Source organism: Eubalaena glacialis, chromosome 5, assembly GCF_028564815.1.
Source record: "Eubalaena glacialis isolate mEubGla1 chromosome 5, mEubGla1.1.hap2.+ XY, whole genome shotgun sequence".
NCBI classification, from domain to species: Eukaryota; Metazoa; Chordata; class Mammalia; order Artiodactyla; family Balaenidae; genus Eubalaena; species Eubalaena glacialis.
Window position 1 is genome coordinate 110,386,629 of NC_083720.1, and position 288,358 is coordinate 110,674,986.

A 288,358-nucleotide genomic window follows, 5' to 3' on the forward strand; every position below is an offset into this window, starting at 1 on the left:
GTTACTCAAAGATGTTTGCTTTGATAAATCTAGGCTGTCAGAAATTTATTGTGAGAAGGTAAATTAACCAAGTTAGCTATAGGGTATTACTGCTACTTGGACATTTAGTTGCTTACAGGTAGGGACTAGAAAGGAGAGATAAAAGCCTGAAATCCCTGAGTGATGTTATGAATATAGGCATTCTTCCTTTTCAGTCTCCCTTCAGATTCTCTTTTTACCTCCGAAGGAATTATCTTGTATTTCCCAACCATTTTGTAAATACTTATTACAAGTTTCTTTTCAGGATATTTGATTTGATTGTGATCTCATGGATATTTTTTATTTGTGGGCGTGAGGAGGTGAGGACTTCATAGCCACAGAGCTCCTGTCAAACACTATGTTCCGTGCTAAGTGATTTATATACCGGATATACGAGATAACCACAGGAGGTTTAAAGGTGAGAAAAATCAAGCTAAGACAGAATGTGTCCAAAGACATCTAATAAGTAGAACAAGGATTCAAGGACATTTTCTAATCCTAAGCTCTGCTTTTATATTAAATGTATAGATTTTTAAAATTAATTTTCACTTTTATTCCAATGTTAAATGTTTCCAGTGATGGCCTATATTACTTGGATTGCTGAAATAGGCTCAATTCTATTTTTGTCAGTTAAAAAATTATTTTGCTCTAGTACATATGTACATGCAAAATATGTGTTTTATGGGATTCATGCATGGGGAAGACATGGTCTAGATGAGAACAATGACTTGGATGCAGGCAGAGTAGGCACTTCTGTCTAGAATATAATCTGTAGAGTCAGGAAGGAACAATGCAAAGTGAGGCTTCACCAGAGGCCAAAGGAAGAATGGGCTCTTACTGGGGTTAGAGGCTCTTGGCCACTCTTAGACATGCAGTTCCCCACTGCCCAACACTTGTCCACTGGATTAGCAGAACTGCAGGCCCCCAAAGAACAGCCAGCTGAAGGAGCCAGTGGAGGGTCGGAGGTTACAAGTTGACAGTAATATGTTCATGAATGACTCAGTCCTTCTAACTCTTACTCCTTATCTTCAAAAGAGCATAGGATCAGAAAAATGTTTGCAAGTGATCAACCTAGATAATGGGCGTTATGGAGTTTAGGTGTTTCTTTCTCACAAGAGGCTGGTACTACTTCATTATTTTATTTTTAAATTAAGTTATTCTCATTGTATTGAAAGAATATAGTATGTTTCATAGAAAGCTTCAATGCCTGTTTTTTAATCTTCATGAGAAAAGTAGAATGAAATGAAGTACAAATTTTGTTTGATAGGGAAATTGTGTAGGAAAAATTGGAAGACCTACCTTATTGCTCATAATATGAAAATATGAACACAAGACCATATTAGCTAAATCAAGGGGACAGAAAATGGCCAGATGAAAAACATTCTAGATGTCAGTCACAGAAGTAAATATACTTCTATAAATTGGGGAATTTATAAGCAACACCAGCAAAGTCACCTAAATCTTTATTTCAATTTAATAGGTTTTGTATCAGTGGAATTTTTCAAATAAAACTGTCCTAGCTTTATTTAATTTGTAACCAGGTTTGTGTCTGTGCTGAATTTCTCGTCTGACAGTGGAAAAGATCATAATGTACAGGTTTTCCCCATAGATCACTAGGAAAATGCCAATTAATAATAATAACCACCCTTTGTAATGTGCTTATCCCTACTAGAAAGTACATTACACTTATAATCTTACTTAATTCTTAGTCCAACCCTATTAGGTATTTCATTCTTGCTTCAAAAGTCAGGAGAGTGGAGCTAGGGAGGGACCTTGCCCAAGGCCAAACAGCTCCTCAGTGGCAAAGTCAGACTTAGAACTCTGAGTTTTCTGGCTAATGAAGTCTATGTTCTTCACCAGTCTATCCACTGCTTCTCTCCAGCATAACCTTGAGTAAGTCACTCTGCCTTAGAGTTATACCATTTAGGTCAAAGTGAAGGAGAAGAAGGCTGTTTTCAAATAATGTGTTTTAGAAGAGCTGGAAATAGTTTGACTTTTTACAACTTATTTATGATGGTAATAGCAAACAAATACCAAAAGTGCACTCTATAGTAGGAACTGTAAGTACATCACATATATTAACTAACTTAATCTTTATAACAACTCTGAAATACTATGGAATAATAAGATAACCCCTGTTTTATGGATGAAGAAGCTGAAGGCACATGAGGTTAAAAAAGTGGGTCCAAAATTACCAAGCTATTAAGCAGAGAGCTGGAACTTGCATTGAGAGACTACTTCCAAGCGATACACTTGTACCTCCCTAGCTCAGTGCTCAGGGGACAACACTGAAGATTCAGTACAGACATACATTGAATACATACAGTTGAATACATATGGTGGACTCAAACCTATCAGTCTCACCAGGTGGGAAATGAGATGATCCCCCCCGCCCCGCCCCTTCTTACTCCATTCCATTCCCTCCATTTCTCTTTGGCAAAGCTGATGCCTGAATAAAGAATACAATCGTTTCCAGATACCGTTAGGCAATAATACATGGTTTCTGAACAAGTAAGTCAGTGGAACCATTCTTGAGACTTCTATAGCAAATAATGCTTAAATAAGAGAACAAACCAAAAGTGCTGACAGAAAATACATGCAGCTCTGTGCCCAAACATAGTCTTTCTTCATTGTGCTACTGGCAATGAGAATGGGTGATAAGCAGGTAGGAGAAGGAATAGACTGCAGTACAGGTGCAATGAATTCAGTTCCTATGTCTCCCTACCTAACAGACAGCATCAGGTAGGGGGACATAGGAACTGAATTAAATCAGTGTTTATCAAACATCAGCTAACCTTCATGGGCTGCCTATATGGATGACTTAATTTCATAAAGCAACTAACTTGTTTTTTAAGCTAAGCATCATTATAAGACATGCATATACAATGGCAAATTTGTTGATTTTTTTTCTAACATACACACACATATGTAACTCTTAAAATTTTTTTAAGTTTATCATTGTTACCCAAAATGATCTCATGTAGCATCAGTAGCATTTGGGACTCACTTAGAAATAAGAGGTGTTATGTAGAATTGCTCAGGACTGAGAGAGAGTCTTAGAAGAAAGAAGGTAAAATAAAGCTTATGTGTGCTGTAGAGGGTCTCATGAGAATGGGACAAAAGGGAGCGTTAAAAGGTCTGGAGTAGCTAAAAGCCATAAAAACAAAGGGTGTCTCTGTCTTCCACAGCAAGGCAAACTAGTAACAAGGGCAGTACAGCAAATCAGCAAGTACTAAGAAATGACCAGAGACTGTTAGGTCAGTAACCCCTGCTCAGACCAGAATCCACTGCAGAGAAGGAAGGCTCTTTTCTTTGTCTTCATTTCCTGGGGAGGTGTGTGTGTCTTTTTCTAAACAAACAAACACCTTCTGTAACACTTGTTGTGAAACAAACATTGCCTTCTGTTCACTTCTTCAGTCTACTTGCTACTAGGAAACAGAAATAAGGGACAGATTTTTGACTGAACGCAGCATCATTCTAATTATCAAGAGTTGGGAACATCCTGCAATGGTGATGCATGAAATAATGTGATATAAAAAGTCATAGAATGTAAGATTTAAAAAAAAAGAAAAGAAACTGTGGGAGGTAAACACCATTGAGGCCCAGAGACTCATCTTCTCACGTAAAAATATTTGACTAAGATGCATATAGATTCAGAAGAACAACAACATTAATACAGGGTAGAATTTTTTAAAGCCTTGAAGTACTAGGTTGAACCTTATAAAATTGTCAATATTTGCTGTTTTCAACCAACAGATTAGACAATTTCATGGAGCCAAAATATATGCACACTACTTAGCTAGCAGGTTGACAGGGGTGAAACCAATGGAGAGAGGGAACCACATTTTATTCCATATATGTCTGAGTTATCTCTTTTTATGAGGAACATGAGCAGAATATATTCATGTATTACCTGGTTTCATAGCAAAAAACAATCACTACTAGCTAATAACAAATTGACTAGATTAGAAAATAGATATTTTTAATTGATATTGTCTACAAGGCAAGTTTATTTTAATTACTGTGATAGCAAACAAGATATACCAATTGGCATAGAGAGTACCTCTTGCTTCAGCTATCTTTGGTGGCTTCCTCCCTAGGATTGCTGGGGTCGATGCGGTTCTGCTGCAAGCGGCAATGGTAGTCAGAGGCAGCTGCTGCCAGCTAGAAGCCAAGGTTCCTTCAGCATGTCTTACTGAAGCAATCAGTCTCCTCTTTTATCTTCTAAGGACACTGGATTTACATAGGGCACATATCTATGGCTATATTCGTATGACGGAACACTCAACTCCTTTCTCACATGCATATTGTTTTTTATGTTTTCTTGCAAATTCTTGCAAATTTATATTTTTCAAGGGCAGGGCAAAATCTATTTTTGTTTGCAATCGTACCAACTATAGAAATAAAGCTTAAAAGTAAGTATTTTATTATGATAAACTTAGATTTACTACATATTTTAAAATAATATTTAAAAATAAATCAGGGATTTGAGGCCTAGGATACTGTGATGTAAATAAGTATTCTCTGCAAGTATTTTAGCTACAAAGAAACATTTCTACATTTTGATTTGAGCTTCTACTATGTCAATCATTCTAACTCTGGGTTACAAATGTATAAAATTGTAAAACTGAGCAATGATAAATTCTGTAAGGAAAATATAATAGGTAGATGTCCCTATATTGTAACATTTTTTTCAGGACAAATGAATGAAACATACTTATTACTGCAAAGTAAGTGATGTTTAGGCAAACTCCAGGTACAAACTCTTGCGAACTTACGTATGATAAAATAGCCTAAGGAAATGTTTGCAAGTCATTTAAATTAACAAGGGACATTTTAAAGGTCTGGGGGTAGGGAGTGGGGACACTGTCAGCAGCTCAAGAGGATCCTCTAAAAGAAAGCTGTATTTCCTGGGCTTTCAAATAGACTAAACAAAATATATTCTTGTTTAGAGGATGCACTAGAGGAACGTCACTATTAATTATGCAAACATGTTTTTGATGGGCAAAAGAATTTGAGAATGACTCAGCAAGAGATTTCAAAACCAAATACTTCTACCTGCTTATTGAACATGTTCTTTCCAGATCTGCTCTCTTTTCTATGACCTGTGGTTAGAAGTTTGAGATTTATGGAAGGGAGGCTCCATCACTTTAGTGGCTTCTGAGAAAGCCGCAGTTTTGCCAGGAACAAGGAATCAGTCAGTTCTACCCAGCCCTCCCATCCTTTTACTCTTAGTTTAAGTTGGAAATAATTGATACCTCTTCAACTTTAGCCTCTAATTTTTCTTTAACAAACGTAAAACCTAGTCAGATCCCCTAACCAAATACTGGGTCTACCTGTCAAAGGTTTGTGTGTTTGTGTGTGGGTGTGTGTGCATGTGTGTATGTATGTATGTATGTGCGCATGCGTGTGGTTGCCTTCATATTTCCCTCTAGATGAGACTGTCTGTTGATGGTAACTCAGAAAAGGGGGAGACATTTAGAAGTCAAATTAAGATGTGAAGGCAACAGAATATTTTTTACAAGTCACTGCTAAAGTGACAGTTCAATATTTAGTTGGAAAAGAGAAGGCTCCCAATCATGAGTCCTTTGGAAATTTGGGGGAGGAGAATTCCTCTCACCTATTTTGGAAACTACTTGCAGATGTAGGGAAACCTCTGAATTGCTCACAACAGGGGTTTTGCAGAGATTTCCTCTGATTTTTTTCCCTCCCCAATTTCCCACAGCCTGTGTTTGTCCTGCGTCTGCTAGGCTGACATGTGGTTTACCTCGCTAATCCTGCTGCCAGGTTTTACACACTCTCCTCCGAAGTAAAACAACTGAAGCCAGAGGATACTGAGCAACTCTGGGCATGGGCGCCAGAGCTGTCACAGAAAATTTGCTTCCCAAGTGTTCCTTCCAACTTCCCTTCCTGAGCCCGCGTGAGCCACAGCGCAGCCCTTGGCGAGGTCTTCGCGTTTCCTGCTGCTGCAATCTGTAACTGGATTTTGGATTTTTTTTTAACTGCAGTTCTGAGGATCTTAGTTCGTAGCACAACTTTGTTGGTTGGCGGACTTTGAAAGCAGTTTCCTTACCTCGGTCGCGGAGGCCCAGACACTTTTCCTCCCCTCCGGGCTGCACCGAGGCCAAGGCAGCAAAGGGGAGTCGCAAGCTCCTTGTGTATTGGTGGGGAGAGGAGGTTTGAGCCGAGTTGTCACCATCCCTCGCCCACCCCCGGTCTGGCGCTCTCGGTTGGCACGTACATCATCTATTAACTGCTGTCCCTGGACGCAGAGCATGATATATTCATTTTTATCTTTAGTAACTTATAAATGGAATTCTCGGCGCGCTCGTGTCTGTCTGCTCGTGTAGGGCTACCGAAAGGAGGCGGAGAGGAGGCTGTGGCCCGGATCCTGACCCTGATTGTATGAATAAGTAAGCAGGATGCAAGTGATTGGGTTAGATGCTGTGAAGATTTTTTTTTTCTTTTCTTTTCTTTTCTTTTCTTTTTTTTTTTTTTTTTTAAGTTAGGAAGAGGGTAAAAAGACAGCCGGGGGCGGGGGGGGAAGGCAAACAGTGCATCCCCAAATCCTCCCACTTTCGCCCTTCTCGCAGCCAGTTGCCGTGCTGCTTCTGCGGCTTTTAAGGTCTGGCGGCGAAGGAATGTCTGCCCCCAACCCGCGACCGCGGTCCCCACTTTCAGCTCAGACGCGCTGATGTGCAGACGGGTCTTGTCCTCCCAGGGCGGCGCCGGGTCTTAGGTGCGGGACACGCGCGGGGCCTGAGCCCGGGGACCTGGGAGCCTGAGCCTGGGGCAGCCGAGCCGTTGAGCCGCAGGAAGGACGGCCGCGGGGAGGCAGCCTGGCCGCGCGCCCGCCCGGACCCGCTCCCTACCTGCCCCCGCCCGCCACCTCGCCCGCGCCGGGGGACAGGCCGCCCAGCCCTCTCTCGGCCCGACGGCGCCCCATGTCCCCAGACACCTGAGCGCCGGCCGCGCCGAGGAGCCTCCCACGGGGACAGCCACCGGTGCCCTTCCTCGCGAGGAAGATGGGGCTGGAGACGCTTTCCCTGGGGATGCTCGCGTGGCTGGTGGCCACGGGGGCTGTCCTCTGCGCGGAGCTGGGGGTCTGCGCCGGCCTCGACTATGACTACACTTTCGGTGGCAACGGAGAGGAAGAGGCGGAGGCGCTGGACTACAAGGATCCGTGCAAAGCCGGTGAGTGCCCTCTCGGGGCGAGACGGCGGGGGCGCGGCTGGCGCTGGGAGGGCGCCGGGTCTCACCTGTCTCCTTCCCACCCCCTCCCCACCCCGAGGGGCCGCGCCGCCTCCTTTGCCGCAGCTCTGCGCCGGCGGGACCGGGTGCCAAGCTCTGTCACCGAGTTTGGGGACCTCCTGGAGTTCCTACACCCCACCCCCCACCCCCGCCCCGGCGCGGCGTGACGAGCCGCGGACGCAGCAGCCAGGGCTCTGAGTCCAGTGCCCGCGGCCCGGCGCTTCTCCGGCGGCGCCGCCCTGGTGCCGGGCGCCCGCGATCCCGCGCTCGGGCGGGCGGACTTCACGTCGGGACACCTTCGCCCCCTCTCGGCCAGGGTCCTGTGTGCGTCCCAGGCGACAAGGGGATGGCGACGTCCTCCAAAGCTCCCCCGCTGAATAGATTCAGAGCATTTGCCCATTTCAAGAAACCTTTAAAACACTTCCAAGTTGCCGTCCCATTCAAACTCGTTTCTCGCCCCCACACCCCGTTTGCACCCTGAGACCTGCGGTGGGACCGGGACGCCCCTCCCGGCCCTTCTCCCGCCGCCTGAGGTCGGAGTCACACGCCCTGGCCCCGGGCCCTGTTCCACTGAGTTGAGGCCGAGGTGAACTGGGGTCGGTGGACCCACCATTCACTTTGCGAGGAAAGTGATCACGAGGGTGCTGGGGACGATTAGGTGAGTGCCTGTAAGCAGAAGGCACGTTCTGCCGCATCTCAAGAGGAAGGGAGGGCAAAATCCCCAAAGTAGCTTTGCCGCTCTGATTCTGCGCGGATGGTCTGCATGCGATGTCTTCCTTTCCTTAGCTAGGTAAACCTCTTTTGACCTCTCTTGGGCCTGAAGTTAGGAAGGATGTACGCAAATGAAGGAAAATGCTGGAAATTCCCTTGTTAACTTGTACCTTTGATGGCACATTGTTCTGACAAGGAGGGTATGTTTGTGACAGGGAGCATATGTGTTCGCGTTATCAGATCTTTCTTGGTGCACTCTTACTGCGCGTATTTCTTCAAAACTTGGAGTAGCTTAGCAGAAATATGTCAGTCTGGAATTCAGAATTCTGATTTAATTCAATTTTGCTTATAAGTTTCCTCATCACCTTTAACATTCAGTCTATCCCACCAGAAGTTTCCTAGGCCTTCCTTGATAGTTTAGAGGACAAGACACCTTTCTGCTGTGGTTGGGCAGCCAACTCAGTATACAACTCCCTAAACCTACTTTTTATTGAGAAATTTGTTTTGAATAATGTTTGCAACTGGGTGAAAATTGAGGGTTTTCTTGTTTTAGGAAAGGTAGAAATGAAGTATATTATTTCTAAAGATTGTCTACGAAAACGCCTATTCTGATGCTCTGTTGTGTGAAAGATTCAGCCAGCTACCAATATAAGAAAATCAGGGCTTATCTATACATTGATCTGATTTCAGGAAAATAAATGTAGTTTTCTATACACATTAAAGTAAAAGCTTGTGCTTTAAAAAATCATTAACTTCAAATATGCATTTATTATAAGAAGTATCAAAAGTTAGCTAATTCATTTTCAGAAGTTATGTTGTTTCAGGCTTATCTTAACATTAGAAATTGTATAGAAGAAGGTTCTGTGAACATGTGTGTTTTTCTATTTAAGAGTGTTTGCAATTTTACAATTTAGTTGTACCATGTGTATTGAAACACACCTCAAGCATAAATGTCTATTTTCCTCAGCACATAAACATCCAGGCAAGATAAAAACAACAACAACAACAACAACCTTAAGAGCATTTACTTTTATTTTTCCTTTACTACTGGTTTATTTTTGAACAGAGCTGTTGAGGATAAAACAGCAATAAAACCAAATTTGAATGGATTATTATTCTAATCTTATTTCTTCCCAATTTTTGCGTACAAGAGGCAAACCTGTACATGTGTGTAATGAAAGAAATATAAGAATGGCCCAAGTGGAAGACTGAGAAGTATGGCCAAAATCTGAGATCACTTTTAAATGATCAACCCTGCTTTTTTAACTTAGAGAAATGAAAGGCTTTAATTTACCATCTTGGCTAAAGAGTAGCAAAATCTTAGTCCCTCTTTTTGGCACTGTATAAGACAAATAAAAGTAATAACAGGGAAAAATTAAATAGTACATTGAAATCCCAAACAAGCGTCAAAAAAAGGTCACTAAAATAAGAAAGATGAAGACAGATATGTGGAAGATACCCAAAAAGTAAGAGGGGGTGCTCTCCAGACTCCAGGATACCTTTGATCTGCCCTTCCCCAAGAGCAGAGTGAAGGGCATGGCCCACTGAATAAAGTGCCCTTCTCTAACAGGGGTCCTAAGGTTCCTGAAACTATATGGTGGCTTGATGTCATAGTGACTAACATAGCTTTATGGTTTCAAAGCACTTTGAGTACATTATTTCAGCTCAATGCACAGCCCAAATAGTGGAATTTGTTAATGTTACCATTACCCAGATAGGAAAACAGTTGCTCCATGAGGTCAAACCCATTTGTTAACGTTACCCAGAACTTGATTCCAAGTCTCCTTCCTCAAAGTCTGCTTGTATTAAACAATTACACTGTAATCTTAGCTGGCCTTTTGGAGGCCTTCCTTGAAATGCAAACAACAGAAATTTGTCCAGGTTTATCTGAGTCTAAACTAATAGAAGTGCAGTTACTTTCATTAACTGATATGAATGAAATGACTAAGAACATAATTTCATCTTTTCTAAATACAGTGAGAATATAAAGTCCTTGAGGACAGAGATCATAACTGATTTTTAATGTTTATCACAGGGATGGATTAACATTGTTAGATATCTGGAAAGTTCTCAATACCTTCTCATATCTATAGACTATTAATATTGATCTTCATCCCTCATCTACATCTCATTCTAACCAAGATCAAATGTTACCCAAGGAGAAATATTACTTGTTAAAATTATGCCATCCTTAATATATTTGTGAAACAATATAACTTGTATGCCTTTCAAAACTCTGATTTGAAGTTCATGAAACTATAGGACAGAAAGGAAGATTTTGTGTTAATTTAACCTTGCTTTAGAAAGAAATTTTTGATATAAATAGAAGTAGATAAGTCAGTGTAGCACAGCCTCAGATGTAATTTGTATAGCCAAATCCATTAGGACAGAAAATAGGTAATTCATCTCTATATATAAACAGACACAAAGATGCAGATAATTCAAAGGAATGTCTGTCTTGCACATTAAGGTGTCAGCACAATACATAGTCATCTGAATTTGCAATCAGATTTCTCTTACTTTATCTAGTTCAAAAGGGTCCTGAGGGATACTGAGAAGCTGATGCTGCAGGAGGTCATTCCAGAACAGAGACTGAGGAGTACTGTTTCATTGTTGTACTGTACCAGTAGATGTTAATCTGAGTATCTGTGAATATCTGTGAAGAGCCTGGGCAAATTCAGTGTGCAAATTAATCTCTCAGATTTGTCTATAGATTACCTGGAAAAGCAGAGACCTGATAAACCAACTCTGTGTTCTCTCCCTACTCCCTACCCCCTTCCTTCCTTCCTCCCTCCCCCACCCTTCCTCCCTTCTTTTCTCTTTTTGTATTTAAGGGGGTATCAGGAAAGCACAGGCAATTGGAAATATAATATCTAAAGAGGAAGATTGAATAAATTAGAATTTTGAATGATGAGTAGAGGCTGATAAGACTGATAAGGAAGGGTATCTTTATCCTCTTAAACAAGTGTGAAAACTCTGAAAAAAAAGTCTTCCCTACCTTTAATCTTCTGAGTAAATGATTTTTTTTTCTTGAAAAAAATCCAAGCATGATTAAAGGTCAGTGACTTGCAAGGTTAAATCTGTCTTTAGAGTGGCATATGCAAGCTTGTTTATATAGAAATAGGCTTTTGGTATCCTAAAGGATTATTCTTTCTGCTTTTCTTTATAACCAGTGTCCTAATGTCCTAGTATACTAATTCTTGGGGAAATTTTCATAAATTTATAATCTCTCAGTAAGATCTTATCATTTTTTGGTTCTCAGTGTTGTACTTTCTAGCTTCATTGGCAGCCTCCTAGGTATGGCATTTTAGAATTTGATGTTGAACCCTATGTCTACTTTATTCCATCATAATATTAAATATCCAAACATATATTTATTGCCTGGCACCTCTTTAGGTTAAAAATGTATTTCATAGAGCTGCTTCTCTTAGCTAGTCTCTTCTGTTTTAGTTTTCATTCCTCAGATTTTTTTTTTTTTTTAGAATTTTAATTTTATTTATTTATTTATTTTATTTTTGACTGTGTTGGGTCTTCATTTCTGTGCGAGAGCTTTCTCTAGCTGCAGCAAGCGGAGGCCACTCTTCATCGCGGTGCGCGGGCCTCTCACTATCGCGGCCTCTCTTGTTGCGGAGCACAGGCTCCAGACGCGCAGACTCAGTAACTGTGGCTCACGGGCCTAGTTGCTCCGCGGCATAAGGGATCTTCCCAGACCAGGGCTCGAACCCGTGTCCCCTGCATTAGCAGGCAGATTCCCAACGACTGCGCCACCAGAGAAACCGCCATTCCTCAGATCTTGATTTTTTTTTTTCTCCTCCTGCCTCTAGTGCCAACTCAGAAGTGGTCAAAATACAGTTTTTGCAAAAGGGATGGATAAGAATTCTGTATAGTTGAATTCTATTCATCATTTGTCAATAGTAATTCTTTAGCCCGTGTCCTGAGGGCCTACATTGATTTTTTTGGGTCCACCAATGGCAGTTACTGATACTAGTTAGGAATAAGATAGATTGTTTTTTCTTAAATATATCCTCTCAGTCTAAGACGGCTCTAAAGCTCCTTTTTGTTTGCTTGTTTACACAGTCTCCTGAGATCTTCCCACTTTTTGTCTCTGAACAGGGTAGTGTGCTTTACAAATTCAAAATTTAACTGGCATCCCTTCTGTGAGGTAGTTCCTGTAATAATTCATGGAACCTTTATGGTTTCCCTTCAAGTAGGTGCTCTTTGAGCCCTCTTTTCTCTGTTTAGGCCTCCTTAGCCCACAGCAGAACAGTTAAAAGTGTGTAAGAGCTAGTGAAGGCTTTTTGAGAAAGTTAATATATAATTCCACAAATTTCCTCTTGCCCTCATGATGGCTCACTTTTCTACAAAAGTCTAATATATACCATATATAGTTTCTTCTACAGAAAACGTATTTTCTTCCCCCATTGTGTATGTATGAATCTGATTTTTGTACATCGTAGCAACTTTCCCTGATTTAAAATTTAGACTCACTTGTTTGTAGTTACCACTATATTCTTTGTAAACCTTAAGAATATTAGTCACATTAATGATCCTTTAGGCCTCTCAGTCAGTGAGTGTACTGGACAGGGGTTAACCCTTCAATGTTCCTAGAATTCAGGTAGATAGTATCAGATGCTAGTGATTTACTATCATTAATTTTTTTCTTTTTAGACTGTTATCTATTGTTTCTAATAGTATATTAGCACCATCTGCTTAAAATGTTTAAAACTAGGACCTTCCCTAAGCTTTTCTAACAATGCTTGGAAAAGATAGAGGCAAATAATCCATTTAAAATGCAACCTTGCACATCCTGCTGGGACCATCTGGTGTCTGGGGAGGTGGGGGAAGGGAGCTCTGCTGCTCCCCCAAACTGTAAGGAAGGCCCCTGCCCACAGCATTTTGAGCCCACAGCGAGGCCTGGGCTAGGCCAGGGCTCAGGTGCCTGGCCAGATTCCTGGGGATATGAGATTTCCTCTACTAGGGGAATTTTGAGGACTCTTACAGCTCTTTCATGTTCCAAGATCTGGAATTAATCATGGACTTATCCTTCCTAAATTAAGGTGTAGAGAGTTCTCTCCCCAACCCTGGATACAATAGAATGATTTAGCAATGTGACTTCGGTGGTTTATTTCCTTTAGTTATCTATTGAAGAATGCTACGAGAGGAGGAACATTAAAAAAATAATTTATAGCCTCAAAGCTATGAAACAAATTGCATAGAATGTGTTCTTTCTCAGAAATCAGAAGTGGGGGCTGCTTGCTTATTTATTTAGTTCTTGACAACACCAGCCCTGAAAGTGAAATATTGACTATTAAATTTTGAGACATTGTGGGCTGGCTAATGGAATGCTTGCTTTGTCAGCTCCTTACAAAATGTGTACTAATCCTGTCAAGCTGCATTTGTATTAAGAAGTATCGTAAATTAGGTGTTAATTGAAATTCAGAAAGTGAACCAATGAGGTGTTTGTCTTAATCAGCTCTTCTCCTGCAACTTACATTTATAGTTTAACCTAAAATATTTGCCATTGACCTATTAAAAAAAAAAAAAAAAACTTCTCAAATTATAATAGTTCCAAAAAGTTGAAACCGTGGTCAGAAGTGTTTCCAAATATACTACTTTTCCCAAAACAAAATCTAATTTTATGTATTAATATGCTACTAAAGCATTCATCTCAATGTTTGAAAATGACATTTCAACAATTTCTAACACACTGCCCCATTTTACAAATCAGGGAGTCATTACGGAGGTGGAGACACAAACCATGTGTTTACTATCAGTGTCTTCTGTGTTGATGAACTTCCTATTGATGACACTTAATTTGTGTGATGAGGGAGGAAGATGTGGAATAGTTTTTGTATTCCTTACATTTCTCACTTTTGTTAAATATCAGCACATGGATTGTGTGCCACGGGGGCACCTCAAATGGCCCCTGGCCTGGTGGTTGATACCAGCAGGTTCGGAGTTCTCTTTCTCCATGAGTGGATTTGGAGTGTTTATTAAGATAATCCCGGCCCTTGTGCAGCATTGGAACCACCTTGGCTTCAGTTCAGTCAATTGACTATCCTGAAAGGATGGAGCTCCATTCCTCTGCCCTGATCTTTCTGATCCAAATGCCTAGTAGTTGAAGTTTATGGTTTTGTGTTTTGTACTCAGATTTTTGTGTTATTAAGTATCCCTCACTGCATGAAAGTTAAATCCCAGGGAAGAGCATCATGCAGAACTAGAAAAGAGCCAAATGGAGAAATTTCCAGAGAATAAATCCTTGGACTCCATATACCTCACATATCTAGGAATTGCCTTCATGACTCATGTCAAAGTAACATAGCTCATATTTTTACATTGTAAAAAGTCTCGTGTCTTCACCATATCCCTATCAATTAACATTATTGTTAATCCTTTTGGACACATGAGGAAACTGAAACTCAGAAGGATCCAGTGTCTGGTCTGCCATCCCAGTTGATAAACAGTGAGAACTTGACCCCAGGTTTGGTATGTGATGCCTCTCTTTTTATGAATCTCCTTTGCTGGCTCTCCAGTCAGTACAAACGTATTAAGACTGGCAATTGAAGTGATGGTATTTGTGCCATGTGCATTCATCCACTGTGATTTTCTTTAGTGAGGATACATCTTGCCTTCAACGTTCTTGCATTTTATAAGCCATATACTGTACTGTCAGAGTAAGGCCAATACTTTCAATTGTATGGAATATTGGGCAGGCCCTACTCCCTTTCAAGAGAGTATTTCCTAAGTGCAGAGTCACAAATGAAATACCTCAACTATGTGTAAGACAAATGAAAATGAATATGACTAATTCTAATAGAGATATATTTGAGTGCAAAGTAGTCTAGGGGAGAAACTGCTATATGTTGCCCCAAGTATATAAATTGTGACAGCAGGCTTTCCATGTTGTTTAAGGCAGGGGTTGAATTGGATTCAAGTAGAATTCAGTCATTAGTGTCTCGTTCTTGGCACAGGCCCTGGCACTTTATGTGGTACTCATTAAATTGTTTCACATTTTAGATCGCTCTCTGACTATTCATTGAACTCCTGCTTATGAGCCCATAAAGAGTGTGAAGAACATCCTTTCAAATGCAGGCTGTTCAGGAAAGTGGTTTACAGTGTACATTATGTATGTAAATGATGTGTGAATGCCTTTGAGAAAACAAATATGCTGTAAGAAAGTACTTAAATAACTTTATCTTTTCAATTCCAACTTGTCTAAAAGCCCTCAGGTCAAAAACTTGAAAGCTCTGAGGGCTCATTGAGTTAACTAAACTTCTTGGAACTCCAGTCTGGTTTCCTAAGAGTAGAAAGTCTGGCACATTCAAAATATATACTATGTGTAATATTTACTATATTACAATTTCTTAGAAGAAAACATATTACTGTTAGCAAATTATCATGTTGTCTAGGAGGAAGATTTTCTGCTTGTACTTTTTCTCTAACAAAGGATTAAGAATGAAACTGGTAAAACAGTTTTTCTAAACCTAAGAACAAGGGGAGGTTTTCCTTTCATATTTACTTTTTAGTCCCAGGAGAAGAAATAATATATATTTGGATCTCCATGGAGTGTGGCCTGCAGGCAGTCATCAGGGGAAGAATAATTAGGATTTGCCACCTGGAATGGGTAACAGAAGTAATGACCTAAAAATCAGGGGCCTTGTGTTGCATTATGTTTCTATGCGCAAAGAGATTGTGAGCAGTTTGCTGGGGGAACAAGGGACCAAGAATTAAATGCAGAAAGAAGATTCTGATTATAGGCTATACCTCCCATGGGTCCCAGGATTTAAATGTTTATAATAAGAACAGATTTCTCGTGTATGTGAGGGTGGAATGGAGCGTCATACACAAAGCTGTATGCTTCATAAACAAGTATCCTTTAATACCCCTTATTTCTGAATTGCATGGTACCTGTAGCTTAGTGCTTTATGATAACATGTGTTATGTTACCCAATGATAGAATCAGAATTTGAATCCAGAATTCTGGATTCCATGTGCTGCCATGATGTTTCTTCCTTTTTCTTCTTCTCCCTCTTCTTCTTCCTCTCCCTCTCGCCTTCCTCCTCCTCCTTCTTTTTCTTCTTCTTTTGATATGAGGGCTTTTTTGAAACTTGGGGATGGCTTCAAAAATCATTTTCTTTAAAGATTTCAGGGAGGCCAGAATAGTGCATCTATTAAAATCTTGGGCTTTGGAGTGACATGGATATGAATTCTAATACTGGACACACCACATAGTAACTACACATAGTTTTACATAGTGAGTGGCTTTTGCCAAGTTATTTAACACCTTTATGTTTCAGTTTTCTGATCTATAAAATGGGAATGATGTTATAATTCTCATGGTGTGTTTTTTTAATATAAATTTATTTATCTATTTATTTATTTATTTTTTGGCTGCGTTGGGTCTTCATTGTTGCGCACGGGCTTTCTCTAGTTGCGGCGAGTGGGGGCTACTCTGTTGCGGCGTGCTGTCTTCTCATTGCGGTGGCTTTTCTTGTTGCAGAGCACGGGCTCTAGGCATGTGGGCTTCAGTAGCTGTGGCTTGTGGGCTCTACAGGGCAGTCTCAGTAGTTGTGGTGCATGGGCTTAGTTGTCCTGCAGCATGTGGGATCTTCCTGGACCAGGGTTCGAACCCATGTCCCCTGCATTAGCAGGTAGATTCTTAACCACTGCACCACCAGGGAAGTCCCTCATGGTGTTATTATAAGAATTAAATGAATGTGAAGTGAAAATCACTCTGGAACATAGTAAACACTGTAATTTTTATTCATAGTAGCATAAATATATAGGAAGTAGAGGGTTTTTTTTAAAAATTGCAACTGCTTACACGTAAGAAGATGATCTTTATAAAAACGTTTGTGGGATAAAGTTATTTTCTCTTGCCATATATAAAAATGTATTCATAAAAAAAAAATGTATTTATATCTCAAGTCCTCTAAACCTTAAAATTGAGTTTAATCCCTCAGACAGACCTTTTTGTTTGGAAAGATATCAGAGGTAACCAATAGAAATATCTCCTATGTTTTGTTCTCCTGGTTATTTGCTCAGATGCCTAATACACTCAAAATATATTCACAATTTTCAATTCATATTGCCTAATGTGTGAATAGAATCTTGGCTATATAGTCTTTCAGTAATTTCTGGTTCATGTTTTATCTGCCATCTGAATTAACTTGAAGAGCTTACATACTCACAACCCTATGTTTACACAGAGCTAAGTTTACACATGGCTCTAAGCTACAAATATTCATAAATTCATCAAACCTTTATTGAACAACACATACTTACAGAAGTATGAAAAATGATACAGTGCCTTACCTGGCGTAGTCTTAACTTTACCATTTGTAGGTAGATGATAGTTAATGTATAAAGTTTTTTATGTTTATTAATCACATATTTGTATGCTAAAGTTATTTCAATTTAGCATTTGCAAATGGGTACTATTATAAATTATGATAATCAGAATATATATTCTTGTAAGTTTTTCCTGCAATTTTCTTTACTCATGATATATGAAAAATAAAGCTTTGTAGAGAGTGTAACAACTTTTAAGTCAGTAGTTTGTAGACTTTGTTACTCGGCAGCGGGCTGGGATAGGATGTAAGCAATTATTTGGATGTAGTCTGTATTGGCAATCATGCTTTCCATTTATTCTTTTCTCAAATATCTTGATTTAAAATTTTCAACTTCTTTTTGTCATATTGTTCCATATTAGCTACCAGAGTACATCTCTGTCCTCCATAATATATCCCTTCCTTAAATGCATTTAAATGTACATGGTTAACTTTTTCTTTGTTTACAAATTAGGAGAAGCAAAAGCAAATGATAAAACAGATGAAATGAATATCTAGGTTTTTTTACTTACACTATTCTACCGTGATTTCAAAAAGCAAATGTAAGTTTTTCTTTCTTTACATAATTCTATGTGGGTAGTGGTATGGCAATTGGAAAACAACCTGGACTGGTAGTCAAGAAATGTAATTTCTACTGTTGGTTCTGCTGTTGTATTTTCATGTAACCTTGGAGACGTCCCTTGATTTTTCTTTACCTCAGTCTCTGAGACTTAGAAATCTCTAAGCCTGTTCAAGTCCCAAAGTTTTCAGAATCCTGGTTTCTCTGACATCAGAACAAGAGCTCTTCTGATGTGGTACCAGGAAATCTCAGGGCCAGAGACCCACACTGTCCACTCAGAGGAAAGGGAAGATTTTGCACCTCTTCAGTGGTCAGTCTTGATAAAGCCTGAGGTTTCTCATGGTTCCAACCAAATCATGGCAGCCACCAGGTTGCAGCTGCGATAGGTTGTGCAGTTCCTTGACTTGACTTTGCCAAAATTGGCCTTGAAACCAATTTATGCATAATTTCCCACTGCTCTTTTCCAACCTCAGTCCATCAGTAAAAATCTGCCAGAGTAGTGACAAGTTATGTGGACATCACATATGTGCTTATCAGAGCATGTTAGTCTCACATCAGCATCAGAATTGAGTGTTGTTCAGTCAGATTTGTATGTTGGATGAGCAGAACATGGCCAGTGGATGGGAAAAATCCAATTCTTTCAAGTTTGAGGTCAATATTCATAATGGAAAGAACAAGAAATTTAGGCAAGGAAATTGCAGGAAAGTTTTTCTGGCTTTAAGCATTTTTACTAAATACACGACATATTAAAAGACACATTATATTAATCACTTATAGCTATACTTGAAAACATTCTTCTGCTTGGCACAAGAGCATGATGCTAATTATCTTCATAAAATTCAACTTCACAAACCTCCAGTTTACTGAATTGTCTAGTAAGGAACTACTCTTTTCATCATAAGTTAACTTATGTATATATTTTTTTAACGAAGAGTCTCAATTCTCAACCAAGTCTTTACCAAAGGAAGTTTTCATTCTTGAGCTTTTATAATAGTAAAGAATGAACTCCAATAGAAATTAATAGCATGAATCTAGGTAATGTAGTTTAAAGAGCACTGGATATTGTGTCAGGAGACCTAGGTGTAAGTCTTGACTCTTCTGTGTTTAATTACATTATCTTGGTCTACTTACTGAACACTTCTGAACCTAAATTCTCTCATTTGTAACATGGGGGTAGTGATACTTAGTCCATAAAACATGTAAGGGTAAAATGCACAAGGTCTTGATAAACTGTGATGCACCATACAGATGCAAATTAACACAACCAGTATTTTGCAACTGATATGTTTCAGGAAGATGCTTGGGGTGTACAAATAAGGTGTGTTCCCTTATAGTAAGGATTTCAGTATCTGCCAGAAAAAAAGCAACATGTGTTTCAATTATCAATATGAATGTGTAATAAACAAAATACTGTGGTAACACAGAGGAAGGAATTCATTAATTATATTTGGAATAGAGAAGGCTTGTAAGGGAAGGTGGCATTTGAACTGAATCTTGAAGTCTTGTAGTATTTTTCCTGGAGAAAATGTGGTGTAAAACTTTAGAATCAACTAACTAAATAAAAATTGAAGTTGTGAAGATTCATGGACTTTTATGAAAGGACAATAAGTGGTAAATAATCTAATGTGGGCAGGGTATGTTAGGGTTTGTGCTTTGGCAAGAAATGATTCTGTTAGGTGCAATGTAAAGGATCTTTAATGCCTAACTAAGGGGTGTAAGTTTGATCCCCTCGGCAGTGGGATGGGGACTTACTGAAGTTTTGAAGCAGGTCATTGGCTTGATAACAGCCACATATTTTTAAAGATAAGTGAGGATGTGAAGGATGGTCAGATATAGTTGCTGTAGGAAGTAAGGAGCAAGTGAGAGGAGGGAAACTTGCTGGAGTAAGAGTAGAGGCAAGTGTTGATGAGTGCTTGCATATGCACTGTGTCAGCAGTTGTAGAAAAGAGGGGTTCTATTTAAAAGACCAGTCAACAACTGGATGGCCTTGGGGTGGAGGTCGAGAGATATAAAGAAGAGTTCAAGATGATGTCTCCGTGGCTGCCTACGTGAGTGGCGTGAGAAACTGGTACAGATGAGCCACATAAGAAACAGGATAAAAAACGCATTTGTGTTTTGTAAAGCAAGTAAGTTTGGATCTCTTTGAGTTGCACAAAATTTTTGGTGTTTGTCATGCAGGTCTTGGCCTGCTGTTGTTCTTTAGGAGCAGATTGGTTATATCTGGGCTTTTGTATTCTGTATTAACTTTGAAATCAACTCATCATGTCCCACTGTTTGGATTTAGATGAGAATTGCATTGTATCTGTGGGTTACTTTACAGAGAATTATTTTTATGATATTGAGTCTAATCCATGGACATGGTATATATCTACATTTTTAGGCCTTCTTTAATACTCTTAATATTTTTATCTCTAAAGTTTCTTTCTTCATGTTTTGATAGACTTATTCACATATATTTTCTACTTTTGATGACATTTTGATATACAATTTTATAAAATTTCTCTTTTAAGTCATTTGCTGCTCTTGTGTAGAAATGTATTTGATTTTTAATGTAGTTAATTTTTATCCAAAATCTTTTCCAGTCTCTTATTAATTTTAATAATTTATCTGTATATTTTTCACATAGGTAATCAAATCATCTGAAATAAAAGTGTAGCTTTGTTTTTTCATTTACAATTCCTGTGCTTTTAGTTTAATTTAATTTATCTTGCCTTATGTGCTGATAGTCTTCCAGTGTTACATAGAAGTGATAACTGAGACCTAGCTTACTCTGTTCCCAGTTTTAAAGAGAATGATTTCAATTATTTATCAATTATGCTACTTGATGTCTTTTTAAAAAATAGATACCTTTTATCAGATTAAGGATTTCTGCCTTTCCTGAGATGATATAATTATCCTCATTTCACCTTTTAATGTGGTAAATTAGAATAATTGATCTACTAATATTAACCCACTTTGTATTTCTGAGATGAACCCAATTTGATCACAAGCTATCATTCTTTTTATATCCGTATATTCAATTTGTTGATATTTAGTTTGGAATTTTTGTTTTATGTTCAGTAGTTAAACTGGCCTGAAACTTTTCTTTTTCTATTGTTCCTGTTAGGTTTTAGTGTCAAGGTATGTTTGCCTTATAAACACTCTGGAACAGTTTGTGGAAGATTGGAATTATTTGTTCTTTTTAATGTATTGAAAGAGTTTCTCTTTGTTTCTGTTGGGTGTCTGGGAGTACTAACAATTCAGGACAAGTTTAAACTAAATTTTCTGCTTAAGTTTATTGGACTACCATGGTAATATAAATTTATAATGCAAAGCTACTTTGGGGATGATTTTTGCTTATGAGATTTCAGAGGATATTAGCTTTTCTCCATTCTACTTAGGTTCAAGCTTTCAGAAAATCAGTTTTTGTGAAGTTACCTGGGGTGCTATGAGTCCCAAATTTGGGAGTCCCAGAGTTTTGAGGGGTTATTCTATTATACTTTTCAGCTTGGGTGGACCTTGGACTGTGTCTTCTGTCCTCTGAGCCCTGCTTGACAACAAAATTCAGTAGCCATGTCAACCAAGCTTGGCACATGCCCTCAGTTGAGGGCTGGCTTTATTTAGTCTTCTGCTTATCTGTCTGGATTCCCTCCTTCGCTCAGCCATGAAAATGTTTTACTCATGTTGTCATACATTCAGGGAGATTTTTAAAAGTATTTTATCTAGCATTTTTAGTTATGTAGGAAGCTCAGCCCCATAGTACCTAGTTTGTCATTTTGGCAGAAACAGCAGTCTTTAAAAGGGACTTTAAAAGTTAAAAAGAACTTTAAAATATTAAACATCATCAGGACATTTCCTTCTAGATCTTAAAAATTATGATGATTAAATGGCTTTATTTAAAAACTCATTTATCATTGTTTATTAAATATAACCATAGATATTCTATAAGAATATACCATATGTCTACTTTGGTTAATTGGTAATTTCATAACGATCGAGGCACCATTTGTTTTATCTGACCTTTCAGGATAGCTATGCACAAGAACTCCAGAAGTTTCATGAATTTTGTGTGATGACTTCATTGTAAATGTAAACATTTTTATACCCTTCACTTGAAAGGATTCAATTCAGATTTCACAGGGGAAGAACATCCATGTGTAAGTCAAACTAGCCATTGTGATTTGCAAGGGAAAGATGCACTGCTTGAATGAAGCAGTATACAAGTTATCTGCACTGACTTGCTGCCTTTAGGCAAATTTGATTACTCTAACCTTGCAGGATTATGCTTTTCTTAAACTTTCCAGTGAGGTAGATTGGGAATGTGTTTCTACATCTTTTGATATTTAATGTATCTGTTTTACTAATTTTGAAAAAATAGAGAAGCAACCCACCATCATTCGATATCTTTAATTTTTTTAAAAAATTAATAGTTTTTTCTTTTTTATTTAAAATAAGAATAACTTCTTTAACCTCTTCTCACATGACTATTCAAAGTTTTAATAATACAATTTTAACCTCAATTAACATCTACTCATTCAAAATTTCCAGTATTGCCTTTTTAGTTACAGGACCTCAAATGAAATCTTATTAAGTCATAGAAATGTAGCTCTGAATGTACTTTTAGAGGTTATAACCTCAAACTCCTCATATTAGAGGCACTATAATATTTTGAAGTCCTAAACAATCCCAGTTATCATGCTTAACTTATTTTGGAGGAGATTATGCAAATCAATGGAGTTGGTGGTGGTGACTTGTGTATATGAAAAGAGGTAGATTAGAAGGGTCACTGCCATACACTGTGTCATTCACTGATTTGTTATTGTTTCCTGAAAATATGCCGTTAATGATTGCTTTGAATTAAGCACTGTTCTTTCTATGCATCTTTTCTTTTAAAACACAAATACTCTTTGCTGGGTAAATGTTAAGTCATTAACATGAAAATCATTAATGTGAAAGATCAGACCTGTTTCATAAACATACTAGGAACACAGAAAATAAGAATGTGGAGAAAGCAGCTCTGAGGACAACCCTAGCCTACTTTACCACTTTGCTTTTGGGTAGCTCCATTGGGTACTCCAATGACTCTCTTGCCGTTTAAATTTTTGCATTCTTTATATTGGTGCCTCTGCATTATTCTCAGTCATTCTTAGTCAGCCTTGATCTGGGTTGTGGTTATAGAGATTTTTCTTCTCTAAAAGAAAGCTTTAGAGATTTCATCTTTAAAGGGGTAGCCGTTTCCCTCAACTTCATTCTTTCTTTTAACTCCAAATTGTATTTGTCATTTTAAGTAATTAGTAAGCATGTAAGCTAGTACTGAGTTTTTGAGTGAGACTATCACTTGATAGTCTTATAAACTTCCATAGAACGATAATAAGTTTTAAAGTCCTATTTTAGTATGGTTTTCTAAATGAGTGTTCACTACTTAAATAAAATTTGATCCAAATTTAATGATAATATTTCTTGATATGGGACTGACTAAAATCTTGCTAAATTCAAGCTATGTAAATTTCTGCTTCTGGCCAGGATGGAGTAACAGGGACCAGATTATCACTATGCCTAAAAACTGTACAAAATATAAGGAACAATAGTTCCCAAGACATTGGGGATCAGGCAACAAAGGAGAGTGGTCGTTGGGAAATAGGAAATAAATGAGGTGAGCCCTATGACTGCCCCAGCTTGCTATGTATACAACAGGGTTGGAGAATCCAGGCAGAGACCAGAAGTTTCCCTGTTGAGGAGATGGAGCTGGGAGTCCAGAATCCAAAGCAGCTAGAGTTTACGGGGCAAAGTACCAGAGAGGAGAGAACTGCATGGAGAAAACTTTGGAGACCTGCAGAGAATTCCCAGCAATGTCCAACCCAAATACTCAGCAAACTAGTGATTAGTGCATACATGTAAGAAGACTACCCAATACTCAGGAAAAATCCTTGGAGCTCACACAGAGCTGGTAAGAATGTTCTGTTGTCATCCAGGAGAGTGGAAAAACCTCATAATTTACTGGGCATCAGATAGAATCTGAGAAGAGTTTTTCCACAGTATTGAGAATAGCTCTAGCCTAAACACTGCTCTGGTCCTACCTAACAAAGCTTGAAAAAAAAGATCAGAAAGGATCCAAGTAATTTAACTGCTTCCCAGAATAAAACTCAAGAGTATTTATAGGAATATAAAGATATCCAGCAACCAACAAGTTAAAATTCAATCAACATTGCTTCTGGCATCAAATCAGTGTTGCAGCATTGTTTTAAGAGGCAAAAAAAGAAAAAAATATGGAAACAATGAGAATGTCTAACATTAGGAAAATGGTTGACTTAAATATGTTATATCCTTAGTAAAAAATAAAATGAAGATATTGAAAAGAATTAGTTAAAGCATATATGTGTTGATTCAGCTCTCTAAATCAACACATATATGCTTTAACTAATTCTCTATATTCATGATTTAATGAATGAAAAATAAAAGCAAGCTTCGAAAAAAACCGCAAAAATTATATATTTTGTCTATATATTGTTTACATATGAAAAATAGAGAAAAATAGAAAAAGGTATGGAAGAACACATACCAGGTTGTTAATATTTGTTACCTGAGGAAATGGAATAGGCATAGGGTGTAGAGACTATATAATTTTTTCTTTCATATAATTGAATTGTTTTATTTGTAAGATAAGCATAAAGTACTTTGTAATTTTTCAAGCCTTAAAATATTTAATAGGAAAAATTAATGACAAAGACTATGTAGGGATATTAAATATTTTTATAATACAAAATGACTATGGAAATATTAGTTGACTATATGCTTTCAGTACAACTGTAAAAATAGGATAAGCATGTAAAAGATAAAGACTAGTAAGAACTTGAGAGTTTTTTTTAAAGAATGCTAGATTTATGTATACTTCCCCCCTTTGTTATGTCTGAATGTTTGTGGGCAATAATAGTGATAGTTCTATTATGTAAAGTATGTAAAATATAGATGGATATGGATGAAGTGTAGATGAGAAAACATAAAAATGAAAGTTATTAGCATGGAAAGCTTATAAATCATTTTGCTTTTTCAATTTCCCCAAACTTTATGTAATGTTGTAATGTATTTATAATAAAGTAACTCAAAATCCGACTGGGCTTGCAAAGAACTACAAAAATATAATTCACAATGAGGAGGAAAATCAGTCAAATAAAAGTGTCTCAGAAATGATACAGATGATGGAACTAGTAAACAAAGACATTAAACTAATTATTATAATGTTATTTCATATGTTCAATAAGCTAGAAGAAAGATTTAAAAAATAATTTTTAGACATGAAGAATATTAAAAAGGACCCAAATCAAATTTCTAGAAATGAAATATCCAACATTTGAAATTTAAAATATACTGAATGGTATTACCAACAGATTATACGTCACAGGAGAAAAGATTAGTAAACTTGAGCACAATACAAGAAATTATGCAAGATGGAACACAAAGAGAAAAGAGACTTTAAAGCACAATAGAGTATCAGTGAGCTGTGGGACAATGTTAAGTGGCTTAGTGTGCAAGTAACTGGAGTTGCTGAAGGAGAAGAGATAAATGGGGATGGGGTGGGAGAGAACAAAGCCTAGAAAACTATTTGAAGAAATAATACCTGAAAATTTCTAAATCTGATGAAAACAGTAAATGTGTAAATGTGATAATCTAAATAAATCCCACGTACAAAAAGCACGAAAAAATCTGTACTATGTCACATAATATTTCTTAAATCCAGTGATAAAGAGAAGATATTAAAGAAGCCAGAGTAAAGAGCACATGACAGAGGAACATACAAAGGAATTACAGTTTACCCTTGAACAACTTGGGGGTAAGGGCACTGACCCCAAACAGTTGAACATCTGAGTACTGCTATCTGTTCCTCAAAAACAAGGGAATTGATAAATGACTCACCCAAGGGAAGGAGGCTGAATCATTTTGGATAGAATCAAGACTCAAATCCTAGTTTTTTTGATTCCACATATTGTGATCTCTAATTGAACACAAACTTTCCTCAACACTTAGTTAATTTAAAGATCTGTAAAATGGCAATACAGGTACTATGTTTATTGAAAAAAATCCATGCATGAGTGGATCCTGGCACTTCAAACCTGTGTTGTTCAAGGGTCAACTGTATATATAAGAGGAGCAAGGATAAGAATGACAGCAGATTTCTCATTGTAAGCAATGTAATCTAGTAGATAGTAGAGCAACATCTTCAAACTACTGAAAGAAAAACAGTGTAAACTTAGAATTCTTTACCTAGTTAAAACATCTGTCAAGAAGTGAAGGCGAAATACTTTTTCAAACATACAAAAGCTGAAATAATTTATCCCTATCCAACTGACCCTACAAAAAATGTTAAAAGAAGTCCTTCATATACAATGGAATGTTACTTAGCCATAGAAAGGAATGAAATCTTGCCATTTGTGACAAGGATGGACCTTGAGGGATAAGTGAAATGTCAGACAGTGAAAGGCAAATGATGCATAATTTCACTCATCTGTGGAACCTAAAAAACAAGTGAACAAACAATAAAACAGAAACATAGTTATAGATACAGAAAACAGACAGGTGGTTGCCAGAGGGGAGGGGGTGTGAGGGGAGGAAAGAAGTAGGTGAGGGAGATTAAGAGGTACAGAATTCCAGTTGCAAAATAAATGAGTCACAGGTATGAAATATACAGCATGAGGTATATATTCAATAATTATGTAATACCATTGTATGGTGACAGCTTGTAACCAGACTTATTGTGGTGATCAATTTGAAATGTATAGAAATATCTAATCACTTTGTTGTATACCAGGAACGAACATAGTGTTATAGGTCAGTTATACTTCAAAAACAAACAAACTCATAGAAAGAGAGATCAGATTTGTGGTTACCAGAGGCAAGGTGTAGGGGGAAGTGGAATTGGATGAAGGCAGTCAAAAGGTACAATGAATTCTACAAAATATTTAAGGAAAGAAACCCACCAATTTTCTAATTTTACACAAAATTTTCCGGGGAACTGAAGAAAAATCATATGATCATTTCAGTATGTGAAAAAAAAATCATCATGACTAAAAACTTAGCAAACTTAAGTTTGCTAAGAATGTAATGGAAGTTCCTTAATTTAATATACATTACCTACAAAAAATCTATAGCAAATATATCTAATAGGGAACTGTTGAATCCTTTTCCTCTAACATTGGGAATGAGGCAAGGATGCCCACTATAACCACTTCTATTCAGATTGTACTGGATCTCCTGGCTAGTGCACTAAAGCAAGAAAAATAAAAGACATAAGGATTAGAAAGGAAGATATAAACATAAATGTCCTTAGTAGTCAAGAAAATATGAAGTAAACCCACACTTACTGGAAGGACTAAAAAGAAAAAGACAATACTGAATGGGAGAATGTGGAGCCACTGAAATTCTCATACAATGCTGATAAGATATAATCACTTTGGAACCCGCTTAGCAATATCTGGATGAAAGTAAAAGTCCTCCAAGTAGATGGCAAATGACAAGAGATGAAGATCTGAATCCACTCAAAGGAATAAAAAGCATGGGAAATGGTAACTACATTGCTAAATGAAGACTTTTTCATTGTTTAAATCTCTTTCATTGTTTGAAACTTTCCTTCTGCCCTGTATTATATGTTTGATTTCACAAAGGATTTGATGTACTAAATTCTCCTGTTTAATGTGACTTTCCATACTCCATTTAGTTATCTTCTGGGACATATCCACCTTGTCATCTTCTCCCTGTTGTCTTCCTGTTCACTGGCAAACACTGCTTGCACCCCCTCCCTCCCTAGATTAAACACGCACACACCTACTTTTATAGAGGTGAGAGTTGGTTAAAATTAGCATCAAATACAATGTTTAGGATTAGGAGCTGAAATGAAGAGAGTATCTAAATGTGTTAAAACCAATTTTATGATTCCTAATCTGTTTTCTAAAAGCATCATCAGTTGCTTTTATGACTCATTCCTCAGTCGCTCACCAATGAGAGATCCCACAGATGTCCAGTGAGGCAGGTACCCACGTTATAGTCTAAGAATAATTCTGCTTGTATTTTTAGAATAATAATGTCACAGCTCATTTCTAGGATAGGAGCAGTTTTCTAAACATTATGGTCCAGGAATCAGAAAACTGCTGACTTGTTTTTGTAAATAAAAGTTTTATTAATAAAATGTTTTATTGGAACACAAGCCATGCCTGTTCTTTTACATCTTGTCTATGGCTGCTTTCACGCTATGACTGTGGAGTTGAGTAGTTGCAACCACTAGAGTTGCAAGCCTTCTTGCAAACCTAAATTATTTACTCTCTTTAAGATAATGTTTGCTGACTCCTATAGTTAATTAATAGCAGCAAACGCAGAACTTACTATGTGCCAGGTTATTTTACTATATTAATTAAAATATTAATTCTAATATACTTAAAAATCATATGAGGTAGGTTCTCTTACAATACTTATTTAACTGAGGAAACTGAGGCACAGAGTGGTTAAGTAATTTGTCCTTAGTCACAAAGCTAATAAGCAGTAGGGCCAGGATTTGAACAAAGGTGGCTTAACTCCAAAGTCTGGGCTTTTAACAGCTTGTCTCATACTGCTGCTCCAATTGAAGAAATAAAGGAAATACAGAATGTTTTAAAATTCCAGCATGTGGAATACATGGTGAATTTATGGTGGACAGCCAGCCAATTTAGGTGAAAATCAGGGAATTATTTTAATTATAAGAAAGAAGATAAGATATATTTAATTAGTTCTGGATTAATTACTGCAGTTTCTTCAGGCTTATTCATGAAAGAATAATTGTGATAGAAGCCAATTTTTAAAAAATTGTAAGTTACTTTTTCGAATTAGGCCTGTATCTCAGTACAGTAATTTAACAGGACAGTAGACTCAGGCTCCTTTTATCAGCTTCTTCATTTCTCGATTTTGTCTTTCTGGTTCAGTGTCATATCCGTGGAACTCTTTCACCGAGAAATCAATATCATTTCCAAAATTTAGCTTCCTAACTTTGAGTTTTCTTTAAACCTGTTTTATATCTTCTGCATCAGTGTAGTACAGAAATCAGTAAACATTTATTCCAGTAATTGTTTGCAACTATAACTTGTGAAACGAAACAGGCTCAAGAGATTCTGACGGCTTGCTTATTTTTCTTGAAGCTATTTGAGTTTGGATTTTTGACACAGTGGCCTCAAAAAAGTTTAAAAATTATAAGCATACAATTTGGTAACTGTTTCTCCTTATGGAGATTATGCTTGTGACCAGAGTTTAGAGTTATGTTTTTATTAAAAAACCATTATGCCACAGCTTAATCCATTTTTGGGCTCTAGGGCCATAATAGATAGTTCTTTCAATATGCGAAGCACGAGTTTTGTTCATCATGAGGTGTTAAAGCGATTCCTGTTTATTGTATCAAACAGCCACAAAAACGTGTTCATTTCCTTTTAGTAGGCACCTGCGGAATATATGAGGAATTAAAGAATATTTTGTGGAGAGTGTCATATCCTGCAAAGAGACTATAGTTTGGTAGGGAGTAGTAGAAGAAAGTATACAGATGATCGTAATAAAAAAATGCAGAAGTAAGGTCAACTTCACATAAGACACTATAAACTTGTGATAAGTTAAACAGCATTAAAATATTGAAATACTTGTTCAGGAAAATAATATAAGTTGATATGGAAGATAACAAATCTTTGCCACAAACAATGTTATAGGACTTGAAAAGGAAGAGATACTCTTTTACTAGTTCACCTTTGGACTGCTTTACAAAGAGGTGGAACTGGGTTTTAGGTAGATAGGAAGGATTAGATTATAAGAATACTAAGTATTTCTATAGCACTTAATTTTTTAAATGCTTTTTTATATCTAATCTAATTTTGTAGCAACTTAATAGAACAAGTAGTATTGTTATTCTAATTTTTAAAGTAATTTGAAACCAAGAGGGGTTCAGTGGCTTCTGTGTACACAGCTGGTGTGTTGTGGAAGTACTATTCACACCCAGGTCTTCCAGCTCTGAATCCTCTTAAGTTCTGTATTGTACTACCCCTTAAAGAGAAGAGTGGAAAGCACAAAGCTAGAGTCAGTCTGCCTGGAATTCAGGGAAAGGAGGTTGGAAATTAGGCTGGGAGGCAGAGAGGGTCTAGATTCTGAAGCTCCTTAAATACCTGAGAATAGATTTAAGGTGGGAGCAGGGAAAGAGAAGATGAGTGGACCATTGTAGGACAGACATGATTGTGGCACAGACCAGGGTATTAGTAATGAGGTTGGAGGGAAGTGTTTAGATTCTGGGTGCATTTTGAAGATAGAGCCAACTGGATGAGTGGGGTTTTGAGAGGAAGAGAGAGTCAAAAATGATTCCAAAGTTTAAAACTTGAGCAACTAGAAGAATATAATTATGGGGAACACTGAGAGATGAGCAGGTCAGAGTTGAGTTTTAGATGTTTGGACTTGTGGAATAAAGATGCCAATTACACATCCAAGTGGTGTTGTCAAATGGGCAGTTGCAACACTTGAGTCTGGAGTTCAATGGAAAGTCTAGGCTGGAGATAGGAATTTGGAAGCCATCAGAATGTATATAGTGTTTATAGTGGTGAGATTGAGTGACATCCCTAGAGGAATGATTGTAGATAAGAGGTCTGAGAACTTAGTTCTAGGGTGCTCCAGCATTCTGAGTTCTTAGAGATAAGAAGGAACCAGTATGGAGCTTGAGACTAACGCAGTTGCTTTGGAATAATAATAATAAAAACAGAAAAGAGGCTGCTGGATGTGGGAAGAGCTCTAAGGGCATGTTGATCTGTAACTTAAGAGAGACATGGAGAAATTTTTTTCTAGACCATGCTGTGGGTCTAATGATAATGTTAGGCAATGAATACTTCAAGGAAAGTCCATCCTTAAACAATGTATTGATTAAATATTTTTATTTATTGTGTGAAGCAATGTTTATTTAGTTGTCACAATAACAGAGTAAGAAGTAAGTAATAGGAATAATGACTCCCTATTATTCATTTTTAACATGAGGAAACTGGTATCAGAGAAGATGAGTTGCTTGTAGTTTTACAGTTAATACTAGCACTTTTTTTGGTTATCAAAGTCAAGTCAATTTTCAATACCTATTATAGCCCCTGCTGCTAATTTTCTAGAGTGATGTGTTTTATAAGAAGGAACCAGTTAGAGACCAGAGCAAAGTAGAGAAAAGTGATTGATATTAAGGAAAATAACAGAAGAACATTTAAACAAAGCGAGATGACCTACAAGTACACGAAGAATCATGGTGTGGTGAAAAAGCACTAGACTGAGAATCAGGAAATTTGGAGACCAGTCCTGGCTGTTTAACTTTCTGGAAGCCTTGAAACTAATTTCTGAGAGTTCTGTATGTTGCTGAGAGCCTGACTTTCATGTAGGAAAGGATTTGTAGGCACATTAAAAAGGTCTGGGAGGATACACCTATCAAGGAGTTACTTCTGCAGAGAAGATTGGACTTGGAAGGGCAAAGCAAAAGGAGACTTAATTTCCTCTATAGTGTTGTTTGATTTATTTACAATGAACAAGTTTCATCAAAAATAAAAATGGTAAAATACTGTAAGACAAAATTCAATTCCACAATTTCTAGACATCAGTAGAAAGATGTAGTTCATACCCATTTGATCTCTAAGTTTCTCCTGTAAAATGAGGGAGTTTGACAGGAGCCCCAAAAACCAATTCCAGCTCTAGCATCCTGGGGTCCTATGGAGAGCACAAATGTTAACATCTGGGGCCTTTTCCTCACTACTACATAAAAAAGAAACTTTGAACTAATATATTCATGAAAATTGGGTAACCAAAATGCTGTGGTTCACCAAAATGCTGAACTTGTAATGTGGATCTATACTAAGTTATTTAGTAAAACAATACATTATTTCACATAACCATAATAATCACTTGAAATAGTTGCTGTTATTATCACCTGTCATCTAATTTTACATATGAGGACATTGGGGCTTATCAAGATTAACTGACATACCCATGGTCACACAACTGCTAAGTGACGAAACCCAAGCCTGAGTCCTACACCTGAAAGCTTAACCGTGAAACAGTCTGATCTCAGTTTTTTAGGGGGTGTACACCTTCCTTGATGTGGAGAAGTAATGATTTATTTTAGTTTACAGAGTGGGAAAACCAGTTAGCTTGGTTTTTGTCAAGTGCCTCATTTCTGAACCCCCTTTCTTTCAAGTTAATTTTTCAAGTTAACTCAGTTAACTGCTCACATCTCTTTTCTGTGCCTAACATTTTATAACTCTACCCTCATTCTTCAGTCATAAATTGCACTGCCCAAATTTTAATTTGTGTTTCTGAAACACAAATCCCTTCAAATTTATGGGTCTGTTTAATGTGACAGTATTTATTTTTTCTACAGAAAAGTTAAAGGTTTTCTTTAAAATGATATCGTCTCTGAATTCAGAGCAATAGATAATAGACTTTGTGTTGGCAGCACTGCTTGCCCCCTTCAACAGCCTACAGACCCACACATCCAGCTGACTGTCTTCCTGGTCCTAACACACTGTCCTACTCAGATCTCCAGCTTGAGTCTGTGGCTTCATTTCTCTCTTAACTCTTGGACATAGAGCACTCCCAGGTCTGACCCACTTCTCTGCAGCTTCCTAATTCTCATTCCAAAACTTGATTTGGTTTGTCTACTGTTCTGTTTTCCTGCTCAGTTTCTATGACCTATGTGAACAGCTCTCAGACCTATCAGAGCATCAGAATCACCCAAAGAAATGTTTAAATTACAGATTCCAAAGTACGTATCAGAAGTACTAAATCAGTTGCTTGAGTTGCGAGCTGGAAATCTATATTGAAAAGAATTGCTTTCATGCATAACCAAACAGGGAATTCCTGCCCATGTGATATCTTTACCTGAAGCAGGTGTCCATGCCAGTTTTCTCCTGGTTCAATAATCTTTCTTCACCAGGTATGGGAAGTTAAAGAATTAGCTATCATTCTGTCGTGGCACCTTGATTAGAAACTTTGTATTTGAGAATTATAATAAGAAGGCATTCTAATCTCCAGAAAAATAGTGTGTAAGCATTTTTCTGGAGATTAGAAAAATAGTTCTAAAAATAGAAATTATTTTTAGAATCATATTCCCTATAGAGGTGCTCATTTTACCAAAAAATAAAAACAAAACCTTTTAGGTTAAATCCTTTTTCTCTTTTACCCTCTTTAATGAAACATAAAACACTTTATGCATTGGAGTTTACAAGCAAATTTTTCTTTAAAAATCATCATCATACCATATAAGCTGTGAGGTTATTACATGTTTATTCCAAACAGTTTTTGAAATAAGAGATTTCAGCCAATTTTCCAATGGATATTTTTCTTAGTTGAATAGCAAGTCCAGATCACTGATTTTTTAAATCCCTTTTAGTACAACATTTTTGTAATTAAAATATTCAATGAAAATAAACCTATTTAGGTTAATTTACTTAGTGAATGTTTAATAAATGTCTACTAAATGCAAACAATCTTATTAGGTACTAGAGACAAACACAGTTTCTGTCTCCATTTTGCTGACTATTGTCTATTTTTGTTGTATGAAAAGAGCCTTTACAGAGCTGAGTGTTCTTGTTCAGCACGTCATGTTACTTTTCTCTCTGAGGCAGCATATGCAGATTACTTTTTGAACTATGGCTTAATTACAAAGAACTGCTTAAAGCAAATAAAATGATATATAATTTATTCACCTGAGAAATTCAGGGCAAAGCCAGTCCTGCTTAAGCATGGAAGTCTAGTTGAAAATATGTTAATACTGTGTTCCAAAACAGAATTCCATATTATTGAGTCTTCTTTCCTGCATCTTACCCTTAATTTGCAGTGGGGAAAAATAACAGCTGTCTCATAGTACCACTTAAACTGAAGTACTATGTAAAACACTTATATTTCAGTTTCTAATTATTTACAGCATACACTAGGGAAGTTCCAAAGCTATAAGAAGTTAATGCATTAAATCTCCATAATTTTCTCCTTCTTCACCATTTTTAGTTGCTTATAGCACCAACAAGAAATGATGTTTAAACTCTTTTCAGGAATGTTAATTTTTTTATATTCGTTATCTTCACTTGATAGTATTTTGTGTATGGCTTTTATTTTTTACCACGTGTAAAACGTTTGTAGGTTTGTTTTTCCATTGCTGCCCCAGAGAACAACAGGTTCTAGTAAAAAATGTATTTATGCAGATTTGGAGAAGTCTTGAACTTATTCATGATTTTTCCTCAGATTTTCTTATCTAAATAAACACTTATAATTTTTGATTCCATGAAATGCAATTTGTACTGCTATTCAAACTCATAGAGTTCTCTGACTTCTGGAGAGTTATTGAAGGCTTGATGTTCAAGCCATTTCAGTGTTACCTGAGGAGAGACTTGGTGACCCCTCAGTTGGAACAGAAGGATACACGGGATGACAGCGCGGACAGTGACGATGCCCTTGTGAAAAACTGTGAAGGTCTGAGATTCCTGCAGACTACTTGCAGGCTGAGGGGTTAGCCGGCCACAGTTTCACAGATGCTGGCAGAAGCTTTTGTTTCTGAAAAAACAACACCTAGTAAAGCAAACAGTATGGACTTCACATTTGTGGGAGTTCTTTACGCACCCCAGGTCCCTCGGGGGTGCCGTGGAGGGCCGAGTAGTTGGCGCTAATGCGGAGGAGCAGAGTCACAATCAGGGACCTCAAATGGGCTGCAGCCAAACCTCTCCAAACTCTGCCCTGGAAAGAGATGTTATACTGCTCAGAAAATAAATCTGCCCACTGCCCTATCTGTCTAGACTGTTCTCTATAAAAATTCCTTGAAAAGGTAGTCTAGAACGAAGGACATCAGTACTTACCACAAGATATGCCCACAAGAGACCTTTGGAGAATTGTCTCTCAATAGTCCTGAGCAATGAATATGATCATGATTTAAACTATTCCTATCAGAATTTTATACCCATTCTACTAATTCTGGTTACCTGAGTTTACCTTGGGGTGTATCTTTTTATATCACCAGTATCATAGGCAATATTGATGGTTAACAGTGTGGCTAGAACGTAATGCCTACAAGCACAGAGGGAAGGGCAGTTCATCCTAGACCAGCCCCCTTTCATACAGATGAACACTGCGTAAGCCGGTTCCAGGAAACATGTTCAATAACAATAGCCCAAACTGGAACTGCCTTTTAAAGAAGATCTGAGAAACAAAAAGGAAATAAGACATGTCAGAGAAATAAGGGCCAGCTATTCAGACAGGACTATTGAGAACAGTCTCTTTCTACAGTTGGAGTTAAAGCTCCTGGTTAGGATTGAGAGTTTAGGGGATGGTGTGATGTGATGAACTACACAGGCTATCCTTTCTTTTTTTTTTTCTTTTGCCAGGTACTTAATTGCCTGCATTAAGATGTCTCTTTCTTTCTCTCTCTCTTTCTTTCTTTCTTTTTCTTTCTTTCTCTCTCTCTCTCTTTCTTTCTTTCTTTCTTTCTTTCTTTCTTTCTTTCTTTCTTTCTTTCTTTCTTTCTTTCTTTCTTTCTTTCTTTCTCTCTCTCTCTCTCTCTCTCTTCTTTCTTTCTTTCTTTCTTTCTTTCTTTCTTTCTTTCGTTCTTTCTTTCGTTCTTTCTTTCTTTCAATTGGGGTATAGTTGCTTTACAATTTTGTGTTAGTTTCTGCTGTACAGTGAAGTGAATCAGTTATACATATACATATATCCCCTCACTCTTGGACCTCCCTCCCACCCATCTAGATCACCACAGAGCACCGAGCTGAGCTCCCTGCACTGTACAGCAGGTTCCCAATAGCTATCTGTTTTATACATGGCAGTGTACATACCTCAATCCCAATCTCCCAATTCATCCCATGACCCTCCATGTCCAAATGTCTGCTCTCTACCTCTGCATTTCTATTCCTGCCCTGCAAAGAGGTTCATCTGTATCATATTTCTAGATCCCACATATATGCATTAATATACGATATTTGTTTTTCTCTTTCTTACTTACTTTGCTCTGTATGACATCCACATCTCTACAAATGACCCAATTTCATTCCTTTTTATGGCTAATATTCTGTTGTATATATGTACCACGTCTTCTTTATCCATTCCTCTGTCGATGGACATTTAGGTTGTTTCCATGTCCTGGCTATTGTAAATAGTGCTGCAATGAACATTGGGGTGCATGTGTCTTTTTGAATTATGGTTTTCTCTGGGCATATGCCCAGTAGTGGGATTGCTCGGTCATATGGTAGTTCTATTTTTAGTGTTTTAAGGAACTTCCATACTGTTCTCCATAGTGGCTATATCAATTTACATTCCCACCAACAATGCAAGAGGGTTCCCTTTTCTCCACACCCTCTCCAACATTTATAATTTGTAGATTTTTTCATGATGGCCATTCTGAGTGGTGTGTGGTGACACCTCATTGTAGTTTTGATCTGTGTTTCTCTAATAATTAGTGATGTTGAGCATCTTTTCATGTGCCTCTTGGCTGTCTCTATGTCTTCTTTGGAGCAATGTCTATTGAGGTCTTCCACCCATTTTTGTGTTTGTTTTTTTTTTGATATTCAGCTGCATGAGCTGTTTGTATATATTAGATATTAATCCCTGTCAGTTGCTTTGTTTGCAAATATTTTCTCCCATTCTGATGGTTGTCTTTTTTGTCTCATTTATGGTTTTCTTTGCTGTGGAAAAGCTTTTGAGTTTAACTAGGTCCCATTTTTTTATTTTTGTTTTTATTTCCATTTCTCTAGGAGGTGGGTCAAAAAGGATCTTGCTGTGATTTATGTCAAAGAGTGTTCTTCCTATATTTTCCTCTAAGAGTTTTATAGTGTCTGGTCTTATAGTGTAAAACCAAAATGGTTTTTAATCCATTTTGAGTTTATTTTTGTGTATGGTGTTAGGGAGTGTTTTAAGTTCATTCTTTTACATGTAGCTGACCAGTTTTCCCAGCACCACTTATTGAAGAGACTGTCTTTTCTCCATTATATGTTCTTGAATCCTTTGTCATAGATTAGGTGACCATAAGTGCATGGGTTTATCTTTGGGCTTTCTATCCTGTTCCATTGATCTATATTTCTGTTTTTGTGCCAGTACCATACTGTCTTGATTACTGTACCTTGGTAGTATAGTCTGAAGTCAGGGACCCTGATTCCTCAAGCTCCATTTTTCTTTCTCAAGATTGCTTTGGCTATTTGGCATCTTTTGTGTTTCCATATAAATTATAAAATTTTTTGTTTTAATTCTGTGAAAAATGCCATTGGTAATTTGATAGAGATTGCATTGAATCTGTAGATTGCTTTGGGTAGCATAGTCATCTTCACAGTATTGATTCTTCCAATCAAAGAACATGGTATATCTCTCCATCTGTCTCTGTCATTTCTTCTCAAGTGCACATGGAACATTCTCTAGGATAGATCACATCTTGGGTCACAAATCAAACCTTGGTAAATTTAAGAAAAATGAAATCATATCAAGCATCTTTTCTGACCACAACACTATGAGGTTAGAAATCCATTACAGGAAAAAAACTATAAAAAACACAAACACATGGAGGCTAAACAATAAGCTAATAAATAACCAAGAGATCACTGAAGGAATTAAAAAGGAAATTAAAAAATACATAGAAACAAATGACAATGAAAACGCAAGGACCCAAAACCTATGGATGCAGCAAAAGCAGTCCTAAGATGGGAAGTTTATACCAATTCAATCCTACCTCTAGAAACAAGAAAAATCTCAAATAAACAACCCAATCTTACACCTAAACCAACTAGAGAAAGAAGAACAAACAAAACCCAAAGTTAGTAGAAGGAAAGAAATCATAAAAATCAGAGCAGAAATAAATGAAATAGAAATGAAGATAACAATAGCAAAAATCAATGAAACTAAAAGCTGGTTCTTAGAGAAGATGAACAAAACTGATAAACCTTTAGCCAGACTCATCAAGAAAAAAGGGAGAGGATTCAAATCAGTAAAATTAAAAATGAAAAAGGAGAAATCACAACTGACACCACAGAAATAAAAAGAATCATAAGAGACTACTACAAGCAACTATATGCCAGTAAAATGGACAACCTGGAAGAAATGGACAAATCCTTAGAAAAGTACAACCTTCCAAGACTGAACCAGGAAGAAATAGAAAATTTAAACGGACCAAACACAAGTAATGAAATTGAAACTGTAATTAAAAATCTTCCAACAAACAAAAGTCCAGGACCAGATGGTGTCACAGGTGAACGCTATCAAACATATAGAGGAGAGTTAACATCTATTCTTCTCAAACTCTTCCAAAAAATTGCAGAGGGTGCAACACTCCAAAACTCATTCTATGAGGCCACCATCACCTTGATACCAAAACCAGAAAAAGATATCACAAAAAAAGAAAATTACAGACCAATATCACTGATGAGCATAGATACGAAAATCCTCAACAAAATACTAGCAAACAGAATCCAACAACACATTAAAAGCATCATACACTATGATCAAGTGAGATTTTTCCCAGGGATGCAAGGATTCTTCAATATACACAAATTAATGTGATACACAATATTAACAAATTAAATAATAAAAACTATATGATCATCTCAATAGATGAAGAAAAAGCTTTTGACAAAATTCAACACCCATTTATGATAAAAACTCTCCAGAAAGTGGGCATAGATGGAACCTACCTCAGTGTAATAAAGGCCATATATGACAAACCCACAGCAAACATCATTCTCAATGGTGAAAAACTGAAAGCATTTCCTCTAAGATCAAGAATAAGACAAGGGTGTCCACTCTCGCCACTATTATTCAACATAGTTTTGGAAGTCCTAGCCATGGCAATCAGAGAAGAAAAAGAAATAAAAGTAATCTAAATTGGAAAAGAAGAAGTAAAACTGTCACTGTTTGCAGATGACATGATACTATACATGGAAAATCCTAAAGATGCCACCAGAAAACTACTAGAGCTAATCAATGAATTTGGTAAAGTTGCAGGATACAAAATTAATGCACAGAAATCTCTTGCATTCCTATATACTAACAACGAAAGATCAGAAAGAGAAATCAAGGAAACAATCTCATTTACCACTGCAACAAAAAGAATAAAATACCTAGGAGTAAACCTATCTAAGGAGGGAAAAGACCTGTGCTCAAAAACCTGTAAGATACTGATTAAAACTGGCTCTTTCAAAGTGACTTTTTGTGTTAACTAGTCATATGATTGAGGTTATTAATGCTGAGGAGTATTTAGTACCCACCTCTCAAATCAATATTACCAACTAGAGAACTGAGGCCCAGGGAGTCTGGGAGACTCACCTAAAGTTACACAAAGGGGAGGAGCATATCTTCCTGGAGGTCGTTGGTTTATTCTAAAGGAGCACATTGTGTTCAGGTCGAAAATGAGTGAGACAGAGAGGTGGAGACTGACTGATCTCAGTAGGACTTTAATCCTCTACGTATAGAAAACTCCACTTGTCAGTGTAAATACCTACTCAAACTAGTATTGTATTTGGGAACTTGCCAGAATGTATGAAGGTGCATTTCAGTTTATGATCAGAGCTCAGCCCTAGTGTGGAAAAATATTAATTGTCATTCAGAATAATTTTTAAAAGATGAATATCTGAAATGCAAATACAGGATTGCCTTAAGCACAATAAACAATTAAATCAATTACAATTTACCAGTGAAACTTTCAAGTATTGAGATGTTTAGTGAAAGGCAGAGAATGTCAGAGTGGTTTAAATATTTTCATCTGCAGTCAGAGGCATTGGCCGTACTGAGTTGGAAGGTATCTTGGCATCTGTTGGGATGATTTTCTTCCCTTTAAGGAGCCCCAAGCTCTTGGAACCCTGAAGCAGGACGGAGGGACCCTCTGAGGGTTAAGATCTTCACTTTTACTTATTTCTAATAGAGACACTCTACTTTTACCTGTTTCACAGCTTGGCTTCTGTTATTTAGAAAACAAACTTTAAAACTTGCTTGTATAGTATTTTATATCTTTTATTTTTTATTGAATATAGTTGTTTTATAATATAATATTAGTTTCATGTGTATAACATAGTGATTCAATATTTTTATAGATTGTACTCCATTTAAAGTTATTACAAGATAGTGGCTATAATTCCCTGTGCCGTACAGTATATCCCTGTTGCTTATTTATTTTATACATAATAGTTTGTACCTCTTAATCCCCTACTCCTATCTTGCCCCTCTTCACTTCCTTCTCCACATTGGTAACCACTGGTTTGTTTTCTATATCTGTGAGTCTGTTTCTCTTTTGTTACATACATTCTTTTGTTTTTAGATTCCACATATAAGTGATAACATAGAGTATTTGTTTTTCTCTGTCTGACTTATTTCACCAAGCATAATACTCTCCAGGACTGTCCACATTATTGCAAATAGCAGAATTCCATTCTTTTTTATGGTTGAGTAATATTCCATCATATATATATATATTATATATATACCATATCTATATACTATATATATAGTATATATATCCATTCATTTCTTCATGGACACTTAGGTTGCTTCCATATCTTGGCTATTGGAAATAATGCTGCTATGAATATTGGGATGCACATATCTTTTTGAATTAGTATTTTCCTTTTTGTCAGATATATACCCAGCAGTGGAATTGCTGGATCATATGGTAGTTCTATTTTTATATTTTTGAGGAACCTCCATATTGTTTTTCATAGTGGCTGCACAAATTTACATTTCCAAAAACAGTGTCCTAAGGTTCCCTTTTCTCCACATCCTTTTGAACTTTTGGTATTTGTAGACTTATTGATAATAGCCATTTTCACAGGAGTGAGGTGATATCTCATTGTGGTTTTGATTTGCATTTTTCTGATGATTAGCTATGTTGAGCATCTTTTCATGTGCCTGTTGACCATCTGTATATCGTCTTTGGAAAAAATTTCTATTCAGGTCTTCTGCCCATTTTTAATTGGGTTGTTTGCTTTGTTTGATATTGAGTTGTATGAGCTGTTTATAGATTTTGGATATTAACTCTTTCTCAGACATATCATTTGCAAATATTTTCTCCCATTCAATAGGTTGTCTTTTTGTTTTGTCAATGGTTTTCTTTGCTGTGCAAAAGCTTTTAAGTTTAATTAGGTCCCATTTGTTTATTTTTGCTTTTATTTATTTTGCTTTAAGAGACAAATCTTAAAAAAATATTGCTATGATATATGTCAGAGAGTTCTGCCTATGTTTTCTTCTAGGAGATTTATTGTCTCAGGTCTTACATTTATGGTCTCAGGTCTTTAATACATTTTGAGTTTTTTGTATATGGTGTGAGGAAATGTTCTAATTTCATTCTCTTATGTGTGGCTTTTTTCCAGTTTTCCCAGCATCACTTATTGAAGAGACTGTCTTTTCTCCATTGTATATTCTTGCCTCTTGGTCATAGATTAATTGACCATAAGTGTATGAATTTATTTTCTGGCCTCTTTATTCTGTTCCCTTGATCTATGTGTCTGTTTTTGTGCCAACACCATGCTTTTATGATTCCTGTAGCTTTGGAGTATAGTCTGAAGTCTGGGAGGGTTATACCTCCAACTTTGTTCTTTTTTTCCTCAAGGTTGCTTTGGCAATTCAGGGTCCTTGGTTGTTCTTTTAGGATTATTTGTTCTAGTTCTGTGAAAAATGTCATGGGCATTTTGATAGGGATTGCATTAAATCATAAATTGCTTTGAGTAGTATAACCATTTTTAAAATATTAATTCTTCCAATCCAAGAGCAGGAGTATCTTTACATTTCTTTGTATCATCTTCAATTTCATTTATCAATGTTTTATGGTTTTCAGAATATGTCTTTCACCTCATTAGTTAAGTTTATTCCTAGGAATTTTATTCTGTTGATGTGATTTTAAACAGGATTTTATTTTTGCTTTCTCTTTCTGATAATTCATTATTAGTGTATAGAAAAGCAACAGATATCTGTATATTAATCTTATATCCTGCAACCTTTCTGAATTCATTTATTAGTTCTAGTATTTTTTTGGTGGAGAGACTTTAGGGTTTTCTACATAAAGTATCAAGTCATCTGAAAATAGTGACAGTTTTACTTCTTCTTTTCCAATTGGGATGCCTTTTATTTCTTTTTCTTTTGTGATTGTCGTGGCTAGGACTTCTAATATTATGTTAAACAGAAGTTGTGAGAGTGGGCATCCTTGTCTTGTTCCTGATTTTAGAGGAAAACTTTCAGCTTTTTACCACTGAGTATGATGTTAGCTGTGATTTGGTCATAAATGACCTTTATAATGTTGAGATACCAACTTTGATGAGTTTTTTTTTTTTTATCATGAGAGGATGTTGAATTTTGTCAAATGCTTTTTTTTGTGTCTATTGAGATGATCATGTGATTTTTGATCCTACCTTTTGTTAATGTGGTGTATCACACTGATTGATTTGTGTATATTGAACCATCTTTGCATCCCTGGAATAAATTCCACTCGATCATGGTCTATGATCCTTTATATATATTGTTGGATTCAGTTTCTTAATATTTTTTTGAGGATTTTTGCATCAATATTCGTCAAAGATATTGGCCTGTAATTTTCTTTATTGTAGTGTCTTTGTCTGGTTTTGGTATGAGGGTAATGCTGGCCCAATAAAATGAATTTGGGAGTGTTTCATCTTCAATTTTTTTGGAATAGTTTGAGAACAATTTATAACGATGGGAGTTTGGATGCATGCATTTGTATGTTTTATTACATTTGAATTTTATGTAAAACACTATAAACAATTAATGATCTCAATTGGAGCATGCTGAAGTATTTAGGGGGAGATATACTGATGTCTGTGATTTACTTAGAAACACACCAAAAATAAGGTAGATTGATGGGTAGATATAGGATGGATATACAATGAAGAAAGTATAGTTGCCTGTTAATGGTAGAATATAGATGGAAGATCTTAGGTGTGCTTCTTTCAACTTTGCTGTACATTTAGAAAACTCACCAATATAGTCCAACTCTCTCATTTTTAAAATGAGGAAAGTGAGGTTTAGGGAGAAGAAGATTAAGTCATTGGCAGGGCAGCAATTAGAACCAAAAGAACTCATTCGGCAGCTTGTCTTTACATTCAAATTTGATCATTTGCCCCAAGATTTCTTTATATAAGTGTCAGAAAAATCATGAGTGTTATCAAAGATGAAAAAAAGGCATTCTATGGTATTATTGAAACTCTTAATTTCGGGAAAATATCCTTTTCCTTCCTTTTTTATTTTTCATGCTTGTAGCATTGAGGCAGTTTTCATGCTTCTTTTTGTTTAGTACATTAGAATCAATTGTGAATTTATATATTCTATGGTGTTTATGAACCAACTATCCATTTCAGTTTTACGTTCACATACAAATGAATACAACTGGCATTTCCTGATCAATATATTCCTTTGAAAGTACAGCAGTGAAGGCGACTTCTTTAGAAAAGGTCCATGAACTTTACATAGATTCTCCTAATGTCTTTTTTGGGAAAACAAAAAAATGGCTTTGCCTCTGGTGTTTGACTGGTATAAGTCATAATGAAGGACTACTTAAAAATGGCTTCTCCTTGCTCTTATACTCTTCTAGAACATTTAGAGGGTAAGAATCTCTGAAGTCAAGACTACCTTAGGTTTAATTCTTGTGACATTTCTAAGTGTGAGATCTTGGGAAAGTTACTCAAGTTCTCTGAGTCTTTTTCCTTGGGTATAAAATAGGGATAATAATCACACCCTACAGATCAGAGTATTTAATAAAATCTATTATTAAAACTTTTATTAATGGTAACCTTAGAATTTGCTAGTGAATGACTTTTAGTTTTCACATTGTATGTTTATATTTTGTTTTGTTTATTTTACTTTTTATTTATAGCTGACATTTACTTTCATAAGAGATTGTGCTTCTGAATATTTATAGGATTTACATCTTCACTTGTCATGTCAATAAAACATGCACACTGTAATTCTTACAGTTCTTTATACAGAAACATGAGTCATCTATAAAGCACATTATGATTGGGTTTATTTATTCCCTACCTCTGTTCTCCTTTAAGAGATTCTTTTTTATTTCTCAGATTTTAGTGTTGATTACTGCTTTCTAGTCTTCTCCCTAAAAATTTCAAAATGTAAGAATTGTAGACTTGTACAACTCAAAATGTAAGGAATGTAGAATTTTAAAAGGGTGAGAAATTAAAATTTCAATCATTAGTGTAACTTAAAAATATTGCAATGTAAAGATGCCACTTTTTCATATTAAGTGGATAAAGATATTCTTAATTGTAGTAAGCACCACTTCAGACTAATGAAAATGTTAGCTGGGATATATAAATAAATAAAGCAAATACATTTTATTCTAAAATATTAAATATATTTTATCCACCCCAGCATACATATACATATAAGATAATAATATATCATTTGAAGGAGAAACAAATGTCAAAATTTTATGTACTGTAGTTCAGTAGTTGTATAATGCTTTCTTTGTGTATCATTTCAAATTCTTTTTTAAATCATATTTCATAGTTTTCAAGGTGACAAAATGAGCTCACTGTACAGAATCATAAAATTTGGAAGGTTGGGAGGAAGTTTTGAGATCTTCTGGAATTCTAAATTAGTGGTTTTTAATCCTTATTTCAGGAGATTTTTAAAAATTACTAATGCCATACTCCAGATGCATTAAATTAGGATCTCTGTGAATAGGGCCTGAATAGTCCTAGTTTTCAAAAGCTCCCCTGGTGATTCTACCATGATGTCAATGTCAGAATCATCCATCTGTTTTTGTTTTTTGTTTTTTGGCAACATTTAGAAAGGAAACAGAAGTGCTCTAGATCTTGGTGAAGTCATAGACTATTTGCCTTCAGAATTAAAAAAGAATCTTGGTCTCCTCTTAAACCAGTGCTTTTTCCACTGCTTTCCTTTGGTTACTCCAGTCTGTGTTTTTCTTAATGAGTTCATGTGGTCCTCAAAACCCTTGGGAGAGATCTATTAAGTGTAGTCAGACCTTGTTTTGGTGGATGAGCCTCACGGGTATCGTACATTTGTATTTTCTGAAGCACTGGGGGATGAGTGAAGATATTGGCTTAGCCCCTAGATACCTGAACTGGATTGGTCAAGCTGCTCCATAAACAGAATTATTTGTGGCCAGGAGAAAGTACAGTGCACTTTTAGTTGGCTACTCTAAATTTTATGTACTACATATTTATTATATTATATTTAACTTTTTTCTGTGATAATGTACTATATGTGTAATAGACTAGTTTTAATTATGGGACATATATTAAGTTTAAAGATCATATAATAAAAAATAAATATTTAAAGTAATTTTACCTATTGTAAAATAATTTTACCTATTTTATATCAATTTTTATGATTTTGTTCTCATTTATAGACAATATTATTCATATAATATCTACAGTTAACTTGCCTTCTATGTATTCCAGAATTTTTTAAAATATGGAGTTACAATATTGTCATGCCATTACAGCTAATTTCCAAAGGAATCAAAATGTGGGAAATCTGTTTATAAACCTTTTTTGATATATCCTTTTGAAAAATACAGTTTATTCTAGGTTTTCATCACCATTTCTTGCTGTGGAGGGATAATGTTATAGTCTCAAGTGACATGTGGCCAAACATGGATTCAAGGGTAGTGCCTCTTGAAGGCCTTGTTTAAAACACTCACTTTGGGATACTACTGTGCTTCTTTACTTCCAGACTGACCACTGCTCTAAGCAGTGTTGGGGCAATGCCTGGGCTGCCCGACCTCTTGAAGTTCAAGAAGAAGCACCAGGACTTCTCATGATGGGAGGTCAGAATCAATGTAAGTGACTTCCTAACAGGGGCAGCTAAATCCCTTCAGTGATTTAGGTCTGTATGAAGTCAGCCATATAAAAGATTATTTCCAGTGTGTGGTGTTTGTCATCATCGTACCCCAAAATCTTGCCTTTGACCTAAAATAAAACTTTAGAAGCATTTCTCAAGTGTTAATTCTTATGTATCTCTGGTGAAAAGCACAGTGCAAAGATATGTGTTCAATTTGTTGTTTCCCTAGGATTACCCATCAATATTTTCAATTCCATGAATATATTACTTTAAGGAAACTGGAGTTACTTTGAAAATTTCCATCAATGATAGTTTACAGAAAACTTAGAAAGTCTAATTTAAAATTTTTGTGGACTTTAAAGATGAGCATAAATGTACTCATAAATGCATAAGTGGGCAAAGCTGCAAGATTTCTATCTTTGAGAAAAGTTTTAATTTTGCTGTAATTTGACATTGTTGTTGAGCATTGTTGCTTAGTACAGATTTATTTCTTTTCAGTGATGTTACTTCATGAAATGTCAACCATGTAGGAATTCCCAAAGATAACTGCTCAGTAAATTGTATCAGAAAACACTTGATGTGTACAAATGGATAATAGAAATAGTAGAAATAATGTTCATTTGTGATAAATTACACGAGACTAGGATTGGATTTTTCCTTTGGGGCAAAATAAAGAAGTTGTAATATGATGCTTGTATTAAGACGGAGTTTTCATTAAGAATAGAAGAGGAGAAAGTGATGAAATAATAGAAAATATCATAATACCATCAAATTTATTCTCATCAAGTCCTGGGGATCTAAATATCTTTTCAAACAGTTTTCTTCTAACTGTTTATAAGTTACAAGGTTATGGTGTTTGAAGATCATGAGAGGATAATTTTCTTGTACTGTTGAACTCTAGAACTTTTGTGTAAAATTATAATACTTCATTATATAGAAAGGACAACAAAGTTCTACAGTAAGTAAAGATTCAAACTGGTTTCTGTTTTTCTATCTAATGGCTTGCATCTAACTCTGATAAACAAGTTTAAACTTATATCATAAAGTAATGTTTCACATATTGCTATTTTCCTTCATTGAATCCAATCCATAACATATTAAAATAGTGAGTACTGGAAAGTACCTAAAGCAAAAAGCCCCAGGCATATTTTAGGCTTCCCATAATCAGTTTAAAAGAGAGTCATTTAAGTTTTGTGAGTATCAGATCTGATTCCCTTCCCTGCCTACCCTCCTACGTTGTTGTGAGGACGAAATGAGAGTAAATATGTAAAAGTACTATGTTAACTGTAACAGACTGTAGAAAATTTGTTAATCTTTTGGGCAAGATTTAGAACAAAACATTTAAAATAATCTGGGTGTTTTATCCAGCAACTTTAGAGAAGGACATCTTCCTTATATAACTTTTATTTAAAAAGAGTAAGAAGGGACTTCCCTGGTGGTCCAGTGGTTAAGACTCCATGCTTCCACTGCAGGGGGTGCGGGTTCCATCCCTGGTAGGGGAATTAAGATCCTCTCCTGCATGGTGCGTGGTGTGGCTAAAAACATTAAAAATTTTTAAAGAATTTTTTAAAATGTGAAAAAAAAGAGTAAGAAACACAGCAATTAATATATAGTGGACTGAAATACATAGAATAACAACATCAAAATATTTACAAAAAGCAGCTTTAGCTACCACGACATATACTGGAATCAGACTGCCTTTGTCAGCCCTCCCTCCTCTCTACCCTGCCCTCTCTAACTTCTCCACTTCCTTCTCTCCCTTTCTCCACTCTGTTTTCTTTCTACTCCCCTACTTTCCAAGGTTGGTAGGACTTTCCTGCTTGTCTCCTGACCTTAAGTTTTATATTTTGTGGACCCTCTTTGTCTGTATTACATCACATAGACATCCTGGCAGGTTTTGTAGAAAGAGTTTGGACAACTTTCCCTTGGTGTTTTGTAGTAAGACAAGGTGGAGCTCTCAGCTGTGGACCAGAGAAAAGAGAGCAGTCTTTGGTCCCAGTGAGTAACAAAACCACAGGCGATATTGACAGGAGTGTATGGCTGTGCATTAACTGAGACAGTTCTGTGGTTTGAAACCCTTTAATTGTATCTGTCACTGCCATTTACAACTAAAGAAAAATTTATTGAATCTCACCACATGTTTAGAATGAAAACTCAGAGAAGGGCAGAACCAGAAAAGTAATGCATAAAAAGGAAAGTAAGCAGAGTTTGAGAAGAAATACAAAGAAACCTGAATTGCATAAACAGGATAGCAGTCAAAGGTGAATTTTTCTGTTGGAGATGAGTTCTGGAAGGCTGTTGGATGAGAGAAAGACAGAGAGCTCATTATGCCAGGGTTGCTGTGGCTTGTCAGGGCTGATGTCAGGAGAGCTGACTGGAGTTCTGAAACCTGGGGGACAGCACACACCAAGAACACTGGAAGGGAGAAAAACACCAAAAATGAATGGGTAGCAGGAGGTAAGGAACTCATTTATCTTGGCATTCATAGTTTAAACATCATAAACTTAATTCTGATTCTTTGTTATTGGTTGTTTGTTTTTTGAAGCCTGCAATTGAAAGAGTGGTTTAAAAAGTGCAATATTTGCATGAACATTGTATACCATTCTGTAATTACCCTGAGGCAGAAAATTGGGTTCTCCATTGTTCCCTTTTCTTCATTTATTATAATCATCCTTTTCCTTTCCTTTCTTCCTCTGTCTCTTTCTGTTTCCTTTCCTTCCTTGTTTTCAGTTCTCCCACCGCAAGATTTTAGAATGATTTCTTTAGACTTACAGGTCCTCACTGGACAATGGGATATCTCACAAGTATTTTCTTCAAACATATCAATCATAGGCACCATAAACTCAAAGGAGATTAATGTGTCACAGTGAATTTTCAAATTTTTCCTGTTGCATAAAGAAACTGATATTGACAAAGACAAAACAGTTAAAAAAAATAGAGCATTACTTCAATAATTTGGGCTATTTGTTAGCATTGTCTTATGATTTTCAGAATTTGTATCTGTGTAAAAACTGGAAAATTTGGAATGTGATCTTTAGACAGAGGCTGCTCTTCTCTGACGGTTAGAATCTGGTAACCAGAACAGTATTTGAGAGTCGACCTCTGGTCAATTGGCATTCCTTCCTCTGCCTGATTTTCTGCATTTGAGGGATTCTCGAGATGCTGTAGTGTACCTCGGTCTCTCAGGTAGGAATATCATTAACTAGCTTGTATTTGTCTTTGAATAAATTACAAAAAAAAGTGCCTTCTCTGAGCAGAAGAATTGCACCAATCGACTCTTCCTTTCAAGTGTGGCTTGGCACCGAGACTGGGCTAGGTTTAGGCCTCTGTGTGCCACCTGGAAACTGTCACGGATGTATAAATAGTACTACAGTTACATGCAGTAGCCCTACCTCCAAACCATAGGGCAATGGGAAATATGGGAAATTTTCTCTAAACATGATGATGCTTTATATATTATCAAACCCCAAAATACAGCAAAAACTTGTTTTCACTCTTAGTCAATAATCAGAAACTGCTGACTTTTGGAATTAGCAGATTATCAACATTTTATCTGTCAGTTTTCAAAGTTTTAAATAAAGTATTATTTTAAATATTATATAAATAAATATTATTTTAAATAAAGTCATATGATATTAATTATTAGAAAAGTAAATCAGAAAATTGTTTCTAAGCTATTCAGTGAGGCTTTGGCATAGAAAGATAATGCAATTTAAATAAAAGATTAAATTTTGAATACTATCATGGGTCAAAGAGTTGATGACAGTAATTTTGATTTGCCAGCCTTGATAGCATCCCAGATTCTCAGATAACTTGGGAACCTGTGGGTTGCAATAGAAGTAAGATATCAAATTGTGCCTCTGTGTGTGTGTGTGTGTGTGTGTGTGTGTGTGTGTAGGTTTTTTCTATCCAGCTATCTTTTTTATCTGTATCTATCTTTTTTTTTTAACATATGAATTCAGGTTTTAAGACCTACTCAGGAGATAGCAAGCTGGATGGGAAAGGTTTGCAGTTAAAAACTTTATATTTGAAGCTGTAATATTCCTCTTAAATGCATTTAAAACATGAATGTTAAAACCCCAGAAGAAATGAAATTTGGAAATAATGTGATTGGCAATTTGCTCTTATCCTCTGGCTAAAGTTCCTATGGGAGAAGGTGACTCAGGGAGGGAAACAGGAGGCCACTCTGTCTCAAGAAGCAGAAGGCAGAGGGTGAGTCTTGAGTATCTTTTAGGTTCAATTTGCACAATCTAGTGATGAAATCACCTAATTTTCAGGGATTCCTACTGTTGTTCTTGACATCTCAGCTGGCATTAGTGCCATGCATTCTTTTCATTGATATTTAAGCCAAAGTAGACAGGTGCTACCCAGTGGTGCCATAACAGAGCCAGGAGCTGGAAGTCAGACCCCAAGAACTCCCAGCCAGATTGCTGTACTGTCCGACTCTGTTGTTTCACTAACTTCGCAATATTGGAACATTATGGTTTATACAATTGAGCAACTACAGTTTTGGACTCTATTTATTAAATCATGATAAGGTTTTATTGCACTAGATGAGTGGAGAATACTAGGTTTATGTTTTTTTTAAAAAAAATTAATTCCAGCTTCTTTATCAAAATAAAAAGTAATAGCTCTGGCCATTGACTATTCATGTTTGATATTACAGTTTTGAAATGTGAATTTGATGTTATATTACTTATTTAGAATCTAGAGCAGAACTCTAACTACTGAAGCTACCTTTAAGAATTAAAAAAAATAATAAAAAAAACAAGTATATAAAAATCTCAATTGGAAACTTTTGCTTCAATGAAGGAAGGCATGGCCTTTGGAAGATACATACTAAAATCAAGTGAAGGATATTAGCTTACTCTTTCAAACTTTTTATTTTCCTTTTATTTCCTTAGACTGTGTTTTGTAGGAATATTGAATTTGTGATTCTTATGTTTGATACTGATGAAGGAATTTTAAGCAAGTTTAAAGTAAAACTAAAATAAAAATTATTAAGATTATCTCTAGAACATATTAAGTGTGTTTAATTCCCTTTAGAACTGGAAATTTTAGCTAGTTTTAAAAATTATTTTTCCTGCTCTAGCTATTGCATTAGCAACCATAGACCAAGTGACATCATTGTTTTTAATAAGACAGATTAATAAAAATGTAAGAAGATTAAGCATTTTAGATTCTGGCTTCTATGCTTAATATGAGAGTATTGGTTTGAAGCCAGTACATGCTAATTTATTGGCACTTTGATTGAAGTAATGTAGAAGATTACCTCCTCTGAGATTGTTCACCTGGGGTAGTCATTCTCAGCCAAGGAGCAATTTTGCCCCCAGGGAACATTTGGCAATATCTGGAAACATTTTTGGTTGTCACAGCTGGGGAGGTGGGTTGCTACAGGCATCTAGGGAATAGAAACCAGAGATGCTGCTAAACATCCTACCGTGCATAGGACAGCCCCCAACAAAGAATTATCCAATCCAAAATGTCAAATAGTGCCAAGGTTGAGAAGCCCTGGTCTAGGAGTGTTTATTTCTTCCTCCTATTGCTTTCCTTTTTCTTTTTCCTTCTTTCTTTTTCCATTCCTCTTACTTAAATAGGTATGTGTAGCTTTGTGGAGAAGGGTAAGTGGCTGTCTATTTTGTACTAAATGTAATCTTTTAAGAGTTATTTCCTAAGGTGTGGCTTGTACAGAATGAAAAGGTGGTCAGGAGGCCTGCACTTGGCTGTACGACCTTGGACATGTCACTTACCTCTTTCATTTCTTTCTCTAAAAGTCAGAACTGAGCGAGATCTGAGTTTTCTTTTAGCCTAAGAAAATCAAAATATTTTGGCTAAACCATTCATTCAACCTCACACAAGCACCTTCTTGTGTCAAATGCCATTCTAGGTGCTGTGAGTGAACTGATACAGAAGAGCAGAAGATGTAGCTTCTGATTTCTCAATGCCTGTGATTTAACTGGGGAGATGGACGTGTAAACAAAAGTGACCACGCACTGTGAAAAGCATTCTAATAAAAGAGGCTATTGGACGACAGGAGGAATTTGCCAGAAGGGGAGGCAGGGCATCCCAGACAAAAGGAATGGCATAGGCAAAAGCTTAGGATTATGAAAACCCTGTTAGGTTAAGTAATGTTGAAAAGTTTCAGTGTGATGGGGATATGGTTGCTGAATGAAAATGCTCTTCTTGTGTTGCTTTAAAATATCAAAAATTTACAAAAGAACTTTAAAGCTGTGAAAAATAAATATTATCACATAGTCCTTGCACTGGAACCATTGGTTCATGTCCAAAGTGTTCATCACAAGCACAGACAGCCTGGATCACAGTCTGAGGATCCCGTCAGGTCCTGTCTTTCCTATTGTACTTGTCTTAACTTGTGCCTGATCTGCTGCTTCATTGTTAAAACTGTGGATTGTGGTGCAGAAGAGCCAGGAACAACACATCCAAATTTTAAGAAGTGTCTGCTTTTCCCCTCTATCAGGTTCCCTGGAAGTAGTTTAGAATTTTAATAATCCCCTTGGGGCAATGGACTTGGGTAATTAAAACAGCTGATTTAATTCACAAATGTAGGTGGGCCAAATGTAGTGTCACCCCGTTCAACTCTCCTAAAACAAGTAGAGAGCATGATGACAGAAATAGTGCCAAGGCTTCTGCCACACATGGACAACAGGCAGCACCAGTTTTTGGCTTCGTGACCAAACACTGGTCAGCATTGCTGAACTAGTGAATCTCAGCTTGGCCTAAGGCACCATCATACTCAATTTTCTTTTGCAGCTGTGAAAATCAGTATCTTCCCTTAGAGTATGTCATAAAAGGAAATGAGAGTATTCTGAGGGAAACTGATATTTTATCAGCCGTAAAGAAGTAGACAAATTTTGCGTGAGTTTTCCCTCAGCAAATCTGACTTTTCTCAGGAGAAGGGAGTTTAAGTAGAATAACTCCTTTTGCTGCTTTTCTTTGGAAATATCCAGATATAAAAAGAAGTCATGTAGTAGATATCACAGTGACAGCAGAGTTCAGGAAATCTCTCTTCTCTTTCTAGCCAAGAGCTGACTTTCTATTACACTTAACTTCTTGATGTCTGAACTTCTCCTTCTAGAAATAAATCTAATAGTACCTGCTGTTCTTGGCTCAGGACTTATGAAGTAATGTCTATAGCGTATTTGTGAAGAAAAAGGTTCTATAACACAAATAAGTATTTTTCCACCCTTGATATCAGTTAGTTTCCGGTTTGTATGACTAAATTCTAAGTAGTCTGACATTTGGCAACCTCTTTTTTTTCCCATCAGAATGTAAAATTCATGATTAACTGCTCATTATGAATTTGTCACAACTTCACTTAACCTAATAAATATCCCAGAAAGAGTCGACTTGGCTAGAGCTGAATCAGTACAGCTTTATGAATTTGGCCACTAAGTTAAGCCAATAGTTTTAAATCTGTACTGATCTAAGGAGGAATGTGCAGAAAGCAAGGCCTGGGTGCATTCTCCCAGAATCAGTGGAGTTAAGCTGTCAATCAGGTTAGTTAGAGGAGGAGGAGGTACAGATGAATATGCTGAAGGTCAGCATGTCCCCCTTTAGTATGTAGAGACCAGCAGTGGTACTAACAGAGGGACCATACTGAAGAATTAGTGGGCAAGCAATCCTAAGTGTGACTTACGAGATTTAAAATGTTTTGTGTTCTTAAAGATTGTTCATTATGCCATAGATGCTTTTTCTTTTATGGTCTATTAGATTTTGTTTTCTATGTAAATAATCATCTGCTGCCTGCTTAAGAGACAGCCGCACACGTTCATTTATAGATAGGCTGTGGCTGCTTTTGCATTACAATGGCAAGTTACGCAGTTGCAACAGAGAATTTATGGCCCACAAACACTAAAATATTTACTATCTGTCTCTTTACAGAAAATGTATGCTGACCCTTGCTTTAAAGAAATACCTTTGGTAAACAAAAACTATAGATAAATTCTCTCAGTGTCCAATTCACCTAGACAAATGAAATTATTTTCTTTTGAAGAAATGATAACCCCAAATACTTTCTTTTCATCTTATTTGCTTTGTAATACCTGAGAAATTCTTTTAAAATGCAAATATTGAAATAATGTGTAAAAGGAAGTATGTTTCTTATGATCTATAAGCACTCCAGAAAAAAACATATGCATATAGTAGTATAGTGACTGCAAAGTGATCTCGAATAGTGTTACCAGTTGTATTAGGGAAGTGAATAAATAACAATAACAACAGCAAATGTTTATAATGTGTTTATTCTGTATTAGACACTGTTCTAGGTACTTTTAAATTTTTTCTTCAGCAACCCTTTGAAGTAGGATAATTATTATTATTTTTTTTTAACATCTTTATTAGAGTATAATTGCTTTACAATGGTGTGTTAGTTTCTGCTTTTTAATAAAGTGAATCAGTTATACATATACATATGTCCCCATATCTCTTCCCTCTTGCATCTCCCTCCCTCCCACCCTCCCTATCCCACCCCTCTAGGTGGTCACAAAGCACCGAGCTGATCTCCCTGTGCTATGCGGCTGCTTCCCACTAGCTATCTATTTTAAGTTTGGTAGTGTATATATGTCCATGCCACTCTCTCACTTTGTTCCAGCTTACCCTTCCCCCTCCCTGTATCCTCAAGTCCATTCTCTAGTAGGTCTGCGTTGAAGTATGATAATTATTATCCTTATTTTATAGATGACATTTTTTAGTCATGAATACAGTTGAAGAATTTAACTTGTAAGAAAAACAACTAATAAAATATCATTTATAATATATTTCATGGGTTTATTGATACAAATGAATAGTTACATTTCTTGAGACTGTAAAGCCAAGGCACTGACTGTATTCCATGACAAATGTATTAAGAATGATGTAGAATAGTTTTAATAAAAGGAGAATTGAATTATAATTTGGCAGTTTTCAGTTCTGAGCTTAATCGAATTTTCTTAAACTTCTAAATTTAATTTTTTATACAGTTAGATTTCTATTGGGTTTATTTTTTTCTTTCTCTAAAGTTAATGCATTCAAGTGATCCCATATTGGAGATTGAAATGACTGGCTTCATACTCTGCAGAGGATAGTCCTCCATTCAGCAGTTCATTCTGAGATACTACATTTACACAAAGAGGAAGTGGCTTGGAGCAAAGACAAGTTCTTAGCTGGTAGCTGGATAATTGATAAGCAAAGGGTATGATCCCCTGTATGGCTTTTAGTAGCAAAGCAGAATCTATACTAAGTTGATCATTAAGCATGTCAGAGGAATGACTGTTAAGAGTTTGAATGCAAGTAGAAGCCCTAAATGGGACTTAACTTTGCACGACAGTCAGACAAGGGTTGTACACTGTGGAATAGGTAGTGAGATGTTTGCAGTCCAGTATTTCATGCCACTTATCTCTGCTAACTCTGGAACTTGTCTTGGGGAAGCACAAAAGAATACAATGAAAAGACAGAGACATTTGAGATGAGAAACTCCCCAACTTAGTCCACGCTCATGAGAGCCCGCACCACACCCCATTTTCTTGAACCCTCAGCACAGCTGTTTCAGCTATTCAGCATGTCGCCATATGCTTTCCACTCGGAAAATGTTATTTAACTTGTTCCTCCTGTCACCATCTCTTCTAGATTGTTTCTTTATACTGGGAGATTCTCAACTGAAATATTTTTGTGGGTAGAAAGTGAGTATTCCTAATAAAGTATTTCTTATCCCTTACTCCTATCTTTATAAAGTTCTATCTGTATAGCTGTTTACCTCAAGATAAAGGGCAGATTCATGAACAGAGATAACTTATAAACCTTTCGAATTAGGGACACTCATTTGTGTCTGCAGTAACCACACGTTAACTCAGGAGATGAAGCTCAGCTGCCAGGCTCGACATGAAGACCATGTAGCTGGATGTTCTGACATTCATGATTCAGAATCCCTCCTGTTCTTTAGAATTTACTTATAATCAGTTGTTATTGAACAGATTTAGAATTACTTGTCAGAAAAATATTTTAAAACATTAATCCATTAATAATAATTCTATAATTAAGTTATTTTGTTTATGTAATTTATAAATCAAACGTTATTATATATTATTTATATAATTATTAAATTATTAATACATTAACCATACACTTTAATACATTAATATCAGTAGTGTATTCCTTATTCCTTTAACTCTGTGAATAAAGCCATCCATTTTGTAGACATTGATTTGAAAATTTAAATTTCCTCTGAGATGATAAGTTTGCTGCACTGCATTATGAATTGTGATGCTGAACTGTTTGATGCATGGAAAAGATCTGTGAAAGCTACAGTGTAAATGTTGGTCAGATACACTACTGCTCTTATCAGTTGTACAGTATGACACATGTTACCTGGGTATGCGTACCACTTTTGATTAGAATGTTAAAGCAGCCTTAATTATACAAACTTTCTCAAAAAAATTCTTGTATAAGACTTCATAAGTTTACACTCTACTATATATGCCCCCCACACCCCCAAAACAAACCAAAAAAAAACCCAAGCATTTTTCTTTTCTCTGTCCTATTTTTCAAGCTTCCACTGCATGCTGGTGGTGGTGTTGGGTGTGGTGATGGGTACTTAAAGCACCAAGTGGTTATCTCAGTCTCATTTTGCTTAATTGTTCAGTAAGTTCACCTCCTTGTCTGATCAGTTTTGTCTCATATACTCCCTGGGATGTTATGTGGGTGCATGGGAGCAGGGGAGAGGGTTGTTTTTTGACATCATGGTCTTGGGTGAAAGGAAGCCTCAGATCTGAGTGTCGTCCCTGGATTCTCACTGGCCTCTGCTGGGGCTGTGAAGATGCTGCTCTTGTGCCCACTGCTGTTTCCTTGGCTGGCGTTCACTGTGGAAATCAGGGATGATGAACTTGGGTCCCTACTGACGCAAACCCCATGGAGTGTCCCCATGGTTGAAAATCCCAAGGTCTACAGTCCATTCTGTCCTGGCAGTCTGTCCTTCAGCTTTTCATTTCAGGACCACTTTGACTCTATTGTGGTAACTCCCTTGGAAATCTTATCCAGCACTGTCGATTACCTTTTCATCCTGCGCCGGGCCCAGAGAATATCCTCACCACGTTCCTCGCCCCTCGGGGGTTGGGGAGTGCTAACTTGCACGACCCCACTTTGGAGGAGGTCCACTAGGCCAGCACCTCCCTCTCAGATCTCCAAATGCTCCCTGCATTCAGCTTTCTCTCAGCACCCCTGTACCTTTTGCTGTTTCAACACACGGTGTGGGAGCTGAAACACTTTTCATGACTGATTCCCCTGCTGCTTCTCTTACCTTTCAAATTTCTATGAGCTTCTCTTATTTCTCTTTTGCTGGAAATTCCTGTAGGTCATATCCACCTCCTTCTCAAGGTGGAGTTCATCCTCCCTTTTCAAGTGCAAAATGCCTACTGGGAAACACACTTTGTCATAGAGAAAAATTTTTAAAAATACAGTTATGCTTCAGAGTATCATTTCTGTACCCTCTGATTTGTGCCTTAAACTGACTGCACTAGTCCTGGCAACCAGAAGTTAGAGGATGAGGCCTCCTCCACGTCAGGCAGTGATTCAAATGGAAAACAAGCACAGAAAGTTGTGCTTACAAATCAGACACGAAGATCTTGCATCCAACTTTAGAAGAATGTCCCAGGGAGCTGAAGGCAGGGAGAAAGAGATTCAGTTGAAGAGAAAAACAAGAGGCACAGGAATACATTCTCCAGCTCTGCACCACGTGCCTTTTTACTGCTTTGGTAGAGCTCATTCCAACAACTTCGGGTCACCTCTAGACAGTCTCATGGTGGCCTTATCCCTTTGTTAGTGGCCTCCAGGAATCTGGTACGTTTTAATGTTTGTCACCACAGCCACAAGATCTCATAATAAAAAGATGTAATAATAAAAAATAGTTTAATAAAAAACTGTAATATTTCTCATTGGTTCAAAATATGTGGAAGCTATTAATGGGAAATTGAATAAAAATATTAATATTAAATTAATTCTAACCAAAATTCTGTGTTTTCTTTGTTATGGAACAGTCAGTACTTGGGGCCTTGTTATTTTGTTAAAGTAAATATTAGAATTATGAAAGGAATTTCTATAATCATAATAGCATATGGTATTTTTTTAGTATCTTTAAAAACAACAGTATCAGTAGTTGGGAATCATTGTGCAGACAAGGAAACTGAAAATCAGAAAGGCTGAGTCACAAAACTAAAAAGAAGTGGGATTAGGATTGAAATTTAGGTCTGTCTGAAATCAGAACCCATGCCTTGTCAAGTCATTAAGCTTCAGCAAATAGAACATGTTAGAAATATTTCTGTGATGAAAAAATTTTTGTGACAAATAAACAATGCTTAGTGCTTAGTTATCTTCAGAACACGCTGAGGAAGTTATGCTGAAAGAGTTAGTATTACCTGTCTGACATCAGTCTCTTTTGCTGTAACGTATATAAAGTTAATTTAGTACTAACTTAATGCACATGATCTAAGTTTAACTTTTTTTAGAACTAAGAATTATAAAATAAAACTCAGATGTAGGGAACCAGAAAAAACAAACATATAGGTTAGTGAATTGTAAGCTGAATACCCTTGGAATCACCATCCAAGTCAAGAAATAGAACATTTCTAGTGGCCCCAGAAGCTATCCATGTGCCCAGCCCCTGTTGTAGTCCTATTGCATTCTTCATATATAACCACCACCCTGATTTTTATAATAACCACTTTTCCATGTGGTTGTATCAGCTAAGAGTGCATTCCTAGACACCATAGTTTAGTCTGGCCCATTTAAAAATGTGATATATCTTTTAAGTCTCCTTTAGTCTACAGGGTCCCTTTCAATTTCTTTCTTTTCTTTATAATCTATTTGAAGAAGAACTTATACCCTTTAACTGGTATAGTTCATCATAAGAGTATGATTTGCTGATTTGGAGACTTGTGGTACATTCAACCTGTTCCTTTGTCTTTATGTTTCTCTACTTGGCAGCTGGGTCTAGATGTGTAATCAGACTGGAGTTAGATCTCTCTGCTGGTGGTATGTTCTTTTATCAGGATGCACATCATGTCTGGTTTTAACTTTTTAAAAATATTAAGAGCTGTTGATACTTAATGCTTATAATGAGTATTAACTCCTTGAGAGTTACAAAATGATGATATTGTATTTTTTTTCATTTATATAATTTTTTTAAAAAATCCTTCCACTCTTCTATTTTTTTGGTTACCCAGATAGAAGAATTAGTTCATACAGGAAAGGCAGGATAAATGTTCGTTTCCTTACCTTTATTTACACAATTATAAAGGCAACAATTTCATTCCCTGTCTTCCTCTAAGGCAACAATTAGTGTTTTAAAAAACCATTATGAACTAATTCAAACATAGTTGATGTGTTTTTGCCTTCTGTGATTACCTAAAATTAGAAATCTGTCTTGCTTTATTTATAGTGATTTTTGGTATAGCATTTTTAGTGGTTGCTCTGGGTATTACAATATTCATATGTGACATCACCTAGTGGTATCAACATTTTATTTCCTTTTTTTTCTTTTAACATCTTTATTGGAGTATAATTGCTTTACAATGGTGTGTTAGTTTCTGCTGTATAACAAACTGAATCAGCTATACATATACATACATCCTCATATCTCCTCCCTCTTGCATGTCCCTCCCACCCTCCCTATCCCACGCCTCTAGGTGGTCACAAAGCACCGAGCTGATCTCCCTGTGCTATGTGGCTGCTTCCCACTAGCTATCTATTTTACATTTCGTATATATGTAAAATATATATGTATATATGTCCACGTCACTCTCTCACTTCATCCCAGCTTACCCTTCCCCCTCCTCATGTCCTCAAGTCCATTCTCTATGTCTGCGTCTTTATTCCTGTCCTGCCCCTAGGTCCTTCAGAACCATTTTTTTTTTTTTTTTTTTTAGATTCCATATATATGTGTTAGCATACGGTATTTGTTTTTCTCTTTCTGACTTACGTCACTCTGTATGACAATCTCTAGGTCCATCCACCTCACTACAAATAACTAAATTTCATTTCTTTTTATGGCCAAATAATATTCCATTGTATATATGTGCCCCATCTTCTTTATCCATTCATCTGTTGATGGACACTTAAGTTGCTTCCATGTCCTGGCTATTGTAAATAGAGCTGCAATGAACATTGTGGTACATGACTCTTTTTGAATTGTGGTTTTCTCACGGTATATGCCCAGTAGTGGGATTGCTGGGTCATATGGTAGCTCTATTTTTAGTTTTTTGAGGAACCTCCATACTGTTCTCCATAGTGGCTATATCAATTTACATTCCCACCACCAGTGCAGGAGGGTTCCCTTTTCTCCACATCTCCTCCAGCATTTATTGTTTGTAGATTTTTTGATGATGGCCATTCTGACCGGTGTGAGGTGATACCTCATTGAAGTTCGATTAGCATTTCTCTAATGATTAGTGATGTTGAGCATCCTTTCATGTGTTTGTTGGCAATCTGTATATCTTCTTTGGAGAAATGTCTATTTAGGTCTTCTGCCCATTTTTAGATTGGGTTGTTTGTTTTTCTGATATTGAGCTGCATGAGCTGCTTGTATATTTTGGAGATTAATCCTTTGTCAGTTGCTTCATTTGCAAATATTTTCTCCGATTCTGAGGGTTGTCTTTTCGTCTTGTTTATGGTTTCCTTTGCTGTGCAAAGCTTTTAAGTTTCATTAGGTCCCATTTGTTTATTTCTGTTTTTATTTCCATTTCTCTAGGAGGAGGTTCAAAAGGATCTTGCTGTGATTTACGTCATGGAGTGTTCGTTCTGCCTATGTTTTCCTCTAAGAGTTTTATAGTGTCTGGCCTTACATTTAGGTCTTTAATCCATTTTGAGTTGATTTTTGTGTATGGTGTTAGGGAGTGTTCTAATTTCATTCTTTTACATGTAGCTGTCCAGTTTGCCCAGCACCACTTATTGAAGAGGCTGTCTTTTCTCCATTATATATTCTTGCCTCCTTTATCAAAGATAAGGTGACCGTATGTGCATAGGTTTATCTCTGGGCTTTCTATCCTGTTCCACTGATCTATATTTCTGTTTTTGTGCCAGTACCATACTGTCTTGATTACTGTAGCTTTGTAGTATAGTCTGAAGTCAGGGAGCCTGATTTCTCCAGCTCCATTTTTCTTTCTCAAGATTGCTTTGGCTCTTCGGGGTCTTTTGTGTTTCCATACAAATTGTGAAACTTTTTATTCTAGTTCTGTGAAAAATGCCATTGGTAGTTTGATAGGGATTGCATTGAATCTGTAGATTGCTTTGGGTAGTAGAGTCATTTTCACAATGTTGATTTTTCCAATCCAAGAACATGATATATCTCTCCATCTCTTTGTATCATCTTTAATTTCTTTCATCAGTGTCTTATAGTTTTCTGCCTACAGGTCTTTTGTCTCCTTAGGTAGGTTTATACATAGATATTTTATCCTTTTTGTTGCAATGGTAAATGGGAGTGTTTCCTTAATTTCTCTTTCAGATTTTTCATCATTAGTGTATAGGAATGCAAGAGATTTCTGTGCATTAATTTTGTATTCTGCTACTTTACCAAATTCATTGATTAGCTCTAGTCGTTTTCTGGTAGCATCTTTAGGATTCTCTATGTATAGTATCATGTCATCTGCAAACAGTGACCGTTTTGCTTCTTCTTTTCTGATTTGGATTCCTTTTATTTCTTTTTCTTCTCTGATTGCTGTGGCTAAAACTTCTAAAACTATGTTGAATAATAGTGGTGAGAGTGGGCAACCTTGTCTTGTTCCTGATCTTAGTGGAAATGGTTTCAGTTTTTCACCATTGAGGACAATGTTGGCTGTGGGTTTGTCATATATGGCCTTTATTATGTTGAGGTAAGTGCCCTCTATGCCTACTTTCTGGAAGGTTTTTTATCATAAATCGGTGTTGAATTTTTCAAAAGCTTTTTCTGCACCTACTGAGATGATCATATGGTTTTTATACTTCAATTTGTTAATATGGTTTATCACATTGATTGATTTGCGTATATTGATGAATCCTTGCATTCCTGGAGTAAACCCCACTTGATCATAGTGTATGATCCTTATAATGTGCTGTTGGATTCTGTTTGCTAGTATTTTGTTGAGGATTTTTGCATCTATGTTCATCAGTGATATTGGCCTGTAGTTTTCTTTTTTGTGGCATCTTTATCTGGTTTTGGTATCAGGCTGATGGTGACCTCGTAGAATGTGTTTGGGAGTGTTTCTCCCTCTGCTATATTTTGGAAGAGTTTGAGAAGGATAGGTGTTAGCTCTTCTCTAAATGTTTGATAGAATTCGCCTGTGAAGCCATCTGGTCCTGGGCTTTTCATTGTTGGAAGATTTTAAATGACAGTTTCAATTTCAGTGCTTGTGCTTGGTCTCTTTATATTTTCTATTTCTTCCTGGTTCAGTCTCGGAAGGTTGTGCTTTTCTAAGAATGTGTCCATTTCTTCCAGGTTGTCCATTTTATTGGTGTATATTTGCTTGTAGTAATCCCTCAAGATTCTTTGTATTTCTGCAGTGTCAGTTGTTACTTCCCCTTTTTCATTTCTAATTCTGTTGATTTGAGTCTTCTCCCTTTTTTTCTTGATGAGTTTGGCTAACGGTTTGTCAATATTGTTTATCTTCTCCAAGAACCAGCTTTTAGTTTTATTGACCTTTGCTATCATTTCCTTCATTTCTGTTTCATTTGTTTCTGATCTGACCTTTATGATTTTGTTCCTTCTGCTAACTTTTGGGTTTTTTGTTCTTCTTTCTCTGATTGCTTTAAGTGTATGATTAGGTTGTTTATCTGAGATGTTTATTGTTTCTTGAGGTAGGATTGTATTGCTGTAAAGTTCCCTCTTAGAACTGCTTTTGCTGCATCCCATAGTCATGGGATGGGTTGTCGTGTTTTCACTGTCATTTGTTTCTAGGTATTTTTTTATTTCCTCTTTGATTTCTTCAGTGATCTCTTGCTTATTTAGTACTGTATTGTTTAGCCTCCATGTGTCTGTAATTTTTACAGATTTTTTCCTGTAATTGATATCTAGTCTCATAGTGCTGTGGTGAGAAAAGATACTTCATATGATTTCAATTTTCTTAAATTTAGCAAGACATGATTTGTGACCCAAGATATGATATATCCTGGAGAGTGTTCCATGAGCACTTGAGAAGAAAGTGTAATCTGCTGTTTTGGGATGGAATATCCTATAAATATCCATTAAGTCCATCTTGTTTAATGTATCATTTAAAACTTGTGTTTCCTTATTTTTTTTCATTTTGGATGATCTGTCCATTGGTGAAAGTGGAGTGTTAAAGTCCCTTACTATGATTGTGTTACTGTTGATTTCCCCTTTCATGGCTGTTAGCATTTGCCTTATGTATTGAGATGCTCCTACGTTGGGTGCATAAATATTTACAATTGTTTTATCTTCTTCTTGGATTGATCCCTTGATCATTATTTAGTGTCCTTCTTTGTCACTTGTAATAGTCTTTATTTTAAAGTCTATTTTGTCTGATATGAGAATTGCTACTCCAGCTTTCTTTTGATTTCCATCTGCATGGAATATCTTTTTCCATCCCCTCACTTTCAGTCTGTATGTGTCCCTAGGTCTGAAGTGGGTCTCTTGTAGACAGCATATGTACGGGTCTTGTTTTTGTATCCATTCAGCCAGTCTATGTCTTTTGGTTGGAGCATTTAATCCATCTACATTTAAGGTAGGTATCGATATGTTTGTTCCTATTAACATTTTCTTAATTGTTTTGGGTTTGTTATTGTAAGTCTTTTCTTTCTCTTTTGTTTCCTGCCTAGAGAAGTTCCTTTAGCATTTGTTGTAGAGCTCGTTTGGTGGTGCTGAATTCTCTTAGTTTTTGCTTATCTGTAAAGGTTTTAATTTCTCCCTCAAATCTGAATGAAATCCTTGCTGTGTAGAGTAATCTTGGTTGTAGTTTTTTCCCTTTCAACACTTTAAATATGTCCTGCCACTCCCTTCTGGCTTGCAGAGTTTCTGCTGAAAGATCAGCTGTTAACCTTATGGGGTTTCCCTTGTATGTTAATTGTTGCTTTTCCCTTGCTGCTTTTAAAATTTTTTCTTTGTGTTTAGTTTTTGATAGTTTGATTAATATGTGTCTTGGCATGTTTCTGCTTGGATTTATCCTGTATTGGACTCTCTGTGCTCCTGGACTTGATTGGCTATTTCCTCACCCATATTAGGGAAGTTTTCAACTATAATCTCTTCAAATATTTTCTCAGTCCCTTTTTTGTTCTCTTCTTCTTCTGAGACCCCTATAATTTGAATGTTGGTGCGTTTAATGTTGTCCCAGAGTTCTCTGAGACTGTCCTCAATTCTTTTAATTCTTTTTTCTTTATTCTGCTCTGCGGTAGTTATTTCCACAATTTTATCTTCCAGGTCACTTATCCATTCTTCTGCCTCAGTTATTCTGCTATTGATTCCTTCTAGAGAATTTTTAATTTCATTTATTGTGTTGTCCATCATTGTTTGTTTGCTCTTTAGTTCTTTCAGGTCCTTGTTAAACGTTTCTTGTATTTTCTCCATTCTATTTCCAAGATTATGGATCATCTTTCCTATCATTACTCTGAATTCTTTTTCAGGTAGACTGCTTATTTCCTCTTTATTTGTTTGGTCTGGTGGGTTTTTACCTTGCTCCTTCATCTGCTGTGTATTTCTCTGTCTTCTCATTTTGCTTAACTTACTGTGTTTGGGATCTCTGTTTCACAGACTGCAGGTTCGTAGTTCCCGTTGTTTTGCATGTCTGCTCCCAGTGAGTAAGTGTGGTTCAGTGGGTTGTGTAAGCTTCCTGGTGGAGGGGACTGGTGCCTGTGTTCTGGTGGATGAGGCTGGATCTTGTCTTTCTGGTGGGCAAGACCATGTCCCTTGGTGTGTTTTGGGGTGTCTGTGAACTTATTATGATTTTAGGCAGCCTCTCTGCTAATGGGTGGGTTCGTGTTCCTGTCTTGCTAGTTGTTTGGCATTGGGTGTCCAGTACTGTAGCTTGCTGGTCGTTGAGTGGCGCTGTGTCTTAGTGTTGAGATGGAGACCTCTGGGAGAGCTTTCGCCATTTGATATTACATGGGGCCGGGAGATCTCTGGTGGACCAATGTCCTGAACTCATCTCTCCCATCTCAGAGGCTCAGGCCTGACACCCGGCCAGAGCTCCAAGACCTTTTCAGCCAACATTGCTCAGTAGAAAAGCGATAAAATAAGAGAAAGAAAGAAAGAAAAATTTAAATAAATAAAATAAAGTTATTAAAATAGAAAGAAATTATTAAAGGTAAAAAAATTAAAAAGTAATAAAAAACAAAAGAAAGAGAGAAAGAACATAGCATGCAACCAAACGAAAAAAACAAATCCACCAATGATAACAAGTGCTAAAAACTATACTAAAAACAAAAAACAAACCAAAAACAAAAAAAGGATAGTCAGAACCCTGGGACAAATGCCAAAGCAAAGCTATACAGACAAAATCACAAAAAGAAGCATACACATACACACTCACAAAAAGAAAAAAAAGAAAAAATATATATATATAAAATGAAAAAAGGAAGAGAGTAACCAAATCAATAAACAAATCTACCAATGATAATAAGCTCTAAATATTAAACTAAGATAAATGTAAAACCAGAAATAAATTAAATGCGGAAAGCAAACCCCAAGTCTACATTTGCTCCCAAAGTCCACCACCTCAATTTTGGGATGATTCATTGTGTACTCAGCTATTCCACAGATTCAGGGTGCATCAAGTTGATTGTGGAGATTTAATCCACTGCTCCTGAGGCTGGGGACAGAAATTCCCTTTATCTTCTTTGTTCACACAGCTCCTGGGGTTCAGTTTTGGATTTGGCCCCACCTCTGCATGTAGGTCGCTTGAGGGCATCGTTTGGGAAGTCTGAGGTCTTCTGCCAGCATTCATTAGGTGTTCTGTGGGCATTGTTCCACATGTAGATATAGTTTTGATGTATTTGTGGGGAGGAAGGTGATCTCCATGTCCTACTCCTCCGCCATCTTGAAGGCGCCCCCTCAATAATTTAATTAAATTTTAAATATTTTTCTACTAACTGATTGACAGTTATTTTCTGGAAGAGATGAGAAACTACTGCTAAGTTTGCTGCTGAACAATATGACAGAAGTTTTCTATGACATTTGAAGGCTTTAGATGCCTTCTCTCTCAACTTCAAAAATGTAAAGTCAGCTGGAAGAAGACAAGGTGGTTTCGAGCCATAGGAGCAGAGATGGGCAGGAGGAGAAATCTTGTTGCACAGCATTTTACTTCTTAAAAGGAAATGTGAAAACCTCCTCTCCATTTAGGTCTCTTTCCCTCCCCCAAATTTAAATATTTAAATTTAAGTATCATTGTCTTAAAAACTGTATGATATCACTCATATTTAGAATCTGAAAAGCTGAACTCCTAGCAATAAAGACTAGAATGCTGATTACCTGGGCCTGATGGGTGGGGGATATAAGGAGATGTTGGTCCAATAGTACAAACTTCCAGTTTTAAGTTGAATAAGTTCTCAGGATCTAATGTACTGCATGGTGATTATAGTAAATAATACTATATTATACACTTGAAAGTTACTGAGGGAGTAAATCTTAACTTCTCACCACAAAAGAGAAATGGTAATTATGTGACATGAAAGAGGTGTTGACTAAAGCTATGGTGGCCATCATTTTGCAATATACGAAGGTTCCAATTCAACCCATACACCTTAAAGTTGCACAATGCTATAAGTCAATTTTGTCTCAGTAAATCTGGGAAAAAATAAATATCACTGTTTTGAGTAACAGTATTATAATTTTCATTTTAATCATCAAATATGACTTATAAAACCCATGAGGAAGAGACCTATTGTGTACACCCCCAAATTCTGCTCCTTCTCTTGTTCTTCCTTCCTTCGTCATGCTCCAAGATCCTTTCATCTATCATTTATCATTGTTTCTTGGCCTACCCACTGGAAAAACTATGAAATATCATGTATTTTTAAAGATGAAATACCTGATGTGTTCATTCAGATATTGCTAATTCAAATTTTGGATCTTGGGGTTTTCACTTATCTCTTTATTTAATTTTGGTTCTCGAGGACAACAGAGGGTGTTAGAATATTCCATGATTATTCTGTCTCACATATCACACACAACGTTCTCAGAATAACAATACTAGAACTATTATTACCAATTCTGATTACTGAAAACAATAAAACAAAATGTCTTTGCCTATATACATCTATGAACCTCAATTTTTTGTCAGAGCTTATAGCCATAACATATAATATTTTCTTCCTTCTAACCCTCATCATTGTTCTTTGTTCTGCAAATAACTATTTATTTAACGCTCCACACAAGTTCTTCTGTTGATGTCCCTCTAGACATTTTTATTCCCTGAAATTTGTTCTCTAATAGATTCCTGAAGAAGGGCTAATAGTAACCACCTTCTGTGAGTTCTTTCCTATTGATAACAGTTTACGTTGAAAGTCAGTTTTGTTAAGAATGATCTTTGGCTCAAATTTTCATTTTTTTTGAGCATCTTAATCATACTCTCCATTTATTTCTGAAATAAAGCACCACTCTGAAAGACAATTGTTTTCTTTCCCTTATACTTCATATACTCCTTTTATCTCAATGTCCACAGGATTTTTTTTTCTTTCAAGTCCAGAATTTTACTAGATTATCTGTTGATGTTGGTAGTTATGGGTTGATACTCTCAGGTATATTATGTGCTTTCTTAATATATAATTTTAAATATCTTTATTTGGGGAATTTTTTATTATAATTTTTATTATTTGTTTTGTTTCCTTCAGAGACTAGATATAAAATAATAGAGTGGTTATAAGTTCCTTTAATTGTTTTGATAGTATTGCCTCACTGATTTTTAGCATCTAATATTATGTTAAAATTCAGAAGCTGTTGTGATTCCTGTTTTACTGTATGTTTCTCCTTTTTCTGATTCTTTTCATACCCAGTGTTCTGAAATTTCTCAAGTATTTGCCTTAGTGTAAGTCTTTATTCTTTCATTGGGCTAGGCACCAGGTGAAACGTTTTTTATGTAGAAAGTCTGGTTCTTCAGTTTGGGAAAATTTTCTTCTTTTATTTCTATTTTTTAATTGAAATATAGTTAGTTTCAGGTGTACTACATAGTGATTTGACATTTTTTTCAGTTAAGCAACAAATATTTATTGATTGATGTTTTAATGCTGAATAGGACAAACAGTTCCGGCCCTCCTGGAACTTAGAGTTTTGAATGATATGGAGACAGTAGTCAGTGCCATTGCAAGGGTTGAAACTCATGTGCCTCTTTACTCTTAGTCTAGTATTTTCTCCATTACCATCTTCTTATTTTAGCTCTTATTGAAAAATGTGCACTCCTTACTGAGTTTATTTTAAATTGTATTTAATTATTATAATACCTAAGGATATTATGAATATCATTCATTGTTTAACTCAGGAGTATAGCTATAACTACCCAATTTCCAGAATTAATACAGCCACTGAAAATTCTGTTTTTGACGAAATCCTTAATGATTTGACATTTGCATATGTTATGAAATGATCACCATGATAAATCTAGTAACCATCTCTCCCCATACAAACTTACTACCATATTATTGACCATATTCCTTATGCTGTATATTACATCCCAATTTATTTATTTTATAACTGGAGGTCTTTACCTGTTAATTCTCTTCACCTGTTTCACCCAACCCTTCCCCCCCGGGAATCACACATTTGTTCTCTGTATCTATGAGTCTGTTTTCATTTTGTTTTGTTCTTTAGATTCCACATATAATTGAGAGCATACAGTATTTGTCTCTCTCTGTCTTACTTCACTTAGCATAATACCCTGTAGATTCATCCATGTTGTTGCCAATGGCAAGATTTCATTCTTTTTTATGGCTGAGTAATATTCCATTGTATATTTTTACCACATATTCTTTATCCATTCATCTATTTATGGACACTTAGGTTGCTTCTATGCCTCAGCTATTGTGAATAACAAACACTGTAGTGAACATAGGGATACATATGTCTTCTTAAATTAGTGTTTTCATTTTCTTCAGGTAAATATCCAGAAGTGAAATGCTGGATCATATTGCAGTTCTATTTTTAATGGTTTGAGAAACCTCCATACTGTCTTCCATGTTGGCTGCACCAATTTACAATCCCACCAACAGTGCATGAGGGTTCCCTTTTCTCCACATCCTCACCAACACTTGTTATTTCTTGTCTTTTTGATAATAGCCATTTTAACAGGTATGAGGTGATATCTCATTGTGGTTTTGATTTGCATTTCCCTGATGATTAGTGTCTTCTATTATTTCTATAATTTTTCTCTCCTCCCTTTCTTAATTCTCTCATTTTATAATTCTTATTAGTTGAATGCTTGGCTTCCTGAATTAATTTTCTAATTATTTTCCTTTTGTTTTGTAGTTTTTACCTGCTATAGTCTGACTGTTTGTGTCCCCACAAAATTCATATATTGAGATCCTAATCCCCAATGTGATGATATTTAGAGATGGGGCATGTGGGAGGTGGTTATGTCATGAGGGTGCAGCCCTCATGAAGGAGATTAGTGCCCTTATAAAAGAGACCCCAGAGAACTCCCTTGCCCTTTCTGCCATGTAAGGACACAGCAAAAAGAAGACTGTCCATGAACCACAAAACAGGCTCTCACCAGCCAGCACCTTGGACTTCCCAGCCTCGAAAACTGTGAAAAATAAACGTCTGTCATTTATAAACCACCCAGTCTGTGGTAATCTGTTTTAGCAGCCCAAAAGGAGTAAGGCACCATCTCTTTGCCTTTTTTAAGAATATAATTATATAATTATATAATTTATAAAAGCCACACTTTTCAAGTTTAAGTTTGATGTGCTGACAAATGCATGCAGTCATTTAACTGTCACCACAATATCCCAAACTTCCCTTGTGCTCCTTTGTTGTCAATCCCCTTACCCTGTTCTCATCTCCCGACAACCACCACTGTGTTTTCTATTACTGGAGTTTCCCCTTAAAATCTCTGTCTTTTTGTTCTCTTTTCTTGTAAATTTCCTGAACTTATAGTTTTTCTAATTACCCTTCTAACAAGAATTTTAATTTAAGCTGTATTTTAAATTTTTCTTAACATCTTGTTCTTATTTCATGGCTGCAATGTCATTTTATCTGTCTGTAGATGTTAATTAAGGTTTCCTGAAAGCTTTTTCTGCATTTCCTCAGAGTTCCCTTTTCCTTTTTGTTTTGCTATTCTTTTTTTAAAGTTGAATATATTTTTCAGATGTCCGATGGTTCTTAACTATCCAATCATATTCAATGTGAAGTGCTGAAAAGCTGATTGGAAGTCTGTGTGCCTGGGTGGGTCTTTCAGGGTTTTGGGCTTCACTGCAGAGTGAATGTATTCATTGTCAACTCCAAAATTATTTGTAAATGTTTTGCTTGGTGTGGTTTGCTACCTCCAAAGAATGAGCCACTCATGTCCTTCCTGATTATTCTAGTCTTACAAATTTGGGGCAGGAAAAGGGAGCTGTGGATCTCACTGATGGCTATGAAAATATCACTTAACCATTTTGTTTATTCTCTGCTTGGTGTTCCTAAGTCTGGAATCTGATTGGCTAAGTTTCTCCAGAACCTATAAAACTTTTTTCTGGGAAGCTTGACAGATCTGGATGGGGTAGGGTTTGGGTATCCAACTATTCTTTAAACAGATTTTGAAAAGACCCACCTGTCTTCAGCCCCAGCCTCGTCTTAGCCTTCCACTATACTTGGAGCTCTCCATACTTGAACCTTTCTAGGGTTCTACAGGGTGAATTGGCTTGCTTCCTCTTCATTATTTCTTAAGGATTATCTTTCTTCCATTTTGCTAAGTCACCTATGCTTCCTCTATCTACTTACTATTTAGGTTTAAAGTGTATCTTAGTTTCATTCAAGATGGTGTCTAGACTTTGCTTTCTTGTTCTATCTATTGTTTATGGGATGTTTTTGAGAGTAGAAGAGTATGGAAATGTCTTTAAATATCCATCTTGAAATGAGAAGTCTACAGCTATATCCTTAAATATAGCTATGGACTTCTCTACATAAACTGCAGTCTTTTACAGCATTTGACACAACTATCATACTACTCTTTTTTTTTATTGAAGTATAGTTGATTTATAATATTGTGTTCATTTCAGATGTACAGCACACTGATTCAGGTTTTTTTCAGATTATACTCCATTATAGGTTATTACAAGATATTGGGCATAATTCCCTGTGACTTTCATGGTTTTTATTACTTTTATTCTCTTATATCTTCCTTTCTCTTTGTCTATTCTTATGGTGCCACTGTCATCTATAATATCTGTTAAACATGGATGTAATTCAGCATTTTATAATTATCAGTTTTTTGACTTTCCATCAGTGATCACTTGGATGATCATATCTAGCTTTAACCAAACTGCAGTTCTGTATGTCCACCTTCTTATTGGGCATTTTCATTTCTGTGTTCTATCCATTTTAGTAAAAAAGTCAAATATTAAAATCAAAGATATATTTCTTACAAAACCAGCTTCTCTTCTCTTTCCTACTTCAGGACACTATAGTTTTCCTATGCAATCATGCTTGACATTTTAGAAGTACCTTTAAATACAACCTATATATATAATTGGAAATTAAACCAATCCACTTGTTTTTCTTTAAAGTTTTATGTGATTGCATTCAACGTTTTCTTTCCATTGCTGCTGCTTAAATCCAGTTTGAGCTATTTTTTCTTTTATTCTAATAAGAGATATACATTACACATTTGTATAACTAAAGAAATCTGCTCAGTGTAAATTCTGTCAAACTGATGTAAGGAAGTTGAAATTCCTAAAAACTGTACAAAATAGCTCTTTCTTTACACACACACACACACACACACACACACACACTGTGTATATATATGTATACACTAGGCATAAAGATAACCAAAGAAATTGGTAATTTTATCATGGACAAATTTGTTGTATGGAGAGGAGAAATTTATTTCTTAAGTTGTTCAAGAAAATAAGATTTCTCAATTATATGCATATGTGCAGAGTAGAAATTGTTCCAAGCAAAATACCATGAGATTTTTTGCCCTCCTAGATATTCCTGTCTGTGTTATTGTTAGGAAAGACATGAAAGAGGATGTGACTTTTACTTATCATATATCATCTGTTTTATTAAAGAGCAGAATGTACATGGCAACCTTTGTTATCTAATTTCTCAACTGAGTACAAAATTGGACAGCATCAAACTTGCTTGCATTTTGTAAGCATTCACCATGTATTGGAATATTTCTCCTTGGTGTTCTATATCCTGCTGCTTAGCTGGAAATGTTATACATTTGCTTAATCTTGTCTCTTAGGATTGATTATTTCATTCTATGTACAGAATAACTTAGAATTTAACATGATTTTGTTGTATCAGAGATTTCATTATCACTTTACATCATTTAGATCTGAGAATAAGATGTATTTTCTATACCTGCAGAGTTTTGTAATTGGATCAAGGTTATATAAAAACCTAAAATGAATGTCTTCTCAGTACATGTTTGAAAGACATGATTTGGTTTTCTGTAACTTTTGTTCTACTGTCTCTACTTCTGAACATAAAGACTTTACTGAATTAATTTACTCCTTATTTACTGGTTTATAAAAGAGAGAGCTTGAGAAGAGGTGATTCCTCTCAGGTCCTACAGAATAAATTGAGCTTGTTCTAATGATGAGGAAAGAATTAAATTTTAGGAGAAAAGTAGAGATAAATTGAAGACAAGAAATTGTTTAAAAATATAAAAAGAACATATACCATGTATGAATGAAACAAAGTGCAAACCATTTTAGCATAGCTGAGAATTTATGAGGCAGGAAACAGAGGACAGGGTATTTAATGAATGATGAGGCTAAGACATATTTTAATAATTCATTGTTGCTGAAATGTATTGACTGATCAAACTTAGCATTACACCTTAACAAAGATTGGGATTTTTATGGCCCAATACCAACATGAAAATGTATTTAAGTTTGAAGTACATTCATTTGAAAAAAGAACTTAAAATTAAGTAAAAAATAGGAAATAATTGTCCAAAGTACTCCCACATATAAGGAGTAAATGCTGTTACCAATAGCTAATTTTTATTAGCTTTCCTTCCTTCCTTCCTCTCTCTCTCTCTCATTTATTTTTCTTTTTTTTTTCCTACATCATAAAACACAATTACTATATTCAGACTCTCTTTCCTGTTATTTTGCCCTCCTTCTTTGTCACCTTGACTCTCTTTTTTTAAATTCTGGGATTTTAAAAAATTGGGGAGCTCCCAAGTAAAAAAATGAGGAAAAACAACACTTGTTTGAAATACATTGACTTAAGGTAGGGTTAGAATCAATGACTTTAGAGTTCCTCCAATCTGAGTTTAGGCCTCAGCTAGGATACTTACTAGCTGTATGATCTAGGTCTAGCTACTTTTCTTCTGTTAGCTAATAATAGCAAATATTTGAATATGTACGGTGTTCTGGTCATTCTTTTACATTTTGGTTATTAACCCATTTATTCCTCACAAAAACTGGAGGTATTATTAAGCCATTTTACAGATGAAGAGATGGGAGCATGGATAATAACTAAGTAGCTTTCCCAAGATAACATAATTCATAGTTTCTTCATCAGGGACATCTGATGTTTTTTCCAGTTTCACTTTTGGCCATTTCTCTACACAAGCCTATACTTCCAACACCACTGGCATTTGCAGTTGCCATTTCATATATGTGTGACTTTGTAATGCACTTATCTCTGAGGTTCTTCCCACTACCCTGCCCATTTCTCTTCCTGGCTAACTCTTCATCCTCTTCCAAGACGCAGTTCCAACCCTAGCATCACTTCCAGCAGAAAGCCTTCCTTCTCTGTCCACCTATGGCTGTGTTAAAAAAAAAAAGATGATGCTGGGCTCCCATGGCATTCCTTATCTCCATGATCAGGCTGAGGCAAAAATTACTTCCAGTCTTTCTATTACCAGAGTCTAGCTGAGTATCTTTCAGTATGGAAGAGCAATTGAGAGAAGAATATAATCTTTTAAATTATAAGTTGGTATAATTTGAATAACTTACTTATTTTAGCTTTTGCTTCTTCAGTTGTACTTCAGTTGGCTTCAATACTATTTCCATCCTCATAGGATAATTATGAGAAGTGAGATAACATATGTTAAGTGCATACATGCCATGGGAAGCTTACTCAGTAAATGAGAGCTGTTTCTGGATTATTATTAGTGTCCAAGATTATTCACATACATAGGCTTTCTCAGAACACCAAACAATGTCGATTATCACTGGTCATGGATCTTCTTGAGCACCATTTATTTTCACTTCAGACAAATATTTTCTCTGAAAGAATATTTCATTTAAAGATTGGAAAGAGCAGAAAAAAATCCTTCAGGGGCTTCCCTGGTGGCGCAGTGGTTGAGAGTCTGCCTGCCGGTGCAGGGGACATGAGTTCGAGCCCTGGTCTGGGAGGATCCCACATGCCGCGGAGCGGCTGGGCCCGTGAGCCACAATTGCTGAGCTTGCGCGTCTGGAGCCTGTGCTCCGCAACGGGAGAGGCCGCGATGGTGAGAGACCCGCGCACCGTGATGAGGGGTGGCCCCCGCTTCCCGCGGCTGGGGAAGGCCCTCTCACAGAGGCGAGGACCCAACACAGCCATAAAATAAATGGGTAAATAAATTAAAAAAAAAAAAATCCTTCAGTTATCAAAGGTAAATAGGACATTCAAGTTCTCTTTATTCCTCTCTAAATTTGAAATGTTTGTCTAGGTACTTTAAACCAAAATTAATTGCACTGCAAGATTAACTTCCTTGTTTATTTGCTATACTCAGCATAAAAGAACAGATTGCTAGCTCATGCAAATAGAATAATTGCTTAAATGGATTTTCCTTCTTTTTTATTTAACAATTTAAAAACTAACTTTCAAAACAATACATTTTAAGCTTTCACACAAAGAAGTAAAATGTTAAGTTTCTTAGAAACTCCTTGATTTAAAAAAATCTTACTTTATTAGTTGTATACACTGTAATATCAGTTTTAAATAATTAAAATTAGTTAATTTAATTAGAAATCTTCTTAGAGAGCTTTGAAAGTTCCAAATTTTAAAAGATCATAAGCTCTTCTCTCTTGGTAGTATTTTACATTTTTTGTTTCTTTTAGATATTCCTAATATGATTTTTCTTAAGAAGAGATAAAATGCATATAATATAAAAAGCTTTCTTTAAAAGAAAACTGCTTATCTCCTTAAAATTGAACCTTTAAAATGTCATGCCAGGAAGTATTAAGTAAACCATGAATCTGAGTTCTAATTTGTGATTATTCGGAAATTGTTCCCTTATAGTCTTCCTAAGCCACATGTACTCTTCGGAAAATGTGAAGCAAAATACTTATTACTGACCTCATCATTAAAGCCATAATAAGGCAAAGTCATGAAAAAGAAAATGCGTGTACTACATAAACAAAGCTGCTAAGTAGATTGGAGGTTTTTTTTATTATTATTACATTGTGCTGTGTATTTTATTTGAATTGAACATTTATAGTTTTTTTTATTGATGCTGCATATGCACAATTGTATATTGACTTTTGTGCATCATGATATTATTTGGTTAAGCTAATCCACCTTCCTTTTGGGGACTGACTTCTTTATGCTTGTGTGTATATAGTTTTAGTAGTTTCAAATAAATTCTTGTTTCAGACTTTATGAACTTAGCTATTTGAGAATAAGCTGATATAACTTCATAAAAAAGGATAAAATGCCCCTTTGGAGGACATTCATTATTTGCAGATAGTCTTTTTATCGGTGATCTCAACTGTTGATTTTGAGAGAGAGCCGTTAAAATACAACGTTAAAGTTATCTTTATACATTAAATTGTGTCACTCTATTGCTTAAACAACTCCAAAAGCTGTCCAAAATACTTACAAAATCCAAATTCCTACCTGATTAGGCCTTTATCTGCTCTCCTACTTTATTGTAGGACCTTCTGTTCTGACTCAAAGTGCTTGAGTCTCCATGGCCATATTTCAGTTCTAACACAGGACACTCTTTCTGGATTCAGGGCCTTTGCACATTCTCTTCTCTTTGCTTTGAATGCTCTTGACTCATTTACTTAACTGACTTATACTTATCATGCAGGCCTCAAATGAAATATTACCTTCTCAGAGAGGTCTTCTCCATCAACCCCAACTTACTCCTTCCCCCATGTCCCCATGTTGTCTGTCATGATATCATTTATTTACTTGATTATACATATATATTTTTTTCTTTGTTATTGTCTTCTCTACCATAAATGGTAGACCTTGAAGACCTGGGATTTATCTATATTGTTTAATAGGAGCAGAACAATATACTAAAGGTTAAGAATGAATGATTAAGAATATATTTCTTCCCACATAGAGAACAGTTTATGCAAAGTTCCTGAGGCAGGAAGGATCCTGATGTGTTTCTTAAACTGAAGGAAGACCAGTGTGGCTGGAGCATAATGGGTGGCAAGGTAATGACATGAGATAAGGTTACAGAATTTAGCAGGGCCTGGAAGGCAGTATTAAACTAAACTGGACTTATTTCATAGTATAAAGAGAAATCCTTGTAAGGTTTTGAGAAGGGGATAAAAAGGTCTGAATTTAAAGGAGTTCAGATTCACTGCTCTTGAAGATTGAATTAGGTGTAGGAAAGAGTAAAGCTGGGAGAATCCATTAGGAGCCTTGTGCAGCATCTAGGGAAGAAGATGGTAATTTGGATTTCAAGTAGTGGTAGTAGAGTTTTAAGAAAACGGGAACTTGAGAGAAGATAATGTTGGTGCATTTTCTGTAGATGTGTAATTCTGGCATTGGTATTACAAGTTTGGGGTAGGGGATCAAAAAGATTTTGGACATGCTGTGTTGAAGATATCTGAGATACACGTAAAGATGTCAACTAGGAAGTGGATATGTGAGTTTTGAACTCTGAAAAGAGGTTTTTTTTTTTTTTTTTGGAAAAGAGGTTTTAACTAAAGAAATTAATTTGACAATCTTCAATATGTAACTGTTATTCAAATACACAGGACTAGATATAATTAACTGGGAGGCACTGTTGGGAAGGAAGAAAGTCCAGGGAAAAAGCTTGAGAAATCCTAACATTTAAGAAGTAGAATTTTGCAGAGTCAGCAAATAGACTGGGGAGGAATAGCAAATAACGTAGGAAGAAAGCTAGCAAATAACGTAGGAGGAAAGCATTGTGAGATGCTGAGAGAATAAGTGTTCTGCCTTGCATGATGCTGCTGAGAGATTGAAATAAACCGCCTGAAGTATTACTAATTTGGCAAGAGAAGTTTTAGTGTTGTTGTGGGAGCAAAAATTGGGCAGAAGTTCGTTAAAGAGGAGAGGAGGTACTAAAGATAGCAAGTATAGACAACTTTTAAAAATCTTTCTGAATGGTAAGCAGAGAATGGTATAATAGCACTAGGGACATTTTGGGGCAGGAGAGGACTTTGAAAAGAATAATAGGTATTGGAGCAAGTTTGTATGTTGATGGGAGTCATCTAGTAGAGAAGGAATGGTTGGTGATTCAGCAGAAAGCAGAGAAAATTCTCTGATAGGGCTTTCAGTGTGCTGCATGTGGTGACATCATAAAGGGGATGGAAAAGGACCTGCGTAATTGTAAAGTCTATTTATTTTTGCTCAAAGTGGTCAAATTGTTAATTCTAAGTTGATGGTATAAAGTGTGAATTATATATTGTAAGCCTTAGAACAACTGAAGAAATTATATAAAGCTATGTAAAAGACTATACAAAAGATTATGGTAAAAAAAAGTCAAGAAAATTAAAATGGAATTGTAAAAAATATTCAAAGATATCAAAAGAGGGCAGGGAAGGAAAATCAGAATGTAAGTTTTGTGGGCAGATTCTAAAGATGTCCCCCAAGATTCTTGCCCACAGGTCATTCAGCCAAACACCAACCCAGGTACTGCTCTGAGAGGACTTTGAAGATGGAAGTCAAGTTACTAAACAGTTGACCTTAAAATAAGGATATTATCCTAGATTGTTCAGGTGAGTTCACTGTAGTCCCATCAGCTCTTGAAAGCAGGAGACAGAAGAATCAGTCAGAGAAATGCAGTAGAATAAGTCAGAGAGCCCTGAAGTGTGAGATGAATGTGGGAGGGAAACAGCTCCACCTGCTCTTGCTGGTGAAGAGTGAGGCACACAGCTGTAAGGAGCCAAAAGAGGCACCAAGGAAAAGGGATCTTGGAGATCTCTGCCCTATAGCCCCAAGGAAATGAATTCTTCCAACAACCTGAACGAGCTTGGAAGATCTGATTCTTCTCCAGACCTTCCAGAAAGGAACGTCACCTTACTGACACCTCAATTTCAGCCTTGTGAGACTCTAAGCAGAGGAACTAGCTGAGCCTGGACTTCTGTGCTTGGACTTCTGACCTACAGCAATTGTGAGATAAATGGTGTTGGTTTAAGCCACAAAATTTGTCATAATTTGTTAGGGCAGCAATAAAAATTAATACAGATTTTGGTACCTGGGAAGTAGGGTGCTTTTGTAACAAATACTTTAAAATTCAGAAATGGATTTGCACTCAGGGCTGTGGACAGAGGCTGAAAGAATTTTGAGGACTCTGATGGAAAACGCCTAGATTGCCTTGAACATGAAAGTGGACATTAAGGATGCTTCTGGTGAGAGCTTAGAAGGGAGTGAGGAACATTATTGGAACCTGGAGGAATGGAGATCATTGTCACATAGTGGCAGAGTACATAGCAAAATTGTGTCCTGTAGTTATGTTATAAGCAGAACTTTTAAGTGATGAACTTGGATATTTACTTGAGATTTCCAAGCAAAATATGGAGGATGTTACAAGGTGTATTAGTCTGCTTAGGGTGCTATAACAAAATACCACAGAATGGGAGGCTTAAACAACAGAAATTTATTTCTCACAGTTCTGGCAAGGTAGATTGCATTCTGAGGGCTCTTCTCTTGGCCTGTAGGTGACTGCCATCTCACTGTGCTCACAGGGCTTCTTCTTTATATTTGCAGTGTCTCTTCTTATGAGGACACTAATCCTATTTGATCAGGGCCCCACTCCTATGACTTCATTTAACCTTAATCACTTTCTTACTTGAAATACAGCCAAACTGGGGTTAGGGCTTCAAAGTAGGAATTTTAGGGGGACACATACAGTCCATAACATATGGCTTCTTCTTGCTTATAGTAAATTGTGAGATGAGAAAGATAAATTGAGCAGAAAATTATTAAACAAAAATAAAAAAGAACCTAATGATTTTGGAAGCTCTCACCCTATCCAGATGGCAAAAGACTCTAATATTAAGAGATGTATTGCCAGTAAAAGGTGCTGTGGAGAAAAGTCTAAGGGTGTGACTCTACAAAAGATCAAAGTTTCAGGTACATAGAAGGGTCTTTGAAGAGATTAAGGGTGTGATTAACAGATCCCCTCATTCAAACCAGGGGCTTCTAGGAATCTGAAGAGTATTGTTCCTCAGCCATCACAGCAGAAGGCAAAACTAGGGAAGACATTATCGAGAAAAGATCTGTGAAGGGACGTCTTGTCTAATGGAGTGAAACCCTGTGAAATTCACAGAAAGCCCACACAGGTTTTAAGAATTTTATTCTGGTAGAAACACTGCCAGCTTGGACAAAGAAAGACAGAGGAGTATGAAACTAATTAAGGCTGGCTGTGTGATCCCCAAAATTCTACTGACAGATAAAATTCATGATAAAACTACTCAACTGCAAATAGGTGTTACCTTTCAGAGAAAACAGAGGTGTACTGAGCCCAAAGGTTGGGACTGGGATCTTAGAGGGCAGAAACAAGAGCCAAAGAGAATTTTGCCAAGTCTTGAAACCTAATGTACTTGTCCTACCTAGATATTAAAACTGCATTGAAACTGCGACTATGTTTTACCTTCCATTTTTCCCCTGTTGGAACTAGCATGTTTGTAACTGACACCCTATGTCTGTCTCACATGTGTATATTGGGGACAGATAATATGTGTCTTTAATTTCACAGGTTCACAGAGAGAGAGAGATTATTCCCAGGAGTTCTATTTAATGGATTACTCACCCACACTTGATTTAAATGAGAGATTTTGGACTTTTGAGCAGATAAGATTTATATGAGATTTTTATGCTTTGAGCTGATGCTGTAATGGAATGAAACTCTTGGGAACATTGGGAGGAGTGTGAATGTATTTTGCCTTTGGGAGAGATCTGAACCTTTGGGGACCTGAAGGTAGACTGTGGTAGACATAATTTATAAGATGTTTTCCCAAGATTCTACTATTCTGGTTATTCAATCAAGTTAATCCAACTACTGCTGCAAAGGGGCATTGCAGTTGTAATTAAGATGTAACCAGCTGATCTTAACATAGGGAGATTATCCTGTTTTATCTAGATTGACTCAGTATAATCACATAAGACCTTAAAAACAGAAGAGGAAGGTAAGAGAGTTAGAGAGATTCCACAAAAATAGAAGTCAGAGAGATTTAAAGTGAGAAGTCCTTAACTTACTGTTATTGAAGGGCAAGATGATGAGGAATGCAAGAAACATTAAGGATCTGAGAGGCTCCCAGCCAACAGCCACCAGTCAGCAAAGAAATGGGGACCTCATCTCTATTGCTGCAAGGAACTGAATTCTTCCAGCAACCTGAAAGAGGTTAGAAGCTCATTCTTTCCCAGAGCCTTAGTCAGTTTCAACCTGGTGACACTCCAAGCAGAGGAACTATTTGAACCACACTGTGCCTAGAAACTCTGATATAATTAATGAGTTATTTTAAACCACTCTATTTATACTAATTTGCTACAGCAGTGGTAGAAAACTAACACAACAAAACGTAAGGAATGAATAGAAAAGTAATACTAAAATGACAGACATAAATCCAACCAAATCAATTATGTTAAAGGTAAACGGTCTAACTACAGCATTAAAGACTGAGGTTATCAGATTAGATGTAAAAGCAAGGCCCAACTATATGCTATCTACCAGGAAACTCACTTGAAACAAAAGGATGGAAAAATATCACAAAAACTTGAATAAAAACAAAAGCTAGAGTAGCTAAAGAATATCAGCCAAAGAAGGCTTCAGAACAAGGAAAATTATCAGGGACAAAGAGGAATATTATGTAATGATGAAACAGTCAACTCACTAAGGCATAAAAATTGAAGTAGGTCTTTTACAATAAAGCTTCAAAACATATGAAGCAAAAACTAAAATAACTGAAAGAAATAGAGAAATCTACAATTATATTTAGAGACTTCAACATTGCTTTCTCATTAATTGCTGTAACAAAAAGGAAATTAGCAAATATATACAGAAAACTTGAGAAACATAATCAATCAACCTGGCCTGGTTGACATTTACGGAACATTCTACTCAACAACAGCAGAATATACATTCTTTTCAAGTGTACATGGAACATTCACCAAGTTAGACCATATTATGGGTCATAAAATAAGCCTTATTAAATTTAAAAAATGAAATTATTAAAGATATTTTTACTGTAATGGAATTAAAGTAGAAATAGATAACAGAAGAATAGATGGAAAATCTCCATATATTTGGAAATACTAAATAATATAACTAACATACAAATAAATAACCCAGGGATCAAAGGAACAATAGCAAAGCAAATTAGAAATATTTGAACTGAAAGAATATGAGTCTACAATGTATCAAAATATGCATGGTGTTGCTAAAGCAGTTTTTAGGAGGGAATTTATAGCACTAAATGCTTTCATTAGAAAAGAGAAAAACTTCTCAAAACAATAACTTGATCTTCTACCTTTAGAATCTAGAAAAGGAGGAGAAAAAACATAAAGTAAGTAAAAGGAAGGAAATCATAAAGATCAGGGAAGAAATCTGTTAAATTGAAAAGAGACAAACATTAGAGAAACATCAGTGAAACCAAAAGCTGATTCTTTGAAAAAAAGTAAAATAATATTAATAAACTTCTAGCCAGATGGACTAAGTGAAAAAGAGAGAACACACAAGTTACAAACATTAGGAATGAAAGAAGGGATGTAATTACTGATCCTAGAATTATTGAAATGGAAAACAACAAAAAATCCTCTATGCACATAAAATTTGACAGCTTAGATGAAACGGACTGATTCATTGAAAGACACAGACTACTAAACCTCATCCAAGAAGAAGTGGTAACCCAAACAGCCTATATCTATTAAAGAAATCAAATTCCAGTTAATATCCTTCCAAGAGAGAAAACTTCAGGTATAGGAGGGCTAGAATTTAGGACAAGATGTTGGGGAAAACACAATAATGAGAAAATCAGGCTATGGTACAGTGGCCAAGCACAGATTTATTGCACCAAGGGGAAATCCCAGACCCAGCCTGCTGGCAGGAACGGGCCACTGACATAAGGACTGTCTGGGTCACACTTGGCCCATGGATGGTTAAGGCCAGGCTTCAGTAGCTACATTCAAGAAGGTCTAGGTGGTCTTTGAAGGAGAGAAGGAGTCTCAAGAGGAACGTGTCACATTAAAAAGGAAGGGCTAATTATGTGCATTACCCTAGTGATGCAGTGGGTATGCAGAGAAGAATTTTGACTTGATTGTGCATTACTTCACATTCTGGTGGTACTGGTGGCAAAGATAGTTCCTCTTTTTATCATTGGGTACTTCCGTAAGCTCCCTACTCAGCCACGGTGTCCTGCACTGGAGTGAAGTTTCTTTAGGTGACAAATATAAGCACCTTGCTATACTCCAGATAGTGTTTTAATTCCATTACAGTCATTGGTCCATTTTCACCAAGTCAACCTAATTTCAGGTGTTCATGAATTTTTATTCTTTTTAAGCAGTGTGGTTGATCTTAAAGATCACAGTGCTAGAGCACTGCTGATCTACTCTGTATTACATTTTGTGTAGCATTGTGGTTATTTTCTACTTTTGTTATAAATCTGAACAACTGCTCTGTTGTATTTTATGAACAGGTAGAAATCAAAGGTTGACTTTTGCAGTTACAAATAGTACCTGTTAGAAAATATTTCTAAATGGAGAATTTCCTGCTCATCAAATTATTCTAATGAACTCTACAATTTTGGCCAAGTCAAGGAAAATGTGAAATGATGCTCTTCTAAATATGAAACATACCAAAAGATTATACTAAATTTCTGTAATATTTCATTGTTATTTTGTTCATATTTTCCCCTATTAAAATTATGAAATCTTATGGATCAGATATAACTTTTAAAAATTTTTGTACAATCTTGAGGAAACATTTGGAACATTTGAATGATTCTCTATTCTGGTTTTGAAGAAAACTTGTCTGAGAGTGAATTATAAATTGTGCATTAACTTGAATATTTTAAAGAGTGATTTGAATAATGAAAAAGTGAAGTGGGGAGATCACTGGGCAAGGAATTAAAAGCCTGAGTTTTAGATATTGCTCATTATTTTGTGACCTGGGGCTCCTTACTTAATTATTGCCCTTCCATCTTATAGATTTCTTATGAAGATTGATGAGAATGGGTGGACTTACTTGTACATGAAAATACAAGCAAATAAATAAATGAAGGATTATAGGGTATTAGAAGATGTTGAGTGCCTTCTAAGGACATACAGATCTACTGTTTTCATGGTTCTAATATATTAATAGTCAGTGGAAGGCACAATAGAATTGAATACCATAACATAGAATACCTATGTTAACTCCCCAGTTCATATGACTGGGGAGAAAAAAATCAATATTTTCAAAAGGCAAATAGATCCAATAATTTAAAGGAAAAAGGTCTTTTTTTGTCTTCCAAATTATACTGCACAAAGTGTCCCACACTAGAGAGCAAGAATGAGCTTAAAAAGAGAAAGAAAACTTGAGATATTGTGCAGATTTTATTGCTGACATGTTTGCTTAATTTCCAACTTCACTTATGTATATTTCCTTAATTATAATCCTGGTAGATTCTTACTTTTTTTACTAGTCTTTCAAAAAGACTTAACATGTCTAAGACATAAAGTCAAAATGAAGGTCAAAATCAGATGTTAAAAGCAGTTGCTGTCTTGTCAAGGCATAGTGGTACAAGTATTAGGTTTGACAACATGACTACCAGTGCCATGCTGAAATGATGAGTGACTTCTACATTTTGACAATAACCATGGCTTTGGATAATAGAGGCAAGTCCAAGCGAGTGTGTTTGGTATTTGTCCTTTGTTTTTTATTGTTATTGCTCAAGTTCTCACCCAACCTCAGTTTTCATGAACCATGAGGGGCTGCCAGATGGACAGCCTGTGCTTCTCACATACCTGGCTCCCCCAAGCTTCACTTCTCCATCTGGAGTCTGGTTAACTGCGTCAGTGCTGAAGCCCCAGGAGCTAACTTCTACCTGCCTTTCCACTGCTGTGTTCTCTCCATGGAACATCTATTTATATATCACCTCATGCTGCAGCACCCAGCTGGTTTTGTTGTTGTTGCTTTCCATTTGCAGAGATGTTAACTGCAGTGGTATTTATTTGTCATTAAAAACGCCTTTGAGATAGGTCATCCATTCCCTCTTTGCCATATTTTTGGTACAAATGAAGAGAGTGAATTTCACTCAGTTTAGTCAAGGACACAATGCCATTTATACACTTCTCTTTATTTAACAGTAGAGCATAATTTCCCTTAAATCTCTTTTTATAACTTTATTAGACAGAAGGTGTTTCTGAATTGGAATGTGAATGCTAGCCTTTTGTAATTGAAATAAATTCCATTGGAAAATCTTTGTGAGGTTCTAGGCCTAAGAAAGTATCCTGTGGCAGAATTGCTTATAATAATTATGGTATTTCCTTGAATTTTTACTTCCCTTGAAGTGATCTTTGTAATTAAACACAAGTGCTCACCTAATTTATCTATTTCAAACTCTGGTGGCTAGAATTCTTAATTTGGATACTATCTTGAAGTTTTTATTTTAAACTCAAAATTTATTTTTATTATACCTTATTTTGGATCTTTATTACTTTAACTCCTCTAATAATTACTGGCTTCTTTCCAACATTCACTAATTGGATTTGTATAAGAATGTTTCAAAGGGCCACACAACACTACCCCATAACAGTGGGGGGGTGCCAAGTATATATGGGGAGAGGAGGATTTTAAGAATGTCTGAGTAAGATAGACCATAACTACTTTTCTGAAATACTCAGAATACCTAAACACTTGAGAGGAGTGAAAGGGGTAAATCAGTTACAGGGATCAAGTGGATTCTTCAAAAGGAAGATTTTTTTAACGATCTGGAAAATATTAATGGACTCATAAAAATGTAAATGGAACAAATTATGAACACAAACTTAATAATAGTACTGAGGGAAAAAAACCATCAGCCAAGCAGAGTATTGGGGTGTGATATCAGAAGAAAGACAGAATTCTGAGACCATATTAATACTATAAAGACATTTAAATGAAGCACATATTTGGATTAGTTTCTTTTCATGATGGTCTTATCACTATTTTATGTTTGTCATGTATCATATTTTCTTTCTTTGTCAGGGTAATTGGGGATATTATAATCTCAAAGCTCAGGGAGGGTTGCATTTTGATTCTGGAATTGTAAGATTTTTATAGTGAGGATTGAAGAATAATAGACAAAAGATAATCCATATGAAGGAGAAAATGCATAATATTATTGGAAGACTGGAAGGATTACAATTGTCCTTAATTTTTCATAAACTGTGAGGAGCAAGGGTGAAAGCTCAATGAAGAGTCTCTACATCTGGTAGGAGAGGATGAGTCTCCATGGTGATGGCGCTGAGGTTTATAGATTCACAGCTGCTGTGCATTCAGCATGAAAATGGATTAAGTGAAAAAGTAAGGTTGGGAGAAATGGAAGGAGATACCAGTGCAGCAGAACATCACTAAAAATATCCCTGATCAACCAAATAACATGTGTTATGTGATATCTTTGCTAGAATTGTGTTGTCATTAAAGCCTTAATGAGAAACTTCTATATGCCAGAATCTCAAGATTTTAAGCTAAGTATGGCAGAGTCCCATTAAGATTTTATAACCTACTGGGTTATATTATATTAAAATAAACATGGCGGTGTTGGCTTTCTGTCGGAGAAAATATAAGCCAATTAAGACACATTGATAGCCTAAAAGAGGAGTTTTTTGCCAATATTTTTTAAGAAAAAAGATTCAAACCATAATATTTTCTACCATATATTATTTTTTCCAACCTATGAGATCAAAATTGTTTTATAGCTCATCTTTTAAATTAAAAGTCAGAGCTTTTCCCTCCATGTAACTGTAGCAATAGTTAGAAGGAGCCACATCAGGAGCTGTGACACCTTGGGTCGAAGAAATATCAACTGTGGTTTTGGAAAGCTACTTCCATTATTGCCTGGGTGGTGAAAGGAAAGAATATAAATGTGTATCTGTTGATCCTTGAAGAACCTGGAAGTGTTTTGAACTGTTAATCATGGGGCCTTCTTATTTGAACCTGGAAATTTTGTCTTGTCAATGTTAAATTGTACTCTAGTCCAGAATGCCTGAGTTCAATTTAAAATTTTAATTTGTGCCTTGATGGCACAAATCAGTCAGTCATTACCAGTATGTTTGTATTTAATTATATTGAAATGCTTAGTTAGTCTATCCTACCATTGCATATGTAGTTTTACCTTTATTATTGTGTTCAGCAGACATTCATTTAGAAAGAGTTCAGGACCCTACGCCATTAAGCACTGAGATTGTCTCTAACTTTATTTGGTAGAGTTGGAGTGCATAACATTGTAAATAGTCATATGTACACACATTTTTTAAAAGCCCTGCATATATGCTGTATGTTTTCAAACAGGCTTCAAATTCTAGCTCTAACCCAAATAGTGAAAAAAATATATGGAAAATATCCTCAAATGGATACAACTTATGATAGCAGAGAGTATCATAAATTGGTAGTTTTTTTTGGTCATTATTTTAGAGATGACCTGACAGAATTTACTCAGGGTCTGCTTTTCTCTGTCTTTCATGGGAGTGTGGCATTCTTGCTGTCATGAAAATAAACAATAGAGCACAGGTTCAGAATTATTAATCACTGTACTTAGAAGGACTTTTTCATATTAAAATATTGAAAACACTAACATCCTTTGAAGAATTTTGTTTTGTATATTTTATCATCACTAGGGCATATTCTTATCATATAAAGTTTATGAGAAGTTGTTATTCCTAACTAGAGTTTTACTATATGTAATATTGTATGTATAATTTTATAGGAATCTACCATTCCCACACAATTTTTCATCCTGCATAACTCTAAGGGAATTTGTTAATATTAAATACACAAACTAAGAAAGATTCTGAATGTCTCATTACTATGTAAGATGTAAACATTGAACTTCTAAAAAGTGTTCTAAGGCCATAGAAGACCACTTTTTGAAAAAAATAAAATTCAAAAATTTTAATTCTCTGTTTGCCTATTAATATTTGTAATTAATCAGATTTTTAAAAATGTTTATTCACTACTTTTGTGCTTCGAGATATTAGAAGTGAAATATTTTTAGAATACTGTAAACATTGCTCTTTCCTAAGGAACCCTCTTTTCTTTGATTTCTTTTTTTATATGAAGCATAGTTGATTTACAATATTATGTTAGTTTCAGGTGTACAGCATAGCGACTCAGCATTTTTGCAGATTACACTCCATTATAAGTTATTACAAGACAGTGGCTATAATTCCCTGTGCTATACAGTATATCCTTGTTGCTTATCTATTTTATATATAGTAATTTGTATCTGTTAATCCCATACCCCTAATTTATCCCTTCCCCCTTCCCTCTCCCTTTTGGTAGCCATAACTTTGTTTTCTGTATCTGTGTGTCTGTTTCTCTTTTTCCTATGCATTCATTCGTATTATTTTTCAGATTTCACATATGTGACATCATACAGTATTTGTCTTTCACTGATTTATTTCACAAAGCATAATATTCTCTAGGCCAATCCCCATAGCCACAAACAGCAGTATTTCATTCTTCTTAAGGCTGAATAACATTCCATTGTGTGTGTGTGTGTGTGTGTGTGTGTGTGTGTATCATATCTTCTTAATCCAATCATCTGTTGATGTACACTTAGGTTGCTTCTGTGTCTTAGCTATTGTAAATAATGCTGCTGTGAACATTTGGGTGCAAGTATCTTTCTGAATTAGTGTTTTTATTTTTTCTGGATATATACCTAGGAGTAGGATTACTGGATCATATGGTAGTTCTGTTTTTAGTTTTTTGAAGGACCTCCATACTCTCTTCCATAGTGGTTGCACCAATTTACATTCCCACCAACAGCGTACAAGGGTTCCCGTTTCTCCACATCCTCTCCAACATTTGTTATTTGTAGACTTTTTGATGATAGGAGTGAAGGGATACCTCATTGTGGTTTTGATTTGTATCTCTCTAATAATTAGTGATGTTGAGTATCTTTTCATGTGCCTGTTAGCCATCTGTATATCTTCTTTGGAGAAGTGTCTATTCAGGTCTTCTGCCCATTCTTAAATTTTTTTTTATATTGAGTTGTATGAGCTGTTTGTATATTTTGGATATGAACCCCTTGTCAGTCACATCACTTGTACACATTTTCTCCCTTTCTGTAGGTTATCTTTTTGGTTTGTTGATGGTTTCCTTTGCTGGTTGTAGTACAGTTTGTAGTACAGTCTGAAAACTGGGAGGGATATAGCTCCAGCTTTGTTCTTTTTTTCTCAAGGTTGCTTTGGCAATTCAGGGTCTTTTGTGGTTCTTTTAGGATTAATTGTTCTAGTTCTGTGAAACATGTCCTAGGTATTTTGATAGGGTTTGCATTAAATCTATAGATTGCTTTGGATAGTATGGCCATTTTAAAAATATTAATTCTGCCAACCCAAGTGCACAGCATATCTTTCCATTTCTTTGTATCATCTTCAATTTCCTTCATCAATGTTATACAGTTTTCAGAGTATAGGTTTTCCACCTACTTGGTTAAGTTTATTCCCAGGTTTTTTTTTTTCAATGTGATTTTAAACAATTTTTTTTTTTTTACTTTCTCTTTCTGACAGTTCATTTTTAGTGTATAGAAATGCAACAGATTTCTGTGTATTAATCTTGTATCCTACAACCTTGCTGAATTCATTTATTAATTCTAATCATTCTTGGGTGGAAGCTTCAGGGTTCTCTATATGAAGTATAGAGAAGTATCATGAAGTATCATGTCCTCTGCAAACAGTGACAGTTTTACCACTTCCCTTCCAATTTGGATAACTTTCATTCCTCTTTCTTGTATGATTGCTGTGGCTAGGACTTCCAATACTATGTTAAATAGAAGAGGCAAGAGTAGACATCCTTGTCTTCCTCCTGGTTTAAGAGGGAAGGCTTTCAGCTTTTCACCATTAAGTATTATGTTAGCTGTGGGTTTCTCATAAATAGCCTTTTTAATGTTGAGATTTATTCCCTCTATACCTACCTTGATGAGAGTTTTTATCATGAATGGATGTTGAATTTTGTTAGATGTTTTTTCTGCATCTATTGAGATAATCTTGTGACTTTTATCCTCCCTTTTGTTAATATGGTTTTTCACACATATTGATTTGTGAATATTGAACTATCCATGTGATCCTGGAATAAATCCAACTTGACCATAGTGTATGATCCTTTTAATGTATTGCTGGATTCAGTTTGCTAATATTTTGTTGAGGACTTTTGCATCTATAGTCATCAAAGATATTGGCCTGTAATTTTCTCTTTTTTTGTAGTGTCTTTCTGGTTTTGGTATCAGGGAAATGGTGGCCTTGTAGAATTAATTTGAGAGTGTTCCCTCCTCTTCAATTTTGGAATAGTTTGAGAAGTATAGGTATTAGTTCTTTATATGTTTGGGAGAATTCCCCTGTGATGCCTTCCAGTCCTGGACTTTTGTCTGCTGGGAGTTTTTTTTTATTACAAATTCAATTTCACTTACAGTATTGGTCTGTTCAAATTGTCTGTTTCTTTTTGACTCAGTCTTTACAGGCTGTATATTTCTAGAAATTTGTCCATTTCTTCTAGGTTGTCTAATTTGTTGGCATATAACTGTTCATAGTATTCTCTTTTGATTTTTTCATATCTCTATAGTATTGGTTGTTATTTCTCCCCTTTCATTTCTTATTTTGTTGATTTAGGTCCTCTCTCTTTTCTTCTTGGTGAGCCTGGCTAAAGGTTTATCAATTTTGTTTATCTTTTCAAAAAACCAGATCTTTGTTTCATTGATCTTTTTCTAGTTTTTTGATCTCTATTTTATTTATTTCCTCTCTGATATGTATTATTTCCTTCCTTCTGTGGTCTTTGGGCTTTGTTTGTTCTTCTTTTTCTAATTCTTTTTGGTGGTAGGTTAAGTTGTTTATTTGAGGTTTTTCTTGTTTATTGAGGAAGGACTGTATCACTATGAACTTCCCTCCTAGAACTACTTTTGCTGCATCCCAAAGATTTTGGAAAGTTGTGTTTCCATTTTCTTTTGTCTTGAGGTATTTTCTGATTTCCTCTTTGATGTCATCATTGACTCATTGGTTTTTTAATAGCATGCTGTTTAGTCTCCACATGTTTGCTCTTTTCTTGTTTTACTTTCTGTAGTTGATTTCTAGTTTCATACTGTTTTAGTTGGGAAAAAAGTGCTTGATATAATTGCTATCCTCTTAAATTTGTTGAGGTTTCTTTTGTGACCTCATATGTTATCTATCCTGGAGAACATTCCATGTGCACTTTGAAAGAATGTGTATGCTGCTGGGTTTGGGTGTACTGAACTGTAGATATCTATTAAGTCCAATTGGTGTGTTGTGTCATTTAAGACCACTGTTGCCTTACTGAGTTCCTATCTGGATGATTTGTCCATTGATGTCAGTGGGGTGTTAAAGCCCCCTACTATTATTTGTTACTGTCTATTTCTCCCTTTATATCTGTTAATGTTTGCTTTATATTTTTAGATGCTCTTGTATTGGGTACATATATGTTAACAAGTGTAATATCCTCTTCTTATATTCATACTTTTATCATTATATAACACCCTTCATCTTTTGTTATTGCCTTTGGTAAAGTCTGTTTTGTATGATAGGATTATTGCCACCTCCACTTTCTTGTAATTTCTGTTTGCATGAAATATCCTTTTATGTCCCCTTGCTTTCAGTCTTTGTGTGGCTTTAGCCCTGAAGTGAGTCTCTTGTATGCAGCATATGGGAAGGTTCTTATTTTTTTTATCCAATCAGCTACCGTATGTCTTTTGATCAGAGCATTTAGTCCATTGACATTTAAAGTAGGTATTGATAGGTATGTACTTATTTCCATTTTAGTATTTGTTTTCCAGTTGGTTTTTATCAATAGTTTGTCTCTATTCATTTCTTTTTCTTTTTGTTTCTCCCATTGTGGTTTAATGATTTTATTTTATATTATGCTTTGTTTCCTTTCTTTTTGGTTTTTGTGTATCTATTATAGGTTTTTGATTTGTGGTTTCCATGCAGTTCATATGTGTTGATCCATAATTATATCATCTTTTTTTTTAATTGGAGTATAATTGCTTTACAATGTTGTGTTAGCTTCTGCTATACAGTAAATTGAATCAGCTATATGTATACATATATCCCCTCCCTCTTGAGCCTCCCTCCCACCCCCCTGTCCCACCCCTCTAGGTCATCACAGAGCACTGAGCTGAGCTCCCTGTGCTATACAGCAGCTTCCCACTAGCTATCTATTTTACACATGGTAGAGTATATATGTCAATGCTACTCTCTCAGTTCGTCCCACCCTCCCCTCCCCCACCCAATGTCCACAAGTCCATTCTCTATGTCTGCATCTCTTTTTCTGCCCTGCAAATAGGTTCATCTGTACCATTTTTCTAGATTCCACATATATGCATTAATATACAATATTTGTTTTTCTCTTCTGATTTACTGCACTCTGTATAACAGCCTCTAGGTTTGCTTTAAACTGATAGTCATTTTAAGTTTAAACACATTCTAAAAGATCTACATTTTTCCCCTCCCCCACATTTTGTGTTTTTGATGTCATATTTTATATCTTCATGCTTATTCCTTTACTGTTTATTGTAGTTATAGTTGGATTTGCAATTTCTTGTCTTTTAATCTACTCACTAGCTTATTTAAGTGATCTTCAATACTTATTATATACTTGCCTTTCCTATAGGGATTTTCCCTTTCCTAGAGATTCTTACTTCTTTTCCATTTAGAGAAGACCCTTCAACATTTCTTTTAGGGTAGGTTTAGTGTTGAGGAATTCTTTTAGTTATTGCTTTTTTGTCTGAAAAGTTCCTTATCTCTTCTTCTATTCTAAATGATAATCCTGCTGTGTAGAATATCCTGTTTTTCCCTTTCAGGACTTTGAATATATCATGCCCGTCTCTTCAGTCTTGCAAAGTTTCTGCAGAGAAATCAGCTGATAGCCTTATGGGGGTTCCCTTGCAATGACTCTTTGTTTTTCTCTTGTTGCCTTTAGAATTTTCTCTTTAACTTTTGTCATTTTAATTATGATATGCTTGGTGTGGGTCTGTTTGGGTTCATCCTGTTTGGGACCCTCTGTGCTTCCCGTACGTGTTTATCTGTTTCCTTCTTTAGGTTTGGGAAGTTTTCAGCCGTAATTTCTTCAAATACATTTTTGATACCCTTATCTGTCTCTTCTTCTTTTGGAAATCTTAAAGTGCAAATTTGTCACATTTGATGTTATCCCAGAGATCTCATGTGTTGTACTCATTTCTTTTTCATTTGTCTTTTTGTCTGCTGTTCTGATTTGGTGATTTCCATTATTCAGCCTTCCAGATCACTTATGCATTCTTTTATGTCATTTAGTCTAGAGTGCTTCTAGAGTGCTTTATATCTCAGATATTAAATTATCTATTTTTGATTGGGTCTTCTTTATATTTTCTAGTTCCTTGTTTAAATGATCTGTGTTTAGATCAATTCTCTTCCCTAACTCAGTTAGCATTTTTATTACTAATGTTTAAATTTTATGCCTGGCAAATTATTTATGTTTCATTATTTTTCCAGGGGTTTTCTCTTGTTCTTTCAATTGGGAGTAGTTCCTCTGATCTATGAATTTAGGTGAAACAGTTACCTATTGTGGTCTTGAAGGGGTGTTCTTATGTGGGCGTGTCCCTATGTAGACTGTGTCTGCCCAGCACAGTGGGAGGACCTGTGGTAGGGGGCTGGATTTGATGTGAATGCCAGTCATGTCTTTACTCAGGGTGTTTTGGCCACTCTCACCTTATTAGGGGGAGTGGTCAGAGATGTAGGAGCTGGAGTTTGTGCAGGTTGTGAGGCAGGACTTCCTCTGCTCAGTGGCTGTCACCACCTTGTCAGGAATGGGGTCTGCTCTCAAGTTGTCGAGTGGAAGCCCTGAGGGTCAGGCTTAAACTGACTCTGTTTCCTTTACATTTGTAGTTTTCCTTCTCTCTGTACTGGGGGCTTTGCCCCAAAGGAGGGGAGTGCTGAAGCAAGTGGGGCTCATGTGCTCACAGAGGTCCAATGCTCTGCCTGTGTAAGTGTCTGAAGTTCTGCTTAGATGCATCCCAAGGTTTTGTTTTTTCCCGTCATGGCCACTCTAGGTCTAGTGCCACACTGTGCTGTGGAGTGTGCTGTGGTGCACAGCAAGGCAGCTGTGGGAATTCTGGCAGCTGCACTGCTTTCAGAAGTCTGGGCTGCTTCTGGGACACTGCTTGAGTAAGCACCAACAATGACTGCCACCCCCACCTGGGCTCTGTCCCAGGACTGGGTCACCTCTGCATCCCTAGGTCAAGTCTTTTCCCAGGTATTCGCTGCCCTAGATCCAGTGCCAAGGTATGGCATGGAGTGAGTGAGGCTAGGGTGTTCACTTGGCTCAGACTGGGGAGCGTGGTGCAGTAGCCAATGATAGGGCAGACCTCTAGGGAAGAATCTATGTACTCCTCACGAGTGGAATCTAGGCTTCTCCAGACCTTCTATTTGTCCCAGCAGTTCTGCGAGCAGTGAAAGGGGTTTGTCTCCTATGCATAGGATCCCAGGACTAGGAGGCCCAGTCTGTGGCTTGTCCTGCCCACTTCCCAGGGTAAGGGTCCACACATGTGATCTCCCTTTTCCTCTGATTCCCCTCCCAGGGGCACAGGTCCCGATCTGATGCTTTTCTTCTCATCCTACTCAATTACATGTATATCTTTCTTACAGCCTTGGTTGTAAAGGAGTCCTGCCAGTTTCCAGTTAGTTTTCCATGAGAACTGTTCCATATGTAGATATATTTTTGATGTGATTGTGGGAGAAAGTGAACTTCATGTCCTCTTACTCTGCTATCTTGATCTCCCTCCCTTCTTTGATTTCTACATGTATGAAAGAAGGAACACAAGAATACATATTCACAATGGCCTTGGAAATGATCCAACGGGAATTCACTACAGTGGATTCACAAGTAACTGAAATATGACCAAATATTATATTCTTAAGCAGGTGAATTTTTTGAGATATTTAAAGTATATTAGAGAATATTACTTTCCACTCAATCTTTTTTTTTGGAACCAGGTTCATTTATGTAACTAATGTTAACATAGCACTTATTATGTACTCAGCTCTGTATGTGAAGCTGAAAATTTAGCATTGAACCAGAAAAACAAAGTCTCTGCTCTAATAAACTTTACAAAGCATAATGTACAATGAATAGTTAAGAAATAAAATAATAAACAGCTAGGACCTACAGTATACAACAGGGAAAGAAAATATAAAAAATAATATATATGTATGTATAACTCAATCACTTTGCTGTACAGCAGAAATTAACAAAGCATTGTAAATCAATTATATGTCAATTAAAAAAAGAAATAAAATAATTACAAATTACTATAAATGTTCAATCTTTGTTCTCTTCTGGTAAGTAAAAACTTTAGGAGGAGGTTTTGTCTCCATTTTAAATAGGAGATACAAGAATGTTAGCATTTAAAATAGACATTATTCTTTTGACCGTGTATAACTGGATTCTGAGAATATTTGCCTTTGCTTTTTTACCTATTCAAATTTCCTACTCTAGAGTATGCTTCTTAAAAAAGAAATTAACACATTATTTAAGTGATTATAGTTATTCTGTTTCAAAGAATAAATAGTCCATATAAAATTGAATTGGTTTACTGGTTATCCAATATTTTCATGTGCAACAGAAATTGAAATTCATGAGTTTTTTTTCTCCCAAAGGTCACACCCTGTGGGTTGGTAGTTTTAGACTCTCCTTGGTTACTCTGGGTGGCTTATCTAGTGGATTCACCTACACCAACATCCCTGAGGGCTCTAAGCCACCACTTATGGTGCCCTTCTCAGGCCATGGCTGCTGCATTTACAATAAAAATTGGTCAAGAAAGTATCATGAGTTTCCCAAGGGAATTAACTGTTGCCAAACATATTTCTCTATTGCCAAGTGTATATATAACAGCAGCCCCAATTCCTCTGATAATCAGGGTCAATTCCCCTTTCAGGATGGTGATTCCTTATCTTGCCTGCTGGTGCCTTGGCACAAGAAAGCCAGGCAGCAGTCATAGTTTAAAATTCAATGGGATTCTTGCCTTGTCTTCAGGTGGAAAAGCTCTTTCTTTGTGAACAAAGACCTTTAAATGTGCAGAGTACAGAGCTGTGGGTGACTAGAAGCACAAATTTCCCAGTGGGTTACTGAGAGCGGTGTTAATAGGACCACTTCTATTTCTCCCTCTAGGCTTTTTATTGTGATGCCAGTCCACACTGAGCCTTTAAGAATTTGTTAATTTTAGATGTTTCCTTCTCATCCAGTTTTAAGGGGTATCTCTTTCCTCATGCTCTGTTTCCAACAGTCCTCAAAATATCTGTGTATAGTTATCCGAGGAAATAGCTTAGGCCTCTGTGGAACAACTGAAGAATCATTATTATATATTCTTTTCATGGTGTTACAGGGTTCTTCTTCTTGGAACCCTGATTCCTTCTTCAATATATGGGTTCCAGGTCTGAACAATGGTTCATATCCTGAAGCTCACTGAGGTATTTTTTGGAAGGTAAGAGTTAACCACTCTCAATCTTTTCATCCTACAGCTTCCATATTTTTTATTGTACACATTGCATAATACCCTTGGTCGACTGCCTGTTTATTTTGCCACTTGGATGCCACGTTCTATGAACTATCTCATAACTCTCTGAGGGTCAGGGTTTCTGCATGTGACTCCAACCTTGCCATGAATTATGATAACTGCCTCTACCTGGCTTGTGGTAATTGCTTATGTTAATTGAGCTTTATCCTATGACTTCTATTTTGGGGGGAATTCTATCATACCCATTATTGTCAGCAAGCCCAGTTCTTTTAACACCATCTTCTGCCATCAGTCTTGGCTTTCAGAGGATTATCACTTCTTACTGATGTTGGCTCTTTCACCATTGTGTTCCTTATGTCTTTGGTAAATGGTATATCTTCAGGGTCCTGCTATGTAGTATAGTTATCTGGTGGGTTTTCTGGCTGAACATAATATGTCCATTCACTCATACTTACTTCTCTGAGCCTTTTAATCCCTCTGGCATTTACAATTTTGGCATTTCTCTCTTACTTAAGGTAGGTCAGTGCTAATAGCATGTTTATATTATCTTCTGGTGTCCTTTCAAGGGTATTAAAACCTGTATCCCAGGATAGCATTTCCAAATGAATAAACTCTCTCTTGTATAACTTCATGTGCCACCCTTAGATTTGAGTCCTTTTGTACTCTCGGCTCCTCCAGGTACAAGTCAGCTAGGTTCTGTAGATACTTTTGGATACAGTCTCTTGCCTTCCATTTTAGGCCGAACTCATCCTGGTCAACTTATTTTGTGATTTAATCCCAGTTATTATTAGTTTAGAGGTCAGAAAGGGAGGTGAGGGCAGATCTTGAGGGGAGCATTTTATCTTTCAGGGTAGGGTCACTGCATCATCTTTAAATAAGGGGAGAACACTAGTACTTCATAGGATGGAGTAGGCCACTTCTTCAGGCTCAGAGGTTTCAGAGAGATCTGGAAGCTCAAGATTTTCAGGTCCATCAACTCATATTTCTTCATTTGTGTTAGGGTACTACTTTTTCCCAAGAAGAACATAACTTTGCTATAGTTGGCCTGCTGAGATCAGGAGGATAGCCCTTCCTTAGAGCTCTATAACTCTTGGGACTTGGTCCTGGACCTCATCTTTAATTGTTCTCTGCCATCAAGCTGTAGGAGACAAGAGCATATTTATATGCTACTGAGGAGGCTTTCTGGTTTTCACCCATAGCTTTTAATTACTAATTAATTGTTCTCAGTCTTTTGTTAACATTTAACAAACATCAACGGCGTTTAGCATTAGCCGCCTAATTTGCTGTCCTTAGAGTTACTATTTCCCCTGTATTGCACAAAACCTGATACATTACACTAGCATTCCCTTATATGGTCTACCATCACTACAGGAGAAAAATTTAACAATTATACTGTTATCTTACGCCAGAGGCTATTTGTGTTCTACTTACAACCAGTGATGAAGTTCTCATTGCCAGCCAAAAATCTCCATTGCCAAGATCTCATTTTAGTGTGTGCTTATGTGTACCAATATTGGCACCAAGTGTCACAGGTTGGGTTGCTCGGGAAGCAGACTTGATGATGGACATTAACATGTAGGGGTTTATCAGGGATAATTCCTGTGGGGAGCACCACTTGTGAAAGGAAAGGAAGGAAGCAAGATGGGCAAAGGAAGATATTGGCCTATAATGTAGTCTCAGTGGAGGTCCCAGACAAATCTAGAGCTCTGATGCTAGGATGACTCATCAGAGATGTCCCAAGTTGCTTTGAGGTGGGGCTACACCCTTATGTACTCTCCTCTACCAGTTATTGGATGCTGGCTACCTACACAAAATGGGTTTGGCTATGGATGGCGCAAGTCTTCAGCCAAAGGGACTGATAGCTGAAGTTTTTCAGTCAACAACCTTTCCAGGATCTGGGAATAAATTCTTCAAACAAGAGGTGGGATCTCAGCAGCTTATCAAAGCATCCTCTAAAAAATACCACAGACATAGCAGCATTATTTACAATAGCCAAGATATGGAAACAACCTAAGTGTCCATCACCAGATGAATGGATAAAGAAGATATAGTATATATGTTATATATATGTGTGTATATATATATATATATACACACACACATATATACATTGTCTGTATGTGTGTATATATATATATATACATATATATATATGTATGTATATATATATATATATACACACACACACACACACTGAAATACTACTCTGTCATAAAAAAGAATAAAATTCTGCCATTTGCAACAATATGGATGGACCTGGAGAATATTATGCTTAGTGAAATATCAGACAGAGAAAGATAAATACTGTATATTGTCAGTTATGTGTGGAATCTAAAAACAAAACAAATGAACAAATATAACAAAGCAGAAAGAGACTCACAGATACAGAGAACAAAGTAGTGGAGAGGGATGGGAGAAGGGGCTAAAGAGATGAAGGGATTAGGAAGTACAAACTACCAGTTACAAAATAAGTAAGTCATTGGGATGTAATACACAGCACAGGATATAGTTAATTTTATAATAACGGTGTATTGTGTGTAATCTATAAAAATATCAAATTACTGTTGTATACTTGAAACTGATATAATATTATAAGTAAACTATAATTCAATAAATTAAAAAAAAACATGGAAAAGACTCTAGTAATGGTACCCATCTCCCAATCTCCTCCATATTTATAGAAGCAGTGGAGCGAGGAAACAACTAGGCTACTATTTAGAAAAAACATATGCCCTTAAATGTAATACCATGCTCAGACATGGGTACAGATCATTCCTACCAACTGTTTAAGGAATAAATAATCCCACTCTTATACAAGTTGTCTGAGTAACTAGAAAAGAAATAATGTCTTCCAGCTCATTTTAGGAGGTTACTATAACTTTGATTCTAAAGCTAGACAGGTGAAAATAAGAGAAAAATATTATGGGCCAATCTCTTTTATAAATCAAAATGCTAAAATTCAAGATAGGAACATAAGAGGCTTCTTTGACCTAATAAAGTATCTGCCATAACCCTTTAGCTAAAAGCATAGTTAGCAGTAAAATATTACAAGGCTTCTCTTTAGAGATCCTCAAGATGGTGGAGAAGTAGGAGGATGTGGAGTTCATCTCTCCCCACAAGTGCATCAGGAATACATCTAAAGGGGCCTCCCTGCTGGTCCAGTGGTTAAGACTTTGCCTTCCAATGCAGAGCGTGTGGGTTCGATCCCTGGTCAGGCAGCTAAGATCCCACATGCCTCAGGGCCAAAATAAAACCAAAAATGTAAAACAGAAGCAGTATTGTAACAAATTCAATAAAGACTTAAAAAAAAATACATCTACAAATGGAGCAATTCTTACAGAGCACTTGCTGAACATTAGCAGAGGACCTCAGACATCTAAAATGACAAGAAAGATCCCCATCTAACCAGGCAGGCTGAAAGAAAGAAGGGAAAAGAGAGAGGAGAGGAAGCAGGATGGACCTGTGCCCCTTGCAGGGAGCTGAAGGTGAGGAGAGGTTCCCACATCTGGGGAAGCCCCCTCACTGGTGGAGAGATCAGCTGGGACAGAAGGGGAGTTTCCTGGGCTTGGAGGAGAGCCCAGCAACGGTCTGTGACAGGCGGCACAGAGTGAGACCTACACAGATGGTCCATGCCACAGCCCTGTGTTCCCCAGCCTGAGATAGGTGTCCACCAGTGTGCAAGGGGGCTGGGTGCTGGAATGTGGGGTTTGGAGAGCAGACCCAGGGAGGGGACTGCTGTTGGCTGTGAGGAGACAGCCTGAGAGGACAGGAGTGAGGAGCTCCACTATCAGGAATGCTCATGGAGGAAGCCCGGACCACCATGGGGACACGCAAAATGTGGAGCCGCCATTGCAGCATCTCTTCTCACCCTCTGGTTCCTGCCTCCATGGGCACTAAGGAGGGCTCCTACTGGAGCAGGCTCATGCGCCCCCGTCATCACCTCCTCCACTATCTCCCTCCTGCCTGGGCGACACGCTCTCCTCGATCACCACCTCAGATCCCCCCTCCCTGAGGGGCTCACGCATTCCAATCACTACATAGTAGTGTGTATATGTCAATCCCAATCTCCCAATTTATCCCTCCCTCACTTTACCCCTGGTAACCATAAGTTTGTTTTCTACATCTGTGACTCCATTTCTGTTTTGTAGATAAGTTCATTTGTACCCTTTTTTAAGATTCCACATATAAGCGATATCGTATGATATTTGTCTTTCTCTGTCTGACTTACTTCACTCAATATGATAATCTCTAGGTCCATCCTTGTTGCTGCAAATGGCATTTTGTTCTTTTTAGTAGTTGAGTAATATTCCATTATGTATATGTACCAGTTCTTCTTTATCCATTCCTCTGTTGATGGACATTTAGGTTGCTTCCATGTCCTGGCTATTGTAAATACTGCTGCAATGAATATTGGGGTGCATGTATCTTTTTGAATTATAGTTTTCTCTGGATATATGCCCAGGAGTGAGATTGTTGGATCATATCGTAGCTCTATTTTTAGTTTTTAAGTAAGCTCTGTACTGTTTTCCATAGTAGCTGTACCAATTTATATTCCCACCAACAGTGTAGAAGGGTTCACTTTTCTCCATACCCTCTCCAGCATTTATTGTGTGTAGATTTTTGATGATGACCATTCTGAGTGTTGTGAGGTCATACTTCATTGTAGCTTTGATTTGCATTTCTCTAATAATTTGTGATGTTGAGCATCTTTTCATGTGCTTTTTGGCCATCTGTATGTCATTTTGGAGAAATATCTATTTAGACCTTACTCACATTTTTTGATTTTTTTTTTTTTTTTGATATTGAGCTGCATGAGCTATTTGTATATTTTGGAGATTAATCCCTTGTTTGTTGCTTCATTTTCAAATATTTTCTTCCATTCTAAGAGTTGTCCTTTCATTTTGTTTATGGTTTCCTTAAAAGCAAAAGCCTTTAAGTTGAATTTCATCCTATTTGTCTATTTTTGTTTTTATTTTCTTTACTCTAGGAGGTGGGTCAAAAAAGATCTTGCTGTGATTTATGTCAGAGAGTGTTCTGCCTATGTTTTCCTCTAAGAGTTTGATAGTATCCAGCCTTACATTTAGGTCTTTATTCCATTTTGAGTTTATTTTTGTGTATGGTGTTAGGGAGTGTTCTAATTTCATTCTTTTACATGTCCAGTTTTACCAGCACCAATTATTGAAGAGACTGTCTTCTCTCCATTGTATATCCTTGCCTCCTTTGTCATAGATTAGGTGACCATAGGTACATAGGTTTATCTCTGGGCTTTCTATCCTGTTCCATTGATCTATATTTCTTTTTTTGTGCCAGTACCATACTGTTTTGATGACTGTAGCTTGGTAGTATAGTCTGAAGTCAGGGAGCCTGATTCCCCCAGCTCCATTTTTCTTTCTCAAGATTGCTTTGGGTATTCAGTGTCTTTTGTGTTTCCATACAAATTGTGAAATTTTTTGTTCTGATTCTGTGAAAAATGCCATTGGTAATTTGATAGGGATTGCATTGGATCTGTAGATTGCTTTGGGTAGTATAGTCATTTTCACAATATTGATTCTTCCAATTCAAGAACATGGTATATCTCACCATCTGTTTGTGTCATCTTTGATTTCTTTCATCAGTATCTTGTAGTTTTCTGAGTACATGTATTTTGTCTCCTTAGGTAGGTTTATTCCTAGGTATTTCATTATTTTTGATGTGATGTTAAATGGAATTGTTTCCCTAATTTCTCTTTATGATCTTTTGTTGTTAGTGTATAGGAATGCAAGAGATTTCTGTGTGTTAATTTTGTATCTTGCAACTTTACTAAATTCATTTATGAGCTCTAGTAGATTTTTGGTAGCATCTTTACAATTTTCTCTGTATAGTGTCATGTCATCTGCAAACAGTGAAAGTTTTACTTCTTCTTTTCCAATTTGGATTCCTTTTGTTTCTTTTTCTTCTCTGATTGCCATGGCAAGGGCTTCCAAAACTATGTTGAATTATAGTGGTGAGAGTGGACATCCTTGTCTTGTTCCTGATCTCCGAGGAAATGCTTTCAGTTTTTCACCATTGAGAATGAGGTTTGCTGTGGGTTTGTCATATATGTCGTTTATTATTTGAGGTAGGTTCCCTCTATGCCCACTTTCTGGAGAGTTTTTATCATAAATGGGTGCTGAATTTTGTCAAAAGCTTTTTCTGCATCTATTGAGATGATCATATGGTTTTTATTCTTCAGTTTTTCATGTGGTGTATCACATTGATTGATTTGCGTATCTTGAGGAATCCTTGCATCCCTGGGATAAATCCCACTTGATCACGCTATATGATCCTTTTAATGTGTTGTTGGATTTGGTTTGCTAGTTTTTTGTTGGTGGTATTTGCATCTATGTTCATCAGTGATATTGGCCTATAGTTTACTTTTTTTGTGATATCTTTCTCTAATTTTGGTATCAAGGTGATGGTGGCTTCGTAGAATGAGCTTGTAATTGTTCCTTCCTCTGCAATTTTTAGAAGAGTTTCAGAAGTATACATTATATCTCTTCTCTAAATATTTGATAGAATTCACCTGTGACACCATCTGGTCCTGGACTTTTGTTTGTTGGAAGATTTTTAATCACAGTTTAAATTTCAGTACTTGTGATTGGTCTGCTCATATTTTTTATTTCTTCTTGGTTCAGTCTAGGAAGGTTGTACCTTTCTAAGAATTTGTTCATTTCTTCTAGGTTGTCCATTTTTGGACATAAAGTTGCTTGTAGTAGTCTCTTATGATGCTTTGTATTTCTTTGGGGTCCACTGTAACTTCTCCTTTTTCATTTTTTAATTTTATTGATTTGAGTCCTCCCCTTTTTTTCTTGATGAGTCTGGCTAAACGTTTATCAATTTTCTTTATCTTCTCAGAGAACAAGCTTTTAGTTTCATTGATATTTGCTGCTGTTTTCTTCATCTCTATTTCATTTATTTCTGGTCTGATCCTCATGATTTCTTTCCTTCTACCTACTTTAGGTTTTGTTTGTTCTTCTTTCTCTAGTTGCTTTAGGTATAAGCTAAGGTTGTTTATTTGAGATTTGTCTTGTTTCCTGAGGTAAGATTGTATTGCTATAAACTTCCCTCTTAGAACTGCTTTTGCTGCATTCCATAGTTTTGGATCGTCATGTTTTCATGTAATTTGTCTCTAGGTATTTTTTGATTTCCCATTTATTTCAGTAATCCATTGATTATTTAGTAACATATTGTTTAGCCTCCATGTGTTTGGGGTTTTTAGTTTTTTCCTGTGTTTGATTTCTAATCTCATAGTGTTGTGGTCAGAAAAGATGCTTGATAAGATTTCAATTTTCTTACATTTACCAAGGCTTGGTTTGTGGCCCAAGATGTGATCTACCCTGGAGAATGTTCCATGTGCCCTTGAGAAGAAAGTGTATTCTGCTGTTTTCAGATGGAATGTCCTATAAATATCAATTATGTCTATCTGGTCTAATGTGTCATTTAAGGCTTGTGTTTCCTTACTAATTTTCTGTCTGGATGATGTGTCCATTGGTGTAAGTGGGGTGTTAAAATCCCCCGATATTATTGTGGTACTGTTGATTTCCCCTTTTATGCCTATTAGCAGTTGCCTTATGTATTGAGGTGCTCCTATGTTAGGTGCATAAATATTTATAATTTTTATCTCTTCTTCTTGGATTGATCTCTTGATCATTATGTAGTGTCTTTCCTTGTCTCTTTTAACAGCCTTTATTTTAAAGTCTATTTTGTCTGATATGAGTATTGCTACTCCAGCTTTCTTTTGATTTCCATTTGCATGGAATATCTTTTTCCATCCCCTCACTTTCAGTCTGTATGTGTCCCTAGGTCTGAAGTGGGTCTCTTGTAGGCAGCACATATACGGGTCTTGTTTTTGTATCTTTTCAGCCAGTCTATGTCTTTTGGTTGGAGCATTTAATCCATTTACGTGCCCACAAAGCCCACAGCTGCTAAAGCCAGACTCATCCCATCTGCAGGAGCACTTGTTCCCTTTCGGATGTTTCACAGGCGAGGAAGCCATCAGTGGAGGTGTAACTCTGTGATTCACACAGCTGCGAGGAGAGATTTCTGCTCTTCTTCCCTGGTCACATGGCCCCTGGGGCTCAGCTGTGGTTTTAGCCTCACCTCTGTGTGTGTCCTGCCCAATGGAGTCTGCTTTAGAGGTTGCTAGACCACATGGGAGCCCATCAGGCAAGAAGGAGCCGAGGCAGTGATCACGGAGAGCAGGCCACCCAGGTGGGAGGGGGTGGAGGAGGCAATGGCAGGGGCACACGAACCAGCTACTGTGGGGGCCCTCCATAGTGCTCCTGTCCCCTCAGGCTTTCTTTTCACAGTCAACAGCAGTCCCCTCCCTGGGTCTGCTCTCCAAACCGCACATCCCAGCACCCAGCCCCCGTGCACACCAGCAGACACCCATCTCAGGCTGGGGCACACAGGGCTGTGGCATGGACCATCTGTGTAGGTCCCACTCTATCCTGCCTGCCACAGACCAGTTGCTGGGTTCTCCTCCAAGCCCCCAAAGCTCCCCTTCTGCACCAGCTGATCTCCCACTGGTGAGGGGGTTTCCCCAGATGAGGGAACCTCCTTACCTTCAGCTCCCCACCAGGAGTGTAGGTCCCATCCTGCTTCCCCTCCTCTTCCTTTTCCCTTCTTCTTTCTTTCCTCCTACCTGGTTACATGGGGATCTTTCTTGTCCTTTTAGGTGTTCAAAATTGTCTGCTAGTATTTAGCAGGTACTCTGTGAGAATTGTTCCATTTGTAGATGTATTCTTTTTTTTTTTAATAAATTTTATTTATTTATTTTTGGCTGCGTTGTGTCTCCATTGCTGCAGGCGGGCTTTCCCTAGTTGCAGAGAGCGGGGACTACTCTTCATCACGGTGCACGGGCTTTTCATTGCAGTGGCTTCTCTCGTTGCAGAGCACAGGCTCTAGGTGCATGGGCTTCAGTAGTTGCAGCATGCAGCTCAGTAGTTGTGGCTCGTGGGCTCTAGAGCACAGGCTCAGTAGTTGTGGCACACAGGCTTAGTTGCTCCACGGCATGTGGGATCTTCCCGGACCAGGGCTCGAACTCGTGTCCCCTGCATTGACAGGTGGATTCTTAATCACTGCAGGGAAGTCCTGTAGATGTATTCTTGATCTATTTGTGGGGAGAGATGTACTCCATGTCCTCTTATTCCTCCGCCATCCTGGAAAGTCTCTATCGATTTTTTCTATTTTTTTAAATCTCTATTTTATTTATATCCTCTGTGATCTTTTATTTCCTTCCTTCTGCTCACTTTAAGGTTTGTTTGTTCTTCTTTTTCTAACTCTTTTAAGTTAGATTGTTTATTTGAGATTTTTCTTGTTTTTTGAAAAAGGCCTGTATCGCTATGAACTTCCCTGTACTAACTGCTTTTGCTGCATCCCATAGATTTTGTATGGTGTGTGTGTTCTTTGTCATTTGTCTCAAGGTATTTTTTAATTTCCTCTTTGATTTCATCTTTGATCCATTAGTTTTTTAGTAGCATGTTGTTTAATCTCCATGAAATCATATACATGCTTATTTTATGTTGTTGAAATAAAGTGTGAACATTACAAAAAGGAAAAATCTCACTGGTTAAAGCAACTATATGGCAAATGTAGTATATCAACCCCTTATAAAGCTAAAAGGAAGGTTAAAAGACAAAAGTAGTAAAATCACCTATATCCACAATAAGTAGTTAAGGGATACACTTAAACAAAATGATTTAAAACATGATGTCAAAGAAATTAAATATGTGGGGATATTAAAAATACAGGTTTATTTATGATCTTTCTTTACATTTTCCAGACATTGGTTTGTTTTATAAGACTACAGTGACTTTATTCAAGTAATAGATAGATTTTTTCCAACTGTATTATTTTGCTCAATATTAAATATATAATTTTTGCTCATGATACACATTTGGTAGTTTATTTAGCTTCTAAGTTATTCTCTTTTTAAAAATAACTCATCACTATTGCTACAGAGAAACTGGAGGATTTAATGGCCAGTTTTCCAATTTATATCTATTAGCTAAGACTTTTGCCAGTTCTAAATATTTAAATTGAAATAATGGCATAATTATTTAATATTGAAATTTAAATAATGATTTTTCTGGTATTTATAAAGATTTTATTTATCTAATATGCATGCATTTCATTTTACATTTCAACATCTATTTCCTTCTAATTTATTATCTATAACCAGGCTTGAAACATTACTGGCAGATTATTTAGTAATATTAATATTGCAACTAGATAATAAGCAGAGTCTTTGGTGTTTTCTTTCCTTCCAGCACGCAAGCTATGATGAACTCCTTTTTTTTTAGTAGTACTACTGAAATACTATTTTTTTGGTAGATCACTTCCAATTATCAGTGAAGTACATCATCTCCATATGCCAATGCAGTCCATCCTTGTTTCTCCCCATCCAAAAAGAAAAGCACGTCTTCTCTTCATTTGCCATATGAGATCATCAAGTGGTTCATATGGGGCACCAGCATTACCTCAAATTGAAATTTTTAGACAGACAGTGCTTCTGACTCAGAATCTTTTTTCTCTAAAAAATTACCTAAAGTTAGTGCCAATAAACTCCCAAATCAAATAAAGGGAGATAGTGTAATATAATGGGCAATAAGAGATGGTAAGTTTTTTAAAAAGTAAATTCTATCGGCAGGTTAGTAATATGAATCTATATCCTAGAATTTTCTAAGGCTCAATTGGAATAATATTGATGAGGGTGCTTTATTAACATTAAGCACCATACATTTAATATCAATATAAGTTACTGACACTTTATGGAACTTTTACAAAGTTCAAAATAATATTGACCAAGGATATTTCACAGATATTTCTATTTTTTGCTTGTTTTGGTGTGAATAAAGTTCCATTTAATTATCCTTTCAATTGTTGAAGGTCTCTGAGACTATGAAGAGAAGGAATAGAAAACAGTATGCGGAGTCAAGTTTTTAGGATGTTAATGAGCTTTTAAATTTTGTAAAGCCTATTTCACTGAGCACATGTTGACTTGAGGGCTGTGCAATGGCATAAATTAAGCAAAGAAAAAAGACTCCAACCTTTGACTTGTGCCCTAGAGGAAATCTTTTACAAAGATGAATAATGGCCGGAAAGGTTGGAATATAACATTTTCTCTCTTTACCTAGTATAACAATAGACTAATAAAAATGGAAAAAGTGAGAAAAAAGGTTCTTCTGTTTTTGTGAAGAGGTGACCAGCCAATGGGTAAAACATAGCTAGAATATAGAAAATAGCATTTTCATGAATGACCTTACTTCCAGGAAGGCATCAAGATTTACTCCAAGAGCTAAGGTCAATATTTAGAAAATAAACCAATTTAATTTAAAAATGTAAATTAATTTAAAAAGAAGTATCAGGGTGACTCCTACACTGGCCACAGTTTGTAGACAAACTTCCTAAGGGAAGAAAAAACTCAAGCCTAAGGGAAGAAAAAACAGCTCAATTGTTATAAAATGGAGGACATGGGAAATATAAATAAACCAAATCTTGGTAGTGGTTGATTATATATTCATTATTTGAGCAGTATAAGAATGGCAGTTTTTAAAAACTTATGAGCTACAATAAACCGTTTTTTTTAAAGCTTGTGACAGAAAATATTAGGCCATACACAAAATAAGTTTCAATATTTATTTTTACATTTCTTGATCAAAGTACTTTTCTGTCAGTGTTTTTTCTTTTGAGTCAAAGAGTTCAAAATGAGTATTTGTGATGTGGTTGACATTTTTAAAATGTCCTGAGAAACCCTATCCATGGGCATTGTGGGTTATAAATGCAGATTGACACGGTATTTTGATGGATCTTTTTTTGTGGGAAAAATTTTGTTTTCTTACTTAAAAAGAAAGATACAATTATTTGAAAATTTAGTATTTAATCACATCCATATTGTTAAAGTGCATTAAAACAGGAAAAGAAGATTTAAAAAAGATAAATTGCTGCTTCTGTTCTGTTTTCAGAATCTATTGATCAATCTAGATTTATCTTGAAACTCATTAATATCCTGAAAAATTATTATCAAATGTCTCCATATTCTGGAGGAATATTCCTTGCATGGTATATATGTACATGTATATGCATATGTTTATTTGTTTTGCATTTCAGATTGAACATATGATTTTGTGCTGAGACTGTATTTTGTTTCCTGATTCAAGAAATAATCAAAACTGTGTTTAACTCGAGCAGCAGTTTTGTGTTCTTTGAAGCAACCTCTAAATTTGGAGTATGTTTGGACAGCTTTTTTTTTAAATAATGGCCCAAACAGTTAGCTTTTTATACTGTACCACACCCCCTTCCTCCAGAAAACCTGCCCTTGGTACATAGAGGCATCTTGTTTTAAGGCGGCAGATGAGAGTCATATTACCCAGAAGCACCTTTCAATCCAGTTTATCGGAGAAAGATGAGTAAACCATTTTATTTAACTCATCATTTATACTTCACTACATCACATTTTTTGTAGATTGGATGATTTTGTTCAGTTTATGTGATAGTTTATGGTAGAAGTTATAATGCAGATCTTGAAAAAACCCTATGAAATATTTTAAATAAAGCATTGCATATGATTTTTTTATGAACAACCACTAAAATAACTGGACTACAAATTCTTTCTTATTATTAGAAATTTAAGAAAGAAATGTACTACATGAAAAATTTCTTACCCTTTTTTTTTTTGAAGATCATTTCTGAGAATCTATATAAAAATATATCTTCATTTATTTTAGTATTGTATCAAGAACTTTTAAAATGTTAGATAATTGTTTCCCAAACTTGGAACTTAAAGTTACTTTCATGTTTGTCATTTTGGGGAAAAAATTTATTCTGTGCATATGAAATGCCACCAGAAAATTATTTCCTCTTTTAAATAAGGTAATGTTGTCTCCAAAATATATATATTGGAACTTTTGCTAAATCTTACTTTTCCTTGGGAATTTGCTTAGTGGTTGTCAATCAATCATGTAAAAATAGTTGACTTTTAAGCCTTCGCTGTTGCCCTTGTCTGAGGAGATTTTCCCTAGGCCTTTATTTTAGCCTACAGTAGCCAAAGTAGCTTTGTCAGGCCTTCACATGACATCATCTTCCTCCCTAAATCCAACATCAATAACAGCATAAAGTTTAAACTGAAACAGTGTGATAAGCAAATCCTCTTGGCTATTGTTGAATCTTTAAGTTATCTCTCAAATCCTATATGTCTCAATATAACTGATCTGTTAGTTCAGTCATGTATTTCCTGAGCACATCATTGTGATGTTTAGGAAAAAATGATACACTTCCCATAACTACACTTAATAATATATGCTATTGGAATAAAAAGAAAGACAGCTACCTTTTAATTGTTTTTTATTTTAAAGTATAAAACAATAATTCCCTCTAGCTTGAAAGGATTTGAAATATTCTTTGGAATGGTTGAACACCTAGTATTTGGGGTCATAAGGCAAATTTGTGAATTATGTCCCATGCCTAGCCTCATTTTTGTTATATACAACTATACCCCAATTCATTTACTCATTCACATTTTTTGTGCCTCATAACATATACTGAGGACTACTTTATGTCAGGCACTCTGGCAGTGAGTGTTTAAAGATGAGCAACACATCCTTCCTGTGGTCAGTATTTTTAAACTTAGGTTGAGGAATCAGACAATCGAAAGCATGTTATGAAATCTTGTGTGTTGGAAAGACAGGCAGGACATGGAGGCGGGTGAGACCCCTAAGGGTTAGTTGGGGAGAGGAGCTTCCTGGGGGGGCTTTCTGTAAGAAATGCCTGAGGAGCTCTGTCATCTTTTCTACTACAGTGTACTCCCAAGTAGTCATCAACTATCAAGAAAATATATTCGTTTTCTTGAGAATATTTAGTTTGTAAGTATTTTCTCCTGAGTGCATTGAAAGGCTCTGCTTTTTGCAAAAGTAGAGGTTCTTTACTTTGTGTGACCCCTTTTGGTAATCTACTATGGACCTCTTCTCTGGAAAACATGTGGTGACTGTGTTTACAAACTCATACATATTTTTTGCATACAGCTTTTAGGAAATCACAGGCTTGAAGTGTCCTTAAAGCTAGTCCCTGGACCCCAGCTTCAAAATTGCAGGACTATAGATCACTGGGGAATCGGGATGTGGGTGGAAGAGACATCATTTAAAGTTAGAGTATAGGGAATCACAACCTTGGATTGCTTATTTTCACCATATATTCTTTTATAAAATGTGCAGTAAAAGCACCCTGTCTTTTTTTTTTGTTTTTTGGTCTCTGATTAAAAAACTTTTTTGTAGTACAATGAATGCAAATAGCCTTTGGGGAAAAACAAAATCTGTGGTTTTCCATGTAGTTTCAAAATTGTTATTTTTGACATTTTATTTTGGCCTATTGGTTAGCTACATCCCCATTTTTTGACTGGAATCTGAGCAGAATTCCAAACAGATAGTAAATATTCTAATTGCACTGAACATTTCCCTAGTATCGTAATTTATAACCAGTTTCCTATATTGCTTCTGTATCTGATATCAGTAAACTCAAATCACTGTATTAAATGGGGCTAATGACTGATAATTTATAGTTTTTTTAATTAATTAATTAATTTGTTTGTTTATTTTTGACTGTGTTGGGTCTTCGTTGCTGCGCGCGGGCTTTCTCTAGTTGCGGCAGGTTGGTGGTGCGCGGGCTTCTCATTGTCGTGGCTTCTCTTGTTGTGGAGCACGGGCTCTAGGCACGTGGGCTTCAGTAGTTGTGGCATGTGGGCTCAGTAGTTGTGGCTTACGGGCTCTAGAGCTCAGGCTCGGTAGCTGTGGCGCATGGGATTAGTTGCTCCACAGCATGTGGGGTCTTCCTGGGCCAGGGATTGAACCCGTGTCCCCTGCATTGGCAGGTGGATTTTTAACACTGTACCACCAGGGAAGCCTGATAATTTATAGTTTTAAAAGTATTTCTCTTTAATTTTTGTTTTTTGATGTAAAATATATAGAAAATACCATATAGAAGGAAAAACAAAAAGCTCCAAAGTGGACTTGAGAATTACAAATATCTTGGAACCTATATAAAAAATATATGTTGGATTACAATGCAAATTCTAAATACATATTAATATAAATTGTCATCGTCCAGCTGCTATGCCAATGCATAAGTAAATATTTAACATGTAGAAATAAGTCACCTAGACTAAAGTAGAAGGTGAATTAAGGAAACCTTCAAATGTGTGCAAAAAAAAAAAAGAAATTGTGCATTTTAAACTATGTGATAGGTTGAAAGTTCTAAGATGTCTATTTTTTGTTGCTGTAGACAATATCAAGATTTAAAGGTATATATGGCCTACAGTACATCAAGTCTACACATATATGAATTGGCTTAGTCACTCACTATTGCTCCTGAAGCAATTCATGGCGGATTCAGAACTGCAAAACTACTGAGGCTATTAGTTCAGAAAAAAATAACAATAAATAAAAAATAAGCTATGTACTCCAGAGAAGTTTTGTCTCCTTCGAGAATCATCTGGTCTTATGCCGTTCTTATTCCAGAAATAATTTTTTTTCTTCTGTGAAGTGTTATATCAACCTGGACTGCTGATCTTCGTTTGATATAATCCATGAAGACATGAATCCTATTGCATGTGAAAAGTCACTACAAGAAAATAAAAATCTAAAACACATTTGAGTTTTATTTTACTACTACCTTTATTATATAAATGTAGTACAGACGAAATACACTTTATTTGGTAGAATGCTTAAGCTTTCAAGTCAACCAGCTGATTCAGAGAGAAGTAAAATTTATTGTTGGAGAAAAAAATGATTCTAATAAAGATAATGACAATGATAATTATTTGTAGTAATGGGAGCTTGTTAAAAATGTAGATCTGAGACCTCTCCCCAGACCTACTAAATCAGAGCCTGCATTTTTACCAGATTTGCTGTGATTCCTGGAAAAATAAAAGAGAAGCACTTTTTTAGTGTCCCTAACTGTCCCCCAGCACTAGGGAAGGAAGAGGCAGACTGAGAGAGTCACTGCCAGTCAGTGCTCACAACTATGTGCATAGTAAATACACATGATAGAAGATTTAAATAACTAGCAAACTTGTATTTCCCTTAGAATAGTGAAAAATCTTGAAAAAAAAAAGACAGTGCAAAATTTGTTTATGAAAACGAACAAGCCTTTATATAATTGGAAGATATTTTATTTAGGTAGGCCATCTATTTGTTAGGATGTCTGGCTTTAGGGATGGTGGCGACTTAGCGGTTTCTGCTGCATGTGTATGAAACTGATTAGAATCTGGATTCAATTTCAGTCATCAAGACCAACTTCTTAGTCAGCACTATTAACTCTTCTACAGACTTCTTCATCCCTGATATCAAAAGATTGTAAGCATAACTTCTACAGACTGCCATTCCATTGACAGTAGGGCAGAAGAGAGGGGTTGATGAGCGAATTCTAATTCTAATAAAGATTTTTTCATATGTTGAACTGATAACGCATCTTGAACTAATTTCTGTTTTCTTCCTTTCTAGATTTACACATAAATAAACCTCTTCTTATCTCATGTCAGTTTTGTATAAGCGAACTAAACTAAGTATATAATTTTATATGATAAACCTTTGATCAAAGCCTAAAGCATTGTATAGCTTTCAGGATTGAAGTTTATGACTTAAAACTAATTTTATTAATTAGTTTTTATAGCTAAAATTCATACATATTAAGGTTTGAATTTAGTAAAAGTGATTTGAAAAGGATGGATTTTGTCATTTTCTAAATTTTTTTCACTTTTTTAAATTGAAATATAGTTGATTTACAACGTTGTGTTAGTTTCAGGTGTACAGCATGGTGATACAGTTTTATATATATATATATATATATATATATATATATATATATACACTTTTTCAGATTCTTTTACCTTATAGGTGATTACAATATATTGAGTAGGATTCTCTCTAAATTTTTTCATGTAAATTCCTCCCCTCCTTTTTGGTTTTGCAGAAGAAAAATCTGAAGAAAAAATTTAAAAAGCAAATTTGTAAACCTGTATCAAGAAACAAATATCCCAGAATTTCCAAGGCATTTGTCAATGTTTTACTATTTCATGATTAATTTATTCTCTCTCTTAAATTTGCTACATTTCTTAAAGTTATTATATTTTGACATCTGATAGTACAAAGGGATACTTTTAGACTCAAATAAACAAGAAGGCCATTTTTGTTATGCAAATGTATATTTCTGACCTTAAAAGAGAATTCACTTACTGGTTTAAATACATTCACAATGGTTTATAGAGCTTTGTTTTATTAAGTAGCATAAACTGCTGGGTATAAAAGATAGAGTGTTTCCAGGATCAGGGTAATGATTTTGACGCTCCTAAAAATATGGGCAGTGTCTTATTTGTCATTAGTGATGAAAGGTCAGCACCTGGTCATTGCCTAAATAAAAGTTGACTTAATTTATACATTTTATAGAGACTCAGAGGCAATGCCATCTTTAGAGAAAGTGCATTATAACTGTATAAAAATGTGGTGAATGAGTTGCTATAACAGCACAATATTCTTTTGTCTCAATTGAACCTCACCTTATGAAGCTATCATAGCACACAGTTTAGTTGCTACTACCTCTTCTTCTACCTGTCAGTGAAGACCTGCTGATCTCAGACATCCACTGTAAATATAGGCATTCTTATCAGATTTTCATTTATTTGCAAATTAGCCATGATTGCTGAATTTTCTTCCCTTAGAACCCCCCCCACCCCATAAATCTGAGGCCATTTCATTCAAAGAAATAACTTTCTCCCTCTCCCCTCAAACATCAAAGTAAAAAAAGTGGGTCACGTCCTTTCACAGGTGGCTCATATTACACTGTAACAGGTCCAGTAGGTTCAGTTACACTTACTTTCTGAAATATCTCTACATCTTTAGGGACCACATTTCCACATTTTTTAGCAATATTTTTCTAATTAGCTTTGTTTGCATCAATTTTTGCTCTTAAATAATTTATATTATAATTGAAATTTTCTTTTTTAGCTGTGTTTTGGGGTGACATTGCCTTAGACGATGAAGACTTAAATATCTTTCAAATTGATAGGACAATTGACCTTACACAGAACCCCTTTGGAAAATTTGGACATACCACAGGTACAGTTGATTATTTGATTCAGTTTGCATTCATTTAGAAGAAAATATACTCTTGAAATGCTAAAATACTCTTTGGATCATTTTTAATGTTCCAGTGATCAACTTTGATTTTCTTGATATGAATGAGCCTATATAGAAATTTAAGTTTTATTCATAGTTTTAATTTTATTAATTAATGTATTTAACAAAGATGTTGTAGTGTTTACCACGTACCATGTACCGGGCCTGGTTTAAGTACTTTGCAGGTGTTAACTCTTTGACTCCTCATAATGACCCCATGAAGGTAGCTGCTTATTGTGATTTACAAGTGAGGAGATGGAGATTTACAAGGTTATGTAGTTTTCTTATTGTCACATAGCCAGGAAATGACTGAGTCAGGACCAAAATTCAATTCTGAGGAAGGTTAAATTTCATAGTCTTGAACATTATATTCAGTTGCCTCCTATTTGGATATTGAGATGCAAAAAGTAAATTATTCTTAGAGTAATTATATACAAACTTATTTAGAAAAATTTATATATCTATTTTTATAATTTTTGTGAAAACCTGGAAGAAAATTTCAATTTCAACTGTTTGAACATATTTGAATTATGCCTATATGAGACTTGTAATATTTTAAAAGACATTTGGGTCCTCATTTTAAAATATCTGTACTAAAATTTAAAAATTATTTTATATTATCTTGATACAATTTTTATTCTGTATTTTATTTTGGAGAAAAATTGCAAGGTTAAAAATGTAAAATTTCTTTTTGTAGTTATAGCTAAAACATTTATTCAGTGTCATGCTTTTTGATTTCATTGAATCTCTCCTTCTGTCCAATGCTATTTTTACTTTCTTCTTGTATTCTATGGAAAATAAAACATATAGTTCCTTTGTGGTATCTAGCAGACAAATATATTTTAGTCTTAAGACTTTTTACTGTGAATTAACATCTCTCTTTGCCCAATTTACTTTTTCGCAGCTTTTTATTATGACATGTTTCAAAGATATCTAAAAGTTGATAGGATAATGCAAGCAACACCCATACACCTTGAAGATTCAGCAGTTGTTCAGTTTACCATATTTGCTCTCTGTATGTGTGTGTGCATGCATACATGTATAAGTATGTATAAAATATTTTGAAGTTAATTACCAACAACATAGCTTTTCAATATTAAATAGGTTAACATGCCCTTTTAAGAATAAAGACATTATTGTACATAATCAAAATATTATTACATATAAGAAATTTATGTAAGGTAATAAAACTTAAATAATACAGTACTTAAAAATAATATGCTTTAGCCTTTTTATATATAGTGAGTCTTTTCTGAAACATACACCAAATATATGAGGGAAACTGCTTTGCAGTGTAATCGCAGATAGTATATTCCTATAGGTATGTTTATTGACAGACTCCAACCACTATCTCACACTTAACACTGTCACAGAGATAACGGATTTGGAACAAGAGAGCAATGATATAACTCAGCAAAATCTTAAATTTATCAAATTACATTCTCAATTTTTATTAAGATTTTCATTAGATTCAAGCTTTATTCAGGTCATTTATTTAACCCATTGTCCTCTCTTTGTACTGGAGACATTCATTTTCTGTGATTCAGAACATTTTAATACTATGTAATTTTGTCATTTCATTTATAGTTAAGCTCTGAAATAGTAACATTTGGAAATAAAATATCATTATTTAGATAAATAGCATAAAACAGAATTATACTATCAATTATAAAAATCATATTGTAAATATATATGTGAAAGGTACATGTTTCAAAGTAATTTATACTATTCAGTTGAATTTCAAGCATCATAAAGAATTCTATATTTTAGTTTTTTCTTACTCTAACTTTTCCCTTTCTTGTTAGTTTGTGCTGAATTGACTATATTTATTTTCTTATTTCAAAATGTATTGTCTTTCTCATAAATATTTATTAGGTTTGTATATTTTTATTTTAAAAATTTTAGAATATATGAGAAATAAACACATACTATGAATTTTCCTTTTTTCTATTTCAATGAACTATCTACACAGAATTTTATTTATATTGCTATAAAAATTATTCAAAATTATTAAAACATTATTGACTTTGAGAGTCTTGAAATGTTTTTCCTAGCCTATAATTATTCTTATGCTTATAATTACCTTAATATTAACTAAGACATTTCTTTTTTCCTCATAATTAGCCTCCTTCTATACATATTTATATGTGTTTCAGACCTACCTAATATGCAATATAATTGTTATGCAATGGTCATTTCAAATACATTTTTACTATCCTTTAAAAATGTTTGTTGTAACTGCTTAGGAATGAATGCATTTAAGTATTACCTCATCTTTCTAAAATATTCAACGAAAAAATTTCAAAAATTTTTCTCAAGGGGCACAGCAAAAATGTGACCATATAATTCACATAATTAAGCAGATTATTAGTGAACAAGCACTCTAACTTATTTGCCTTATAAGGACTTAATAGATATTTCCTATAAGAGGCTTATATATTAATAATTTTTATTATTGTTTTTGTTTGTTATTAGCTTCAATCTAGGTAATTAAGTTTCAGTATTAATTTCAAAGGGGAAAAAATATTGGAAGGAAATAGTTCAAACTATTTCCATGCAAGAACAGTTTGTGGTTTGCATGAATTTCTGGTCCTCTTTCATTGTCTTAGCCCACAGGCTCATGAACCACTTGTTCTGATATCATTAGTGATCAAATTACTTGTTTGCTCAATGATACCTCTTTGTATTTGTCTATCGAAGATTCAAGGAGAAGGCAAAATAGGAGATAAAACTGGGAGAGCATTTTGTTAAAGCCCTGGAATGAGAATCAGAAGATTTGGATTTTCATCAAATGATCTGCTTTCTGATATGACTTTCTTCTTAAAATTGCAAGAAGACATATTTCCTTACGTCACCCTCTCCTCTACATTTTGAGCTATAAAATTCTTTGTATCACCTTTATAAATTTTGCAAATTGCATAACATAACAATGTATTTTGCAGCTGGACGTCCTTTTGGATTCTCACCTTGTGAATTTTTTTTAATTTTTGTTATTGGTTTTTATAAATTATAGAAACTAATTTTCAAAATTTATTTGAATACATTATAAAATGTCATACGCTATTAGAAATATCTCAAAATTTATCCAAGCTTTGGGGCAAAAGTTGCACTATACACTTGCTTTTTTTCCCCTGTTGCATTGAGAATTTACATACCTATGCTCTTCTAACGTTTTTATTTCCATTTGCTGGTTTGCCATCTGAAAATATTTAGTTTGTATTGGGAAAATAGCTGGAATGCACTCAACAGGGCAGAACAACTTGCTGTCATCCTATATAATACTATGTGATGTCAAGGTCACAGTGAAGAATAATGTTTCAGATTATCAATAGATGACTCAATTGCCATGATGTCCAAATAAAGTCATTTAGATTGCTCTCTTAATTTCTCTTACCCCCTTAGTTTTAGTTACTAAAATTTGTTATTGTAGAATTTTTACCCTCTTCCAAGATTTATGGATATTCATTACTTTAAGACCACATAAAAAGAGATGTCCAAAGAGAAATCAATGTAGCCTATTACTATTGCTTATTTACAAGAACTTTAATTTACAGTGAAGTTAACTTACTATTTTCTTTTACTCTTTAAGGTGGATTTGGAGACCATGGTATGTCAAAGAAACGAGGGGCCCTCTACCAACTTATAGACAGGATAAGAAGAATTGGCTCTGGTATATCAATGTTTAAAGTTTCAGACACTTGATGTACAGTCAATATTATACTCATAGCAGTTCTGTTTGCCATTAAGCTGCAAATTATGGAAAGGATATATGCTGAGAAAGAGTCCTTTATTCATTGTTATTTTGTTAGTTGATATTCAACGTAAGTTTTTTAGAACTTAATTGGGGACATGTGAAATATTTTAGCTTATTTTCAGCTTCTCTTTAATAAAAAAATGTATTAGGTGTTTATTTTATTGTTGGTATTTATTTCCAGTAGATTGGTATTTTTATCAAGCATGGAGCTACATCAGTTTTAGTCAAATGGAAAAATATCATGGCTGTTTCTTTTGAAATAAAATCCACTTAAAGTAAATTGTCAAACTGATTAATTAGATTAAAAAATAATTGAAAATATTTTTTACCCTTCCAAAAATATATATAGGAAAACATTCAGAGAAAATGCCTTCTGGCTTAATTATTAGTTAATATTTAAAGTATTGAATTTATTAATCACTATTTGTAGATTTTAGAGTTTATTTTTCAAGTCTTCTGTTCAAAGTTCATATCCTAACATCTCTTCAATTGATTAATACTAATTAAATATTTTAAAGTGCCTACTTTTAAGGATTAATTTTCCAAAGTGAAGATACTTTGCTCCAGGATATTAAAAAGTTAGACATGTTAGGAACACAGGCATAGGGCGCATACATTCAGTGTTCGTTGTGTCTGAAGTGTATGTAAGTGGTAAACTATTTGTATCAACAATGATATGTAAATAAGAAAAAATAATCATGAAAATGTAGGAAAAACAAAACAGTAACAAAAAAATTATGAAGGGTCACCAAGAAAAGTCAGTGACTGCAGACTTGAAAGCTCTTCCACAATAGACTGCATTTTATGTTGGCCTGTTCACCTTGTGTACTGCTCTCTAAATCTTTTCTGTTGTGTGGATATAAATCCTGAGGAAATTGAAATAGAGATAGCCCATTGTCCCAGAATCTGAGACCATATCTGTCTTATTCTATTTCATTTACTATCTCTACAGTGTAATATTCACAATTTTAAGCTGTACTACAGAATATCTATTCTGATTTAAAGGACTAGGGATTTAGCAGGAGTAAGAAAGGTTTTGAACATCATAGGACTTTTTAAACAATGTCTTTTTAATTCTAGTGGTGAATTTCTTAGTGTTCTAGTAAAGTAGAAAACAAAAGAATTTTTCTGTGGCTTACAAAGTCTACCTAACTTCTGTCCACTGCGGGCTGTTGTATGGAAATTCATCAAAATTTGTTCATAGAGCATTAGGAAATAGTATTTTGACATGAACTACTTAAATATTTTAACATTTTTTTCAAGTATGTAATATAAATGAAGTTTTTCTTTAATGCATTTTGACTTCAGGCATATTTATATAAATGTGTAAATAAGACATTTCACCTTGTCCTTTAAGAGGTAAATGATTCTCTGACCAAGGACTTCTGTTTCACAGAATGTTTTAAATGTCACTGCAGGCTTGGAGCAAAACAACACAGTTAAGGAAAAAGTACCTCTAAAATTCTCAGGGCAAAATGAGAAAAATCGAGTTCCCAGAGCTGCTACATCAAGAACTGAAAGAGTATGGCCTGGAGGTGTTATTCCTTACGTTATAGGAGGCAACTTTACTGGTAAGATATTCCCAGAGGGTCTATTTTGATAAAGAATTAATAATTATCATATAGATTAAGTGTATATTTTTAAAGAATACTAACATATAAAACATAGTATTAAATGAAACACGAGAAATATTCCATTCACCTGAGTTGTCAGTTAGGGTGTCTTGAAATTTAAAAATATATTTAGTCTTGAGTTCTAAGAATCTAAAGAACTATTCTGGTTTTTAAATTGAATTTCAAATGTACCTATTAAATCTGGAAGCTGATTTCAGCTGACAAGAATAATGTATGTCTTTCTTTTTTACGGAGCCTTGTACACACATACTTGTAGAGACAGTAAGCTCAAGCCTACTGATTATGAAGGCAGTGTCCACTCTCAAGAGTGGCTCACTGCAGTGCTTGGAGCTAGTATTCTTTGGTTGATGATAGAGGTGGTGTCTGACCTGTGCAGCCAGACCTGGGATGGAGGAGCCCATTGTTTTATTAATGTCATGCCATTTTTCCAGGCAGCCAGCGAGCCATGTTCAAGCAGGCCATGAGGCACTGGGAAAAGCACACATGCGTGACTTTCATTGAAAGAGGGGATGAAGAGAGTTACATTGTATTCACATATAGGCCTTGTGGGTAAGTAGAACCAGGGACTGACTTAAGTAAATTTAGAAGGGAAAAAAAAAATCCATAGGTAAGATTCACTTTTTAATATTTGCTTAGTATTTTGCCCATGAGAAAGTATGAATTTTACATAAGAGAATATTATATATTAAATAAATATATTCTTTGATCACAGACCTCTGTGCATCCTCCACCACCACAGCTGCCTTCCCTTCTGTTCTAACTATATGGTGGCATTGCCAACATCCCACTAACCTGAGTTAGAAACCTCAGTATTGTTTTTAGTGATGGATTTTTTAGTGATATCAACAGAAACAATGTATTTCTGTTGATATCCACTATGTCTTATGGTTTCCACTTTTATCCCATGTCAGTCCCTTGGTCCGTTCATGTCTTTGTCCTCTCACACCAGCTGTATTCCAGCTGCTCTCCAGTCTTGCCTCACCAATTCACTGCCACTAGAATTATCTTCAAAAAATACTCTTCAGAGCAAAATACTACACTTTTTGAGATTCCTCAGTGTTTCCTCCTACGGTGATATTTTCTAGATTTGCTTCTTACAGGATAACAATATTCTCTTCAAAATAAACTATTCTATAAGTTGTGAAAATGCTGTGTTAAATTTCAATAGGTATTTCTACAAGCAGTGTGCTAAACCTTACTAATATTCAACCAATTGAAAGAAATATAGAATACAGTGTTCCCTAAACTTTTTTTAAAAAGGGAACACCCATCTCACCCTGTTAATAGTGAAGAATGTATATCAGTATTCCAGAACACATTCTGGGAAATGCTAGCTTGAGAATAAAACCTAGATGCTTGGATGTAACATTTAAGGAATGCCATGAACTTACCACAGCTTCCATCTGCTGCTTCTGCTGCCACCACTTCTCTCCACAAATCCCATAATCTAGCCAAGTTACAGTAACAGCAGTTCTCCAAGCAATGCTGTGTACTTTAAAAGACTTTTCATTGTGAAAACTTTCAAATTTTTTCTCCCTATATTTCCAGTTAATTGGAACTTATATTTAAGTATTTGAGTATTTAAATTGTTTCCATTTTTGTTTGTTTGTTTGCTAAGAATACTTGATAGGGTGTGCTGTCTACTTTACACTGCATCACATCAAGAGGCACATATGCCTGGACCTACCACTTTAGTGATACTGTGATTGATCAGTGGATTCAAGTGGTGACAGCCAGGTCCCTCAATTGTAAATTCCCATCATTGCAGAATAGTCATTTTCTCATGTTGTTCTTTTCTTTTATTCCTTCTACATTTATTAGCTGAAATTCTTCTATAAAGAGGAATTATCTCTAATCAACTATAAGTATTTGAATACCCTCTATTATAGTTCACATAGAGAAGTAAAAATAAATGCATAATTCCTTTGGAGGAAATAGTTCATGCCTTAATGACACATATTTTCAGGGTGGAGGAAGTATATATTTCACTAGGTATTGGGGGCATTACATCATCTGGCTTTGTTCTACCATATTTTCCTAGAACATTTAACTTAACTTACAAAGTAATGAGTTTTAATTTTGGCCCTACTTAAGTGACATTAGGAAAAATTATACATTATTATTTTTCTATATATTTTGATAGTACCATGATTTTTTTAGCTATGACTTATTTAAGCAATGTTTTCTTCTAAATTACTCTAATTACTTACTCTTGATAAGTTTTGGTTACATTTGAAGTCCCTCCTAATTCTTTATATGTATTTAATATTTTTAAATATTAAGGACCTTTTATGGTCCAAATCTAGACTGTCCTTCCTTCCTTCTGATTATCTAATAGGAGTGGATATAGCTCAGATTACATATTTCTAAATATATAATGTATTCAAATCAATACATCTTTTCTTTACCCACCCTTCAATTCTGTAAATACATCCAAAGCACCAATCACTTATTATTTTATTGCTCAAATTCTGTTTGTAACAAATTCGTGTTTATACTCATTTTCTTTTATTAATTTGGCTCTTTTCAAAGTTTTCCATTTCACTTGTTTTATACTGCTAAACTATTTTTCCCCATTCACTATCATTCCTTCATGTTTGTTTTTGTGATGTTTTAGTTGCTTGAATGCCTTTACTTTCCGTTTTCATCAGTGGAAATCTTTCACATATTTCATGCTCAACCATTTTTGAGCTGCCTGCAGTGGGACTTTGCTCTACAACAGCTATAATAGCTCCATTTCCACTGTTGGTTCAAATGTCTACCTTCATCAATGATGAGGGCAGGGAGCTTACCTTTGTGTCCCTCATGACACACAGCACATGGCTTTATAGGTAGGTGATTAGGAAAGTACCAACAATTTACATGTCAGCTAAAGTACATTGTGTGTAATCCTGAGATTAAAAAATGTAAGAATTCAAAGGGGGTTTGAAGAACATGTACTTCATCAATTTAGAGATGTGAAAACTGAAGTTATGACTTTCCCCAAGATACTTAAATCTGTAGTTACATTCCTGAAATTAGACTCTTGAGTTTATTTGTGACTGTTATAGTAGTAATGTTGCATTTTGGTGATTTGTTTTGGTACTCATTTTCCAGTTCAAAGTTTGCCCTGTATTATTTTTTCAATGATAGGAAGGATGATACTTTTTATAAAACTTGATCATTGGCCTGCTAATCATTCTAATCATTTTGTGACTTCTAAATTTCATTTGAAATTACCATTATTGGCCACAATTTCATGAAATTGTGGTTATTTCATCATTCTTGCTATGATAATGCTGCATTTATATCTCATAGAAATCAATTTAAATTATTAAAGAGTTTGACAGTTGGTATTACACAAAATAGTGAAGGCCATCTGGAATAAGATATATTTTGAGTCAAACATTTAACACTCTATTGGATTTAGTATTGGGTCTTTTTTCCTATAAGAGCTGCGGCATATAATGCATCACATTTAGCAATACCTAGTGTAAATATCCATAGAATATGGAGAACCTGTAAGGTGGTGCCATTGATATGGATGGCAACATTTATTAGTTCTGTTTCTAGCTTTAATCTAGAAGGCAAATGTGTCTTACTTCTTATCACTGTCATCACTTTCATTGAGTTTACCCACTAAGTCAGACAACTTGTAGCTCTTGCAATTTTTAAAAATAAAAGCTAAAATCATCTCCATACTTATGGGAGGAATTATTAAATATGGAATCACCTATATCATTTAGAGCATTATATTTCCCATCTTATTCTGCTACAGTCAATTTTTATTCAATAAATATTTAGTGGGTGTCTAATTCCATATCAGGCCTTTGATAGGTGGGAAAATAATAAAATTTTAAAAAGCAAAAAGTAGAAATCAGAACTTTTTGCCATTTAGCTCTAGTGTATTTCCTATTTTTAAGTTGCATTATAATCGTACATTATGTTTATATATATCTGTATGCATGTTTTTAGGTATATGATATCTTTGCTTCATCTGCAGTGGACATAGGCTTTAACCCTCTATATTGACAAAAGGTTTGAACTGAGCTATACATAGTTTTCAATGAATGTCTATTAGCTTCAGTGGCATTTATTTATTTTACAAAATTATTAATTATAAACAGCAAAATGTGAGACCATTTTATAATAGAAGTTGTTTGATTTTATTCTTTGTAAGTCAGATATTTATGTAACTGAATTTATTACCTTCATCTACTATATGCTGATTTTTAATGATTGCCAAAAAACAATCAAACAAACAAATGTAGAGTTAACTTATTTTCTTATTTTCTAGATTTCATATGCTTTAATTGTATTTAACTTTGGTCAGTTTGATTATTCAGACTGTAACAGTAGTCACTTATTCATCCTTTCCTATTGAATTCCCATTTTGTGCCACTTACTGTACTAACTTTGGGGACTATAAAATTGAATGTAAGTTGTTTTCTCTCTGCAAGGATGTTATAGTTAGTCAGAGGAAGTGTGCTAGCCAGGATTCTTGTTCTCAAGCAACAGAGACTGGCTAACTTAAGCAGAAAAAATAGTTTTTTAAAGGAATTTATAGAATTATACTAATAGAAAAAGTGGAGAGCCAGGCTGAAGGAGGAGTCTCAGAAAGAGCATGTTGAACCCCTCACCTTGAGCATTTCCACCACTTCTTTGGATGCTTGCTGCTAATTACTAGAGTCTTAGCTCTGTCCTGCACTTATGAGATCTGTGCTTTCAATAAGTGTTTATTTATTAAAATTTTTAACTTTTTATTTTTCAAAATATTTCCAGTTTTATTGAGATATAATTGACATATAACATACTGTTTTAGGTGTATAACATGATGATTTTAGACTTGTGTATATTGTGAAGTGATCACCATAATAAGTTTAGTTAACATCCATCATCATACTTAGTTACACGTTTGTTTTTTTTTCTTGTGATGAGAACTTTTTTTTCTTGTGATGAGAACTTTTGAGATCTACTCTCTTAGCAACTTTCAAATATATGATATGGTATTGTTAACTTTAGTCACCATGCTGCACATTACAGCCTCAGAAATTACTTATTGTGTAACTGGAAGTCTGTACATTTTGACACCATTTCATCCATTTCACCCACCCTTAGCCCCCACCTCTGGCAACCACCAATATGTTCTCTGTATCTATTGAGTTCTATTATGTACCAGCCTGTATTCTAGGAGCTAGCATTATAGCATGAGCAAAACAGGTACACTTTCTGCCAACCAAAAGCTTACATTCTAGGTGGGGAGGCAAAAACCCTGCAAAGATAAATGAAATATAAAATGTATTAATAGACAATAAATTCTAGGACAAAAAGGAAAGTAGTGTAAGTGGGATGGAAGGACATTTGCACAGAACTTGAAAGAGAGGAGGAAACAAGCCATATGTATATCTGGGAAACAGAGTTCCTGACAGAGAAAATAGACAGTAAAAAGGCTCTGAGGCAGGAGTATGTCTGCATGCTCAGGGCACAACAGGGAAACTTCATGGCTCGAGTGGAGTGACAGGGATGATAATAAGAGATGAGATCTATATGGTAAGATATTTGTGTGGGAAGATTGTGTAAGATCTTATAGTTTTTTTACAAGTACTTTGATTTTCCTCTGAGAAAAATAGAGAGCCTGTATCAGTCAGCTAAGGCAATTTATGACGTGGTAACAAACAACTCCCAAATCCCAGGAGCAAGAGCAACAAACACTTACTCCTTACTCTTACTGTATATCCGCCACTGGTTAGCTGTAGCTCACTCCAGAGTCATCACTATGGTGTCCAGTCTGATGGAGAAGCCTCTTTTTGGAACCTTGCAGTTGTAGCAGAAAGAATAGAAACAATATGGTCAACCATATTTGCTCTTAAAGATTCTCTCCAGAAATGACACATTTTTTGCTCACATGACATTGTCCAGAGCAAGTCACATGACTAAACCCAGCATCAGTAGGGTAGGGATGTATAATTATCTCCTAGAGAGGGGTAATGAATACTTTTGAATATTGACACAATTTATGACATAGTCATTGGAGAATATTGAGTAAAGAAGTGGAGTAATCTGAGTTTACATTTAAAACATATCTTTATGCTGAGAAAAGACTGCTGTGAGGAGGGCATAAAACTTACAGGCAACTTTCTTTGTGCGTATAGCTTTGCTCCACCAATCCGAGGCCAAAGTAGGGAATAGTGGGTTTTGGATTACCTTCTTGCTCTCTATGGCTTAGTGAGGCTTCTCTAAAATTAGTAAAATATTTTCTTGAGAGGACAGGTAGAGCTTATAATGGCCAAGCTTTAAAAGCAGCACTCAAATTTGAAACAGAAAATCAAAAGCCATGTACAAGAAAACGGCATCAAACCTGGATGGAATTAGAAAGAAACTCAGATATGTTAAAACCATGTTTTTATAAACTGTGCATATTAAAAATAAACTGTGCATATTAACCTGTCATTCCATACATAATTGTATGTGCATATATTTAGCTATTTAGTCATTTGAACATCTAAAATTCTTCCGTTCCTGGACCTGTAGTATGTCAGAGATCAAACCACCACATTTTTCTTCACAGGACCGTTGTAAAAGCCAGTGTGAAATGTATTTTTGCTTTCCATTATGAAACCCCATCTTATTTATTGGAAATTGTTATAGGTAAAATTATGCTAATAAAAGGTGTTTTAGATTAAAAGAATCAACCACATTGCTTGACTATCTCCTGGATTTTGATTTGCAAAGTACTTTTTTCTCTGAATATAACCAGCAATAATGATTCAGTGTGGGTAATTTAGTTGCTGTATAATCCTCAGATATTTCACTTTCATCACTATTGCTTTATGGTAGCAAATATTTCAGTTTAAATCTCTCCAAAATTTGAAAATTTTGAGTTTTGCTACACCTAATACTCTACTATTTCAGTATGTAATAAATAACTACGTATGTATAAATTTAAAAGTCTTGGTAAAAAAAAATCTACCTGAGAGCAAAAATACAATTCCCTGATTTTTTTCCCTACCAGTTACTTCACTTTTCTTTCTTTTATTGATTTATTAAGCTTAATTAACTGTTATAATAGATTCATAAATAATAAGTTGAATTACTTCTTCTAGCTGGCATTTAAAGCCTACAGAAATAATTGGAATGACAAATGTGCTTACTCTGAAAAGTGAAATTAGTGAAATGCATTTTAAAAATTTGGGCAATTAATTTTGGGCAATTTCCTCTTTTAACTTAATAAATTAGAAAAGGTGTTCAGTGTCCAGCACATTATGATTCCCATCTATTCAAGACCAGTTATTTACTGCCCTCTATTGCTGTCTAGAGGGGTGGCCCTTAGATAAGCTATTTTAATGTAAACCCTAAATTTTGAAGTTTTAAGTGTAATTTTATTTATAACTATGATTGTAGTTACCATATTATTATACCATTTAAAGCTTATTTTAAAGTGTGTCCCTATGTGTCCACCCTTGCATGTGTGTGCACATTCTCTCATGCACACTGACACACATGCATGTATGCACACACACACAAAATGAATAAATGGAATATCTATATTTTGGGTAGAAAAACATCACTGAATATGTATAAATATCAATAAATTGAAGAAAATTTGCAGGAAGATGCTCTGCATGGTTCACATTCTGAAAGTCCAAGAGATTCTTTCAGAAGGTGAAATGGACTATCACACTAAACATTTGCCTGACCATTTGACACAGTCTCATAATTCTACCAGTTGTTGATTTTCCTTCACCAGTCAACCATTAACCCTAGATAATTCACCTTTTGAAACTAATTTTCCTTGATTGACTTCTCTTAAAAGTTCTCTTCTTTAAAAAAATTCTCCCATGAAGAGGAAAAGTAATTCCTTTTTTAATTAACCAACATTTCTCATAAACTTGTTTTTCTCAAAGAGGAAAAATAAACTTTGTTTTTATTTTTAATACTGAAATAATGGATTATTGTTAGATAACCATATTGACAAAGTAGTTACCTAAATGGGTCTTGAGGATAAAGAATTGTATTAGAAATACATGTGAGTTGATGTCTTAAGTTTAACTATATGTATAATAGCCATTAATCATCATCATAAGTATTTTATTTTCTGATTTATCTTCTGAATACTCCTAAAAATTATTTAAGGCACATCTTCTAATATATGAATTAGTACAAAGGCACTTCAATAGATTATTTGGGGACTCGTACATAAATCTACCAGGATTACTAGAAATTTTTATTAATGAAATATTTATTAATGAAAAACTGTTCTGCCTCTGAATGTGTTGGACTTTACAGTTCATGACAAATTTTTACAAAAGTTTCACCCTACTGTAATTCACTCAGCATCTCCCTGTCCACCACCATCTGCACTTTCTACTTTATTCCAGATGCTGCTCCTATGTAGGTCGGCGTGGAAATGGACCTCAGGCGATCTCTATTGGCAAGAACTGTGATAAATTTGGAATTGTTGTTCATGAATTGGGCCATGTGATAGGTTTTTGGCATGAACACACACGACCAGATCGAGATAATCATGTAACTATCATAAGAGAAAACATCCAGCCAGGTGAGAGGCTTCAGAATGTGTTGGGTTTAAGGTTGACTAAATATCTTTTAAATGTATTGTACTATTTATCATTTAACTTCTTAAAAACTGTGAACTGATTTTGTTGATATTGTAGATCAACATTTTGCTTGATTTAAAAATAGCTGCTATGGTGTTAATTATTTCCTGCAGATCAAATGATCTTATGCATTTTTTAGGCTTGCTTTTTTTCTTAAGATTTAGCTATTTTATATCCAAACTTCGGTGTTTTCCAAGAATGGGTGTAGGCTATTAAAACATAAATTAATATTAATAAATTTTTAAAAAGTATTTTCTATACTTAATTCTATAATTTATGTTGTTGGCATTTAAAAAGGGTCCAGGGTTTGCCACAAAATGTGCTGCTACCATACAAATCTATATTATACCAGGGACAAGTTCTGGAGAAAATTCCAGGGAAGTGAGTCATTTCCAGGATAGTCCAAATATTTTCTTGAGATTTCCCTTTAACTACACTAAAGACAAATTCTTAAGAATGTTTTCAATAGTTTCAGTAGTTCAATAGTTAATATATAATTAAAATTTAATTTTCTCCGACAGTTGATGTGTGATAATCACCTCATTTAGTTTTTCATTTGTTTTACCTTTCATAATTCATAAAGATAAGTACATTTCAATTGCCAGAAGAAAAATCCTGTTGTTTAGAATTGTCTTAGAAAGTTGTGTGTATTTCTAGCAGAAGTAAAGTAGAAATGTGTCCTTATTTCCTTATCATGGCCAGTTTTAAGTTACAAACATTTAATTCCTTAGAATTTCCTGTGATTAACAACGTTGCTCTATTTATTTGTTCATAGCATATTTGCTGCCAGTTATTTATTGAGGCACTATTAGATGTTAGAGATACTTCATGAAAATTACAGAGCTTAGTGTATGTATATCCATGTATACAAACGATTGCAAGCGAGTGAGAATAGTGTTATATTGAGAACACAGCCCAGTCCAAGCAAGGTGTGACAAAATGTGCCTTGCGAGTCAAGGGAGACGTCACAAAGGAACTGAAATTTAGAAGTAAAGGGGTTCTAAGTGCCCAGAAGAGTGATGGAATTTCTAACTGGAAAAAAAAAAGCATCATGATCAAAGCTACAATTACAGATAATTAAATCATTTTTATTTGCCCAAATGGCTGCATGGTAAGTTACAAGTGAGAGATTAGTTGGTAATTACCAAGGGAGATTAGATCATAGGGATTTTCTATCTGAAGCTAAGAAATTTAGATTTTATCCTCTAGCTACTGGAGAATAATCAAAGGATTGAAAGCAGAGCAAGTTCAGATTTAAAAAAAGAATTCTTTCAGCTGTAGGGATTATTAACTGAGAATGGGGATATGGGGGTGGGGAGGATGAACGTGACATCAGGGAAACCTATTAGAAACGTAAATAAATCGTTTATAAGAGGTGACTAAGTCCTCAGTTAGGGTGGTGTAGGCCAAGAAGAAGGAGAGGAATAATCTTTCAAAAATATTTTAAGAGGAACATCATGTGAAAGCAAATCTTCAAGATTTTATTTTTAGGCAACAGGATGAATGGTGGCACCATCAAATGAAGTAAGAAATATGGATAAAGCAACATATTTTTAAGAGGAAGAAAGACAAATAATTTCATTTAGCATATCCTTGAGTTTGAGAAGCCTTTAGATGGTCCAAGTGGAGATATTTAGTAGACAAAGGAAAGGTGAGTCTAGACTTTAAAATATCTAGAGATAGAAATTTGTTAGTGGATTTGACTGTCTAGGAAAATGTTGGAGGAAGAAGAAAGTAAGATTGTGGGTAGAATATGGGGAACACCAATATTTAAGTAACATTTTGTAGAATATCTCTCAAAAGATTAAGAAAGTTTGGTCTAAGAAGTAGGAGAAAAATCAATGAATGTGATGTTACAGGGAAGAGATCACTTCAAGAATAAAGAAGTAATCTGTAGTGTTAAAAGAGAAGTAAATAACATCTATACTCCCAATATAGAAGACTCTAATGCCTGACCAGCTATCAAGGTTCATCTTATACTTTATATCATTGGGAGACAAAGATAAAATAATATTTCTGAAAATTACTCCAACTACCAATTAAATGAAAAGTTTTCTATCAACCACAGTTACTAAATTTCCTCTATTATGTGGACAAAATAACTTATAAAGGAAGTAACTTCCAAGAATGATTCTTGCTCTTAAAAATATGACTCTGGTTCAACATAAATTTATGTAGCTAAAACAAGCAGAAATGTATAAATAGTATGTAAATGTATAATACTTAACACAGTGCTAAACAATTTATGGCTTTTCATATTTTTGAGTCAATATGACTCATAATGTTGACTCATATTTTGAGTCAACATTCAATCTAATAGAAAACAACAATTTATTGCATGAGATGTCCTGAGTATTTGGAACTCCACGCACATTTTGTCATACCTTGCTTGGATTCAATGATACTCTCAACATATGATTATTTTCACTTTTCTCACTCACTTGCAATCATTTGTATGTATGGACAGTTGACCCTCCATATTCATAGGGTTTTGCATCCGTGGATTCAATCAACCTTTGAATTGAAATTTCTTATTCATTGTACTAAACCATTTTATATAAGGGACTTAAACATCCACAGATTTTGGTATCCAAGGGCTTCCTGGAGCCAGTCCCCTGCAGATACTGAAGGCTGACTGTACTATAGCAAGGTAATTCTAGTATGAAAAATTCATGTTGGAAAATAATCCTGAGCAAATTTGTGACTTACTTTGGCTCAGAAATTTTAGATCAAGTGTTATTCTAGGGCAACGTCTAATAAGTGTGGACTTTAGCTGCATTTATATGCAAAATTAGTGACTATGATAGGAGCCAATTTGGTACAAAGATTGGATTACTTTAATCCACTTTAGAACATGCCTTCAAGAAGGAGGTTGTCATTTTTTTAAAAATTGTTTAGGGTGAGTTCCACTGGTGCTCTGTATCTCTGATCCTCTTCTCTTCTGTTATGAAATGTCTGATTTTCTTTATTTGGACCAAGTATGGCTGTGTTCTTTTTAACTAGCACAAAACACTGTTTCACATACATGGTAACTGCTCAGTTATATACATCAAAATGTATTACTGAAGTTGCTTCGTGTTCCACTTTCAGAAATTTTTATGAAACATTTTGCTTTAATTAGAGACTATACTCACATATTGTGCTTGAAATTTGAAATCTCCAGTGGGTTATAGATTAATATTAAAAAATCAGCTCCACAGCTTTACAAAAATCTCACCTTAGAATTGGTTGTACTAAAATATACTTACCATGTTTCATGAAGAACAGAGTTTTTAACAGTTACTTCTATCAAAGGTTGAAGATAATGCAGGGTATTTCCCGAGAATAGTTGTAATACAGACAGACAAACCAGAGATTTGTGGAACATGTATTTCACTATATGGTGTAGTTAGTTCATTGAAAACTATTTATTGTGTGAATTCATTGTAAGGTAGACTGAAACACTTTACTCTGGGACTTGGGTTCTGTAACTTTAGGCTGATTGTTTTATCTTTAATGCTCAAGTGAGTATATCAGACTTCCTTATCACATGTAAGAAAGATATTATACTCTGTGGCATCACTCAGTTTTTTTATTGCCTTTTGGGAAATTTTTAATGTAATATTTTTATATTCAGTAGTAATATGGCAGTTGGAATAAAATTAAAATAGTTACATAAGTGTTGTACAATAATAGTTCTTTTTTGAACTCCAGCCTTGAATTTGGAAACCTAATAACTCAACTTTACACTTTGATGTTTCAAAATGAGCTATAAAAGCAACCATCTTTGGCTGCTGAAATTGTGAAAAATGAATCACTGAAACCTAAACTCTATCTGAGGAAATACTCTGCCTCTGGAACCATTGATGTAGATCTACACATTTAACACTATGTTATTTTCAAATTTCAAGAAATAATATTACAATACAGATACAAACAGGCAGTTGAGAAATCTATTAACATGAAGATGTCCAGAAGTTAAAATAGCAGTCATGAAAAGTAAAAAATGAAAAAGTAAGCTCTGAAGCATATTCTCTTGACCAAAAAAGCCCTCCAAGTAGAGCCTCCTTTTCATCAAAGAGAATCTTGTTTCAGTTGCTGTGGTTTTATCTTTAGTGACAAAGTCACATAGCAAACGCCTGCAATGTTCTGTGTACATACAAATATAGTTTTTATGTTTTTCCCAGTGTTTCATAGACTCTAACACAAATAGGAAGTTTTTTTTGGGGGGGGGGGGTCTTGGCAAATATAGTCATAAGAGAAAGGTGGGAAACTTATTAAGTAAAAATGTAACATTTTATAATCACAATATTGTTAAAAAAAAAAAAACAGTAGTTTTAAAGGAACAAATATTTAGAGAAGGTGAAAGAGTATACAAAGAAAACAAATCCAAAGCATGCTTTTGGTAATCTACCTTTTTGCCAAAATTAATTTATTAATGAAATTCAATATTACTCTTTCAGGATGGTATTCAAGTGCAAGCAGTGGCACTGGATGTACCCTTTTGCGAGTACCTGGGTGTTAGTGTGTAAATACAACGTCATGAAGATCAGCGATCAGCATTTGGTAGAGAGCAGATAGAGGCAGGAAGGGCTCTTCTGTTCTCTTTTCTGTCTGTTAAGAGGCTTCTGAAGTGTTTTCTGTGCCTAATTCTTAGGTCAAGAGTACAATTTTCTGAAGATGGAGCCTGGAGAAGTGAATTCGCTTGGAGAAAGATATGATTTTGACAGTATCATGCACTATGCCAGGAACACCTTCTCAAGGTTGGAGTCTCAGGTTATACCTTTTGACTTTTAATTCCTTTCCTCTGTGTGGCTCCTCACAAAACTAGGTTTAACATTAGAACTAGAACCACTTTCAAATATTGCTGTCATAAAGTACAAAATATACTTGATTGGTGTTTATAGCCAACAACAGGCATTTGAGATTTTAAAAACACATTTTCACATTTCCTATCAAATAAATAGATTCAAAGTAAAAATTAAAATTGTTTGATTATTTAAATTATTTAATATTCTTAAATCTTAAAAAAGTTCAATTAAAATGATTACCAAACCAATCAGCATGTTAAATTGGCACAGCACTATTAATGGAAATTAGGCATTTCAAGTCAAATAGCGAGCTCAGTTGTTGAGTTGGAATGTTATACTCTCCATGTGACTTGTGTTTTTATTGTGTATTTTCTGTTGCTCAAGTACTAATTTCACTTGAAAAAAATGTTATAGTAAAATAATTCTCAGAGAACATTTTAGGAAGATATTTTACTTCATATACTTTCCAGTTATTAACCTTAAAATTATTTCATTAGTGACTGAATGCTAATTTTTAAGAGTGTAATAAATTTGGGTTTTGATCTATTTCACTCTAAACAAGATGTCATCAAGGCAATGGTTTCCAGGTAAGGAATCTGAAACTGTTAAAACCATTGAAATCATATCTTTTTCCCATTTTATACCCATTTTACACTCATGTCCATTCCACTCATTCTTTTCTGATCACCATGCCCATTTCACAATTCATTAATGTCTATGTTTAAAGGCAGGGTCAGGAAGAAGACAGTAAATTCAAGTTAATTCCCTGTTTTAAAAAAAAATTTGTGGTAATAAGTAGAGAAGGGTGTAAACAAACTCTTAATACTTGGATAAATATTTAAATGATGCTTTTTTATGACCAAACTTTATTATTAACATAATTGAGTGTTAACTGTATTTTAAAAATCATTTTATTCTGAAGTATATATTTGTTCAAATATAATAACTACCCAAATACTTGTTTTTTGAATTGAATTGAAGTTTTAGTAGAAATACATCCATAAATTTGGTCTGAAATTAATCTTAAAGAATTATAAAGCTTTGTTTTCATGCTTGGAATTGAGTTTTCTTTAGAAACATGTGAAAAATGAGGATTTGGGTACCAGTTTAGCCAAAGTGTTTCTCTTATACTGTTGAGTTATATTAGTTAGAAATAAACTGAGTTTAGATTCTTTGGAATACAGCAGGTACTGGAGAATGGAAAACGTAATTTATTCTTTCTATCCCTGGTAGACAATGAACCTAAACCAAAGTTTGAAACATACATTTTCCTTTATTCTGTACTCCTTTTATGTCTTTAAATTGTTGCTGTTCCATAAACCACGAGGTTCTTGCAATTTATCACCCCCTACACCTAACTTTGGAGTTGCATGACAACTAGCCTTGAACTATTATTTTCTCTTATTGTTTCAAAATTTACCTATTCCATTTTCCCAAATAAACATATTCCAATAGTGAAAGTAACTCTATCTACCTGTTAGAAGAATTGATCCAATACACATTATTTTTTTGTTCTGAATTTCATGAGAGGAAATATTTCACACAGCTCTCAGCCACCACCTCCAAAGTATTTGAATTTTTTTTATTATTATTGTGGTAAAGAAACCTCAATATCAAATTTACTGTATTATCTAATTTTAAGTGTACAATTTAGTAGTATTAAGTACATTCACATTGTTGTGAAACAGATGTCCAGAAACTTTTCATCTTGAAAAACTGAAACCATATACCCATTAAACAACAACTCTCCTCTCTCCCCACCCCCCACCCCCCCCCCACCACCAGCCTCTGGACCACCTTTCCACTTTCTGTGTCTATGAATTTGGCTACTTTAGATACCAAGTAAAATCACACAGTATTTGTCTTTTTGTGACTGGTTTATTTCACCTAGCATAAAATCCTTTAGGTTCATCTATGTTGTAGCATGTAACAGAATTTCCTTCCTTTTTAAGGCTGAATAATATTCCATTGGATGTATATACCACATTTTGTTTATTCATTCATTTGTTGATGGACATCTGAGTTGCTTTCACCTCTTGGCTACTGTGAATACTGCTGCCATGAACATGGGTATGCAAATATCTCTTCCAGATCCTGTTTTCCATTCTTTTGGATATATACACAGAAGTGGGATTGCTGAACTGTATAGTAGTTCTATGTTTAATTTTTTGAAGAACCTCCATAATTTTTTTCTTAGATGCTGCACTATTTCACAATCCCATCAACAGTGCACAAGTGTTCCAATTTCTCCATATCCTCACCAACATGTGTTCTTTTCTGTTTTGTTTTTTAATTTTTTGATAGTAGCCATCCTAATGGGTATGATGTGATGTCTCATTATGGTTTTGATTTGCATTTCTCTGATAATTAGTGATGTTGAGCATATTTTTATATGCTTGGCCATCAACATCACCAATTACTAGAGAAATGCAAATCAAAACTACAATGAGGTATCACCTCACACTGGTCAGAATGGCCATCATCAAAAAATCTACAAACAGGGCTTCCCTGGTGGTGCAGTGGTTAAGGATCCGCCTGCCAATGCAGGAGACGTGGGTTCGAGCCCTGGTCCGGGAAGATCCCACATGCCGCAGAGCAGCTAAGCCCGTGCACCACAACTACTGAGCCTGCGCTCTAGAGTCCGTGAGCCACAACTACTGAGCCCGTGTGCCACAACTACTGAAGCCCACACGCCTAGAGCCCGTGCTCCCAACAAGAGAAGCCACCACAATGAGAAGCCTGTGCACCACAAAGAAGAGTAGCCCCCACTCGCAGCAACCAGAGAAAAGCCCACATGCAGCAACGAAGACCCAACGCAGCCAAACATAAAATAAATAAAATAAAATAAATAAATTTATTTTTTAAAAATCTACAAACAATAAATGGTGGAGAGCATGTGGAGAAATGGGAACCCTCTTGCACTGTTGCTGGGAATGTAAATTGATACAACCACTATGCAGAACAGTATGAGGTTCCTTAAAAAACTAAAAGTAGAACTACCATATGACCCAGCAATCCCACTACTGGGCATATACTCAGAGAAAACCATAATCCAAAAAGGCACATACACCCCAATGTTCATTGCAGCACTATTTACAATAACCAGGACATGGAAGTAACCTAAATGTCCATCAACAGAGGAATGGATAAAGAAGATGTGATACATATATACAATGGAATATTACTCAGCCATAAAAAGGAAAGAAATTGGGTCATATGTAGAGATGTTGATGGACCTAGAGACTGTCATACAGAGTGAAGTAAGTCAGAAAGAGAAAAACAAATATTGTATATTAACGCATATATGTGGAATCTTAAAAAAATGGTGTAGATGATCTTATTTGTGAAGCAGAAATAGATACACAGACGTAGAGAACAAACATATGGATACCAAGGGGGAAGGAGGAGGGTGTGATGAATTGGGAGATGAGGATTGACATATATACACTATTGATACTATGTATAAAGTAGATAACAAATGAGAACCTACTGTATAGCACAGGGAACTCTACTCAGTGCTCTGCGTGACCTAAATGGGAAGGAAATCCAAAAAAGAGGGGATGTATGTATACGTATAGCTGATTCACTTTACTGTACAGTAGAAACTAACACAACATTGTAAAGCAACTATACTCCAATAAATATTAGGGGAAAAAAAGAAAAAATCTCCATTCAAATCTTCTGAGTATTTTTAAATCAGATTACTCCATTTTTCTATTGTTGAGCTGTAGAATTTCTTTGTATATTCTGGTCTCTTATCAGATATATATATATCTTGCAAATACTTTCTCTCCTTTTCACTTGATTGTTTCCTTTGCTGTGCACAAGCTTTTTAATTAAAAATCTAGACCCACTTACCTGTTTTTGCTTTTGTTGCCTATGCTTTTGGTGTCATATCCAAGAAATCATTGCCATATTCAATGTCATGAAGCTTTTCCCCTATGTGTTCTTCTAAGAGTTTTATAATTTGGGGTCTTATGTTCAGGTCTTTAATCTCTTTTGAGTTATTTTTATATATGGCTTTGATAAGGGTCTAACTTTGTTCTTTTGCACATGGATATCCAGTTTTCCCAACATCATTTGTTGTAAAGATTATCTTTTCCCCATTGAGTTAATACCTTTAACACTGTTGTTAAAGGTCATTATATATACTAGGGTGTATTTTATTCCTGTTCAATTCCATTGTTCTATAGGTCTGTCTTTATGCCAATATCACACTGTTTTAGTTACTTAAGCTTTGTAATATGTTTTGAAATCTGAAACTGTGAGTCCTCCACCTTTGTTCTTTTTTTTCAAAACATGTTTGGCTATTCAAGGTTCTAAGAGATTACATATGAATTTTAGAACTGTCATTTTTTCTATTATTTCCACAATAAATGCCATTTTGGTTTTGATAGGGATTATGTTGATTGTTTTGAGTAATGTGAACATCTTAACAAATAAAGTCATCCAATCCATAAATATAGAATGTTTTTCCATTTGTTTGTGTCTTCTTTAATTTCTTTCAGCGATGTTTTGTAATTTTCAGTGTATAAATCTTTTGCTTCCTTGGTTAAGTTTATTCCCAAGTATTTTATTCTTTTTGATGCTATTTTAAATGGAATTGTTTTCCTAATTTCCTTTTCAGATTTTTCACTGTTATTGTATAGAAATGCAACTGATTTTTGAGTGTTGATTTTGTATCCTGCAACTTTGCTGAATTCATTTATCAGTTCTGATAGTTTTTGGGTGGATTCACTAGGATTTTATACATATAAGATCGTGTTATCTGCAAACAGAGATCACTTTACTTCTTTCTTTTCAACATGTATACCTTTTGACTCTTTTTCTTGCCTAATTTCTCTGACTAGGACTTTCAATACTATGTTGAATAAAAATGGTGAGAGCAAACATCCTTGCCATCTTCCCGATCTTAAATGGAAAGTTTTCAGTTTTTCATTGAGCGTGATGTTATCTGTAGGTTTTTCATATATGACCTTTTATGTTGAGATAGTTCCCTTCTATTACTAGTTTGTTGAGTGCTTTTATCATGAAAGTGTGTTGAATTTTGTCAAATGCTTTTTCTGCATCAATTAGATGAACATGTGGCTTTTGTCCTTCATTCTGTTAATGTAAGTATTTGAAGTTTTATAGTTTCTTCTATTCTGAACCCAGATAGTCTATAAAAGTTTTAGTTGTTTTCATCAATATTTCCCACGAGCAGATTTAGGTACTTACTGTGGGAAGAACAGGGCTGCATATAGGGCGCTTTATATGCATAGATAATTTGTAACGTACATGCTTCCAAATTGGAACTGCCCATTTCTAATAAGAGAATTGTAAAATTTTATGAAGTTTTATGAAAAGCACAGTTAATTCACTCTTCTAATGTAGGTAAAACAAATGAAGATTAGTAAGTGACCCCATCTATGGTCTGTCTGAAAGAATGTTCAGGAAGAGCCTACATTGCTTAATGGCCTGGTTGTGGAAGGAGAGAATTGTTAACTTTCTGACCACAAAGAAAGATCAAAAGAATGGGTGACTGACACCCATACAAATGGAAGGCAGATTACCTCCGTAGATTAAATGAGCCAAAATTCATCATTCTATCGCCTGAGTTTGAATATATCTTCTCCAAGATGTCCTTGACCTTTTAAAATTGAATCTTTTTTTTTTTTGAAAACTGGAAAAAACAAAATTTTTCAAAGACTGTGGTTTTTGTTTTTTAGAAATAGGAATAGAAAATAGTGAATACTTCATTAGTACTGAAGTACTACAGAAGTTGTAACACTTCACTAATTTGGACTTACCTACTTAATGTATCCGTTGATTTGTGCAGCAAAGTTGAAGAATAACTTTTCTCGGTGCTACCCTATAGCTCAACTTCCCCTTCAGTTGCACTGGCCTAGCTGGAGTTGTATTTTATTAAGTGTGTGCAAGCTCTCACTTTTGATGATCATTAGTTCCCCCTCCCTACCTTCATCTCAAGTAGTATACATATGGAGTTTTGTAGAGACTTAGATTTGGTTTTAAAAGAGTTCCAGTATCTATTTGAGTTATCTGGGTTTTATCTAAAAATCACCACTCCTACCTAGAAGCTAGGGAGGTTAGTCATAAATTACTTATAGATCATGTCACACCTCTGTTTACCATCATCCACATATTAAGAGTTTTCCTCAGGTTAAAAGTTAAACTTTGACACTCAAACAAAGCATCCTCCCCTCTCAGGGTTGCTGTATTTCTTAAAGTTCTTTCTCTCTGTGACTCTCTACTCCCAGTTACCCACATTTACCTCGCCTTCACTTCCTTGATGTTTGGCTAAAATGTCAACTTCCAAGTGAGCTTTTCTTTGATCACTCTATTTAAAAGTTATCCCATCAGTGGATAATCAATATCCATCTTCTCTTCCTTATTTTTCTCCAAAGTATCTGTCACTATCTCAGTTATCAATCTTTGTTAAAGACTTTCTCCCTCCATTAGAATGTGAGAATCTTAAGGGGAGGAATTTTTGTTTCTTTTATTTACTGCTATAAATTCAGGTCTATAGGTCTATAACAATGCTCAGTAAATTTTTTTTTTTTTTTTTTGGCCATGCCACGTGGCATGCAGGATCTTAGTTCCCTGACCAGGGATCAAACCTATGCCCCCTGCAGTGGAAGTGTGGAGTCCTAACCACTGGACCACCAGGGAATTCCCAGTAAATATTTCTTAAAGGAAGAAAAAGTAGAGCTAAAATGTTCTTTTAACCTGCAGTTTAAATACAATTTTTCATTTAAAAATTTTGGAAAGAAGCTGTTCCATCATTCATCCCAGTTTCAAAGTTGTTTTTTTTTTTAAATAATTGTATTTCTTAATTTAAAATACTTTTATAAAAAGTGTCTCTTTTTATACAATCCATCCTCACCGTTTGGAATAGTCTCCCAATCCATTTAACTTTTAAGCTCAGTTACTTTCTTTAGAGCTACAAATGTTAATATTCATTGCAAAATTAGACTGTATCTTTAGTTTACTGTATTCAGAATTTTTAGTCATGCATAGCAAGTTTGTATCACAACCTTGGGTGTGAAAAAGCTCAGTATCTGTAGCTTAGCATTATTAGTGCATTGCTTAGTTGTTTTTTTTTACTTATAAATTTTACCATGAAGTTTTTACACTATATGTATACGTGTGTTTGTATTTATGTGTGTGTGACAAAATTATTTAATTGCTTTAAACTTCCTAAAATTTGACACTCTTTGTTTTTCCTCGTTCTTGTAACATATACTGTAATAATTTGACTTCAAAAAATACTTAGGTTAAATTAGTAGTTTAATTTAAAAATATTAACATACTTGTTTTGTTTGACTTTTACACGTTTAGTAATCTAAAAAATATTTATTATAAGCTGTTCTTAAGAAAATAGATCACTATGAGGAAGAATTGTTTGACAACTTGGTAATTTAATTGTTTTTAGATCTTGAGCTACCAAAACAAGAACCATAGTGTACTTGATAGGGACTATATAGAATTTTAGATTTTAAAAAACAAATAATATACATTCTTAAGGAAAAAGTGAATGCCATCACTGACTTTATATTAGCCATACACATTTAGCACACAATTTTCTTCTACTTTGATGAAGGTGTTTTGAAAGTCTGACACACTCTTTAAATCTTAACACTGATATATTTCTCCTTTGATTGGTTTGAGTTTGAAAAAAAAAACATATTTGTAAGGAATATATGTGTCTTAATTTGGTGACTTATGTGTGACTTGCTTCTGATTTTTTTCAGGGGGATGTTTCTGGATACCATTCTCCCCTCACGTGATGATAATGGCATACGTCCAGCAATTGGTCAGCGAACCCGTTTAAGCAAAGGAGATATTGCACAGGCAAGAAAGCTGTACAGATGTCCAGGTATTGCACCACCCAAACTCAGAAGCATAATTGTGCCTGATAGTGCTCTTACAGATAAATAAGCCACAATTTACTCAACTGTTTACTTGTCTCTTTTCATGCTGGCATGTGACTGACATATTCAGTTCAAAGTTGCTAATCATAAAATGAAATAGGAGAGAACTCTGGAACACCCATTGGTATAATTAAAAACAAATTGCTAGAGATCATATTTCAAGAACAGGGATAGTAGGCTTTATTTCTTTTAATTTAATGAGTAAAAGAGAAAAAAACATTGTTTTATAGTTGTTATTAAATGGTTGCATGATTTCATAGTCAAATTAAGAGCTTCCTTGTCAACATAAAAAGAATATCCTTTATTTTAACTTCAGAATTGAGTCCTGAATGATCTTTTCTTCCAAATACCATCATTAACAGTATATAAATTTAAATTTAATTAAGTGGAATTTATAACTTTGTTGCAAAAAAATAAGTTCTAACCATGTTTCTAGTGAACTACTAAATGTTTGCTATTAAAGTTGTGAAAAAAGATTAAAGGAAGGTCTTAATAACAATGTTCCAAGGGAACACTAATGCCTTACTGGTCCAAGAAAGAAAAGATTCTGCTTCCAAACTGGAAATACTTATTACTCTATGCACCTCCTATATACTCAAAATGCTTGAAATAGCTTATAACAAAGATACATGCTTAACTTTGCTTAACACAGCTTTTCCCAAATTTTTTTGTTTATGGAAACTAATACCTATGGAATTCACTTTTTGTTCCAGATACTAAGATCACAAGTGGTAAAATAACTATAAAAGTTTTAACTGGCTGCTATTCTAATAATTTGTGCAGACATTCAGAGATAAGATGGGTATATTAATCATTGAAGTTTTACATAGGTTTTGTTTAAATTTTATTTATATATATATTTAATTATTGGGAAGTTATATTAACTAAGTTTACTGTGATTATTGGTACCAGTCCAGGAAACTTTCTTTGTAGGGTACAAGAAAGGGCTAGCTGATTGATTCACAAATGTAATATTTGCTCATTAACATATAGAAACATCTACATGGGGCAGAGAATGGTCTTCATCTTCCCTTTATCCCGGTAATCAGCAGTCTGCTTGTGAAAGAGATCCTCTCTGAGGTGTGTGAGTGGTGGTGCATCTTCTTCTCTTCATAAATGATTCATTTGTTGTCTTGTTCTCTCTCTTTTTGGGGGCCTTCTTTTTCTTGTGACTCTCATTTTCTAAATGTATTCTTCTCTATTTGGATCTAATTTTAGGATTACTTTCCTTTTTAATTTCTAAACTCCTGAAGCCGAACTCTTCTTCTAATACAGCCTCTGGTCTTTATTTGCGTTTTCTCTTAATATAGTTTTTCTGTAGTCCCATGAACTTTTGGCTTATAACTACCTCATACTTATGCCAACTGTCAAACGTAATATTCTCTCAGTAAATCTTCTTTAATTAAATGTCAAGTAACATAATAAAACTAGGAAAAAATAAAGTAAATTAATATCTAAACATAAAGGAGCTTCTGAGGATTAGAGTGTTCATAATTATATAAAAGTGTATGTGTATTCACACATGAACCCACATACAATCTATGTTTACAAATTTAAAAGTGTTGTTAAACCTACAGTATATGTACAGGATATCCACGTCTATGGATGCACATCTGTGTGGTTGTAGGGATGGAAGACCAGTTTCAGTGTTCATGGAATTCAAATACCAGAAACTTTTTAAACACTCGTACATTAAATTTATTTTTTAATTAGTATGAGGTTCTTTTTAGTTACCTAAAATATTAATCTCTTTAATTCCTTATATAATGCTCTGAGATTCCAGCCAGAATACCCTTGATATATGTGCTTATGTACAATTCTTGGCTAAAATATATTGCCAACATGCAAAAAGAATTTAGCCATTTTCCCACTTATTCATGGACCCATTTATTCTTCTCCCATAAAACATTCCTTAGTTCAGTTGATGGTACCACACATAGATCTTCCCAAGCCAGAACCTGGAGGGCATTCTTACTTCCTTCCTCCTTTCGCCTCACTTCCCACAACTAGTCAGTCCTGCTGCCTTCTTAGTATTTATCTCATGTTCTTGAAGTGAATCCCCTATTCTAGGGATCCTCTTCTTTTGTCTGGATTGCTACAATGTTTCCTAAGTAAGCTCTTCCCTCCATCCTTACATCTCTTTAGTTCTCTGGCCACACTGCTGTTCAAGTGACTTTTCAATATGCAAATCTTACTCTGCTTATTCTAGGATAAAGGCTGATTTCCTTCTCAATGTCTCTTTCAAGATTTTCCCCTGTCTCTTCCCCCAGCCCCTTCTCTAGGTATTTCCCTTACAGCCTAGTTTCTCACCTCTACTTCATTCAGCCCCTGACACTACAGTATGCTTGCCTCTTGCTTCTTCCTCCAGCCAGAAAACTCTTAACTGCCTCCTGGCTAAATCCTAACTCATATTCAGAATTTGGCTCCTATGTAACCTCCTACTTAAAAACTCTCTGGTCTCCCAGGATTCCCATGTTGATAAATGCTTTATTTGATTCTGGCCTTATGTCTTACTCCTATAATCATCAATTCACTTGTCATTTCCCACATTAGAGTATAATTAGAGTATAATCTTTAGGATTGGAGTTAGGCTTTTTCCTCAGGGTATTCTGAATCAGATATAAGTTAGATGCTCAATAAGTTGTTGTATGAATGAAATAGTTGCTTTAATATGGGAAAAGTACTGCACCAGATATTATGGCCACAGAGAAGGAAGCACAGATTATACACACAAATAGCCAATCATCTGTGGGATTATACAGACAATATTACTTGTTGAGGAAGTAAATCTCATCAGTAAAGGATGCTAAAGCAGTTCTGAGAGGGGTGCCTAAACTGAGCTGCACCGTGGAATGAGGAAGGCTTCTTGGAGTTGGTTTGTGCTTCATCTTCAAAGATGATTCAAACTTGACTAGGGAGTTACTATTGAAATAGATTTTAAAATATTTCAGTAATTAATCTCACCATTATGGCTCAGATGACTTGGGATTTCTTTTAACATTCCTTATCTTAAAATAATTTTAAATCTAAATTTTATTTATTACATATAAAAGTTTAAGGGAGCCATGGATGTATGAAAAAGTTAATTAGGTAGTGCTAAGTTGATTAGATATAGTTTTATTTCTTCCCCTACTCTAGAGTTTATCAAGGTTTTGGGGAAAGAGATTTATATAATACATTATTGTCTGTTTTATTTAGAGTTAGTAAAATTGTAAAGTGTTCTTATAAAAAAATGGAAAAAGGATTCTCAATCTTTGATATTTGGTGGATGTTGTAGACATTTGCTTGGGAAAATATCTGTAGATATAAATACAATCAGCAGTAAATTTAACCATATTGTTAATAACACAAGAATTTGTAATAATTTCTCAGCCACACACAATCCAAGTAGCATTTATACAATTCAAACACAATTTTCTATCTTGGAAGAGGTAAGTTACACTAGACTCATGTGATGCAAAAGTGAGATGGATCATAGAATAAAGAACTTTTTATTATTAACTATTTTTTAACTTTGGCGAAACACATAACATTAGACCTGTCCTATTAACAAACTTCTAATTGCACAATACAGTACTGTTAACTATATACACATTGCTTTACAGCAGATCTCTAGAACTTTTCCAGCTTGCATGACTGAAACTGAAACTCTATACCTATTGAACAGCAGCTCCCTGTTCCTGTCCTCCCAAACTCTGGCAACCACCATTTTACTTTCCACCTCTTTGAGTCTGACTACTTTAGAAACCTCCTGCAGTATTTGTCCTTCTGTGTGTGACTGGCTTATTGCACTTAGAATAGTGTCCTCAGGGTTCATCCATGTTGTTAGCACATGACAGATTTCTTTCTGTTTTAAGGCTGAATAATATTCCATTGTATGTATATACCACATTTTCTTTATTCATTCATCCAGTGATGGACATTTAGTTTGTTTCTATCTCTTGGCTACTCTGAAAAATGCTTCAATGAATATGTGAGTGTATGTATTTCTTCAAGATTCTGTTTTCAGTTCTTTTGCATCAATATCCAGAAGTAGAGTTGCTGGATAATTTGGTAGTTCTATTTATAATTTCTGAGGAAACTCATACTGTTTTCCACAGTGACTGCACCATTTTACTTTCCTACCAACAGTTAAAATGGTTCCAATTTCTCCACATCCTCACCAACACTTGTTATTTCCTGTTTTTTGATAATGGCCATCTTAACAAGTGTGAGGTGATATCTCATAGTGGTTTTGATTTGCATTCCCCTGCTGATTAGTGATGTTGAGCAGTCTTTTCATGTATCTATTGGCCGTTTGTATGTCTTCTTTGAACTGTCTATTCAAGTCCTTTGCCCATTTTAAAATTTGGTTATTTGGGGTTTGTTGTTCTTTGTTTGCTTTTTTGCTATTGAGTTGTAAGAGTTCCTTATATATTTTGGATAGTAACCCCTTATGAGATGCATGATTTGCATATGTTTTCTTCCATTCCAAAGATTGCTTTTCACTCTATTGATTGTTTCCTTCACTGCACAGAAGCTTTTTAGATTGATGTAGTCCCCCTTGTCTATTTTTGCTTTTAAAGCCTGTACTTTTAGTGTCAATATCTGAGCAATCATTGCCAAGATCACAGTTATGGAACTTTTCACATATGTTTTTTCTTCTAGGAATTTTACAATTTTGGGTCTTCCTTTTAACTCTTTAATCCACTTTGAGTTGATTTTTGTGTATAATGAAAGAAAAGGGTCCAATTTTATTCTTTTGTATGTGTATATCTAATTTCCCCAACACCATTTCTGGAAGAGACTATCCTTTCTATGTTGTACAGTCTTGGCACCCTTGTTGAAGATCCCAGTTTACTGTTTAGGTGTGGGTTTATTTTTGGCTCTTTATTCTGTCCCATTGGTCTATAAGTCTCTCTTATGCCAGTACCATACTCTTAATTACTGTAGATTTGTAATATGTTTTGAAGTCAAGAAGTGTGAGGCTTCCAGCTTTGTTCTTTTTTCTTAAGGTTGTTTTGGCTATTTAGGGTTTGTGGTTCTATATGAATTTTAAGCACTTTTCCCCATTTCTGCAAAAAACACCACTGGGAATTTGATAGGGATTGCACTGAATCTGTAGATTGCTTTGGGCAGTAAGGATAACATTTTAACAATATTAAGTCTTCCAATCAATGAACACATTTTTTTGTCTCCCTAAATTTCTTTCAGTAATGTTTTGTAGTTTTCACCTTACTTGTCTTTTGCCTTATTGGTTAAGTTTATTCCTAAATATTTTATTCTTTTTGGTGTTCTTATAAATGGGGTTGTTTTCTTAATTTCCTTTTCATATTGTTTGTTGTTAGTTTATGCGACTGATTTTGTGTGTTGATTTTGTATTCTGTAATTTTGTTGAGTATTTTTTATTACTTCTAACAGTATTTTTTTTTGTCTGTGGAATCTTTATAATTTTGTACATATAAGATCATGTCATCTGCCTAGAGAGATAGAAGTTTAACTTCTGAATTATGTTTCATTTTAGAGTAATTTTGATTAGGAGAGTGATAATAATTTGCCTTTGTATATTTCTTTATGCCTTTTTTCTCTTAAATAAGACTGCATTTTGTAGCTCAAAGATACATTCTAACAATTAAGCGCACAGTCTTCCTACCTGTGTCAGAGGTATCTAAGGGTTAAAAAGAGATCTTTGAGCATCACAATACTTGACTCCTACAACACAATTTTATGAAGTACATATTAATAAGATACCCACTTTACAGAAGAGAAAACTGAAGTTGAAGCTTTTGAGACTTGCTTGTATGACATAATTAACAAGGGGTAATGCCATGACTCAACTTCTCTTTTCTCATCCACATAGCTTTCTGAGTAAATGGACAGACTATGTATTTAACTTAGTAGTACCATCTTTTCCTTGTTAATTTTCCTTTAGTTCTTTTAATATTAAAGTTTTTTTAATATATCTTCACATGAATCAACAAATGGCCAGGAAAGTTGATGAAATTTTCTGAAATAGTGATCATGTAGCCTGGGACAGCCACACTTATTGAGGAAAATGCACAAATGATTACCACAACTTGACAATATGTGTTTGTACTTCTTGAATTATAAGCAGGTGCTATATAATAGATTTATTTAATTTTTGAATTATATTCTGTTTTTTTACATTTTAGAGAGTTTTATCTTTTTTATCAGAACCGTAGTGTTTGTTTACATTTGTGAGTCAAATATATTTAATTTTTTAAATTCCATTTTAGGAAATCCAGTACCAGCATTCTATGTGGCTTAGTGGAGTTTTCGATTATTTCAGAATTTATTTCTAAACTACTGTAAATTGCAGCTTTTTTTCATTGAAACACACTCAATTCCCAAATGACTATTCAGCATCTAAACTGATCCTAGTTAGAAGCACATTGTCTGCATTAATAAATCTTAACAAATTTTCCTTTTTCTAAGGGTTCTTGTAATGTCACATTTACCAGTATCCTTAGATGATTCTTGGAAAGTGCTGATTATATATTTTTTTACCTTGAGCATTTTTGTTTCATTCTGAAATTGCTTTTATCTGCCTATTCATCAGAATAAACACTGCTTGCTCTTACTTTAAATTTATTTTGTTGTGCAAACATAATATCTGTGTTTCTAAATAAATATTTATATCTTATCAGACTGTTTTTACAGCTCTATTTTATGTTTTCAAAGCCATCATCTTTGTTTCTTCATTTAAATCAAGATATGCAGACCATTTATAATTTACTGATTTGATGAGACAAGAGTTCACTTGCTGGGAGCTAAGGTTCTATAATATGGTAGTATATCAGTTTTTATTTCAGTCCCTTCAGAGGGAAGGAGCTGTTCTTTCAAATTGTTGAGTGAAGGTTATAAACATGTTTATATAAATCTTTATATAAACTGGCTGCAGTATAGGAATTATTCTTGAATTAAGGATACTCAAAGCAGCCTAGGTTCATGTGGCTCATACCATGTCTTGCAAAAACAACAAGAAAATCCATTATAGAATGCTTCTAACTACAAACCTTGGCTGAAACAGAGTTAATTATGCTCTGTTCTTGCCTTTGTTGAAATGGCCTATAGATATCAATCACACAGATCTTGAGGCTGTGTAGCTGATTATTATTTGCTATTTCAGATGACTGGTAATCACTTCCAAGAAATTAGAAAGGCTTAGTAAGAGGAAAATATAATTGCTTTTCCAGTAATTTCTACTTATGATTGACAGAAAACAGAGAATAAATAAATGTCTACATCTTATTTGAAAATTTGAATCTTCCGTGATTTTTTTTTTTAAAGTTTGTTTCTACTTTTTTTAAAATTTATTTATTTTATTTATTTATTTTTGGCCGCATCGTGTCTTTGTTGCTGCACGTGGGCTTTCTCTAGTTGTGGCCAGCGGGGGCTACTCTTCAGTGCAGTGTGCGGGCTTCTCATTGCGTTGGCTTCTCTTGTTGCGGAGCACGGGCTCTAGGTGCGCAGGCTTCCGTAGTTGTGGCGCACGGGCTTAGTTGCTCTGTGGCATGTGGGATCTTCCCGGACCAGGGCTCGAACCTGTGCCCTCTGCATTGGCAGGCTGATTCTTAACCAGTGCACCACCAGGGAAGCCCTTCCATGATGTTTTTATCTTTCAATTTTTTTCCAGTTTATTTTGAAAAAAAATTTTCGTTGTGTGTGACATTTTGGCACCTCTTATTGATTATTTATTCATTATTATTTAAGATTTCTTTATTCAACTTTGATATGGTATTCATTATTAAAATTAACCTCACTCTACACCAAATATACTAATGGAATGTTTCGTGTGGTCCCAGAGCCACATCAACTAGGTATCCACTGGCCTGAAGCTGAATATGGGTGACGTATAAGTTGGCTACTGGCTCCTTGAGAATGAATGAGAAAGGTTTCCATGAGGAAGAACTTTGTGGTTCTTCAGGTTATTTATCTCATAATCTTGTTATATGGTTAGCTATAGTAATCCGATTAAGTATACTGAAATTCTAGTAAGAAAGACGTAAAGAGAAATTACTTAGAAAGGAAAAGTGTTTTATAAAATACAAATATAGGGATTCCCTGGTGGCGCAGTGGTTAAGAGTCCACCTGCCAATGCAGGGCACACGGGTTCGAGCCCTGGTCTGGGAGGATTCCCACATGCCGCGAAGCGGCTAGGCCCGTGAGCCACAATTGCTGAGCTTGCGCGTCTGGAGCCTGTGCTCCGCAACGGGAGAGGCCGCGACAGTGAGAGGGCCACGCACCGCGATGAAGAGTGGCCCCCGCTTGCCACAACTAGAGAAAGCCCTCGCACAGAAACGAAGACCCAACACAGCCATAAATAAATAAATAAATAAATTTATTAAAAAAAAAAAAAAAAAACAAATATATATTCTTGTCTAACACCAAAAGACTGGAGATTTTATTTATGAGGCCAATGTCTTTCATAAAAATTAGAGAATAATCTTATCTTTTTCATCTTTTAAGAAAATAAAACTTTTTTTTTTCTTTCAGCATGTGGAGAAACCCTACAAGAATCCAATGGCAACCTTTCCTCCCCAGGATTTCCAAATGGCTACCCATCTTATACACACTGCATCTGGAGAGTTTCTGTGACCCCAGGAGAGAAGGTAGTTTATCCCATCAAGAGTTCTCCTTTAATCTCAGATGCAAAGGTTCATTTTCTTTCAAATATAATTTACTTTGTTTTTTATTCTTGTTTGATTAGTAAAATAGCTCAGAAATTTTATAATGGAAATTACTCAAACTCCAGGAATTTTTTGAAAGATGTAATTTTAAAAGAAATGGTAAATGGTCTAAAAGGGTTGACATAATACAAATTATGTACTCAGACACACTGAAATTAAAAGTCAGTATCAGATGGATAACTAGAAAAATCCCGCACATTTTAAAATTGAGAAATACACATTAAATATTCAATTCATTCAAGAAGATATTGTGATGAAAATTAGAAATTATTTTCAATTATAACAAAAATACTGAAAATACCAAACCTGTAAGATGCACCTAAAGCAGTACTTAGAAGGAAATTCACAGACCTAAATGCTCATATTAGGAAATAAGAAATACCCAAAACTAATGAGATTGACATCCACATAAAGAGACTAGAAAAAGAGCAATAAAATAAATGAAAAAGTACATAAAGGAGGAAGTAATAAATAAAAGATAAAGTTGAAAATATCATGGTATTGTACAAAGTGTGGACAAAGTTGGTACTTGAAGCAATTTAGAAAAATAGAGAAATGGGTGAAAAGAGATCAAGAAAAAAAAGAATAACAGAGAAAGCACAATTAGCTAATATTTAGAATAAAAAGATTATTATAACAATAGATACTTTAGGCACCAAAAGAACATTTTGAGCATTATGCCAATAACTTTAAAATTGTAAATGAAATGGGCAAATTACTACAAAATATTACTTACTAAATTCTTATTTGAGAAGAAATAAAAAGCTTGAATGTTCCTATAACCACTAAAGAAATCAAATTATTATTTTATTGAATTATTAGTCAAAATTTTTTCAACAATGAAATCCAGGCTCAGATGGCTTCATCAGTGAGTTCTACACAACAACCAAATAAGAATTAAGTATAATCTTATATAAATTCTTCCAGGGAATAAAATAAAAGATACCCTCTCCTATTTATATGGCTAGCAAAACCTTGATAGCCATCCTGATGACAAGAACTGTGTAAGAAAGGAAAATTTTAACCCAGACTCACACTTGAATATGTATGTAAAATCCTCCCCACATTAGCAAACCAAATGCAAATATATATGACTGTGTATGTATGTATGTATCTATCTATCAATCTGTAAATATATAAATAATATATAATATATATATATTTCAAGGGCAGATATATGCATGGATATGTGTATATATGTATGATATATTATGTATATATGTTTGTGTGTATATGTATCTGTAAATATATACAAGCACCATTAGACGAGTATCTCAATTAAATCAAGAAAAATAATCTATTAATGATTTAACAACAACAACAAAGCCTGAGCAAACTAGGAATATAAGAATATTAATCTTATAAAGAGAAGCAACAAAAATTAGTGCAAATACCATTATCATTAGGGTAATTCTGAAAGTATTTCCTTTGAGATAGGTAAAAAACCAAGTATGTCCACCAGTCCTCTTCTTTTTTTAACATTTTGGTGGAAATAGTAGCATGTTAAGGCAAGAAAATGAAATTACACATGTAAGAATTAAAAAGGAAGACATAAAATTCCTTTTATCATATTGTTTGGTTATAGAATTTAAAATTATTAAGAAGTGAAATGAATAAATCTATTAATTTCTGGATTCTGTCTGGAATGCTAACCTTAAAAGTCTTCCCAGACCAAGATTGTAATGATATCAATTTTTGGTTTTTACTAGTTATTAAATGATTTTTGTCCTTCGCCTTTGACTAATTCATCTGGAATGACTCATATACACTTTGAGTTTTGGTGGAAAAGCAAATGTAGTTAAGAAAGTTTCAACTCCCTGAAAATTGAGTGTTGTTACGAGTATCATGGGTATGGAGTTGTCCAGGATGTTGCAATACTCACAATGAAAACTAAATGAAACTCTTGCGTAGCATAAACAGATTTTATACATAAAAAGTTACAACTGACTTGTAATACATGAATGCATACATAATTCTTTATAGAGTTATTTTTAAGCATTATGAGTCTATGTTGTAATATAGTTATAGGTGTTGATCAATTTCTGTTTAGATCCTTTGAATAAGCCCCTGAAAGCATATTATGAAAATCATTAAAGAGGTACTGAAGAGCAAGATATAAAAGATGATAAAGCTTCAGAGAAAGTTTAAAATTGTACATGATATTTTTTTTTCAGTTTTTCTTAGTTTTTTTAAAACATTTTTATTGGAGTCTAGTTGATTTACAATGTTATGTTAGTTTCAGGTGTATAGCAAAGTGAATCAGTTTTACATATACATATATCCACTCTTTTTTAGATTCTGTTCCCATATAGGCCATTACAGAGTATTGAGTAGAGTTCCCTGTGCTATAGAGTAGGCCCTTTTTAGTTATCTATTTTATATATAGTAATGTGTGTATGTCAATCCCAATCTCCCACTTTATCCCTTCCCCCCCCTTACCCCCTGGTAACCATAAGTTTGTTTTCTACATCTGTAACTCTATTTATGTTTTGTAGATGTTCATTTGTACCATTTTTAAAGATTCTACATATAAGTTATATCATATGACATTTGTCTTTCTCTGTCTGACTTATTTCACTCAATATGACAATCTCTAGATCCATCCTTGTTGCTGCAATATACATGAGTTTTTAAAATAAAGCATTGTAGAATATGGAAAGTTTTGGCACAAGATTAATCAAATTAAATCAGTTTGTAAGAGCAAGATAATACCTGGGAAAAAAGTTTCTCCTATCTAACTTCAGTACCCATATCATCAGCATTCAAAGTTTATTCAGTTTTCTTGTATGTAGGATTACTAATAAAATGGTATTTTCCAAAATGTTGCAAATAGGAAGAAATAAACAAATCTATCATTTTTTCTCCTATTTTTTTAATATTGTGTACAATTACACAATATTGTGTGAGCAAATAAATTTATTGTTATAAGTGGCCAATGAACAATATTAACTCATTTTTTTATTCTTATATTTTTATTATTTTCTTTCAATATTTAAGTTCATTCTGCTCTTCTTTTATATTTTATTGAAGTATTGTTGATTTACAGTTTTATATTAGTTTCAGGTGTACAGCATAGTGATTCAGTATTTTTACAGATTATACTCCATTAAAATTATTACAAGATAATGGCTATAGTTATCTGTGCTGTACAATATATCCTTTTTCTTACTTATTTTATACATAGTAGTTTTTATCTTTTATTCCCATGCCCTTGATTTGTCCCTCCTCCTCTACCTCTCCCTTCTGGTAACTACAAGTTTGTTTTCTACATCTGTGAGTCTGTTTCTGTTTTGTATATACATTCATTTGTATTATATTTTAGAATCCACATATAAGTGATTTCATACAGTATCTGTCTTTCTCCATCTAACTTTGTTTCACTAAGCATAATATTCTCTGGATCCATCCATGTTGCTGCAAATGGCAGAATTTCATTCTTTTTATGGCTAATATTGCTATATACATAGGAATGTATATATATATATATGGCACATCTTCTATATCCATTCATCTGTAGGTTGACACTTGGGTGCTTCCATATCTTGGCTATTGTAAATAGAGCTGCTGTGAACGTTGGGGTGCATGTATCCTTTTGAATTAGTGTTGTCATTTTTTCCAGATATATACCCAGGGATCAAATTGCTGAATCATATGATAGTTCAATTTTTAGTTTTTTGAGGAACCTCCATACTGTTTTCTAGAGTGGCTGCACCAATATACTTTCCCACCAATAGTGTAGGAGGGTTCTCTTTTCTCCACATCCTCTCCAACATTTGCTATTTGTAGACTTTTTTATTATAGCCATTCTGACAGGTGTGAGGTGATATCCCCTTGTGGTTTTGATTTGCATTTCTCTAATAATTAGCCATATTGAGCATCTCTTCATGTGCCTGTTGGCCATCTGTATGTCTTTTTGGAGAAATGTCTGTCAGAAGATTCTTTCCAGTTTTTGATTGGATTGCCTTTTTTTTATATTGAGTTGTATGAGCTGTTTATGTATTTTGGATATTAACCCCTTGTCAGTCATATCATTTGCAAACATCTTCTCCCATTCAGTAAGTTGTCTTTTTGTTTTGTTGATGGTTTCCTTTCCTGTGCAAAAGCTTTTAAGTTTAATTAGGTCCCATTTGTTTATTTTTGCTCTTATTTCTTTTGCCTTAGGAGACAGATCAAAAAAATATTGCTACTATTTATGTCAAAGAGTGCTCTGCCTATGTTCTCTTCAAGGATTTTTATGGTTTCTGGTCTTTCATTTAGGTCTTTAATACATTTTGAGTTTTTTTTTTTTTAACATATTTATTGGAGTATAATTGCTTTACAATGGTGTGTTAGTTTCTGCTTTATAACAAAGTGAATCAGTTATACATATACATATGTTCCCATATCTCTTCCCTCTTGCATCTCCCTCCCTCTCACCTTTCCTATCCCACCCCTCTAGGTTGTCACAAAGCACAGAGCTGATCTCCCTGTGCTATGCGGTTGCTTCCCACTAGCTACCTATTTTACGTTTGGTAGTGTATATATGTCCATGCCACTCTCTCACTTTGTCACAGCTTGCCCTTCCCCCTCCCCATATCCTCAAGTCCATTCTCTAGTAGGTCTGTGTCTTTATTCCCTTCTTGCCACTAGGTTCTTCATGACCTTTTTTTTTTTCTTCCTTAGATTCCATATATAAGTGTGAGCATACTGTATTTGTTTTTCTCTTTCTGACTTACTTCACTCTGTATGACAGACTCTAGGTCCATCCACCTCACTACAAATAACACAATTTCGTTTCTTTTTATGGCTGAGTAATATTCCATTGTATATATGTGCCACATATTCTCTATCCATTCATCCGATGATGGACACTTAAGTTGTTTCCATGTCCTGGCTATTGTAAATAGAACTGCAATGAACATTTTGGTACATGACTCTTTTTGAATTATGGTTTTCTCAGTGTATATGCCCAGTAGTGGGATTGCTGGGTCATACGGTAGTACTAATTTTAGTTTTTTAAGGAACCTCCATACTGTTCTCCATAGAGGCTGTATCAATTTACATTCTCACCAACCAGTGCAAGAGTGTCCCCTTTTCTCCACACCCTCTCCAGCATTTATTGCTTCTAGATTTTTTAATGATGGCCATTCTGACCGGTGTGAGAGGATATCTCAATATAGTCTTGATTTGCATTTCTCTAATGATTAATGATGTTGAGCATTCTTTCATGTGTTTGTTGGCAATCTGTATATCTTCTTTGGAGAAATGTCTATTTAGGTCTTCTGTCCATTTTTGGATTGAGTTGTTTGTTTTTTTGTTATTGAGCTGCATGCGCTGCTTGTAAATTTTAGACACTAATCCTTTGTCAGTTGCTTCATTTGGAAATATTTTCTCCCATTCTGAGGGTTGTCTTTTGGTCTTGTTTATGGTTTCCTTTGCTGTGCAAAAGCTTTTAAGTTTCATTAGGTCCCAAATGTTTATTTTTGTTTTTCTTCCCATTTCTCTAGGAGGTGGGTCAAAAAGGATCTTGCTGTGATTTATGTCATAGAGTGTTCTGCCTGTTTTCCTCTAAGGGTTTGATAGTGTCTGGCCTTACATTTAGGTCTTTAATCCATTTTGAATTTATTTTTGTGTATGGTGTTACGGAGTGTTCTAATTTCATTCTTTTACATGTACCAGTCCAGTTTTCCCAGCACCACTTATTGAAGAGGCTGTCTTTTCTCCACTTTATATGCTTACCTCCTTTATCAAAAATAAGGTGACCATATGTGTGTGGGTTTATCTCTGGGCTTTCTATGCTGTTCCATTGATCTATGTTTCTGTTTTTGTGCCAGTACCATACTGTCTTGATTACTGTAGCTTTGTAGTATAGGCTGAAGTCAGGGAGCCTGATTCCTCCAGCTCCATTTTTCGTTCTCAAGATTGCTTTGGCTATTCGGGGTCTTTTGTGTTTCCATACAAATTGTGAAATTTTTTGTTCTAGTTCTGTGAAAAATGCCAGTGGTAGTTTGATAGGGATTGCATTGAATCTGTAGATTGCTTTGGGTAGTAGAGTCATTTTCACAATGTTGATGTTTCCAATCCAAGAACATGGCATATCTCTCCATCTATTTGTATCATCTTTAATTTCTTTCATCAGTGTCTTATAATTTTCTGCATACAGGTCATTTGTCTCCTTAGGTAGGTTTATTCCTAGATATTTTATTCTTTTTGTTGCAATGGTAAATGGCAGTGTTTTCTTAAATTCACTTTCAGATTTTTCATCATTAGTGTATAGGAATGCCAGAGATTTCTGTGCACTAATTTTGTATCCTGCTACTCTACCAAATTCATTGATTAGCTCTAGTAGTTTTCTGGTAACATCTTTAGGATTCTCTATGTTTAGTACCATGTCATCTGCAAACAGTTACAGCTTCACTTTTTCTTTTCCAATTTAGATTCCTTTATTTCTTTTTCTTCTCTGATTGCTGTGGCTAAAACCTCCAAAACTATGTTGAATAAGAGTGGGCAACCTTGTCTTATTCCTGATCTTAGTGGAAATGGTTTCAGTTTTTCACCATTGAAGACGATGTTGGCTGTGGGTTTGTCATATATGGCCTTTATTGAGGAAAGGAGGAAAGTTGAGGAAAGTTCCCTCTATGCCTACTTTCTGTAGGGTTTTTATCATAAATGGGTGTTGAATTTTGTCGAAAGCTTTCTCTGCATCTATTGAGATGATCATATGGTTTTTCTCCTTCAGTTTGTTAATATGGTGTATCACATTGCTTGATTTGCCTATATTGAAGAATCCTTGCATTCCTGGGATAAACCCCACTTGTCATAGTGTATGATCCTTATAAGGTGCTGTTGGATTCTGTTTGCTGGTATTTTGTTGAGGATTTCTCCATCTATGTTCATCAGTGATATTGGCCTGTAGTTTTCTTTCTTTGTGACGTCTTTGTCTGGTTTTGGTATCAGTGTGATGGTGGCCTTGTAGAATGAGTTTTGGAATGTTCCTCCATCTGCTATAGTTTGGAAGAGTTGGAGAAGGATAGGTGTTAGCTCTTCTGTAAATGTTTGATAGAATTCGCCTGTGAAGCCATGCGGTCCTGGGCTTTTGTTTGTTGGAAGATTTTTTTTTTAATTTTTATTTATTTATTTATTTTATTTATTTTTGGCTGTGTTGGGTCTTCGTTTCTGTGTGAGGGCTTTCTCTAGTTGCGGCGAGCGTGGGCCACTCTTCATCGCGGTGCACGGGCCTCTCACCGTCGCGGCCTCTCTTGTTCCAGAGCACAGGCTCCTGACGTGCAGGCTCAGTAGTTGTGGCTCACAGGCCCAGTGGCTCCGCGGCATGTGGCATCTTCCTAGACCAGGGCTCGAACCTGTGTCCCCTGCATTGGCAGGCAGAGTCTCAACCACTGCGCCTCCAGGGAAGCTCTGTTGGAAGATTTTTAATCACAGTTTCAATTTCGGTGCTTGTGATTGGTCTGTTCATATTTTCTATTTCTTCCTGGTTCAGTCTCGGTAGGTTGTGCATTTCTAAGAATTTGTCCATTTCTTCCAGGTTGTCCATTTTATTGGCATACAGTTGCTTGTTGTAATCTCTCATGATCCTTTGTATTTCTGCAGTGTCAGTTGTTACTTCTCCTTTTTCATTTCTAATTCTATTGATTTGAGTCTTCTCCCTTTTTTTCTTCATAAGTCTAGCTAAATGGTTTATCAATTTTGTTTATCTTCTCAAAGAACCAGCTTTTAGTTTTATTGATCTTTGCTATTTTTTCCTTCATTTCTTTTTCATTTATTTCTGATCTGATCTTTATGATTCTTTCCTTCTGCTAACTTTGGGGTTCTTTTGTTCTTCTTTCTCTAGTTGCTTTAGGTATAAGGTTAGTTTGTGTATTTGAGATGTTTCTTGTTTCTTAAGGTAGGATTGTATTGCTATAAACTTCCCTCTTAGAACTGCTTTTGCTGCATCCCATAGGTTTTCCTTTTGGGTCGTCATATTTTCATTGTCATTTTTTCTAGGTATTTTTTTATTTCCTCTTTGATTTCATCAGTGCTCTCTTGGTTGTTAAGTAGTGTGTTGTTTAGCCTCCATGTGTTTGTATTTCTTACAGATTTTTTTCCTGTAATTGATATCTAGTCTCATAGCGCTGTGGTCAGAAAAGATACTTGATACGATTTCAGTTTTCTTAAATTTACCAAGGCTTGATTTGTGACCCAAGAAATGATCTATCCTGGAGAGTGTTCCATAAGCACTTGAGAAGAATGTGTATTCTGTTGTTTTGGGATGGAATCTGCTATAAATATCCATTAAGTCCATCTTGTTTAACATATCATTTAAAGCTTGTGTTTCCTTATTTATTTTCATTTTGGATGATCTGTCCATTGGTGAAAGTGGGGTGTTAAAGTCCCCTACTATGATTGTGTTACTGTCGATTTCCCCTTTTATGGCTGTTAGTATTTGCCTTATGTATTGAGGTGCTCCTATGTTGGGTGCATAAGTATTTACAATTGTTATATCTTCTTCTTGGATTGATCTCTTGATCATTGTGTAGTGTCCTTCTTTGTCTCTTGTAGTACTCTTTGTTTTAAAGTCTATTTTGTCTGATATGAGAGTTGCTACTCCAGCTTTCTTTTGATTTCCATTTGCATGAAATATCATTTTCCATCCCGTCACTTTCAGTCTGTATGTGTCCCTAGGTCTGAAGTGGGTCTCTTGTAGACAGCATATATACAGATCTTGTTTTTGTTTTTGTATCCATTCAGCCAGTCTATGCCTTTTGGTTGGAGCATTTAATCCATTTACATTTAAGGTAATTATCGATGTGTATGTTCCTATTACCATTTTCTTAATTGCTTTGGGTTTATTATTGTAGGTTCTTTCCTTCTCTTGTGTTTCCTGCCTAGAGAAGTTCCTTTAGCATTTGTTGTAAAGCTGGTTTGGTGATGCTGAATTCTCTTAGCTTTTGCTTATCTGTAAAGCTTTTAATTTCTCCATCAAATCTGAATGAGATCCTTGCTGGGTAGAGTAATCTTGGTTGTAGGTTTTTCTCCTTCATCACTTTAAGTATATCCTGCCACTCCCTTCTGGCTTTCAAAGTTTCTGCTGAAAGTTCAGCTGTTAACCTTATGGGGATTCCCTTATGTGTTATTTGTTGGTTTTCCCTTGCTGCTTTTAGTGTTTGTTCTTTGTATTTAATTTCTGATAGTTTGATTAATATGTGTCTTGGCCTGTTTCTCCTTGGATTTATCCTGTATGGGACTCTCTGTGCTTTCTGGACTTGATTAACTATTTCCTTTCCCATATTAGGGAAGTTTTCAACTCTAATCTCTTCAAATATTTTCTCAGTCCCTTTCTTTTCCTCTTCTTCTTCTTGGACCCCTATAATTCGAATGTTGGTGCATTTAATGTTGTCCCAGAGGTCTCTGAGACTGTCCTCAGTTCTTTTCATTCTTTTTTCTTTATTCTGCTCTGCAGTAGTTACTTCCACTATTTTATCTTCCAGGTTACTTATCCGTTCTTCTGCATCAGTTATTCTGCTATTGATCCCTTCTAGATAATCTTTAATTTCATTTATTGTGTTGTTCATCACTGTTTGTTTGCTCTTTAGTTCTTCTAGGTCCTTGTTAAACGTTTCTTGTATTTTCTCCATTCTATTTCCAAGATTTTGGATCATCTTTACCCTCATTATTCTTAATTCTTTTTCAGGTAGATTGCCTATTTCCTCTTCATTTGTTAGGTCTGGTGGGTTTTTGCCTTGCTCCTTCATCTGTGTGTTTCTCTGTCTTCTCATTTTGCTTAACTAACTGTGTTTGGGGTCTCCTTTTCACAGGTTGCAGGTTCGTAGTTCCTGCTGTTTTTGGTGTCTGTGCCCAGTGGCTAAGGTTGGTTTAGTGGGTTGTGTAGGCTTCCTGGTAGAGGGGACTAGTGCCTGTGTTCTGGTGGATGAGGCTGGATCTTGTCTTTCTGGTGGGCAGGTCCACATCTGGTGGTGTGTTTTGGGGTGTCTGTGGCCTTACTATGATTTTAGGCAGCCTCTGTGGTAATGGATTGGGTTGTGTTCCTGTCTTGCTAGTTGTTTGGGATAGTGCGTCCTGCACTGTAGCTTGCTGGTCATTGAGTGGAGCTGGGTCTTGGCGTTGAGATGGAGGTCTCTGGGAGATTTTTGTCGTTTGATATTACATGGAGCTGGGAGGTCTCTTGTGGACCAGTGTCCTGGACTTGGCTCTCCCATCTCACTGGCACAGCCCTGATGGCTGGCTGTAGCTGCAAGAGCCTGTCCTCCACACAGATTAGAATAAAAGGGATGAAAGAAAGAAAGAAAGAAAGAAAAGAAAGAAAGAAAGAAAGAAAGAAAGAAAGAAAGAAAGAAAGAAAGAAAGAAAGAAAGAAAGAAAGAAAGAAAGAAAGAAAGAAAGAAAAAGAAAGAAAGAAAGAGAAAGAAAGAAAGAAAAAAGAGAAAGAAAGAAGATAAAATAAAATAATTAAAATAAAAAATTATTATTAAGAAAAAAAATTTTTTAAGTAATTAAAAAAAAAAAAAACGGAAAAACAGAACCCTAGGACAAATGGTAAAATCAAAGCTATACAGACAAAATCACAGACAGAAGCATACACATATACACTCACAAAAAGAGAAAAAGGCAAATATATATATATATATATCCTTGCTCCCAAAGTCTACCTCCTCAATGTCGGGTGATTCGTTGTATATTCCGGTATTCCACAGATGCAGGGTACATCAACTTGATTGTGGAGATTTAATCCACTGCTCCTGAGGCTGCTGGGAGAAATTTCCCTTTCTCTTCTTTTTTCACACAGCTCCAGGTGTTCAGCTTTGGATCTGGACCCGCCTCTGCGTGTAGGTCGCCTGAGGGCGTCTGTTCTTTGCTCAGACAGGACGGGGTTAAAGGAGCAGCTGATTCGGGGGCTCTGGCTCACTGAGGATGGGGGGAGGGAGGGGTATGGATGCGGGGTGAGCCTGCTGCAGCAGAGGCCAGCATGACGTTGCACCAGCCTCAGGCGCGCCGTGTGTTCTCCCGGGGAAGTTGTCCCTGGATCACGGGACCCTGGCAGTGGCGGGCTGCACAGGCTCCTCGCAGGGGAGGTGTGGAGAGTGACCTGTGCTTGCTCACAGGCTTCTTGGTGGCTGCAGCAACAGCCTTAGCGTCTCATGCCCATCTCTGGGGTCTGTGCTGATAGCGGCGGCTTGCGCCCGTCTCTGGAGCTCCTTTAAGCAGCGCTCTTAATCCTCTCTCCTTGCGCACCAGGAAACAAAGAGGCAAGAAAAAGTCTCTTGCCTCTTCGGCAGCTCCAGACTTTTTCCCAGACTCCCCCCACACCAGCTAGCTGTGGCGCACTAGCCCCCTTCAGGCTGTGTTCACGTAGCCGACCCCAGTCCTCTCCCTGGGATCCGACCTCCGAAGCCCGAGCCTCAGCTCCCACCCCCCCGCCTGGCCCGGCGGGTGAGCAGACAAGCCTCTCGGGCTGGTGAGTGCTGGTCAGCACTGATCCTCTGTGCAGGAATCTCTCCACTTTGCCCTCCGCGCCCTTGTTGCTGCGCTCTCCTCCTTGGCTCCGAAGCTTCTCCCCTCCGCCACTCGCTGTCTCCGTCCACGAAGGGGCTTCCTAGTGTATGGAAACCTTTCCTCCTTCACGGCTCCCTCCCACTGGTGCAGGTCCCATCCCTATTCTTTTGTCTCTGGTTTTTCTTTTTTCTTTTGCCCTACCCAGGTGCGTGGGGAGTTTCTTTCCTTTTGGGAGGTCTGTGGTCTTCTGCCAGCGTTCAGTACGTGTTCTGTAGGAGTTGTTCTACATGTAGATGTATTTCTGATGTATTTGTGGGGAGGAAGGTGATCTCCACGTCTTACTCTTCCACCATCTTGAAGCTCGAGGCTACTCTTTTAATGGAGTCATATATAATTAGTATCTTTATCCTCCTCCCAAACCATAAAAGATGCTAAAGAAAGATTATGATTCACATTGTCACATGCTATTGTTTTGATTTGTTTTCAAGCTTGTTTTCTTCCTGAAGCAAATGAGATGTTATTATTGTTTTTTGCGCTTAACATTGATCTATATGCAGATATTTACCTAACATTTTTATTGTGATAAAAAAACATACAACATAAAATTGCTGTCTTAACCATTTTTTCAAATATTGATTGATTAATTGATTGATTGATTTAGGCTGCCCCGGGTCTTAGTTGCAACACACGGGATCTTAGTTGCGGCATGCAGACTCTTAGTTACGGTATGTGGACTTCTTAGTTGTGGCATGCAAACTCTTAGTTGTGGCATGCATGTGGATCTAGTTCCCCAACCAGGGATTGAACCTGGGCCCCCTGCATTGGGAGTGCAGAGTCTTTCCCAGTGGACCACTAAGGAAGTCCTTTAACCATTCTTAAATATACAATTTAACAGTGTTAAATACATTCACACTTTATGAAACAGTTCTCCAGAACTTTTTGATCTTGCAAAACTGAAACTCTATATCTGTTAAACAACTCTCCTTTTTCCCTTCCCCTCAGATCTGGTAAGCACCATTTACTTTCTGTTTCTTATGAATTTGACTGCTTTAGATACCTCATATAAGTGAAGTCACACAGTATTTGTTTTTTTGTAACTGACTTATTTTACTTTGCATAATGGCCTCAAGGCTTATTCATGTTGTAGCATGCATAACTTCTCAGGGATTGCTGGATCATATTGCAGTTCTATTTTTAATTATTTGAGGACCCTTCATACTGTCTTCCATAGTGGCTGCACTATTCAGAATCTCTCCAACACCACACATGGGGGTCCAATTTCTCCACATCTTCACCAACATGTGTTATTTTCAAATGTTTTGATACTCACCATTCTAATGGGTGTGAGGTGATAATTCCTTATGGTTTTGATTTGCATTTCTCTCATGATTAGTGATGTTAAGCATTTTTTCATATGATTATTGGCCATTTGTACATCATCTTTGGAGAAATGTCTATTCAAGCCTTTTGCCCATTTTTTAAATTGGATTATTTAATTTTTTCTTGTGTTGTAGGGGTCCTTTATATATTCTGGATACTTACCCCTTATGAGATATATGACTTGCAAATATTATGTCCTTTTCTGTAGATGCCTTTTGACAATGTTGATCATTTCCTTTCCTTCACAAAAGCTTTTTAGTTGATGTAGTACTAATTATCTATTTTTTGTTTTTGTTTCCTTTGCTTTTGGAGCCATAACCAAGAAATCATTGCCAGATCCAGTATAATGAAGATTTTCCCCTATGTTTTCTCCTCAGAGGTTTAGAGTTTTGAGTTTTATGTATAGGTCTTTAATCCATTGTTGAGTTAATTTTTGTATATGGCTTAGGATAAGAATCTAAATTCATTCTCTTCCACATAGAGATCCATTTTTCTCAACAACATTTGTTGAATATTTACCAAATATTTTTTTAATGTATCAAATAGTATGCTTTATTTGCCCATTTGATCATCCATAGAAATTAAATAGTTTTACATTTGTATCATAGATAAAATATAGTAGATTTTCCACATCATTGGACACTTTATTGGTATATATGTATCTTTTTTGTCATAGTTACCAACTCAAAATGTATTCACACTTATAAGGTATATTGTTCTCTAGAATAGTTTTACAGTCCCGAATTCAGATATAGAAAGCTTGATTTATATTTTGGTTCCCAGTAGAAAATAATATTTTTTAAAAATTGCCAGAACTTCCCTGGTGGTCCAGTGGTTATGAATCCACCTTCCAATGCAGGGTTTGATCCCTGGTTGGGGAACTAAGATCCCACATGCCACGGGACGACCAAGCCTGCTAGCTGCAACTAGAGGGGAGCCCCTGCACTGCAAAGAAATATCCTGCTGCAACGAAGATCCTGCATGCTGCAACTAAGACCTGACACAGCCAAAAAAAAAAAAAACTTGCTAATTTGATATGAGTAAAATGTTATTTTCTTTTAACACCCATTTTCTGAAATTTTATTTTCATATATTTTTAAATGAATTTCAAATGTCCATTCTCCATTTTTCTATTAGAGTGATAATTCATTCCATTTTGATTTGAAGAAAAGATTTTACATATTTAGGATATGAATGCTTTATTCACCATATATGTCAGAAACATTTAAATTTTTTCATATTTATTTCCAACTATTCTTTATGTAGGAGATGTGACTTACAGAGTTTTCTGTTTTGTGTAATCAACCTACAAACATATACTTTTCAATTTTACACAGGCATGACTTCTATGCTGAGAAATGTTTTACTTGACCATGGTTATCTATTAAGACTGCTGTCCTGCTTTACTTAAAAGAAAATAAGCATGGCCTTCATTAAATTACTTGTTAAGACAGACATTTTAAAATGTATCTAGTCTTGTGTATTACTTGTAATCCAGGTCCTTGGTTGGAGTTGGAACCACAAGCCCCTTGTTTCTCATTTACAGAGCCTGTTAGAAATCAGGGGGGAAAGTGTTTGAATGCTTGTTTATACAAGGTATACATCCCACCCATTTCTCCATAGAGCTCCAAATTTGTACTCCCTGTTCAAGCCAGATAGTTAAGAATTGTACTATAATGACACTAATCATAGAAAAACACAGTCATCAGTGAAGGAATTGACCTTCTATTTGCCATCATCATCAGATTGATACGTTAAATAAACATCTCCATAAAACATATAATTTTTACTTTATAATGGCCATCCCCAACACCAAGGTAAAATCTTAATGGTAATTTAAAACTTTCATGTCCTTTCTTCTTTCACTATTACTTTTATTTTTTTAAAAGCTTTATTGGAGTATAATTGCTTTACAATGGTGTGTTAGTTTCTGCTTTATAACAAAGTGAATCAGTTATACATATACATATGTTCCCATATCTCTTCCCTCTTGCGTCTCCCTCCCTCCCACCCTCCCTATCCCACCCCTCTAGGTGATCACAAAGCACCGAGCTAAACTCCTTGTGCTATGCGGCTGCTTCCCACTACCTATCTATTTAAAGTTTGGTAGTGTATATATGTCCATGTCACTCTCTCACTTTGTCACAGCTTGCCCTTCCCCCTCCCCATATCCTCAAATCCATTCTCTAGTAGGTCTGTGTCTTTATTCCCGTCTTACCACTAGGTTCTTCATGACCTTTTTTTTTTTTCCCCTTAGATTCCATATATATGTGTTAGCATACTGTATTTGTTTTTCTCTTTCTGACTTACTTCACTCTGTATGACAGACTCTAGGTCCATCCACCTCACGACAAATAACTCAATTTCGTTTCTTTTTATGGCTGAGTAATATTCCATTGTATATGTGTGCCACATCTTCTTTATCCATTCATCCGATGATGGACACTTAGCTTGCTTCCATGTCCTGGCTATTGTAAATAGAGCTGCAATGAACATTTTAGTACATGACTCTTTTTGAATTATGGTTTTATCAGGGAATATGCCCAGTAGTGGGATTGTTGGGTCATATGGTAGTTCTATTTTTAGTTTTTTAAGGAACCTCCATACTGTTCTCCATAGTGGCTGTATCAATTTATATTCCCACCAACAGTGCAAGAGGGTTCCCTTTTCTCCACACCCTCTCCAGCATTTATTGTTTCTAGATTTTTTGATGATGGCCATTCTGACTGATGTGAGATGATATCTCATTGTAGATTTGATTTACATTTCTCTAATGATTAATGATGTTGAGCATTCTTTCATGTGTTTGTTGGCAATCTGTATATCTTCTTTGGAGAAATGTCTATTTAGGTCTTCTGCCCATTTTTGGATTGAGTTTTTTTTTTTGTTGTTATTGAGCTGCATGAGCTGCTTGTAAATTTTGGACATTAATCCTTTGTCAGTTGCTTCATTTGGAAATATTTTCTCCCATTCTGAGGGTTGTCTTTTGGTCTTATTTATGGTTTCCTTTGCTGTGCAAAAGCTTTTAAGTTTCATTAGGTCCCAAATGTTTATTTTTGTTTTTCTTCCCATTTCTCTAGGAGGTGGGTCAAAAAGGATCTTGCTGTGATTTATGTCATAGAGTGTTCTGCCTGTTTTCCTCTAAGAGTTTGATAGTGTCTGGCCTTACATTTAGGTCTTTAATCCATTTTGAATTTATTTTTGTGTATGGTGTCAGGGAGTGTTCTAATTTCATACTTTTACATGTATCTGTCCAATTTTCCCAGCACCACTTATTGAAGAGGCTGTCTTTTCTCCACTGTATATGCTTGCCTCCTTTATCAAAGATAAGGTGACCATATGTGTGTGGGTTTATCTCTGGGCTTTCTATCCTGTTCTATTGATCTATATTTCTGTTTTGGTGCCAGTACCAAACTGTCTTGATTACTGTAGCTTTGTAATATAGTCTGAAGTCAGGGAGCCTGATTCCTCCAGCTCCATTTTTCGTTGTCAAGATTGCTTTGGCTATTCGGGGTCTTTTGTGTTTCCATACAAATTGTGAAATTTTTTGTTCTAGTTCTGTGAAAAATGCCAGTGGTAGTTTGATAGGGATTGCATTGAATCTGTAGATTGCTTTGGGTAGTAGAGTCATTTTCACAATGTTGATGCTTCCAATCCAAGAACATGGTATATCTCTCCATCTATTTGTATCATCTTTAATTTCTTTCATCAGTGTCCTAAAATTTTCTGCATACAGGTCTTTTGTCTCCTTAGGTAGGTTTATTCCTAGATATTTTATTCTTTTTGTTGCAATGGTAAACGGGAGTGTTTTCTTAATTTCACTTTCAGATTTTTCATCATTAGTATACAGGAATGCAAGAGATTTCTGTGCATTAATTTTGTATCCTGCTACTTCACCAAATTCATTGATTAGCTCTAGTAGTTTTCTGGTAGCATCTTTTGGATTCTCTATGTATAGTATCATGTCATTCTGCAAACAGTGACAGCTTTACTTCTTCTTTTCTGATTTGGATTCCTTTTATTTCTTTTTCTTCTCTGATTGCTGTGGCTAACACTTCCAAAACTATGTTGAATAATAGTGGTGAGAGTGGGCAACCTTGTCTTGTTCCTGATCTTAGTGGAAATGGTTTCAATTTTTCACCATTGAGGACGATATTGGCTGTGGGTTTGTCATATATGGCCTTTATTATGTTGAGGAAAGTTCCCTCTATGCCTACTTTCTGCAGGGCTTTTATCATAAATGGGTGTTGAATTTTGTCAAAAGCTTTCTCTGCATCTATTGAGATGATCATATGGTTTTTCTCCTTCAATTTGTTAATATGGTGTATCACGTTGAATGATTTGCATATATTGAAGAGTCCTTGCATTCCTGGAATAAACCCCACTTGATCATGGTGTATGATCCTTTTAATGTGCTGTTGGATTCTCCTTGCTAGTATTTTGTTGAAGATTTCTGCATCTATGTTCATCAGTGATATTGGCCTTTAGTTTTCTTTCTTTGTGACATCTTTGTCTGGTTTTGGTATCAGGGTGATGGTGGCCTCATAGAATGAGTTGGGGAGTGTTTCTCCCTCTGCAATATTTTGGAAGAGTTTGAGAAGAATAGGTGTTAGCTCTTCTGTAAATGTTTGATAGAATTCGCCTGTGAAGCCATCTGGTCTTGAGCTTTTGTTTGTTGTAAGATTTTTAAACACAGTTTCAATTTCAATGCTTGTGATTGCTCTGTTCATATTTTCTATTTCTTCCTGGTTCACTCTCGGCAGTTGTGCATTTCTAAGAATTTGTCCATTTCTTCCAGGTTGTCCATTTTATTGGCATAGAGTTGCTTGTAGTAGTCTCTCATGATCGTTTGTATTTCTGCAGTGTCAGTTGTTACTTCTCCTTTTTCATTTCTAATTCTATTGATTTGACTCTTCTCCCTTTTTTTCTTGATGAGTCTGGCTAATGGTTTATCAATTTTGTTTATCTTCTCAAAGTACCAGCTTTTAGTTTTATTGATCTTTGCTATCATTTCCTTCATTTCTTTTTCATTTATTTCTGATCTGATCTTTATGATTTCTTTCCTTCTGCTAACTTTGGGGTTTTTTTGTTCTTCTTTCTCTAATTGCTTTAGGTGCAACATTAGGTTATTTATTTGAGGTGTTTCCTGTTTCTTCAGGTAGGATTGTATTGCTATAAACTTCCCTCTTAGAACTGCTTTTGCTGCATGCCATAGGTTTTGGATCCTCGTGTCTCCATTGTCATTTGTTTCTAGGTATTTTTTGATTTCCCCTTTGATTTCTTCAGTGATCACGTGGTTATTAAGTAGTGTACTGTTTAGCCTCCATGTGTTTGTATTTCTTACAGATTTTTTTCCTGTAATTGATATCTAGTCTCATAGCATTGTGGTCAGAAAAGATACTTGATATGATTTCAATTTTCATAAATTTACCAAGGCTTGATTTGTGACCCAAGATATGATCTATCCTGGAAAATGTTCCATGAGCACTTGAGAAGAATGTCTATTCTGTTGTTTTGGGATGGAATCTCCTGTAAATATCCATTAAGTCCATCTTGTTTAACATGTCATTTAAAGCTTGTGTTTCCTTATTTATTTTCATTTTGGATGATTTGTCCATTGGTGAAAGTGGGGTGTTAAAGTCCCTTACTATGATTGTGCTACTGTCAATTTCCCCTTTTATGTCTGTTAGTATTTGTCTTATGTATTGAGGTGCTCCTATGTTGGGTGTATAAGTATTTACAATTGTTATATCTTCTTCTTGGATTGATCCCTTGATCATTATATAGTGTCCTTCTTTGTCTCTTGTAATAGTCTTTGTTTTAAAGTCTATTTTGTCTGATATGAGAATTGCTACTCCAGCTTTCTTTTGATTTCCATTTGCATGGAATATCTTTTTCCATTCCCTCACTTTCAATCTGTATGTGTCCCTAGGTCTGAAGTGGGTCTCTTGTAGACAGCATATATACGGGTCTTAATTTTGTATCCATTCAGCCAGTCTATGTCTTTTGGTGGGAGCATTTAATCCATTTACATTTAAGGTAATTATCGATATGTATGTTCCTATTAACATTTTCTTAACTGCTTTGGGTTTATTATTGTAGGTCTTTTCCTTCTCTTGTGTTTCCGGCCTAGAGAAGTTCCTTTAGCATTTGTTGTAAAGCTGGTTTGGTGGTGCTGAATTCTCTTAGCTTTTGCTTGTCTGTAAAGCTTTTAATTTCTCCGTCAAATCTGAATGAGATCCTTGCTGGGTAGAGTAATCTTAGTTGTACGTTTTTCTCCTTCATCACGTTAAATATGTCAGGCCACTCCCTTCTGGCTTGCAAAGTTACTGCTGAAAGACCAGCTGTTAACCTTATGGGGATTCCCTTATATGTTATTTGTTGGTTTTCCCTTGCTGCTTTTAATATTAGTTCTTTGTATTTAATTTTTGATAGTTTGATTAATATGTGTCTTGGCATGTTTCTCCTTGGATTTATCCTGTATGAGACTCTCTCTGCTTTCTGGACTTGATTAACTATTTCCTTTCCCATATTAGGGAAGTTTTCAACTCTAATCTCTTCAAATATTTTCTCAGTCCCTTTCTTTTCCTCTTCTTCTTCTTGGACCCCTATAATTCGAATGTTGGTGCATTTAATATTGTCCCAGAGGTCTCTGAGACTGTCCTCAATTCTTTTCATTCTTTTTTGCTTTATTCTGCTCTGCAGTAGTTATTTCCACTATTTTATCTTCCAAGTCACTTATCCATTCTTCTGCCTCAGTTATCCTGCTATTGATCCCTTCTAGAGAATTTTTAATTTCATTTATTCTGTTGCTCATCACTGTTTGTTTGCTCTTTAGTTCTTCTAAGTCCTTGTTAAACATCTCTTGTATTTTCTCCATGTTATTTCCAAGATTTTGGATCACCTTTACTATCATTATTCTGAATTATTTTTCAGGTAGACTGCCTATTTCCTCTTCATTTGTTAGGTCTGGTGGGTTTTTGCCTTGCTCCTTCATCTGTGTGTTTCTCTGTCTTCTCATTTTGCTTAACTTACTGTGTTTGGGGTCTCCTTTTCGCAGGTTGCAGGTTCGTAGTTTGAGTTGTTTTTGGTGTCTGTGCCCAGAGGCTAAGGTTGGTTCAGTGGGTTGTGTAGGTTCCTGGTGGAGGGGACTAGTGCCTGTGGATGAGCCTGGATCTTGTCTTTCTGGTGGGCAGGTCCACATCTGGTGGTGTTTTTTGGGGTGTCTGTGGCCTCATTTTGATTTTATGCAGCCTCTGTGGTAATGGATGGGGTTTTGTTCCTGTCTTGCTGGTTGTTTGGCATAGGGTGTCCAGCACTGTAGCTTGCTGGTTTTTGAGTGGAGCTGGGACTTGGCGTTGAGATGGAGATCTCTGGGAGATTTTTGCCATTTGATATTACATGGAGCTGGGAGATCTCTTGTGGAGTGTCTCAGTGTCCTGAACTTGATTCTCCCACCTCAGTATCACAGCCCTGATGCCTGGCTGGAGCACCAAGAGCCTGTCCTCCACATGGCTCAGAATAAAAGGGAGGAAACAAAGAAAGAAAGAAAGAAGAATATAAAATAAAATAAAATTTAAAAAGTTATTAAAATAAAAAATAATTATTAAGAAAAAAATTTTTTATGTAATAAAAAAAAATCAGAACGACAGAACCCTAGGACAAATGGTAAAAGCAAAGCTATACAGACAAAATCACAGACAGAATCATGCACATATACACTCACAAAAAGAGATAAAGGGAAATATATATATATATATATATATCTTTACTCCCAACATCCACCTCCTCAATTTGGGATGATTCGTTGTCTATTCAGATATTCCACAGATGCAAGGCACATCAAGTTGACTGTGGAGATTTAATCCGCTGCCCCTCAGGCTGCTGGGAGAGATTTACCTTTCTCTTTTTGGTTTGCACAGCTCGTGGGGTTCAGCTTTGGATGTGGACCCTCCTCTGTGTGTAGGTCGCCTGATGGCGTCTGTTCCCGCTCAGACTGGGTGGGGTTAACGGAGCAGCTGCTTCTGGTTTCTGGCTCACTCAGGCGGGAGGAGGGAGGAGTACGGATGCAGGGCGAGCCTGTGGCGGCAAAGGCCAGCATGACGTTGCACCAGCCTCAGGCGCACCATGTGTTCTCTCAGGGAAGTTGTCCCTGGATCACGGGACCCTGGCAGTGGCGGGCTGCACAGGCTGCTGGCAGGGGAGGTGTGGAGAGTGACCTGTCCTTGCACACAGGCTTCTTGGTGCCGGCAGCAGCAGCCTTAGCACCTCATGCCCGTCTCTGGGGTCCGCGCTGATAGCCGCGGCTCGCACCCGTCTCTGGAGCTCCTTTAAGCAGGGCTCTTAATCCCCTCTCCTCGCGCACCAGGAAACAAAGAGGCAAGAAAAAGTCTCTTGCCTCTTCAGCAGCTCCAGACTTTTTCCCAGACTCCCCCCTGGCTAGCTGTGGCACACTAGTCCCCTTCAGGCTGTGTTCACGCAGCCGACCCCAGTCCTCTCCCTGGGATCCGACCTCCGAAGCCTGAGCCTCAGCTGCCAGCGCCCACCCGCCCTGGCGGGTGAGCAGACAAACCTCTTGGACTGGTGAGTGCTGGTCGGCACCTATCCTCTGTGTGGGAATCTCTCCGCCTTGCCCTCCACACCCCTGTTGCTGCGCTCTCCTCCTTGGCTCCGAAGCTTCCCCCCTCCACCACCCGTGGTCTCCGCCCATGAAGGGGCTTCCTAGTGTGTGGAAACCTTTCCTCCTTCACAGCTCCCTCCCACTGGTGCAGGTCCCGTCCATATTCTTTTGTCTCTGTTTTTTCTTTTTTCTTTTGCCCTACCCAGGTACGTGGGGAGTTTCTTGCCTTTTGGGAAGTCTGAGGTCTTCTGCCAGCATTCAGTGGGTGTTCTGTAGGAGTTGTTCCACATGTAGATATATATCTGATGTATTTGTGGGGAGGAAGTTGATCTCCACGTCTTACCCTTCCGCCATCTTGCAGCTCTCTCTCCCAAGGCAAATTTGAAAATAATTAACAAAAGGGAGTGAATTGCACTGTAAGATAGTAAAAAAAATTACGAAGTTTCAGTAATTCAAATTCTGTGGTAATGTAAAGTAGGCTTCTGGATTAATCTAAAAAAGTCAGAATTATGCCTCAGGGAAGAGAAGACGTCACATACTCATTTATAGAGATGATGTCTCAAATAAATTGGGAAAATATTTTTTAATAAATAATAATGAAATCATTTTAAAATATTTTTGAAAAAATTAAACTTTTATTTTATAAATTTATTTATTTATTTATGGCTGCGTTAGGTCTTTGTTGCTGCATGCAGGCTTTCTCTAGTTCTTCGTTGTGGTGCCTGGGGTTCTCATTGCGGCAGCTTCTCTTCTTGCAGAACACAGGCTCTAGGTGTGTGGGTTTCAGTAGCTGCAACATGCGGGCTTCAGTGGCTCTGGCTTGTGGGCTCTACTGCACAGGCTCAGTAGTTGTGGCACATGGGCTTAGTTGCTCTGCAGCCTGTGGGATGTCCCGGACCAGGGCTTGAACCCATGTCCCCTGCATCGGCAGGTGGATTCTTAACCATTGCACCACCAGGGAGATCCCTAAAGTTTTATTTTATATTGCATATTTTTTTTAAAGAAAGCATAGATGATTTGTTTTTTATTTTGAAAAAGATGTCAGGTACATAAATTGAAAAAAAGAAAATGTAATAAAATAATTTTTAGAGCTATTTACATAAACTAAATCTCTTTTATAAAAGTGCAAATATACATATTAAAATCAAAATGAAGAATATTATAGCACAAATGAATAAGACAATATTGATGTTATACATATATGAAGAGCTGTTATAAATTAACAAATAAAGATTTACACCATATTAGAAAATGACTGAAGAAGCAGAGTATTTATTGAAGTATCAGGGTAAATAGATATTTAATCAATGTATGAAATTGTTTACTCTCATTTTTTATCAAAGTAATGCTACAACAATGTGCTGTATTTCATTCATCAAATTGGCAAAGAAGGAATAGAATGATAATATCAAATGATGGTGAGAGTACCCAGCTCCTGGAAATAAACATTGAGATAACATTTCTGAAGAACTCTGCTAATCTGTATCACATTTTGCAAAACACTTTATCCTAGAAATTTATCCTACAGCAATTATCTGTTTATATGCAAAGATAGCTATTTAGAAAAATGAAAAATTGAAAACAAAATAAAATTTGAAAGTCGAAAGAAAACACTGATTGATTTTTTTTAAGTACTAAATATTCTATTTTACAAAAATATACATAATGGCCAATGCAAAAGTGAAATGTTTATTTGATAATTTACTTAAATTATTTTTATTAAGAAGGAATAAAACATGGTATAAATGAGAAGACTGTCACTAAATTTCTCTCTCTGAAGATAATCACATGAGTTATTATTTTAAAATATCATGGCACCCTTATTACAAACTATTTTTTTTAAAAGACTGTATTTCCTGGAACTAGAGACTATGTTTTCAAATTATTGGTAAGTTTAATAAGCAGGTTAAAAATCATAGGCATGAAAAGATCTAATTTTTAAATTACATATGTTAGAGACAAGATTATAGACGAATATAAGCATTGTGTTGGTATATACCAACACAATGCTTATTTCTCCCTGGTAGGTTTACAAATAGGTTTTGATCTCTTCTTCCTTTCCTTTTCTACAATAAACTTATATTACTTTATCCAGGAAAAAATATTTTTTAAATAAGAGTGTTGTTGTGCAATAATGTGAATGTACTTAATGCCACAGAACTGTATACTTAAAATGGTTAAAATGTTAAATTTTATGTTTATTTTACCACAGTTAAAAATAATAAGATTGAACATAATAATAGTAATAATAAGATTGTCAGTGTACATGTATGTCTTCCCAGGACTGAGCTTCCTAAGGTAAAGGCAGTCCTGTTCAATCCCAGGCCGTCCTTGACATTGCACAGCAAATGCTGGGAACAGCCCAGAATGTGTCTCTGGGAACGTAGCTGTACTGAGCTGACAGAAGCACATAATATCGATTTTTTCATTCCTTAGAATTGATTGACCTTTCAACAAGGACATATTGCTTATGTCTTGACTAGAGTTAATATTTTTTCTTTTCCTATATAGCCCATTTAAAAACTATCATTTGACCTCTTTCATTTTGCAAAACTTTCTTTTTACAAAATCTAATGATTTACACATATGGGGTCAATTTACAATATAATATTTATATTGCCAAAGGCCACTGCTTAAATTTAGCAATTACTATGTAGAAAAATCTTTGATTTTATTAAAATAAATGCATCTGCTGGTTTGTGAAAGAAATCTTTGCCATCAAGAATCTTATGAACATATAACAAGGACAAGGCCTAGTAATATAATAGGCAAACTGAAAAATAGCTGAAGAAAGCAAGACACAACTTGTCATGGATTTGCAGAGATAAGAGAGCTCAGATCTTGTTGGGAGATCCAGACATGACTGAAGAGAGGGCAGTATTTATTTCAAACTTTGAGAGATATGAAGAGTTTCTAGAAATAGGAAAGGGGAAAGTAGGATCCCAGGTAGAATTATGTATACCTTGAATAAAGGAATACTAAAATTGGGGTACTTTGTCAGGACACAATAGCAAGAGTCAGGGATGAGTGGGATGAAGATTCTTCGTTTAAGATAGTGAAAGTGAGGCAGCAAATGTAGGTTATCACCTAGAATCTTTGATGCCCAGGCTTAGAAATTTATAATGATGGATGTAAAGCCACCAATACCATGATGGGAACCCAACTTTACTGGGTTTAAAATGATCATAGAGTGTAGGATGAATTGGAGAAGAGTTCAATTAAAAACCAAAACACATCTTGTGAAGCTCTTACATTAATTCAGAGAAGCATGGAGAGCACTGACAGTGAAATAGAAGGAGGAGAACATTTTCAGGGGCATTGCAGAGTATCTATAGAAATTGGCAACTGATTAGATATAAGGATGGAGTAAGGATTAAGGAAAGGCAGGTATAAAAAATGTTTCTGTGAATAGTTGGTGATGACAAATCAAAATTTCAAAATCCCGATATTATCATATATATTTAAGCAGAAAAATTATTTTCATAGCCTAATCCAGCTTCTGGTTTTCACCTGCCATATAATGAATCCCTGATGGAATTATGATCTGAGTCATACAACTAGTCTGTTGTAAGGCAGGGGCTTAAACCAAGGCCCCCAGTTCTCCTGCCCATTCTTCTTTAGAATTTAAATTAAGAATCCCTTATTTTAACATGTTGATTTTCCTGGGAAACTTTAATGTTTTTATGTCTCCCAGCAGAGTTGGATTAATATTTTTATTTATTTCATAACTGTTTAGGATTTATATTGTAAGGGATGCTCAAATTTGTGCCATGAAAATAATAATACATGAGAATCTTAACAATGTATTTAGATTACCTTAGTGTTTTTCTACACATTATCCAATTAAATCTTTCTGATTTAATTCTGCTGAGATCAGCCTGATATGATGATCTCCATTTTATAGCAAGAACATTCATTCAAACTCAGAAAGTTTAAGTAAACTAGCAAACTGATAAGCTAGAACTTGAACCTACACTTTTTGACTCACAATCACAAACAACTCCTAGTTGTGATAATAAATGCAAAATTTCCCTTTAGTATGATATAGTTCAGCACTGAACAAAACCTTATCAGTTATTCTAGGATTTGGCAAATCTTTCTGGAGAGGATATACAGTAAATATTTTTGGCTCTGCCAGATATACAGTTTGTTCAAATACCCAATGCTACCATTGTATTGCAAAAGCAGTCATAGACAATATGTAAAAGAATGTGTATAACAAAACTTTCTTTACAAAAACTGGCTACAGGCTGGATTTGGCCCATGGGGTATAGTTTACTGGTCCCTGATTTTGCCCCTAGTCTTATTTCTGAGAAGAAAACTGTTGTCTGCCTAGAGAGTTTATCAGACTTGTCCAAGCTACTTCTGGATGGAGCCCTGAAATCTATTTTATTTTACTGCTTTTAATTCTAATATCTCTTTCTAAAGAACTATTTAATAATATCAGTCTAATTGACAAGATTTCTATCTTCCCCATCCCCAGCACTATAAGGTATAAATATTATTCTAATTGGTCTTTTTATGGTATTCATGGAATTAGTTTAGGTAGTCAATAATGTCTTAATCGTGCTGACAAAAGTTCACTGGTTATATCTTTCTCTGGAGACTTCCAGACATCTAGTCCCTTGACTGTTGATCTGCCTTTCTTCAAGATTGTTCACTCTGTAAGACTGTAAAACAAAGTCTTTAATAAGCAAACTCCACAGCAATTGAATCCATTTAATTTGCAGAATAGCAACTAAGACGCCGAACAGATGACAGGAAATCTTAGAATTGTTCCTTGTATCTCCCTCAATCCCGTGTTCCAGAGGAACTATGATTAATTTTAAATTGAGAAATGGTAAACTGATACTTAACATAAGAAATAAAACATCTATATAATTGTGCTAGGTAGTTTTTATTTCATCATTCTTTGAAAAAAAGATGCAACGTATTTATATAAAATAGCATAATATAATATAAAACAATCAAATATTTTTCAAGTGCTTTTGATTTGTAATTCAAGTATGGATTCTGCTAGCAACCTTAGTCAAAGGCCAACATTTTACTTCTACATCAGAGCCCTAAGATTTGATTTTAGAAAACCTATCTTTATTACATTTTCTGCTTCTAAAGGATGCTATGTTTTACATTAAAGTAGGCCAGTTTTGTTCCTTCACAGTGCTTAGAGTTTAAAATAGAAGATTAAAAACAAGATAGGAAACTTTTCTGTTTAGAGTTACCCCCTTCCAACTGTGTGTGTATGTGTGTGTGTGTGTGTGTGCGCGTGTATGTTGTATGTGTGTGTGTTCCGGACTTCAAATATTAACTATTTGTTAGCAATCCAACCACATCGTTTCAATTTTGAATAAATTTTGATGACACGCATCCCTCCAATTTAGCTGATTTTTCCTCATCGAGGAGGAAGTTGAAACTCTTTGCATACCATTATACAACTCTCCTTTATATCCCAGAGGGAAGCCACAAATGAGCCTTGAGGTCTACTGTTTGTGTCTGTATTCTAGTTTTGCCATCTCTGCTATAATAAATAAGTTCTCATATGATCATACAGAGTTGAAACCCTGGTGGTTGCTATAGGGAGAATACAAATGGAGAATGAAACTTAATATCAGACAGTGGTAGTATTCCCCATTTGTAGCAGACTTAAAGTAAACATAAGGAGGAAAACCAGAAATTATTTCCCAATTATGTCCTAAGAATAACCTAATGTTGAATTGGTATTCAGAGATGGAAGAGCAAGCATATTGGTAACTTCAGGAAAATAGTTTAGAAACTATGCATTTTGATAATCAAGTATGGAGAGTTATTGAAAAAGAAAGGGAAAAAAAGGATTAGTCCTTTGTCCTTTGATATTTTGGAAATTCTTGTAAAACATTTTTTAGAATATTTAGAATGAAAATCAGATGAAGGAAAAGAAAAACAAAGGAAAAAGAAAAAAACTATAAATAAGGTAGAAAGAAATAAATGAAGTTTTATTAAACCGAAGCAAATTATGCCATGCCTACTGCATTACAGTTAAAAACATCTTGTCTCTATTTTCACATCCTTGATAGATTTCATCCTTTTGTAATCAAGAAAGTACATGTTTAAAGAAACTGGTAAATGTTTAATTTAATGGTGAAGTGTTAACACCATTATAAGGTACAACTGACTTTCATTATAGTTAGATAAATTCTTAGTTTCCATCTCTGTGAAATGGTTATTTATATGGGCAATTAAAACGAACTTTGGCATACAATTTCATCAATGATCATCACGGTGCTGAGATATAAGATGCCATGAGAAATATTTATTGTTATGCTGTATCTTCATCCTAGGAAGAAGTAAGCTAGTTGAGTGAGGATTGATTTGCCATAATTAGTACTTACCTTTCTGTTAAATACTATGCTCAAGAAAGGGGAGAAGTATATGTTTTCTAACACAAAAAAGGTAGTACTTTTAGGGAATATGGATTCAAAATTGATTATACTTTTTCCTTTCTTTTTTTTTCATTCCTCGAGAGTCTTCCTACATTCGAATTTTTATATTGACACAAAAGGATTCTGTAAATACTGTTACAACCTACAGTTTTATATTAGAAGTATGTCAAATATTCATAATTTGTTGCTTTTGGCCAAAGTCCATTTCAATTTCTAGATTAAAGAACAGGTTCATTGTACACCTTAAGCATCTTAGATGTTTTAAGCAGAATAAAGTTAGAATAAGTTTTTGAATATACGAAAGTATTTTCCAAGTGAATTTTACCTCAGCAGATACATGCATTTTTATGTTAGTTTGGTTCTACTTTTTGGTGTAATCAACTAAAAAAAAAGTTAATTATATGAAAAGTAAAGTCTTTTATAAAGCAGTAAGAAAACTGTCTTTTCTAAAGTTGCTCTTGAATTATCTTAAAAAGCAACATCATTTCAAAACAAAGTACAGAATAAAGGGTCATGTACAAGATCTTCTAACTTAAAAGGTCTTCGAATACATATTCTTGGATCTGGAGAAACATAGTGACATCTGTCTTTGATTATAGTTACATGGACAAATTTTAATTCTAGAGCTGTATTTAAAACATTTCAACATACACAATGATATTATGTTCCTGGAATATGGCACATGGTGGTTATTTTTAACGTAATTATAGATGTCTGAAATAAATTATTAAAAAGAAGACACTCATAGTAAAATCAGAAGTTCTCATGGTTTAAGTCATGTTTATCTAAGAAAATTCAAAATAAACTATTTGAATAAAGATTTCTGTTTGTTTCACAATTGTTCAAATTAACTTTACAGAAACTTTGGTTTAATTGCTGAAATGTTTAGTTTCTTTATTGACATTGTGCTTCTAAATTGTTAGACATTAAAGTGAATGAGAAAATGGGTGTTTTTTGAGTTGTTTATTTAAAAAATATTAGAGGGATACTGATACAGGGGAAAAAAATGTGCTATGAATTTCTTTTCACAGTAGTCCTGGGTTCCTAGCCATGTGAAGTTACAATCAATTTTAATCTGTGTATTCTTTTGTTACATTTTGCAGATTGTCTTAAACTTTACTACGATGGACCTATACAAAAGTAGTTTGTGCTGGTATGATTACATTGAAGTAAGAGATGGGTACTGGAGGAAATCACCTCTCCTTGGTAAGAGATTTTTTTGCCTCTTATGTGGCTATGCATGTAGTCTGTCTTGTCTAGAGACAATTCTTTCAAGAGTTATCTTAGGGTTTAAAATGTATGAGACCAACATTTTAATTTTTCTTATACTTTTTTCAATCACAGCAAAAATACTCACAGACAGATAGATAAATAGACAATTAATTGATTTAAAACAGCTTCAATTATGAGGTGGTATTTGGACCTGAACATAATGATTTAGAATAGCTTATAGTGAATAATCATCACATATTCTGTATTTTTAATTTTAAAGTCAGAGTTTTAATGAGTAAACCAGATAAATTGTGTATTTGTGTATGTATGTTGTTTTGCTTTGTTTGCTAAGGCAGTAGAGTGTGAGCTGTTAGGTACACATTTGGTTGCTGGCTTCCTGCACCAAGGATATTGGTTCTTATTGTAGACATCACAGTTTTGCTACTCAGGTTTTTGTGGCTGAGAAGGTGCATCTGTAGTTTGTGTATAAATTGTAGCTCAGATTTGGTGCTCACGAAAGTATGCTACCAACATTTAACCACAGACCACATCACTAACTTACATGAGGCACTTTCTGTTGCCCTCTGTTTTACTTAAAGGTGAGAGCTGCTGTGAGCATGTGAGCATCTACTCTATTGATTTTTTTTTTTTTGAGATTGTAACTTTTCCTTCTATTTTTAGAAGTAGCTTTACTCAGCTGTGTTTATGTGCCTACAGATCTTTTCTTCTTAACATCTAAAACCTGCTGAATGGACACTGTTGTATTAAAAGTGACAGCAGCCTTAGTAAGTCCAAGAGATCTGTAGAAATGCTTAAAAATAAGGAAAAACTAAGATTTGAGCTAATTTGATAAATCAGGATGAGGAAAACATTGTCTTGAACATTTAGTTTCTTAGCCTAGATGAAGCAATTTGTAATATATTTATGTGTGTTCCAAAGAAAACATTTCATTAAACTCATATTGAAAAACCAATTCTAAAACTGAAATATTGAGAACACTTTTTAGAGCACCATCAGCATTACACACTGCAGGGTATAATGGCCTAACAGACTGGCTTAGTCTGACTACAATATTCATGTGGAAAGCTTTCCCCACTATTTCCTCTGAGACCTTGTTCCTCAGAGTGTAGCTGTCACACTGGAAGCATCAGAATCACTTAGAAGGTTAGAAGTGTGGAAATGCAGGTCCCACTCCATACCTCCTGAACCAGAGACTGCATTTTGACAGACTCCCTGGCAATTCATATGCACATTACAGCTTTTTCTCTTTTAGTCAGGTTACTTTCTTCCAGTTTCCTTTTTTAAAGAATTGAAGTATAGTTGATTTACAGTGTTGTGTTAGTTTCAGGTGTACAGCAAAGTGGTTCAGATATAGATATAGATATAGGTATAGATATATAGATATAGATTCTTTTTTCAGATTATATTCCATTACAGGTTATTACAAGGTTTTGAATATGGTTTCCTGTGCTTTACAGTAAATCCTTTTTGTTTATCTATTTTATACATAGTAGTTTGTATCTGTTAATCTCATACTCCTAATTATCCCTCTCCCCATCTCTTTCCCACACATTACAGTTTAAGAGACATTGCTCTCTTTTACATGCCCCTAATTTACTTTGCCATTTAGGGAGACATTTTTTCACCTGCTATCTGTTAGTATGAATTTGTTTTAAGTTGACTGACATTTTTCATATACTAAAACTCTGTATGACATCATTACCAAGGGCACACAAAAATGGATGACAATATATTATTCTTTGTGGAATTATTTCATGTGCATTGTCATATTTAACTTTCTGTCATCATATAAAATCTTAGAGCACAGTAGCAGATATACAGTAAGCAACGAATATTTGTGGAAGGTTGAAGGAGGGAAGAAGGAATGACAGGCAATAATGTATTTGCTCAGTATTATACTTGCCTGTGGATAAACAATCAGAAAAAAATTAGAACTCATTATCAAGTCTTCTGATACTGTTTGCCATTCTGCCTACTACACTACATACTACAGCTTTATAGATGAGATGATGGAATGTATGTAGTAACATAAAATCCTTGGGCAGCCTGTGGGTTTCCCTGACAAGTCGCCATTGAACATGGCTAAACAAAGAACTATACTTTGAGCTGTCACTTCCCTACTAATGACCAAACTGAAATTTTGAAGCAGTTTTTCAGCATCACTTGTACTTTTATCCGTTTTCCATAGAATAATATTCCCCACCTTGGTATATCATGTGTCATTTTACAAATAGGACATGTTTTGAGCTAGCTGTTTCTTAATTCTACAGATAATGATACTGACATCAGTCATTTAATCTGAGAGTGATATGTTCCACTATTCTATAAATAAATATGAAGAGATTTATTTATCCACCTTTATTAAGTAAATATTAAGGAATAGTTATGGCTCTAGTTCCTAGGGGTAGATATAGGAACCAAATCAGGTTTTATGCATGCAATTTGTAGCTAGTATGAAAAGCAATTAGAATATAAAGTCATATTTAGGAGTCTCTTTATTCTTTTATTTCTTTTAGGTAGATTCTGTGGGGACAAATTGCCTGAAGTTCTTACCTCTACAGACAGCAGAATGTGGATTGAGTTTCGTAGCAGCAGTAATTGGGTGGGAAAGGGCTTTGCAGCGATCTATGAAGGCAAGTCACACTGAGTTTAGAGATGGCTTCTTCTTAGACCTCTAAGCAGAAATATCCTTTCTCTCAATTTCATTAGAATGATATTGTAACTGTATTTTAATTACAAAATTTTCTAAACCTGTATTATAATGTTCATTATGATGATTTTAATAAAAATACTCGGTAAATTTAAACTGCAAAAACAACCTGCTTTCTGGTACCAGTAACGTGGTAACATGTAAATGTACTCATCTGGGATGTGTGGGGGGAAAAAAACCTCATTAGAGATGTGTGGAAAACAACAGCAACAACAAACGGCAAAAGAGTTCTTAAACTTTGGTTGTTTTTTCATGACAACATTAAAATGTTATGAAGAAATTACCACTTCTCTTTGTGCTGAGTTTGTGTGTATTTGATACCTGTACTGCGGAAAAGCCTTGATAAAGGAAACTGCACAGAAAGTAATTGTGCACAGTTATGGAGCTTGCTTTGTCTAAATGAGAGAGTCAGCATTCAAGAAGAATTTACTAGAGGCTTTGTTCTATATGTATCTAAAACAGTAAACTGGCATTGTGCTTCCTGGCTTTAAAAACCTTCTTGCCAGATCATGGGTAGAGAAGACCCTTCTTGCTCCTGCCTCTGCCAATGCAGAAGTTTAGGCTATTTAGAAGACAGAAGATTTCTGCTTCTCTTAGACTTTTAAGAGAATGGAAGCATTTGTTTTAGAGATTAACTGTGTGGTTGTGAAGAGTATGGTTTGGATGGAGCCACAGATGTTGAGCACGAGGGCTGCTCACAGCCAGAGGCCCAGGGAGTTTTGTGGAGCTTCTCTCCTGATCAGCTCTTCCACTGAGGTAAAAGACCTAAAGAAGCAGTTCAGAGAATCAAAGAGGAAACTCACATAGAATAAATTACAAAATCTCAAAAGGTTTTTAAAGTTTTTTTTTTAAATGCTTGTTTTTGTAAAAATGTGAATTAACAGTGATAAAAAAATCATATATTCCTCTGCTGACTGTTATCTAATATTTATAGTTAAGTGGCTAGGTTTTTTTTTTTTAACCAACTAAATATTTACAACCAGCCAACCTTGATTTTTATAACCTGGTTTTTATATACTCAGCTCAAGGCACCAAACTAAAATGTTATCTTAGAAGAAAATGAAAATGAAATGGCATGTCTAGGTTTATTTATTTGTTTATTTTTGCTTTCCTCAGCTATCTGTGGAGGTGAGATACGTAAAAATGAAGGACAGATTCAGTCTCCTAATTATCCTGATGACTACAGGCCGATGAAAGAATGTGTATGGAAAATAGCAGTGTCAGAAGACTGCTATGTCGGGCTGACCTTTCAGGCCTTTGAGGTAAAGTCCTTCAGGCAGCCTTTGTGGGGCACATCCTCCATAAATGACAGTGCATTTAATGGGATCCTCATTAAAAAAGCAAAGAACTAGAGAATCAGCTTTTTCATCAACAAAGAAGCAAAGGATTGCCTATAAAATGCAACATCAAGAGCGAAAGAGGTTTTTTTTTTTTCCTTCTTTCCTCTTACTGCAGACATTTTCAAGAAGATTAAAGTGAGTTTACATTATCTGTGCTTTTTGAATTAGAATGTTTGAAGTACTGTCAATAGTTTCTTTTGACAAATGCCCAGGCTTGTTTCACAAGAATGCTTGAAGAGTCCATTAAATAAAAAACTTGTATTTCTCTTCTAAACTAAGAGGTTAAAGGTAGATCATCTTTTTTGTTGTTGTTACAGTGTAAATCCATTTTTCACCTTTTTATCATTGTGCCAAAAATTATTTATATCAAAAAACAGGGATTTAAATATTCTTAGGAGCTTTTGACTTCATCAAAAATATTTATTGGGGAAGAGATCAGCACCGACACTGCATTATTAGATGAGGGCAGAATAAACCAAAGGCCAGTCAGAATCCTGGAGCAAAGTCTGCATCTAAAACTACTGCACTAGCTAATGAGTCATTTTTGTGTAGTGGGGAGAACTGAGTGAGGGATTAGAAGCTAAGAGATATGGGAATTTGTCAAGAACTCCTGAGCGTGTTTAAATTACAGAATCAGGCTAGAAATTGAGAGCCCAAGGTGGAGTAGGAAGGAATGACGAGGTGCTGGCAGTAGGTCCAGGAAAGGGTTAGAGATCCAGATGCCATTCCTGGAGATTATTTCTTTACTGAAATTAGAAGGCCTACTTACTGTCCAAGTGATCAGAAGGCCGGTGTAGAGAACCCCATTCATTGCCAGGATGTACTTGCCACTGAGTGTGGTGACTGTGTAGTGTCCCAGTCCCCATAGCAGGAGCTCCAGGGGAATCCAGGTGCTACTCAAAAGCCCAGAGAAACTCATACCCCCACCTGTAAACTGTGTAACATATTTTTTGGTATTGTCTCTACCCCTTTGCTTGTACCTTTTAATTTTCAAGACATATTTCTTTTTAATCATGAAAAAACTCTTTTATGCTGTGATCATGATGTTTATGCCCCTGACCCCTTTGCATTTTTGGAAACCTTGGTTCTGAGATTATCTGATTCACATTTATTTTTAAATTTTATTGGATTGCAAACATTATTCAAATAGAACACTTTATTGTAAAGAGTAAACTAAAATTGGGTAGGATTCACTTTTTAGACCAAAACAACTGGTTCACTGAAAAATTATCTAATGACCACATTACATGTGTTAATAGTTTGTACTATTGCAAAAATTAAGAGATGAACTGCCTTTCAATATATAATTCAATGTTTTATAGAATTCTATTATAGTAGTGATGTCAGCAAATACATTCATTCCATGCATCTAAAAACTGAGATGCAGAAATTGCTGGCTTAGCTGGTTTGCAGTTTTTTTTTGGTTTTCTGGGTTTTTTTCATTTGTTTGTTTGTTTTGATATATCAATATAGTAAGAGTGATATTCTTCAAAAATAGGATAATGTAAGGACAAATAAGAAAGATTTACACCTCAGGCACTTAAAACCATGCCTGACACAGAGTAGTCATTTAATAAATACTTGTTGATTAAGTGAAGGAATAAGTTATTGCTAAGCTTTGGAAATGAGGTAAAATCATGTCACAGTTTGGCTGATAGTACATTTTATTTATTATCTCTAGTTTCCTGTCCTTTCTTCATTTTGCTTTATTTCCTTATGTTTTTCCTCCTTTATTTATATGCTGGACATATTTGAATGTCTAGTAGGCCTCTCATCTTTAACTGACTAACATCAAGCCTTTGATTGTCTTGTTTTACTCACACTAACCCACTCACCTTCAGTCTTCCCTATTTCAGTATTTAGTGTTTCAGTATGTCACTATTTACTCAAAGAATATCCCTAATTCCACTTTTTGTCTTAAACCCCAAGGCCAATTAATCAGCATATTCCATTTGCTTTGTCTTCAAAATATACCACATACATGACCACTTTATACCTACTTTCTGGCCACCACTGTTCTAATCACTGCCTCTTGCTTTGGAACTTTGGTGAGCTCTTCACATCTCTACACTTGCCCTACATATCCTGATATCCACACAACAGCTGGGATGATACTTTCACAATGTAAGTTATATCAAACACTCCTCTGCTTAAAGTTTTATCAAACACTACTCCCCACGTGCCTCATGGAGAAAATCTTTGTGTTAGACTTTCAGGCGTGCGTTATAATGCTGTTGGCCATGAGTTCACTGTTAATGAATTGGAATATCTGTGAAGGTACCTTTAAACAGAAACACACATAAAGCAAGGTTAAGTATTGATTTGATGACAAAAATTTTGTGACCAGAAGCTCTCAGGAACCTCACCCTGTATTTCTCCAGGAGCCATGAATCAGTATTCACTAACTCAGTGTTTTCAGTGACTTTGTTGAACTCAACTACTGCTAATACTGAGAATCAACTGTATATATTTTTAATTTGGTCTAGTGGTCATTAGGTGGTTTGTTTCAGTTACTCAGTTATCTGTTTATATCGATTTGTTTTTGTTTACATAACATTTTCAATATACAGCTTATGCATTTTATATTTAAAATGTATAATTTTAAAAAGGTCTTCACTATTTCTCAGTGTTTTGTGTCTTTCTCTGACAAAACTGTTTTTATTCACTGATATCAATCTTTGACTTTTTCAAACACTTTCTATTTTTGTAACTCTTTTATTCCCTATGTTACTCTCTCCCTTTTTCAGATAAAAGGGTCCTTAAGATAAGCTAGTTCTGTTGAAATCTACTATAAAGAACTTACTGGCTGTTCATTATTTATGCCTTTCTGTGAATTTATGTCATGAATGTTCACCTCTCCTAATGCTACTTAGATTTTAATGTAAGTACAGAAAGAAATCTGAACAAGTGCTTTTGTTAATGAGGGTAATAGAGTCCTAATACTTCTGTAATCATCACCTTTGGGAAGATTTTTCTTCTCTAGTAGTTACTGGTATGTTGACTCTTAAGACCAATACTGAAGTGAGTTTGTACATGAATGTAGATAATGTCTAAAATCATTTTTAAGAACTCGTCTTCTCTTCAGCAGTGGTGTTATTTGTAAAAAAGCCTCTATACTACTATTTCACTTGAGAACTTTCAGTATGCAGAAATACATAAGAGAAAAAGTTGGGGAGACTTTATAGTACAACTTCAAAGAAATGTCAATAAAGCAGGAAATAAGTGAAGTAAACCCAGAGCTTAGTTATGTTTAATTAAAATCCCTACATACATTTATTTAAGTGGGATTACATTTGAGGTACTTATCAATATTTCTACACACTGTGATTTGGTTATATGTTCCTTTTGAAAACCATAGTATATAATAGTCTTTCCCGTCATTACTAGCAACATTCTAAACTACATACGAAAGTTTTTTAACTTGGTACAGTTGACCCTTGAACAACACAGGTTTGAACTGCAGGGGTCCACTTATATGTAGACTTTTTAAAATAAACATAGTACCTGTTATTTTCATTTTACAGATCTTTAAGTGTGGGGGAAAGTTTGTGTTTGATTAGAGATCACAATATATGGAATCAGAAGAATTAGGGTTTAAGTGGTGAACCTCTCCAAACTATTTCAACCTCCTTCCCTTGGGTGAGTCATTTATCAGTTCCTTTGTTTTTGAGGCAGAGATAGCAGTTGGCGGTTTTTCCAACTGTGCTGGGTTGGCACCCCTAACCCCTACGTTGTTCAAGGGTCAACTGTACTTTGTGAATTACCTGATTAAGAGTAATACTTTAATTCCTTTAAATATTTTATATTAGTTTAAGTTAAGTAGACTAGTCTTTGTGAATGAACTAGGAAGCCAAGACAAGATCTTAATTAGTCAACATTTTAATGCTTGCCCTGCACTATCTTTGGATATTTGGCTAAGAATGTATATGGGTTAATGACTATATAAGAGAATTAAGTAGCTCTTCAGAATTATAGTTTAGGCTATCATTCTGCTCTGAAAGATTAGATTAAATAAACTTTCCCAAGGTCACACAGTTCTTAATTGGTAGACTGTGAGTGATACCAATTCCATGGCCTGGCACTCTTACACCCAGGTCTTGGTAGCAAAATGAGGCATCTAATTCTCTCATGGCAATAAATTCTTTCCCATCATAACTATTGTCATTTGTACATTTGAGTTGTTTAATCAATAAATGCCTGTCAGTCAGGGACATGTCTGTTTATTCATCACTGTTTATATACTATCAAGTATATATTTATTATCTGGTCATTATAGGTTTTCAGTAAATATTTATTAAATTTATAAGTGAGTAAAAAATAATTGTGTCATGAAGGAAAAAAAAAAAATCAAATGGCCACACTGAGAAACCTGAATCGTATAAAAATAGACCTAACCCAGCCTTATGGTTTTGATTTTCACATGGTTGAGCATTTTGTTTTTTCTCCTCCATTTTTGAGCTCTAATTGTATATGTATCAATATTCATTAAGTATTAAATAGTAATAATAAAACTAATACTAATTAATAAAATATTAAATATGACAGTGGTACATTTAAAAATAATCATCTATTAAACTTTTTTCCTTTTTATTTAAAATTCCTTTTGTCATAGCATTTATTACTTAAACTTACTGTATTTTTCTCATTATTAAAATTAATTTATTTTTAATAATAAATGCTAATCTTGATTGTTTTTGTTAGTCATACTTTTCTTTAACATTTTACCTCAAAGCAAAAAATAATGACTTAGCATTGTTCTAAATGTATAGAATTTTAAGTTATATTATCTATAAAAGTTAAATCATTTATGGAGTTGATAGTATGAATTATATTTTGAAATTACATTCTAACACTCACAGAAGACTTTTTTTATTATGGTAAAAGAGACATAACATAAAATTTACCATCTTAACTATTTTTTAAGTGTATAACACAGTAGTGTTAAGTACATTCACATTGTTGTGTAATCAACCTGCAGAACACTTTTCATCCTGCAAAACTGAAACTCTTTACCCAGTAAGCAACAACTTCCCATTTCCCCCTCCCCCCAGCCCCTGGCAATCACTCTTCTGCTTTATGTCTCTTTGAATTTGACTATTCTAGGTACCTCGTGTAAGTGAAATCATACAATATTTGACTTTTTGTGTGACTTTTTTTATTTCACTTAGTGTAATATCCTCAAGGTTCATCCATGTTATAGCACTTGAAAGGATTTCCTTCCTTTTTATGGCTAATATCCCATTTTATGTATAGACCACATTTTGCTTATCCATTCATCCACTGATGGACATTTGGATTGCTTCCACCCCTTGGCTATTATGGATAATGCTGATATGAACATGGATGTACAAGTATCTCTCCAAGACCCTGCTTTCAATTTTCCAAATATAAAACCCGGAAGTGGAATTGCTGAATCATATGGTAATTTTATTTTCAATTTTTCAGGGAGTACGGGAGAGCTTTTACTGAAACTATTACCTAGAAACTTTGGAGTTTTCAGAGGTTTTTACAAATAAGTAGGTATTGCAGTAGATGTTTTTGCAATGTTATATTTATTTGGAAATTTGATTGTAAAATGAAAGCAAAGTGTGTGAATGGCCCCTGAGCTTGGGTATGGTATCTTGCTCCAGGGCTGGCATTCCTTCAGTCTTAGAGCTCCCCCACATGCACTGACCACAAAGCTCTGCACTGGTTGGCAGTGTTAGAATGAGAGGCTGACTACTTTAGGTTACTTTTAATTGATTTTAGTTCTTGCTAAATAAAATAACTCAGCTTTTTGATGCTTCCTCTCTAACCTGCCAGTAAAGACATGGACCCCCCCCCCCACTTAGTAATGAAATGTAATATTAATCCCTTCTGGCTAAGGTTTGTACTTATTCTTCCTTCTCTGTGTATTTGGATTTACTTCCAATATCATTTATATATCAGTTTTCTAAAAAAATCTTCAGAGCTTAATGTCACTTTCACTGTTTTCTCTATATACATATTAGGTCTGTTTACGTTATGATAAACTTGCCACAGTCCTATATGTTTTGTGTTCTGATTACCTTAAAGTCTGTAATGAATCAGCATCATCATTACCAAACATTTATTACATGTCCATGCTTTAAATCAAGAAGAGACTGTTTTTCCTTTTCTTTTTTTTATGAATTACTGACTTTGGTGTTCTTTTTCTCATGGTACCTAAGGTTACTGGCATAACATCAATGAACTTATCCACTTTTTAGCTTCAACCATATTTATTTCTTCAACTATATTTATACTAATTGATAAAGTAATCAATACTGCTGGAGAAAATGTTACACAAATAACATAAATAAAATAACTCAAACTCTCATTTGTGCTCACCATCATTACTGTTATGTGGATGTAGTTGAAGAGGTATAATTATAATTAACACCAATAGAGCAGATTTATTGTGCTGGTATTGCAATTAGGATTAATATAATTAAACTGGAAAAACATGTAAACAAAGATCATGGAGGTCATTGATATGATATCTAGGTCAACAACCATGGCATTTACTGTGTGAGACTACAGTGTATATTTCTATTGTTTTACCCCTAATACCAGGTGCATAATACTTAATATATAAGTAAGATGTAATTCATAAATAGGTACTGGTGGAATCAATCCTAAAATTGGTCATTTTTATTCATTTTATCCATGAGATATTTACACTTTGTGTATCATATAAAATATTTAAAGCTCTAATTTTTACTAAGTAACCAGTGAATACACTATAAATTAAAATTTAAAGAGATCTATTGTTTAACTGTTAAAGGAACAGGGTGAGTTTTATATACAGGGAAATACCCATTATCCTATATCCTTTTAATCACTGATCATATGTAATTTTTTTTCAACAGTGTCTCTCTTGTTTTCTTCGTACTGTAACTTTCAAAAGCAGTAATTTCTTCAAAATAGTAATTAAAAACCCATTTTAATTAACCTTCTTATTTTTTACTCTGGTATGGCTTCTGATATGAAGCAACGTGATTTTTTTTTTCTATTAATTAACTTTCTATGGCAAGCAGCTACTTTCTTCATTGCGTGTTCTCACTCCCTTTCCTCTTCTAACTTAACTTTTTCCCCCCTTTCAATATAATTCATGAGTTGCAAGCATTTCATTCTGTGCTGCTCAAGCAGGTGAAGATACATAGGTTGACTTGCTGAGACCTTTGGTTATTTTTCCTACAGTTTTGTTGTTTGTTCAGTTTTGCTTACCCTTTTATCAAGTTGTACACCTTGGGAGTTTTAGATATTATTTTATATGTCCCCTTAGCCAATGAATAGACATTAGCCATCTGGAAATGTTCTCATATTTATAGAGAACTCTGATTTTGAAGGGACTGTATTAAAGACTGAGAGAAGAAGGTATGTTATAGCTGGTCAGATTGGCCTTGTCACCCCAGTGACTAATTTTTTTCCTAGTGAGACTGCTGGCTCTCCCTCACCTCTCTATTTAACAGCTACTGTCTCAAAAGTATGCTTTAAATAATGAGATATTTTTAATGTTAAATATTTTCCAATTCTTTCCCATAATTCCACACACAAAGAGAATACATTTTTAGGGAAAAATCTGGATTTATGAGTCACAGTGAGCTCCTACTGATAGTAGGGGCAATTTAAAATTGTAACCTTCACTCCCGCCACCCCCACTGCTCATACTTCCTATCTTGTTTCACTTTGTATTTTTCCATAGAATGTATTACTTTCTAATATTTTATGATTATTAGTTACCTTGTTTATTGTTTCTTTGCTGTCTACCCACCAGTATAAGCTCCAGCAGGGCGAAGCTCTGTTATTTTGATGAATGATGCATACTAAGCAGTGAGAAGAGTGCACAGCACAGAACCGGCACTGAATATTTATTGAAGAAATGAATGAATCCTGATTTGTGATTGGGAAAAGGGCAGCAGCAAGTGCAATACTTAGTTCTAACCAAATCTGTTTCAAAATCTATTTTTTTCTGTTTGTCCTTATGCTGCCTAATTTGAAGACTATCATTGTTAATGTATTGACAAATCAGGAAATGACTTCTTCAACCAACTATACCAGCAGTTTCATGCATACAGGTTGTAGTTCATAGAATGAATGTGTTCCCTGACATTCGTTCTGTAATAGGAGAATTCCATAAATTAGTGAATTGTGTGTTGAATGATGGTTGACAACATGTGATACTTTTCATGGTTTATAATTATAGATGTCAGTGCTTTCCAGCTTCAAATACCTAATAAGTAGTTGACTCTACTAAGACTTCAGAGTTAGGGCCCATTTTCTATGAAAATAAAAAAGCAAGAATTTATTTAGAAATTGTCTTATAATTTATAAAACAATTTGTAAATTTTGTTTTGTTGTTTGTAGAAGTTTTGGGCTAAAACAAAGGTCTACAAACATTCACTTCTTCATAAAGCCAATAGTCTGAGCTAATATTTGCATTTAGTTGTTTAGGAAAGAGATTGAGTACATCCAGGGTGCACGGGTCGAGAATAATGTGTTAAGGTAAAAGGCTCATCTAAACATGCCTGTTACCCTGAGAGGGGTGGCCAGTGCTAGTTCTACAATGGAGTAGTCTTCCCACACAAAGCTATGCTAACTATGGATAAAGGATTTCATAGACTAGGAAGAAATGTAATCCCATGTTATCAGATTTTGCTTCAAAAAGATATGTATAACCTAAAATAGTGCAACATTTGTCAATAATATGAATTCAGCAGCTCTATTGATAAAATAATGATTTTTTTGATCAACTATGAGCAATTTTTATAACTATGTTTCAGAACAAATTATGCACTGCTTATAGCATATCTAGCCCAGATTTCTAATGATAAGTCTGGATTCTCTTAAATTCTATTTTCCAAAGAATTACTACTTGTATTTTTATTTTATTTTAAAAGGCAGTTAACTTCTATTGATCCTAGTGCATGTGGATGCAATTTTTCATAGATTTTTTCCTCTGTCTCTCTACCAGATTAATAATCCTTTATTCATGGACAGTGTAGATATTACCATACACACTCAACAGAAATGCTCTCTTTTGGTATAAGTAATATGGCCATGTTAGTACTATGGCACTGAGAATACATGATACTTTTTATAGAAATAGCTTTGTCTGTTAATGAGATAGATCACATATTTTTACTCTTACAGATTGAGAGACATGACAACTGTGCCTATGACTACCTAGAAGTTCGAGATGGAACCAGTGAAAATAGTCCTTTAATAGGGCGTTTCTGTGGTTATGATAAACCTGAAGATATCAGATCTACCACCAATACCTTGTGGATGAAGTTTGTTTCTGATGGAACTGTGAACAAAGCAGGGTTCGCTGCCAATTTTTTTAAAGGTAATTTGAAATCATTTAAAGTGGAAGCTTTTCTCTGTCAAGGATAAATGTGGTATTTAGCTTTGAGTTAGGGGAGAAATAAAGTAATATTGAAGATTGAAGTATGCACTATTCATAAAGATATTTTGATGGTTTTTGATGAAATAGTTTACTGGTTAAAAAACTGGAATTTGGAGATTTGTAACACAGGGTAGGAACTCCATTAGGATATTCTACCACCTGTTTTTTAGGAAATAGTCAAAATAGCAAAATCCAGAAATATACAGACAAGAGGAAAATATTTGCAATATAATCAACAAAGGGTTCATAACCAGAAGGGGATTACTGATATATAGTTTATCAATTTATTTCCAGGTGGCAGCATTTCTAAACCATCCCTTAGAGAATAGAATTCTACCACATTAGAAATAATTTATGGCCTCCTTAGTAGAACATTCTGATCCCTAAAATGTCTTCTTGACATTATTACTGATCAGCTTTAATTTTGAATTGTATAACCAAATTTTAGTTTATTTTCATGTCCCATGTTTGGTGTGTATTCCTCAGGTAAAAAGAAAGCTATTTTAGTGCAAATAATAACATCAGATTTGTATTTTGAAAATTCATAGGCACTTAGGTTAAGTGTGTTATTATAGAATAAAATTCTTTTATGGGAAGAGAAAATAAATTTTCTCTATAATAATTTTTAAAGAATAAGTGATGGATTCAGTAGTGTATGTCAAAATTTAGTGTGAATAATATCTAGATATTTTCATTATTCAAAGAGCAATAATATAATGGATTTTTCCTGAGCATTACTTAGATGCTCACCATTTGGACTGAAAGGCAGAGAACCTTGGCACTTCTACTATATGTATCCCAAGTATTCATTAAAATGTTCATTTACATGCTTTAAATCTTCTCTATGTTATATTTTACAGTAGAAGAAACATACTATAAGAGTCTCTCATGTGATGTTTGTGTATTTGCATAACAAAATGCTTAGTCTTTGGATGATGCATAATTTCTCCATGGAATATTGTTTGCTGTTTTCCTAACTCACAGTAGGTTATTCCTAAAGAGTGAGATTATGGAGTACTTTGTCATATGTGTTTTTAAAAATAGTATATATTTTTCATATGTCTATTTCATATATATATTTCATGTTACCATATACAATTAAAATAGTTTCTGTTTACAAAAATATGGAATTATTGTATTTTCTGGATCAACATATCTATATAAAAAACAGTGAATGTTTTCAATTTAAAGAGGTCTAGTAAGTTTCATAGTTTTCCTTCTTTTTAATTTTTAGTCACCATATTTTATTTCTAAATAATGATATTACTTAAAAAGCATTTCTTCAGGCTACCTAGCAAACTATACAATGAAATGAACAGGTGAATCCATGTTTTTTCAGTAAGTTTTTCTATTCCATTCTGAAAAATCTCTAGGTTTTAATAATCCTCTTTAACTTTAAATTCAGAAAAAAACATACTGTGTCTGAGATGAGGTGATCTTCAGTTGGCCCAGTCCTTCTGGTTCTTACACAATTCTTAGACTGCAGTGACATGGGTTCTTGTATGTCATCAGTCAAGGGCTTGCAAATTGTTCCTGTTCCTTCGTTGAAGAAATCAATTGTCTAATTATCGCCATTTTTATAGAGGAAGATGAGTGTGCCAAGCCTGACCGTGGAGGCTGTGAGCAGCGTTGTCTGAACACACTGGGCAGTTACCAGTGCTCCTGCGAGCCTGGCTATGAGCTGGGACCTGACAAAAGGACCTGCGAAGGTGGGACCGGATTTGCACGTGGGGTTCCCTGCCTGAAACCCCTACCCATTTCGTTCTACCATGTAGTCTCATTCTCTTTCTCTTTTTATGCCTCCCTCTTATACTAGAATAAAATAGACACAGTTATGAAGAAAATACAGTATCTTTAAAACACAGGACATTGTATTCCAGATAATAATGAAGTTATGTGGCTGTTATTTCCACGTGACTACTAAAAATAAATACACTTCAGAAACTTACCAAATATGGTAAACCTGAGATTACAGGTAGTTTAAAAAATATATTTATAAATATAGTAATATTTATATTAGTTAACATACATATCCACATATACATACATATGCTTATATACGCAAAGGCAATTCAAGAGACCAGTTACTTTAGCTAACTCTTGACTCCCTAGGAATTAATTAGGAACTGTGTACAATATGTTCATTTCACTTAACTTGCTTTTGAAACCCGAATTTTCCTAATTTCACTATCAATAAGAAAGAGAGGTAACATAAATAGTACCTCTTTTAAATAGATCATCCAAAAGAGAAAGAAAACCAGTTGTTAAATGGAGTTTTTGGAATAACAAATATGCTCTATTTACTATAGTTTACCTTGCCTGCTAGCTCAAGTAACTCTTTCCTTGTCTTGGAAACAAGTAACAAGTTCCTTGTCTTGGAAAAAAAAAAAAAGAGTTTGGGGAAATAAACAATTGATTTTGGTCTTACTACATCATGCTGTATTGTACTTTACATATATCTTTTTATTAATTCTCACAACAATCGTATGGTGTAGATATTATTATACACATTTAAAATATAAGAAATCTGACCCCCAGTTTTCTTTATATTGCTCGCCCAACTTTGAAGTGATCTAAAATGTACAGCCATCATTTTCTTCGCTCCAAAGCTACAAAATAACACTTTATAAATTGGATTAGATGATTAAAATAGTTGTACTAAAGACTAAGGAATAGAGACTGCAGCTTTCTAGATTTTGAAAAATCCAGAAGATGGTTGAAATTTAATGCTGAGATGTTTGATTATCAATGGAAAGGTGCTAAGAAGGGGGTAGATTTATTAGGGGAAACCTTTCCCTTTTCTTTCTTTCTAGCGGCTTGCGGTGGACTTCTTACAAAACTGAATGGCACCATAACCACTCCAGGCTGGCCGAAGGAGTACCCTCCCAACAAACACTGTGTGTGGCAAGTGGTGGCACCAACACAGTACAGAATTTCTATGAAGTTTGAGGGTTTTGAATTGGAGGGCAATGAAGTAAGTGAATAATAAATATATTTTTTTATCAAGTGTTTTAGGAATCCCTAAAGGCAATCTGGTAAACTAAAAAAAAAAAAAAGAAAGAGAGATAGAGAAGAAGAAAAAAAGAAAGGAAGGAAGAGGGAAGGGAGGGAGGAAGGGAGGGAGGAAGGAAGGAAGGAAGGAAGGAAAAAAGGAAGGGAGGAAGGAAAATTGCAGTAGTACAACACTATAAACGCTGTAGTCTTTTTTTGCTCTATTTCTCATTTCTGCAACTGCTTATAATTCCTGTTGGCATTGGATGATATTTTAGACTGTCTCTGGGAGATTAAAAATTACCCCCCAGCATTCTCCTGATTTATTAAAGTACTATGAAAATATTAGGGTAATGTCACATAGATTTTTCTAGAAAAAATAAACCAAAATTCACTTGTTGAGTCATAACAAAAATACCTTTTTGGGAAAACCTGGTATATTTCACGTGTGGAAATGGGTATATTTTCATTATATAAGTAGTTTTTCATTATGAGTATGCTTATGGTTCACAGATAAAGTGAGAAAGATAGAGAGAGAAGAAGAAAGAAATTTTTTTAACCTCAATAAAACATGTATTTAGTTGACACTATCTTTCCTTTGCCTTTATAGCTTACCATAGTAAACGTCCAGTTTTCTGTCTGGTGATCACTTTTAAACAAGTGAAATCATTTATTTGAGAATTCTTATGTGCTAGTACACACACACCAAATTCAAATGGAATGTCAGGCCTAGAGATGACAACTTTTAGAACTGTGTCTTGTGTGATCGGTCAACATTAAGTCTAGAGAAAATGTAATAAATGTTTGTTCTGTTTCAGCTTTTCTACTTTCTTTTCTTTTCTCTAACTCCCACATCCTTCCTCCCAAAAACTTTTTCTTCCTGTGTTTATTTTAAAATGAACGAGATCCAAAAGTATGATAAAATTCACTCAAAAATTATTTTGTCTTTCATGTATATCTGTTGGAACACTCATAAAGAACTGAGAGAACAGAAATATAATGTATCTGTGCTCCTGGGCAATAATTGTTGGTAATATTTGTGGGTTTTATACTGTAATTTTGTCTTTGTGTATGTATCTTTGCTTCTTTTTTCCCCTCCCACTTATCCTTCTTTCTTTTAATCATTTTTTAAAAATTCTATTTGTAGTAGTCAAGGCACTTCTGTGGTTTTGAGTTAAAAAGAAGTGCAGACTTTTGTGTTGCCTTAAAGGAAATTAAAATATGAAGTGTAATGCACTGATATTTCAGAGAATTGTACAATTTTAGAGCTCAATGGACCTTTTGAGATCTTCTTTACATCATGTAAGTTTTATGATGGAAAAGACTGCAATTTATATTTCTTACATAATTTATCCACATGAAACATCATTTTTCTTTAATAATTACCTTAAATTTGGGGAAATATTAAAATTAAGAACATATTTTTATAGTAATCTTAGAACAGCTTTCATATGAGCAACACGTTTTGAAAATGGGAATCTCCCTGCCAGTTCTTCAATGTAATGTGAGCTTAGTATTGAATGGCTTCTACTTTCTCAGTTTCCCTAAAGCTGTTGGTTGTGGCAGAAATGGCATTTTGATTCACTAATTGATAGGTGTTCCTAAGAAGGATAAACGTTTATGTTTACGAGGAAGAAGGGTAGATGGTTTAAAATAAATGGGGCATTGTGTTTGAAAGCATTTTTCTCATGGTAGCAGTCTTTATTCATGGAAGGACCCTTTACAAACTCTGTAACATATCCTGGAATTCTTAAACTTATGATGAGGTTACTGTGTGGAACGTTATTAATAAAATTCTGTGCATTTTCATAGTTTAAAGTCTTGAATATTTAAAATAAAGGCATGAGCAAAATCTTGACTTATAGAATACTGGGTTAAGTTATAACTTCATTGTTTTATTCATTTTACTGATATCTAAAAGGAAAGTCAATATCAAACAACTTTAGCTTTGGTAACATTATCCCATCTTGTGTCAGAGCCCTCTCTAAATAAAAGTTGCAGTTGTAACAAAGTAGATAGAAAACTTATTTCATTTTTCCTAGCAACATTTTGCTTATTTATCACCTAATTAATATCACAAGAGCCAGTAATTTGAGTTGACATATTGCAAAGTACACATCATGCCCAGAGTTCAATCATATGCTTTGTTAAACAATTATTCATCTCAGTTTTCCTTAAGTCTGTATTTTTTGGAAAAGATGTATGCTGTAAATACATATATACAAGCATACATTTGTATATACATCTCTTGGGGCTATTCGGAGCAAAATCTTCTCTCATCTGTGTATCATGCCTTCTGCTTCATATTTGGACAATTTTTCTTGATTTTTGGACCTGTTAAGTCCAGTTTGACTACCACAGGAGTAAAGAGGGAAAAACATAACAAATTAAAAAAAAATAAATGTCAATCATCTGATGCTCTCAGATCTGGTGATTACAGTAACCATGTTTATTTCTAGGTTTGCAAATACGATTATGTGGAGATTTGGAGTGGTCTTTCTTCTGAGTCTAAATTGCATGGCAAATTTTGTGGTGCTGAAGTGCCTGAAGTGATCACATCTCAGTTCAACAATATGAGAATTGAATTCAAATCTGACAATACTGTATCCAAGAAGGGCTTCAAAGCACATTTCTTCTCAGGTATCAGTATTCTCATGCTGCATGTGTATATTACAGATTTTAAAGGTGGATTGGCTTAAATTGTATGCTATCCATTCTTCCCAGTTTTCTGTAAATGAACTTGGAGGTACATAGAATGCATGAACATTTATCCTAGTTTAATACTTTTTTAAAATTAAGATATTAATAAGAATGGCCCTGATGAAATGCAGCTCTCCAACACTTAGATCTTACATAAATTCTAATCAAATATTTCAAAGGCTAGTAAAAATAACACAAAATTATTATGGTAATATTTTCACACAGTGACTTTATAAGTGGATAGCAATAATGATACCAGACTTCCAAAAAGTGGCAGACTTTTTCAAAATTGTCTTTGGAATATGTGGTCTCATTTTAGCAACATATTTTTTAGTCTTACTGCTTAGCAACATGTTTATTATTCCTCTTCTTACTATTATATCTTCATTCTTTTTATTAAGCAGACATTTAAAATCATACTTTACCTCATCATTATAGAAATGATTGCAGTAAGAGGCCTAGAAATATGGAAATTATAATTTTACTAAAAATAATATATTATCAGATACATTTAGCAGTTGACATGTCTACATTTGGAATTTAATGTTTAGTTGAACCAACTCACATTAAAAATTCCCTCTTAAAGAGCTGAAATTTGATTAAAGGTCCCTAAGTTTTAAGAAACTAGATAGAAACATCAGTGAAATGCCCTTATTTTCCCAATTCCAAAATTGTTCCTTTTAAAAATATTACTCTGAAACTTCAAAAATAGATAAAATTGTAATAAGCCTTGCTAGATATAGCAATCTATTCTGCCTGAAAGACTGGCAAGCAATGTAAAGCAACTGAATTCCAATTATGTTTTAATTTCAGGTAATTTAGATTGAGTTAATTCAAAGTCTATTTATTCCAGTCCCCATGTATTTAAGATTAATGAGATTTACAGTGCCTGGGGTTTGTTTGGGGCTTTCAGTGTAATTGAAATTAATGGTTCACAAGTTCCATTGAGGTTCAAGTCATATACGAAAGTACATTCAAAATACAATGGATCTTGGCTCCCTTGTTCTCATTCCCTTCCTTCCCTCAGATTTAATTGCCTTTTAAAAGTTCTTCTCAGATAGAGAAAACAAACTAGTGGTTATCAGTAAGGAGAGGGAAGGGGGAGAGAGGCAAGATAAGGGGAGGGGATTAAGAGGTAAAAACTACTATGTATAAAATAAATAAGCTGCAAGGATGTAATGTACAGCATAAGGAATATAGCCAATATTTTATAATAACTTTAAATGGAGTATAATCTATAAAAATACTGAATCACAATGTTGTTTACTTGAAACTAATACAACATTGTAAATCAACTATACCTCAATATAAATAAATAAATAAATAAATAATAAAAATTATTCTCAGGCATTCATTTAAGATTTGTTATTCAAAGTAGCATTTTAATATACTATTTCAATGAAAGGAAGACTTCCTTAGACTTTACTATTCTATAAATATTATGTAGTTTACAAATTTTAGGTGATCCAGTGTTTAGAGATAAGGCTTCTTATCTTAGAACCACCTAAATATTTATTTTAAAAATTAAAATTTAAGGTGAATAGATTTTATTATATTATTAATATTCAGGATCCTATACTTTAATCACTCATTTTATTTAATAAAACTTTTTTTAAAAGATGCATGCTACATATACTGGTGACAAAGTATAAGTAAATTTAAAGTTCCCCAGAGTATTTAAAATTCATTATCTGATATTTATGTTCAGGCAAAACTTCCCAAATTCTAAAGACAGGTTATTTGTCTGTGTCTTTAGGACAATAATATTGTTAAGTAAACTGAACAATGAAGTTCAGGGAAAATTAAACCCCAAATTCTCATGTTGTAGCTATCATTCTGAGAACCTATTATGCAGGCATACATTATCTCTTTAATAATCAAAGTAAAACTGTAATATTCTAAATGTTCAGTGTCACAAAGTATTTAACCCCAGTTCATCTTGGGTTCTCTTAACCATAAGAGATGATCACGTCCTTTGCAAATAGCATTAGTTATGTGTTATATTCAACATATCTGTGACCTGGAAAACAATAGATATACTTTTCACTTCTTTATTAGATTATTATTTTGTAAAGTCCAAGATAATTAAGTATAAACATTCAGTGTTTTCTTTTTGATTCATTGAAAAGTCTTGGCAGTTTGTCAGATTCATATTTAAAATACTATAGTCCTGGATAAGTAATTAGTTCTATTTCACATTTAAATTCTTGGGAGTTTCTGCTAGTGGGGAAGATGTTTGCTCAGGAAAAGGGAAGATAAAAACATATTTGTTTTGTACAATAAAGAGATGGCAGTGTTACTTAATGTCCTGATTATGATCATCTTACCAAAACATAATTTACAGAAGATCACCCATTGTAATATATAGATTCTATTCACATTGAAAATATCATTTTAGAGTTCTAATAATGCTATAAGTGTAATTGTGTGTTAAAAGTCAAATAACTCATCATATTTATTAGAAAGTAGGCATGTAAACCATGGGGATATTGTATTTCACAAACAAAATTGAAGGATTTTTTTATGTTAAAATTCACTCTTGGGGATTTGATAAAACACATTACTGCATTAATTGTGACAAATTCTTTAGAAATAAATTTAACATAGGAATCACGAATTATTACAATGACTAATCTGTTTGCTCAGAAATTCAATTCTTGGGACTCTTTCATAAAGAAATATTTCAAAATCTGGAAGAAGGATTTTCAATATACTGTGATAGTGACAGAAATTTTAAACAACCTTCAAATGCACTGTGTGAGCTCTTCCATACCATAAGGATGGTTTAATGATTTCATGGTGTAAAAAGTTGTATATGATAAAATATTAATGGAAATCTAGGTATAAAGCTATATGTGCACTGTGCATACAGCTAAGCACGTGGGTGGGAACAGATCTGAACGATGCTATTTTAAAATACCTAGAATGTTTGTGTTAAGGTGAAAAGATGGTGCAGTGTAGTTTCTCCACAATTTTTCTCAGTTTTCATCTGATTTAAATATAAAAATAACTTTAAAAGGAAAACACACATCATATTTCTACCTATCTTTTACCCCAAATATTTTCTAGATTTGAAAACATTACCTAATAGACTTTGATCTTTGAGAGTGAAATTTTTAAATCCATCTATTTATTAATTAGTTAATAAATATTAATACAAATTAATAATATTAATACAAGTGTTTTGAATTTAGTTAAAGCTTCTAATTTTTATTTTTATAGTTAATTTATAATATCTTATAGACAATTGAATAAATGTTTGCTGTATTGTGTATTTTATTCCAGAAACATTTGATGGAGACAAACTTTTTTTGTTTTAACAACTTTATTGGAGTATAATTGCTTTACAATGATGTGTTAGTTTCTGCTGTATAACAAAGTGAATCAGCTATACATATACATATATCCCCATATCTCCTCCCTCTTGCGTCTCCCTCCCACCCTGTCTGGAGACTTAATCTTAAGTGGTTCTGTTTATAACCAGTTTTCTAAAAAGTTTAGAAGTGATTATGAATTTATGAAAACATAATGAGAAATATACCATGTTTAGCTATTTTTTCAGCATACTTTTTCCCAGAAATATTATCAAGAAATTCAATTAAAAAACAAACAATATTTATTATAAGTGATTTCATATATTTTGTAAAGGAAAGCTATTTAAAAATAACTTCTAGCTGTCTTGCAACTAAGTGATACATCAAGAAAGAAAAAACACAAGGAAATGTATTTAGATTTTTAATGAATATAATGAAATAAACTGTAGCATTATTTTAAAAAATACAATTATTTAATGAAATAATCATACTGAGATTTTACTTATTTTTGCACATAGCCTCTGATTTTAAATAAGCACTTTATAGACCTAAGAAATGGAATTGGAAGAATGACACTAAGAACTTATTAGCAAAATCATTAATACAGATTTCTGTCACTTCCATGCTCATCAAAGTAAGAAACCATCACATAAATTTTTATTTAATGTCTTAAATTAGTCATGAAAAATGCTGTAGCTTGAAAATCTAGAAGTGATTGGTTTATATAGCAGAATATCCACAAGCTCCTCTATAAAAATTAGTGTCATATAGTTCTGATATTAAGGGTATGTTATAAAGCAATATAATGAAATAATATCAAAGTAAATAAGGAAATTACAACTATAAAAGTAAGGCTATTTGAACATGATGTAAAATTACATGCCTATTAAATTTTTTATGTAATTCAGAATATAATGCCATAGGCATTTTCTAGAAGAGATCTGGTTCAACAATATAATACTGTTATTTTCTTGGAATGAATGAGGTTTGTTTTTAGATTAACAATAATTACTTTACTTTTATTATAGTAAAACCAAACTTAATTTTATATGATGTTATATTTGAACACAAGTATACAAATCTGCATAAGTATACATGATATAGTTTACTTATTTTAAGTGATTAAGCAAAATTAACTGTATTCTACTCAGAACAAAATTATTTTTCTTTAAATAGGTTAAACTTAAAGGAAATATTAGTAGGATTTTATGCATGTAAAAGCAGCAACATTTGGGAAACTGGACTTTTAATTTAATCACACTGTTCATTATTTGGGAATAATGTAACAACTTCAGGCAGTGAGAGCTGCGCATAGACATTCCACCTTCTTTAGGCAACCTGGTAGTGGTGAAAAGACTCAATGATGCCTTGAAGGATAACCTCATTAAATGGCAGTCCCCCTCACGGGTAACTTAATGGGAATGTGATCTTTTCCTGATGGACCCAGTGACCTGCACAGTAGCAGAAATGCAGTAAAACCCAGATTTCTTGATTCCCAGTTTATTTCTGTCTGTAACAAATATAGGAGTCAGATAAAATGATTTGTGTGATATTTCTACCTCTGTATTCAAGTGATTTCAACTGACCTGCTCCTCATCTTATCTACCTTTCAGTGTTTATAGATATTTCTTTACATTGTTCCTCCTGTACACCATTTCTTTCATGGAATGGTCATAGATATTTTTAGAATAAATTCAACCTGATATTATTCTAACAAAACTTTAAATGTTAGTGTGATTAATTTCAAATAAACACAAATAAAGCTCTCCTATGATTCTGAATCCTGTTCCAAGTTTCATGATTAATGATATTTAAATATTTGCATGTTTTAGAAAGAGCAAATTGTCTGTCATTGCTCTCAGTAGAGCTTATCAGAGCTCTTTTGAAGGTGATTATTTTTTCAACAGTTTTGTGTTGAAACCTGTGTGTGTCTTGTATGCATGCACACATGCATGGGGTGTATGTGTGTACGCATGAGTGTGCGTGATCTGTTTATTTTATATTTTAGCATTTATTGTAAGTATATCTGCTCATGTGTTTCTGTTCTGGTGCGTGGACCCTTTACTTCTTTTTCCTACAGACAAGGAAGCTTTCTGCAACGAGAAAATTTTTATTTTTGAATCTTTCAAGAACTTGATATAGGTTGCCACTTCAGTCCCATCCAGTATGTATTATTCATAGACTGATGGCCTCTGATAGACTCAAGGATACTCTGCAGGCCTCTGATGGGAAAATGCCACTTCCTTTTTCCATAATAATGGACCTTTCCTTCATCTAGCATGAAGGAATGGAAATCAGATATGTCCATTCCAAAGAAGGAGGCTAATTTCCACCTGCAAAAATTAAATGTTTTGATTTCTACTCAATAAAATGTTTGTTTCTCTTACTAATAAAAACTATTTTTTAAATTCCATGCCTATAGTATGAAAATGTTAGAAAATTTCAAATGAATCATTGATAGAATTCTCAATTATTGAATTTGTTATGCAGACTTTCTGAGAAATTTTTAAAACTCTGCATCCTCCTTCCTTCTCTCTTTCTTTGGATTTTCATTGTTCAAAATATTAGTAGTTTGTGTCCTAAGAGCAGAAAAGGAAAGAAAGTGAAAACAGAATTATATTTGCTAATAGTTTTTTTTTCCTCAAGTTTGATGATCTTTTATAATAAGTTCAGAATATATTTGTGGAACTCATCTTTTATGATATTAAGTTAAATAAATAACTTTGTTTGTGTGATATAAAGAAGTCTGCATAATTCCAAGTATTCCGATGTTTACTAAAATTTTGTCTTTTCATATTGACTATTTGGCATATGCCAGCACAATTTTATATGCTACTTTGCTGGGGATGATGACTTTTACCTGCTGCTTTTAATTTCTATTTTGATTTGTCCAATTTTGAATTTTAGCTAAGCTTTAGATTAACCTATACATATATTCTAGCAGTGTATTTGATAACTCAATTTTCACATGATATCGCTTGTATTAAGCAATGTTTGATGCAGGGAAGAAGACAGGAAACATTTATCAACTGGAACACTGAAAAATAATAGATACTTAGACAATATGACTATATAAAATCTTCATGCTCCTCCTCTTCTTCCTCATTTTATTCTTCTTCCTCTAAAAATTATTTTTCCAGCACAATAGAAATAGGAAAAACTGGCTACAAAAAACTACTATTCAAATATGAATGGTTTCACTTTCAACTTTATTTCTGTTTACTTACCATTACCACAAGTCAGATTATGTTCTATCAAATCTAAAGAAAATAACTCTCCTTACAAATATCACCTAGCAACATGAGATTTCCACTAGAATGAAGTTTAAATGTTAGAAATATTTTATGTTTTGGAATTGTTTTCATTATAAAATGACAGTAGGTTTAAAAGTTCAGCAATACTAACTTGTGTTCTTTTTTTTTTAACATTTTTATATCTCTCATGTATGGTAGTCTAAACAGATCCAAATAAAAGGATGACTCAGGCAGTCCCTGCCCCTATAGGTTTGTCACTGAGCAAGCTGTTTACCAGTCAATTGCAAATGTGAACTAATTTTTTCTAAACTACTTTACTTACAATTGTTAGATTTCCAACCAACCCTCAAAAATCTGGTTGACCTAGAGTACAACTAAAGTTCACTATATCAGGTTTTAAGTATACCAAGCAAACATCAGATAAATATTTTTATAGGAAATATGTGTCTATTTCAGAGTGAGTAATTCTAGCACCAGAAATTTTTAAATTGGCTCTTTCCTTTTAACAATGATGAAGTGTATTTCTGCATCAACTCATGAAGAAGTATTTTTCCAAAGCATCTTAAGAGCCCCTGGAAAGGTGTGTTAAAATATAAATTTAGGGCTTCCCTGGTGGCTCAGTGGTTGAGAATCTGCCTGCCAATGCAGGGGACACGGGTTCGAGCCCTGGTCTGGGAAGATCCCACATGCCACGGAGCAGCTGGGCCCGTGAGCCACAATTACTGAGCCTGCGCGTCTGGAGCCTGTGCTCCGCAACAAGAGAGGCCGCGATAGTGAGAGGCCCGCACAACGCGATGAAGAGTGGTCCCCGCTTGCCACAACTAGAGAAAGCCCTCGCACAGAAACGAAGACCCAACACAGCAATCAATCAATCAATAAATCAATCAATAAATAAGAACGTGAATTTCTAAAAAAAAAATATATATATATATATAAATTTAAATCATCTACTGCTTGACTGTCTGAATTAGGAAATGCAGGTAGCTGACAGCATGGTAGTAGGAAGTATGGTTCACCATTCACCCATTCTGCATAGGTCATTCACAACTTACCACGTGTAATTTTCACTGTTGATACAATTAAGGTAATGGGACTGCCAAATTATGAATTTCTCTAAAATTAACTTTACGAGGGTAATTCTCTATTAATTTCTGATTTCTTATATATTTTGATGTTTGATGCTCTTTTAGAGATAAATTTTCTTTATTCTATGCTTTTTTTCTCCTCTGCTTAGCCTCCATAGTAAGTATTAAAAGTGTAATGGAAGTGTTAAGGATAGGTAGAGAACACATAAATTGCAGGTATATTGATCCTGATATATTCTTTAGAACTTTGGGACTGCCTGTATGTATATGGAATATTCTGATATTGCCAATGCATGAATTGGCAATATAAGACATAGCATATATGTGCTATGTCGTGTTATCAGTCTACAAAATGGAAAAAATAGTTGCATTCATAAAAATTACTATCAGATCCTTGGATAAAAATGTCTTTCCTAAACCCATCTCCATAGGGGGAATATTGATTTGATTACAAAAGCAAAAATAACATTTGCTATTTGTGTGCCACCATGAGCTCACAAATTCTCACTAGAAAAATCAGTTGACAGTGTAAATTTTGAATTCAGCCTGACCTTTGATGTGACTGCCGTGTGTCCTTTTTGTTCTCTGTGCTATGGGAGTGGGGAAGGTCTGAGTGATGTGTCATCATATGTATGTGTCAAGAGCAGAGGCCAGTTTTTACTTCAAAGGACAAGCCAGTCATGGAATGACAGCTAAGCAGCATAATATGGTGGCTGATGCCTCTCACTGAATTGACTGCCTGCTAATATAGTTGGGATTTTTTCCCTGTAGTGAATTTGTTGGCTATTTCTTGAAGTTCATATTTCCTATTCTAACCTTTACTTCTAGCACACTAAAAGCCCTTTTACAGAATTACTTATTAATAAACTGGTCTGCTAGAGGAGATTAGTTTAAAATATATAAATTGTTTCTTCTTTAGGATAGTCTAATGATGCCTTATTCTGTCTTGAAATATTATAAAATGTTCATATTTATTAATGCTAAGCATAGCTGCAAAGTTAATGAAAAAAATCAACTACAGTAATTACACTGAGTGATTTTTAAAAAACGATTACACACAAATCTTGGAAATGTGTTTAGCCTCTGCCTATACACCATGGTTAATATAGTGAAGGATTTCCCTCCACTTAAATGCCATTATTTGCATTTAATCAAACTACTCACAATTTTTAATTTATTTTAAAAATTGGCTATAAATGTTTAGGATTAGTTGGAAAAAGATTCTTTCATTTCCTTTGCCCTACTCAAAACTTCTCCAGCATAGGAATGAAAGAGGACTACATATTGTCACCCTAGGGCAAATGATCTTGGAAACAATTCATGGCACAAGGCTCCAAGCTAAACAAGGAGTGGGTAGAACTAAGACACTATAAATTTTTTGATTTTTTTTGTTTTATGTTGGGAACACAGAAAGCTGTGACTTAGTTTACCCTTTGCCAGTGTTAACCACAACTAAATGACTCTCCTTTGATAGCCTTTGTTTTTAAAGTTACTTACTAATCTATGGGGTTATCTCTTTGCTAGACAAAGATGAGTGCTCTAAGGATAATGGCGGGTGCCAACATGAGTGTGTCAACACAATGGGAAGCTACATGTGTCAGTGCCGTAATGGATTTGTTCTGCATGAAAATAAACATGATTGCAAGGAAGGTATGAAAGAAGTGTTCTTTTTTTGACAACATCTAGAATTTCATGCAGTTTGGGTAAAGCAGTTCTTCCAGGTAGAGTTAATCATATCAATGAGTGATAAATGTTAACTGTTCAAACGTCAAAAATAAAAATACATGCAGTGTTCGAAGATCCAAGTCATACTATTGGAAACCTTGTATTACCTAAAGGTACTGCACTTCATATATGGTTGGCATTAGAATAACTTTGTATAACAGACATAGAAGCTGCTGTGATGCCATCTGGCAGCCAGAAAAGCACTACATTATCCCTCAGTCTTCACAGACCAGACCTTATAACTATTTCCATATTTAAACTTAACTTCTGCTAAATGTTTTACATTTGGTTCAATTTCCCTCCCCAAAATATCTTATATATGTGCTACATGAGTGATGTCACTTTAAATACCAGGAGTATCAAATTCAAATGCCTACCAGAAGAAAGACATTTGAAAATACTGTGCCATTTAGAGTTTTAAGTCATGGTTTTGCCCCCTCCCCAGCACACACACACACAAAAGCATCCTAGTAACTCTATATTAGCCTACCAGTTTTTGGTCCTAAAGTCTTACCATATTCCAAGGTTTTATAAAGATAATTATCTTAATCTCCTGAGCCAATATGAACTACATGGGAACAAGAAATGTTATTCAGGTCTTATTTCTTCCTTTGTGGGTCTGCTCCTGAATTTTCCATTTAACTTGGATTTATTACTAAGGCAGGTTTCATAACTAGTCATTAGCACATGTAGAGTGGTGAGTGCCTGACTAGAACCACAGGTAGATAGCACTTCTTTGTATGCACATTCGAATAGTACAGAATACCGTGAATTGACCCTTGTTCCATTCAGTTCCATTCAAATATGGTCATATGTCACATTTTTTTCCTCTTTATTTCACAGAGTTAATGACATTGCCCAGAATCATATGCAAGTAGGATTTTTTCTCTTTTTACTTTCATGTATGAGCATAAACCAATGAGATTGTGATATGTGTAACTTGGTAAAGTATTCTGTTAAATCAATAGGCTGCGGAATAGGCCCAGTTATTTTGAAATATGGAAGGTAATTCAGAAAAAAAAGAGACAGCTTTTCAGAGTATGCATGTAGCTTGTGACTCACAGGTAGCAAATAAATTTAGATATCCAAAGTCTCTCTTCATTACAGTAAATATTTTCAAGAAAGGACTCTTTTTAAATGGAACTGTATCCAGGCACCCCTAATAAAGTTCATCTTTACTGTTAGTAAAGGGGCTGGATTTTCTTTCACCACTGCTATAGTACAGGTGCCTTATACAGTTTAGCAGTGAGCCTCTTGGCTTTGTCTTATAAACTAAACTATTTGCCAGATCTGGGAGATTCCACACTTCATATGACCCAGGCAAGGACAGGGATAATGGGATTTAGGAAACCTTGTCAAGACAGGATCCAGACTTTAAGACTACTGTCTTGCTGCATGACCCTATATTGTTTGAAAGGAGCTGAATTTCACCCTTTTTTTGTGTTCCTTGGTTAAGAATCCAAATCTCCCTATGGAAACCTGGCACAGTTAAAGCAAAGGTCTAGTTGGAAAGCATGTGCCAACAGCACAGTAATGTCAGTCATTTTATCCTTACTGTGCAGCCCTGTAGTGCAACAAGTGTTTTTTCCATATAGTAAAGTATTTCCCAAGAGATTTCTTGGAAAATTTCACAGAATTAATTGTATTTTAGAATGGATTACACAATACATAACAAATAATTTCCAGCCTATGCCAGAATGTGCAGGGTGACACTTCATAAATTATATAGATAGAATACAGTCTGAGGATATTACATGTTTTTGAAGTTTGAAATTAACAATATTGGATGGTCCCCTCCAAGATGAAGTTGTTTAAATTGTAAGACCTAAAAGAAATTTCATGTTAATTGAATGACATTTTTTAAAATTAATTCAGAAGCTAGTAGCTGTTTACATATTTTTCCCCTTAGTGCTTCATTTCACTGTGATGAAATGACAGATAATTTACTTTAGCAGCTAAAATTATGGTTTAAGTATTCAAGTGTATAATTTAACAAAGAGAGAGAGAAAATGTAAAGACATGTTTCATAAAGTGGCTTAGTGATACTAATTAGCTATAAATGATGTTGCTGTTAATAGGAAAAAAATAACTGAAAACGACATAGTCATTTTTGTTGTGGCATTGCATTAAATATTTTGCACATACCAAGAGTTGATACCTTTGATTGTCAATAATGTTGCTCTGTTAAAATCTAAACTTACAGATCCAGCAGTTAAAAATAGTTCATTTTCTTGGAGGCATTTATCTAATTCATTGTAAACACAATTTCATGTGAACCCAAAAACAAACATTTTCTGATTATGATTATGATTATGCAACAGGTTTACCAAAGCAGATGAATATGATACTGGAGACTAGAGTGATGATTAGTTATTGAGGAAAATCTTTCATCAGGATAGTGTGTAAACAGGCTACTTCCTTGCTGGCCCAATCCTGGGCTGGATTTCCACACTAATTGATTTTATCATTATTGGCACAGCTGAGTGTGAACAGAAGATTCACAGTCCAAGTGGCTTCATCACTAGTCCCAACTGGCCAGACAAGTACCCAAGCAGGAAAGAATGCACATGGGAAATCAGTGCAACTCCTGGTCATCGAATCAAATTAGTAAGTGAACGCGTTGTTCTTTTTTCTGTTAAGCTGCCTGCCCGTGTCTTGCACAGCTAGTGCATGGAAATAAAATAAATAAAATGAATGTTTATTTAATTGAATTGAATTAGTAGGCAGATGGGAAAGACTTTCTTTCTTATGTTTTCCTACTAACACTAAATAAATTCCTGATTTCCTAGATCAAGGTAATAGTAATGGTAGCCATGTAGTTCTTGTACAGTCTTCTTATCCTGGATGGGATGCTTTAAAAGGCATTACCAAAATTACTACAAAACAGTATGTTCTACTTCCTAATATGTTATTGAAATAATGTTTCCAAATGGAGATATAAATGAAGGAACAAAAATATCAGAAATTCAGCAAGAAAGCAATACGTATTCACTTCAATGCAGCATAGTAAATTCTATCGGTTGTGTCAATTCTATATGACTCATATACAAAGCATATGTATTTTTATAATAAAACTAAGTTTGTCTTATGGTTTACGGCATATTATTTTTGCATAATGTAGTTGCCCTCTTTAGATGAGTACCATTATCGTTAGACTTCTTCCAAATTCAAATATGAATGTAATATATGTCCTCTCTCCTGTATTCTATGAGTCTTGCATTCTGTCCTGGTCATCTGACAGTACATCTTAAATTTCATTATAGGCTACATACTTGAAGAGTATAATTTAAAGAACTAGAATCATAGGAATATAGAAATTTTAACAATTTTCTGAAGTATGCTGTTGTCAAAAGCAGGAAGGAATGCCAACTAGCAAAGTTCAGGACAGTCTAAGAAGAACCATAATAAAGGACAAGAAATTGTCTTGAGAATGAGGCTACCAGTCCACTGTAGCTTACTGGACCAGTCCAGTTAATTTTGAAAGTCTGTTTGAACCCTTTCCTTCAGTGGGTTTTTTTGGCCAATAAAGACATCTTATTCATATGCAACATAATAATAATGTTATTAGAGACTGTCACTGAGATATTCATATTCCTATTATGGAGTTTCTTCCAATCACCGTATTTGTAAGATACCAGTAAATGACTTTTTGAACAGAGACATCAATTCATTTCAGCCACTCTTTGGAAGGATGCTAGGTGCTAAGATAACAGCACTGTAGGATTTGATTGCTTTCCAGTCCTGTTGAAGACCCTGACTGAGATGATCACTCTCTGAAGCTTATGGGCTGAGATGCAAAGGCTGCATTCTTTTCAGCAGTGCAATAGCTAAGGGAGTTGGGAAAATGGATTTTCCTGAAGACTTCTGTGTGTGTGTGTACATCCAAGTTTCATCTGGTATCATATTCCTTCTCCCTGAAGAATTTCTTTTTATATTGTGTGTAGAGTATGTCTGTGCAGTTTCACTTTTTAAAGATATTTTCATTGGGTATAAAATTCTAAGATAGCAATTTTATTTTCCCAGCTGCACTTTAAATACCTGACTCCACTATTTTCTGTCCTTCATGGTTTTTAATGTCTGTGGTAAATCTTAATTTTATTCCTGTGGAAATAATGATTCTTTTCTCTGATGGCTGCCTTCAACTTTTTTTTATCAGCACTTTGAATATAATGTATCTGGGAGTGTGTGTGTGTGTGTGTCCGTCTGTCTGTCTATCTGTTTAGTAATTTATCCTTCTGAGAAGTCTCTGAATTTCTTGCATCTATGTTGTGATGTCTGCCATGAATTTTTGAAAACTTTTGACCATTATTTTTGACAAAATTCTCCTGCATTATTGTCTCTCTTCTTCTGGGATTAAAATTACACATATGTGAGATTGTTTCATATTATCCCATAACTCTTGAATTCTGTTATTTTTTTGCCACTCTTTTTGGTTTTAAGCTTGGGTTTTAAGCTTGGGTTATTTCTATGGACCGATCTTCAAGTTCAATGATTCAGCTGTCTTGAGTGTACTTATGAGTTTGACAGAGGTATTCTTTATCTCCCTTTTCATGTTTTTTTTATTTCTTGAATTTCCATTTGATTTTTCATGTGTATTAGTCTGCTTAGGTGGCCATAACAAAATACCACAAACTGAGTGGCTAAAACAACAAAAATGTATTTTCTCACAGATCTGGAGGCTAGATGTTCAAGGTCAAGGAACTGTGGGGACTGGTGTCTGGTGAGGCCTCTTTTCCTGACTTGTAGATGGCTGCTTTATCACTGTGTCCTCACTTGGCCTTTCCTCTGTGTGTACATATGAAGAGAGAGAGACAGAGAGAGAGTGCGTGCTCTGGTGTCTCTTCATCTTCTTATAAGGACATTAGCCCTGTGGGATCTGGCCTCACCCTTATGACCTCATTTAACCTTGATTACCTCCCTAAAGGACCTGTCTCCTAATGCAGTCACATTGGGTTTAGGGCTTCAATGCATGAGTTTGGCCAGGATGCACAATTCAGTTCATAACACCATCTCTGCTGAAATTTCTCATTTGATAGATTAAACATAGGGGTCATGTTTGAGTCTGCTCTGTTGATTATTTTCTCTCTTAACACTGTGCTTTTCTTCTTGCCTTTTTGTGTGTCATGTAATTTTTGATTAAACATCAGACATTTTGTGTTTAACAGTAGAGACTTTATATCTGGAAATGGGTACATCTCTTCTGTTAGGCTGTTAGTGAATGTGTGTATATGGGAAGGGATGTTGTTGAGTGAATATAGTCAGTAATTAGCTGAGTTTGGGTTGTCTTGTTCCTATGATTACCTTCAGTGAACCATTGGCTTTTAATTCCTTTCTCTTAGATTGAAGGCTGGAATTTCAGATGCATTTTCTCAATGTTTCTCCTTTACCTTTAGCTTCCACTTTCATCTCTACCACAAATTGTATCCCTCTTCACACTTTTTTCCCTCAACCAGTGATAGACTGCAGTTACACACTGCTTGGTGCTTGGTAGTCTGGTGGTGAGGACGAGGGGTTCTCTACCTTAGACAGGATCTGTGTTTCTAGGTCTTAGAAATAGCCTTTCTCAGTGGTCCTGCCTCTTCTCTTCCTGGCAGCCAAACTCCATCTATCTCTGGTTGGTCTTCCATGGGAGAGTTTCTTTTCCCTCTCCCAGTTGTAGCAGGTCTCTGATATTATTGGTGTAGGCTCCTGAGTCCAAGACTTCCCCAGGGTTGGAAGTGTTATTTGTTTGTTTGTTTGTTTAAGGTTTCCTGTGGCTACAGTGGGTCTGCATGTTTGCCCTGGTGGTGACAGGTTTTCTGCTCCTCCCCCAGAGGCTTATTTTCTTTTCCAGAGAAGGGTTGCAACAGGACTTCATGCTTTTCTCCCAGCAGTGACCACTTCCCCCTCCAAGCCTGCAACAGCAAGAAACGCACTTGCCTAACTCCTGCTCTTCCCACAGTCTTTCTCATGAGCAGGAGATTGAAGTCCATGGAGAAGAGCCTGCAAGTGGGTGCAAACTCCTGTGTCTACAGCTCCTAGGGTGCTATACTCTAGTCCACAGCTGACCTTTACAATACATTACAATTGTAGCTGAATGCATCTAACCTAGTTATATGGCACCTAACATCTCCTCTAACTGTAGTCTGTCACTGGTGACATGCTCGTGTCTCATCTCTCCTTGGCAGGGGCTGAGAGTCAGTGGATTTGATACTACTTGGTTGACTAGTGACTTTGGCTCTTTGATGTGTTCAGCAAAGTTGTGATTTTTTTACTTTACATAGGTTTTCTTGCTAGGGTAGAAGGAACACTAGTCCCAGCTTTCTATATCCAAGGGGAAATAGAACTCCTAATATACCTCAACTTGAAAAAATGTCAATAATTTATTTTTTCTCAATTATATACCTTTCAGCTTATTGAGCATCCCTTTCAACTCTAGGACAGTCTGCTTCTTTACAAATTACAGGCAAATATTCCACTTGAAGATCAGGAGAGTCTGTTCAACAATGGTCATACATGCTAGTATCCTAAGAAGATAATTTTTAGAAGGAAAGGAGCTTTAATGCAACTATTGATCTTTGTTTTAAGTATTTGACTTTGTGATCTTTGTAGAAGTAGTTACAGTCTAAGCCAGAATCTTAACATACATCAGAATTAGCCTGGAAGACTTGTTAAAACACATTTTTGCCACTCCAAGTTTTCTGAATCAGAGCGTAATATTGATTCCACTCTCTTATTTCATTAATCATGTTTATATAAAGCCTGACTCACAATATCACTCTAACAATCAGGATCAGTAGAAAGTGTGTTGTAACAGATTGGCTACCAACTTCAAGTGATATTTTAGTTCTATACTTTTTAACTCTTACCATTTTGACATTATTGTTCCTTACGTTTACTATTTTTGTCTCCCTGCTTGTAATATAACTGTTAATGAATCTTATCTACTTTAAAACTGAAACCACTATCTGTTATGGATCTCAGCCAATGGACATTTGACCAGCATTGTTTGTAATATTCAAACCATTCAATTACCTACCTATATGTTTTGACATTTATTATACAGGAGATTTGATCAAGAAGATATATTGTTTAAAATAAATGTATTTTGTTTGTTTTCTTTAGGATCCTTAATTTTCATGGAGGAACTTGAACCCAAACTAAATTTGGAAAACAGATTCCAAGGAAACTTGGAAAATTCTGAAATCTATTAATCCTGTTAGGTCAAGAGCTGCTGATAGATACTCGGTTCCAAGCTAGTTTCTTTATAGGCCAAGGCAAAAAAGAAAAGGCAAAGAAAAGATTTGGTGTCCCTGTGTGCACCATGGAGCTTTCTTTACAACTCATATTTACTCCTCTTACCTTAGGCTGTGTGGAAAAATAAGAAAACATTTCTAAATATTTTACCTATTCATACAGAAGCAAAGAAAGGAAATTGTCCCTGAAGACAATTCCATGACATATTTTTTTAAAACACCTTGTTTATGAATTTTGAGAGTCTTATTGTTCTTTCTAACCCAGATATTCCTTTAACTTAACATAGAGTTGTATTGAGTAACGTGCAAGTAGTGGCTTATGGGCATAAGCAAGCCTCTTTCACTGCATCTGAGATAACCATTATTTTAGTTAATTTGGTTTATTTGTAAGACTACAAATTAATATTATTTAGGTTATTTAGATAATCTTGCCATTATGGAATATAAGAGGAATTACAATAAAATTCAGTGCCCTTTGTGAGATACAAGCATTCTTGTGCATAGTATTTATTTACCATAGTGTGGTTATCTATATCTAGTGAACAATAATTATGTGTAAGGACTGAACTATCAGTAGTGGTAGTTTATTACTGATTTATGGAAATTTAAGACTTCTGGCATTAATATGCAATTATTACCTTTTATGCACTGTTCTAGTTATCTACTGCTTCATAATAAGCTAACTCAAAACTTCATGACTTAAAACAAGAACGATTTTATAATATCCCATGGTTTTGTGGGGAAGAGATCATGATTTGAGTAATGCTTTACTGGCAATTCTTTGGTTGCCCATGGCATTGATTGAGGTCAGTAAGTAATATTCACCTGGGGCATGGTCTGGTTGGGAGGGTCAAGTTGGCTTTAATTTTATGTCTGTCACCTTGGTAGGGAGGGCTAGAAGGCTGACTTAGCTGGGACAACCAGAGCACCTACACATGACCATTCTAGCATGGTGGTCTCAGGGGAACCATACCCTTTACATGGAAGTTCTGGATCCCCAAAAAGAGTGTTCCAAGAGGCCCAGGGGAATACCTAAGTAGCTCCTGAACATTACCTCTATGCATTCTATGGTAAAGCAAATCAGAAAAGCTAACCAGTATTGAAGGGGAAGAATATTAGACTTCATGACTCAATGGGAGAAGTAGCAAAGAATGTGTAGCCATCTTTAATCCCACACATGCATTTAAGTGTATGAGACAGCATATATTCAGGAAAGTAAAGATGACACAAATGAGTTACTACCTATACTCTCCTGAGTAGTTTTCTCTAGGCAAAGTCCAGAATGTGCAGTCAGAATACTGTTAGGTTGTAGTATACCACCTAGTATACAAACAGGAAATATTTAAACGTAATTTTTTTCTAATTCAATACTAAATTCTATCCAGTAATATAAAATAGCAATTTGAATACAATAATAACATAAATTATGTCTCTACATAATAAACATACTCATTAATTTTTGTCTTTAAGTCATGAATTCCCTATTATAAAGCAAAATATGAAAATCAAGTAGAATTGTGTGTATGAGTCAATATAGCAGTTCTTGAGGATTTTTTTGTGTTCTTGTATATACCTTCTCTTATCTTTATAAGACCCTGGAATATTATCTTCATATAAATGCAGTAAGCTAGGGAGCTGGGATCCAGAGACCCTGGGAGTGTCATTTTTGAAAATTCTAAAATAGTCACTCTCTCATATGAAAGTCTACAAATAAAAATATGAATGTTTTTAAGTTTTCCATTTCTTGAAAATGCTCTCCAAATTGTAAAATGTAGCTTGGGCACATTTGTATCTCTTAAAACTGTACTTAGGCTAAGACTGTGTGTATAGTTCCCAATGGTTTCAAAGTGGTATCTTGTATATTACCTGAAGTTGATGTCATAAATGACACTTATAGATAAGGAAGCAGTCCCAGGCAGTTTAGATGACTTGGAAACTTTATAAAGGTAGTAGGAGTCTAAGTATCTTCAAGCCCAAGCATTCTGTCTCTACAGAAAAATCTTATTTTTCCTTATAGCATCCTGCATCAGAGAAGAAAGAGATCCATAATTGCTGTGTACATTTATGCAATAATTTAAATGGAAAATAATCATATTTCCTAATATGATTAGGAACATTTGTTAGGATAACATCCTAACAAAATTACAATGATTAAATAAATGATTAAATAAATATACAGCAGAGACTTGTGTCTAGATCCTAGCGCTTCTACTTACTAGTTGTGTTATCTTGGGAAGATACTTATCATTTTAAAACCTTGATTTCTTCATTTGGAAATTGAAGCTGCTGTTTATGAATTTTGTGTGTATACAAAATGAACTTGTATAAAACGTATTTGGCACAGTGCTTTATTAAGTGCCAATAAATGCTGCTGTATGATATCATAATAATAATCATAATTATGATAATAATCTAAACATTTTTTATTTTTATTGAAAATTCAACCATGATCAAGTTTTTGTGTAGCCTTATCAATTTGAAATTCAGTCCTTAGTGATCCACTGATTGTTTAGTAGCATATTGTTTAGCGTCCATGTGTTTCTGTTTTTTGTAGTTTTTTTCTTATAATTGATTTCTAGTCTCAAAGTGTTGTGATCTGAAAAGATGCTTGATATGATTTCAGTTTTCTTAAATTTACTGAGACTTGTTTTGTAGGCTAGCATGTGACCTATCCTGGAGAATGTTCCATGTGCACTTGAAAAGAATGTGTTCTGTGGCTTTCAGATGGAGTGTTCTCTACATATCTATTAAGTCCATCTGGTCTAATGGGTCATTTAAGGCCAGCGTTTCCAGATTCATTTTCTATCTGGATGATCTGTCCATTGATGTAAGTGAGGTGTTAAAGTCCCCTACTATTATTGGGTTACTGTCAATTTCTCCCTTTATGTCTGCTCATATTTGCTTTATATATTCAATATTTAGGTGCTCCTATGCTGGGTGCATATATATTCACAATTGTTATATCTTCTTCTTGGATTGATCCCTTCATCATTATGTAGTGCTTTGTCTCTTGTAACAGTCTTTATGTTAAAGTCTATTTTGTCTGCTATAAGTATTGCTACTCCGGCTTTCTTTTGATTTCCATTTGCATGGAATACTTTTTTCCATCCCCTCACTTTCAGTCTATGTGTGCCTTTTTTTTTTTTTTGGCCATGCCACATGGCTCTCAGGATCTTAATTCTCCGACCAAGGCCCCCTTCAGTGGAAGCACAGAGTCCTAGCCACTGGACCACCAGGGAATTCCCAGTCTATGTGTGTCTTTAGATCTGAAGTGAGTCTCTTGTAGGCAGCAAATATATGGGTCCTGTTTTTGTATCCATTCAGTGACTCTGTCTTTTGGCTGGAGCAATTAGTCCATTTACATTTAAGGTAATTATTGATATGCATGTTTTGTTGCCACTTTGTTAATGGTTTTGGGGTTGTTTTTGTAGGTCATTTTTTTTCTTTCTTCTTCTTTTTTCCCTTCTCTTGTGATTTGATGACTGTGTTTAGTATTATGTCTTTAGATTCCTTTTCCTTTTTTATGTGCATATTTATTATAGATTTTTGGTTTGAAGTTACCACAGGTTTTTTTTTATAGCAGTCTATGTATATATGTGATTATTTTAATTTGCAGATCTCTTCATTTCAAATGCATTTTAAAATCCCTGCATTTGTACTCTCCTGCTATCATGATTACTGTTTTGGGTATCATATTTTACATCTAATTCTTTTGTGTATCCCTTAACTGCTTACTCTGAATACAGATGATTTTACTAGTTTTGTCTTTTAACCTCCTTACTAGCTTGTATGTGTATGATTTCCTACCTTTGCTGTATGTTTGCCTTTACTGGCAAACTTTTTCATTTTGTAATTTTCTTGTCTCTAACTGTGGCCTTTTCTTTTTTGCCTAGACAGGTTCCTTTAACATTTGTTGTAAAGCTGGTTTGGTGGTGCTGAATTCTTTTAGCTTTTGCTTGTCTGTAAAGTTTTTGATTTCTCCATCAAATCTGAACAAGAACCTGGCTGGGTAGAGTATTCTTGGGTGGAAATTTTTCTCTTTCATCATTTTAAAAATATTATGCCACTCCCTTCTGGCCTGCAGAGTTTCTGCTGAAAAAAATCAGCTGATAGTCTTATGGAAGTTCCCTTGTATGTTATTTGTTGCTTTTCCCTTGCTACTTTTAATATTCTCTCTTTACCTTTGTGTCACGTTTTTTTTGTTTACCATCTTTACTGGAGTATAATTGCTTTACAGTGGTGTGTTAGTTTCTGATTGATAACAAAGTGAATCAGTTATACATATACATATGTTCCCATATCTCTTCCTTCTTACATCTCCCTCCCTCCCACCCTCCCTATCCCCCACCTCTAGGTGGTCACAAACCACCAAGCTGATCTCCCTGTGCTATGAGGCTGCTTCACACTGGCTATCTACATTAAGTTTGGTAGTGTATATATGTCCAAGCCAATCTCTCACTTTGTCACAGCGTACCCTTCCCCCTCCCCATATCCTCAAGTCCATTCTCTAGTAGGTCTGTGTCTTTATTCCCGTCTTACCACTAGGTTCTTCATGACCTTTTTTTTTTTCTCTTAAATTCCATATATACGTGTTAGCATACTGTATTTGTTTTTCTCTTTCTGACTTACTTCACTCTGTATGACAGACTCTAGGTCCATCCACCTCATGACAAATAACTCAATTTCGTTTCTTTTTATGGCTGGGTAATATTCCATTGAATATATGTGCTACATCTTCTTTATCCATTCATCTGTTGATGGACGCTTAGGTGGCTTCCATGTCCTGGCTATTCTAAATACAGCTGCAATGAATATTTTGGTACATGACTCTTTTTGAATTATGGTTTTCTCAGGGTATATGCCCAGTAGTGGGATTGCTGGGTCATATGGTAATTCTATTTTTAGTTTTTTAAGGAACGTCCATACTATTCTCCATAGTGGCTGTATCAATTTACATTCCCACCAACAGTGCAAGAGGGTTCCCTTTTCTCCACACCCTCTCCAGCATTTATTGTTTCTAGATTTTTTTTTAAACATCTTTATTGAAGTATAATTGCTTTACAATGGTGTGTTCGTTTCTGCTTTATAACAAAGTGAATCAGTTATACATATACATATGTTCCCATATCTCTTCCCTCTTGCATCTCCCTCCCTCCCACCCTCCCCATCCCACCCCTCTAGGTGGTCACAAAGCACCGAGCTGATCTCCCTGTGCTATGCAGCTGCTTCCCACTAGCTAGCTATTGTACATTTGGTAGTGTATATATGTCCATGACACTCTCTCACCCTGTCACATCTCACCCTTCCCCCTCCCCCTATCGTCAAGTCCATTCTCTAGTAGGTCTGTGTCTTTATTCCCGTCTTGCCACTAGGTACTTCATGGCCCTTTTTTTTTTTTCCTTAGATTCCATATATATGTGTTAGCATACTGTATTTGTTTTTCTCTTTCTGACTTGCTTCACTCTGTATGACAAACTCTAACTCCATCCACCTCATTACAAATACCTCCATTTCATTTCTTTTTATGGCTGAGTAATATTCCATTGTATATACGTGCCACATCTTCTTTATCCATTCATCCGATGATGGACACTTAGGTTGCTTCCATGTCCTGGCTATTGTAAATAGAGCTGCAATGAACATTTTGGTACATGACTCTTTTTGAACTATGGTTTTCTCAGGGTATATGCCCACTAGTGGGATTGCTGGGTCATATGGTAGTTCTATTTCTAGTTTTTTAAGGAACCTCCATACTATTCTCCATAGTGGCTGTATCAATTTACATTCCCACCAACAGTGCAAGAGTGTTCCCTTTCCTCCACACCCTCTCCAGCATTTATTGTTTCTAGATTTTTTGATGATGGCCAATCTGACTGGTGTGAGATGATATCTCATTGTAGTTTTGTTTGCATTTCTCTAATGATTAATGATGTTGAGCATTCTTTCATGTGTCTGTTGGCAATCTGTATATCTTCTTTGGAGAAATGTCTATTTAGGTCTTCTGCCCATTTTTGGATTGGGTTGTTTGTTTTTTTGTTATTGAGCTGCATGAGCTGCTTGTAAATCTTGGAGATTAATCCTTTGTCAGTTGCTTCATTTGGAAATATTTTCTCCCATTCTGAGGCTTGCTTTTGGTCATGTTTATGGTTTCCTTTGCTGTGCAAAAGCTTTTAAGTTTCATTAGGTCCCATTTGTTTATTTGTGTTTTTATTTCCATTTCTCTAGGAGCTGGGTCAAAAAGAATCTTGCTGTGATTTATGTCATAGAGTGTTCTGCCTATGTTTTCCTCTAAGAGTTTTATAGTGTCTGGCCTTACACTTAGGTCTTTAATCCATTTTGAGTTTATTTTTGTGTATGATGTCAGGGAGTGTTCTAATTTCATACTTTTACATGTACCTGTCCAATTTTCCCAGCACCACTTATTGAAGAGGCTGTCTTTTCTCCACTGTATATGCTTGCCTCCTTTATCAAAGATAAGGTGACCATATGTGTGTGGGTTTATCTCTGGGCTTTCTATCCTGTTCTATTGATCTATATTTCTGTTTTGGTGCCAGTACCAAACTGTCTTGATTACTGTAGCTTTGTAATATAGTCTGAAGTCAGGGAGCCTGATTCCTCCAGCTCCATTTTTCGTTCTCAAGATTGCTTTGGCTATTCGGGGTCTTCTGTGTTTCCATACAAATTGTGAAATTTTTTGTTCTAGTTCTGTGAAAAATGCCAGTGGTAGTTTGATAGGGATTGCATTGAATATGTAGATTGCTTTGGGTAGTAGAGTCATTTTCACAATGTTGATTCTTCCAATCCAAGAACATGGTATATTTCTCCATCTATTTGTATCATCTTTAATTTCTTTCATCAGTGTCTTATAATTTTTTGCATACAGGTCTTTTGTCTCCTTAGGTACGTTTATTCCTAGATATTTTATTCTTTTTGTTGCAATGGTAAACGGGAGTGTTTTCTTAATTTCACTTTCAGATTTTTCATCATTAGTGTATAGAAATGCAAGAGATCTCTGTGCATTAATTTTGTATCCTGCTACTTTACCAAATTCATTGATTAGCTCTAGTAGTTTTCTGGTAGCATCTTTAGGATTCTCTATGTATAGTATCATGTCATCTGCAAACAGTGACAGCTTTACTTCTTCTTTTCTGATTTGGATTCCTTTTATTTCTTTTTCTTCTCTGACTGCTGTGGCTAACACTTCCAAAACTATGTTGAATAATAATGGTGAGAGTGGGCAACCTTGTCTTGTTCCTGATCTTAGTGGAAATGGTTTCAGTTTTTCACCATTGAGGACAATATTGGCTGTGGGTTTGTCATATATGGCCTTTATTATGTTGAGGAAAGTTCCCTCTATGTCTACTTTCTGCAGGGCTTTTATCATAAATGGGTGTTGAATTTTGTCGAAAGCTTTTTCTGCATCTATTGAGATGATCATATGGTTTTTCTCCTTCAATTTGTTAATATGGTGTATCACGTTGATTGATTTGCGTATATTGAAGAATCCTTGCCTTCCTGGGATAAACCCCACTTGATCATGGTGTATGATCCTTTTAATGTGCTGTTGGATTCTGTTTGCTAGTATTTTGTTGAGGATTTTTGCATCTATGTTCATCAGTGATATTGGCCTGTAGTTTTCTTTCTTTGTGACATCTTTGTCTGGTTTTGGTATCAGGGTGATGGTGGCCACATAGAATGAGTTTGGGAGTGTTCCTTCCTCTGCAATATTTTGGAAGAGTTTGAGAAGGATAGGTGTTAGCTCTTCTCTAAATGTTTGATAGAATTCGCCTGTGAAGCCATCTGGTCCTGGGCTTTTGTGTGTTGGAAGATTTTTAATCACAGTTTCAATATCAGTGCTTGTGATTGGTCTGTTCATATTTTCTATTTCTTCCTGGTTCAGTCTCGGCAGGTTGTGCATTTCTAAGAATCTGTCCATTTCTTCCAGGTTGTCCATTTTATTGGCATAGAGTTGCTTGTAGTAATCTCTCATGATCGTTTGTATTTCTGCAGTGTCAGTGGTTACTTCTCCTTTTTCATTTCTAATTCTATTAATTTGAGTCTTCTCCCTTTTTCTCTTGATGAGTCTGGCTAATGGTTTATCAATTTTGTTTATCTTCTCAAAGAACCAGCTTTTAGTTTCATTGATTTTTGCTATTGTTTCCTTCATTTCTTTTTCATTTATTTCTGATATAATCTTTATGATTTCTTTCCTTCTGCTAGCTTTGGGGTTTTTTTGTTCTTCTTTCTCTAATTGCTTCAGGTGCAAGGTTAGGTTGTTTATTCGAGATGTTTCCTGTTTCTTGAGGTAGGCTTGTATTGCTATAAACTTCCCTCTTAGCACTGCTTTTGCTGCATCCCATAGGTTTTGGGTCGTCATGTCTCCATTGTCATTTGTTTCTAGGTATTTTTTGATTTCCCCTTTGATTTCTTCAGTGATCACTTCGTTATTAAGTAGTGTATTGTGTAGCCTCCATGTGTTTGTATTTTTTACAGATCTTTTCCTGTAATTGATATCTAGTCTCATAGCGTTGTGGTTGGAAAAGATACTTGATACGATTTCAATTTTCTTAAATTTACCAAGGCATGATTTGTGACCCAAGATATGATCTATCCTGGAGAATGTTCCATGAGCACTTGAGAAAAATGTGTATTCTGTTGTTTTTGGGTGGAATGTCCTATAAATATCAATTAAGTCCATCTTGTTTAATGTATCATTTAAAGCTTGTGTTTCCTTATTTATTTTCATTTTGGATGATCTGTCCATTGGTGAAAGTGGGGTGTTAAAGTCCCCTACTATGATTGTGTTGCTGTCGATTTCCCCTTTTATGGCTGTTAGTATTTGCCTTATGTATTGAGGTGCTCCTATGTTGGGTGCATAAATATTTACAATTGTTATACCTTCCTCTTGGATCGATCCCTTGATCATTATATAGTGTCCTTCTTTGTCTCTTGTAATAGTCTTTATTTTAAAGTCTATTTTGTCTGATATGAGAGTTGCTACTCCAGCTTTCTTTTGATTTCCATTTGCATGGAATATCTTTTTCCATCCCCTCACTTTCAGTCTGTATGTGTCTCTAGGTCTGAAGTGGGTCTCTTGTAGACAGCATATATACGGGTCTTGTTTTTGTATCCATTCAGCCAGTCTGTGTCTTTTGGTGGGAGCATTTAATCCATTTACATTTAAGGTAATTATCGATATGTATGTTCCTATTCCCATTTTCTTAAATGTTTTGGGTTTGTTATTGTAGGTGTTTTCCTTCTCTTGTGTTTCTTGCCTAGAGAAGTTCCTTTAGCATTTGTTGTAAAGCTGGTTTGGTGGTGCTGAACTCTCAGCTTTTGCTTGTCTGTAAAGGTTTTAATTTCTCCATCAAATCTGAATGAGATCCTTGCTGGGTAGATTAATCTTGGTTGTAGGTTTTTCTCCTTCATCACTTTAAGTATATCCTGCCACTCCCTTCTGGCTTGCAGAGTTTCTGCTGAAAGATCAGCTGTTAACCTTATGGGGATTCCCTTGTGTGTTATTTGTTGTTTTTCCCTTGCTGCTTTTAATATGTTTTCTTTATATTTAATTTTTGACAGTTTGATTAATATGTGTCTTGGTGTGTTTCTCCTTGGATTTATCCTGTATGGGACTCTCTGTGCTTTCTGGACTTGATTAACTATTTCCTTTCCCATATTAGGGAAGTTTTCAACTATAATCTCTTCAAATATTTTCTCAGTCCCTTTCTTTTTCTCTTCTTCTTCTGGGACCCCTATAATTCGAATGTTGGTGCGTTTAATGTTGTCCCAGAGGTCTCTGAGACTGTCCTCAGTTCTTTTCATTCTTTTTTCTTTATCCTGCTCTGCAGTAGTTATTTCCACCATTTTATCTTCCAGGTCACTTATCCGTTCTTCTGCCTCAGTTATTCTGCTATTGATCCCTTCTAGAGTATTTTTAATTTCATTTATTGTGTTGTTCATCATTGCTTGTTTCCTCTTTAGTTCTTCTAGGTCCCTGTTAAATGTTTCTTGCATTTTGTCTATTCTATTTCCAAGATTTTGGATCATCTTTACTATCATTATTCTGAATTCTTTTTCAGGTAGACTGCCTATTTCCTCTTCATTTGTTAGGTCTGATGGGTTTTTACCTTGCTCCTTCACCTGCTCTGTGTTTTTCTGTCTTCTCATTTTGCCTATCTTACTGTGTTTGGGGTCTCCTTTTCACAGGCTACATGTTCGTAGTTTCCGTTGTTTTTGGTGTCTGTCTCCAGTGGCTAAGGTTGGTTCAGTGGGTTGTGTAGGCTTCCTGGTGGAGGGAACTAGTGCCTGTGTTCTGGTGGATGAGGCTGGATCTTGTCTTTCTGGTGGGCAGGTTCACGTCTGGTGGTGTGTTTTGAGGTGTCTCTGGCCTTATTATGATTTTAGGCAGCCTCTCTGCTAATGGATGGGGCTGTGTTCCTGTTTTGCTAGTTGTTTGGCATAGGGTGTCCAGCACTGTAGCTTGCTGGTCGTTGAGTGAAGCTGGGCCTTTGTGTTGAGATAGAGATCTCTAGGAGAGTTTCGCCATTTGATATTACGTGGATCTGGGAGGTCTCTTGTGGACCAGTGTCCTGAAGTTGGCTCTCCCACCTCAGAAGGACAGCACCAACTCCTGGCTTGAGCACCAAGAGCCTTTCATTCACAAGGCTCAGAATAAAAGGGAGAAAAAATAGAAAGAAAGAAAGAAAGAGGATAAAATAAAATAAAGTGAGATAAAATAAAATAAAGTTATTAAAATAAAAAATAAAGAATAATTATGAAAAAAATTTTAAAAAGTAAAAAAAAAAGAAAAGAAAAGAAAAAAGAACAGACAGACAGAATCCTAGGACAAATAGTGAAAGCAAAACTATACAGACAAAATCTCACACAGAAGCATACACATACACACTCACAAAAAGAGGAAAAGGAGAAAAAATAATTTATCTTGCTTCCAAAGTCCACCTCCTCAATTTGGGATGATTCGTTGTCTATTCAGGTATTCCACAGATGCAGGTACATCAAGTTGATTGTGGAGCTTTAATCCGCTGCTTCTGAGGCTGCTGGGAGAGATTTCCCTTTCTCTTCTTTGTTCGCACAGCTCCCGGGGCTCAGCTTTGGATTTGGACCCGCCTCTGCGTGTAGGTCACCTGAGGGCGTCTGTTCTTCACTCAGACAGGATGGGGTTAAAGGAGCAGCTGATTCAGGGGCTCTGGCTCACTCAGGCCAGGGGGAGGGAGGGGTACGGATGTGGGGCGAGCCTGCGGTGGCAGAGGCCGGCGTGACGTTGCACCAGGCTGAGGCGCACTGTGCATTCTCCTGGGGAAGTTGTCCTTGGATCACGGGACCCTGGCAGTGGTGGGCTTCATAGGCTCCCGGGAGGGGAGGTGTGGATAATGACCTGTGCTCGCACACAGGCTTCTTGGTGGCGGCAGCATCAGCCTTAGCATCTCATGCCCGTCTCTGGGGTCCAGGCTGATAGCCGCGGCTCACGCCCATCTCTGGAGCTCCTTTAAGCAGCGCTCTGAATCCCCTCTCCTCGCGCACCAGGAAACAAAGAGGGAAGATAAAGTCTCTTGTCTCTTCAGCAGCTCCAGACTTTTTCCGGACTCCCTCCTGGCTAGCCGTGGCGCACTAGCCCCCTTCAGGCTGTGTTCACGCAGCCAACCCCAGTCCTCTCCCTGCAATCCGACCGAAGCTGGAGCCTCAGCTCCCAGCCCACGCCCGCCCCAGCAGGTGAGCAGACAAACCTCTCGGGCTGGTGAGTGCTGGTCAGCACCCATCCTCCGTGCGGGAATCTCTCCGCTTTGCCCTCCGCACCCCTGTTGCTGCACTCTCCTCCGCGGTCATGAAGCTCCCCCCTCCGCCACCCACAGTCTCCGCCTGTGAAAGTGCTTCCTAGTGTGTGGAAACCTTTCCTCCTTCACAGCTCCCTCCCACTGGTGCAGGTCCCGCCCCTATTCTTTTGTCTCTGTTTTTTCTTTTTTCTTTTGCCCTACCCAGGTACCTGGGGAGTTTCTTGCCTTTTGGGAGGTCTGAGGTCTTCTGCCAGCGTTCAGTAGGTGTTCTGTAGGAGCAGTTCCACGTGTAGATATATTTCTGATGTATCTTGTGGGGAGGAAGGTGATCTCCATGTCTTACTCTTCTGCCATCTTCTCAAGATCCCCTTCTTGTCATTTTAATTACAATGTGTTTTGGAGTGTTTGGTGTGTTCCTCCTTGGGTTAATCCTATATGTGACTCTGCACTTCCTGGACTTGGATGACTGTTAAGTTTCCCATGTTAGGGAAGTTTTCAGCTATTATGTCTTAAAATTCATTATCAGCCCCTTTCTCTTCTCCATCTGGGACTGTAATGCAAATATTAGTGCACTTGATGTTGTTCCAGTGGTCTCTTAAACTGTCCTCATTTCTTTTCATTCTTTTTTCTTTTCTCTGTCCATCATCAGTGATTTCCACTACTCTGTCTTCCAGCTTGCTGATCTGTTTCTCTATTATTTAGCCTACACTTGATTCCTTCTAGTGTATTTTTCATTTCAGTTATAATATTTTTCATCTCTGTTTGGTTGTTCTAACTCCTTGTTTAAACCTTCTAACTTCTCGTTTTGTGCATCATTCTCCTCCCAAGTTCTTTGATTATCTTTACAATCACTACCTTGAACCTTTCTCAGGTAGATTGCCTAGCTCCACTTCATTTAGTTCTTCTGGGGTTTTTATTTTGTTCCTTCGTCTGGAACATGTTCCTCTGCCACTTCATTTTGCCTAAGTTGCTGTTTTTATTTTTATTTTTATGTATCTAGTAGGTTGGTTACGCTTCCTCATCTTGGAGAAGGGGCCTTTTGCAGATGTCCTATGTGTCCCAGCAGTGTGCTCCCTTCTTGTCACCCAAGCTATATGCTCTAGGAGTTCTCCTTATTAGGCCTGCATCGGTTCTTCAGTTGTGGCAGGCTGACTATGTGGGTGGACTGTTAGGCTTGGTTGGCCCCTGGTCTGGTTGGTTGCTTGGACCTGCCTTGTGTGGAGGCTGCCAGCTGCTGGTTGGTGGGGCCTGGTCACAAGGCAGCTAGCTGCAGAACCCCGGGGGGCCCCAAGGCTAGTGCTGGCTCACTAATGGGAAGAGTTAGGGTCCATAAGACTCCGGGGCTGTTGCCCACACACTGGTGGGTGAAACCAGGTCCTGGTGTTAGTGCTGGACTACTGGCAAGCAGAATCAGGTTCTGGAGTCTGGTTACAGGGCCCAGGAGTCCCAGAGCTGATATAAGATCACTAGTGGGAGGGGTGGGGGCAGTTCCTGAAACACAGGTGGGTACTGGGTCTGGGGTGTTCTGGAGTTTGTGTTGGCCTGCTACTGGGCAGGGTCAGGGCCCAGCTGGTCCCAGGGCAGGGTCTGGCCTGCTGTAGGCAGGTTAGGTCCACAGGTTATGGGATTGTGGTTTTCTTGCATCTGTTTTCTGCTCCCTGGTGGGTGAGGCTGATCCAGAGGCTAGGCCAGGCTTCCTGGAGGGCAGCACCAGGGCCCAGGGGATTCTGAAGCTGATGCCTTCTCACTGGTGGGTAGAGCTGGGTCCTGGCCATCTGCTGGGCAGGGCTGTGTCCAGAGGGCTGTGGGCTCAGGAGGTCTTTAGGCAGCCTGTCTGCTGCTAGGTGAGGCCAGTCAATGCACAAATGAATGGACATGGTTGTGTTCTAGTAAAAGTTTAATTACAAAAAAGCAGGCTTCAAGCCAGATTTCCTCTATGGGACTTAGTTTCTTGACTAAGCTAATAAAGTTATGGATAAAAGAGTTTGAAATGATGCAGTTATAAGTGTTTGTCCTCATTTCCCCTGAGAATCAGAGGGTGAAAATATTTGGCCTTACTTTCTATGGTAGGCAGAATAATGCTCCCCATTCCCCAAAGATGACCTTGTCCTAGTCCCCAGAAAAGTGTGTTGTATTGAGTCACTAAGTATGTTAATTTGCTAAAGCAGCAATAGGAAACTAATATATTTGCCTTGTTTTTAGAGTGTGTATTTGTGTGTGTGTGTGTGTTTAATCATGAGATGCTAAATGCATGATAACAGTTTTAAAGTAAAAGAAACCTTGGTTGAGAGATACTTGGAAAAAGTCTTCCTACTAGAAGAGGGATAAAGTTCTGAATGAATAAAGGGATAAAGTTCTATCATTCCTGGCTTCACCCTGTCTTGGTTCTGGGAGGCTCAACTGATCATTAAATTTCTGGTACTTTTTTCATATTCTGAATTACACTTCATTAAAAACAAAATAAAACAAATGAAACAGAAATAAAGTTCTAGGCATAGAAGCACACAATAGGCTAATACACTTATGTCATTTTTATTTTATTTATCATATCCTAAAGCTTTGCTAAGTTATATAGTTGTGATTTACAGCTTCATATATGGGATATTTGGAAAACAAAACACCCACAAGTGTTATATAATTCTCCACCATCAATCCATTATAAGTATATTTGATCACTGTTATAGAGTATTCATGGGAAAGAAAAGTCTTTTGAATCAGAAGACTGGGGTTTATATTCCACTGTGCCTTTTTTTTCCAGTGGCCTCTAATCCTTCCAACATCTTGTGGGAAACCAAATGATAGTTCTCACCGAAGGGAGGAAAAGGCAAAGGATGGCTAGAACTCGAGAGCTCTGAATTTCATCTCAGAACTGCTCACATTGTATCAGTCTCTTTAATTCTCTTAGTTTAAATCTTAGCTAGATTTTATTTCCACATTAAGCATTATCATTTTATTATCTTGTCCCTTGTGAATGTATCTTGTCCCTTGTGAATGTGACTTTGAATGGCCTTATCCTTTAGCCAGTGCCTGTATTTTCAGTAAAAGTACCTCTACAGATGTTCATATGAGGGGGCTGCATATGGAAGCTTGGCTGGTGGCCAGGAAGGTAGATTAGGCTTGCTTGGATGTTCCAGAAACACACAGTTATTCTCTCCAGAGCTTAAAATGAAAGTTCAATTTTATTCCTTTTGAATGAAACTCCTTAAATGCATTAGAATTTCTTACTAGAACTTACTGTTATTCACTCTTTTTGGTCTTTCTAAAACCTGGATTATGAACCTTAAAATCATAGAAATATAATCATGGAGTGAATAAGGTTTAAATGTTTGAATACCAAACTGTCTGTAAAGTCTGAGTATAAACGCTTAAGAAAAATATTTAAAAGTCCCCAAGAAAGAAGGCAGTGTTTCAGTAGAAATCAGAGTTTCTTACAGCTCCACACATCAGCTTTTCTGTTCTGTCTCCATTGTAAAGTTGAAGGACTTTGGGGGAATCTTTTTTGGGAATCTAAGTGTCTTCTAGGGAGACTTTTCTGTGCCATTGGTTTCTGGTGGCTGGAAATTTTCGCATTCTGCATCATTTAGACATAGAGACTCATGGCTCAGAATGTGTAATAGAATAAAGTACTAAATTGTGTATCTCACGTTATCTTTGGGGATTCTAAAAACCATTTTTAAAGATTTTCTATTTTCCCATGGACTCCTATAATACCATTCTATGGCCTAGAAATATTTTATATTAAGGCAAAGTCACTATATATGGAGGGGTCTCTACGTGGATGTCTCTATGATATTACAGGGCCGATTTATGAGATCTCAGCATGTGAATTTGTCACATTTTGCTTGTGTGTGGTGGAGCATTTGGTTAAGCTGACTTCTGGAAAAGGACCAAAAGGACCACCCAATCTTTGCAGCTGACCTAACAAGCTGCTACTTATTCCAAGAAGAAAATTCAACAGTACTTTAATGAATGAGAGTTATTTGCATCGTTGAGAATGTGTCAGCTACAAAAGCTTTGCCTAATCTGACTCTTATAGAGTCAGTCTGATTCCATTAGTAATCTGATAAAAAGCTGGAGCCAATTGACTCCAGACCAGGTGTCAGCATGCCCCCAGCCCACTAGTTCAATGCCACCTTGTGTTGTATTGCTCTGCTCTGTAAAATATATGATTTACTCCAGAAATCCTGCATTTATTTCATTATATGATTTTAAGGTTCATAATCCAGGTTTTAGAAAGACCAAAAAGAGTGAATAACAGTAAGTTCTAGTAAGAAATTCTAATGCATTTAAGGAGTTTCATTCAAAAGGAATAAAATTGAACTTTCATTTTAAGCTCTGGAGAGAATAACTGTGTGTTTCTGGAACATCCAAGCAAGCCTAATCTACCTTCCTGGCCACCAGCCAAGCTTCCATATGCAGCCCCCTCATATGAACATCTGTAGAGGTACTTTTACTGAAAATACAGGCACTGGCTAAAGGATAAGGCCATTCAAAGTCACATTCACAAGGGACAAGATACATTCACAAGGGACAAGATAATAAAATGATAATGCTTAATGTGGAAATAAAATCTAGCTAAGATTTAAACTAAGAGAATTAAAGAGACTGATACAATGTGAGCAGTTCTGAGATGAAAATATTAAAATAAGTGTACCATCTCTCTGAAAAGTTAATTAAAAATAATCTAGCCTAAAGTCATATTAGTGTTTTCTAATAATATGGGTTGTAAGATCTAAATAAAGAAATGTATAATGAAAAATCCCTTTGTGTTATGTATTCTATTAAGATTTACTACATTTAATTATTGTGAAAATAATTACTTGTTTAATTATTTTATGGGGTTTTCTTTTTAGTTTAAGTGCTCAATGGTATGATGATGTTCAGTACTTTATGATCATTAACACCAGAAGGAATCATTTTTTAAATACAATTGTTTAAAATTTTCTGATGCATTAAGAATAAATTCAGAATTAAATTCAGAATAAAATATCATTTGTTATTATAATCTGTCTAAATTCTGGAGTAGACTTAATTGCAATAGTAGAATTAGTTGCAATAGTCAAATAGTACAATAGAATTTCATGTGAAGTTATTACATTGTTTTCCTCATTATAAAGTCTTCCTAGAGACTTTATATTCTATTGATTTCACACCCCTTTCAATGATGTGCTAGATGGATTGAATCATTTGCATGGCCTGGACATATTATTGTTCTGTATTTCTGCTCCAAAGAAAAGAACCTATTTTGAGTGATATGTGGCTTTTTTATTTTTTTCCCCTTTCTTTCTTTCTTTTTTAATAGGTCTTTAGTGAGTTTGAGATTGAGCAGCATCAAGAATGTGCTTATGATCACTTGGAAGTATTTGATGGAGAAACGGAAAAATCACCGATTCTTGGACGACTGTGTGGGAACAAGATACCAGAGCCCCTTGTGGCTACTGGAAATAAAATGTTTGTTCGGTTTGTTTCTGATGCATCTGTTCAAAGAAAAGGCTTTCAAGCCACACATTCTACAGGTCAGTAAATTAGGGGATGCTTCTCTTTTCTGAGTAAGATCCAAGTTTCTCTTCTAGTGTGTGCAGGGGATCTATAACAGGATTATAAATGAATCAGAAGTCTCACTGAAGCACTGTGTGAAATATTTGAGAACCACATAGCATCTTAACTAAATATCTTTGTAGCTGTTGAACTAATTAAAAGAAACACAATAGTTTGATCTGATTCATGTTCAGTGTGGTATGATCAAGAAGAACTATCTCTAAATATTTATATGGTGTATTCCATGTTAACTTTAGCAGTTTGATTTATATGTTATATTTAACAGATAGAAATCTATAGCTTGGAATTCAAAAATTTTGTTTTTGCTAAAATCCTACTTGTTTAGCTAACTTTCACATTAATATATTTTTGTAAGCCAAATTTGGAATTTAACTCTCTGTTTTACAGAGCCTTATTTTTTTCCCTTTTATTTGGTAGGCAACACAATCTTTTCCCTAATCCTAATCCCTAATTTGACTCTTACAGATTCCAGCTGTAATGGAAGTCTTTAAGAAATAAAATATAATTTAGAAAAATATGGAAAATTTTAAGCAAAAATGTCAAATAACTTTTTTATAATTTGGAGCAAATTTATAATATATTCCATAAATGTCCAGTAAATATCCATTTTTTATTCAGTTAAAAAAAAAATCATTCATATTTACTGAAATCATTTAGCTTATAGTGACACCTAGTGGCAGTTCTAATGCCAAAACTATTGAGACACAAATCTATCTTGGTGTAAAATGCAGTATAATAGGCTACAAATTCATCAATGAAACAATTTTAGTGCAGTAATTTTTGTCATGGTTTCCTGATTATTGTTTTCTCCTTTTACTTTCCTTTCATTTTAGAAATCATAACTTTATTCCATTGTCCAATATTATTTTCCACTCTAGTATATTCTAGTATGAGCATTAGATTTATATTGAAGTCTATTTGTGAGAAAGTGGATATTGTCTGATCCATGCTAGTAATGACTGGACTCATAAATAATACAAAGTAATTATTTCTCATGATTAATATAAATATTCTGGTTTGAGAAAAATCTTTCATGGATTAAAAATTTCATACTAATGAAGGATTTTTTTATACACTTGACGTTTGTTCTTTAAATATTTTCCTGATAACTTGTCACACATTGAAGAAATGGAAAAATTGGAATCCTATGACTTGATCAATATTTTTCTGAAGCACAGAGTTAATAGCACAATTTTTAAAATAATCCTGGCTGGGCTTCCCTGGTGGCGCAGTGGTTGAGAATCTGCCTGCCAATGCAGGGGACACGGGTTCGAGCCCTGGCCTGGGAAGATCCCACATGCCGCAGAGCAACTAGGCCCGTGAGCCACAATTACTGAGCCTGCGCGTCTGGAGCCTGTGCTCCGCAACAAGAGAGGCTGCGATAATGAGAGGCCCGCGCACCGCGATGAAGAGTGGCCCCCACTTGCCACACTAGAGAAAGCCCTCGCACAGAAACGAAGACCCAACACAGCCATAAATAAATAAATAAATAAATAAATAAATAAATAAATAAATAAATAAATAAATAAATAAATAAATAAATAAATAAATAAATAAATAAATATTAAAAAAAAAAAAAAAATCCTGGCTGTCACAGGTTCCAAGAATGGAGTGTAAAAATATATCAAAATTCTTGAAATAGCTGATACACTATTTTTAAATTACTTACCTATAAATTCCCCTGTCTTAGTTTCATAAAAACCTACTTTTATAGTTTCTCTTTTTATCTTTACCTTTACCTTAAATCTCAAGTTTTCTTGCAGCTATATAACTCCATGACTCCTTAATTTGCACAGCCTCTCCTCTGGATCCTATTTCAGTGTTTGTATTACCATTTAGAATCCACTGGTAGGACCTAATTATCTTCTCATAGAGATCATATATTGAAATCCAATTGTATATATAGCATGCACTCGATATTTCAGGCACATACATATACTTAATATAAATTACATACATTGAGTTCTCAAAAGAGCTATATGATGTATTAATTATTATCTTTATCTTCAGATAAAGAAATTTAAAATCTGAAGGATTAATTAATTTGCAAAGACTTCTAAAATTATATCAAAGCCTGGATTTTATCCTAATTCTGTTTCCAATGCTCATGTACTTTCTACTATGGTATATTTTCTCTTAACATAAACATTTTGGATTAGGAAGAAAACCAATACAAAACTGGATCACTGTTAATTGAAACAATAGGTAGAGACTGAATGCTTCCTTATTTGTCTTAATCAAATCTTCTGTTCCAACTATCCAAATGAATAGGCTCATTTTTTCTCCCTGTTCAGTTCAAATCCATTCAAATACCCACGTGAGCAGCCCCAATCATATTTTGTAGGCAAAACATGATTCGGTCCTGTCATCTCAGAAATGAGGATTTTGAGACTAAGATTCAAATGAAACCGAAGTAGCACAAAAAGTAACAGTTAGAATTAGAGTCCTAGCCTCCCAACTCCTGCTCAGCTGTGCTCTTCAAAATTTTTGGCATTACCTGTTTGTTTGTTTGCTTGTCTATTTCAAGTGTAAATTTTTGCTCTCACTTAACCAGCTGTCTTTGAATTCTCTGGGTAGATTTTATTTACACTGTTACTTTCAAGTAGCCACACATGCTGAAATATTCTTATGTACTGCTTACTATTTATTTCTTTTGAAAGCTTTCTCTTTAACAAGTTTATTCCACAGTCTTTCATGAAATATTTATTTGGTACCTGCTTTGAATAGACACTGTAAAGTATTAGTAATTCATAGCAAAAAGTTAGGAATTTTGTGGGAACTTATGAGAAAACAGAAGGAATTCCTGCCTTTTGACAGCTATAGTCTGATAAGTTAAACTTATGATTTTCAGTCAGTTTTTACCAACAAGACAGCCAAGTCCAGTACCACCTGTCAATTTCTGCTAAATGTATAAAGCATTTATTCATTATTTAATGTTTTCTAGAATACATGTAACTTTTATTAAGGGGCCCTGAAGTATACATTTTAATTTGCTTGAGTAAATTTATATTTCTATATACAATTTTAATTTTATCCACAACGAAAGCTTCTAATACTATGAATTTTGAAATTAGGTGAAAAGAAATATTAATATTGCTTTATGGCTATTTTTTTTACAAGTAATACTATCCAAATCAATGGGAAATGGACTTTATTGGAAAAAGTCCCATTTTCCTCTAAAGGTAGGTCCAAATTCTAAGTCCAAATTTATTTTAATCAGGTAACAAATAGTGTTATGCCAGCCTTAGATAAATTATTGAAGAAAAAAGTTCTTACAGTAAAAAAAAAATAACCTATATATTCTCTCAGAGGATAAGGCTATAATACAGAAAAAGAGGGGGAGTGTGGAGAGAAAATATTTTAAAACATGGCATGTCAGGTAGGACTTTATTCTGCAGCAAAAAGCATCATCCTAATTTAAAAATCAAATAATATATTATTAGGCTCCTTAGAAATTATTTTGATAGAACTTAATTAAATTATAGTGCCTACTAAAAGCATTTATTGCTCAAATTACAGGCCCTCACAAGGATTTAACACTTTACCAGGAAATGAACAGAAGTCTTTCCAAATTAAAATGAGGGCCACTTTTTCTGAAACATTTTAAGTCACTCTTAATTGTAGTTTAAGTCATTTGTTTTGAGTATTGTCATTTTCTAGAAGTTTTCAATAAAATCAAATAATGATGCCTCACATTTCAGATTCAAAAAGGCTTTGTGAAATCTCTTTTTGTTTAAATACTTCATTTCCTTCTTGATTTCTGTTCTGATCTGGGGTTGACAGAGAATTGTCTCCTCTGGATCCTGATTTGTTTTGCTACTTTGTTTCTCTGAAGTAGGCATGCAGAAGCCAGTGCCTCTCCCACAGTCCGCCCCTTCCTGGATTGTGGAATAAAAGTAATACAAGTGCCGACAGTTGTAAACAAAACAAAACACTCAATTATATCAAACTTTGAGAATAAGTCGAATTTTTTAAATATCTGTAAATGAGATTACACTGGTTTATACATTTATATATTGAATTCAGAAATACTTTCACAAAATATTTTACTGGCCTTCAAAAATATAATCCTTCCTTTCTGAAAACAGATTAATAGTGCTTTAAATTGTTTTTCAATTTTTCTGGCTTTTCTTTTCATGCCTGAGTGGATCCCTAGGAGTATAGATGATGGCATTTAGATATTCTGACTAGAAAATAATAACAAAATGATGATTGTGTATACTTATCTGGCTTTTCCTATGTGCAAGGTATCCTTCAATGATTTTACATATATTAGCCCATCACTCTTCATCTAGACCCTATCATTTGAGTACTATGTATGATCCCCACTTTAGGAATGAAGTGGGGGACAAAATCCCACAGCTGATGAAGCATAGAGTTCAGATTTGTACCCAGGCCATTTAGCTGTGGAGTTCTGTCACAGGGAGAGGACAATAATTCTTGGAATTTCTGGGGTAAGAGAAGCACCGTGGTGGGAAAGGAAGGATGCTTGGCTTCCAGTCTGTGACACTTAAGAGATGATTCCCAAGACTGATCAGATTTGCAGCTTTCCAGAGTGGTTCTAAGCACATGTGTTTCTTCACATGTTTACATTTGTAATTGTGGCACTTACATCAATAGATTGTGCAAGACACCCCACCTACCATCTGGAAGACAAAGGGACATCATTTAACATGATGGGGAAGCCATTCTCATGATTGAAACCCTAGTTGGAAGTTCTTTCATATGTTAGTCACACAAAGGTCTCTGAATGTGCAGTTGTCTGTGACAATGCCCATAGTTTTGGTTGAGCCTACTTGTATTCAGACACATCTAGATGGAGTTCCATCCTGGGAATTCAGAAATATTTTGTTACTTAAAATCACCAAACCACAATGTGGGTAAATCATATACAAATCTGAAAAATCTAAGAATTTTAGCTGTCCTAATTCACGTTCACTGGGTGCTGCCAAGGACAATCTGGTCACAGATGACCACACCAGGGTTACAATTGTGTTTTGATAACCAGAGGCTTAGCTGTCCAAATCTTTCCACATTGGATTTTTGTTTTTGTTCCCTCCCAACTCATACCAGTTTTCTTGGGACTTTCCTGGTTTTAGTACTGAAATTACTGTTTCCCAGGAACCTCTCAGTCATTGGCAAATAAGGGCAGAAAGAAACTCTACTTTCTCCTGACACTTTTCATATCCCTTTCTTTTTCTCCCTACCCCCAACCATATGTTTGTATGTGTACTTGGTTGGAGGAGACATTGTAGACTTCCTCTACAATTTATTCTTTAGTCATTGTAAAATCTGGGAGCTCAGACTACAAAGAGTTCCTGAGAAAATTTTGAAAACTTTTATTCTCTAAATTACACTAACTGTAAATTTTATGCAGGCTTATATATTTCTTTGGTATATTTACCTCTAATGACAAAAGTAGTAACTGGTAAAGCCTATATTTATTAATATCTCTCTGAAAAAGCCGTAAAAAGAGCATTTAAAATTCCTTTGTTTATTAAAAACACAAAATATAACTGACAAGGTTCTGGAACTACAAAAATAACTACAATTAATGATGTGTGTATGCTTTTCCCAACCAAGTTAGATAAATATTTCTACCTAAATAAAGTAATACTGGTCTGTATATTCTATGCAGAGAGTTCTATGTGACACATATACACATATAGGAGTTTTATATATTTTGTTGATCTTTAAGTTATTTCTTATTCCTTTGGATTCTGGGTTCTTAAATTATTAAGATTAAACTCAAATTAAGACACTGACCTTTTTTCCATGAAAACAGTTATTTAAGACTGAAAACAACATGAGATATAACAATAAAAAAATGCATTGAGAGTTACTATATGGCAGGTACTATTTTAAGTGATTTTTGTGTGTTAATTAAATCCTCAAAACCCACTAAGATTGGTACTATTATTATCATCTGCACTTTACTCTTGACCACTTTACCCTATGGATCAGAGAAGTGTTGTCACTTTTCCAAAGTCACTGAGCTAGTAGGTATGGAGCTGAAATTCCAACCCAGCAGTCTCTTTAGGGCCTATAACAGTACCCACTATGCCATCTGAATCTTCAAATATGGGGAACATAACTGATGGTGGAAATGAATACAGAAGTTAGAGAGTGGTTAGACTATATTAAAAGAGAAATTTCAATTGTTAAAGCTCATTGAGCTCACTTATTTCATTTTTCTTTCCTGGGCAGAGTGTGGTGGCAGACTGAAAGTGGAATCAAAACCCAGAGATCTGTACTCACATGCTCAGTTTGGTGATAACAACTACCCAGCACAAGTTGACTGTGAATGGCTGTTAGTGTCAGAACGGGGCTCTCGACTCGAGTTATCCTTCCAGATTTTTGAAGTGGAAGAAGAAGCTGACTGTGGCTATGACTATGTTGAGCTCTTTGATGGTCTCGATTCAACAGCGGTGGGGCTTGGTCGATTCTGTGGATCAGGGGTAAATACAGTACCAGCAGGATACCATAGACATGATAAAAATGCCTATAAATTGGTGATTGATATGTGTAACATATGCAAATCAGCAGTGCTTTTACAAAATGGCTTGACAAGTTATAACATGCCTCTTCTTCCCTTACTTCTCCATCTCTAATGAATTTGCTCAATAATATCAAACAAGACAGATGAATTCAATAGCTATAACTTCTTGTTACTGTCCACATCCTAACTTTTTAAATTCATGTTTTTATTGTGCAATAAATATTTAAATGTTTAATTATCTAAAAGCAATATGCCTAAACACACACCTTTGACAATTTTGTAAGCTTCATAAATTAAAGCATAAAGCAAAAAGAATATGCACATCATTGGCATTCCTCTCTCAACAATATATTTAAGTGGCAGTATCTACCATTGGTGTGGGGGTTTAGCCAGTACTGTTGAATGTTGCTCCATTGCAGTGGGCACAGGACGGAGTACCAAACATAGGTCAGAGGGTGTCTACATGAGAAATAAGAAACAGGAAAGCTTAAGGTTTTCTCAATGCTTTTCCCCCAGGATTCACTGCATTAATATCAAATGTTCTTCTGAATACATATTTTGTTCTGAAGATATTAGTCCCATTTTTCAAATGTCTACCAGTGACTATTTCTTAAATAATATTGAAATCCTGTCCAAATAGCTACTGAAATGAAACAAAAATTATTCTTGGTACTTAGATTATTAAAACAAGAAGGAATGGATTTGGATTCTGGAAGTGGCTCTGCCTCAGAGCACCTTCTGAAATAGATTTAATGTCCCTTTATCCTCTGTGAACCTCACTTTCATTACTTGTAAATCAAAGGAAATTGGCTTAAAATTTTGGGGAAAAACACCAAGTTCCAGAACTTGGAAATAGACTTAATTATGTTCAAAGCTCAGTTATATCACTGATCAGCCTTGTGATCTTGAGCATGTCATCTGTTCTCTGAAACTCAAGTTTTCTCATCTGTAAAATAAAGTCACTCTTATCCACTTTTCAATGTTGTTGGGAGGTTTAAATTATATACCAAAAAAATTCCCAAACGTGAATTACATTGAAGAAAAAATAATTCATTCTTGTTGTTTGTTTATTTGTTTTGTTTGTTTTTGTCTTCAGCCACCAGAAGAGATCTATTCAATTGGTGATACAGTTTTAATTCATTTTCACACTGATGATACAATCAGCAAGAAAGGATTTCATATAAGATACAAAAGCATCAGATATCCAGATACCTCGCATACCAAAAAATAACACCAAAACCTCCATCAAAACATAAAGGAATGGGCATAATGGAAAGAAGATGTATTTCTTTTTTAAATGAAGATTTTAGCACAAAGTTTTATATAATGAGTTTGAGCAGAAGAAAACTGCAAGACCGGAATTATCTCTGTACTAAAAGAGAAGTTTCCAGCTAACCCTGATCAGCATTACCAGGATATCTGAACTTCATTCTTGACAGTATAAATATAAATAAAGTTGGTGAAAGGGCATCTCATGCTTCAAAGAAGACTTCACAATCCTTTGTTCACAGTTCACCATAGCTGCTTCACAATTCAGTCCCAATCAGGGTCTGTGACCCTGCAGAGTGTCCTTTTTGACAATTTTTCAATATATGGGAAAAGTAAAATGACCTTGCAGGTCATAAACTGGAACACCCTCTCCTTGTATCTTAGGATAATTGCTTTGACTTTGCATCTTGAAGACAGTGTAAACCAGACCCATATAAGTTGTGAAGTGGGAGTCTCTTGAGAGTGGTTTATACTTTAAATGTGGGTATGACAAATGCTTGGAAACTGGAATATTTCAGCTTCATTATTTTCACTTGCAGGCTAAATTTACCTCTTTGAAACATAAATGATCTCGAGACCACTTCCTTTTTGTGACATTCTGACAAGTTTGAAATTTCAATACTGTCTATCATTGCAGTTAACTCTAGATATCATTTATTTAAGTGCTGGAAAATGCCCAGTTGATTGGTAAACTCAGTTCTTTCAGCGAAAGTGCTGTCTTTTCACACCAAATTCAAGAAGCCTTGTGATGTCTTATGAACTTGATGAGACAACTCCCAACAGGTGTGAACAGGATTCTTCTAAGTGACTGCCTGAATGGTTCATACTCAAGTTCCACTGCTGCTATTGTCTTTCTTTTGTTGTTGATCTGTTGTAGTTGTTAATGTTGATGTTGTCATGGTTAATGTATTGTTTTTTAAAAATGAAATGAAATGAAGTGGAAGTAGGCCTTGTTAGAATTGAAAGATCTCTTTCTTTCTCTTCCTAGAAATCAGTTTTTTAAAATGCAATGTTGAAAAAAAAAGCATTTGTTTCTGAAAGACTTTCCATGGTGCTATTCCATAAACATTTTTTTAAACAAAGTTTTTGACCTTTGAGCCAACCACCTGTAGACTATGAACGTCTCTGTCTGGCTGGTAGCACTTGAAGACTAAAGACAATGTATCAAGAGTATATCATTGCAAGGGCAACACTTGTCCTGTGGAACAACTGCTTATATTGCCTTAGAATTCTTTCACATGATCGAGCAGATCCTCCTAAGATACACAACTTTCGAAAAGTTGAACATAATAGTGTATGTTAATTAGCAATTCTATGAGGAAAATCCATTTCTGTGACTGAGAGCATTGGATATAAATATGGTGACCTGCTTTTATTGTAGAAAATGAATTTTCGCTTTAAAGGCAGGTTTTTAAAAAAATATTAATGTATGTATATGTGAGGTTGTCTGAATGAGTGGAGTTACAAGGAGGTGAAAAGTAGTGGGTGGTTGAAAAGTTTAAATTTACGTGCCAAGTTCTACTAAAACCCTATTTAAAGTAGCACCTTTCATAGGATGTTTCATGGACAAATAATGGGAACTTCTAATTATTATCAACCCCATTTTAAAAAGGCTCCTTCCTTCAGAGAAACTCTATTTTCATATTTTTTGATGTTGATATAGATTGCTATATGAAGCAGCTTTTGTTCTGTTACCTGTCCATGAACATTCAACATTTAATAAAATTGAGAATTTTCCTTCATTTTACAAAATTAAGCTATACACACAGATTTAGCTTATTTTTTTTTTGTCATTGTTGCCTTGGAAATCTTTTCTTGCATATGAATTTTATTATGTAAATACATTTTTAAAACCAATCTTTTGATCTTACTGAATGTTACTTTGGAAATGTATAACTAACGCCTGCAATATAATGAGCTTTTTTGTGGAGCTGATTTATTCCAGTAACTCTTCTATATTTTTTTCACTAATCTCCAGTTAGCCAAAATATTGGGAATGGGAATTAAAGGAGAAAAATAAACATTAACACCTAATATACTACACTGTGCCCAGCCCAGTACTAGGCACATACACTAGCTCTTTTTAACCTTTATGCCACCCTTTGAGAACTGTGGTGATGTTCTCATTTTGTGGTTTAGGAACTGAGGCTCAAAGAAGGCATATAATATTCCCAGGGTCACAGTGTAAAGTTAGATGTTAAAACCCAGGTTGTCTGATATAAAAATCTGTGTTTGTTCTACAAAATGTAGTAGAATCAATCTTGACCTATATAAATAGCAGATATATTTTATGATGAAACTTCTCCACATAAAGTCAATTTTAGAGGTGAATTACAGTAAAACTTTCAGGATAAGCATTGTTCCTTTCAGTAATAGCATGACAATTCAAATATCAACTGTAGATATCTTTAAGAACCACAGGTAGCACTAGAAATGTGAAAAACAAAAAAAACTACTATATAGTTTGGAGTTAGTAACTATGGGCCTTTGTTAAAATAAATATATTAAATTATTTTATCTGGTGTGGTAGGAGAAATGTAGTGTTCTACTTTAAGAAAATTGTGGATATTCTGACTGACATCTTATTAGGCCACAATGAGCTGCCTTTGACACAACTGAGAAATAAAGTATTTAGAAGGCACACCACAGAGATGTTGTCATAACTTAGGTCTTCAATGGGAACATTAATTTTTTATTGTACCTTATGTCAGATATCAGCTCACTGAATATTATTTTTATATTAATTTGACTTATATTAATTTATATTAACAACATACTTATGTTGTTAAATTCAAACACAAACCGCTTCGTTGTTATTGTGTTAATAATTGTTAATTACTGTTCTAGGCATTTTATTAGTTTTGTAAATTTATTTTCAACCTCTACTCTCTATTTGCCAAAGTTCTAACTCCTATACAATCCTCACTAACTATACATAGAAAAAACTGCTCCGATTTTATATGATTTTATCAAATTATTTTCAAATTCAATTTTGAATATTAATCTAGTTTATTTAGGAAATCTTGACAACTGCACAAAACAACATTTTTAAAGAAATATGTGAGAAACAGCAATTCTATTTCCAAAGTCTCCAAATGTCCCCTGCCTGTATTGGCTGAATTTTTGCTATCTTGGATTAATTTTAGTATACCACAGTTATCAGATTCAAATTCTGTTCAATTTTGTTTTTAAATATCTTAGTTTCCTTTGTTTGGTTTCTATTACTATATTTTTGATAGTAAGCCTCAAATAATGAAATTTTATTCTCACATATAGAAAATCTCTAAAAGCATCTAATTACTCTTCACAAGGCTAAAATTTTTTTAAAGAAACATTAAATTACATATTTGTTTAGATTTAGTAAACTATAGCCATGTGTGACATTAAAAATAACTTTTCTTAAAGCAATTAACAAAATGTTTGGAAATTTTATTTAACAATAATTTTATTTAGCAAGAATATTTTGGATAAAGAAAACCTTAACACCACTTATTAAATCCTGCATGGGAGGAAGAAAACAGGAAAAATAATTACCATATAAAGATCTATAACTTGAGCTGCAGTGATGCCTTCTGTTTTACTAGAAAAAATATGTAATATGAGCTTATCAGAAAGAAAGAAAAGATGGTCTATGGATGCATTTTTACATCAGTGCATAATAAATGGTTACCAATGAACATTTAACTTTTAGTCTTTTAGTGCTATTGTTATAAAATTGAGAAATTTTGTCATTAGCTTAGGAAATGATGGAAAGCCTGGCTCTTACACAATGTGAAATATTATTATTAGTCTCCAAACTTTCTTTTGACATGTACTTTTTAAATTGTCCAGCTTTCAACCTACCTACATTTCACTCCCCACCAGTGTACTCAAACTGAATTCAGGCTTACCATGTAATTCTAGTCAATACCATGACACTTACCTGGTGCAGAGGTCAACACAAGGTGATTCCAAACAGTGTATAGGGCCCTGAGCATGTCTCATATATATAATCTCCCTCTCGTCCAATATTTTGAATACAAATTCAGTGCAATAAATCTCAACTTCTAACTTTAGAAGACTTGTAGGTAAAATATTACTTGGGTTAAAGCCTATAAAAAGAGAAGACCTAAGCACCAACATGTAGTGTAAGACATGTAGATAGAAGGCCCTGACAGCTGGGTCTTCTCTTGCATTTGCTGCCAGAGCAGAGGTGGTTGAAGTGGCAGGGAGAGGTCCATTTCAAGGAATGCCCTTAAAATTATTTAAACAGAGGAACACCCAGAAAGGACAAATAAAGTGAAAGGATTATAGATAATAAGGCTTAAGTATGTAAATCTATCCTAAAACAATATTTAATGGACATTCCATAGAGGGGTATAATTAAAAATTAAATTGCAGAAAAATTTTCCACAGGGATGTAATAAATTTGTTAAAGTCATTTTTACACCATTGTACAACTATTAGTTGTGTTTGAATTTCATGGAAATAGAGTCTTTTGTATTAATTTTTGTCATTTTTAAGCCAAAAGACATAGACATTTATTTATTCAACAAATATTTGCTTAATGCCTATAATATGCTAAGCACTATGTTAAATGTTAAGAATTTAATGAGACTTTAAAAAGAAAAACAATCAATCACAATCTTTTCTTTCTTGAAAGTTAAATTCTAGTGGGAGAGATAAATATTAATATTAATTAAAAGCAAATCACAAAAAGGCATAATTGCAATATAAAACATGCATGTGCAGAATTCCCTGGCAGTTCAGTGGTTAGGATTCCATGCTTCCACTTCAGGGGACACAGGTTCAATCCCTCATCAGGGAACTAAGATCCCACATGCCACTGTGGTGCAGCCAAAAAAAAAAAAAAAATGCATGTGCATTTTACTACAATTTTGGGGGCACTCTTCCAAACAGCATGGTTTGGATTTTGAGACAAGTATTAACATAAGCATCCTTTCCTTACCCTTGATTTTCCACTGTCTTCTTACTTACATTTGTGCTTTCTAAAATTTCAACTTTTGTATAAAATAACTTATTTTTGCATCAATCACATATTTTCAGCTTATAAATGAAATTATTTATTCTCATGATGAGCAATAGGAGTGGGATAACATATCAAAATTCGGATATTTATTTATGTAATTATTTAACAAACCAAACTAAACAATGTAATTTTATAAAAAGCACTACCTAGGGAGGTGGCCTAGATGGAGAATCCTGACTTCACCTCCTCCCATGGACACATCAAAATTACAACTACTCACAGAGCAACTCTCTGTGAGAACAACCTGAAAACTAGTAGAAAAGATTTTCCACAAAGACATAAGGAAGAAACCACAATGAGAAGAGTTGGAGGGGTAGAGACAAGACATAGTCAGACCCACAACCCACCAGTCAGCAAACCACAAATGTACAGAATATCACAACTGTAGATGTCGTCCTCAAAGAGCAAGGAGTCCAAGCCCCACATCAGGCCACCCCACCTGGGGGTCATGTGCCAGGAAGATGAGCCCCCAGATTATCTGTTTTTGAAAATCAATGGGGCTTGTGTTCAGGAGAGCCAGAGGGCCATAGGAAACAGAACTCCACTCTTAAGGGGCACACACAAAATCTCACATGCTATAAGACCCAGTGCAGAGGCAGTAGTTTGAAAGAAGCCTTGGTCAGACCCATTTCCTGATCTTGGAGAGCTTCCCAGAGGGGTAGGAGGCAAATGGAACTCCCGCTCATGATATAGACACTAGCAGCAGATATTACTGTGAGCTCTTCCAATGGAAAAACATTGGCACTGGCAAGCACAATTTTGGAATCCTCCTTCTAGCTTATTAGGGCCAAGGACCCAGCCCTGCTCACCAACAAGCCCCACCCTACCCCCGGTTCACACACAGATTATCATATTAAAATATCATATTAAAATAATCATATATATGGGGTTATATATGACCTCATGGTAACCACATCCAAATTATAATAGATACACATGCAAAAAAGTGAAGAGAATCCAAACATAATACTAAATAAAAATTGTCCTCAAATCACAAGGGAAGAGAGCAAAAGAAGAAGAAAGGAACAAATAAAAATTAGAAAAACAGCCTGAAAACAATTAGCAAGATGGCAACAAGTACATACCTATAATTAATTACTTTAAATGTAAATGGACTAAATGCTCCAGTCAAAAGACATAGAGTGGCTGAATGGATTTTTTAAAAGATCCATATATATGCTGCCTATAAGAGACTCACTTCAGATCTAAAAACACACACAGACTGAAAGTGAGGAGATGGAAATAGGTATTCCATGAAAACGGAAATGAAAGGAAGCTGGGGTGGCAATATTTATATGAGACAAAATAGACTTTAAAACAAAGACTATAATAGGAGACAAAGAAAGACAGTTCCTAAAAATCAGGGATCAATTCAACCAGAAGACATAACAATTGTATATTTATATACACCCAACATAGGAGCACCTAAACACATAAAGCAAATATTAACAAACATAAAGACAGAAATTGACAGCAACACGATAATAGCAGGGGACTTTAAGACGTCACTTACATCAATAGACAGATAATTCAGACAAAAAGTAAGGTAACACTGACCTTAAATGACACATTAGATCAGATGGAATTAACAAACATACACAGAACATTCTTACTAAAAGCAGCAGAATACACATTCTTTTAAAGTGCACATGGAACATTCTCCAGGATAGATCACATGCTAAGCCCCCCAAAAAATCTCAGTAATTTGAAGAAGATTGAAATCTTATCAAGCATCTTTTCCAAACACAAAAATATGAGACTAGAAATAAACTACTAGAGAAAAACTGAAAAAAAAATGAAAACATGTGGAGGCTAAACAATATGCTACTAACAACAAATGGGTCAATGAAGAAATAAAAAAGGAAATAAAAAATACCTAGAAATAAATTAAAATGGCAACATTGCAAACCAAATCTACTGGATGCAACACAAGCAGTTATGAAAGGGAAGTTTATAGCAATACAAGCTTACTTCAGGAAACAAGAAATATCTCAAATAAACACAAGCTAACCTTACACCTAAAGGAACTAGAAAAACAACAAGCAAAATCTAAAGTTAGTAGAAGGAAATAAATCATAAAGATCACAGAAGAAATAAATGAAATGGAGACCAAAAAAATGGAAAAGATCAATGAAAGTAAGAGCTGGTTCTCTGAAAAGTTTTTAAAAATTTAAAAACCTTTAGCCAGACTCATCAAGGAAGAAAGAGAGAGGGACCAAATAAATAAAATCAGAAATGAAAGATGATAAGTTACAACCAACACCACAAACATACAAATTATCATAAGAGATTAATACAATTATATGCCAACAAAACAGACAAACTAGAAGAATCATACTGATTCCCAATACTGAATCAGGAAGAAATAGAAAATATGAACAGACCAACTACCAGTAATGAAATTGAACCAGTAATTAAAAATCTCCCAATAAGCAGAAGTCCAGGACTAGACAGCTTTACAGGTGAAGTCTACCAAACATTTAAAGAAGAGGTAACACCTAACCTTCTCAAACTAGTCCAGAGTATTGGAGAGGAAGGAATACTTCTGAACTAATTCTACAAGGCCAACATCAGCCTGATACCAAAACCAGACAAAAACATCACACACACAAAAAAATTATAAGCCAATATCAGTGAAGAATATAGATGCAAAAATCCTTAACAAATATCAACATCCAAGTTGAACAATATATTAAACACCATGATTAAGTGAGATTTCTACCAGGAATGCAAGACTGATTCAATATCCACAAATCAATCAATGTGATACACCACATTAACAAAATGAAGAATAAAAACCATATGATCAGGACTTCCTTGGTGGTCTAGTGATTAAGACTCTGCACTCCCAATGCAGAGGGCCTGGGTTCGATCCCTGGTCAGGGAACTAAATCCCACATGCTGCAACTAAGAGACTGCATGCCACAACAAAAAGATCCCACATCCTCAACTAAAGATCCCACATGCTGCAGTGAAGATCCTGCATGCTGCAACTAAGACCCAGTGCAACCAAATAAGTAAATAAATAAATATGCTTTCAAAAAACCATATGATCATCTCAATAGATGTAGGAAAAGCTTTTGATAAAACTCAACATCCATGTATGATAAAAATTTTCCAGAAAGTGGACATAGAGAGAACATACCTCAACATAATAAGGGCAATATATGACAAAACCAAGCTGAATTCATACTCAGTGGTGAAAAATGGAAAGAATTTTCTCTAAGATCAGGGACAAGACAAGGATGCCCACTCTCACCACTTTTATTCAAGATAGTATTGGAAGTCCTAGCAACAGCAATGAGACAAAAAGAAATAAAAGGAATCTAAATAGGGAAAGAAGTTAAACTGTCACTGTTTAGAAATGACATAATACTATATACAGAAAATCCTGAAGAGGCTACCAAAAACGTTTCAGAACTCATGAATTCAGTAAAGTTGCAGGATACAAAATTAATATATAGAAATCTGTATACACTGACAACAAATTATCAGAAAGAGGAATTAAGAGAACAATGTCATTTACACTTGCATCAAAAAGAATGAAATACTTAGGAATGACTCTAACCAAGAAGATAAAAGACGTGTACTTAGAAAATTATGAGACACTGAGAAAAAAATTGAAGATGACACAAATTGAAGAATATACTGTGCTTATTGATTGAAATAATTAATACTGTTAAAATGACCATACTCACCAAGACAATCTATAGATTCAATGCAATCCCTAAGACAATGCCAAAGACTTTTTTCACAGAACTAGGACAAAGAATTCTAAAATTTGTATGGAAACACAAGACTCCATATAGACAATGGAACCTTGAGAAAGGAGAACAAAGCTGGAGGTATCACACACCCTGATTTCAAACCATACTCAAAACTATAGTATTCAAAATCATACGGAGTTAGCACAGAAACAGTCACATTGATCAGTGGAATAGACGCCCTGAAATAAACCCAAACTTATATGGTCAAATTATCTATGACAAAGGAGGCAGAAATATACAATGGGGAATAGACAGATTCTTCAGTAAGTGGTGCTGGGAAAACTGAACAGCTACATGTAAAAGAATGAGACTAGAAAATTTTCTCACTCCATATACTAAATAAACTTAAAATGGATTAAAGACTTACATGTAAGACCTGAAACCATAAAACTGTTAAGAGAAATCATAGGCAGTATTCTCTTTGACATCAGTCTTAGCAATATTTTTTTTGATATGTCTCCTCAGGCAAGGGAAAGAAAAGCAAAATAAACAAATAAGACCACATCAAACCAAAAAGCTTTTGCACAATGACAGAAACTATCAACAAAACGAAAAGACCACCTACTGAATAAGAGAAGATATTTGAAAGCAATATATCTGATAAGGGGTTATTACCACAAATATACAAAGAACTCATACAACCCAACATCAAAAAATAAATCAACCCAAATTAAAAAATGGACAGAGGGCCTGAATAGACATTTTCCCAAAGAAGGCATACAGATGGCCAAAAGGCACATGAAAAGATGCTCAATATCACTCATCATCAGGGAAATGCAAATCAAAACCATAATGAGATATCACACCTTCACACCTGTCAGATTGTCTATTACCATTAAGTCAATAAATAACAAATGTTGGCATGGATGTGGAGAAAAGGGGAACTGTGCACTGTGGGTGTGAGGGTAAATTGGTCCAGCCACTCTGGAAAACAGTATGGCAGTTCCTCAAAAAATTAAAAATAAAACTACCATACAATTCAGCAATCCCACTTTTAAGTATTTATCCAAATAAAACAAAAACACTAACTCAAAATGATATATGCACCCCTATGTTCATTGCAGCATTAATTATAATAGCAAGATATGGAAGCAACCTAAGTGTTCATCAACACATGAATGGGTTAAGAAGGTGTGATGCATATATATAAAATGGAGGCTTCCCTGGTGGCGCAGTGGTTGCGAGTCTGCCTGCCAATGCAGGGGACACGGGTTCGAGCCCTGGTCTGGGAAGATCCCACATGCCGTGGGGCAACTGGGCCCGTGAGCCACAACTACTGAGCCTGCGCGTCTGGAGCCTGTGCTCCGCAACAAGAGAGGCCGCGACAGTGAGAGGCCCGTGCACCGCGATGAAGAGTGGCCCCCACTCACCGCAACTGGAGAAAGCCCTCGCACAGAAACGAAGGCCCAACACAGCCAAAAATAAATAAATAAAAATAAATAAATTTTTAAAAAATAAATAAATAAATAAAATGGAATATTATTCAGTCATAAAAATGAATGAAACCTTGCTATTTGCAAAAACATGATGAACCTAGAGGGCAAGTAAAAAGGTAGTCAGACAGAGAATAACAAATGTCATATAATTTTACTTATATGTGGAATCTAAAAAACAAATAAAATAAACAAAACAAAACATAAACTGACTCATAGATACAGAGAATAATCTGGTGGTTGCCAGAGGGGAGGTGGGTATAGGGATGAGTGAAATAGGTGAGGGAGATTAAGAGGTACAAGTTTCCAATTATAAAATAAATAAGCCATGGAGATGTAATGTTCAGCACAGGAATATAGTCAACAATATTGTAACAAACTTGCATGGTGACAGATGGTAACTAGACTTATCCTGGTCTTCATTTTGTAATGTATAAAATATTAAATCACTATGTTGTACACCTAAAACTAATATAATATTGTAAGTCAATTATACTTCAATAAAAATATTTAGTAAAAATATTAAAAACAAGTTTTCAATGGATTCTTAAATAAAATATCATAACTGGTGTACATTTATGCAGTTTATTAATTCAGAGTATTAATATAGAGAGCACAATAAGTATGTTATTCCAATTTTGCAGATGGGGATTGTGAATATATAATAAATTTAAAATTTTACAAGATCATATGATGTCTATAATAAAATATATCTGAAAAAGAGTTGATATATACATTACATTTTAAATTGTAATTTGACATCCTTGAAGATAACACTTTTAAAATAAAATTCTCTCCTAAAAATGATTGAACCCTGCCACTCAATGGGAGAATCAGCAGAATCGATAGGATCGTATTTGAAATTGACATTCTCTATTTTAATTTTGTTTCTGTTTATTTTTATTTATTTATTTATTTGTTTCACTGGAAAAGAAAGATAATGCTCAGTTTTAAAGGTTAAAAGTGTACAAGTTGCTTTGTTACAATAAAACTAAATGTATACACACACAAACACACACATACACAAAGTAATCATAATTCAGACACCTGTTTTGCTCATTATATTGTATTTTTGAATACTAATATACTTGAAACTAAGTTTCGCTTAAAAACAAAAAAGCCACTGACTTTCCCATTAAGCAAATAATTTTATATAGCTTGATTAAATTGTATTGACTTTTATTTTGAGTTATGATGGAGAAGCTTGCTGCAAACAAATATACTCCATAAGAACAAATGGGAAAATTAATGTGACATTTTTTCAGCTTTATTTAAGTATAATTGACAAAGAAAATTGTAAGATATACAATGTACAATGTGGTGTTTTGATATATGTATAAATTATGAAAGAAATACCCCCATATTCATCACCTCACATATTTACTCTTTTGGTGAGAATATCTCTCTGTTAGAAAATTTCAGTTATATACTACAGTGATATAAACTATAGTCATAATGTTATACATTGGTTCCTCAGACCTTATTAATGTCATAATTGAAAGTTTGTACCCTTCTACCAATCTCTCCCTATTTGCCTACCCCCAGCCCCTGACAACCGCTATCTACTCTCTGTTTCTAAGAGTTAGACATTTTTTAGTTTCCACATATAAGGGATAACATGCATCTGAAGAAAATTATTATTAGCTTAAATACTGTTTTAAATGTAAGATACTTTATGGAAACCTCATGCTAACCACAAAGCAAAAGCCTATAGTAAATATACAAAAGGTAAAGAGAAAAGAATCAAGGCATACTTCTATAGAAAATCATCAAATAACAACAGAAAATTTCAGAGCTTGTGATTGGTCTGTTCATATTTTCTATTTCTTCCTGGTTCCGTCTTGAAAGGTTGTACAAAAGCCCAAGGATGAGATGGCTTCACAGGTGAATTCTACCAGACATTTAGAGCAGAGCTAACACATATCCTGCTCAAAATCTTCCAAAATATAGCAGAGGGAGGAACACTCCCAAACTCATTCTACGAGGCCACCATCACCCTGATACCAAAACCAGACAAAGGTGTCACAAAGAAAAAAAACTACAGACCAATATCACTGATGAATATAGATGCAAAAATCCTCAACAAGGAGGAGGATTAACCAAGATGGCGGAGTAGAAGGACGTGCTCTCACTCCCTCTTGCGAGAGCACCAGAATCACAACTGGCTGCTGGACAATCATCGACAGGAAGACACTGGGCTTCACCAAGGAGGATACCCCACGTCCAAGGACAGAGGAGAAGCCACAGTGAGACAGTAGGAGGGGCACAATCAGAATAAAATCAAATCCCATAACTGCTGGGTGGGTGACTTACAGACTGAGTCTTATACCACAGAAGTCCACCCACTGGAGTGAAGGCTCTGAGCCCCACGTCAGGCTTCCCAACCTGGGGGTCTGGCAACAGGAGGAGGAATTCCTAGAGAATCAGACTTTGAAGCCTAGTGGGAATTGATTGCAGGACTTCAACAGGACTGGGGGAAACAGAGACCCCACTCTGGGAGGGCACACACAAAGTAGTGTGTGCATCAGGACCCAGGGGAAGGAGCAGTGACCCTGGGGGAGACTGAACCAGACCTACCTGCTGGTGTTGGGGGGTCTCCTGCAGTGGCAGGGGGTGGCTCTGTTTCACCATGGGGACAAGGACACTGGCAGCGGAGGTTCTGGGAAGTGCTCCTTGGCATGAGCCCTCCCAGAGTCTGCCCTTAACCCCACCAAAGAGCCCAGGTAGGCTCCAGTGTTGGGTTGCCTCAGGCAAAACAACCAACAGGGAGGGAACCCAGCCCCACCCATCAACAGTCAAGTGGATTAAAGTTTTACGGAGCTCTGACCGCCACAGCAACAGTCAGCTCTACCCACCACCAGAGCCTCCCATCAAGCCTCTTAGATAGCCTCAACCACCAGAGGGCAGACAGCAGAAGCAAGAAAAACTACAATCCTGCAGCCTGTGGACCAAAAACCACAGTTACAGAAAGATAGACAAGATGAAAAGGCAGAGGGCTATATACCAGATGAAGGAACAAGAACAAACCCCAGAAAAACAACTAAATGAAGTGGAGATAGGCAACCTTCCAGAAAAAGAATTCAGAATAATGATAGTGAAGATGATCCAGGACCTCGGAAAAAGAATGGAGGCAAAGATCGAGAAGATGCAAGAAATGTTTAACAAAGACCTAGAAGAATTAAAGAACAAACAAACAGAGATGACCAATACAATAACTGAAATGAAAACTACACTAGAAGGAATCAATAGCAGAATAACTGAGGCAGAAGAACGGATAAGTGACCTGGAAGACACAATGGTGGAATTCAGTGCTGCGGAACAGACTAAAGAAAAAAGAATGAAAACAAATGAAGACAGCCTAAGAGAGCTCTGGGACAACATTAAATGCAACAACATTCGCATTATAGGGGTCCCAGAAGGAGGAGAGAGAGAGAAAGGACCAGAGAAAATATTTGAAGAGATTATAGTCGAAAACTTCCCTAACATGGGAAAGGAAATAGCCACCCAAGTGCAGGAAGCGCAGAGAGTCCCATACAGGATAAACCCAAGGAGAAACACGCAGAGACACATAGTAATCAAAGTGGCAAAAATTAAAGACAAAGAAAAATTATTGAAAGCAGCAAGGGAAAAATGACAAATAACATACAAGGGAACTCCCATAAGGTTAACAGCTGATTTCTCAGCAGAAACTCTACAAGCCAGAATGGAGTGGCATGATATACTTAAAGTGATGAAAGGGAAGAACCTACAACCAAGATTACTCTACCTGGCAAGGATCTCATTTAGATTTGATGGAGAAATCAAAAGCTTTACAGACAAGCAAAAGCTAAGAGAATTCAGCACCACCAAACCAGCTCTACAACAAATGCTAAAGGAACTTCTCTAAGTGGGAAACACAGGAGAAGAAAAGGACCTACAGAAACAAACTCAAAACAATTAAGAAAACGGTCATAGGAACATACATATCGATAATTACCTTAAACGTGAATGGATTAAATGCTCCAACCAAAAGACACAGGCTTGCTGAATGGATACAAAAACAAGACCCACATATATGCTGTCTACAAGAGACCCACTTTAGACCTAGGGACACATACAGACTGAAAGTGAGGGGATGGAAAAAGATATTCCATGCAAATGGAAATCAAAAGAAAGCTGGAGTAGCTATACTCATATCAGATAAAATAGACTTTAAAATAAAGAATGTTACAAGAGACAAGGAAGGACACTACATAATGATCAAGGGATCAATCCAAGAAGAAGATATAACAATTATAAATATATATACACCCAACATAGGAGCACCTCAATACATAAGGCAACTGCTAACAGCTATAAAAGAGGAAATTGACAGTAACACAATAATAGTGGGGGACGTTAACACCTCACTTACACCAATGGACAGATCATCCAAAATGAAAATAAATAAGGAAACAGAAGTTTAAATGACACAATAGACCAGATAGATTTAATTGATATTTATAGGACATTCCATCCAAAAACAGCAGATTACACGTTCTTCTCAAGTGCGCACGGAACATTCTCCAGGATACATCACATCTTGGGTCACAAATCAAGCCTCAGTAAATTTAAGAAAATTGAAATCATATCAAGCATCTTTTCTGACCACAATGCTATGAGATTAGAAATGAATTACAGGGAAAAAAACGTAAAAAAGACAAACACATGGAGGCTAAACAATACGTTACTAAATAACCAAGAGATCACTGAAGAAATCAAAGAGGAAATCAAAAAATACCTAGAGACAAATGACAATGAAAACACGACGACCCAAAACCTATGGGATGCAGCAAAAGCAGTTCTAAGAGGGAAGCTTATAGCTATACAAGCCTACCTAAAGAAACAAGAAAAATCTCAAGTAAACAATCTAACCTTACACCTAAAGAAACTAGAGAAAGAAGAACAAACAAAACCCAAAGTTAGCAGAAGGAAAGAAATCATAAAGATCAGAGCAGAAATAACTGAAATAGAAACAAAGAAAACAGTAGCAAAGATCAATAAAACTAAAAGCTGGTTCTTTGAGAAGATAAACAAAATTGATAAGCCATTAGCCAGACTCATCAAGAAACAGAGGGAGAGGACTCAAATCAATAAAATCAGAAATGAAAAAGGAGAAGTTACAACAGACACTGCAGCAATACAAAGCATCCTAAGAGACTACTACAAGCAACTTTATGCCAATAAAATGGACAACCTGGAAGAAATGGACAAATTCTTAGAAAGGTATAACCTTCCAAGACTGAACCAGGAAGAAACAGAAAATATGAACAGACCAATCACAAGTAATGAAATTGAAACTGTGATTAAAAATCTTCCAACAAACAAAAGTCCAGGACCAGATGGCTTCACAGGTAAATTCTATCAAACATTTAGAGAAGAGCTAACACCTATCCTTCTCAAACTCTTCCAAAAAATTGCAGAGGAAGGAACACTCCCAAACTCATTCTATGTGGCCACCATCACCCTGATACCAAAACCAGACAAAGACACTACAAAAAAAGAAAATTACAGACCAATATCACTGATGAATATAGATGCACAAATCCTCAACAAAATACTAGCAAACCGAATCCAACAACACATTAAAAGGATCATACACCACGATCAAGTGGGATTTATCCCAGGGATGCAAGGATTCTTCAATATACGCAAATCAATCAATGTGATACACCATATTAACAAATTGAAGAACAAAAACCATATGATCATCTCAATAGATGCAGAAAAAGCTTTTGACAAAATTCAACACCCATTTATGATAAAAACTCTCCAGAAAGTGGGCATACAGGGAACCTACCTCAACATAATAAAGGCCATATATGACAAACCCACAGCAAACATCATTCTCAATGGTGAAAAACTGAAAGCATTTCCTCTAAGATCAGGAACGAGACAAGGATGTCCACTCTCACCACTATTATTCAACATAGTTCTGGAAGTCCTAGCCATGGCAATCAGAGAAGAAAAAGAAATAAAAGGAATACAAATTGGAAAAGAAGAAGTAAAACTGTCACTGTTTGCAGATGACATGATACTATACATAAAGAATCCTACAACTGCCACCAGAAAACTGCTAGAGCTAATTAATGAATATGGTAAAGTTGCAGGATACAAAATTAATGCACAGAAATCTCTTGCATTCCTATACACTAATGATGGAAAATCTGAAAGAGAAATTATGAAAACACTCCCATTTACCATTGCAACAAAAAGAGTAAAATACCTAGGAATAAACCTACCTAGGGAGACACAAGACCTGTATGCAGAAAACTATAAGACACTGATGAAAGAAATTAAAGATGATACCAACAGATGGAGAGATATACCATGTTCTTGGATTGGAAGAATCAACATTGTGAAAATGACTATACTACCCAAAGCAATCTACAGATTCAATGCAATCCCTATCAAATTACCAATGGTATTTTTTATGCAGCTAGAACAAATCATCTTAAAATTTGTATGGAGACACAAAAGACCCCGAATAGCCAAAGCAGTCTTGAGGGAAAAAAACGGAGCTGGAGGAATCAGACTCCCTGACTTCAGACTATACTACAAAGCTACAGTAATCAAGACAATATGGTACTGGCACAAAAACAGAAACATAGATCAATGGAACAAGATAGAAAGCCCAGAGATAAACCCACACATCTATGGTCGATTAATCTATGACAACGGAGGCAAAGATATACAATGGAGAAAAGACAGTCTCTTCAATAAGTGGTGCTGGGAAAACTGGACAACTACATGTAAAAGAATGAAATTAGAATACTCCCTAACACCATACACAAAAATAAACTCAAAATGGATTAGAGACCTAAATGTAAGACTGGACAGTATAAAACTCTTAGAGGAAAACATAGGAAGAACACTCTTTGACATAAATCACAGCAAGATCTTTTTTGATCCACCTCCTAGAGTAATGGAAATAAAAACAAAAATAAACAAATGGGACCTAATGAAACTTCAAAGCTTTTGCACAGCAAAGGAAACCATAAACAAGACGAAAAGACAACTCTCAGAATGGGAGAAAATATTTGCAAACGAACCAACGGATAAAAGATTAATCTCCAAAATATATAAACAGCTCATTCAGCTCAATATTAAAGAAACAAACACCCCAATCCAAAAATGGGCAGAAGACCTAAATAGACATTTCTCCAAAGAAGACATACAGACGGCCACGAAGCACGTGAAAAGATGCTCAACATCACTAATTATTAGAGAAATGCAAATCAAAACTACAATGAGGTATCACCTCACACCAGTTAGAATGGGCATCATCAGAAAATCTACAAACAACAAATGCTGGAGAGGGTGTGGAGAAAAGGGAACCCTCTTGCACTGTTGGTGGGGATGTAAATTGATACAGCCACTATGGAGAACAATATGGAGGTTCCTTAAAAAACTAAAAATAGAATTACCATATGACCCAGCAATCCCACTACTGGGCATATACCCAGAGAAAACTGTAATTCAGAAAGACACATGCACCCGAATGTTCATTGCAGCACTATTTACAATATCCAGGTCATGGAAGCAACCTAAATGCCCATCAACAGACGAATGGATAAAGAAGTTGTGGTACATATATACAATGGAATATTACTCAGCCATAAAAAGGAACGAAATCGAGTCATTTGTTGAGACGTGGATGGATCTAGAGACTGTCATACAGAGTGAAGTAAGTCAGAAAGAGAAAAACAAATATCGTATATTAACACATGTATGTGGAACCTAGAAAAATGGTACAGATGAGCCAGTTTGCAGGGCAGAAGTTGAGACACAGATGTAGAGAACGGACATATGGACACCAAGGGGGGAAAACTGCGGTGGGGTGGGGATGGTGGTGTGCTGAATTGGGCGATTGGGATTGACATGTATACACTGATGTGTATAAAATTGATGCCTAATAAGAACCTGCAGTATAAAAAAACAAACAAAACTAATACTAAACTTTCATTGGGTTATTTGTATGGAAATATGTTAATATAAATGTTTCAGACATTACATGAAATTTCTAAAAATCTTATATGTTCTGGTATAATGTTATAAGTCATAATCCTAGTTATTACTTTAAAATGTATATCTCAGAAATAACTAATTTTCTTGTCAACTGCATTATTATGAACTTTCATCAAATCTTTAACTGTGGTCATTTTTAAGTCTTTTGTCATTTACAGACAGTTCTGGGTGTGCTCTGATGCTTTTGCAAATATGTTCCTATAAAAGGGTTTCATCTTCAAGAAATTCATGGAAAAGTCTCTGACAAGTACAGGTTTCTGGTAACTGACTATACTGCTGAACTGAATGAATAAGCATTTTCAGAACTCTAATGAAAAACTGATGAACTCATAAAAGTGCTAACAAAAGATCAAGATGAAAAAAAAAATTAATTACATGGGACTGAGTGAACTGATGAGGATGAGTATAATTTTTGTGACTTTCTGTCTGAATTAAAAAAAAAATCCCACAAGGCCTCAGAGGCAAAGAATATACAAATCAATTTTCACTGCAAAGTAAAGGAGCTGTTACAGTGGAGGATTACTGGACTGAATGTCAATATTATGACATAGTATGAGTGTGTTTCATGTTTGGTAATTGCAATCATTGTTGCTTTTGTTGTGGTCATCCATGTACAATGCTTGGTGTCAGTCTATTTATCTCTTGTAAAAATAAAATACAGTGTGTGTGTGTGAAAAAAAAAATCCTCAACAAAATACTAGCAAACAGAATCCAACAGCACATTAAAATGATCATACACCATGATCAAGTGGGGTTTATCCCAGGGATGCAAGGATTCTTCAATATACACAAATCAAACAATGTGATACACCATATTAAAAAACTGAAGGATAAAAACCATATGATAAGCTCAATAGATGCAGAAAAAGCTTTTGACAAAATTCAACACTGATTTATGATAAAAACTCTCCAGAAAGTGGGCATAGAGGGAACCTACCTCAACATAATAAAGGCCATATATGACAAATCCACACTCAACATCATTCTCAATGGTGAAAAACTGAAACCATTTCCTCTAAGATCAGGAACAAGACAAAGTTGCCCACTCTCACCACTATTATTCAACATAGTTTTGGAACTTTTAGCCACAGCAATCAGAGAAGAAAAAGGAATCCAAATTGGAAAAGAAGTAAAACTGTCATTGTTTGCAGATGACATGATACTATACATAGAGAATCCTAAAGATGCTACCAGCAAACTCTTAGAGCTAATCAATGAATTTGGTAAAGTAGAAAGATACAAAATTAATGCACAGAAATATCTTGCATTCTCATACACTAATGACAAAAAATCTGAAAGAGAAATTAAGGAAACACTCCACTTTACCACTGCAACAAAAAGAATAAAATACCTAGGAATATACCTTCCTAAGGAGGCAAGAGACCTGTATGCAGAAAACTACAAGAAATTTTTTCTTATACATTAAGAAGAAAGAGATATCAAATAAACAATCTAACAATCTAACTTAAACCTTAAGGAACTAAAAAACGAAAAACAAAATAAGCCAAAAGTTAGCATAATGAAGAAAATAAGAATGATTAGAATGGAAATAAATGAAATAGAGACTAAAAAGACATCAGAAAAGATCAATGAAACTAAGGGCTGTTTCTCTGAAACAAAAATAAAATTGACAAAATTTTAGCTGGACTTGCCAAGAAAAAAAGAGAGGACTCAAATAATAAAATTTTAAGTGTAAGAGCAGTTATTACAACAGATGCTACACACACACAAAGGATTATAAGAGACTTCTATAAGTAAATATATAACAAAATAAACTGGACAACCTAGAAGAACTGGATACATTTTTAGAACATATAACCTACTGAATCATGAAGACTGAATCATGAAAAAATGAAAAAAATGAACAGACCAATTACTAGTAAGGAATTTGAACCAGTACCAGGACCAGATGGCTTCATGAGTGAATTCTACCAAACATTTTAAAAAGAATTTATACCAATTCCTCTCAAACTTTTCCAAAAATAGATAAGAAAAGAACATTTTCAAACTCATTTTACAAGGCCAGCATTAGCCTGATACCAAAGCCATACAAGAACACTACAAGAAAAGAAAAAAAAAAGGTCAATAATCCCAATGAATTTAGGTGCAGAAATTCTCAGCAAAGTATTAGTAAACAAAATTAAACTATGCTTTAAAAGGAACATACACCTTGTTCAAATGGGATTTATTTCAGAGATACAAAGATAGTTCAACATCTGCAATTCAATCAATGTGATACACCAACTTACAAAACTGAAGGATGAAAATCATATGATCACCTCAATAGATGCAGAAAAGTCATTTGATAAAATTCAACATCCATTTATGATGGAAACTCGCAACAAAGTAAGTGTAAGGGGGATGTACCTCAACATAATAAAGACCATCTATGGCAAGCCCACAGCTAATATCACACTAACAATGAAATTCTGAAAGCTTTTACTCTAAGATCAGGAACAGGACAAGGATGACTACACTTGTCACTTTTTTTCAACAGAGTATGGGGTGTCCTATTGAGAACAATCAGAGAAGAAAAAGAAATATAAAGCATCTAAATGGAAAAGAAGTAAATTGTCTTTATTTGCAGATAACATGATATGTACAGAGAACTCTAAAGAGTCCATCAAAAGCTCTTACAACTAATAAACAATTTCAGTAAATTTGCAGGATACCAACTCAAATTTTTTTAAAAAGTTGCATTTCTATACACCAATAATGAGCTATCAGAAAGAGAAATTAAGAAAAGAATCCTACTTACAATAGCATCAAAAGGAATAAAATACTAAAGAATAAATTTAAGCAGGGAGATGGAAGACCAGTATATAAAAACCTGTACAATACATTGATTAAATATATTGAAGAAGACAAAAATGAAAAGATGTCTCATGTTCATGGACTGGGGGCTTTAAAAATTATATTGAGTGTACTTCTCTGTGTGTCACAAAATTACTTGTCATGCTGATTGCATTTATTCTTATAGTGACTTTTTTCCTGTGCAAAGTTTTTGATTCTTAAAAGCAGGGTGTAGATATTATTCATTATTGGGTTTTTTCTGCACCTACAAAAACTTCAGAGTAAAGGCCTCCAATATTTATTGGTTGAATTTAATTGACTTGAAATGGAACTGTATTAAATTGTGTTTAACTACACGATAAACTAAAAATTGTCTTTTCAGAAAGTATTTGATACTTTAAAATCCAGGATATTTTATAAGTAACACTGATATGAAATTAGTAAATAACATAACTAATACAGGAATGGACTTGCCACTTCTAATAATGAACATGGAAAATGTTATCCTTTTATCTTGATAAATATGTTGAGTTACAATACAAAACTGTAAAATAATTTTGTAAAATAAAAGAGACCTTTACTTTTTGTTATTTGTCTCATTTTTTAGGCCATAAAAGAGTAAATTTAGCATAAGACATTTTATAGCAATGTGAATACATTTCATTTTTAATAATAATTAGGAAAATTTACATTTCCATCTTTAAGTAAACATTTTTCTTAACTGCCATTAATCTATGTGACTGAAAAGATATGTTTTTTATCATTTAAAAAGGGTTAGATTGTCAATCACTATTTAATCAGTGAATGCAAAAGGATTTGTTTAATAAAGAAGCTAAATTTTTAAATATTGATATTTTACCTCCACTTAACTTTTTCCTCAAAACAAGATATATTTCGTTCTTTTAATATTGTTGGCAAGAATGGATTAGAATCTTGCAAATTTGAATAGGTAGGAAGTTTGAACTGAATAGATAATCCATTCCTATCATAACTTAACCTTCAGCAAACCTGAAACTACTTTGTTCTAAACAAATTCAATACAATTCAATTCAATACAAATGTATAGGTGTAGTTATAAAATTTATGAATTACATTTATTCATTTGTATTGAATTGTATTGAATGAGTTCTCAATGGGGGGAGCTCAAAATGAAGAGAAAGGACTAAGAATTGAAATAGTATCTGGAGGTGGAGAACTATGACAGGAAAAAATTCTTAATGATAAAAGGGAAGAAATCAATACAACTTTTGAGAGCAAGCAAGTCTTGTTAAATTAACTGAATGAACTCTGCATTAAGGTATCACATAAAAGTGACCATGCACAAGTCCATCATAAAATTAAATAGATTTTGGACAAAAACCACAACTGATGTAATACCTGCTTTTTATAAGTATATGGTCAAACATGAGTCTGGGTTTACTGCAGGAAGTGAAAACTGTGTTAGGTATTTTAAGCAGAAAAAGAACATATGTAATTGTGAGGAGTGGGGGTATGGACTCCTGTCTAGGCTGCCAGTATTATGTCCCTGAATATCACAAAACTGACCTGCCAAGGGAACTGCTATTTGTGCTGTGATACAGAGGGTAGGAAACTGCCTATTGAGCTTTTGAGTTCAAGAGAACATGGTCATTACTGATGGGACATCCATGGCCACTAGTACCTCTTGACCCCTTTGAAACTGGAGACTAGACCCTAGAAAAGTACTGCAGAAAATCATCAAACAGCCATGACCAAGCTGCTGAGCTCAAAACAGTAGCAGAAAGATAGTTTCCACCTCATTTTTGCCTTTCAAAATTTACTCAATTGTTTCTAATTAGCAAAGCAATTAAATTCAAAACCCAAGCTTGCAAGGAAACTTAATAAATATAGTTTTAAATTTTATAGCCCTGATAGTTTAGTAATTTATGAAAAACTATGGGAATAGATGCTAAACACCTACCAACACATCTAATATACTTGCAGCTAGTATCTGTATTAGTTATCTATTGCTGTGTAACAAAGTAACATAAAATGAGATGGCTTAAACAAATATTTGTTATTCATAATGGGTCAGGAATCAGGTGAGGTTATCTGGGTGCCTCTGCCTCAAGGCCTCTACCAAAACTCCAATCATTGCATCACCTGGGCCTGTGATCTCATCTGAAAGCTTGACTGGGGAAGAATCCACTTTCATGTGGTTGTTGGTAGGCTTCAGTTACTCACTGGAGTTGGCCTGGGTCTCCCTCCTTCAGCTCTTAGCCACAAGTATCTGGACAACATGTGGGCTGACTTCTCTGAGAGTGAACAAGGGAGGGAGAGAACACAATAAAGACATAAATTATAGCCTTTTTATAACCGAATCCCAGAAGTGAAATTCCATCACTTTTGCTATACTTCATTATTAAAAGTTAGTCATAGGTCCAGCTCACAGTAAAGAGGAAGGGATCACACAGGTAGGAATAATTGGGAGCTACCTTAAATGCTATCGACAGCATCTTATGTCCTTGATTCATGTGATTGCATTCTTCACCTATTTTTTATGTCATATTTTATTATTTTATTATTTTCATTGGAAAAAACAAAAATTAAATTATTATCTTCTCATTTTTAATTTACTTTTTTTTTTATCATGTTAAGCATTATTCAAAAACATTAATGGTATAGACAGTATGTTTCCAAAAATGATTTTCTCATTCATGATAAAGCTCTTCAATAATGAGTCCTTTAATATTAAAAATACAAGGAGAGGAACAAGATGGCAGAGCAGGATGTGGAGCTCACCTCCCCCCACAAACATATCAAAAATACATCTATATGTGGAACATTTTCACAGAAAACCAACTGGAACTGGCAGAAGATCTTTTATACAACAAAAACTACAAGAAAGATCTCCACATAACCGGGTACAACAACAACAAAAGGCATCATGATGAGTCCAGCATCCCTGGGAGGGATCTGTGAAGGAGGGAATGTCCACAGGGGCAGGCTCTTGCCCTGGGTAGCCCCCTCACCTGCTGGAAGTTCTGCTGGGGCAGATAAAAGGGCTGGATGGGCCTGGACTCTGCTCACAGGGAGAGTGTGTGAGCTGGCTTGCTAGCAATCAGGACACAGACAGACCAGCACCAACAGCTGCCAGATCACCACACTTCCCAATGCAAAATGCTTGTTTGGGGTGGGGGGGTCAGTGGCTGCTGGTACACACAGCAGCTAGGTGCTGAATCTCAGGAAGATGGGCCCTGGGAAAGAACTCAGTCTAGCTGCATGGAGACACCCCCAAAAGCCTAGGGTGTGGTCTGGGCTGAATCTCAGAGCCATTGTCAGCCCACACACCATGGGTTTAGGTCCAGTATCAGAGTCAATTGTCAGCACATGCACAAGACGGCACAACTCTGGCATTGGAGCTCATTGTTGTGTTCATAGGGCAGGTATGGGAGAGGCCACAGTGGACTTTGTTGGCACACATATTGGGTGGCACCACAGAAATGCAGATCTTGGGTGGATAGCCCCTAAGGAGAAGTACACAGAGGTTCTCTTCCCAGTGGGAGTGCTCCAGTTCTGCCCACCCTACACTGCAACTTGGAGCCTAATCTGGGCAGACAGGTCCTGGGAGAGGTCAGCCACAGAGGCAGGCCCAGTCTCAGGTGACAACACAACCACTTCAATTTCTGCAGCAAAAAACCCCACCCCAGCACCAGCCTAGAACTAAATCTGGGATGAACACAACAAAGAAAAGGACAGGACTTTGGGCTGTTTCTGGGCAGAACTGCAGACACCTGCATGGGTAATGCATAGGTTTGCTGTGACTGCACAGGCCTTACTTGCTTCAGTGAGCCTCCTTTGGGACAGAGTATGCACTCAAGGGCAATGGAGCCTTATCAAACATGACTCAGAGCTTCTACTGAAAAACCAGAGAGCAGATCCCACCCCCAATAGGGCTGTGAGAGCAACAGAGAAAAGAGGAGGCCTTGCCCATCCAACATCCAGTGCAAGCTCTGGACACCACAACACCAATCACACCCACTATCAAGGTGATAACAGCCAGCACACTCTGAGGAAAAACATGGCTGGTATCCATACAAAAACAGCTCTCTCACCAAAAATACTGGATTCATACAGTGAACATAAGGACACTCCCACATCAAAACACCTCTTCAAAACCACAATTGATAAATGTTTATCCTAAATTCATAGAGACAGAGAAAATTAAGTAAAATGAAATGACAGAGGAAATACTCCCAATTAAAAGAATAAGAAAATCCACTGAAAGGACTAATAATGAAACAGACTTCCAGTCTACTAGACCCTGAGTTTAAAAGGAGATAATAAAAATGCTAAAAGAATTAAGAAAAATTATCAATAGAAATGTGAATAACTGTAACAAGTAACTAGAAATTATAAAGAGGAAGCATTCAGAATTAAACAACTCAATTGCCATGATAAAAGTCAATCTAGAAGCAATGAATAGCTGACTAAATAATGAAGGACAAACAAGTGATCTGGAAAATAGATTAATGGAAATCATCCAATCAGAACAGCAGGCAGAAATTTTTTTTTTACAAGAGATACACAATTTTTTTTAATTCAAACAGAAAGTCACAAAAATTATACTCATCCTCATCAGTTCACTCAGTCCCATGTAATTATTTTTTTTTATCTTGATCTTTTGTTAGCACTTTTATGAGTTCATCAGTTTTTCATTAGAGTTCTGAAAATGCTTATTCATTCAGTTCAGCAGTACAGTCAGTTACCAGAAACCTGTACTTGTCAGTCTTTTCCATGAATTTCTTGAAGATGAAACCCTTTTATAGGAACATATTTGCAAAAGCATCAGAGTACACCCAGAACTGTCTGTAAATGACAAAAGACTTAAAAATGACCACAGTTAAAGATTTGACGAACGTTCATAATAATGCAGTTGACAAGAAAATTAGTTATTTCTGAGATATACATTTTAAAGTAATAACTAGGATTATAACTTATAACATTATACCAGAACATATAAGATTTTTAGAAATTTCATGTAATGTCTGAAACATTTATATTAACATATTTCCATACAAATAACCCAAAGAAAGTTTAGTATTAGTTGTTTTGTTTGTTTGTTTTTTTATACTGCAGGTTCTTATTAGGCATCAATTTTATACACATCAGTGTATACATGTCAATCCCAATCGCCCAATTCAGCACACCACCATCCCCACCCCACCGCAGTTTTCCCCCCTTGGTGTCCGTATGTCCGTTCTCTACATCTGTGTCTCAACTTCTGCCCTGCAAACCGGCTCATCTGTACCATTTTTCTAGGTTCCACATACATGCGTTAATATACGATATTTGTTTTTCTCTTTCTGACTTACTTCACTCTGTATGACAGTCTCTAGATCCATCCACGTCTCAACAAATGACTCAATTTCGTTCCTTTTTATGGCTGAGTAATATTCCATTGTATATATGTACCACATCTTCTTTATCCATTCATCTGTTGATGGGCATTTAGGTTGCTTCCATGACCTGGCTATTGTAAATAGTGCTGCAATGAACATTCGGGTGCATGTGTCTTTTTGAATTATGGTAGAAAGACAAATTTTTAAAAATGAAAGCAACATACAAGATCTATGGGATAATATAAATGGTGTAAACCTATGCAGAATAGGGGTTCCAGAAGGAGAAGAGAGAGAGAAGGGGATTAAAAATGCATATGAAGATGCAGGATCAAGCTGGCAGAGGAGTAGGAAGTGGAGCCCACTTTCTCCCCACAGATACATCAAAAATACATCTACATGTGGAATGACTCTCACAGAACATTTATTGAATGCTGGCAGAAGACCTCAGATTTCCAAAAGACCAAGAAAGTCTCCACGTAACTGGGTAGGGAAAAAAAAAAGAGAGAGAGAGAGAGAAAGTGAGAGAAAGAAATCAGGATGAGACCTGCGTCTCTTGGGAGGGAGCGGTGAAGGAGGAAATTTTTCTATACACTTGGAAGTCCCCTCACTGGCAGGGGTGAACTTTGGAGCCTCAGAGAACACAGTGACAGGTGTGTGGAGGGCAAAGCAGAGAGAGATATACACAGAGGATTGGTGTTCACCAGCACTCACCAGCCTGAGACGCTTGCCCGCTCACCTGCCGGTGCAGGTAGGGGCTGGAAGCTGAGACTCAGGCTTCTGAGGTCAGACCCCATGGAGAGGACTGGGCTTGGCTGCGTGAAGACAGCCAGAGGAGGCCAGGGTTTGTGCACTACAGCTGAGGAGTCTGGGAAGAAGCCTGGGCCTGCCAGAGAGACAAGGGACCATTGTTGGGGGGTGAGTGAGGAGAGGGGTAGCCTGCCATAGGAGCTTCTTTGTGAACTCACAGGGGGCAGGGCACCACCTACACAAGCTCCAGGGGCAGGTGCAGGCCATAGCTGCTATCTCAAACCCCAGAGGTGGGCACAGACTGCTACTGCTGCTGCCACTGCCACCAAGGTTCTGGTGAGCAAGTGCAGGTCACTGCCTACACCTTCCCGGAAGCCTGCACTGCCTGCCACTGCCAAGGGTCCCTCAATCCAGGGCCAACTTCTCCAAGAGAGTGCACGATGCACCCCAGGCTGTTACAACTTCATACCGGCCTCTGCAGCCACAGGCACATCACACACATCCCAATTGTGGACATCAGCTGCTGCCTTAGCCCCCACTCACCTGGGTGGGGAACAGACACCTGAAGATGTTTCACAAGGAGAGGCGGGACCAAAACCAAACCTGAGCCCCAGGGGAGGTGCGACTAAGGGAGAGGAATGGAAATCTCTTCTTGCAGCTGCTAAAGCTGCAGATTAAATCCCCATGATCAGCCTGGTAAACCCTGCATCTGTGGAATATCTGAATGGACAATAAGCATTCCCATAACTGACACCTGTCTAACCTTAACAGCTGTGGACTTTGGGGGCAAGTACACACGTGAGTTGACGCAGGTCAGAGTGTGAACTGCTCCCACAGGGCACAAGCAGGTCCAGAGCCCTACCTAGAGGTATTGGAGGGCCTCCTGGGGAGGCCGGGGTTGGCTGAGGCTTACTGTGGGGTCAAGGGCACTGAAGGCTGAGGCCACAGGAAAATATTATTATTACTAATTTATTTTTGTTTTGTTTTGTTCTGTGGTTGTTGTTTTTTATTATTTTTTCTTTTATTTTATTAAATTTTTCATATATTCTCTATTTTTCATTTTTATTTTACTTTTTCACTGATTAAAGTTTTTCCCTTGTTTTTTTCTCTTTTTTGTTTTGTTTTTACCTTTTTCTCTTCTTTTTATAATTTTTGTGCGTTTGTTTTATGTTTTCTTCATTTTTAATTTTGCTGTCTGCTATCATTTTGTTTTTTGTTTTTATTACTTTTGTTTTTATTGTTTGTTTTGGTTTTGGGTTCTTTTGTTGGCTTGGTAGTTCTCTTGTTTTTTTGTTTTCTTTGTTTCTTTCCTTTTTGCTTTTTTTTCTGTTTGTGTTTGTTTTGGTTTTGGTTTGTTTGGTTTTGCTTTTAACATTTGTCTTAGGTTTTCTTTCTCTGTTTGTTTTCTTTTCCTTTGTTTTTATTGTTGTTGCTGCAGTTTGTTTGTTTGGGTCTTTGCTATTTCTCTTGGATTTTGTTTCTTCGTTTTCTTCCCCGCCACTTTTTTTCTTTTTCTCTATGCCAGGTGGCTTGTGGGGTCTTAGTTCACCTGCCAGGGGTCAGGCCTGAGCCTCAGGAGTGGGATCACCAAGTCCAGGACATAAGACCACCAGAGAATCCCCAACTCCAGGGAATATTAATTGGTGAGAGCTCTCCTGGAGGTCCCCATCTTGACACAAAGACTGAGCCCCACTCAACTGTCTGCAGGCTCCAATGCTGGATGCCTCACTCCAAACAACTAGCAAGACAGGAATACAACCCCACCCATCAACAGATTGGCTGTCTAAAATCATACTAAGCTCACAGACACCCCAAAACACACCACCTGATGCAGCGCTGCCCTTCAGAGAAATAAGACTCAACTCGACCAACTACAGAGCAGGAACCATTCCATCCCACTAGGAAGCCTACACAAGCCCCTGTACCAAACTTACCCACCAGAGGGCAGACACCAGAAGCAAGAGGAACTACAAACCTGCAGCCAGCAGAAAGGAGACCTCAAACACAGTAAGTTAAAAAAATGAAATGACAGAGAAATATGGTGCAGAAGAAGGAGCAAAGTAAAAACCCACAAGACCAAATAAATTAAGAGGAAATAGGCAACCTACCTGAAAAAGAATTCACAGTAATACATAAGGCAGATGATAACAGCCATAAAAGAAGAAATTGGCAGTAACACAATAATACTGTGGGACTTTAACACCTCTCTTACACCAATGGACAGATCATCTAGACAGAAAATAAATAAGGAAACACAAGTAAAATTGTACTTTTAGATATCATTTTAATGATATCTAAAATGATACTTAGATATACTTTTAAGTCTAACCTGATAGACTTAATTGATATTTATAGGACATTCCATCTGAAAGCAGCAGAATACACTTTCTCCAGGTAGATTCTCCAGGATAGATCACATCTTGGGTCAAAAATCAAGCCTCAGTAAATTTTAGAAAATTGAAACTGTATCAAGCATCTTTTCCAACCACAATGCTATGAGATTAGAAATCAATTACAGGAAAAAAAAACTATAAAATAAACTCATGGAGTCTAAACAATACACTACTAAATAACCAAGAGATAACTGAAGAAATCAAAGAGGAAATCAAAAAATACATAGAAAAAAATGATAACAAAAACATGATGACCCAAAACCTATGGGATGCAGCAAAAGCAGTTCTAAGAGGGAAGTTTATAGCAATACAATCCCACCTCAAGAAATAAGAAAAATCTCAAACAACAACTTAAACTTACACATGAAGCAAATAGAGAAAGAAGACCAAACAAAACCCAAAGTTATTAGAAGGAAAGAAATCATAAAATCAGAGCAGAAATAAAAGAAATAGAAATGAAGAAAACCATAGCAAAGATCAATAAAACTAAAAGTTGGTTCTTTGAGAAGATAAATAAAATTGATAAAACTTTAGCCAGACTCATCAAGAAAAAAAGGGAGAGGACTCAAACCAATAAAATTAGAAATGAAAAAGGAGAAGTTACAACTGAAACCGCAGAAATACAAAGGATCATAAGAGACTACCACAAGCAACTATACGCCAATAAAATGGACAACCTGGAAGAAATGGACAAATTCTTAGAAATGTACAACCTACCAAGACTGAACTGGGAAGAAATAGAAAATATGAACAGAGCAATCACAATTAATGAAATTGAAACTGTGATTAAAAACCTTCCATTAAACAAAAGCCCAGGACCAGATGGCTTCACAGGTAAATTCTATTAAACATTTAGAGAAGAGCTAACACCTATCCTTCCAAAACTCTTGCAAAAAATTGCAGAGGGTGGAACACTCCTGAGCTCATTCTATGAGGCCACCATCACCTTGATACCAAAACCAGACAAAGATATCGTAAAAAAGGAAAATTACAGACCAATATCACTGATGAACACAAACACAAAAATCCTCAGCAAAATACTAGCAAACAGAATCCAACAACACATTAAAAGGATCATACACCATGATCAAGTGGGATTTATCCAAGAAATGCAAGGATTCTTCAATATACACAAATCAATCAATGTGATATGTCATATTGACAAATTGAAGAATAAAAACCATATGATCATCTCAATCGTTGCAGAACAAGCTTTTGACAAAATTCAACTCCCATTCATGATAAAACTCTCCAGAAAGTGGGCATAGAGGCAACCTACCTCAATATAATAAAGGCCATATACAACAAGCCCACAGCAAACATTATTCTCAATGGTGAAGAACTGAAAGTATTTCCCCTAAGATCAGCAACAAGAAAAGGATGTCCACTCTCACCACTATTATTCAACATAGATTTGGAGGTCCTTGCCCCAGCAATCAGAGAAGAAAAATAAATAAAAGTAATGCAAATTGGAAAAGAAGTGAAACTGTCACTGTTTGCAGATGACATGATCCTATACATAGAAAATCCTAAAGATGCCGCCAGAAAACTCCTAGAGCTCATCAATGAGTTTGGTAAAGCTGCAAGATAGAAAATTAAGGCAAAGAAATCTCTTGCATTCCTATACATTAACAATGAAAGATCAGGAAGAGAAATTAAGAAAACAATCCCAAAAAGAATAAACCTACCTAAGGGGGCAAAAGAGAGCTCTACTCAGAAAACCATATGATACTGATGAAAGAAATCAAAGATGATGCAAAGAGATGGAGAGATATACCATGTTCTTGGATTGGAAGAATCAATATTGTGAAAATGACTATGCTACCCAAAGCAATCTACAGATTCAATGCAATCCCTATAAAATTACCAATTACATTTTTCACAGAATTAGAGCAAAAAATTTTACAATTTGTATGGAAACACAAAAGACCCTGAATAGCCCAAGCAATCTTGAGAAAGAAAAACTGAGCTGGAGGAATCAGGCTCCCTGACTCCAGACTATACTTCAAAGCTACAGTAATCAAGACAGTATGGTACTGGCACAAAAACAAAACTATAAATCAGTGGAACAGGATTGAAAGCCCACAGATAAACCCATGCACCTATGGTTACCTAATCTATTACAAAGGAGGCAAGAATATACAATGGAGAAAAGAGAGTTACTTCAATAAATGGTACTGGGAAACTGGACAGCTACATGTAAAAGAATGAAATTAGAACACTCCCTAACACCATACACAAAAATAAACGCAAAATGGATTAAAGACCTAAATGTAAGAACAGACACTATAAAACTCTTAGAGGAAAACATAGGAAGAACACACTTTGACATAAACTGCAGCAAGATCTTTTCTGACTCACCTCTTAGAGTAGTGAAAATAAAAACAAATATAAACAAATGGAAGTTAATTAAACTTAAAAGTGTTTGCACAGCAAAGGAAACCATAACAAGATGAAAAGACAACCCTCAGAATGGGAGAAAATATTGACAATGAAGCAACTGACAAAGGATTAATCCTCAAAATATACAAACAGCTCATGCAGCTCAATATCAAAAAAACAAACAAGCCAATCAAAAAATGGGCAGATCTAAATAGACATTTCTCCAAAGAAGACATACCAATGGCCAAATGACACATGAAAAGATGCTCAACATCACTAATTATTAGAGAAATGCAGATCAAAACTACAATGAGGTATCACCTCACACTGGTCAGAATGGCCATTATCAAAAAATCTACAACCAATAAATGCTTGAGAAGGTGTGGAGAAAAGGGAACCCTCTTGCACTGTTGGTGGGAATGTAAATTGATACAGCCACTATGGAGAACAGTATGAAGGTTCCTTTAAAATTAAAAATAGAACTACCATATGACCCAGCAATCCCACTACAGGGTACATACCTTGAGAAAAACGTAATTCAAAAATACACATGACCCCAATGTTCATTGCAGCACTATTTACAAACACCAGGACATGGAAGCAACCTGTCCATCAACAAATGAATGGATAAAGAAGATGTGGTACATTTATACAATGAAATATTACTCAGCCATATAAAGGAATGAAACTGGGTCATTTGTAGAGACGTTGATGGACCTAGAGACTGTCATACAGAGTGAAGCCAGAAAGAGAAAAACAAATATTGTGTATTAATGCATATGTGTGATATCTAGAAGTATCATACAGATGAGCCTATTTGCATAACAGAAATAGAGATATTGATATAGAGAAAATACTTGTGGATTCCGGGGGGTGAGGGAGGGGTGGAATGAATTGGGAGATTGGGATTGACATTTATACGCCACTAGCATGGGGAACTCTATTCGGTGCTCTGTGGTGACCTGGATGGGAGTGAAATTCAAAAGGGAGATGATATGTATATACGTATGGCTGGTTCACTTCACTGTGCAGCAGGAGCTACCACAACATTGTAAAGCAACTATACCTCAATAAAAAAATAAATATTCAGAAAAATGCATATGAAGAAATCATGGCTGAAAACTTCCCAAACCTAAGGAAGGAAACAGATATCCAGGCATAGGAAGCACAGAGGTTCCCAAACAAGAGAAACAGAAACAGACGCACACCAAGATATATCATAATCAAAATGGGAAAAATTAAAGATAAAGAGAGAATTCTAAAGGCTGTAGAAGAAAAAAATATTCAGTTACAAGGGAACACCCATAAGGCTATCAGCTGATTTCTCTGCAGAAATTTTGCAGTCCAGAGTAAGCGGAAGAATATATGCAAAGTCCTGAAATGGAAAAACCTGCAACCTAGGATGCTCTACTCAGCAAGATTATCATTTAGAATAGAGGGAGAGGTAAAGAATTTCTCAGACAAGCAAAAAATTAAAGGAATACTAAACCTACCCTAAAAGAAATATTGAAAGGTCTTCTCTAAATGAAAAATAAGAAAGAATCTATAGGGAAGAGAAAAACACAATTGGAAAGGCAAATATATAAAAGGATTGAAGATCATTTAAATATGACAAGTATATAAATTAAAAAACACTCACAAAAATTTGTAAAAGTGATTATAACTATAATTAACAGTAAAAGGATAAACATGAAGATGTAAAATAGGATATCAAAAACAAAATATGGGGGAGGGGGAAAATGTAGATCTTTTAGAACATGTTTGAACTTATAAGACTAACAGTCTAAAACAGATAGATACAATTATGGGTCAACATACTTGAAAACCAGGGGAACCACAAATCAAAAATATACAATAGCTTCACAAAAACCAAAAAGAATGGAACTCAAGACTAATACACAAGAAAATCATCAAACTACAGAAATAAAAACAACAAAAAAGATGAACAAAGAATAACTACAAAATCAAATGGAAAACAAGTTATGAAACGGCAATAAGTACATACCTATCAATAATTAATTTAAATATCAATGGAATAAGTGCTCCAATCAAAAGGCATAGAGTTGCAGATTGGATGAAAAAACAAGAACCTACAATATCCTGCCTACAAAAGACAACTTCAGGGTGAAAGATACACACTGCTTGAAAGTGAGGGGATGTAAAAAGATATTTCATGTAAATGGAAACAACAAGAAATCAGGGGTAGCAATACTCATATCAGGCAAAATAGACAATAAAGACCATAAATAAAGATAAAGAAGAACAGTATATGGTGATAAAAGGATCAATATGAGAAAAGAATATTACACTCAACAACATATATGCACCCAACGTAGGAGCACCTAAATAGATAAAACAAATACTAATAGATATAAAGGGAGAAAGTGATGGTAATACAATAATAGCAAGGGACTTTAACACTACAGTTACATGAATGGACAGATGATCCAGGCAGAAAATCAATAAGGAAACAGAGGTCTTAAATGACATGAAAAACCAGTTGGACTTAGTAGATATCTACAGGACATGCCATCCAAAAACAGCAGAATACACATTTCAAGTGCACATGGAGCGTTCAACAAGATAGATCACATACTAGGATTAAAATCTGAAATATATATATATAAATCTGAATTATACTTGAAACTAACACAATATTTAAGTCAACTACACTTCAATAAAAGAATAATGAATCACTTACTAATAAATAAAATATATGATATAATAGATAAATCCTCAGCAATTGCTCAATAGCACTTGCTAAAGTTGAAGTGTACATGAACTAATGGTTGTAACACTGAGCTCAGTGAAGTGATTCTTTAAGTGCTAAAATGATTTTCGTTAGGTGACTGCTTCACTCATTTATCAGCTACTTCTATCCCTTTGTTTCCTCATTTTTACAATGAGGATAACAATAGTAGCTAATTTAAGTGGTGGCTGGAAGGATCACCACCAGCAAACAGACTGACAGATACAGAAAACATATTAGTGATTTGGGGAAATGGAAGATGGAAGGGACAAGATATGGGTAGGAATTATGAACTATTATGTATAAAATAAATAAGCTACGAGGATATATTGTACAGCACAGGGAAAATTGCCAATATTTAATAATAACTATAAATGGAACATAACTTTTAAAAATTGTGAATCACTATGTTGTACACCTGAAACTTATATACTATTGTAAACTAGCTCAATCAAAAAATGATTTTTAAAATGTGAAAAAAGAAATACATATGCACATCACCATGAAATATTAAATATTTATATTGAGAAGAAATCACATTAACATATGATCCAATGTATTTAGCTGAATTTCTCTTAGCCTCCTCTTTCTTTGTGTATGTGTATACATGTATGTGTATTTGGAACAAAGACATTCTCCTATAATTATCAGAGCAAAATTATATCATTCAGAATATTTAATATTAACACAGTGCTCTTAATAGAGTCAGTGTTCAAATTTTGAACTATCCTTATGAAATATGAGACTCATGAGGCCAGGGATTTTTATCTTCTAACTGTTATCTTCATAGCACCTTCAGCAGTGGCCTAGAACCTATCTTAGAACAAAGTAGGTGTTCAATCAATATTTGTTGACTGAATGGTATTTTAGGTACTTCACTCTTAACAGTACAATTCTTCTTATTAAGAGGTGATCATCTCAAAACTGATAAGATTTATCACTAAATCTTTCAAGAAGTCAGCTTTTATTTTGATTATTTCTATTTACTACGTTCCTTATATTTAAGTAACTATTTCCCCTATTCAAAGCTTCATTTTCCTATTATTGTTCCTGTCTGTCACCTCTCAGAATTTATAAAATAAAGCCTTTTGCTGCAAAGGTGCTTATATTTTCTGAACATTTTTTTCAGAATTGTATTTCTTCTTAGAATTATGTTATTTTAGAGATTGATGGCACCTCACAGATAACTCAGTTCAGTCACTTGGTTTTAGAGAAAAGAAGAGACAATTTATGTTTCTAAGTGACTTGACCAAAGTCCCATAGCTCTCAATTTAAGGTTCTTCCCACTCTGCTATTTTAGTTTTTGGCTTTATTAGCTTTCTGAAATATTAAGGTATTGCAGCATATAGTATTTCAATCATTTCAAAATATTTCAAACAAGATCCTTCTATTTGAGTATTTCCTTTCAATATTAAAGCATAAAGGGATTTCAATTCTATAAACATCAGCTTCTCACTTTCTCATTAGTGTTTGTGTGTGCATGCCATAATTATATATCTTCTGAATTAAAAAAGCCATGGCTCATTTGAAGTCTTTTGAACATTCTGCCAAATTTCAGAACCTATTATTAAGGCCTTGTTTACACAATCAATTTCCTGGAATCTGCCTCAATTCCGTGTCTACATTTCTTTACCATTCAGTTAAGATCCATAGTGAGGAGGGGCAGAGTCAAGATGGTGGAGTACGAGGATGTAGAGTTTGCATCTCCTCACAAGTAGGTCACCAACAAGGTGCTAGTGAGGGACCTCAGACACCTAAGGGGATGGAAGGAATCTCTATGCGACTGGGTAAGCTGTGGGGGAAGGAGAGGGAGAGAAAAAGTGGAGGGGGTTGGGACTGGTGTCCCTAAGGGGCAGCAGGGGGAAGGGAGGGGTTTCCACACTCGGAGGGGCCCACCCATATTGTGGGGATCAGTGGGGACAGGAAGGGACCTTCAGGGGATCAGGGGATTGGAGGGGAACTCAGCAAGCATCTCCCCCACCCACTCAGGCCCAGCAAACCGGTTGGGGTCATGGGCCTGATCCTCAGCCATCCCAGGCACCCTCCAGCCATGCAGATCCTGGGCCTAAGCCACTCCCCAGGGCCTCTTCCAGCCATGAGGGTCCCAGGTCTGAGATTCACCACCCACACCAAGGAATTTTCTGGCTTTTCTTTTTTTTTTGCAGGGTCTTGTGGCTTGCAGTGTCTTCCTTCCCAGACAGGGGGTTGGGCCTGAGCTCCTGTGGTGGAGCAACAAGTACAAACCACTAGACTAACAGAGAACCTAAGATCCCAGGAAATATTAATCAGTGTGAGCTCTCCCAGAGGGCCTCAACATGGCACCAAGACCCAGCTCCACCCAACTGCCTGCAAACTCCAGTGCTGGATGCCTCAGGCCAAACAATGAGCAACAAAGAACACAGTCCCACACATCAAAAAAATAATAATAATAAGATTATTAAAAAATGTGGTAGAGGCGAAGGAACAAGGTAAAAACCTACAAGACCAAATAAATGAAGAGGAGATAGGCAACCTCCCTGAAAAAGAATTCAGAGAATTGATAGTAAAGATGATCCACAATCTCAGAAATAGAAGGGAGGCACACACCAAGAAAATACAAGAATGTTTAACAAGGAACTAGAAGAAGTAAAGAAAAAACAAACAGTGATGAACAACACAATAACTGAAACAAAAAATACACTACAGAGAATCAATTACAGAATAACTGATGCAGAAGAATGAATAAGTGAGCCGGAAGATAGAATGGTGGAAATAATAGCCAAGGGACAGAGTAAAGAAAAAAGAATGAAAAGAAATGAGGACGATCTCAGAGACTTCTGCGACAATATTAAATGCACCAACTTTCGAATTATAGGGATCCCAGAAGAAGAAGAGAAAGAGAAAGGGTCTGAGATAGTATTTGAAGAGATTATAGATGAAAACTTCCCTAACATGGGAAAGGAAATAGTAACCCAAGTCCAGGAAATGCAGAGAGTCCCAGGCAAGATAAACCCAAAGAAAAACATGCCAAGATACATATTAATCAAACTAACAAAAATTAAATTCAAAGAAAAAATATTAAAAGCAGAAAGGGAAAAGTAACAAATAACATACAAGGGTATTCCCATAAGGTTATCAGCTGATTTTTCAGCACAGACTCTGCAGGCCAGAAGGGAGTGGCAGGATATATTTAAAGTGATGAAAGGGGAAAACCTACAAGGATTACTCTACCAAGCAAGGATCCTATTCAGATTCGATGGAGAAATCAAAAGCTTTCCAGACAAGCAAAGGCTAAGAGAATTCAGCACCATGAAACCAGCTTTACAACAAATTCTAAAGGAACTTTTCTAGGTGGGAAACATAAGAGAAGGAAAAGGCCTACCAAAACAAACCCTAAACAAATAAGAAAATGGTAGTAGGAACATACATATCAATAATCACCTTAAATGTAAATGGATTAAATGCTCCAACCAAAAGACACAGACTGGCTGAATGGATATATGCTGTCTACAAGAGATCCACTTCAGACATAGGGACACATACAGGCTGAAAGTGAGGAGATGGAAAAAGATATTCCATGCAAATGGAAATAAAAAGAAATCTGGAGTAGAAATACTCATATCAGGCAAAATAGACTTAAGTAAAGACTGTTACAAGAGACAAGTAAGGACACTGCATAATGATCAAGGGATCATTCCAAGAAGAAGATATAATAATTGTAAATATTTATGCACCCAACGTAGAAGGACCCCGATACATAAGGCAAATGCTAACAGCCATAAAAGAAGAAATTGACAGTAACACAATAATACTGGTGAACTTTAACACCCCACTTACACCAATGGACAGATCATCCAGACAGAAAATAAATAAGGAAACACAAGCATTAAATGACACAATAGACCAAATAGACTTAATTGATATTTATAGGACATTCACCCGAAAGTGGCAGAATACACTTCTTTCTCAAGTGCACACTGAACATTCTCCAGGATAGATCACACCTTGGCTCACAAATCAAGCTTCAGTAAATTTAAAAATTGAAATCATATTAAGCATATTTTCTGACCACAATGCTCTAACATTACAAATCAACTACAGGAAAAAAAACTATAAAAAACACAAACACATGGAAGCTAAACAATACATTACTAAATAACCAAGAGACAACAGAAGAAATCAAAGAGAAAATCAAAAAATACATAGAAAAAATGACAATGAAAACAAGATGACTCAAAACCTATGGGATGCAGCAAAAGCAGTTCTAAGAGGGAAGTTTATAACAATTCATTCTCACCTCAAGAAACAAGAAAAATCTCAAATAAACAATCGAAGCTTACACATAAAGCAACTAGAGAAAAAAGAACAAAGAAAAAACACAAAGTTAGTAGAAGGAAAGAAATCATAAAAATCAGAGCAGAAATAAATGAAACAGACAGATGAATGGATAAAGAAGATGTGGCACATATATACAATGGAATATTACTCAGCCATAAAAAGAAACGAAATTGAGTTATATGTACTGAAGTGGATGGACCTAGAGTCTGTCATACAGAGTGAAGTAAGTCAGAAAGAGAAAAACAAATACCGTATGCTAACACATATATATGGAATCTAAAAAAAAAAAAAGTGGTCATGAAGAACCTATGGGCAGGAAGGGAATAAAGACACAGACCTACTAGAGAATGGACTTGAGGACACGGGGAGGGGGAAAGGTAAGCTGGGACAAAGTGAGAGAGTGGCATGGACATATATACACTACCAAATGTAAACCCAATAGCTAGTGGGAAGCAGCCACATAGCACAGGAAGATCAGCTCAGTGCTTTGTGACCACCTAGAGGGGTGGGATAGGGAAGGTGGGAACAAGGGAGATGCAAGAGGGAAGAGATATGGGGATATATGCATATGTATAGCTGATTCACTTTGTTATAAAGCAGAAACTAACACACCATTGGAAAGCAATTATACTCCAATAAAGATGTTTTTAAAAAAAGCATAAAGATGTTACAGCAAAAATTATGGCCATCCCATATTGGACATAACATAAAATATTTACTGAAAAAATTTTTAAAGTATTTAATAAAAAAAAGAAACCGAAACAAAGAAAACAATAACAAATATTTAAAAAACTAAAAGTTGGTTCTTTGGGAAGGTAAACAAAATTCATAAACCTTTAGCCAGACTCATCAATAAAAAAGGGAAAGGATTCCAATCTATAAAATTAGAAAAGAAAAAGGAGAAATTACAACTGTCACCACAGAAGCACAAAGAAACATAAGAGATTACTACAAGCAACTCTATGCCAATAAAATGGACAACCTGGAAGAAATGGACAAATTCTTAGAAAGGTACAACCTTCCAAGACAGAACCATGAAGAAATAGAAAATATAAACAGACCAATCAAAAGTAATCAAATTGAAACTGTAATTAAAAATCTTCCAACAAACAAAAGTCCAGGAGCAGATGGTGTCACAGGCGAATTCTACCAAACATTTTATGAAGATTTAGCACCTATCCTTCTCAAACTCTTACAAAAAATTGCAAAAGGGAGCAACACTCCCAAACTCATTCTAAAAGGCCACCATCACCTTGATAGCAAAACCAGGAAAAGATATCACAAAAAAAGAAAATTACAGACCTATATCACTGATGAACATACATGCAAAAATCCTTAAACTACTAGCAAACAGAATCCAACAACACATTAAAAGGATCATACACCATGATCAAGTGGGATTTATCCCAGGGATGCAAGCATTCTTCAAAATACACAAATCAATGTGATACACAATATTAACAAATTAAAGAATGAAAACCATATGATCATCTCAATAGATGCAGAAAGTCTTTTGACAAAACTGAGTACCCATTTACGATAAAAAAACTCTCCAGAAAGTGGGCATAGAGGGAACCTTCCTCAACAAAATAAAGATTATATACAACAAACCCACAGCAAACATCATTTTCAATGGTGAAAAACTGAAAGTATTTCCTCTAAGATCAGGAACAAGACAAGGATATCCACTCTCACCACTATTATTCAACATAGTTTTGGAAGTCCTAGCCACAGGAATCAGAGAAGAAAAAGAAATAAAAGGAATACAAATTGGAAAAGAAGTAAAATGGTCATTGTTTGTAGATGACATGATACTATACATAGAAAATCTTAAAGATGCCACCAAAAAAATACTAGAGCTAATCAATGAATTTGGTAAAGTTGCAGGATACAAAATTAATGCACAGAAATATTTTGCATTCCTATACACTGAATGAAAGTTCAGAAAGAGAAATTAAGGAAACACTCCCATTTACCATTGCAGCAAAAAGAATAAAATACTTAGAAATAAACCTTCCTAAGGAGGCAAAAGACCTGTACTCAGAAAACTGTAAAACACTGATGAAAAAAATCATAGATGACACAAACAGATAGAGAGATATACCATGTTCTTGGATTGGAAGAATCAATATTGTGAAAATGGCTATATTACTCAAAGCAATCTACAGATTCAATGCAATCTCTTTCAAATTACCAATGGCATTTTTCACAGAACTAGAACAAAAAATTTACAATTTGTATGGAAGCACAAAAGACCCCAAACATCCAAAGCAATATTGAGAAAGAAAAACGGAGCTGGAGGAATCAGGCTCCCTGACTCCAGACTATACTACAAAACAGTAATCAAGACAGTATGGTACTGGCACAAAAACAGAAATATTGGTCAATGGTACAGGATAGAAAGCGCAGAGATATGCACCTATGGTCACCTAATCTATGACAAAGGAGGCAAGAATATACAAGAATACAAGTATATATAAAGGAGAATATAAGAATATACAAGAATATACAAAGGAGAAAAGACAGTCTCTTCAATAAGTGGTGCTGGGAAACCTGTACAGCTACATGTAAAAGAATGAAATTAGAACACTCCCTAACACCATACACAAAAATAAACGCAAAATGGATTAAAGACCTAAATGTAAGAACAGACACTATAAAACTCTTAGAGGAAAACATAGGAAGAACACACTTTGACATAAACTGCAGCAAGATCTTTTTTGACTCACCTCTTAGAGTAGTGAAAATAAAAACAAATATAAACAAATGGAACCTAATTAAACCTAAGAGGGTTTGCACAGCAAAGGAAACCATAACAAGATGAAAAGACAACCCTCAGAATGGGAGAAACCTTCATTGACAATGAAGCAACTGACAAGGGATTAATCCTCAAAATATACAAACAGCTCATGCAGCTCAATATCAAAAAAACAGGCCAATCAAAAATTGGGCAGATCTAAATAGACATTTCTCCAAAGAAGACATACCAATGGCCAAATGGCACATGAAAAGATGCTCAACATCACTAATTATTAGAGAAATGCAGATCAAAACTACAATGAGGTATCACCTCACACTGGTCAGAATGGCCATTATCAAAAAATCTACAAACAATAAATGCAAGAGAGGGTGTGGAGAAAACGGAATCCTCTTGCACTGTTGGTGGGAATGTAAATTGATACAGCCACTATGGAGAACATTATGGAGGTTCCTTAAAAATTTTTTAAAAATAGAGCCACCATATGACCCAGCAATCCCACTATTGGGTATACACCCTGAGAAAAACATATTTCAAAAATACACATTACCCCAATGTTCATTGCAAACACCAGTACATGGAAGCAACCCAAATGTCCATCGACAGATGAATGGAGAAAGAAGATGTGGTACATTTATAAAATGGAATATTACTCAGCCATAAAAAGGAACAAAATTGGGTCATTTGTACAGGCATGGATAGACCTAGAGACTGTCATACAGAGTGAAGTAAGCCAGAAAGAGAAAAACAAATATTGTATGTTAACACATATATGTGAATATAAAAAAATGGTACAGATGAACAAATTTGTACGGCAGGAATAGAGATGCAGACATAGAGAATGGACATGTGGACACAGGCGGGGAAGGGGAGGGTGGGATGAATTAGGAGATTATGATTGACATATATACACTATTGTGTAAAATAGATAGCTAGTGGGAACCTGCTGATAGCACAGGGAGCTCAGCTCGGTGCTCTGTGATGACCTAGATCAGTGAGATAGAGCAGCTGTGAGGGAGGTTCAAGAGGGAGAGGATAAATGTATACATATAGTTGATTCACTTTGGTGTACAACAGAAACTAACACAATATTGTAAAGCAATTGTACTCCAATAATAATAATAATAAATGATCCATAGTGAGTAGGGGAGAAAAGAAAAGAATATGTCTGCTTTGCTTACACAATTCTGCCTATTATTAATATTGTGGTAAGAACACTTCTTTAACATTGGACCATTTTCCAAAATGTAAGCCTCTTGACCCATTTCATATGCAAAGAGTGACTGTAGACCAAGAGACTGACAAGAAAAAATGATTTTGCAAATGGAAGACCAATGTATTATTTTGACCTTAGAAGAGTCTAATGAAATTCAGTTCTAGCTTTCTCTTGTTGGATCTGAAGTTTATAAGATCTCTCATGTGAACAAGGAAAGTCTAACCCAATATCATGATTGCTATTGTTATTGCAATTGTTACTAATAAAATTAAATTTTAATAGATTTCAACATATCTCTTTTATAAGGGTTTGAGTTTCTTAAAGTTTAATTTTAAAAACTCAGCACTGTATCTGTTTTTGTTCTAGATGGGGGGAGAGTAACTTAATTCCTATCAACTTTGATGCAGTATAAAACTAATGTAGACTGTGTGTGAGTGTGTGTGGCCCATCTCTCTTTCAGATCCCCCTTTCATATTTATTTCTCAAAAATGTTTCAAACTTAAAACTCACCTTTTCCACCAATATTGAAGGTGCCACTCAGATATTTTCCCCCAGTTTTCCTGTCTGTAAGCAACTGTTTTATGTAATTCCATGAGAACAGATGTAGATTATGCTTCATCAGTAAAATTAAAAAAGTTTCTTGACCAATGCAAAACCATAAAGACTACAACAAGGATTAATTCTAAAAGTGAAACATTTCATTATCATTACAATCCATCTCATTTGGTAAGATGTTGTAAGTAAATATAGAACTGTTTTAATTGGATGGAAATATATTAAGCAGCTAAAACAATAAAAAAAATCTATTATGTAATATGGATGCACTCACTTTAATTTCAGGTTCTGAATAACTTTATAACATTCATAATTTTTTTAACTCTTAGGAGGAAAATATTGTCAATCTTGCATAGAGCTTGGTGATTGGGCTAAATATTTTAGAGTCAGACAATCTGCAGTTCAATCCAGTTCCACTTCTTAAGTTTCAGTTCTGTTATTTATAAAAGACTAATGATTGCAACTTTTTTTCATAATTTAGAAAAATAAAATGAATACTTTGCATGAAATCTGAAGCAAAGTATTTGGGGCATACTGAAACTTCAGTAATTGTAAGTATTGACATTATTAATAATACATAAAATATCTGAATTAATTTTGGCCTTATTTATACATAAATATAAACTATAATTGTTGCTATTATAGACAGCAGAATTAAATTTTTTCCTGTACAATTGATGCTGCCTAAAAATTATCATGTAGCTGTTTTCTGTACTTGCTTGTCCTTGTCCATTAAGAATTAAATTGCAACTCTTAAAAACTGGGTAAGTAGTACATTTTCCTCTCTTCCCCACACATATCTTGGCCACTAAATTTTGTTACTATCAATCTTTTAAGATTTAAAACATTTGGAGATTTTTTCTTTTAGTGGTGTGACCACCAATGTGTGAGTTCTAATATTATGACTCTATTCTTACCCAATCTACCTGGATGTTCTTACAAGTTTTATCTCCCAAAATGATTTTCCTAAAATGAGGCACAAATATTTCAAAAAATGCTTCAAAAAACTAATATATCACACAAATAGATTGTTATTGTGTAAATATGACACATTTTCTTGGTTGGCATCAAAGAAGCAATGATTACCAAAACAAATATCAGATTTGTTGACATTTTGGTCAAAGTAGTTGCTTGGTTTCAATTTATGTATAAAAACATCAGGTTCAAAATTTTAGCAGAAATATGTTGTCATTCAAGGCAAAGAAACAGATATTTATGGGGAAAATATTATCTTCAAGGTCCTGTGCAACATAGTATAGAGGACTTAATGAAATTAAAGACACAAAATTCATGCTCAAGGAGCTTATGAAATGCAATGGAAATATTAAAAATAGAAGATGATAAAATGGATTGTATACAACAAAAGAGACATAAACAATAGGCAGTGTAGGATAACTGTCCCTGTCTGGTGCATAGATAATAAAATATTTAAGAATGAAGAGAAACGAATAATTTTCCCAGACTTTGGTGGTCATGGGGTTTGAGCAATTTTTTTAATCATGAAAAGGAACTCAATAGGTTCTTAAGTTAAAGGGAGGCATTCCCAAAAGATGGAAGCTTATTATCCAAAATCCTGAAGTCAGATTCTAGGCTATACTTCAAGAGAAGACAGTAAAGAAAAACGCTAAGGAAAAAAGGGAAATCATGCAGTCTAGAAAGAGACAATGGATGGCAGGCAGGGCCAGGCTGGGTATTTCTCTCTGAATCTGTTTGAGAATATTGGCACAGAGCTACACATAGTTTTAAATAAGTACATGTTAAAATCAATACTGTTTAGGGTTCAAGTTTTAAAGAATATTTTGAGATAGTTGCTTGACAAAGCATAGTTTTACACATATGTGTACTACATATATATAGTTTGCTATTGTATTAATATGTGAGACAACTGAATACTTTAAAGTAAAATATTTGAAATGTTATTTCCATCAGTTAGCTGGCTCATAAATCTATGTGCAAAGTTATTAGAAATCCAATTCAGCATTATATTGCATGTGTGTTTAAAATGGGTTTGGTATACTTTTCTTCCCTTGGGGTTAGAGACTTGGTTTTAATCCAGAGCAGGACCCATTCTCTAATACCACGGTCATGCACGCTGGCAGATTTCAATAGTAAGCAATTACGGATATTTCAAATTTTCAAGTACTAAGCAAATTAACTTGGTTATCTAATTTTTTAGATGCAAAGTTGTATTTGATTGCCCAATAACCAGAAAAAACTACCATTTATCAACAGAAGAAGTTTCATAAAATTATTAGTATAGCAGAGATAAAGTCTGGGACACATTTGCTTTATTTCATTTCTGGTACAGCTTGTTGGGTTAGGAATTGTTAGATCTTTTTCTACTAGTAATACTTTGTAAGACTCAAGAAGAAACATGGTAAGTAGCCACACATCAGTATAATTTCTCCCAAATAAAATAAGCTCTACAAGATGTCATAGAACAATGTGAAAGTCTCTCAAGTTGGTTCTATAGTATTTATTTGAATCTTTATTTTCCTGAATACTGAAAAGGAAAAAACTCACACAGTCTGCTTTCGAGTGGATTCCATTTGTTGTAGTTTTATTAAATCCTCTGTACTTGTGGCACATATTCATTTCTTGCTTCAGAGAAAACAAGCCTTAAAATCCTCATAATATGCTTGGCAACCTATAGAGCTTTTAAAAAGAGCTTTGAGGTGTTATTCAAACATTTTCAAGATCCACTGTGGGTAATCAGACCATCTTGTGAAGCACTGTTTCCCAGAAATTATATAAGTGGGCCCCTTGTAAGAAATTCAGCATGGGTCAGCTTACAACATATATTTCTCTCTAACTTTTTGATTCATATGCAGACTAAATTTCTTTATGTTTAATTTTTTAGATGCAAAGTTATATTTGGACATGGCCCTGCCCACCAGAGGGTCAAGACCAAACTCCACACACAAGTGGGAAGGCACCTGCCTTGACAAGCCTTTATACCAGCCTCACCCACCAGGGAGCAGACACCAGAAGCAAGAAATATACAGTCCCACAGCCTGCAGACCTGAGTCCAAAAACACAGATCAGAACCTACCCTGAGACCAGTTGGTCCCTGGTCATTAGGTGATGAGAGGGGAGTGTACTGCTGGAACACATAGGACATCACTTACAGAGGGCCACTTCTCCAATGTTGAGAAACAAAACTAACCTTCCACATACATAAAAATATAAATAGAACTTTAGACAAAATGAGAAGACAGAGAAATATGTTCTAGATGAAGGTACAAGATAAACACTCCAAAAGAACAATGGTCTTTTGCATGCTGGCAGTGAAGTGGAGATAGGCAATCTACCCAAGAAAGAGTTCAGAGTAATGATTATGAAGATGACTCAAGAATTCAGGAAAAGAATGGAGGCACAGAGAAGGAACTTACATGAGATTTTTAACAAAGAATTGGAAAAAATAAAGGACTACCAAACAGAATTGAAGAATACAATAACTGAAGTGAAAAATACACTAGAAGGAATCAATAGCAGAATAAATGAGGCAGAAGAATGGATGAGAGCTAGAAATCACCATTGTGGAACAGAATAAAGAAAAAAGAATGAAAAGAAATGAGGACAGTTTAAGAGACCTCTGGGACAATGTCAAATGCACCAACATTCACATTATAAGGATCCCAGAAGCAGAAGAGAGAGAGAAAGGGCCTGAGGAGGTATCTGAAGAAATAATAGTTGAAAACTTCTCTAACATGGGAAAGGAAAAGGTCACCCAAGTCCAAGAAGCACAGAGAGTACCATACAGGATCAACCCAAGAAGGAACAAATTGAGACAGTAATAAAATTGAAAAAAATTAAACACAGAGAGAAAATATTAAAAGCAATGAGGGAAAAGCAACAAAAAAGATACAAGGGAACCACCATAAGGTTGTCAGCTGATTTTTCAACAGAAAATCTGCAAGCCAGAAGGGAGTGGCACAATACATTTAAAGTGATGAAATGGAAAAACCTACAGCCAAGAATACTTTACCCAGAAAGGCTCTCATTCAGATTTGATGGAAAAATCAAAAGCTTTATAGACAAGCAAAAGCTAAAAGAATTCAGCACCATCAAACCAGCTTTAAAAAAATGCTAAATGAACTTCTCTAGGCAGAAAAGAAAAGACCACAACTAGAAACAAGAAAATTAAGAATGGGAAAGCTCACAGGTAAAGGCAAATGTACAGTAAAGGTAGGAAATCATCCATACACAAATATGATATCTAAACCAATAATTGTGAGAGGAAGAGAGTACAAGTGCATTTGAAATTAAGAAATCAGCAACATAAAACAATCGTGTGTGTATATATATATACATATATATATATATACACACACATACATACACATATATAGACTGCTTTATCAAAACCTCATGGTAACTGCAAATCAAAATTTGTATAATATATATACACATGAGTAAGAAAAAGGAATCCAAACACAACACTAAAGAAAGTCATCAAATCGCAAGAGAAGAGAACAAAAGAGGAAAGGATGAAAAAAGACCTGCAAAAACAAATCCAAAACAGTTAACAGAATGGCAATAAGAACATGTATAATGATAATTACCTTAAATGTAAATGGACTAAATGCTCCAACCAAAAGGCATAGACTGGATGAATGCATACAAAAACAAGACCTGTATATAGGCTGTCTAAAATAGATCAGCTTCAGATCTAGAGACACATACAGCCTGAAAGTGAGGGGATGGGAAAAGTTATTCTATGCAAATGGAAATCAAAAGAAAGCTGGAGTAGCAATATTCATAACAAATAAAATAGACTTTAAAATAAAGACTATTACAAGAGACAAGGAAGGACAATACATAATGATCAAGGGATCAACCCAAAAAGAAGATATAACAATTGTAAATATTTATGCACCCAACATAGGAGCACCTCAATACACAAGGCAAATGTTAACAAACATAAAAGGAGAAATTGACAGTAACACAAGAATAGTGCGAGACTGTAACATCCCACTTGCATCAATGAATAGATCATCTAGGCAGAAAATCAATCTGGAAACACTGGCCTTGAAAGATGTATTACAGCAGATAGGCTTTATATTTATAGAGCACTCTATCCCAAAGCAGTAGAATATACATTCTTTTCAAATGCACGTGGAATATTCTCCAGGTAGATCACATGCTGGGCCATAAAACAAGCCTTGGTAAATTTAAGAAAATTGAAATTGTATCAAGCATCTTTTCTGATCAAAAAACTATGAGATTAGAAATCAACTACAAAAAAACTGTAAAAATATACAAACACGTGGAGGCTAAACAATAGGCTACTAAACAACCAATGGATCACTGAAGAAATCAAAGAGGAAATGAAAAAAATACCTAGAGACAAATGAAAACAAAAACACAATGATCTAAAAACTATAGGATGCAGCAAAAGCAGTCCAACAAGGGACGTTTATAGCGATAAAAACTTACCTCAGGAACAAGAAAAATCTCAAATAAACAAGCTAACATAACACCTAAAGCAACTAGAGAAAAAAGACTAAACAAACCCAAAGTTAGTACTAGAAAAGAAATCATGAAAATCAAGGCAGAAAT

The 288,358-nt window shown here is 35.4% G+C and overlaps 1 protein-coding gene across 2 annotated transcripts; it reads left to right on the top strand.

The window, feature by feature from the left end:
* The first annotated feature begins 6,924 nt into the window (after nucleotides 1–6,924).
* Nucleotides 6,925–239,220, top strand: TLL1 (tolloid like 1). Of its 2 annotated transcripts, XM_061191578.1 has the most exons (21): nucleotides 6,925–7,212; nucleotides 113,664–113,774; nucleotides 117,424–117,504; nucleotides 119,007–119,159; nucleotides 119,654–119,771; nucleotides 127,580–127,758; nucleotides 132,453–132,558; nucleotides 140,358–140,482; nucleotides 149,034–149,149; nucleotides 178,240–178,342; nucleotides 180,886–181,002; nucleotides 182,196–182,341; nucleotides 191,573–191,768; nucleotides 193,412–193,537; nucleotides 194,642–194,802; nucleotides 197,279–197,459; nucleotides 206,697–206,822; nucleotides 209,377–209,504; nucleotides 231,227–231,440; nucleotides 237,691–237,941; nucleotides 239,079–239,220. In XM_061191578.1, the coding sequence occupies exons 1-21, from the start codon at nucleotides 7,044–7,046 to the stop codon at nucleotides 239,211–239,213; spliced, it is 3,042 nt and encodes a 1,013-aa protein (XP_061047561.1). In that variant the 5' UTR covers nucleotides 6,925–7,043; the 3' UTR covers nucleotides 239,214–239,220. The 2 variants fall into 2 exon arrangements, with proteins under 2 accessions (XP_061047561.1, XP_061047560.1); XM_061191577.1 differs by lacking the exon at nucleotides 239,079–239,220 and having other exon boundaries at nucleotides 237,691–238,094.
* The last annotated feature ends 49,138 nt before the right edge of the window (nucleotides 239,221–288,358 follow it).

Bases quoted from the DNA above. Each gene is read 5' to 3' on its own strand.
- TLL1 (XM_061191577.1), top strand. From the start codon at position 7,044: ATGGGGCTGGAGACGCTTTCCCTGGGGATGCTCGCGTGGCTGGTGGCC. The intron at 193,538-194,641 runs GTGGGACCGGAT...CTTTCTTTCTAG, and splicing joins TGACAAAAGGACCTGCGAAG to CGGCTTGCGGTGGACTTCTT. The intron at 209,505-231,226 runs GTAAGTGAACGC...CTTTTTTAATAG, and splicing joins CTGGTCATCGAATCAAATTA to GTCTTTAGTGAGTTTGAGAT.